This window comes from Vicugna pacos, chromosome 6 (genome assembly GCF_048564905.1).
Source record: "Vicugna pacos chromosome 6, VicPac4, whole genome shotgun sequence".
Lineage (NCBI taxonomy): Eukaryota > Metazoa > Chordata > Mammalia > Artiodactyla > Camelidae > Vicugna > Vicugna pacos.
In genome coordinates, this window is record NC_132992.1 from 19,770,773 (window position 1) to 20,059,130 (window position 288,358).

Consider the following 288,358-nt stretch of genomic DNA (forward strand, 5'->3'; position numbering starts at 1 on the left):
ATAGCACAAAGAGTCAGCTTCAGTTTGTAAACCATAGAGGGTTGTACATGATAAATATGTTTGGATAGATCTGAGTCTGTTAACCAACTCAGTTTATTCTTATCTGGTTGGCCAGAGCAAGGATTTTGTATTCCTTCATCCTCTCCCCATATTACTTTATGAAACATAAAGGCTATCCCTCATGGCACAGCTCTTGCTAAGGACCCAGGTTTAACTGGAATGGGTGATGTGCCCTGTCTGAGCACCGGAAATTCTGGATGTTTGCCTGTTCCTAGGAGACACTGTAGGAGTGAACAAGTATGGTCTCTGGAGTCACAACCATATCGTATGACTTTTGGCCTGCATTTCCTCATTCATAAAATGAGAGAAGAGGGGAAAGGGGGAATGCAAAAATCAACTTCATGGTTTTTTATGAATATTAAAAGAGATACAGTATGTAAAGTACCTAGTATAGCCTGGTACTTAGATAATGCTCAGAAAATGGTAGGGAAGTGTCTTCCTAAAATTTCCCATTAATTACACAGGAGAAAATAGTAACTTAATTGAAAATCCTGAGCGATGCCACCTTAACCAAGTGATCAACGTTAATTAATACCACCAATAATGAGACAATCTGACACCAAGTGCCTCCTGATGTGATGCACTTCTACTATCTTCCTGCCAAAAATGCATAACTGAATCTCATTATGAAGAAACATCAGACATATCCAAATTGAGGGGCATTCTACAAAATAACTGGCCTATACTCTTTAAAATTGTCAGTGTCATTAAAGACAAAGAAAGGCGAGGGACTGTCCCAGATTAAAGAGACATGACAATTAAATGCAATGTGTGATCATGTGTTAAATCCCAGACCAGGGAAAACAATAACTACAAAAGACATTATAGGACAATTGGTGAAATTTGAATATGGGCTGCATATTAGATTCTACATTGTTGCAATGTTAACATTTTCTGAATGTGATCCTCATGCTGTCCTTATGGAAAAGAATATTCTTGTTTTTAGGAAATCCATGATGTATTATTTATTCATATCTGCAGCTTACTATCAAATGGTTCAGAAAAAAGTAATTATTTTATATAGGTAGGTAGACTGAAATAGAAAGCCAATGTGGCAACATACAACAACTAGTGACTCTGGATGAAGCACATACAGGAGTCCTTTGTGCAATTTTGTTTTGTCTGCAAACTGCAACTTTTCTGTATGTTTGAAATTATTTTGAAATAAAAAAGTACTACATAGCAGGGAAGATAATTTTTCAGTGCTAATTGGAAAGAGAAATCAAGGTACACTGCCACACAGTTGAAAAGGAGGAGGATCCTTTGGGGAAGAGCTTTCTAACCTCACTGTAACCCTATTCACAGACACATAGCATCTGAGCCGTCCCAGCCAAGGCAATGCTCGGAGATTTCTGGTAGTGGAGCACCTTTCTGAGGAGCAGTGGCCCTCCAGTATGCGCACGCGCGTGCACATACACACACAAAGAAAGAAATACACTAAAATACTAACACTCATAAATACACACACATAAACACAAACACACAGAGACAAATTGAATTTAACTGGCAGTTGAACCTTAAGATTGCTCTCCTCCTTAAATTCCAATGTATTTGTTCTATCTCCAACGTGAAGCTTTATAATATCATCCTAACTGGTCCCGTATCTTAAGTCTTTACCTCCTCCAGTTTATCCTTTATTCTGCCTCCAAAGCACCAGTAAAACATAAATGCAATCATGGCACTCACTTGCTTAAAACCCTTCAGTGCTCCCCATATGCTGAACAAATCCCTTCTTACTTTCCTCAAACCACCTTCATCTCAAACACCGCAGTTGTGTGTAGATTTCTCCTGAAAGATTGGAGGTGACTGGAGGGGCATTATGTGGCATCACAGTTAACCATGTAGAATTTAAATACATTACCACTTATGTTTCTTGAAGGAGAATAATTCAACTCTTTTTTTCCTTAAAAGAACTACCTTGGAATGCCCTAATTCAGAATTTCTGTCCTTTACGCAGTGATTGTCACCCCAACTGTGCATATGAATCACCTAGGGAGCTGGAACCACACCCCAAACCAGACCTGGAATCAGAATGCTGAAGGATGGGGCCCCGCCCACACTCACACACCTAACGAGTTCCTATAAATGCAAGGGAAACAACATGAAGATGCATCCTCCTCCAGAGCAAGCACTCAAGGGTCATGGAGATTTTGTTTATTCCCCCTTTGGCCTATCAGCATCTGGAGAAGCAGAGTTCCATGCTGTCTCCATCAGGCATCACGCTAGACTTCAGGAGACCTACAGCAGGACCTCCATAGGTGACACTGAGTTACTCTTTTTCGAGTAGCACATATAGATTAGGCATTTTAAGTTTTACCTTATTAAACAAGTCAAAACAATCCTTAGAGTTAGGTATTCTTGTCCCCATGTCAAAGATGATGAAACTGAGGCTCAGGAGAATAAGTGATATGTTCACATGCTAGTAAGTGATGACGCCAAAAATTGAACTCAGGTTCATCTAACCCCAAGTCTTTGCTCTGTCTACTACCCTCTTCCATGATGTCTCATGTTTGTTTAGCAGATAGACTCAAAGAAAGCAAAATCTTCGACATCTCTTTTGTCCTATACTTCCCAACTCTTCTGAGCAATGAACAAGTTCTAGTTGCAGTTTGTCTATTTCCTCAGGACTAACATCAGAAACAGTCCTTGCATGTGGACACTACCACATGTAAACCCTGCCACCAAGCCTGAGCATCCCAGTGCATCGTCCTTGTCTAAACCTGCATTTCACATGACTGAGCAAAAGAGAGTCTGGGATGGATTGCTTCTGAATGTCTAAAAGAACAGATCTCAAATAGCAGGCAATGGTGAGTGCCCTAAGATGTTCAGTACCACATGGAAATTCATGAGGTCTCACACAGAACTAAAATGTGCTCCAAGTCTTAACTGTGAGCTTGATAGTGACAGTAACCTGTTAATACTAGAAACTTTGGGGGGAAAAAATTCTTATTCTCGATGTGCTTCAGATGCTTGTGTGTAAACATTTTATCACCTCAGAACTCAGGCAACACAAGGCCATGGCTGATGCTGTGAAGGTTGTCGACTATCAGACTCTCATGAGAGTTAAATGTAAAACAGTAAAGCTGTCCAAAGATGAATTCACACCTGCGGCAAGGAATGTCTTTGCACTAGGCAATAGCTTATAGTTCTAAAAACACTAAGGTAGGAAGGAAAAGTGGAACATTCCACTCCATTAAAGCCTTCCAACAGCCACTCGCCAGTGAAGGTGGGCAAGATTGTCTGCATTAGTTATCTATTGCTGGGTAACAGATTACTCCAATATTTAGCAGTTTAAAACACACACACATTATTTATTTTACCAGTTTCTGTGGGTCAGGAATCCAGGAGAGGTTTAGCTGGGCACCCTGGCTCAGGGTGTCTCACAGGCTGCAGTGATCTCAAAACTCAACTGGAGGAGGACCACTTCCCAGCTCACTCACATGGGTGTTGGCAGGACTTGGTTCCTCACTGACTATTGACTGGAGGCCTCCCTTAGTTATTTGCTTTGTGGGCCTCTGCATAGGACAGCTCACAGCATGGCAGCTGGCTTCCCAGAGAGTGAGCACGCAAGAGAGCAAGAACAGGCAAGCAAGATGGAAGCCAGAGTCTTCCTGTGACCTGACCTCAGAAGCGGCATCCCATCACTCTTGCTCATCTATCATCATCTTATTAGTCAGAAACAAGTCACTAGGTCCAGCCCACACTCAAGGGGAGGATGTCACCAAAGGACTTAAATGCCAGGAACTGGGGCTTATTGGGAGCCAGTGTAGAAGCTGCCTAGTCCAGTGTCATTGGACTTGGTCTAACAGAAGCCTTCAGGTCAGGCCTGAGGATGACCCCTTCCCACTCGGGCTCCACAGACAGTAGCTCCCACCCAGTCCTGGGACGCCAAGGATCTCTAGCGGGACCTAGTCCTGAGTGGGTGGGCATTTGTTTCTGTTGGGTTGCTTCCATTTTATAATACTCCCCACAAATCTCTGCTTCATCCTAATAGAGTAATACTATAGAAAAACACACATGCATTTGGAGCAAGCAGACACACACACAAAAATGACAGCTTTTCCTCAGTTTTTTGAATGCAGACTGAGGAACATCCCTAAAGAATGAACCTCATGAAAGTGGTGGAAAAAGAAGGCCCTTTGAATAAAAGACAAGAGACCTGAGTTCAAGTGTTGCTTCCAGCAGGAACTAACTGTATGACCTTTCACACATCACTTAACTTCTCCTCACCTAGCAAAACAAAAGAAGGATAAAAAAGATGGTTCTAATCCAACTCCCTTGAAGGCTCCCATCCAGCTCCTTTCCAAGGAGAATTCTCACAACCCCTCCCTTCAGGGCCCAAGGTCAAAAGAGGTCATTTGCCCTATTTTCACACACATCCAGGGCACCCTGGAACCCTGGTCAGCCAATCACTTCTGTCAGTGCACTTAAATTCCCACGGCAGCCAGAGGATTTTTTTTGTCTACATGGATACAATTTTAATTTTATTGATGATGCAACTGAAGCATTGAGTGATTCAATCCTTTGTGGGACCACACAGGAGCAGAAGTCAGACTACCATAACCCCAGGAATTGTGCTATAAAGTGTCAGGTCTCTCCTACCCCACCCTCTTGGCACCCACACTGTCAGGCCTCTTGTAAAGTGATAGTTACAGACAACAAAACTGCAAATGTGGATATGAAGCAATCTCATTACTAATGAATATTCGGAAACGAAAGCTGTTTTCTAAACAAGCTCATTCTATTTCTAAAATAATACATCGTATACAATCGGCATCATACCATTTAGCTTATGTGTGACTTTGGATAAGTTACCTAACTTTCTGAGGCTCAGTTTGTTCACGGTAAAATGTAGAAAAGAAATAACTCTTTGGCAATTTGTTGTGAGCACTGAATTAGATATACTATCTAAAGTGCCCATCATGATACATGACTAAAATACTGTATCTGTAATTATATTTCATAATTCTATTTTTATTATAATTATTCAGTCTCTCAACTGGCTCAGGAAAAAAATTATCCCACCATCTCCCCTTTCCCATTACCATTGTACACTGACATTCAGAACTACCCTCTGACTTCCTCAAAAACTTTCCAACCTCATTCACATCCTATTGGCCAGTATCCCCTTCCATCATCCTCAGAGATGGGAACATCATCCTTGGCCTTTACACACCCAGTGGCCTTCTCCCTCTCCTTCAAACACCTTCGTACACTGTGTGAGCATGGACCTGTTTTACCTCCAAAACATCAAAGTAAGTGTGGTTGCCCTGAAAGTTCCATCTAACTGCATCCTCTCCCCTAGGGTCCCAGACCCCTGTCTCATTGAGCCTGCTCTTTGCCCTTATATAAACTTTCAGTCCTATTCTCCAATCAGATATTCCTCTTCAGCCTGGCTCACCCCAATCTCAACCACTGAACTCTGGTTCTACTAATCCCCCAGGATTTGGCTATTCTTGACCTTTACCTGCCTCTCCACACACCTGGTGACCCCACATGATCAGAGTCAACACAGAAGTGTGAAGTTGCCAGGCAACACTGGGCAAAGTCAGGCTGTCCAACTACAGCTGGACCCTGACTAGGGTGAAGGGTCGAGTTGCAGGGCTTCTCCCTCCCCACTCAGCAGCACCCAGTCATTTTCACTCTACTTACCCTTGGTCCTACCCTCTCACTCTCAGAAGATAATCTCAACTCCAATTTCACTAAGTAGAGCTAGGTTTTAAAAATCTTTTTCCAGTTTTATTGAGATATAATTGACAGATAACACTGTGTTAGTTTTAGGTGTACAACTTGATGATTTGATGATATATGTACACATTACAAAATGGTCATCAGAATAAGTTCAGTCAAAATCTATCACCTCACATAGTTACAAAATGTTTTTCTTGTGATGAGAATTGTTAACATTTATAATATATAATATAGTATTAAATATATAATACGGTATTATTAACTATAATCAACATGCTGTACATTACTTCCCTAGAACTTATTTCTCTCCAATAACTGGAAGTTCGTACTTTTATATCACCTTCACCCATTTCCCCCAAACCTAAATCCTCACCTCTGGCAACTACCATTCTGTTCTCTGTTTCTATGCATTTGGTTTTTTTAAGATAAAGAGTAAAGGAAAGGGCAATTTAAATGAGCACAAATCAGACAACAAAATTCTCAGCAACAATAACAAAGAAAAAAGCTAAATAGCTAAGCTATAAACCCAGAATTTTTCCCTGGTAAATAAGTACCCAACAACCACAAAAACAATAGCCCTCTATTACCAATTCCCAAGGTGGGCCTGTGTCTCCACACTGGAGAAGCCCCTGACGTAGCAGCACACATAAGCAAAATCACGCAATATTTGTCTTTCTCTGTAACATTTCATGTAGCACAGTGCTCTCAAGGTCCATCCCTGTTGTCACAAATGACAAGATTTCCTTCTTTTTATGGCTCAATAATATTCCATTGTGTAAATACCACAACTCCTTTATCCACTCATCCGTCAATGGACACATAGGTTGGTCCCATGTCTTGGCTAATGTGAATTATGCTGCAGTGGACATGGGAGTGCAGATATCTTTTCAAGATAGCGATTTCGTTTCCTTCAGATATATACTCAGAAGTGGGATTGCTGGATCATATGGAAGTTCTATTTCTAATTTTTTAGGAAACTCCATACTGTTTTCCATAGTGGCTACACCAATTTACACTCCCAACAACAATGCACAAGGATTTCCTTTTCTCCACATCCTCACCAACACTTGCTATAACTTGTCTTTTTGAAAACAGCCATTCTAGGTGTGAGGTGGTATCTCGTTGTGGTTTTGATTTTCATTTTTTTGGTGATTAGTGATGCTGAGCACCTTTTCATGCACCTGGCAGCCATCTGTATGCCTAAGTAAAGCTACTTTTAATTCCTCCTCCCACCTACCCCTATCTTCCTCCACCCCATCACCTATGGAATTACTTCCCCACGTGCTTTTTGCCCAAGATGTTGGCATAGTTTGGACTGGCCATCGCTTGTGCCCCTCCCCAACCCCAGCTGGTTGAGTTACAGAGCAAGTGCCAGGTAATTACTGCCAAAGAAGGTGTTGAAGGCTGAGAGTGCAAGCATCTAGGCAAAAAAGTAAAGAGCATCTGGTACCCATCCTGCCTTTTTCATCTTGCCATGTACACCACTGCTACAACAGGGGCTCCTCCAGCGTGGAGACCCAAACCCACCTTAGGAATTGGTTTACTAGACAGATGAGTTTTTTTGTGGTTGTTCGGTATTTGTTTACCAAGGAAACATTCTGGGTTTATTACATAGCCTTATAGCTTTTTCCTTTGTTATTATTGCTGAGAATTTTGCTGTCTGATTTGTGCTCATTTAAATTGTCCTTTCCTTTACTCTTACTTTATTATCTATCCCTCTCAGTTCAAGCTTCTTTTATTTTCTTTTAAGAATATTTTCTCTTAATCCTCTTTGTTAAAGTATTAGCACTCAAAGGACCATTCTTAATTCCTTAATCTTGTACTTAAGCTTCAAACACATCTACTTCTATATTTTTAACATTTTTTCCATAGGTTTTAGTGTGTTATCCTGTTAATCTTTTATCTTTTTGACTTTGATGTCTTTAACCTTTTACCTTGTTGATTTGTATTATTGTATCTTTTATCTTAAATCTGATTTATTATCTTGTTGTTACTTCTCAATTCTTAATTTTATTTTTTTTTAATTTTATTCATGGCTTCCTAGTTTTATTTTTTAACTCTAATCTGATTTTCACTCTATTTTTTTAACTCCTTTCACTTTCAACAATTCCATTCTCCTATTTCCTTTATCTTAAACCTTATTTAATTTATCTCTCACAATTATTTTAAGTCTTAAGCTTTTATCCATATTGGGATTTTATCCTCCTGTTGTAATATTGACTCTTTTTCTTTCAACTTTCTCTTAGCACATCTCAATGTTTTCATTGTAAGTTTTTCTTAGTCTTCTATCCTGCTTTTATTATTTTACACAGATTTTTTTCTCTCCTTTCTTTCTTCTCCTACTCTTTTATCTATTTCATGACTTGGTTTAAAATCACCACAGGATGCAGGGAGGAGGGTATAGCTCAGTGGTAGAGTATGGGCTCAATCCCCAGTGCCTCCATTAAAGATAAATAAATAAAAGCCTAATTACCCATCCCCCTAAATAAATACATAAAATTTTTAAAAATAAAAATAAAATCTCTAGCAAACATATATATGCCATTTCAGGTCATGGTTTTAGTACCACTGCTGCACTATTGTATGCCATTGGTGTCTTCCATAAATACCTTTGATAAACATAAATTAATATATGAAAACCCACAGTAAGTAAATCCTGCACTTTAACTACAAATCTATTTTTCATGAGTCAGAGGCTTTTTTTTTTTCTAGTCACCTAGATGATCAAGGAACTAAGCTGAACTGAGGCCTACGACCTGAACCCATCAATAGAGAGCTCTGGCTGGATCAAACTAAGCTTCAAACTGGAAGGACTTCAAAAAGAGAGAGGATGCAAATAAACAATATAAGAAATGAAAATGGAGAAATTACAACCACACCACAGAAATACAAAAAATCATTAGAGAATACTATGAACAAATATATGGCAATAAATTGGACAACCCAGAAGAAATAGACAAGTTTCTAGAAACATACAAAACTGAATCAAGAAGAAATAGATCATTTGAACAGACCAATCAGTAGAAGTGAAATAAAATCAGCAATAAAAAACCTCCCTGCAAACAAAAGTCCAGGACCAGATGGCTTCATTGTGGAATTCTATCAAGCATACAAAGAAGAGCTCATACCGATCCTTCCCAAACTCTTCAAAAAGGCTGAAGAGGAGGAAATACTCCCAAACTCATTCTATGAAGCCACCACCACCCTGATACCAAAGCCAGACAAAGACACTACCAAAAAAGAAAGCTATAGGCCAGTATCATTGATGAACATAGATGCAAAAAGCCTCAACAAATATTAGCAAACAGAATCCAACAACACATAAAAAAGATTTACACCATCATCAAGTTGGGTTCATCCCAGGGACACAAGGATGGTTCAATATACCCAAATCAATCAACATGATACACCACATCAACAAAAGGAAGGACAAAACTCACATGATCATGTCAATAGATGCAAAAAAAACATTTGATAAAATTCAACACCCACTTATAATAAAACCTCTTACCAAAGGGGTATAAAGGAAACATATCTCAACATAATAAAAGCTATTTATGACAAACCTACAGCCAGCATAACACTCAATGGTGAACAGTTGAAAGCCGTTCTGCTAAAATCTGGAACAAGGCAAAGATGCCCACTCTGACCATTTCTATTCAATACAGTTTAAAAGTCCTAGCCATGGTAAGTAGAAAAGGAAAAAAAAAATAGGGATCCAAATTGGAAGATAAGAGGTAACATTGTCACTATATGTGGATGACATGATACTATATACAGAAAATTTAAAGGCTTCACACAAAAACTACTAGAGCTGATAAAAAAAATTCAGCAAGGTAACAGGATACAAGATTAACATACAGAAATCAGTTCCATTTCTTTACACGAACAATGACATATCAAAAAAGGAAAGTAAAGAAACAATTCCTTTTAAAAGCTGACCAAGGAAGTGAAAGACTTATATGCAGACATCTACAAAACACTGACTAAGGAAATTAGAAATGACTTAAAGAAATTGAAAGATAATAATAATACTACCCAAAGCAATCTACAGATTTAATGTGATCCCTATCAAATTACCCAGGACATTTTTCACACAACTAGAACAAATCTTCCTAAAATTTGTATGAAATCACAAAAGACCCAGAATTGCAAAAGCATTACTGAAGAAAAAGAATGAAGCTGGAGGAATAATCCTCCCAGACTTCAGACAATACTACAAAACTACGGAAATCAAAACAACATAGTATTGGTACAAAAATAAACATATGGATCAATGGAACAGAATAGAGAGCCAAGAAATAAACCCACAAACTTTTGGTCAATTAATCTTTGACAAAGGAGGCAAGTGCATACAATGGAGTAAAGACAGTCTCTTCAGCAAATGGTGTTGGGATAACTGGACAGCTGCATGTAAATCAATGAAGTTAGACTATTCCCTCACACTATACACAAAAATAAATTCAAAATGGCTTAAAGACTTAAACATAAGAGAAGACACTATAAACCTCTTAGAAGAAAACATAGGCAAAACACTATCTGACATACATCTTAGCAATGTTCTCCAAGGGCAGTCTACCCAGGAAATAGAAATAAAAGCAATAACTAACAAATGGGACCTAATTAAACTTACAAGCTTTTGCACAGCAAAGGAAACCATACGCAAAACAAAAAGACAATGTATAGAATGGGAGAAAATATTTGCAAAAGATGAGACTGACAAGGGTTTAAATTCCAGAATATATAACAGCTCATACAACTTAATAATAAAAAAAAAAGAAAATCCCATCCAAAAATAGGCAGAAGACCTAAGCAAGCATTTCTCCAAAGAAGACATACAAATGGCCAAGAGGCACATGAAAAAATGTTCAATATCACTAATTATCAGAGAAATGCAAATTAAAACTACAATGAGGCATTTATCACCTCACACTAGTCAGAATGGCCATCATTCAAAAATCCTCAAACAATAAATGCTGGAGAGGATGTGGAGAAAAGGGAACCCTCCTATACTGTTGGTGGGAATGTAGTTTGGCACAGCCATTATGGAAAACAGTATGGAGATTCCTCAAAAAACTAAAAATAGACTTACCATATAAATCCAGCAAACCCACTCCTGGGCATATATCCAGAGAGAACTCTAGTTCGAAAAGATATATGCACCCCAATGTTCACAGAAGCACTATTTACAATAGCAAAGATATGGAGACAACCTAAATTTCATCAAAAGATGAATGGATAAAGTTGTGGTATATCTTTTACAATGGAATACTACTCAGCCATTAAAAAAATAATAAAATAATGCTATGGTAACATGGATGGACCTGGAGATGGTCATTCTAAGCAAAGTAAGCCAGAAAGAGAAAGAAAAATACCATATGATACCACTTATATGTGGAATCTTTAAAAAAAAAGACAAATGAACTTATTTACAAAACAGAAACAGACTCACAGACATAGAAAACAAAGTTAGGGTTACTGGGGGGTGGAATAAATAAGGAATTTGAGATTTGCAGATACTAACTGCTATATATAAAATAGATAAACAACAAGTTTCTACTGTGTAGCACAGGGAACTATATCTAATATCTTGTAGTAGCCTATAATGAAAAAGAATATGAAAATATATGTATGTATATATATGACTGAACTATTATGCTGTACACCAGAAATTGCCACATTGTAAGCTGACTATACTTCAATTAAAAAAAAAAACCCTGCAAGGACTTCATACACTCATGAAACCTATATTTCTTTGACCGTGGAACTACCACAGTGATTTTTTTTTAATTTCTTTAGCAACAGAATGGTTCATTTAAATTAAACCTCACACAGAACCCTAAACAAATACAAATAGAGTCGCTCTGATTAAAAGAAAAGCCAGAGGTCCCTTTGCCTTTGATCCCCACCTCAAATACCTTAACAGATCTCTGAGACCAGGACACAGCTTGAACACAGAAAGGAAACCTCTTAGGTCCCTGGGGGCCCTATGTAATTGCAGAAATATTAGTATTTTGATGTATTAGCCAACTCTTTTCACTTCCATATTCCCAGTTACCCAGTGAGTCAACCCCACTCATGCATCCAGACATGAAGCATCCACTGCCTCATGGAGGGTTCACCCCATGGAACTGCAGAACCAAACGGTCAGAGGCTTAGCTTCTGTCTTCACAAGGCAAGGTCCAGGCTGAATTGTCTGCCTGATAAACATCAGGCTAACCTACAGCAAACATTGAACTGGAAGTATCAGTGGCTCAGCACCAGAAAAAACTTACTTGGGTTGAGGCTTCCTCCTCCATCTTTTAGCATCGTCATCTGTAACACATGGCCTTGAAGGTCAGTGCAACAGAGTTAAAAACAGAATGACAAGTCCACACTCAATCAAAATTCTTCAGCCTGTATGTTGTTTGCTCAGGCTGCCATCACAAAATACCACAGATGGGGCAGCTCAAACAGCAGAAATTTCTTTCTCACAGTTTTGGAGACTAGAAGTCCAAAATCAAGGTGTCAGCAGGTTTGGTTTCTCCTGAGGCCTCTCTCCTTGGCTTGTAGATGAACAGCTTCCTATGTCCTCACATGATCCTGCCTCTGCACACACCCCTGGTGTCTTTTGCTCTTTGAATAAGGACACTAGTCATAATGGGTTAGGCCCCCACCCCTATGATCTCTCTTAACATTAATCACCTCTTTAAAGGCATTCTCTCCAAATACAGTCACATAGGGGTGGGGGTTCAACACATGAATGTGAGAAGACTGAGGGAACACAATTCAGTCCATAACTGCCTGGAATCAGAAAATGCCATTTCCATTCACATTTTATTGGCTAGAACAAGACACATGGCCCATCTAACTACAAGAGAGACTGGAAAGCTTCATCTTCACATGTTCTCAAGAAAAAAAGGAGAACCATATATGGGTGAACACTAGCAACCTCCACCTCACAAAGGCAGACAAAAAGATTTAGAAAAATATGTGCTTGGGCACAGTCTTCCCCACCCAGAGGGTGAGCGATGGGGAAGGAAAAGGGAAGGGTGGTGAAAGAGAAGGGCCCTCATTTGGAGAGACTGTGTGGACAGAAGCACGAGCAGCATCCAGAGACATGCCCCTCAATCACCCTGCATTCAAGCAACAACCCCCAGCACCAGGAAAACAAACGAAAGCTGAGTTCGTGCTAATGGCCCCAACTCCATTCCACGGTACCCTACCTCCCCAGAGCAGAGGAGCCCTCTGGCATCTGGAGAGGGTCTTCTATCAACAGTAGCCAGCACCCTGCCCCTTGACCATGTGCCCCAGACTTCATCAGTATCCAACCACTCCATCGTCTGACAACTCCAGTGGACAACCCCGTTCATACACATACACACAGTCTGAGGCTCTCAAAGATCCAGACACCAAGGGTAGAGATGGTGACAGAGGTGGTGGCAGATGAGGGAGAACTTCCATCTGCCACTCTCCTCACCTGTGAGACAGAATGAAACAGCACAAGATTTCCCCCACCAGCCAGGGCCAAAGTGAATGAACTTCATACATTAAGTGGCACCAAACTAATGTGTATTAGATCAAAGAAAGCCATAGAGCCATCTACTGGTCACAAGTGAAAAGAGATGTCATCCAAAAAAAAAAAAGGGAAAAATAAAAATAATCAAATTTGACTCTAATAAATTCATTACAGAAATGTGACAGGAAGTGTCATCTCATTCCTTTCAATGTAAGAAACTGTAAGAGATGCAGAAGTTAGATACGCCTCAAATAAATGTGTTTAGGGAATTAGAATTGTAATATACTAGCACGCAGTTCTAAGGTGCCTTTCAATTCTCTCAATTCTACATGTTCAAATTCTGTGAAAATAAGACACGGTTTCATTTTATGAAACCTGAAACCTCCACGTTTAATTAAGGAATCTGCGATCTTGCAGCTCGGCTGACAAATGATACACCGTGCTATTACGTGCTCTGCGGTACACATTCACAGCCTCCATCGATGGGAGACTTAATCTCCAGAATGGTCAGGAAGATTTTAACAGAAAAGAGCTCTGAAGACTGGGGTCAGGGTGGGGGCAACAAAGGCTTCATTCAAGTAGGTCCCACTTTAAGGGGCATTGTTGGATTTAGAAATTGAGCAGTGTCAGCTAAAACACCAAGCTTGCTGCTTAAAAGGAAGCCGATGGGTTACGTTCAAGCCAAGTCCCCCACCCTCACGGGCTTGGAACGTGATGCTAACGTAGTCTCTACTTCCAAGTGCAATACCCAGAAACAACTGCCCAGGCAAAGGCTCGCAGAAACACCTTGAGGTCATTTTCACAGCCTTTGGGCATAATTCCAAAGCCCAGCCCAGGATATGATCCAGCAGACAGTGAATGCTACATTTGAGCACAGAACGGCTGACCTTCCGTTTAGGGTCAGAAATTGGCTAATCTGTTTCTTAGACTTGCTCCGCAGAAGCTGAGCAGGTAGATCAAGTTTAACTAAAAAGATGCCAGACGCCAAGCCTTCTCCAAACTGGAAATCGGGGAGATACGAGGACCACCGTACACTGAGTACACAGCGCCACCTACAGTACTATTGGTGAAATTCATCACAGCCTTCTTCAAAGGCAGCGATGGAAAGAATGGCACAATCCTGGGAAAATCCTTCAGGAACCTGCACAGGGAGAAAGAATCTAACCCAAACTTCAGACTTGGCAGATATTATGTTTATTTGGGGGTGGAAAAAAGAGACAAGTTTGATAACAGGGAGAAGATTGGGCTGACTGATTACAGGCTTGTCTATTTGCTGGCTTTAGGCTAATAGCGTTGAATTCTAATACGATTTTTTTTCTAGTATCTGTTGTAAGAACTCACCAAGGAATAAAATCAATCAGAAATAACCGTCAAGACCAGCTGACATTGAGATCTGATGTGAAAAAGCCAGTCAATCATCCGCCATCTCTGAAATTTAGAAAATAAAACCCTAGCAGAAGTCCTTAAACCTACAGAGCTGGATGAGGATGTGGTCATAGCTGAGAGTTCTGGAAAGGGTTGCTACAATTATCTTCCCACTAATTCCTGAAACGACGAGTACAGAGTGTGGGGTGTCTTGAATGACAAGTGAGAAGCTAGGGGGTTTTTTCCTCCTACTTCAAAGCTTCAGCTTGATCAAAAAATGACAGTAGCTTACCTAAGATAGATTTTAGAAGATTAATCTGGTGGAAGGATAGGATGAATTGGAAGGGAGAGAGATGAAAGGAGCAGTTACTTTAAAATAAATAACGGTAGTGATGAGTTACAACCATTGAATAAAATGGTGATCTATCAAGCCTTAACAATATAAATAAATGAGCACAGCATAAGATGAGTCTGAAATATCCTGTTGTATTAGAAAATAAGGAATCAATGCAATTCCTATCAACATCACAATGGCAATTTTTATAGAAATTGAAAAGCACTCCTCAATTTATATGGAACCACAAAAGACCCTGAAGCACCAAAGGCATCCTGAGAAAGAAAAACACAGCAGGAGGTATCACCCTTCCTGATTTCAGGTTAAACTGTAAGTTTTAGACATCAAAACAGTATGGTGCTGTCATAAAAATAAACCAACAGAACAGAATTGAGAGCCCAGAAATAAACCCACGCATATATGATTAACTAATATTTGACATGGAAGCAAAGAATACTCAATGGAGAAGAAACAGTCTCTTCCATAAATAATGCTGGGATAATTGGATATTCACATGTCAATAAAGCTGGACCCATATCTTACACCACTCACAAAAATTAACTCAAATGTATTAAAGACTTAAATGTAAGACCTGAAACCATGAAACTCCTGAAGAAAACACAGGAATAAAGCTCCTTCTCATGGGTCTTGGTAATGATTTTTTGGATATGACACCTAAAGCACAAGCAACAAAATTAAAAATTAACGAGTGGAACTACATCAAAATAAGGCTTCTGACAGTTAAAGAAACCATCAAATAAGTGAAAAGACAACATAATCAATGGATAAAAATATTTAGTAAACCATATATCTGATAAGGGATTAATATCCAAAATATATAAAGAACTTATACAACTCAATAGAAAAAAAACAAATAATTTAAAAATGGGCAAAGCAATACTATGAAGCTACAGTAATCAAAATAGCATGGTATTGGCACAAAAACAGATACATAGATCAATGGAACAGAATAGAGAGCCGAGAAATAAACACACAGACTTTTGGTCAATTGCTCTTCAACAAAGGAGGCAAGAACATACAATGGAGAAAAGACAGTCTCTTCAGCAAATGGTGTTGGGAAAACTGGACAGCAGCATGTAAATCAATGAAGTTAGACTATTCCCTCACACTATACACAAAAATAAATTCAAAATGGCTTAAAGACTTAAACATAAGAGAAGACACTGTAAACCTCTTAGAAGAAAACATAGGCAAAACATTCTCTGACATGTATCTTAGCAATAATGTTCTCCTAGGGCAGTCTACTCAGCCAACAGAAATAAAAGCAAAAATACACAAATGGGACCTAATTAAACTTAAATGCTTTTGCACAGCAAAGGAAATCATAAGCAAAACAAAAAGAACCTACAGAATGGGAGAAAATATTTGCAAAGGATACAATTGACAAAGGTTTAATTTCCAGAATATATAAGCAGCTCATACAACTTAATAATAAAAAACAAACAACCCAATCCAAAAATGGGCAAAAGACCTAAACAAGCATTTCTCCATGAAGACATACAAATGGCCAATAGACATATGAAAAAATGCTCAGTATCACTAATTATCAGAGAAATGCAAATTAAAACTACAATGAGGCATTTATCACCTCACACCAGTTAGAATGGCCATCATTCAAAAGTCCACGATCGATAAACGCTGGAGAGGCTGTGGAGAAAAGGGAACCCTCCTACACTGCTAGTGGGAATGCAGTTTAGTGCAGCCACTGTGGAAAACAGTATGGAGATTCCTCCAAAAAGTAAAAATAGACTTACCATATGATTCAGCAATCCTACTCCTGGGCATATATCCAGAAGGAACTCTAATTTGAAAAGATACATGCACCCCAATGTTCAGAGCAGCACTGTTTACAATAGCTAAGAGCTTTGTAAAAGTACAGATTTCCAAGTCCTCCCTCAGAGTCACTGCTCAGAACCACCAAAGAGGGAATCCAGAGACCGGTTTCCGGGTTTTGTTTGGTTGTTTGCCACCCTCTTCTGACCTCTCCTGTAGCCCCCGCTCCTAGACACTCAGTGTCCCCCTGAACACACCCTCCCAGGCCTGCACTCCTACCATCAGGCCTCTGGCCTCCTCTGTGGAAACATCGGCACCCACCGGCCCCGGGTGCCTCGGAAGCCCTATCTCAAGGATGTCTATGGCCAGCTGATTCCAGCTGAGGGGTGAAGGCCCCACAGGCCTTGCCAACCTTCTATTTTGCTTCCAGGTGATGTGGCATATGGTAAGCTCGGAAGATTTTGTGCTCATCTGTGCATTATCACACTGGCTCCACTATATTATCAGGCCTCTGGCCTGAAAAGCTGTTGTGTGGGATCCCATGTCAGCAAGCAGACACTCTGTGAACCCTTGGGTGATAGCAGTGGACACACAGGAAAGGCATCAATATCTGGGGGGATCAATTCCAAAAAAGATGAACCACTGTCCCCTAGAGGGTGATAAAGGCCTGATGTCATCAACTTGCCAACAAAGGGGCGGCTGGACTTCTTATGAAGTGGTACCATATCAAGGGCTCATCTTTTGTGTCTGCCACTCACACATCAGGTACTCAGAAGTGACGTTAACCAGGCCTGCTCTGGTCAGAGAGAACCCATGCAGAGCCTCCTCCCTGCTTCAGTAGCTCCTCCATCCGTGGGCCTGTTGCCCCATGTGAGCACAGGGGTAACCAAGAACAGAGGTTGACAGACATCTACCAGACCCATCATTTTGTCTACCTAGCTGTTGAGTCATCCCTCTGCTGAGTATTATGGTCAACATAAAGATCCTCCCGCTCCCACAGGCTTCTTCCCCAGACTCCTACTCTTGGATCTTCCATTCCTGCTCCTTCCAGTTGCCTAACCAAATTATTCACTGCAGCCCAGGAGTCCATGGAAACTACTTTGGGCCACCTCTTCCTCCATGCAAAATGGACAAACAAGCGAACTGCTCACAGCTCTGCCCATTAAGAGTATTTCCCTCATTACAGTCCTTATGGCCACTCCTGAGTGGGGCAGTAGTGCAGAAGCAGTCCATTTCAACCCCCGCCAACAGACCCAAGCTCTTCTCCCAGTGTCTTGGGAACACCCACTGCACCCCATGAAGCCATGATAAGAGCTGGGGGAGATATCAGTGTAGCAGAGGTAGATGCCACACGGACGGGGGCCACCTGTTCGTGTAACACAGATTGCCAGGCTTCAACCCAACATGATCTAGACAAAATCCCGAGGCAAAGGCATTAAAAAGAAAGAAAGGGGGGGGGGGGGAATCAATCCCTAGTACCACCACTAAAAAGTAAATAAATAAATAAACCTAATTCCCTCCACCCCCAAAAAAGAAAAAAAAATTTGATTGCAATGTACCGCCAGATTTTGGAATCACAGATATCAAAATCCAACACAGGTGCATAATAAGGTTTCAATGCATAAAACAAATAGGTCTTTGCCCTCCAGAAGCCTAAAGTCTGGTGGGAGGAATTAGTGGATACAAACTTCCTTAAAATATCACTTCTAAAAATTATCACTTTAAATCAATTGATTTAGTTGATTAAAGAAACTAGAGTAGTTACTTGCAAACAGAAATGGCCTATTCTAATACCAATGTTCTCCTCTGCAAACAGTAAGTAGAATTTAGACATGCAGAACCCTCAATCAGACCAAGAGTAGGGGGCAAGGGGAAATTGGGAGAAGGAAATAGAAAGAAAAAAAAAGAAGCCTGGTGCCTTTAGATTATCTTAGGCAAAGGAAAGCAGCTGCTCTAGACTTTAATCGTGAGCACCATCAGAGCAAGTGAGAACCCAGGACCAGCCTGAGAGGAAGCTCTAGGTAAGTGTGTACTTGCATCCACATGTACGTGATATGAACTGACAGCCATAACTCACAAAGGCCTCTCATAGCTTTACAGTGTCACCCCATATGGTATTGATGACCAACATCCCAGATTGTACAAAACCCCTAAACTCAAAAATTTTGGCTCTGCCACACCAGATACAGCATAATTTGCAATTCCAGAAATGTGCTCATCCTACCTACAGCCCCTAGCCATCCACTTTCTAAAATAAGTAAACAAATACATACACATACACACACACACACACACACACACACACACACACACACACACAAAGGTGTCTATGTGGCTTTTTACATTTGTCAGAATACAATGTGGGAGGGGAGGTGCCAACATGGCGGGGTAGAGAGACTCACAGCTCACCCTCTCCCACAAATACACCAAGAATTATATCTATAAACCCACTGAATCACACAGAACACCTTCTAAACTCTGGCAGAGTGTCTCTAGCTTCAAAATACAGGATTCTCACAAAATTCGATAAACAAGACGTTCATACTGTATATTTATTACAAAGAACTATATCCAATATCTTGTAGTAACTAATGGTGAAAAAGAATATGAAAATGAATATATGTATGTTCATATATGACTGAAGCATTGTGCTGTACACCACAAATTGACACAACATTGTAAACTGACTATACTTCAATAAATAAATATATATATATACCAAAAAAAAAAAAAAAGCTGGAAAATACAATGTGGGTTTTCCCCAAGGAAAAGGAAGACTCACAGGACAATATAGAAAAAGGAGGCGCACCCTCTTGTGGCTCTGGCCTGGCCTTGTCGCTTCCTCACCAACGCGAGTTGGGCCAGTTACTTTTCTTTAAGCCTCAGTCCTTTGTCAAACACAAGTAAAATGCCCTCCCCTATGGTGACCATGAAGATTAAACAAGAGATTGGACGCAAAGTCTCTAGCCGCGTGTCCGCCTCAAAGAATTCAAAATTGTAGCACTTAATACCGTTTTGCTTACGACTGTGACTATGATTATGGCTGAGCGAACTCACCTGTCCGGAAACGGCAGGGAAAGGGAGCGCGGCGCCGTCCCTGTGCGCTCTGGGGTGGTGCGAAACGTGGCTGGACGGACGGGCAGGCGCTCCCCGTGAGCGGAGCTTGGGCTCCTTTCCTCAGCGCTGACCTGGCTGCCAGTTGATCCGTTGCAGGTGGTAAACACACACACACACACACACACACACAGCCTAGCCTTACGTCAAACCGAGTGTTTCTAGGCCCAGTTTGTAAGAGAAGATCTCCAGTTGCTCCAGTTCTCCCGCAGGGGGCGCCCACAGCCCGGCTCCAGGACCCAGCCAGGCGCGCTCTCCCCGTCGGCGCCCCTCTCCAGTACTTGACTGGCTCTGTCACAAAGCACACTGAGAGGCCCTGGGAAGCTGGAAGGGCCCTTGCTGGCAGGTCCTGACAGGAATCCCCGGTGTCAGCAGGCACCAGAGGAGCTGCAGTTCCCCTTGCTAGTCAGGAGGCTGCTTTGCGCGTGCGCAAGAGGACCCTGCCTGAGCGCGCAGGCTCGGTTAGAGTCTAAGCTCCTCCAAGGCGCAACCCAATTTAGTCACCTGAGGACCTCCAGTAGCCGGCTAGAGAATGAATAAATGCATAACTAGATTAATGTTGATAATGCAGAAGGTAGGATGGGTCAACCTTCTTACTCTTGTGGTAAAAAGACGTTTTTAACCCCAACATCGCACTGGAGAATCACCACCACCACCCCATTCTCAGTCCAACTGGCTCCTACAGGGCTGACCCAATCCTCTCCTGCAAGAGTGGGCCCGTGATTGGTTCAACCAAAGTCACAAACTCAACTTGAACCATCAAATCTTTTCCCAGATTTCTGCCATTGTAACAACCAGGAAAGAGAGACTGTGGGCTCTAAAGACCAGGTAAGCCTGGCCCTGCCTAGGGCTACTTTGTCAGCATGTGAAGTGGTGACCTGAGGAAGAAACCAACACAAAGCAAGGTGGAGCAAGAACAAGAGAGGAAGAAATTGAGCTTCTGGATCCAGCCATGCCTGATCTCCTTCCCAAACTTATAGTATATAAGCCAATAAATTGCTTTTTTGCTGCCTGGCAAATAAGAGAACTTGGACTAATGCATTTCTCTTTTCTCTTTTACTCCTGAGCAGAAATATGACAGCACTGAACTAAGAGGAGCCTTCCAAAGTAATCCTGATATCAACAATTTTTCTAAGACACTGTGAGAATAGACTGAGATTCAAATCCCAGTTCTGCTGCTCATTTGCTTTGTGATCTTGAAAACCTTGTGGAACTTTTGACAATGAACACATCATTTCCTAATCAAAAATAACGGCCATTTCCCAGGGTTATAAATTGGATTCTAAAAGTTTCATTTTAATCACAACCATTTGAATTACTGTGTTGTTTGTACAGTTATTGATGTTTTAGCACCTACAGTATTGTATTTGCACATAAAACCGTAAGAAGGCATTACTCATTTAGAAGACAAGCACTAATTAGTCAGATATACGGTGGGTTAATAGGATGTGTGGATAGATTTACACGCTGGACCGTTACCAATTTGGAGGAAATAAGCTCACAAAATCAGCTCTGCTGGACGGAAAAGGCCTCCATTTGCTCAGATAAGGAAGAAATAAGATGGGGAGAGTTTTCTGCCACAATCTTGTGAAATTTCAGGGGATAGTCCCCAGTCAACAGTAGGATATCTACTCTGGGTGGAAGGGCCCTGACTGACCACTGAGACAGTAAACAGGTGGGGGCAGAAGCCAAAGGTTGGTCAGCAGTTGTCCCTTTCCCCTTGTCCTCCCATTGCCCCATACAGGGATTTGGTGACCTTTTTAATGAGGCCCATCCATGTGCAACTTTTTCTCTCCTCTCCACTCTCTGACTCTCACCACCTCTCCCTCCAGTCTGCTCTTTGCTTCAGACCTCTCTCTGCCATTCACAGGACTACAAGTGCCAACAGGGCCCTGGGACCAAAGAGATTGCCAGCGTTTTCCAATTTCTGGAAGGTCTCCTTTAACATGAATACTTATAACTGTTTTGGCCTGTAAGCTTGGAAAGATATGTTCATCCCAGGCTTTTCTTATGTCAAAACTACTTTAAGGTTTCTCTCCATGAATATCACTGAGTAAAGGCGTCTGAGTAAAACCTTATTGTGGAAGATGGCTGCGACTCCACAGCCGGCAGGGGTTTAGGAACCTAACTTGCTGGCAGTGCCTTCCTTCCTGTCCAGAATCTTCTCCCTGCTCCTCTCACTCTCCAGGGCGGCACTGTCATCCATCACAGCCACCCAAGCCTCCCTATCCCCACCCGTTGCAGCCGTCTGAAGCCCTGGGTTTGTGTGTCCCTGTTCCTCCTATACTCAACCTCTGTGGCAAGGAAGAAAGCTGGGAAAAGACAACTGGTTTCACCTAGAGTCGGCCAGTGAAGGAGGCGCACTCGCACCAGATTGACGTCGGAAGAGAAGAAGCCCTTTCCCTTGGCGATGGCCGGCGTTTCCGTCTGCAGACACGAGGCTTGCATCAGCTTGCAGGCGGTCACCTGCTTGGATGGGGCAAAGGCTAGGATCATTGGGTCCAGTATTCCTGCAATCTCTGCAGCCTCTTGACTCCTGAAAACCGGCAGTACTTGTCCACGAGGTTTGCTTCCCCAGCCATTCCTGGTGTTCTTTTCGAAATAATTTCCCAATGTTCCGGGATTTGGTAAAATTTTCTGTAAAGGGCCAGGCAGTAAATGTTTCAGCCTCTGAGGGCCACATGACTGTCCGTCACAACTGCTCAACTCCGCCATTGTAGTGCAAAAGCAGCCCTAACCAATACAGAAACGGAGTAGCGCTGCTGTGTTCCAATAAAACTTTATTTATAAAAACAGACAGGCGAGAGGATATAGCTCAGTGGTAGAGCACACGCTTAGCATGCACAAGGTCGTGGGCTCAATCCCCAATACCTCCATTAAAAAAGTAAATAAACCTAGTTCCCATCCCCTCCAAATTTTTTTAATAATAAAATTTAAAAATTAAAAATTAGAAAAATAAAAACAGGCAGTAGGCTGAATTTGGCTTACAGATCATAGTGTGCCAACCTCACAACAATTTTTAATTCCCTTTCTGCTTGAGCTATATATATATAGTGGCTTCTGTTTGCCTGATTGATACAGTATCCAAATAGGAATTTTTCCTCTCCTCTCCTTCCTCAGTGCCATAATTCAAGCCCCCAGATCCCTTGCTGCAGCTAGTTGGCCCTGGCCTTGGTCAGTCCATCCCGAGTCTTCTCTTCCATCCTTGGCTCACCCATGCTTCTAGAGTCTACTGTCATTCACAGGTAAACTCCTTCAATGGCTCTGCACCCCTTTTAGGTTACCTTGTGTCAGTCAGGGTCCCAACAGGCCACAGATGACACAGTGGAGTCAGGATAATTCAAGATGGGCTTATTGACAAAGGCAGGCCAGGTTAGGGGAACCGCAGGCACAGTGCACTCCCTCGCAGTTCGTAGCCAAGGAGCTGTTTCCACCCTTGTGTCCATTGGGGTGGGTGCAGGGAGAGGTCATCAGAACCCAAAAGGAGAGCAAGGGTTCCCCAACCATCTGTGCTGAAAGACCAGACTTGTGGGCTTTGTTTTCATTTTGTTTGATTTTTTTTTTAAATCTAATTCCTCTCAGACTAGTGCTCTTGTAAAATACAATTTAAAAAAGTTAGAAAAAAATGAAATTTGAAAACACACATAAAATACAAGCTCAATTTTTTTATTATTAGATTCAGCAGATAACAGATATAAAATCTGTCCAATTGCTATAAAAGTTTATAAACTCTTCCTCTCAGTTTCTGTTCTTACCTCATCACGAGGCCAAGGCAGCCCCACAGGGAGGGAGCCAGAGGAATTACTGTCCCAAATTTACTGTCCTCCCTCCCTCCCATCCCCTCCCAACCCCCACTGGCCAAACCCAACCAGAAGCAGAGGAGAACATTCACACCTCCCGGGGCAGAGAGCAGGATGCCGAGAGAGCAGGGAGCGGGGTTGAAGGGACAAAAAGCACCACCAGAGAACCCAGCCCAAGAGCTTTCAAGCCCATTTTCCACCCTGTCTTCCTGTTGTGCAATAGCCTTCTCATCCATTCCGCATTACCCATAGTCCCCAAATCCTCCCACTGAGTCCCTTTACACATCCTATTCCCCATGCCTGGGAAGTTTCCTCTTCTCTGCTCCTGGCCAGACCTTCCTCATGTTTCAGGATCATAGCAGTGATCATGGTTTGGAGTGCTCAGAGTACTTGTCTACCAATCTCCTTCTTTTGGTAGCAAACCCCACTCCCCTAGATATGAATTGGGCATGTGGCCAAAATTTACCTGGTTAGTTCAGTTAAAAAAATATTTATTGAGAACTTAATGCTGTCCTAGGTCATACTGTTTTAGGGACTGAGCCAAAAAGCACTCATTCGGTTAGGGGAAACACATTTATTTGTTTATCAGCTGATACTCATAATCTTCCTAGAACAGGTCTATGGACATTTAGAAAGCAAAGTTTCTTTCCTCTACGGAAGCCAAGCCAGGGGGACATGCATGTAGCCCTGTTCCTTGGCACAGTGAGAAAGCCTGTCTGTCACAGAGCATGACTCAGAGGAGAGAAGAATTAAGAGAATTGAGATATAAACAGAGTACCTTGATTATCTTATTCGGCTCCTAGATCTAGCCAACCCTAAGTCTACAGCTGAATTTCCTGGTCACATGAGCCAATAAGCTCCCCTTTTTCGCTTAGGCTTATTTGGGTTGGATTTCTCTCTCCTGGAACCAAATGAGTCTTGGCTAAGACAGGGACTCAATTTAAACTTTGCCTTCTTCTGGATATTTTCCCTGAATGCCTGGTATAAGTCAGCGGCATATTCTGAATGCTTGAGCACGTACAGACGGGACACCTGATTTTGGCAGTTCACATAAAGAATCCAGCAGAGCTCACTGAGGACAAAGCTTTCATCTCTGAATCCCCAGGGCCTTGTATAGATTAGATGCCCCAAAAATGTTTGTGGGAGCAATTGCTAATGAATTCTTGCAGTCAATGAACCCCTATAACCGGCAGTCTATCCAATGGCACATGCCTATCATATGTATTTGTACACCCTGGAGAGAGGGACTGATGGAGCGCAAGGGAGACTGAATACAAAGGGCCATCTGTGATCTAAACTAGCCAGGGGCCCAGAGAGTTTCAGCCACTCCCCTAGGTCCTACGGCCAGTAGGAGGCAGATGTGAGACTCCAACCCAGGCAGGCTGAGCTCTTAGCCACTGCCCTTCACGGGCTAATCCGTCATGCCGGCAATTCCTCAGCTCTGAAGGTCTGTCGAAAACGAGGCCGGAAGCCATGGTGGTGTCTAGTAACAGAATCCATCCGCCTTGTTAGAACAAGGATGTTGGAAGCCCCACCATGACCCCGTTTCACCCAGACAGGCAGGAATTGCTAGTCTAAGGGGAAGCTGTATTTCTGAGCGCTTCATTCAACTCCAGGAGTTGATGACAACAGTAATAGCTACAGTCTACGTGCCAAAGTGCTGAGAGCTGTGCCTCGATTCATTTAGTGCTTACATTAACTCTGCGAAGTAGGGATTATTACCCGCTCTACAGGTGACAAAGTGGTGATTAAAATTCTTGAGTGGGACGTAGTGAGGCACTAGTCAGTGGGAGAGCCGGGACCTGAATCCCAATCTGTGGCTGCGAATCCTGTGCTCTGTCCAGCCGTCCCTCGAGAGCATCTGAACCCAGCTTCTGCCAGGACAGCACCAGAGTCCCTGCCTTTCTGTACCTGTGTCCCCCTGGGAGTGGCCCCAAGTTGTATGGGGCCACGGAGGGATGCAATTACAGGAATTTTATTGCATGCATGGAAAGTTATAACTTAATTTAGGGCTGTTCACAGCATGCACTACTCCAGGGAAGTTACTTTTAAAAAAATCAATATTGGGGGAGAAAATTGTTCAATATTTCACCATCCAACTTTCCCAAGGGTCTCTTGTGTCCTCTCTACCTATCTGTTACGAAGTATTATCCTTGACTTTCTCCAGCATGTAGACAATCTCCTTAGCAACTTGGCAGTTAACCTAACCAGAGAGACTCGGTTTTCATTAATCCTTTCAGAAAGCCTCATCTCCAAAGCATTGCCCTTGTTCCTTCCCTCCCTGAAATGATCTCAATGAGCCTGTCCTGAACGAAAGTTTCATCTGTGGTCTTAGGGCATGAAGGGGAAGTTTGCTTGAAAACCAGACTGGAGTTGATTGTGGTAACGGTCAGAGGAGCTACTCTAAAATGTTGCATTACAAATCCACCTTCCTAAAAAGGAACAATGTTCCAGGTCTGATCGTTCTATTAGTAGGATTGTGTGAGGATTATGTGACAAAAGCATCTAGTGCTGACCATATACCAATACCGTTCTAGGCACGTGATGTATATTTGGTACATTAATTCATTAGCAGTTTTATCAGCCAGCAAAGGATCTGTGTAGCTTGAGTAATTACTAACTGATCTCCTCCAACTCTGTATAACCAACCACTGGATCTGCAACACACATTAAGTATAAAACACAGGTCACAAAACAGCACTTACCATCTGATCCAATTTATTTTCAGTAACTTATATGTAATAGTCATATTAGGACAATAGAGAGAGAGGCACCAAGATGTTCTTAGTTGTTACAACTGGATGATGGATTTGGAGTGATTTTTATTCCTTTTGTTGGTCTCTGCTCTCTAAAAAATTTAGACATTAAAAAAGAAAAAACTATAAATGTTTTTAATACCAAAAAAAAAAAAGACTAAATCTGAAACCCTGTGTTCCCCCTGCCCCCTTAAGTCTCACTTCCCTCCCTGTATCTTGGTGGTCCCTAAGGCTGCCCAGCTCTGTTATTACTATACCCACAGCTCACCCAGAGCTGACACCAAGGCAGAAATTTAGAGGGAAGAAGCTCTGGGGACAAGGGGCAGGGGCGAGGAGGGACTTCCCGAGTCTGCAGTCCTGGCGCTGGGTCACCTCTGGAGGTTGGGACCTGCAAGCCTGCAACCTCACCACACCCCGGGCATCCCCTTGGGAGAGACCACCGCCCTGCCCTGGCCTCACCCCGCCCCCTTTCCTGCGGCTGGCCCTGAGAAGCACAGGCAGTCCAGAGGAAGGCCTCTCCCTTGGCCAACCCCACAATTATGGTTAAGAGGATATGGTTTCAAAGGTCAAAATTTTCTGTAATTCAGCACATTTCTGATCTTTCCCAACTCCAAGGAGTGAAAGCTGGAGACCAATGGACTGGCCAATAGTCGCTACGGCTCCCTCCAGCCTTGGCAATAAATTCTGCCCAGCATAATGTGAACCGAAGCAATGTTCTGATGCTCGGAGGTTTATTCAGAATGCACGACCATAAGCAGGCCCAGGAGGCTCCAGGGCACCCGGTGAGGGATTTCTAAGTGACTCAACCCGGAGCCTCAGCCTTTCCCAGAATCACAGCCTCACTCTTTGAAAATGCATTTTTATCCACATTTGGGGAAACAGTCATGTCTGTTTATTCCCAGGACTCCTTCGACTTTGCAGAGAATGATCATTCAGGATGAAGAGCCCCCAGCTCCCCGGACTCAGCAGCCCCCTAGGACCCGGCTGCAGCTGTCTCAGGCAGGAACTCTGCCAAGGCCCGGGGACCCCAAGAATAGGGCAGATGAACCCCACCTCCACTGGTTTCACCAGCACCACATAGTGAAAGGCAGTGCCATCTTCTGGAGCAGGGCTCTCCTATTCTAGAAAGAAGGTGGGGGTGGGAGAGGTGAGTGTGATCACTGCAGGGGTCAATAAAATCTATTGTCCAAACGGAACATGTGGAGAGGGAAAGGGGGCGCTGTGAAGAGCTATGCCAGAATAACATGTTAAACAGGTCATTCGGATAACATCTCCCACTTCTATTGCCAGATTAAGGGTCTGCTGCTAGGGTGCTACCCTGTTCCTCCTCACAACATGCGCCACCGAAGAAAATCTTTCCAAATCAAACCAAGGCCTCACTCAGCAAGCTCCCTGGCATCCCAGGGAGAGGAGCGGAAACTATCACAGGAGCCACAAAACGTGGCCCGGCCCTTACCTGTCTGGTTCACCGCTGCATCCCCTGGGTCAGGACAGTGCTTGGCAGCTAGGAGATGCTCAGTAAATTCTTGCTGACTGAATGAATGAATGAATTCCTGAGCAGAGTCTCTAGAATCATGGGGAACTTTAGGAAAGCAGAAAGACTTGGCAATCCTAGGTAACACTGTTACCTAAACTAGGTAATTGTTTAGGTTAGAACTGTTAAAAATCTAAGGCACTGCAGTGGCAGGCAGCAGTGCGGTGATAATAGCTCAGTGGTAGAGCACATGCTTAGCATGCACAAGGTCCTGGGTTCAATCCCCAGTCCTCCATTTAAAAAAAGTTTTTTTTTTAATAAAATAGATCCAAAAAATCTAAGGCATTGCCCTTCGGTGGGGTTAATAAGTAAATATAAAATATGCAAAGCTTTCAAATTCCAGATTGAATTGAAACTATAAGCTTCTGAATAAACTGAAAACAAATGATTTTGAAGCCATTGCTGAACTTCAAGTAAACTGGAACTACACTTCCTGCAATATTTCCATTGCGAGCTCCTTCAAAATTTTACTGGCCAAAATTGGAACTGAATCAATGCCATTCTCACTGTAGGTACATTCTCTGCTAAAGCAGGGGCCATGGGAGAATTGGATTTACGAAAGATTTAGTGGGGGAAACGTCTGTCAGGGCTAAAGGAAAAGGAACAGGAGAGGGCAGGGAGGCTTTCAGACCATGATGTGTGAGGGACACCTGGGAAAGCGGGCAGGGGAGGAACAGGGAGGGAGGAAGGGAAGTAACAGGGGAGGGCTGGGGGGTGGGGAGAACCATCTCACATGGGATGCACTTTTCAGAAGGTTTTAACCAGGCTGATGTGGAATCCTGGGGCCAAAGTTGCCAGGCAGAGGAGTTCCACATCCTACAGGAACGGGCCAGCACGAGTTCCCCACAGTGTCAGTCACCAGCGGGGAGGAGACAGGGCCTCAGCATGAGCATGGTGGTGAAACAGAGGGGCAGCAGCTGGGCTGTCAATCCACAGTGCCCCCAAAGCATACGTTCAGGGCTGTCACAGACAATGTTTGGAATAATATTCTCCCTGGAATGACTCTTGTTTTCTGCAAATCCAGACAGATCTGGTTTTCACCAAAATTATGCCAGTTCCTAGTGGAATACTCAAAGTAGATGACTGGTGAGCTATCCCCCTACCACAATCTTTTTCTCCCAAGGGCTGTAACTTTTCATGCCACTAGTCAAGATAATATTTTCTCATAGAGTCTCAATCAATGGCAAGCTTTTATTTAAAAAATAGATGTCTATTCTTTCATCTGCATGTTTCCAAAGACTCAAGCTCCTCCTGGGCAGCCCGCATGGAGGCCGTGCAGAGGTACTGAAAAGGCAGGCATTGGGTCACCATCACCCAGCAGTGGATTCTTCACGGGGTTAGGCTTTGAGTTCTTCACGCTGCTCTCGGTCAGTCAGTGGCTGCGATTCTGGTCCGGAAGCCATCCAAGGAGAGCCGGGTTTGGGCCACCCTTAGCTCATACCCAGATGGAACAATTTCCGCAGAAAGGCTGGTCCTCCCCAATAGCCCCTGTTAAGATGTGACACAGAAAAGGTGTTTGCATCAGAAAAGACTCCAGCCAGCAGGATGTTAAAAGGGAAGCCAGGCTGCTCACAGAGAATGCTTCTCAGGCCACAGAGCAAGATTTGTCTAGTGACGTAGAAAGAGCCTGTGACTAGGAGCGGGTAATCTGCTTCGAGTCCTGGCTTTGACACTGACTTGCTCTGTGAGCCTGAACATGCTGGCTCAATTCAGCAAACCTGGACGAAGCCTCTACTGCATGCAAAGTGCCATCCTCTCTACTTGCATTTGCTCATAAACTAAGTATAGGTCAGGGTTTCTCAACCTCAGCCCTACAGACATTTTGGACCGGATACTTCTTTGTTGTGGGGGCTGCCCTGCTTAGCAGCATCTGTGGCCTCTGCTCACTAGATGCCAGGAGCATCCCCTCCAGTTGTGACAACAAAATATATCTCCAGATATTGTCCAATGTCCCCTGGGGAGCAAAATAATTGCTAGTTGAAAAACACTGGTATTGATATTTTGACTTACTTTTCTCAAAGGGTTTGGGAAAATCAAATGAGATTTTTCTTTGTAACAAAGAAGAAGAATTAGTAATTTTGTAACTCTATTCACTTAATGACTACTGTAGCTGTCTCCTTGTGTATTGTCTCATTCATCCCCATCCTAGAAGGAAGGCAATAGGACTTTCATTTTGCAGATAAGAAACTTAAACACAGAGAGTTTAAGCAACTTGCCCTAAGACACACAGCCAACAAACGGCAGACACGTGACTCAAACACAGGTCTGACTCCAAAGCTTATGCTCTTAAGCACTATGTTTTCTTTTTCCTGTAACATAATAAAAACAAAAGTAAGGTAGCAGATGATAAAGTACTTGACATGTCAAAGTGATTTAATATGATGACGATGATGATTTACCCAGCAGCAAGAGAGAGCCAGAACACAGAAGACAGAGAACTTGCTCACTGTCAGTAGTGAAGAGAAGAGGCTGCACCCCCCGGGGGTGGGAGCTGCGCTAGAGCTCCCCTCCCTCAGCCAGGGCAGCCCCTTTCTCGCCACATCTGGCTGAGGCTCCAGAACCCTTCTCAGGCTGCCATCACTGATCCCTGAGAATGGCACAGCCAGGTGGGCCCCTCTCACCAGTCCTGCTTTGGGCTTATCTCCTGAAGCTGGAGGGCCTCCTTAAAACAAGTACCCCGCACAAGTCCGTGCCATCTGCTAACAGGTGTGCCTCTCTCCCGGGCGATGCACTCACCTTAGCATCAAGTTCCAATACAGGATGGGCATCATGTCAGCCTTCATGAGGTACATGGAGAGTCTCTCTTTGCCCTGGTCAAAGGGGAAGGTTTCCAGGGGCTGAGCATTGTAGTCGAACTCCGCAAGAATCACACGGTTGTAGCCTGTCACCAGTGGACACGACGTGTAGCCATCGTACTAAAATTGTCCGTAAGACTGAGTTAGAAAGTGATTTTTTTCATGCTGCTACCTCGACACTTTAGAATTTATTATTTACTCTGAGCAGTTGCTATTTTTTGTATATTCTAATTTTTTCTATAGTGAAAAATAGAAATTATATAACAAAAAATATATGAAAGGCAAACTCTGAAGTGCCCATATTAGAGAAACCAAGAAAGCAACAAACTGTTTTTGGGCAGAATGGGAGACAGTAAAGGAGACAGTGATTCTTACAAGGTACACAAACCTTCTTCACTGGTGTTTGATTCTTCATGATCAGAGAAATTGTCCTGTCCAGGATTCCTGACTGGGCGGCTATATGAGAAATGGAAAAGTCAGAAAAACATAAGCTTCTAGATTTTCCATGAAACTAATTTGCAAACAACTTTAATGTGAACAAGTTAAGAAGGCTCCATTCCCCATCCCTCTAGAATGTAACTAGAACACAACTCTTCTTACCACCCAAAGTGCTGGCTACCAACAGGGATTCTTCAGGTCACCAAAGGCCCACACAGATAACTCGTAAGTTTGAAACTGAAGAGCCAGCTGCCTCCAACAGAAAGGCCAGCAATTTTAAACAAGAGGACTCTTAAGTGTGGCCCTACCCCAACGCCACTCCCCCTCCTCCTAGGGGCCAATGGGTGTCAGCCTGGTCTGCGCGTCCAGTATCTGGGATGCCCCTGTGACCTGCTTCAGACAGCCTAGATAAGTTGCCCCATGGTGGTCTGGACTGAGGTAAGACACATGGCTGGTGGCAAGTAAAGCCAAGGATGGATTTGTGGCACTTGTGTAAGCATTGCCTAGGGATCCTCAGAGGACCTGGAGAGGCGAACCTAGTGATAAGTGCAGATCCATGTGGGGAAAGCTAGGACTCCTGTTATATAGACACCCTTACAGAGAAGAGCAAAGAGACTTTCACACAGGTCAAAAGAAATGACGTACAAAGAAGAGCATTCACTGCAGTACTGTTTGAAATAAAACTGAGCTGCAAACGATATACATATAAATTGTGGATTAATTAAATAAATTCTGGAGCAACAATACAATGGAATATAGGTCATAAGAAATAATAACAAAATTAAATTTAAAGAATTTTTAAACATGTAAAAACAATAGGGATGCTCTCTGGCTGGAGGGAGGGTAGAAGCTGAGCAAATGGAAGGCGGGGCTGGGAGCAAGACTTTTCACTTACCACTTTTTGTTTAATCATACTTAATATTTTCTATTTGGAACACTGAATTAAGTGTATGTGTATTTGCAGTGGCCAGAAGTTGGGTAATCTGGACATCACATACATCACAGGTATTTCCAAATTCATCAGGCTTATGTTAAGAGAAATGTAAATTCAACGTATCTCCCCCAGCGGGGAAGGTATAGCTCAAGGGGCAGAGTGTATGCTTAGCATGCACGAGGTCCTGGGTTCAATCCCCAGTACCTCCTCCAAATATAAATAAATAAGCCTAATTACTTCCCCCTCATAAAACAAACAAAATACAAAACAAAGTATCTCCCCCACAGTCTACCTATGAATCCCAAAGAGAAAAGATACTCACAGTGGAGAGAACCAATGGGCACCCCTTGACCCAGTGATGAAATCTACCCTCACCAAGGACAAGACAAACCAACAGGGCAGGCTCCTGAGATGACACAGTGGGAGGCACACAGCCTTGCTACGGAGGGTCTTGCCAAAATGTAAAACCTGAATCTGATCATAAGAAAACCACCAGACAACTCTAAACTGCGGGATGGTCTGTAAGATAAACAGTCTGGACTCTTCAAAATGCCAATGTCATGAAAGTAAAAAAACAAATGTCAGAGGCCTGTTTCAGATTAAAGAAAACCAAAGAGACACGACAACCAATGCAGAGTACAGAGTGTGGCCCTTGACTGGCTCGTGGATTTAAGGGGGATGGGGTGGGGGAGGGGAGGGAAGGAGGGAAAATCACAAAGGACATTTTTAAGAAAGCTAGAGATATTCAAACCGGATGGTATATGAGATGATTTTATAATACAATGCTCAGTTTCTTGAGCATGATAATGGCCTTGTCGGTATAGAGGAAAAAGTCCTTTTACTTAGGAGATACAGGTTGAAATATTTGAGGGTGAAGTATCATAATGTCAAAACTTACTTTTCAATGATTCAACCAAAAAATGTGCATAGAGGGATCAAGCAAAATACTGATTTATTGGTTAAGTATTATATTGATCATAAAATATTAATAACTGATTAATACCTGAAGGGCATATAGGCTTTCACTGGACTTTCTTTCAAATTTTTCACAGCTTTGAGATTTTTGAAATAAAAAGTTGGGGGGAATGACTATTAATAATGAAAAAGACATTCAGTGGTTTCCTAGGAAGTCCCTCTTAGGTTGAAGCAGTCAGCAAAATTAACACAACATGTTCGGCAGGTGCGTAATTCACACACAACGCTACCATACCCACCGGCAGGGAGGTCCGTGTTTTATAGCTTCTAGGGAAGACAGTGCCTGTCTACAGAGAACAGAATCTAAAAGGCAATTCTCCCCATCACTGCTAGAGCAGAACACTGAGGAGAAGGATTTAGTTTTCCAGGCTGAGGCCTTAATCGTGCACCAATCAGGGCACTCTCCACTGTATCTGTCTTAACAGAACAATTTTCTGGTCCACAAGCTTTCATTGACTTGCATGTGTTTCCTGGGCAAACAAATGCTTCCCTAGTTTTACAGTGTTTTATGGTATTTCAGGCAGAGGGAAAATAATCAGCCTGCCTGGTATGAGGGGCAAAGAAGGCCAAGGAGGTGAGCACGGCGGTATGAGAAGTGACAGAAGTCCGGAGAGCTGGAAGAGCAGTCCTTCGCTCTAATGCCCCCTCCCCTGAAAACTACCACTTGGGCGGAGAAAGGGCAGATGAGGTCACGTTACTCTCGTGCAAAGCATTCAACACTAGGTTCACCGATGTCGTGCTTCTGTGGCTGGGAGCCCAAAGTCATTTTTAGGCCACACAAGTTTCTTTGTTATTAATGAAGACAATGAAATATACCTTCATTAATATAATGAACATATGATGAAATGCCATTTGTGCCCAGCTTTTGTTTTTGTTTTGATGGTGCCTTAGGGTGACATCATCTTGAGTGGGCTGGAAACACGGCTCGCTGTCCTACCTACAGCGGCGGCGGTCTTTGACGTTGGCAGGTTGGTGCAGTCCCCGATCCCAAACACGTTCGGGTACCGCTTGTGCTGCAGAGTGTCTTTGTCCACGTCCACCCAGCCGGCAGCATCAGCCACAGGACTCGTCTTGAGGACGTCTGGTGAGCTCATTGGTGGTGTAACGTGAAGCATTTCGTACTACAGAAAAGGAGAGTGGCCCAATTTGTGCTTTTTCCATGACCTCTATAGCTCCCTCGGCCCTGCCCCATCTCCCTTACCCATACACTGTCCCACGGCTGCTCGGAACACTGTACAATTAGTGCTCACACTGACCCACACCCTCTCCAAGGTCTTACGTGCTCCCATGCAATGTGGTGATAAAATAAGTGACATGGTCTTCCCACAAAGTCCACGGGATCCCTATGGCAGGAGGCATGGGGGAATCCGAAATACTGCAGTGAACCTCACTTTCTAAAAGAACACACTGATGTCTCTATCATCACTAAAACAAAGTGGGTGGTGTATCTCAGTTGCTCTCTCCCTGACCCTCAGCGCTACTTGTAAAGACTGGTACTTCAGTTTTATTCTGCAAAGAGGTGCTCAGAGTCCCTGAAACTTGTAAAAAGCCATGTGAGAAGCTGGTAAGGGAGCACTGTTCCCAAATATGGGGCAACTCTCCAAATACATAAAGGAAACCATCAAAACACCAATTTAAGATGAAAAAAAAAAGGATAGTAAGAATATTGGCTAGCACTTTGGAGAAGGAGGGGTCTGCTTCAGCCTTGGGTTTACTGAACTGTGTAGAAGGTGGGGTGGACTTTTCTTTCCAAAACCTCTATCAAGGCAACAGGGCATGGACCTGACCAATCTTGATGGCTCATTTAACTCTTCTGTTTGTTTATGTAATATTTTCTCATTTACCCTTTTATTCTTTACATAGAATATTCTTTTTTTCCACCTTTAACATTTTTTATTGATTTATAATAATTTTGCAATGTTGTGTCAAATTCCAGTATAGAGCACAATTTTTCAGTTATACATGAACATATATATATATTATCACATTTTTTTCTCTGTGAGCTACCATAAGATCTTGTGTATATTTCCCTGTGCTATACAGTATAATCTTGTTTATCTATTTACATAGAATATTCTTTTATTTATAAAGAAAGTTTATTCTTTTAGGTAGTTTTAATAAACTCCATATAGCAATTTCAAATTGATTTAAATGTTAACAGAACATTCATTATGGTGAAAACTTTCACAGCTTCAGACAATCCTACCCTTGTGAGAGTCACCTGCCCTGGGTTTCCCTCAGGAGGCCCATGCCTTCACCGGGGCCTGGCAGTCATTAATGGCAGAGGGAGTCAGGAAGGTGGGTTGTATTTATTTCCACTCTCAGATAATCATCAACTTAATTAACCATAAGAAAGAAAGAGTCTGGCAAATGGGAGTGCTCCTCTGTGAGGTACTCTGGATGGTTCTTCAGGGGCGTGGGTCCCTGAGGCTGGGTCTGTTAATAAACACAGAGACTGAGCACGAGTCTGCAGGACTGTGGGTGGGATGGGCACCAGTCATGACCCACCAACTTATGAAGGCCACGTCTGTGTCTCTGCAGTTAACCGGAACCACTATTTTTTAGCTGGGGGCTTACCCTTACCAGTCATCTCTATCTGTTAATGTGCTTGAATTTCACAAATACACATGAATTCCCCACATCTTTTCTAGAAGGGAAGTTAAATATTTCCACATAATCATAAGGGCATGGAGTTCTACTTGAGCAGAAGAAATACTAGGGTCCGCATTACAGATTTATTGAAAATAACATTGGCATTTAGTTGTAGCTTGGTCTTTATCCATTAGTTCCATAATCTGAATCTGATAAATAACTTGGTTCTCCTTCAATAGCATAAATAACCTACTCGGAATGATGATTTTCAAACTTTAATGTTCATAAGCAGCATCTGGGAGACTTGTGGAAAACGCAGGTTCCTGGGCCCTAAGATTGCAATCCAGTAGGTCTGAGAGAAGCACAGGAATCCGCACTTTAACAAAACCCCTAGTGATTCTGACACATGAAACCCACAGATGACAGTCTTAGCAGCTCTGGCTTGAAGCAACAGGTTCATTTACAATGAAGAATGGAACGCTACAACCTGGACAAGCCACTTCACCTCTCCTTATCTAGAAAGAAATGTGCTGCACTAGACAATCTCCAAAATCCCATCCAGTTCTAGGACTCTGTGACATTGAGAAAGTTTAGATTTTTAAAAACATAAGTGACTTGGACCAGTTCACAAGCTCTCTGTGAAGGATCAGAGACTACAGGCTTTGGGGTACATTTAATTCTTTACCGTGGCGGTTCTCAATCCCGGTTACACATGGGAACCATTAGGGGCATTTTTCAAACTCCCAATCCTCAGTCCATACCCCAGACCAATTAATCAAAATCTCTGGACTCAGGCATCAGCATGTTTAAAAAGTTCTCCAGGGCATTGTAGTGTGCAGCCAGGGCTGAGGGCCACTGCTCTAAAGACTTTTGATAGATTTTTTGAAATTCATATGTTAAAGAGTAGAACTGGGTCTGGAAAGAAAATCTGACCTGAAATCATACACTTCAAAATGGACACAATCTTCTTTCCTTATAAACCTTTTAGAAGAACAATAACCATTTACTTATCCAAGTCTCTATCTGCAGCCTCAACTACCCACAGCACAGCTGAGAACCAAAGTAAAAAGAACCAAATAACAAAATTATCTTCAGGCATGCAGGCTCACACACTCCGCTCATAAATAGGAGGCTGTGGGCCCTCACACACAGCCCATTTGCTCTAACTTTACTTAGAATTTAACAATTGGCTATTTCATTTCCCATCCAGTAAAAAAATAAGCAGCAATTTAGAAGAGCTGAAGGGACTTTCCAAAGATGCCTTCAACTGCCTGACAGGCAGGAAAGAAGAAAACTGGAAAACTACAAAGAGGATGCCCACGAAATTAAATAAAGTTCATGTATAACTGAAAAATTGTGCTCTACACTGGAATTTGACACAACATTGTAAAATGATTACAAATCAATAAAAAATGTTAAAAAAAAACAGAGTAGTTTGAGCCCATTTTATAAGGTGATAACTAGCCTTGAACCGCCCACTAGGCCCTATGTAAGAGCTATTCAAAATTATGAGCCTGGGACATCCTGAGACACCAGAAAGCAAGAAGTGCTCAAAGATGTGATGGAAACATGTCACAGGGTCATGGGAGCCATCCTGAAAGGGCCCCTACTGATCAAATCTGGGACAACTTGAGCACCAAAATAATTAAGGAAAATATAAACCATGGTGGGGGTGGCGGGGGAGGAAAAGGAATTCATGAGTTCATACTAATAATTAATTAATTGAGAAGAGATGGCTTTTTGCTGACAGGATGCCAAGAGTCTACCAATAAACGTGGTGAAAATGCTGAACTGGAAAATCATCATTTTACAGCCATCATAGTAAGGACGAGATTAGACAAAAATCATCAATGGATGTTGTCTAGTGGGAAACTTAAATGAGTAGGGAGTAGGGTATCTGCATGGTCTTGAAGTACCCCCACTCCAACTCCTTAGCAGCAAGGAGGTAAAAGAATAATAACTACACAGCGGAGAAACTGAACCATATTTTAACTGGTGACCAAAATGAACACCATCAATGAGGGGCAGACGAACACTGTGTGCTTTCCCATGTGATGCCCTGGACGGACACGTCACTGACATGGTAGTTTAGTTTAAAAAGCACAGTCTGACACTCATCACAAGAAAACACAGACAAACCCAAAATGAGGAACATTCTGTTAAAAAATAAAAGTTGTGGGGAGGGGAGCTGTATTACGCCAAAATGTCAGGGTCATGGAAGACAAAGAAAGGCTGAGGAAACCTTCCAGGCTAAGGGAGGCTAAAGAGACCCGAAAATTAAATGCAATACTTGCCTGTAGACCGGCTCCTGTCCTAGAGGGGAAAGCGGTACAAATGCTGCCTGTCCATCAACAAAACTAGAACACAAAGTCGTAGACCACAATATTGTGCCCATGCTCAATTTCCAGGGTCGGTAACTGTACTGTGGTTCTGTAAGAGAATACTCCTATCTCTGGGGACATTTACAGTGGACTATTTAGAGGTGAAGGGCCTTGATGTATGATGTGTATAACTCACTTTTAAATGCTTTAGGGAAAATATATTATATTACATTACATTATATTTATAGAGAGAGAGAGAAAGAAATAGAAAGTGAGATCAATGAAAAAGCAAATGAGGTAAAATTCTATAGTAAGAGAATCTAGGTAAAGTCTATATACAGTTTTATTTTAACTCTTTATATTTTTGCAACTTCTCTAAGTTTGAGATTATCTCCAAATAAAAGTTTTTTAAACTATGACCTTGAGTCATTAGCAACATTTTAAATGATCGTCATTACACACCATTTAAGAAAGGAAAGATATGTGTGATACAATGTAGAAAGAGCTTGCACTAAAAAGCTTAAAATATGATGTTAAGATGTTTAGAAAATTAGTCTTTGGTTCAATTCAAAATTTCTTTTTATGGAATCCTTCATTCCTCTAAAAATGCTGAATGAATCAAATGCAACTGGGTCTTGTTTTCTCACTGCTAACAGCCCTTGCCAGAATGACATAAACAAACGATGCCTCTGTGCACCTTCTCCAGATGCCTTTTTACATCTTGCTGTTGATGTACTTTTCCCCCTTCACAGAAGAAAAAACAGACGCATAGAAGCCAAACTCATACACAAAAGCAAGCTCTTTTCAAATAGGGTGTAGCTCACCCAGGTCTTTCACAGATTTCTAAGCATCTCCTTTGATGCACAGGTGAAAGGTGTCTGAAGACAGCCTCTTCCACAAGCGAGACACCCACCCTTCTTGAACTACCCACAAGCAGCACTGATTCTCACAAACCATAAACTGAGACAAGCCCCAAGTCCTGCATTTAAGGAGCCCTTCCCAAACTCCAGGCTTTAACTGAAGCTATGAAATATTTTCAGCTGCTTCAAGTGACTCAGTGCCAAGTAGACACAAAAGAGAATAAAAATTCACTTGGTACCAGTAGGTGAACCCTCCTCATCTCCCATAGACACAACCTCATCTCTTTCTCTTCCCCATTCATTTTGGTTACCTTCTCTCCTATCAAAGCCCTAAGATGCTCACTGTAACCAGCCTCCAAAAGCACATGATGATGACGATGCATAAGGAAGTGGCAGCCTCCCTGTCACCTGCATTTGAGTCACTGCTCAGCTGACCGCTTAACCTCAACACTCACTGATATCACTTGAGTCTCTCCAGGGTTGTTCAGATTCTCAAAAACAGCCTCTTGTTTATCAGCTCGGACTTCAACAAGGTTCTGCTTGTAGTTAACGGTGAGGTTCCTCTCCTGGATGATCTCCTGCAGGGCATCTGCATACTTCTTGACCCCAAAAATAGCCCCAAGAGAAGTGTTGAAAATGATATTGGCCTTGGATCGCTTCCCCACCTGAGCAAAAGGAAAGGATAGAAACAACCAACATCAAAGCATTGCTCCAGCCACTTTTTTTTTAAACCTAAACAAGAATTAAAACCCTCAGAAGAGACCTCGCCAGCTTTCTCCATCACTGTGCACTGGTGTGGTGGGATGTGGACCAATCCACTGCCTCCTTCTGATTTTCTGTCAGTGACACAGCAACTAAGCGCACACTTGAGTCAGGGGTGGAGGTGGGTACCATTCAGCGAGGGCCAGAGACCAAAGGTCAAATCCAAGAGAAGACAGAATTGAATTGTTTATTCATATATTCATTTGTTGATTCACTCAATAATAGTTAATGAAGTCTGGAGTCCAGGTACTGTTCTAGGTGCTGAGGGGACAGAAGTGAACAAAACAAAGTTCCCCTCCCCTTGGCTCATACACTGTACTATTGTTCATGTGTCTCAGAGAGGCCAGTCTTCTCCCAGGTGCCTAGGATCTCATGGCACCTGAAAGAGAAACGTCGTTTTAGGCCATCTAAGACTTGGGAGATGTTACGCAAAAGAGAATTCCGGGAGGGAAGAAAGCTAGTCTCTTACTCTATTCCTCTGTTCAGCTCCTTTTCGGATGTGCTTACCCGGATCACACTATTTGAAAGAAGCTGAGTAGGCAAGAACCTCAAAAGGCTGTGCCAATCCAGAATTCTCATGACCCAGAATGACCTTTCTTAGAAACAGCAGCAATGGTGGACCTGTTCCTCGACTCTCCCCTCAAGGGCTGGGGCGAGTTTACATGACCCAGGTGAAGGCCCTCCCAGTGCCAGCTCCGAGCATCCATTCAACACCTCTTCAGTCCCCCGTCCCGCTCCCCTCTGCACACCTGTCCCTTTACAGAACTACAGGCTGCTTTGAATTCTGCCACTGTCTCCCACCAAAGCACGCTTTGTAAACCAACTGCAACATCCCACACAAGGGCAGGAGGGCGAAAGCAGCTTCCCAGCTGAGCTGTGGACGCCTGAAGGTGTCTGAGGAATGCTGAGAAAGCATCCCCACCCAAATACCTCTTGCCACTAAGGTTTGAAGTTCTACGTGAACATTTTTTGCCTTTAGGATTGTCATCAAGAGCCAGAAAATATTCATAACATTGAACTTAAGTCGGAGCAGCTGAGGATATTATTACATACAAAAATGAAAAACGTGCAACTGTGTAACTCCATAGAAATACTTAAACAATCTCTCACACATCTCCCCAGTGGTCTTTGATACACATATTTAAAAGTATGTTACAAAGACTATTTAATAACCTGAAATACATCCAAAATTTGTATTACAGTATAATTATAACTACGTTTTAAAACACACGTACAGGGGAAAAGTGGAAGGACATGTCAAATTGGTGACGGCAGCTATGCCAAAGCAACTGGACTATGAGTGACTTCTTCCTATCTTCTATTTTATCAATTTCTAATTATATGATTTTGTATGTTTGTAATAAAAATTGAGAAATAAAAAAGGTATTGACATGGACAAAAAGGGAATTCTGGCAGTCACTGAACTGATGATTCTGCCATCTGCTCCCCTTATCTCTGCCCCTGCAAAGGAAGCATACCTTCCTGAAGTAGGCTTCGGATAAATACATGATCTTCTGTGGGGCCCCGGCACACTTTACTGGAGTATTGGGGAAGGTAAAGATGGCATTGCCCTCCTTGAAGTCCTGCAGAGCTTTCCATGTCTTCTCTACCGTCTTGACTGAATAATTGGACCCTATTTTGGGATGGGCAAAACCTTCAGGGAGGCCTTTAACCTGCAACAAAGCACACAAAGAAATTATTTTTTAACAAAGTGCAAACAGAGTCCATGTTTCGGGTCCTAGTTCTCTGTCAATTCTACAACCTGTCAAATATTTCAGCACAATTATTAGCCCCCAGGACTCACACACAGTGGAGCAGGCAGGTGGGTGAGGGGTCTGCCAAGACCAGAGCTGGATGCCTGGAGTCCCCTGTCAATCCACAGAACATCTCGGCCTCCCTGGCCAGAAGACCAGGATTTGAACATATCCCACGATCTGAGTGAGGACAAGAAGCCAGCCGTACCTCCTTCTTGGAGAACCAGCTGCCTTACTAGGAAGAAGAATGACAGGCAGGACCAAGAGCCGTACTGTCAGTAATAACAAACTTTAATTACCCTGTATCAGGCTGCAGAGATCAAGCTCCTGGCAAAGGCAGGTAATTAAAAGCATGGACTTGGGAACCCCACAGACCTGGCTTGAGACCTGGTGTTTCTACTTAGGAGTGGTGTGACCCTGGCGTACATTACCCAATAGCTCAACTGGTGGGTCTCAAAGTACAGTCCCCAGAACGGCACCAGTTGGGGACTTGCTAGAAATGCAAATTATCAGGCCCCACCCTAAACCTACCGAACCAGAAACTCGAGGACAAGCCCAGAAGTCTGCTCCCACAGGCCATCCAGGTGACCCTGTCGCATACTGAGCAGCTTATGTGCATCACCTGTAAAACGGGGATAAAAGGAACTGCTTCATGGGACTACCGGCAGGAGCAAAGGAGACCACGTGTGTAAAGTGACTGGAAAAATGACGTGTACGTGGTGACTGCTCCATATGTGTATTCAGTGTAGTCCTGCCAGGAAGGGTAATTGGGCCCTTGCCTTAAATGCTGGAAGTTTCATACAGCGCAATGAGGACGGCGCAGGGCGAGTTAAGAGACTCAGGCATGAGCAGGGAACCATCGTAAAATCACCAAGATGGGCTGGTCCTTCAGAATCCCCCCGGGCTGTGCTCAGGCTGTGGGGCGCCCACCTGTGGAGTCACCCTACACCTATCCCTCAGGTCCCAAGGAAACAGAGTCCTACGGTCTCCCCCATTATACTCACATCAAACAGCAACTAGTCCTCTGATAACTGACTAGATCTCCTGCTACAGTTTAAGTAGCTGTGATATGAGCAGTCACAACAACAATAACCACTATTATAAAGCCGCCCCGCGCTGTAACGTTCCTGCAGTTCTGCGTCTGTGCTGGGATTCACTATACTCATGACACTCCGCTGAGGGAGGGAAGCATCATCGGTCCATAGACACAGATGAGCAAACTGGAGAAGAGCCAGCGTGAGAGAGCCACCTACCACCTTCTAGTCACCGAGGCCCCTGACCGCTGCCGAGGGCTCCCCCCACAGGACCGCCGCGCTTCCCAGCTCCCAAAGCGAAAGTCACCTTCCAAGAGCTAAACAGCTGATCCCTTACTGTTTTCCTTATTTTTATCTAGTCTGAAGAAGCTGCTGTTAAGGGAAAAAGGTGACAAATAGTTCCTTTTAGGGAGATGGGTGATGACCCCCCATTGAGTCCAAGTTGCTTCCCTGGGAACTCTGAATCCGAAGGAGCAGGGAGAGTCTGAGAAAGAGATGAGAACTGACCCCCCACTTTGGCTGCACAGCAATAGGCTGTAGGATGGGAGCTGTGGACTGTCCTGTCGCACTGAGCAGACAGTGAGCAGGGCGCCGTGCAGCACAGACTACCTGGAGCTGGTGGGAGAAACAGGCAGAGGCAGCTGAGAGAGGCTGCCTTGGCTCCAACAGAACCCAGATCAGAGATCCAGCCCTTCCGGAGGCCCAGCTACCTTCCTGCCCTTGAGATCCACACACCTTGGTATCCTCACTGAATAAATCCCCGTTTTGTTTACATTAACTTGAGTAGTTTTCTACCATCTGCAAAGAGCGCCAAGTAACACAGTAGCCCTGGTAACGTTACTCACATTCTTGTAGCCTCAGTTTCCTTAACTACTAAGAGGAGATAAAAATACCTACTTCACAAGTAGCTGTGAGAAGTCAACATGAGATTCCTAGCATGGTCCCTGGCACAGAGGAGAGACTCCATAGGAACAGCTACTTTTAAATACTGTTGTTTCTTACTTTACTGCAAGAAGCTGCGAAGAGCTCTCAGCACTGATGTCTTCACACAGTCCTCCTCACATGGCACAGGGCTGCCAGGGAGACAGGACCATGGAGACGGGCTCTCCTTGCTAAGTCAACACTGGCGGGGCTTCTGAGAAGCAAGGGCCTCCCAGAAATTGTAAGTGTCATCTTTCTCCGTGGAGTCTGCTCCACAGCTGGTTGCTCTGAGACTCACAACCACGGCGCCAAACTCATAACATCTTCACACCAATTCATGGCTTCTCTGGACTGTCACAGAACACGTCCCAGGTCTTTTTCACTACCCTTACCTTGGACATGTCGTGATTCTGGTTTTTCACCCAGAAACTCACTTCAAAGACCTAACTGATCCAACTCAGATGAGGCCTTCATCTGGACCACATTCCTGAAACTTGTGACCTGGTCATCACTTTGCTTTCCTGTGCTCCAACTATTTATCCACCGTCCCCAACAAGTTCCTAGAAACCACAATTCCTAACTTACTCCATTATGTTTTAGAAAATTAAACTTGAATCACAGTTGTCAGAGGGCATCTGGCTTCCTAGCTCAGTGAAGAGGGATGTCTAAGGAACCCCTAGGGTAGCCTTTATATTGTATCAGCCACTCCATACCAAAACACCCAGCCTCTATGCAACAGAACTCAGACATCCTTCCAGGGACTGATAAACTAACTGCGGGTATTCTACCCTTAAAGTCTGCTTAGGAATTTATAAGCCAGATCTTACTTTCAAAGGAAAATTTAATCTGTTAATACAGTCAACTCAGTCCTACACAGAAACCTAGTTTTTCTTTTAAGTGTGGAAAAGGCTGCTGTTTTGAAAGAATTACCATCAGGCCATCAGTGTGCAGAACTCTGATTAAAGCTTAAAGCCAGAACTTATCATTATCAGCAACAGACTCTTAGAGAAGACTTTTTTAAAACCACAAAAAGGTTGCTAAGAAAAACCTAGAAGAGGATTTCTTAATACGCTTTCCTGTCAAAGAGAATATAAAGCAACTAACTGTAGTTTTGATCTTGGCTTAAGGAGGCCAGTGTACCACGGAAGTTTAAAACAGTACCTTCTCATAGTCCAGCTGGATTCCGAGAGCAATGATAAGATATTTGTAGGAGATCTGCAATACAAAACAATGACATTTTAGACCAGGACCCAAAAAGTGGCAGCCCAAGGGCTGACTTAGACCCCAGAAGTGTGTGGCCAACATTGTGTTTCCCTTTTTTGACGTGACTGACTTGGGGCTGAGGGCAGTGAGCAGGGTGGCAGGCAGGGACCCAGGTTCCAGGTCCCCATTCTTGCCCACCTCACACCTCCCCGCTCCACAATACTCCATCACCTGCCTGGCCCCTGGGAGCCTGAGACGCCTGTTTTTCAGACAGAGGACAACAGCAAAGAGGCCCCAGTTATTTGCGCAGTGCCTGTGTTAACACTTTTTCATGCTGAAGGGTGGGAGGATGGCTTTCTAATCTTAAAACCACCAACCTGCTTTAAAATCTGTGGGGTAATGTGTGAATCCCAAGAAAATCTAAACTGTTGTATGGATTGGATCAACATCTTAACTGAAAAGTGGCTCTTTTGAGGGTCACTGAGAAGGATGTGATGTAAGCTACCTGATCTTACTCAATGATCTGTTTGGAATTTAAAACTCCCCTCTTTAAATACAGGCATTGTGTTTATTCACGCTAAGGGCGAAAATACCCATATTTAATTGTGATGGAAATGTGGGTTTAGGACCAGTAAGGAAGACAAGTTGAATGAAAGTATAAACAAGAAGGATGTAAAGTAAAAAAATTTGCCTAGAAAACTGGAGAATGATTGCAGTGAACACCTCGAGTCCAGAACCACAGCAGGTGACTGCCACAGTCTTGTACCAGACAAAAATGCAGAGCGGTGAGCAGGGCAGACCACCCTGGGAGAGAGGGGACTCTAAGACCTGAGAGTGCTTGGCTTGGCCTGGGGAGCCAAGAGGGGCAAGTCGCTGAAGAGGTCCTGCCCTGGGACCCAGGAGACTCAGCTCCAAGGTCACCTCCGCAGCCAAGGCCTCCCCATGACTCAGTCCCCCTCCCTGCTGGCCCCTCCCGGGAGCTCCCTTAGCACAATGTACACAATGCTTTATATCACTTGTCGGGTTATAAAGTAGCAAAGCCCTCCCCCACTACATCAAACACTCCCAGAGGATAAAGGTGATATCTTATTCCTCATAGTCCTAGGATCTGGCAGTCACTAGATTCAAGTGAGGAACTTACTAATGTTTGTTGGATGAAAGGATAGGTGGATGGTTGATTTCAGTTAATGTGAAAAATAGTTTATCAAAGTGGACAAATAATATATACATCTTCTTCTGTATGATTTGCCTCCCCATAGAGACTAGGTGCCCTTAAATTTCTTATTCTGTAGAAAAGTGTACTGGACTCATTAAATGGCTGAGTGACCAGTGCTGAGTCTTCAGGGTGTGAGGTCAGAGACAGCATGGGGTCCAGGGGTGATGTTCTACAGGTAAAACATACGAACATTGTCAATAAGAAAAGCCTTGGGTTTGTGTATGCCTTGATGGCTCTGTTAGAGCATAGTATTGATTATTTTTAAGAACAAGTAACAGACAAGCTTAAGATTATTTTTTTAAAAATCATTGAGGAAGAATAAACCCTAAAGCAACAAAGGACAAAAAGAAAGCCTCAAGCCTTCTGAATGAGTTTAAGCTTCCAGGCCAGATGACCTTAACTCTAAGGAACTGCAAAAACTTGTAGACAAAATTATTGAGCAATTTCAGAGAATAGTGCAGACCTTGCCAGAAACCTAAATATGGGCAAGTGTTCTCATTTTATATAGGGGTGAGGGAGGTAAATTCTGACACTAATGGCTTAGTAAACAGGATGTTTATCCATTTTGAAATTCCAGGCACATCTACTAAATAGATGTGTCTTAAAATTTTAGAACAAGAAGAGCATCAACATGGATTCACAGATCGCAAACCTGCTTTCCATCAGTCATGAGTCAAGAACTCTGCTGGCTGGAGTGGATACTCAATAAATACTTCCTTTTCCTTTTTTTCCCATGTATTCATTAAAAAATAATAACAGCAACATTTCTTGAGTGCTCACTTTGTACAAGGCACTGTTCTCAATGTTTTAATTCATTTAATCCCACAACAACCCAATGAAGTAGGTATTATTAGTAGCATAATTTTACAGATGAAGAAACTGAGACACAACTGGATCACAAAGATTTACTGAACACCTTCTATGTGACAGATATTGTGCCAGCTCCTGGATCTACAACACTGAACAAGAAAGACCCAGTTTCTACTTCTCCAGAACTCAGTCTACTGGGCAAGACAGGCGTTATCAGATAATCATACAAACAATTACTGAACCACAGAATGCTGTGATGGCACGTCGAGGGGGAACCTGACTAGTCTGGTAGGTCAGGGAAAGGTTGCCTGAAGAGGTCATATCTAAGCTAAAGACAAGTAGGAGTTAGCTAGGGGAAGAGGTGGAAGTGGCATGTGCAAATGTCCTGGGGGAGAAGGAGACCAAGGTATTTGATGAAATGAGAGCTCAGTGTGCTGGAGTAGGAACAAGAAAGAGAATATAACCAGGTTAAGACTTGAGAAGGAGCAAGGACCAGTCTATACAGGGCCTGTGGGACACATTCCAGACAAACAGACTCCTGGGTCAGGAAGAGTCAGAGACACATTGAGTCTGGATTTCAGCAGTACTTTCAACTCTGCCTTTCACACAGTAAACAGGATTGGAAAGTGTAAACAAAGAATGGAAAGATTTGGTAAATTTTTGAATTATCTTCAAAAGATACTGATTGATTTACATAAGCTAGAAAAAGTTGTCTAGGGACATGTTAAATAATTAAAACCTTGAACTTAAATGAAGCTATCATGGAAAATGGCTAGGAAAAATTGCTAATCGGGTGACAGAATCACAGATCCAAAAGATCCAGGCAAGTTGGGAAAAACCAACAAGATGAGACATTATATGTAGGTTTCTGATATCTGGCTATGGAAGACTTCTGTTTAAAATATCCTGGACGAAAGTCTTACTAGCTTATACCAACTTCTTTCTCAGCCCTAAAACAAGAAACTACAGCTATCCCAAAGGTCTAGGCTTTAGATGTCTACGCAGGACTCAGAAGAGAGAAAACCTACCAGTGCCTCTCAGTCTCAAGAGATGACACAAGTTTGTGGTTCTTAAGACGTACACAAACCCAACCATAAGGACTCTGAGCAATTCCTGTAATGCAAAGGGGTCTGACTAGGAGGCAAGCACTGCTGTACAAAGGGGTGATGTGTATTTTAAGATACAAGACTGCTGGCCCTTTGAGCTGGCAGCAGACAGGCAAGGGAAATGAGCCCCAAAGCTCAGTCTTGTGAACTGAGAACCATTTTGTGTTTAATTCAGCCTGCTTTCCTGAAGATACAGGGAAATAAGGAAGTTTGTCAACAGGGGGAAAATAAGATATATTTTAAAATTTAATGTAAATAAATAAGTATGTATATATTTTAGGATGGGGGATGACTGACTTGACAGTGGATCATGTGAAAAAAAGACCCAGTGGTTTGAACTGACCTCTGGCCCAGCATGAATCAGCATTATGATAATTGTTGCTTGGCAAATGCTGCTTGGACTATATCCAGTTGTGGGAGAGAATGGTCCCACTCCATTCTGGGCGGTTCTGTAGCACTGGCTACTCTTCCAGGCACCTCTTGGGGCCACAGATCCTGGGGGCACTAGCAAGCCAGATGATGTCCAAAGCAGGGTAAAGGGGGTAGGGAGGGGACTGGAGACCATGAAATATGAGGAAAGTGGGGACAGGGGGACAAGTCAAAATGAAGAGAAAACTAAGACAGACTATAAGAGCCATCTTCAAATAGTTGGAAGGTTTCTTCTCAGAAAAGAGAGAAGACATTCTCTCCCACGCTGTAGCAAGAATAAGGAACAAGAAAGGTATTATGGCCAAAAACACTCCTGGAGGCCCAAGAAAAAGAAAAAAAAAAAGAGGCTACAGGAAGGTGGGTTCTGACTTTATTAAAGGCAGAACTCTCATATAACCTGTCTGTCTAAAAAAATGAAGAGGGATGACTTGTCAGAGACGTCCTTGGCTCTTGGATACACACATACTCCCCCATTTTAAATCTAACCCCCTACCCTCACATGCCCCAATCCCAGTAACACAGCTCTATTTTTTTAAATTAATATTCATCACCTTCTAACACACTATATAACCACTTATTATGTTTATTGTATGTCCTCCTCCCTTAGAATATAAAATCCAGGATAATAAGGATTTTTTGCCTATTTTTGTTCACTTGTATATCCCTAAAATTATACCTAGGCTTTAGTAGATGCTTAATAAATATTGAGAAAGGGAGGCAGGCAGGAAGGAAGGGAAGAAGGGAGGGAAAAAAGGAAGGAAGGAAGACCGGCCAGAAGGTAGGCAGAAATCTTGACCAAGGTTCAGGGAAAGGCTACAAAGAATCTCTACACTCCTTGAAATTAAATGCAAAAATTAGGACATAAAAGCATTTTTCTAGAGCAGGCTAAGATCCCTGCTCAGAAAGATCCATGACTAAGGGAAGGTTGAAGATGCCTGCAGCCAGTGGTCCCTGCTTAGGGCAAGGGGTTAGATCCCCACCAACTCTCAGTTCCACAGTTCTGTGACAATGCCGGAGTACCCAATTTGGGGGAGACGGGTCAGGGTATTAAGACCAAGAACACCCGGGGGCCCAAGAACCACGGGAGCCGGGAACAGGCCAGGTGCAGCACGAGGGCCGTCCCGGGCTCAGCAGCATATCAGGGGACAAGATGCTGCTGATGGCTTCTGAGCCTGTCTTCTCACCATCCTGCCCTCATCCCCTCAGTCAAACACTACGGTTTCTGAAAAGCTTCGATCCCTGGATGGTAGGGGTGGGAGGAGACTCCGAAATGATGCTGAGCAATTATGAGCCTCAAGCTGCAGCAGCAGCAGTTCTTGGCCTAGACACCAACCATGGTCACCTGGTTTCCTTACAACTCTGGTAAAGCGCCCCCTAGAGTGACTAGGATGGATGCTTTCCAACATCCCCTTCCTCTGCAGGGCCAGTTGTCAGGTGGAGAAGAGGTCTGCTTCAAAAGAAAAAGGAGGGAGGTACCTGGTATTTTAACATATATAAGTAGCACATAGCAGTAGTATTTGTTCAATAAAAATTCAGGCACGAGATACTGTACCAAGCAATAGGGTAAACAATGGTGTTCAACAAATCCTTGTCTTCATTGTTCATCGATTAATTTAGCATCACTCCATCCTTCCATCCATCCCACCCTCCACTCACCACAGCCCCTCCCATGTCATGCAGTGTCCAGCACATGTGCACATACACCACCCTTTCCTCATGAAGCCGTCCAGTTTGACAATGGCTGTGCATTCAATACAAGCCCTCAGATTAACAAAAGCCAAAGGACCCCAGTGGTTACCTCCTTGCCTCTGTCTGTGTGGATGCAGTTCTTGTCTGGGTTCAGATCAGCCACTCTGTCTTTGATCCATTCCACACCCGATGGAATGACACTCGCTGTGGGGCGGCCAGATGAGGATAACTGCTTGGCACCAGCACCCACCAGGGTCCAGATTGGCTGGTAGAAATGTCTCTGAGAAACAAAGTATTTGGAGATTCATTTCAATGAGAAGCTGATCACAAGGGTCATAGCTAAAAGTACGTGAACTAGATTCTTTCAGTTACTCCCTCCTGACCCTTGGAGCATCATATACAAAAGTCTCCAGAAGGTTAGTCTCCCCCCACTGACTCCATTGGTGTCTTCTACTATGTTAAGCTCTGAAGAGCAGTCAAGTTTGGTGAAAAAATCCATACACTGTCTTTAGTGAGCACTGAATTATTTCTTGCTGAAAGTAGATTTGGTGTTTAACATATACATGGCATATATACATGCATATATACACATATTATAAATACATTTATGTGCATAGATATAAAGAAAATTAAGCCCAGCAGCCTAAATATGGTTCCTCGGGAGTTTGTGGGGACTACGGTGAGTCTGAAAAGTGGACAGCCATTTTTGAGGATGCTCGAAACTTAACCTCCAACCGTGGCTCCCAAGCCCATGGGGAGGACCGCGGACGTTCCATATGAGCCCTAGTTCCCCTCTTCTCCTTTCTCAGAGGTTTAACACCCAAAGCAAGGAGGCATCAGATCCTACCCAATTATGCCCAAATTTCCACAATTTTCTGGAGCTTTCTTCATTCAGATGGTCCACTCTTGATCTCAGTTAGCTGTGAAAGTTCTAGGCTTGGGGGCCAGACGGTAGACTGATTTAATAGCCTCTGAAAATTCCAATTCAATCACAGAGTAGCCTAGGGGACCAAGAGATCTCAACCTTGCCAAGATGTCTCAAACGGGCCAAACAGAACTGCCGACTCCCTCAGAGAGTGACAAGGATATAAGGGACGGCTTTGCAATCTCCCGACAGCCATAATGCGTGTGATCAAAGAGGAGGAGGGCAGACGTCTCCAGCTGTGAGAGCTCAAGAATTTCAAGTTCATCTTGAACAGAAAAGGGAACGAAAACACAAGCTCCGATTTTTTTTTAAGACTACAAAGCAAGCTCGAGCTCCAGCAATCACTAAACCAGACACAGGAGGGAAAGTGCCAAACGCCTGAGTCACTGGCAGCTCCTTCAGGAAGCACTTCCTCACAGGGCAGCACAGACTCCATCCTGGCCTCCTGAACTGTGTCCGGTGCCTTGAAGGAGCCTGTCTCATTACAGAGAGCAGCCCCACGGGGAGACCTTCTGTGGGTTAGCTACAATCCACCAGAGGCCACTGGATATAGCTCTAAGACCACTGTCATTTAAAATGTTGCCCCTGAATTAAAGTTACTTTAAAAAGGAAAGTGACAGGCAGGGCCCTCTAGTCTCCCCACAGATCACACCACACCAGTCGGAGGTTGCAGGAGCCCTGGGCAGCCTCATCTGGTGCTGGGAAGACCTCCTGAAGAGGAGTGTGCCTTTCTTGCTCTACCCTCTCCACCAAACAGGCACCAGATCCACTTTGCTTTTTCCCTTCCAAGGATACAGCTCCCAGCTGGTGTACATCCAGTCCCTTAGGAAACATTAGGCAAACTGCCAAAAATCTTGACCATTTTTCTGAAGCTTTTGGACAGTCTTAAAATGTTTTTCATGATAGTGCCTTATAAACACTTTCCAATTCCCCGCCTGATGTCTGCTACCTTTTCTGCTATATATTCTGTTTATAATCCCTTGCACTTAAATTTATCAAACCCACTAACACTTTTTTGGAGGCCCCCCCAGTCCCATAACTCATCACCCTTTCTCCAGAACGGAACAGGGAAAGGGAAGTGCAATGGCCCCAGACTTTCCTCTGGACATGAGACCGAAGGTGGAGGGTGATATGAGTTAAATGGTCCCTCTCCAAAAAAGATGCTGACGTCCTCACGCCGGGACCTGTGATCGTGACCTTACTTGGAAACTGCGTCTTTGCAGATATAATCAAGTTAAGATGGGGTCTTACTGGACTAGAGTGTCCTTGACTCTCTGACGTCATCCATTAGACTGTCTCTCATGTCTAATCCAATGATGGTGTCCTTATAAGGAGGTCAGGTGAGGACACGAGACACACAGAGAGAAGGCCACACGGAAATGGAGGCAGAGACTGCAGTGATGAACCAGCAGCCAAGGAACACCGAGAACTATACACAACCACTAGAAGCTAGGGGACAGGCACGGGACAGATTGCCCTGCCCCGCACAGCCTTCAGAGGGAGCATGGCCCTGCTAACACTTTCGTGTTGGACTTCTAAACTCCAGAACTGTGAGAGAATAAATTATCTGCTATTTTAAGCCACCTCACCTATGGTAATTTGTCATGGCAGCCCTAAGAAACTAACACAGAGAACACAAGAAGCCAAAAGATCTGTCCTTGCTCTCTCCCTCCCCACACTTCTCCCAGTTCTTTCAGACGGCCCACTTTTTATGCCCAGAAAGAGAAGCACTAACCTGGGAACATGATGGCCCAGTGCCTGACAGTCACCCCCACCCTACCCCTAACCCACACATGCACATGCACAATGCACAACACACACACACACATACACACACACGCAAAAGGGGGAGACTTACCTCGCTGGGCTCAACGATGGCCACATTCTCTGCGCCCACCCTCCTCTTCATGCGGGCGGCCATGGTGATGCCACCACTGCCCCCACCCAGCACCAGCACCTCATAGTAGTTCTTGGCTGCGAGGCTGGCCCCCGTGTGCAGCTGAAGTGGGCTGGTCTGCTGAGCACCCAGCCTGAGGAAGCAGGCAAAGAGCCGGGTGCGGGAGCCGGACACCACCGCGGCCAGTGGGGTCATCTTCAGGCTGGATCAGGCTAGCAAGGAACAGAGAAGGCTATGGGTCAGAAAGGAACCACGACGGGACCAAAGCATTTTCTTTCACGGAGGAAGGGGTTGGCCAGCATCTGGCCGGCTCTAGTTGGTTCCCACCATTTCAAGACCACCTACCCCTCAACCCCCGGCCCCCACATTGTGGTCAAATGTCTCCTGGGGAATGTTCCACTGACAGCTAACAATTGGCTAAGCTTTCCGTTTCTCCCTTTCCTCCTCCTTTCAGGACATCACGGACTTTGTTTGAACCAGGTCAGCCCCACCTTTTAAGTTCCCATAAAGTGCTTGGACCTATCCTTGTCCATCCCTAAATATAGGGCATCAGTGAGGGGATCTCGCTGTGGCCCATTCTTCTCTCAGACACACTCCTCTGCTCCTTCTTTGGCTTTTCAATCCATCAAAGATGAATGAGCCCACAATCCCTCGCCACAAAGGGCACCTAAGACCTTGCTGAAACAGAAATAGTCCAGCAAGAAAGCCACCTTTTGTAACTCAGAGTTCAGGCCCAGGTGATCAGGGTCTTAGAAGTACCTGGATCTGCTTGCCCAGGGACATGCAATTCAATCAAGTCTGGGCTACAGACATATAAGCGAAGGCCTGCCACACCTTTGGCAGTTTTAACCATGTGATTAAAAAGCCATAAAAGGAGCCCTGCCTGGTATCACAAAGTTGTATTTTATGTAAAGAATCTGCTGACCAGTCTTTTATTATATCTAGTTAAGTCGATAATCTCCTTTTAATAGTTTCTCCAAGAGACACACTCTACCTTTAGGAAAAGATGTTTCCGCTCTGAGCAGTCAGTGCTTTGGCAGTAAGGAAATGCAGGAGTCTCAGAAACTGGCCTTGGCATCACCCCATTCATAGAATGGACTTTGCATCTTGGACACCAACTATTGTAAGATGTGAGGGGCCCAGACTCAAAATATCTCCCTCCCTGTGTATTACAGTGTCCCAAATTCCACCATCAAGCTCAGTCCTTTGGGTTCAACAATGCTCCAGGAACCCTTTATTAAAATGCAAGCTAGGGGATAACACTTCAAGCTGCTAAGGGCACTAACTTCTCAGTGGGGACGACTTAATTATATGAGTTCCCCTCTGCTGGAGAAGAGGAGGGCTACACGAGGGGACTGGATGAAGCAAAGAGTGAAACAGGCTATGAAAGGCAGAAGGAAGGGCCCTGAAGGAAGAGAAGTCACTGGGCGAGAGAAGGAGGAGCCAGAGTGCTGATTTTAATCAGGATTAACTCTCTTCCAGTGTCTTGGCACCCCTGACAATTTCCTCAATATTTCAGATCTAAGAAGCTGGGGGAGGGGACGGGGGGCATGGGAGCTACAGAAAGTGGGGCAGGCTCATACACTGTCGCCACAAGTTTAAATCAGTTTGACCCTTATCAAAAACATTTATTACCCATTGACCCATTCCTGGGACTCTGGTCTAAGGAAATAAGCCCTACTATGGAGGACAACAAGCATTTACAACAATGTATCTCACAGATTCATTCATAATACGGTCAACGCTGAGTTAACTGGTTTGTGGATTGGATCTGATTCTGTCCTGGTTATAGAACAAACAAGCTGCAGGCGCCACACTGGCCAGGAAAAGCTCAGGCTCCAAATGTTCTGACCAGGGCTAACTTATGATCATTAATATTGAATATGGTGGGGCGGGGGATGGGCAGGGATAGCCACCTCCATGTCAAAACCTTGGCGAAAGTTTAAGTGAAATATGGTTACACAAGATGACCTATGCAGTCTTTTAAAAATATGTTTACAAAGAACATATAAAATGCTTATGTTATCAGGATATAGATTGGAAATACACTATGAGTTCAACTATGTAAGAGAAAATTGCATTTTTTTAAAAAAGATAGTAAAATGTTAACACTGGGTAAGTGGTTTTCTCTGGGTTTTAGAATAATGGGTGATTTTTATTTCTTCTGCTTTTCTGTATCTATAAAATTTCTACTATATACATTAATGTTATAATAATAAAATCTGTTTTATGATAATAACAAATATGTGCTAAGTCCTTCACATAAGTATTTCCCTTGTAAGTTGGCTGTCATTATCAGTGCCATTTTGCAGATGATAAAACTGAGGCAGGAAGCACACAGGTGGTAGACTGTCGTTTGAACCGAGGCACCTTAGTGCCAGGGTCTCAACTTTAAACCACTTCATCTACTGTATCTGTGATCTTTATCAGCAACAAAACAATGCTCATACAGTAACATTACCTGAAAAAAATCCAGGTGTATTTTCCACACTTCCCAGAAAAGGGGAACCATTTTTTCATGGTACAGACACCTAAATATTAGCAATGTTTTGCTGTGATTGATTTTTTCCTCTTCTTTGTGTGTACTTTTCTCAAGTCTTCTTTACTGAACTTTAAATTTTAAGAATCACTCAATTTGATTTTGTTTGGTTGGTTGGGTTTTTGTTTGTTTGTTTTTCAATGACTGAAGAGTGGAGAAAATCACCAAGTAGGATGTTGCTGTTTGGTAGACAAAGAAGAGATTTGATGGTAAATAGTCATCATCACATCCTGCCTTTCTGTGTGTCCACAGAATGACAGAATCACAACAAAACTCCTCACTTGCCAGAAAAGGGAGACTGTTTTTTCATAGTCCTGACATGATATCTTAACTCCAGAGAAAGAGTTAACAAGCAATGATCTAGAAAGAGGCCTGGCAAGTTTCTGACTTCCAGCCACACCATCTGAGCCTGTTTAACCTCCTAGTTCCCTTGATTCCTCTCATGAAAGAGGAAGAGTTTTTGCAAATATTTCCCTCATTCAGCCAAGAAGGCTAGTTCTGTTTCATTTCAGCCGTTACCCGTAGCCTGTTTCTGGATTCAGTATTTATAAACACAAAGTCCTCTGAACCAGTTCTAACAAGTTCTTAATAATAGGCATAAAGCAGAATATTCTGGCCTTTGTAGTCAAATTTCACTTGTGAACTGTAAACAAAAATTTCAAGAACTTAAAAGAATGTGTTGGAGGAAATGTTTCAAGTTGCGAAACACTTGAAAATCTCACTAACATTCTCATTCTAACAATGTAATGTCATTCCAACTTTCAGATCAGAAAAACCAGAACTATAATCTAATATTATGTGTGTAGAAGGAAGGGAGTGATACAAAGTCAAAGACCAGAAACAACCCAGGACAATAATGCATAGTTATAACTTTCCAACATCTCACTCTGGAACTGTATGTATACACACACACACACACATTTATATACACACCACAGTTCTGAATAAAGATTATATATATATATATATATATATATATATAGTTCATGGGAAAAAGCTCTTAAAACCCTTGGAATTTCCTGGGTGATAGGAGTTGTTATTCAATAGCAAATAATAATAACGAGCCCCTTTCAACCATAACGGAGTTCATGTTAATGAAGTGACTCAGGGTGGGACCCCTAGATAGCTTCAGGATGGGGGCTGATCACCGGAAAGACCAAACATGTCATTAGAGGGTTGGAATTTTCAGCCCCGCCCCCAGTCTCTGGGAGGCAAGGGGGACTGGAGATTGAATTCTATAAAAACTCTAGAACAATGAGATTCTGAAAGCTTCAGAGTTGGTGAACATGTTAAAGTGCCAGGAGAGAGGGTGGGACCACACACCCAGAGAGGCCATGGAAGCTCTGTGCCATGCACCACCCACAACCTTGCCCCATGCATCTCTCCCATTTGGCCATTCCTGAGTTGTAATCAACTCTACAAGAAACTGGTAAGCATATGTAAAGTGTTTCCCTAAGTTCTGTGTGTCATTCTAGCAAATTATCGAACCTAAGAGGGGATCCTGGCACCCTAAAATTTACGGTCAGCCAGCCAGGCAGAAGTGTGGGTCATCTGGGACCCCATCTGTAGTTCTGGAAGTGAACATCAAAACTGAATTGTTGGACACCCAGTTGGTGTCAGAAAAACCATACATCTGGTGTTAGAAGCAGTGTCATAAAACACTGCATGGGAACCAAGAGAAATTTCTGACACTGACCTAAACCAAGTCTGTAGCAACAATCAAAAAACAGACAATTGAAGGAAGCAAGTCACACAGTCTTAACCAGAATGAAAAAAGAAAGGAAAGAAAAGCCAAACCTGACCCTGAAGTCAACAAAAATAGAAAATCTCTGTCAATAAAACACAAAGAATAAATCTAAGTTTCTTAGTCTCCCTAGAAGGTAGCCTGAAACACATCCACCTGTTAGGATAAGAAATAAGAATTAACTACCAACGATGCAGAAGAATGTCACTGCTTTCTCTGTGCATTCCAACCAGGTGACCATACACACACTTTTTTAAAAAAATAAATAAGGCAAATGTAACTTTCATTTAACAAGTGACTCATTTATTTAATTGAAACAAATGTATTTCACTTAACAAACGTTCTAGTCAAATAATGCCATGCTTTAAAGTTAGATTAAAAAGTCCTCAATTAATCCTAAATCAATCGAGTGCCTCCTTCAAAGAATCAAAATAAATGCTTTGCTGTACCTGCGGCTTAACTGGAGAAGTAAAACCCCAGCTGACTGAAAGGTTAGACAGCCTGCCGGGCATCTACTCACATCGCTGGCCGCCGACTCGGGGCTCCCTGGTTTTTGGGACTCCACACCGCTCCACAATCAGCTCTTCTGGCACAAGCAGTGTAGTCTGCCAGTGTCACACGCTCCCTAATCTTATGCCACGTGACATGCCACTCACTGGGTGTCAGCTAGGACACTTGGCTGAGTTCAAACAGAGCTGGCCTCTCAGCAAGGATTATTCAGAGCATCTTAATGAGAGAGCTATTCAGGCCAGCAAGACTTACAGTCAATCTTTCAGCTCTTTTTGCTCTTGAGGAAACAGTGGGTCTTTGTATGGGTCAGAATTGTTTTATCTCAAGCCCACGCCAGGCTGGGCCCTCTGCGCTTTGGGGTTCAATAACCACAAGGCCAATCTTTAATGTACCACCTTGGTAGACTTCCGAAGACAAAAAGGAAAACAGAAAACGAACAGCTTCTGGCTCTCGGCACCCACCCCATTCCTCCCACCTGACCTCTGCCTCCAGCTTCCAGGGCCAAGCTCTTGCTGAGCTGTGATGTCCTGAGGGTCTGGATCCCTGCGGGTCCCAGTGTCTGAGACACAAGTGAACCTTCTGCCCGCACAGCACGCGTTGGGCTTACACCTAGTGCCCAGGTGGCAAGACTCCCGGAAGGCTCCGCCTCCTCCTTTAGCTCCTCCCCCTTGGGCTCGCTGGGCCTTTTAAGTTAAATCAGTCAAGGCTACCATCACTTATTTACATCTCTCAACCAAATTACTTCCGGAAGACAGGATTTAATAAGAAAAAGTAGAGAGAAACTATAATAATAATAATGGCTAATATTTATTGTTTATTAGTTGTACTTATGTTGTTTCAGGGACTCCTTATAGTAACTTTGTAAATGAGGTGTTAGTATCCCCATTTTACAGACAAAAACTGAAGTGGAACGTAAGGTTAGAGCACTTGCTAAGGTCACATCACTAACTGAAGCAGCAGAGTTTAATTCAAATTGACTCCTCAATTGAGATCTCACAGTGTTAGACCTGTGAGATAATTCAGGGAAAATGCCTACCAGCTGAATTTTATTTACATTCAAATATAAAGTAGCTTATCCCCCGTGGAGTGGGGTGGGAGGGAAAATACGGTATTAAATTTTAGCTTACTAAGCAAATAGGAAGGCAAAAAATTAAGTTTTGAGGGGGATGGGTGAGGTAGAATAATATATTAATGTAATTTTTCAGAGAGCTCTTAAATTTTAAAAATACATACTGGGATTCTTACAGTTGAAATGATTTGGAATTTGCTTGAAAATATAGGAGGTGAGCAGATGGCACAAGATTGGCCACAGGTTGATAATAATTTGAAGCCAACTTACATATCGGCATTCCTTGCGGTAATCTGTATTTTTGTATATGATGAAAAGTTTCCACAATAAAAAGTTAAAATGAATGAATGAATAAAACAGTAAAATGCAAAATCAAAAAAACAGTGTGCGAGGTGAACATTAGCTTTGATCTTTAGTCACTGAAATGTTAAGGTCTGAGCATATTTCAAGTAAGAGCAAGACAACAGACAGACAAGTAACCGCAACGCAATCATAATATTCTTCCCTCCCACGTGCACAGAGCTTCACAGTTCACTGGGCCCACGCATGAGCCCACGCTGGAGGTACTGCTACCACTTTACACATGGGGAAACTGAGGCTCAGAGAGGCGAGGTGATTTTCTAAAGGTCACTTGAATCCACAGTGGGTCCAGAGCTACTGTGAGACCTCTCTGTGAACAGCAACTTTTTCTGAGTGCCCTTCGGAGCAGCAAGGCAGGATTAGCAGGAGCCAGCAATTCAGAGGAGGAGAAGCTCCCAGTCTGGACCTTCCTCCAGCTCTGGATCTCGGGATGGCCTCTTTGCTGGGCCAGGCAAAGCAGAGGAGCCCTGCAACCCCAAGTGGCCCCACACGCCATCTTCCAGAAGGGCAGCCCTCCGGGCAGGGGCAGATTCAGGTTTTCTGGGCACTGAAGCCTATACAATCTGGGGACCCAAAATTACAAATATACAATTAGATACAATAGTTAATAATAATTGTGAATGAGAAAATAAATCACAATAAATGGATCCTTGGTGATTCAGGACTCTTCCAAGCTCTCTCTTAGGCAACTTGTCAGCAATCCCAGCATAGAAATGCTTCCTGGTTAGAACCTGGCTACCTCTCCACTCCTGGCACTCCGTGCACCCACACAGTCCTGTGCGAGAGAGGCCCTGAAGCTTAAACTTCATTTGCTTCTGGGTAAATCCACCTCTAGTGCTTACAGCGGTCCTCTAGGGCTCTCTGCGCACCTGCCCGTCTGGGACTCACTGAACGGGTCAGTCCCTCCCTCTACCAGTCCTGAGCTTTACCAAAGCCCCTCCCATCCCTTCCTAGCATAACATGGCTATGCTGGACCATCTGAAGCTCCATCCTGATCCCTGTTGTAAAATTGGCTCATCACTGCCCCAACCCATACCCCTATGTGCCAGGCACCGTGCTAGGCACTTGAAGTAGACATTCTGTTCCCATTTTGCCACTTGAAGAAAGTGAGGCTCCAGGATACTGGTTATATCCTCAAGGCCAAGAACCAATAAAGGACAAAACCAGGATTCAACTGGAGGGGATGGAGAAGAGCAAGGGAGGAAACCAAAGCAAACGTAACTTTCCCTATTTTAGAAAGGACACTCCTGGAAATTGGCTCACATGGTTACAGAGGCTGACAAGTCCCAAGATCTGCAGTCAGCAGGCTGGAGACCGAGGAGAGTCAATGGTGTAGTTTCAGTCCAAAGGAACAGCAGCCCCAAAAGCCAGGAAGAGCTGTTTCAGTTCCAGTACAAAGGCAGGAGAAAACCAATGTCCCAGCTTCCAGGCCATCAGACAGGATGGATTCTCTCTTATTTGTGGCAGGGTCAGCCCTTTTTTTTCTATTCAGACCTTCAGGTGATTGGATGAGGCTACCCACACTGGGGAGGGCAATTTTCTTCACTCAATCTACCGATTCCTCCAGGAACACCCTTATACACACACTCAGAGTAATGTCGGGGCACCCTATGGCCCAGTTAAGCTGACACATAAAATTAACCATCACACCCTCTGACTTAAACTATAAAAGGGCAGGTCCAAATCTGCAAAAATCTCAGGAGGGAAATGATCATTGTGACTGAATTTGCACCACTTTGGGTGCCAAGAAAATGCCAAACATTGCCCCAAAAATGCTCTGGCTCCTTAATGATCTCATCTTAATCTGAAGTACATGCAAGGGAAGTATGTGGGCATATTTGTGGCACTTACAAATGGCACTGGATTAGGCACTTCATGAAACCTTTCTAGAGAGATTTCAAATCCTACTGTATTAACCATTTTTTTAATTTCCGTATTTCATAATTGTCTGGCCTTCTGGGGCTCTGTTAATTCTAAAGAGACTCCCCCTCCCAGGGTTAGCTAACTCCTAAAGATAGTAAACAACTCACACCTTTGGTAAGTAAACCAACCAACCCAGAGCCTGTACCTCAACCACTTCCTCTCTCTGGCTTCTTCATTCCAGAAGGCAGTATTCCTCTGCCCTAATCATCCCAGGGCCAGACATCAGACAACCAGGGGAGCCCCTATACCCCGGAGATCACTAAAATATTCAAATTAGCCAATCCCAAACCTGATCGGTCTGTTCCCCCTACCTCACGAAAACTACATTACAGGTTTTGCACACGCTTTTCCCTTAATTTTTCACCTCTTGACCAACCTGGGTGCTTCCCCATGTGGCCCTCCGTGGTGTACCCTGCCTCCTGTTCCTAGAAAACTGGGAGACAAAACTTCTTCCCTCATGGCTGTCATCTCCTGAGGTGCTGGCCTCACCAGACCCGACTGAAAACAAACCCCAGGTACATTTTAATACACTGACATTAAGATGCATTCACTGACTGTTCAGCCTGCTGGAAGATTTCACATGCTTAACAAATTTTGCTGTGCACCTTCTCCTTACATATCCGCTGCACTGTCAGGTGACATTTAAAAGCCATTTAATTACATATTACTGTCGAATGTTATAATTAGGTGAGTGAGTGGGCCAAATTTTGCAACTAAATAACATAGCTACAGTATGATTTTTCAATGGGAAAATTACTCCTGAAGAATACAGCACCCTGCCTTCCTTTCTTTGGTCACACTCTTTATCTCCTGCTGGATTGAAACTTGAGCTATCTAATCCACCAAGGAAAGTTTTTACATCGCTTTCATCCATTTACCCTTGGTAAAAGGGAAGTGTCATCAGCCACAAGTGCTCAGAAAACATCACCTAAGCTGTACTTTGATTTACAGATTTATATCTATAGAAAAGGTATGCAAATTAAATTACATTTAGCTATGCTGAATGTGCAAGTAGATCTTTATGGAAACAAAGAGTTACACGAAGTCTGCATGGTCACAAATCTGCTGTATCTAAGAATGCTTTCACAAGTACTCAGTGAGTACCCACTATATACAAGGACCTGTGCTGACACACAGCAGTCTCCCCACCCAGTCCTGGTCCCACTCCCAGCATAGTAGCTTTAGGTGCCAATGGAAGAACAGCAGAGCTTGCCAACTACCGATAATGTGGGCCAAGAGTAAGGTGAGCCAAATTTCAGGAGAAAGTTTGTTTTTTTTTAATGTTAGAAGGTCTAATTTAAATACTGGAATGTAAAAGGTAGTGAGATGTGTGCACATCTTTCTCCTTCTAGCCTGAGTAGGGATGTGTCCTAATGCTTTCTGTTTTCCTCCACACTGAATCATTTTTTTGAATAAATTAAATTCCACCTTCACTCACCGTGTACACATCTGACATGGAAAGGCATTGAATAAATCCATTCATCATTCTATGGTCTGCATGTCTGTGCCCCCTCAAAATTCATATGTTGAAATCCTAACTCCCAAAGGTTAGGGTATTAGTAGGTGGGGCTTTTGTGAAGTGATTAGGTCACGAGGGTGGAGCCTCAGGGATGATGAGGGTCCAGGGAGATCCCTTGCCCCTTCTACTAGGTGAGGACACAGGGAAAAGACATCGGCCCTGACTCAGCCATGCTGGCACCTTAATCTTGAATTTTCCAGCCTCCAGAACTTTGAAAAATAGATTTCTGTTGTTTCTAAGACACTCAGTCTGCAAGAAGTAGTCTTCCCTTACCCACAGTTTTGCTTTCCATGGTTTCAGTTACCCACGGTCAACTCTTGTCTGAAAATATTAAATGGAAAATTCCAGAAATAAACAACCCGTAAGTTTTCAATTGCATGCAGTTCTGAGTGGTGTGATGCAATCTCTCACCGTCCCGCTCCACGTCAGTCTCCCTTTGTCCAGAGTGTCCTGCCTGTTAGTCACTTAGTAGCTACCTGGTTATCGGCTCAACTGTCTGCTATCGTGGTGTCTGTGTTCAAGGCACCCTCATTTTACTTAACAACAGCCCCAAAGCACAAGAGTGGTGATACTGGCAGTTTGGATATGCCAAAGAGAAGCCATAAGTGCCTCCTTTAAGTGAAAAGGTGAAAGTAGTCGATTTAATAAGGAAAAAAAAATCATATGCTGAGGTTGCTAAGATCTACGGTAAGAACAAATCTTCTATCCATGAAAATTGTGAAGAAGGAAAGGAAATTTGTGCTAGTTTGCTGTTGCACCTCAAACTGCAAAAGTTACAGCCACAGTATGTGAAAAGTGCCTAGTTAGGATGGAAAAGGCATTAAATTCATACAGTTAAGATCTTTTGAAAAAGCAAGAGACTATATTCACATAACTTTCCTTACAGTATATTGTTATAATTGTTCTATTTTATTATTAGTTATTGTTGTTAATCTCTTACTGCACCTAATTCACAAAGTAAACATTATCACAGGTATGTACACAGAGGAAAAAACATAGCACCTACAGGGGTCAGTACTATGCGTGGTTTCAGGCACCCACTGGGGGACCTTGCGACAGAGAGGACTACTGATTTTGTTAGAGTGGCCCAAACAGATCAAGACAATTACTGGCATCCTGCCCTTCATTACGCCAGGAAAAAAATAGCGAACGTGTCACCCCAGGTCCTTGTGCTGACAGAACTTAGGTTCTAGTGGAATGGAGTACATACAGTTCCTCATCCCCTCACTGCTCTACCCGCCTGAAATGCCTTTTTGTTTCCTCATCTTAGCCGTGGCCCCAAGCCCAGCCCAGTCCCAGCTCCTCTAGTACCTCCAGCCCTCCAGCTATAAGTCGTAAGGTACCTATCTCGCCCTTCTTGAAACTTTCTTGAGGTCACTGTTATTTGCAGGTGTTCTGATGCATCTCTTTTCTCAGTAGGATTGAAACCTCTCAGTGGTTTCAGACTCTGGTTCTAGACTCTGGTTCTGTCTATCCCCACTGACCCTTGTGGAGTACCTGGGCCCATCTGGGGGCCACACGGTCGGTGGTAGCAGGCAGAAGATCCCTGCAGCCTATCAAGATTATAGCACTCACTAGCCACCACCTCAGGTACAGCTGCCAACAATAGGATACCTGTATTTTCCACCACTGACATATCTCTGGATTAGTGGAAGAAAAGTTGGGGATGGCTTCCAAAAATCTGGGTTTATATTCCAGCTCTCAGATTTAACTAGCAGAAGCAAAGTGTAATGTAATTAATACGAACCAAACGCCGTAGGTGTCTGGAAGAGAGAAAGAATAATCCAGGAAAGCTTGGTGAAACAGACAGGATCTGAGCAGGAGGTTAAAGATCAGCAGTATTTAGACTAGTGGAGATGCTGCGGGAAGGGACGCCAAGTAAATGACACGAGTAAAGGAGTCAGAGAGATGACAGAGATGGTGACTGCCCTCCAGATCTCTCTCCAGCCTTCTCTGTCCTGCTCTGAGCCCTGAGAGCCGACCTATGAGGTGGGCATTAAATGGCCTCTCTTGTCCTCTGGGCTTCCAGGTGGATTCAGCCAATGGGAGGCACCAGTAGACTGTAGGATGGGAAAAGAGTAAGATTAGGATATTTATTCCCCAGACCCCTCCCTGCCGAGCCACAGCCCAGCAGCGCTGTATTCCTCCAGCCCAAGGCCTCGGCTCCTGTGGGGTGACCCTCTCCTCAGCTGCAGTTCTTTGTCAGGGTTCCAGCAATCTCTCCTTCTCCTTGCTTTTTCAGGCCCCAAATCAACACAGCTGCTTCACCACTCTTGTTGGCTGCCTTAACCCTATAAATAGTTATTTCATTAAACCCTTCCTAATAACACTGTTTTGAGTGTGCCAGCTGTTTCCCTGAAACCCTGAATGACATGGTGGGGAGGCCAACCAGATGTGCCTGATACTGGGATGAGAAACATAACAGCCTGACTACAAAGGCCCATGTGAGGGAACTGAGGCTTTCTATTGAAAAATCAAAGTTTTAAGAAGTGATAGAACAGAGGGAGCAGCTTTGAGAAAATGAATCTAGTGTCGGGGAGCAGATTAAACTAGAGGAAAGAAAAGACAGTTCTGGAAGTCAGTTAGGAAACTAGTGCAGAGGTCTAGGTGTGAGTGATTAGGTGTGTGCATTAGAAATACAAACAAAGCTTCAGATAAGACCGAGGTGGAGGAAATAGAATGACTGGATAAGAGGTAGGAAGGGCCCCTGGGAGGGAGGGAAAAAAAAAAGCCCAAGTTGACATCCAGGTAACCTAAGAGAGAGGAATTAGGTGGGCAGAAACAGTGCAGCCTAGACATGGACCTGCCCTGGCTAGTTTGGGACGGTTAGGTTTGAGATTTGAGAAACAGAATCCCTTAGAATGAGCATCACATAACTGTGGACAAGGAGGAAGGTAGCCTACGCTGGTGTCCACCAGGAAGAGGGAGAAATAAGACTGGATGGGCAGATGGAAGTAAAATTCCGGTTTGGAAGCTTAACCCTAGACAACTGTAATCCCATTTCAGGGTCACAATGCAGACCAGAGCAGACCAGTGTTTTGTTTAACTCATAAATTTTGCTTACATTTTGAATTAGTGACAACATTAAAATTTTTGGCTATCTCACCCCCAAAATTCCAGATGGTTGGCCTTCCTGACAACACTGAGCCCACATTCTCATGTGTCAACACTTAGCTGGAGCTGAGCAGTCCCTGCCCAGCTAGACCTCACACGAGGTTCCAGCTCATCCAGCCCCACGTGGCCCACGATAATCATTTGTCACCTGCTCAGCCCTGGATGCATGTGAGCTGTGGTCCCCACAAAAGGCAGTGAGAGCCCTTGGAAGTTCTCAATGAAACTGAAGAAGACCCTCCCTCCCCGGGAAGGGGGGCAGCGTGAGAGGCTGAATTAGAGCCATTCAGTTGAGTTTGGCTTTTTTGCGGGTCTACTACGTGCCAAGCACTGTGCTAAGCACTGCGGAGCCTGGGATGAAGAAGAAACTGACTATCGTTACAGGAGAGACCAGGAATATGAAGATCCATTAAGTGGCTGTTTCAGACATTCAGGCACCAGTGGGGGCCTGGGTCAGTCGATGAGAACAGAGGTGAAGGTGTGAATGCAAAACACATGTTGAAGGAATTTTTATGACAAATTAGCTATAGGAGATAAAGAAGGAAGATGGTGAACTAGGACCCTGTTCAGGTGGCTGTACTGAAGAGAGGGTGGAAGTAACAGTATGGAGTTACTCAAAGTGAAGGAAAGGTCCAAAGCAGGGAGAGAGGGAGGGAAACCACCCCTCTGAGAGCAGAATGAGCCCGTCTGCAGGGATTACGCAGGCGGAGTCCTTCTTCTTGGCTCGCCTCCCCGGGAGTAATGGTATTGTGCATATGTTCAGGAACTGGATGACTGTTTTGTTAACAAACAAAGAAAATGGAGCAATCTTCATTTAGGCCTGCAGGGCCATGTTGGAACTCGATCACCAGAGCTGTTATAGTGGCAAATATTTGTTTAAATATTAAGCTGTGGAACCAGTACTGTGGGAGTGGACCAGGAGCAAATCATCCAGGAAACAGAAGCAATCACCTATAGCTCCCTGATGATTCAGGGATTAGAGCCACACTGGGGTTCTTTAGTTCCCTGACTCTTAAGGGGCAAACAGTAATCAAGTTCTTTAAAGAATTACTAATTAAGAGTTACTAATGGGAATGTGTCAATGAGGTGTGACTCCCTTTCCTACAAGTTTCCCTAGCCCACACTCATTGTATGACCAGAAAGCCACATAAGAGGGAGGGGCTGACAACTGCACCAAACCATACATTGGCTAAGCAGAAAACAAAAATTATGTTTACAGAAGGAGAATTCTCTCACATTATGGCTCCAGAAAAGGAAAAAAGAAATCAGTCAATTGGAATATTCAACTGAAAGTGAAAGGCTTTGACCGAATTCTGTGGGGAGAGTGCCTTGTTTCTCCGCCTGCTTTAGCCAGCGGGAGCTTGGGCGCTCACATCCTAGTGTCTAAAACATCACGGTTTAGCTCTCCTTCAACTCCATCATCCACAGTTGGCCTCTAGTCAAGTGTAATGAAGGTTTCTGTTCAACGTTTGCATATGCCTGTCTGTGTCTGTCCTGAGAAGACAGAACAAGGCACACTGGAGAGGGAGGCCTGGTGGCCCGATGTGGAATGAATTGGCTTCCATCACACAGCAGGGATCCAGCTTACGCCTTGGTCTCCTGAACCCATTCAATGATCACAATAAAAGTGCTCAGCAGCGTCAGGAGTGCTGGAATCCCCACTCAGTTTCACATACAAGAAGACTCTGAGGAGCAGAGTTTCATTATAAACAGAGACAACTGACTGGCCAATTAGTCAAGCATAGTGTCCCCTGGACTCCAGGGTGTGAGGTCTTCACACAGTGAGAAGAGCTTCTTTAATTACAAGTTATATACATCTACTGTTTGAACAGGATGGGAGAGACGCCAAACTCAATCCTTTAATGGTTAGGACAGAATGAGGAGTAGACACGGCAGCAGGTGTGCCAGGTTCCTACGTCTAACCAAATGACACAGTTCCCCCTCCTGCAAAAGCCTTGTCTGAGGACTTGTCAGGAGTCAGAAGACCCAGGCCCACACTCCAGGTAGTGCCAGGTAGGGCTCGTCCTTAACTATTCCAGGTCACACTTTCTTCATCAATGGAATAAAGGGCTCAACTGGGTAGCTTCAAAGGTCCCTTCCTTTTCTAAAACTCTATGGTCCTCTAAATAAGAGCAAAAGGGAAACCGAAGTTCATAAGCAGATATTCAAATGAGAATACTTGTTCTACTAACTCCTTAAATTGGTTGGACCTTTGAATTATTGCAGCAAAGACTGACAGAGGTTTATAACCAGGCCTAGAACATAATCAGACTGGAAAGCATATCTCCCGTTCTCTTCCCCAGAGTCCTACACCTGGACCATGATTGGCCATGATTCACTGGGCAGCAGCTGTGCCCTATCCCAGGCATAATAAAAACGTCGGAAAAAACAGTTGAAGGTTTGCTGGATGACAGGCTTGTGCTATGCATTGTACTAACAACAACTTGAGAGGTTGGTATTACTATCCTCATTTTATAAGTGAGGGAACAGACATCATGGAGCCGTAGGCAAGTCACAACCACTTTGAGTCCATTTCCACAAACGTAAAATAAGTTGACTATAAAGCCCCCTCCTACTCTGTGACTCAAAGCAAGCTTAGATTTGATCACCCACATCTTGAAAGGCTCACAATGACCATGCAAACCCAGGTGGCCCAAAACAGGATGACCTCTCACCTACCTCAAGCACCATTTACAAGCTCACAGAAACACAAAACCACATTTAAACACAGCAGCTCCTTGAGATGCTCTCACAATCTAGACTGTAAACAAGATGATTGTTAAAACATATCATTTTCCTATGGAGACATCATGGGCTGCCTTAGAGCAAGTTGCCAAAGCAAAAAGAAAGCATGGCAAGGTGAAATCACCACAGGCCCCACTACTGAAGCCCCTCTTCCAGAAGTCAGGGATTGGTCACAAGATAAAGACATAGAAATGTCGTCTCCATTACTGTAGACAGGGCTGCACAGAATAAAAGCTCCCTGAGGGCTGGGCTAGAGTCAAAACTTGGAAATTCATTATGACTAGAAAGGAATCACTCCATGGTACATAAGGATGAGCACCAGCACCGTTGTCCCATTACCCACCATGCATTTATAAGGGACCTGCTCTGTACAAGGCCAGGCAGCTGGCCTGGTCATCTGTGTAAGATGGCAAGTTCTGTTTTCCCTAACAGTCAGGATTATGAAGGTGAACAGGCCTTAATGGTCTCAGACAGGATCTCAGGGACTATAAAGAGTGTCCATAGAAAGAGAGTATAGGAGTCTCCTGGGTAGGAGAGGGAGAGAGGTCCTAGGAGAAAGTGATGGACATCTTGGGATCACAACTTAGAACAGGACACCCAGTTATATTACCAGTTATGGGGCTGCCATAATGAAATATCACAGACTAGGTGGCTTAGACAACAGGAATTTATTTTCTCACAGTTCTGGAGGCGGGGAGTTCAAGATCAAGGCGTCAGGAGGTTTGGTTTCTCCTGAGGCCTCTCTCCTTGGCTTGCAGGGCACCACCTTGCTATGTCCTCACACGGTCCTGCCTCTCCACACACCCCTGGTGTCTTTTCCTCTTCTTACAAGGACACTAGTCATAACGGGTTAGGGCCCCACCCCTATGATCTCACTTAACCTTGGCCCTCTCTCCAAATAGTCAGATTCTAAGGTTTTGAGGATTAGGGCTTCAACATATGAATTTGAAGGGATACAATTCAGTCCATAATGCCAATATTTGCCCTTCCCCAAGTTACTGGGGCATAGATAGCTCCAGTGTGTTCTAAATTTACTGTTCTTTACCAAGTTCTCTCTCCATCTTTCTTGCTCAGTTTAGCAATTTTACAAAGCAAACCACAGGGATGGCTAGCTGGATCTACCTTTCTTCTTCCTATTTCCATCAATATTTGATGAACTACATTGAGTTTTAAGGCTGGAATTAAAAAGCAACTAGTTGGCTTCAAGTCTAGTTTGGGCAGCTTCTAGCAACTTCTACCTACTGCTCCTATTCACCAAATCTTCAGGGTAAGAGAGGAGTTATGCAGTGGGTGGTGGGGCAGAGCAAGGTGAAGAGATGAAGAAAGAGAAACGTGCATCTATGTCCAAAAATGCCTCATCACGGGTCTGTCGCCACTCCCTATAAGACATTTCCTGTGTTACATCACGTCAGATTAGCAAGCCTAGACACAGGCAAGATGGAGGAGAAACTATTCGGCAAAGGAATCATGGTTTCCTATCAACACAATTTTGTTTTCTCTGGCAGAACACCAGCCACACATCTATACACACACAGATCCATGGGCCTTGACTGACCTTTCAAGCACTCTAGTTCCAGATGTGCTTATACATTGTTCAGCAAGTAGGAAAAAAGAAGCCCAAATTTTAAGTCATATTGCAAACCGCTAGCAGTCTCTTGGGTGAAGTAGCTATTTCATCCCTCTGTGCCAGGTACAGAGCCAGACACTGGAAATACGTGGGAAGGCATGATTATCTCCACAGTACAACGATGAAGTGAAACTAAAAGTTCAAAAGACGAGCTCACACTGCTAGTAAATGGAAGTGTCAAGACCAGAAGCCATGTGACCTGACTTCCTGGGCAGTATCCTTTTCACTTAACCATGAACTTGGATGTAAAGTAAAACTTTTCTTCTTTATTTTCACTAATCTCTAAGTGAAATTTAGCACTCTCTTCAATTACACACACAGGCAATAAACTCCAGCAGTACTAGCAGTACCTAGGACTTTGTCACAAAAAGAAATCATAAATACTTTCTTTTATTACAGGTATTTCCTAAATCTGGAAATGCTATTTATGTTCATTACTACTTCAAAATGTAGATCCACTGCTAGATCCTGTTATTTGTTGCATTCCTTTTCTCAAAAAAAAAACAAGGCAGTGGAGGTAATTAGGTTTATTTACTTATTTCAGAGGAGGTACTGGGGATTGAACCCAGCACCTTGTGCATGCTAAGCATGCACTCTACCCCTAAACTATACCATCCCTGTCAGCATTCTTTTTTTTTTTTTGAAGGCCCAAAAATTACATCATAAATTCTTTCAATATGTTGACAAGTGTTTTGGAGTTGGTTTCCTTTATAATACTCTGACTTTTATTTTACACCTTTAACAGCATTGTACCGAGAAGGGGTCTTCACAGCACTGCCAAAGGAGTACAATGGCACAAAAACGGGTCAGAATCCTACAGCAATGGGCAGCCCAGGCAAAGCCAGAGGCTCTGCTCGCTCTGTCTTTGAGTAAGAAGCTAGATTGGGATTTTGGTAATTAAAAGAGAGAAACGAAGAGGAAAGAGGACCCCATTTCCAGCAGAAGACCCTTTCTACCCTTCCACCACTTCCTGTTCATCATGTGCCCTAAATGCTCTCCTCTGCTGGTTCAGCTAAAGTTGAGCACCTCTCGGTCTCACAAGCTGCGTGGGTGGATGAATGTGCCCCGCTGTGGGCAGACGTCACCTCCCACTCGCAGGGGCTGAGCATCCAACTGCGCTCTGGGAACCGTTTCGCGTGACACAGTAAACAAGTGGAAAGCGCCATAAATTCCCACACACTAAGGTATCAAGAAATTCCCATACACAAGACAACGGACTCTTGGGTTTTTAACGCCCTTCGCAGGTCGGCCTCTCCGGGACCCTGAGGCCTTGAACATTCTGGGAAGGAAGCAGGAGTCCCGGGACCCGGGTTCCAGCAAAGGCAGCAAAGAGCTGAGGATGCCGGAGTGGGGAAGGAAAGTGTGAAGCGGGATGGAACGGGACGCACAGGGGCCGCGCAGTCCCGGCTGCTGGGACAGAGGCGGGCCAACAACCACCCTCAGGGGTGATCTATGTCCTCGCCCGGTCCCCCTCCCCTGGGCAAGGGCCCGAGATCGGCCGCGGGATGCCTCTTACCCAGAGGTGCGCAGAACCTCCGGCCACAGTGTTGGCGCAGCAAAAGCTACTGCTCCCTCCACGGGTTCACGGCCTCGGCTGGGGCCCCGCCCGGCCGCCGGGCGGAGGCTGGAGGCGGGGAGAGCAAGTCCCCCCTCACCCCCCCGGAAAGTTCCGGAAAAGTCACGCCGCTGCCCCGCCCGGCGCCGCAGCCCCGGCACCAAGGCCGAGGGCAGAAAATACTCGGGCTTTGAGCGCGCGCAGCGGACGGCCAGGGACGCGGGCGCAGCGGGCCCCGGGCGCTGCCGGCGGGGCACAGTCGCCCCTACCCCCAGCGCACCCTGGAGTGCGGCCCGGCGCTCTTGGAGCGACGGCGGAGGGCACGGAGGCCACCTGTCGCTCCCCTCATCCCGGGTGCCTACACTGTTGCGTAACTGGGAGGGACAAAGGTTAAGGTGGGGCTGTGGATAGGGGCCCTGGCGGTTTGCGTCGGGTCGTCCAAGCGCCCTGTGCTTCTCATCTGGTTCCCCCCACTGTCCAGAGACAGCTGTTCCGTGCTCATTTCACAGATAAGGTAGCCCTAATCTGATGAGGCTCAGAGAAGCCCCCAAACTGGTCTCAGTCAGCGCCGGAGCAGTGCTCTTCCCTCAGGGCGGAGGCCAGGAGCAGCTCCGTGTGGTACTACTTTCATGACCAGACGTTTTCAGTTGGCTGGTCTAAGTAGGTGCGAAGTGTAGGCTGGTGGTGCTCCACGTATCAGATCTAGAGCCTTTTTGTAATATATACAAGGTGTCCTGAAAGTCTTACTGCAATTTTAAACTTTAATAACTTCAGATGTGAGTTAGAAGCTTTCCTTTAAAAAGTCCCTTGAACATGTAATTGTTAACGTTTCTTTTCCACTGATTTCATTTTGTGAATTTTGAATAATGGAGTTTTTTAAATTTTTTGTTTCAGTCAAGGTCTTTTGTTTTTAAAGAGGAACTCTAACAAACCAAAAGTTTACTGAGGCAATCATAGAGGTTAAGAGCTCAGGAAAGCAACCTAATAAAGTTGTCTATGAACTTCTGGGTCCTCCCCCTGATCTTGTTTTTGTTGTAGATTTATTTTTTATTGAGGTAACATTGGTTTATAACATTATATGTTTCATTTCTACTGCTATATCCCCTACAGAGTGCTTACCAACAAAAATTTAGTTTCCATTTGTTAGCATACATTTGGTCCTCGTTACCCATTTTGCCCGCCCTCTAACCTTTTCTCCTCTGGTAACCACTACTCTGTTCTCTGTATTTGAGTGTTTTTGTTTGATTTGCTCATTTATTTTGTTTTTATATTCCACGTATGAGTGAAATCATACAGTATTTGTCTTTCTCCATCTGACTTATTTCACTTAGCATAATACCTTCCAGGTCCATCCATGTAGTCACAAACGGCAAGATTTCATAGTTTTTTTATGGCTGAGTAGTATAGCATTATATATATATAGATATCTATATATCTATAGATATATAGATATATAGATATCTATATATCCCTCTTTATCTATTCATCTGTTGATGAGCACTTTAGGTTGTTTCCGTATCTGGCTGTTGTAAATAATGCCGCGATGAACATAGGGGTGCATTTATCTTTTCAAATTAATGTTTTCTTGTTCTTTGGATAAATACACAGAAGTGGGATAACTGGATCACATGGTAGTTCTATTCTTAATTTTTTGAGGAACATCTATACTGTTTTCCATTGGGCTACTCCAATTTACAGTCCCACCAGTAGTTCACAAGGGTTTCCTTTTCTCCACATCTTTGCCAATACTTATTTTGTGTCTTTTTCATATTAGCTTTCTAAAAGGCATGAGGTAATATCTCATAGTGGTTTTAATTTGTATTTTCCTAATAATTTGTGATGGTTAACATCTTTTCATGTGCCTTCTTGCCATGTGTATGTCTTCTTTGGAAAAATGTTTCTTCAGGTCCTCTGCCCATTTTTTAATCGGGTTTTTTTTATTGTTGAGTTACACTAATTGTTTACATATTTTGAATATTGACCTTTTATAGGATATATTATTTGAAAATATCCTCTCCCATTCAGTAGGTTTTCTTTTCATTTTGTTGATGTTTGCTGTGCAGAACTTTTTTAGTTTGATGTAGTCCCATTTGTTTACTTTTGCTTTTTTTCCCTTGCCTGAGAAGACATGTCTAGAAAGATATGCTAAGACGATGTCAAAGAGCATACTGCCTATTTTCCTATAGGAGTTCTATGGTTTCAGGTCTTATTTGTCTTTAATCCATTTTGAGTTGATTTTTGTATATGGTGTGAGATAGTGCTCTAGTTTCTTTCTTTCTTTTCTTTCTTCTCTTCTTTCTCTCTCTCTTCTTTTTCTTTCTTTTTCTTATTTTCTTTCTTCCTTTCTTTCCTTCCTTTCCTTCCTTCCTTTCCTTCCTTCCTCCCTCCCTCCTTTCTTCCTTCTTTCTCTTTTCTTTCTTTCTTCTTTTCTTTCTTGCATGTGGCTGTCCAGTTATCTCAACACCATTTATTGAAGAAGTTATCCTTTCTCCATTGTATGTTTTTTGCTCCTTTTTCATATATTAATTGTCCATATGTGTGTGGGCTTAATTCTTGGCTCTCAATTCTGTTCCATTGATCTATGTATCTGTTTTTCTGTCAGTATCATGCTATTTTGGTACTGCAGCTTTGTAATACAGTTTGAAATCAGGGAATGTGATACCTTTGGCTTTGTTCTTTTTTCCTCAGAATTGCTTTGGCTTTTCAGGGTCTTTTATGTAGTTCCATACAAATTTTAGTATTTTTTATTCTGCTACTGTGAAAAAGTCCTTGGGATTTTCATAGGGATTGCACTGAATCTGTAAATTGCTTTAGGTAACATGGACGTTTTAACAATGTTAGTTCTTCCAATTCATGAGCATGGAATATTTTTCCATTTATTTGTGTCTTCTTCAATTTCTTTCAACAACATCTTGTAGTTTAACCTCCTTGGTTAAATTTATTCCTAGGTATTTTATTCTTTTTGTTGTGATTATAAATGGGATTGTTTTATTAATTTCTCTTTGCTAGCTCATTGTTAGCATATAGAAACACAACAGATTTTTGTATCCTGCAACTTTATCATTTCTAATATTTTGGTGGAATCTTTTGAGTTTTCTATATATTAAATCATGTCATTTACAAATAGTGACAAATGTACTTCTTTTTCTTGGCTAACTGCTCTGGCTAGGACTTCCAATACTATGTTGAATAGAGTGGCAAAAGTAGGCATCCTTGTCTTGCTCCTGATTTTAGAGGTATAGCTTTCAGTGTTTCACCATTGAGTATGATGTTAGCTGTGAGTCTGTCACATATGGTCTTCATTATGTTGAGGTGCTTTCCTCCTATACCCACTTTATTGAGAGTTCTTATCATAAATGAATGTTGAATATCATCAGGTTATTTTTTTGTGTGTGTATCTTGTTTGTCTGGTTTTGATATCAGGGTGATATTGGCCTCGTAAAATGAGCTAGGAAGCATTCCCTCCTCTTCAATTTTTTGGAATAGTTTGAGAATACTTAATCTTTGAATGTTTGGTAGAATTCACTTATGATGCCATATGGTCCCAGACTTTTGTTTTGTGGGAGCTCTTTTTTTTTTTTTAAGAAATACAAAACCTTTATTAAGATTTTTTTTTGGTAGGGGTAGGTAATTAGGTCTATTATTTTTAGAGGAGGTACCAGGGATTGGATCCAGGACCTTGTGCATGCTAAGCAAGCATTCTACAACTTGAGCTATACCCTCCTGCCTTGTGAGAACTTTTTGATCATTTCAATCTCTGTACTAGTTACCAGTCTATTCAGATTTTTTATGTCTTCATGATTCAGTCTTGGAAGGTTGTATGATTCTAAATAATTGTCCATTTCTTCTAGGTTGTCCAATTTGTTGGCATATAGCTATTCATAATAGTATTTTATACTCCTTCATATTTCTGTGGTATCCATTGTTATGTCTCCCTTCTAGTTTGTGATTTTATTTATCAGAACCTTCCCTCTTCTTCTTAGTGTGTGTAGCTAAAGTTTTGTCAATTTTATCTTTTCGAAGAATCAGCTCTTAGCTCCATTGATCTTTTCTATTGTCTTTTTAGTCTCTATTTCATTTACTTCTGCTCTGACCTTTATTATTTCCTTCTTTCCACTAACTTTGGGCTTCATTTGTTCTTTTTCTAGTTCCTTTAGGTATAAGGTTGGAATGTTTATTAGAGACTTTTCTTGTTTCTCGAGGTAGGTCTTTATTGCTAAAAACTTCTCTTGGTGCCACTTTTGCTATATCCTATAGATTTTGGTATGTCATATTTTCATTTTCATTTGTCTTCAAGTAATTTTTGATTTCTCCTTCGATTTCTTCATTGACCCAATAGTTGTTCAGGAGCATGTTGTTCAGTCCCCACATATTTGTGATTTTTTCCAGTTTTATTCTTGTAGTTGATTTCTAGTTTCATACCATTGTGATCATAAGATGCTTGATATAATTTCAGTCTTATTAAATTTTTTGAGACTTGTTTTGTGTACCAGCATATCGTCTATCCTTGAGAAAGATCCATGCACACTCGAGAAGAATCTGTATTCTGTTGCATGTGGATGGAATGTTCTGTACAAATCTGTCAAATCCAACTGGTCCAATATATCATTTAAGGCCACTGTTTTCTTGTTGACATTCTGTCTGGATGACCTATCTATTGATATAAATGGGGGGCTAAACTCCTTTACCGTTACTGTGTTATTGTCAATTTCTCCCTTTAGGTCTGATAATAATTGTTTTATATATTTTGGTGCTCCTATGTTAGATGCATATATATTAATCACTGTTATGTCTCCTTGATGAATTTCCCCTTTATCATTTTATCCTGTCTATTTTTGTCACTTAGCTTTTTTGCCTTGAAGTCTATTTTGTCTAATATGAGTATGGCTACACCTACTTTCTTTTGGCTGCTATTTCCGTGGAGTATCATCTACTATTCCTTCATTTTTACCTTATGTTCGTCCTGAGAGCTGAGGTGTGTCTCCTAGAGACAGCATATAGTTGAATCTTGTTTTTTAATCCATCCAGACACTCTGTGTCTTTTGATTTGTGAATTCAGTCCATTTACGTTTAGGATGATTATTGATAGATGAAGACTTAGTACTGCCATTTTATCTTTTGTTATCTGATTTCTTCGTTCTGATTTCTTTTTCCTTGTGTTTCTGTCTGCCATTTAAGTTTGGTGGTTTTCTATGATATTTTTCTCAGTTTCCTCTTTTTTTTATGTTTCATGTCTCTGCTCTAGATTTTTGTTCTGTGGTCACTATGAGGTCTGTATAAAGTGTTTCTTGGGTAAAATAGTCCTTTTTCTGCTGATAGCATCTTATCTTCATTTACCCATATGAGTTCCATCCTTTTCCTCTTCCCCTTTTTTATTTTTGTTGTCTCAAATTCTCTATGTTGTGAGTTTGTTATAAAATTGAAGTAGCTATAGTTCTTTTTTTCCTGCTTCCTCCCCCCTTAACCTTTATGCCATAATAAATTCTGATTGAGAGTTGCAATTTTCTGGTTGTCTACTTATCACCTTGCTCAAAGTTTTCTGTACTTTTGCCTTTTTGTTTCCAGTAGAAGAGCTCCTTTCAACATTTCTTGTAAGGAAGGTCTAGCGGTAATGAACTCCCTTAGCTTTTGTCTGTCTGGGAAAGTGTGCATTTCTTCTTTATATCTGAATAACTTTGCTGGATAGAGTATTCCTGGATGACAGTTTTAATCTCTCAGTATTTTAATTATGTCACTCCACTCCTTCCTGGCCTGTAGAGTTTCTGCTGAGAAATGTGCTGATAGCCTAATGGGGTTCCATTGTAGGTTACCATCCTTTTTTCCCTGGTTCCCTTTAAAATTTGTTCTTTGTCACTGACTTTTGACCATTTTCATATAATGTGTCTTGAAGAAGATCTTTTCGCATTTAGGTAATTAGGTGTTCTCTTAGCTTCATGGGCTTGTATATCCAGTTCCTTCCCCAGGTTTGGGAAGTTCTCAGCTATTATTTCTTTAAATAAGTTCTCTGCTCCCTTCTCACTCTTCTCTTTCTGAGAGACACATTACCCTAGTATTTCTCTTCCTAAAAGAGTCAGATAGCTCTCACAGAAAGTCCTCATTTTTAAATATTTCATTTCCCTTTCCTCTTCTACTTGTATCATTTCTAGGTTTCCATCTTCAAAGTCACTAATTCTCTCTTCCATATGTCTGCTCTATTTCCAATGCTTTCTAATGCATTCTTCATCTCACTGAGTTGTTCAGCTCCAGATTTGTTTGGTTCTCTTTTAGCGTTTCAGTCTCTTTGTTGAAGTATTTCTTCTGTTCATTAATTTTATTCCTGAGCTCACTGAACTGCCTGAGTTTTATTATAGTTCATTGAGTTTCTTCATAACAGCTATTTTGAATTCTAGCAGTCAGATTACAACATTCTATGACTTTAAGTTTGGTTTCTGGGTAACTGCCATTTTCTTTCTGTGGTATGGTGTTACTGTGGTTCTTCATGGTGCTCCCTGAATTGTTTCTCTGTGGGTGTATTTGAAGTAGCCACCACCTTTTCTGCTTGATTCTAACAATTCAACAGGTTAGAGATTAGAGGCCTTTCTTTTGTTTTCCAGTAGGTGGTGCTATAGCACAAGTTTTGGGCTTCTATTCCCGGCACTGCCTTGTTATGTTTGAGAATCAGTACTTTCCACCCTCTACCACCTCTGTGGCCCACATCCTCTTTATCACTTCCTGTGCCTCTGAGTTCACTGGCGCCTTGCTTCTGCCAGTGTTGCTGGTGTGGCTGACCGGTGCACTGGGATGGTGGACTCTTCTGTTGTGTCCAGGATCCCCTGAGCCACAGGCTCTGTCACCACTGGGAGAGGGGGGAGCTGGGGTTGTGCAAGTACCTCTGCCATATCCAGTGTTGTCAAGTTCACAGGGTCCAACACTGCAGGTGGTAAAGCAGGGAGCTGGAGTCCCAGGTCCCACTGCTGCTGCTTGTGGCTGCAGGCACCGCTGAGGGCAGGAGGCCAGAGTCATGTGTACCACCTCCCCTGCTACTACTGGGTTCGCTCGGGCTGCAGACTCAGACGCTATGGTCAGAAGACCAGGACTGCAGGCACCACCTCCACTATCCCCTCTGTTCTTCCTCCTCTATGTGTTTCAGTCAACCCACTTTTTCTTTTTGCATACTTAAATGTTGGGGGCAAAAAGGGGACACCAAAAATTACACAGGACTCAGGACAGTTAATTGTATATGGCACTACCCACACAGCACAGGATGTCAGCACTGCTGGCTCCCACCCTCTAAGTGCCAATAGATTATTATCCCAATCCTTTTGATAAATAAACACCCCCATTTATTTCCAAAATTCCCCACCCCATCTCCTAGTCCCACTACTCTCCCCATCCCAGTAAAGAAGCCCTGGTTTGGATGTGAAGGATGCAGGCAGGAGAGAATCAATCACAAGAGATGTGCTGCTGGCTGGGTGCGTGTGGAATCGGATTCAAAGTTAGGAAAGGTCCTGAGCAGACCCCGTATGCTGGGGGCTGGGAGCCACGGTCTCCTGTCCACCACAGTCACCCCTTGGACCATGTAGACCTACTTCTCCACACAGGGGCAGGGAGCAGCTCCTCAGGGGCCTGTGGGCCTTCCCTCCTGGGGTCGACTCAGAAAAGGGAGTCACTGGGTAAGTTACAGGCGGTGGAGATCACTACAGCTGAGCCCAAGGCCACAGTCTGCACTCACGTCTCCCCGTCCCCCACCACCGCCCATTCCAACTCCCTTCGGCCTCAGCTCTCATCTTGGCAGCTCTCAGTGGCTGACCTGGCGCTGTGACCCGAACCTTTATTCCTGAGGGGTCCTTGATAATCACCCCTTCCTCAGGCCAAGTTGCTGTAGGCATCTGTTCACAGTTATAACAGGGCAAGGGGCTTCAGGAGGTGCCCACCTTCATCACTGGAGTCTCACTCATAGGCCTCCCTGCTCCACTGTGTAAAAGCAGCCTTTCTCCGGGTGATCAGGGTCGGTTACACCTGCTAGCATGGCAACTCCTCTCTGGCCTGCTGCTCCCTGGACACAAAAAGTTCGAAGTGTCCCATCAGCAGCTTTACCTTACAGTTCAACAGGACCTTTACTGTGCCCGTGGGCAAGAGTGTGTTCCCTTTGAGGGCCAGTAACTCCAATCATGCAGAGCCCAGAGGTGCAGGGAAAGGAGGCACAAAACCCCACAGTGGGTCATTAGGAACGACAGGAAACAAGGCCATTCCTGCTTCTACCATTGGTTTCCAGGCCCTTGTATCCTTCCTACTGAGGACACAACACCATACAGAGGTCTCTCATTTAAGAAATACCCCAGGTTCTGAAGGATGGCACTCCATGATTTCAGAGAGATTTCTCAGAGCCAGTTCATCAGCTGCACATTTAGAAGGTCCTCTCAACAACCCATACGGCCAGTGAGCTCTGGGTGGTATGCTACCTAGCACCAGAGGATCCCTGCTCATGACCCGCTCCCACACACCCTCCATTTAGTTAGAGTCCCTGGTGGGCTGCTCTACTACAAGGGATTCCGTACCTGTGGATCGGACATTCGTTAAGCCTCCAGGATGAAGTGCTGGCTGAGGCTCTGTAGGCAGGAAAAACAGACAGTATTCACTTCCAGTTTGCCTCAGGGTTCTGTTAACTCTCCCACCTCCTATCATACTATCATCTGAGAGATCTGGACCTCCTTGGTATCTGGGAGAATATCACACTGATCTGTTACACTGATGACCTTGCTGATTGGACAGGACAAGCAAGAGGGGGCTAGTCAGCCAAAGGCCTCAATACGACGCTTGTGCTTCTTTCCATAGGGAAATAAACCCTATGGAGAGTCAGAAGCAGGCCATCTCAGTGACGATTTTAGAAGTCCAATCATTTTCTGAGGATAGCCCCTTCTAAAGTAGAAGACAAAAGCACTGCATCTTACAACCCTGTCACAAAAAAAGCAAGCAGACCTCTTTGTGTTCTCTGGGGATATTTCTTTGACCCACGTACTGAGTGACACAGAAGCTGCCAGCGTTGAGCGGGGCTGCAGCAGGAAAGGCTGTTGCAACAGGTCCAAGCCCAGTGTAGGCAGCCCTGCCAGCTGACCCCCATGGTGTTGGAAGGGTCAGTGGTGGGAAAAGGTAGTGTGACCACTGCATGGGTCTGTGGATCCAGTGGGCTCATTGTGAGCTGCATTTTTTCCAGAACCTCATTTTTCACCTGGTCCTCATAGGCCCCCAGTCCAACAGAAGGGCCAGGACACTCCTTTGGGTCTCCAAGTATAAGTGTCAACTCAGAACCTTTGCCCAATAGTCCTAGTGAATTGTCACTCACGTAAATGGCCATAGAGTTCTTTGAGGAAAGACAAGGAATTGTCATGGTATGTACTTGCCATAATGTCACAGGGTCCCTTCTCTAGACACTTCTTCAATGGGTTCTAGATCTGACAATTGACTCAAGTCTGGGAACTGAGCAAGAGATCATGACATTTTATTAAAGTGACTGCCCTCAGCCTCTTGCTCCAAATTTGTTTTTTTTTTTTTTAATAGATAAAAGGTCAGCAAGCATGGCCCCATGGGCCAAATCCAGGCAGCCACTTGTCTTTGTAAATAAAATTTTACTGAAAGATAGCTACATTCGTTTACACATTGTTTATTGCCGCTTTTGTGCCACAACAGCTGAGGTGAGCAGCTGTGACAGAGAGCATGTGACCTACAAAACCTAAAATAATTACTATCCGGCCTTTTACCTAAAAAGTTGCCTGACCCATTATAGATGCTAAACAGCAACCTTGTCAACTGTCTGATTTTTGCCCCTAGGTGCAAAATCGACACCATGCCCCTGGAACCATTTCCACAACCCCCTGCTGGTAAAGCCCCCTGCCTGCCCTCAACTCTTGCCTTTTGATGAGTAAGGTAATTAGGGCCTCCTCGTTTCTGGCAGGTAAATGCCACCTCTTGGACTCTGTCATCCCCGCAGATACTGGTAAGTCCAGTCTGTAACTGCCTCTCCTTCCTTCACCCCTGGCCTGCAGAACTTCCTAGTGATGTCGGTGCTCCTCTCATCAGGGCACTTTGACGGCTTGGTGACTGGTGTGTCCTCTCACGGGATGAATCCTCTTCAGGCTTACATAATAGTAGCCCTCCCAGCATGCCCACCTTCCTCAACATCCTTATTCTTTCCTGTACTGTCTGCTGGAGTGAAGAAGAAAAGGAGAGGGGGAAGGTACAGCTCAGTGGTAGAGTGCATGCCTAGCATGCGCGAGGCCCTGAGTTCAATCCCTAGTACCTCCATTTACAAAATAATTAAATAAAAAAACCTAATTACCTCCAACCCCCACCTGAAAACAAAACAAAACAAAACACTGAAAAAGAAGAAAAGGAAGGTGTGGGGGAAGCATCCAAAACTGCTGTTCAGAGTTTCATCAAAGCCAGTGGGGAGTCCGTGAGCCAAAGTGGACATCAGAGAAGTCCCACGTCTCCCAGGTGCAGACCACTGGCTGGGAGCAGCCTATAGGAAATGTGCCTCAGTCAAATGCAGGCAGGTCTCAGAGCACTGTAGATGGGGCCCTTGGTCAGCGGTGGTACCTTGAGTTAGACATGTGTGAGACATATTCTCATGGCCACAAGAGGAGCCCAGAACAAAGATCAGGGTGGGTGTGACAGCCTGCTTTAAAGGCCAGTCTGTATATTTTGTAACAGGTCTGACTTGTCAGGTGGCAAGAGCTGCTGCTCAGAATGACACCTCCCTCGGGACAGAAGGGTTTCAGGAAGGACCACAGGGAGACATGGCAACTCCTGTGTGCCTCTCCCCTTGCCATTGTTCTTTCAGTCCCGACAGGAGAAGAGCATCTGCCCTCATTCAGAAGCGACCCCTTCCCCACTCCCCCATTGTGAGAGGGTAAACTCACAAATCTTAGGATCCTTCCGAGGCCCAGGCTGTGAGGCAGTTAAAGGCTAGAAAGATCTCATCTGAGATGAGCGCTCTTGCTTGGATGCTGCCACTGCACCAAGCAGGTAGACTGGCGCCACTGTTAGGTGAAAACAAGAGCCCAGACATCAACACTCCTTGAGAGCCACGGGATGCAAGGTGTCTCATAAAGCTAACGCTGGAAGAGTCTCAGGGATCCTGCACGTTTATCCTAAGGAAACTGCATTGCTTAGGGCTCTCCAGTAAGAAAACCTGGCTTCTCAGTCTAGCTGTGTTCTTCCCTCAAAGCTATAAAGGTGCAAAAGAGATGGAGCTGAGTGGTAGGCTGAGGACCCAGAAAGGCAGGCCCAGCAAGGCAACATCCATGACAGCTTTCTCGAGGTAGGGGTGAGGGTAAGACTGCTCAAAACAGCCGTAATGGGGATGTCCTGGCCCTTCTGGGGTCGCTCACTTCTCCCAGAAGCTTCGTCTTTCTTCTGTCTACTGCGACAGCAGCAGGAAAGGCTCATGAACCACATCCTACCCAGGTTCAGTCCCACTGTTGCTTGTTTCTGTTGGAGAAATGTGGAGCTTCACCAGCAGCCTACAATTAAAACAGCCTTGCAGGAAAATCAAAGATGACTTCTGTGCATTCTTCACACTAGGCTCTCTACTAACAGGGACATCCATGCCTCCTCTACTTCTGTTCTTCCAATATTATGACTGGATTAAAAAAACTGGCAGATGAAATAGTGTATCCACATAATTCCCTATCATTGTAGAGTTTTAGCAAAAGATTTAAAATAAGACCCCTAAGCCTATTCTTACCTCTGTTCCTAGGGTCTCCAACCCAAGAAAATTCCTCAGCAATGTGATAGCTTTGAATTTTCCCCAAAATCAAATCCAGTTCCCCCACTTGCAGCTGTGTGACCTGGGCAGTCACTCAGACTCAACATGTCTCAGTTGTCCTCATCTGTAATACGCCCTCACCTATAAAATGGTGATAAGGCTGTGGTGTTAGGGTGGTAACTCCTAAGGTTGCTGTTATGAGATGACATGTATAAGGCACCTGGCATGTAACAGATGCTCAACAGAGCTGGGGCTCTGAATTTTAGGCTTGGGAATGAGCTGAAAGGAGATGTGGTATTAGAAATGCAGCCAGAGATGAAAATACTCTAAAAAAAGAAACTGGACGAAATCAGGGAAAAACCCCAGCAAGCAATGGGAACAAGAGTATGGCTGCCAGTAAGGCTGCACCTGGGTGCTGGTGAGTGTCGTCTTCTTCCTTAAACTCCTGGATTAGCAAGCATGGAACCACACAATCCCCTCAGTAGCATCCTTATTATTAAATGAGATAATGAGATAATAAAACACTCTGAAAAATGTAACATGCTAGAGCAACCTGAAAGACAATGACATTAGATGCTTAAAGTTGCATTAAATAGAGAATTGTTAAGGTTATCTCATAAATGGGGGAAGAAGGGGATGGGAGGATGATACTATAAAATATCCATGGAAAACAGGAATCTTGGCCCAGGAATCAAATCCCACAGAAACCTAAGAAAAGCCCAGCCCCCAGGTCACACAGAGCCTTATACAGGAAAGCTGCTCGGGATCCAAGACATTCTGAGGGGTCTATGACCTTGTCCCCTTTCAGAAGTAGAAGTTCATGGATCCCTACTCCCCCCTCTTAACACTCAGCTGTGCTGTCTGCTTCCGTGTGTCTTCTCATTTCTCCCTCAATTACCAAAAGGCTGATTCTGTCCGAGTGCATATTCTCATACTCAGTCCCAACACAGTAACTGACTAAGCCAAGGAGACTCTCTATGCTTCCATCTAGGCAGAGTTTTTCCTGCCGAACTAATTTTTCACCCCTTGGCCCGTGGACTGGCTGCCCTCGGGTCAGGTGCTCACCCCAGATCCTATCAGCAGAGGCCCAATATGGAGGGTCAGGTGAATAAAAGCACGGAACTCCTGGGGCCTTTGACCACAGCAAGATCTTTGGCCTGGAATATTTTTCTTAGAACAGGATTCTGAACATGAGTGATGATGACGGGTTACATGATTGGAGAAGGAAAAAAAAAATGAAAAAACCTCAAGCCCAATATCAAACTAAAAGACGCAAAAAGTTAGAAAAATGTAGTTTTAAACCTCATCAAATGTTTCACAGATCACTTTCAAACATCTCACTGTTTAAACAAAAGTTCAGACTACACAGAAAATCCCGACTTACCAAAAAAAACTGTAGTTGAAAACACTTGGGCCAAACTTCGCCAAATGAATTGAGGCACAAAAGCCAGAACTGTGGACGCGGGAACAGAGCACCACAAGATGGCAGCATGGTCCCTTTGGCACTTCAGGTTTGAAGTTAAAGATGTTGAGCCTGTGATAAAGCTGTCCACCTCTTCCTTGAAGCTGTTTTTAAGAAAACTTGACAGAGAAGGAATAAAGCTGAACCACAGATGTGGCATCTATTTTTGTACAGTCCAGTACATACATGATCTCTGAGCTCATTTTATTCCTAAGATCTTGGGACTGGCTATCACTATTTTTTTCAGTCTAACTGAGTATGTAATCAGGGATGGACGCAGTGGCTTGGATTATCCAAGGATTACAGGCTCCCAAGCCATGTCTGAATTGCAGGAATTTAATCTTTTTATTGTCATATTCCTTATTTGACATTTTTGTAATCCAGTTTTTTTTTTTTTTTTAATCATAGCTACTTTTGTTTCTCTCTCTAGATTCTCCCTACTAGATTCAATTCAGTCTTAACTGTGATGGTTAAGTTTAAGTGGTAAGTAACATGGCTAGACCATGGTACCTAGATATTTGGGAAAATACCAGTCTAGATGTTGCTATGAAGGTATTTCTCAGATCAGACTACTGTTTAAGTCAGTAAAATTTAGGATCATCCTCCATAATGTGGGTGGACCTCAACCAATCAGTGGAAACCCTTAAGAAAAAAAGACTAAGGTCTCCTGAGGAAGAGGGAATTCAGCCTCAAATGCCTTTGAACTCAAGCTGCAACATCAACTCTTCCCTGGTTCTCCAGCCTGCTGGCCTGCCCTGCAGAGTTTGGAATTGTCAGCTCCTACAATCACATAAGTCAATTCCTTAAAATAAATTCTCCCTCTCTCTCCCTCCCTCACCCTTCTCTCTCTCTCTCCACACACACACACACACACACACACACACTTTTGGTTCCCTTTCTCTGAAGAACCCTGATCCACACACCAACTTACAGGCCAGGTACTACTGCACGAAGTATTAAAAAAGTGACTAAAAAGTATCCTTAACCTTGCAAGATGGGAACATATAACCAATATTGTAAATGTTAAGGCAAATGTATTAAAGAAATTCTTTGGGAGGTGGTTTGAAAAACCTTAAGAAGTAGCATTTAAGTTTTAAAGAGGAAATAGATGTCTAACAGGCAGATGTTACAGGACGAAGGATCCAAGAGGAAACCGTGTAAGCAAAAAACAGACATGCACAAAGGGCAAAACGAGCATCACCACACGCAGACAAGTGACTTCAAGATACTGTAACACCCAGCATTTCTTGAGCTCTTACTATTTGATTATGGGCTTTTATATGGACGTCACAAAACCTCATAACCTTATAAAGCCAGAAACACTTATCCCAACCTTACAGTTTAGGAAACTGAGAGGCACACAGGGTTTAAGTAAGTCCAAGGCTTACTTAAACCACAGCAGTCTGACTTCTCAGTACATGATATTAACCACGGGACTAAGGTCCTCTACGCTTTAAAATTTAAAGGTCTGTGATCACAGCAGAGCCAGGAACCTTCGAGTCCATACATACACTTCTGTTTCTTAGTAGTCCCTTTACCAAGTGTTCAATATACTTGACTCTCTTTGCCGAAGTCCTAATAAAAGTCACGCATGGAACAGGAGTGAGCAGCACTCATCCACGCTTCTATGTCAGTCTTGGCCTTTTCTTTTCTCCTTCTCAATTAACATCACCACCCCACAGCAAATTTTACCTGTCTTGTCTCTGACTGCCCTTCCTTCAATTGTGTTTCTTTCGAATTTTTGCTTTAAGTGCTTTAAAACTAGTCATTACAACCATCTCCCTTGACTAGTCCCTTCACCCTCTTAATGGCTTCGAAAATAGACCTAACAGTAACCCAAAGACTAGGTGGTATATGGTCTCAAACATGCAAGCAGAGCTAAAGCAGTATGAATAATTAAGAATCATTGCTTTGGAGGAAATTGTGTAATTTTTAAATTAATAAATTCATTTATAAATAAAAATAATCTAATGAAAACTACAAGCTCAATCCTGAGAAACATATATATACAAATTTCTGTGAGAAATTTATGAGAGTTCATGTCTCCTTCAAATGCTAGCCACAAGAATCCCTACCCAGGGGTCCAAGGACTACCAGGTTAGAAAAACAAAAAACTTGACCAAAATATTCTATTAATTGGAAGTTTCCATTATTTATAGGCTGTGCATGCAGGGGTCCTTGTGAAACACTTTTTATCAAACCACTAAAAGTAGTAGCAATTATTTCTATTCTCTAATAGTGAAGAACTTAACAAAGTTCGGTTATTTCATCTAGAACCTCTTCACAACACTTTCTATCACCTTTCTGAAAAGGGTTTCATGAGCGGGCCTAGTCATTCTGTGATGCAATCAACGGAGAACACTGAGAGGAAGATGCCAGGAGAGGAAGCAAAGGAATGGAACGCCTGAAATAAGCTTCATAAAGGGAAGTATACAGTGCTGTGTACACACCAGTGCTTGATAAATGACACTGGATAATTCGGAGACCTTTTTTTCTTTATTAAATGTGTAAAAAGTAGTCTTCATTTTACAAGCTCAAAATCAGACAAGTGTATGAGGGTATATAACTGGCATATTTATAAACTGTATCCACCCAAAAACTCACTGCGGACACAATCCATACTACATTCACCGTCTGTATATTTACATGATACCTCCTGCAAAGTAAATATAAAATTAACTTCCATAATTTTAGTTACGAGTATGTGATATAGTTTCAAAACGATGACTTTTTTTTTCAACCAAAACACCAAAGGTAATCTTTTTCAACTCAAGTTATCAATTCATTACTTTGTGCAAAAATACAGCAAGACTAACATAGGGGTTCTGTTCAGTTTTAGAAAGATGTATCTATATGCTACTGATATATAGCTAAAGTTTTATATTTTAATACCGAAGTAATAGTACTTCTGATTTACAGCTGATCTAAAAATAGTGGTTGCTAATATATATTCTCGACATTTTAAAAACTCTTCAAAATGTAGTTAATATATTTTTCAAAGTATATGTGCCTTGCCATTCATTCAATAAACATGATTTATTTTAATACACATCACAAAAGTTCAGTTCATCAGAATTCTATACCTATTTCCTGCCTGCTATCAAGTTCAGTCTTAAATCTGAATTTATATCAAAAGCAGCAGTTTAAGAATTTATTTCATAAGATTAATCCCAAGAGTTACAAGGTAGTTTCAAACTATTTCACTCCTTATAAATATAAATCACTAGAAAGTCTACATCAGCGTTTCCTTGCATTAGACTTATCTGAGGGGGCTCCTTAAAATGTGCATGGGCCCTACCTAACAACTAATGAGTAAAAATCTTTCAGAGTGTATTTTTTAAAAGCTTCCAGGTGATAATAATACGCAGCCTAGCATGGAAACCTCTGACCTAGACCACTAGACCAGTGGTTCTCAACTTTAATCACTTGAGGAAACTTTTCAAAAAAACAAAAGTAAAGAAAAACAAATAGATTTGCTTCAGTAAATTGAGAATGGTGTCCAGGAACCACCATGTCAAATAATCATCTCAGCTGGACCCACAAACCAGTCCAAGAACAATGCACAGCCTTTGTCAGGTTACATACAAATGAGTACATTCAGCAGTTTAGGTGACACTGTCCTGCCAGCGCTAATGATCCTGCCCAAGGAGTTTCACCTAGTGTTTGAGGGCAACATGTGGCCTTCTAAAATGAAATATATTTATATTCTTAAACATAAGGTCAAAGTCAAGTGAATTGTGAGATTATAAGTCATTCATTAAAGAAAAGAAAGGCTTTCAAACTTTTCAAACCTTTAAAAAGATCACTTCTTAGCACTCGATGTAAATCTAAGGCCTTCTCCATCATTAGTTAGCCTGATACGTAGTCAGAGGTAGTAATTCCAGCTTACCAAAAATGTCATGTAGATTATAAAAGATACACATTCTAATCACAATCTATAATCTAATCTAATCTGTACAGTCTCTATTAATGGAGATGGTACATCAGTTGGGTATTAAATACTACTAAAACAATGAATAATACCTCTCACTTTAAAACAATGCAACTTCATAATGTTACCCTCACATAATAATCTCCACATATATTATTGGGGGGGGGGAGGTCTAGAAAACACTAAAGTTACCATGCTGCCTCTTTTGTGAAGAAGCTGTTTACTAATTTTCCACCATTCTTGTCATTATCTATAACATGGGTACTTGGCATATATCATTCTACTTTAAGAATTTTTTAAGAGCACAGAAAAAGTAATCACACATAAGGCCAAACAGCACATCAGAGGACAGGCAGAACTAGCAATTAGCCTTTCCACTTGGAAAGTTGGGTTAATTATCTTATCAGCTTCACAGCTGTATCTCATGGTGTGTGACAACTGTTACTAAGAATTACAAATATTTAAGCATATTTGCGTGTGTGAAAGCTACACCACTCCCACCAAATTTTAGCAATAGGTATAATCTACTTCGTACCCAGAAGCAACCTAAGAACTAAATAGCAACGACAAAGCCTGGAAGCAGACAGGGTACATGGTGAGGGGAACCCATACGGCATCTTGCTCACCTATCCTGTGCCTACAATGCCATTGCTTCCTGTGTGCGCTCTTCTCTATTATGTTCTTCACAAAGGCTTCTACCACCTCTTTTCCAGTGGCATATGTGATTTTCCAGATGGCCTTTTTTCTTAAACAAGCAATGAACAGGCAACTGCCAAAAACCAGCACTGTACTACCACAAAGGCAAGTCATTTCATAAAATAAGAAAGCGAAACTCTTAAAGCCACATTTACTAATAAGCTAAAAAAAAATACTAATTTTTAACCACTTAGCATCAAAACTACTAAACTATCAAAGCATTTTTTAGTTTACAAATTACTTAAGGCCAAAATAATGAATTTTAAAATTAAACAAAATGAAGTTGAAAAATTACATATAAGTATCCAAACCAAGTGACATTATGTCTTCTACTTAGGGAAAAAAAGGCTTCTTGAATGGCTGAAATGAAGACAGAGAGACAGCACTCCTGGGAAAAGGATTTCAAACTATGACACGAAGGCATAAGGCACTACCTTCACTTCAGTCTACACTGGGTCGCCTCAAATCCAGAACATGAACAGGGGAAGGAAGGACACCAACATTCAACTTCTCACGTCCTTTTAGCTGGTTTGGCAGTTAACTGCTTTTCTCTTTCAAATTCCTTCTCTCGTTGCTGCTCCCTTTCCAACTCTTCTTTTTGCCGCTTCTGCTGCAGTTTAAGTGCTCTTTTCTATGTCAAAAAAATTAAAAAATCAAGAGAACAAAAGGCTTGTAGGTTATGGTCTAATTTAAAAGTAACAGTGCTTTTAGAGAACAAACTAGTGTTACTAGTGGTGGGGGGCAATATAAGGGTGGGAGAGTGGGAGGTACAAATTATCAGATGTAGGCTCAAGGATGTATATAGCTAATATTTTGTAACAACTGTAAATGGAAAGTAATCTTTAAAAACTGTATACAAAAACTAAATTTTTTTTTAAAGTTTTAAAAGTAATAGTGCTCTGATTTAAGGTAATCAATATATATTAATAAATTTCATATTTAACTTTTAAATTTGTTCTGGGTAATTTTTTTTATTGAAGTATAGTTGCTGTACAATATTATATGTTACAGGTATACAATATAGTGATTCACAATTTTTAATGTTCTGGGTAATTTAGGGTCTCCTTGATAACAAAGTTTGTTCCTCCAAACTCTTACTGAATGAGAACTGCAGTGACATACAGAGGATGTGAGCCTACTAGCCCAACTATTAGCAGAAAAGCCCAGAGTGGGGCTCATAAGAAAGTGTTTTAAAAGAAAACAATGTACCATGAATTAGTATGTTACTGTATATGGATATATAAGAAGTCAGAAAATGAATATGGAAGAAAAAGACAATTAAACCTCTACTTTTATAAAGACTGTGAAAAAATTTTAAACTCACTTTTAACTTTGATGTTTTTTCATGAAGCATCAGCATCTCTTTTCTTATATTCACCAACTTGGTATGATAGTGTTTTGCTTCAGTGAACTTAACAGGAAAAGCAAATGAAAAGTCAACTTAAAACATAAACTGATTACACTTCAATAAAAATATATATTTTTAAAAAGTCAACTTAAAACAGGCTGAAATATCAAAATGAATAAGTAAATGTCTAAACTACAGTTCATTCTTCCTAAATTGGTCAAAAAATTTAAAGCCTTAATTATCTCCACATTTTAATTCCAAAATTCAAATTTAATTTAAACCATTAGTAGGCTTTTGATAATATTTGATTCAGTTCAGATTGATTAAAACATTACTAAACATAAAATAGACATTTATATTGTGTACATAATATTTTGCCTTAACAACATGCAATCTAATCCTAAACTTTGAGTAAAACTATCCAAAAACACTATTAGTTTCATTTAAGAAAAGTAAAACCCTCTCTACTGCCTTACAAGGAGGAGACTGAGCCAGGGTACATAGTACAGTTTAAGTGTCTGTCCTCAGGAAAAACCAAGCTGTGCCCAGTAAGCCCTGAGAGGGCTGTGGACAAGTTTGGCCATATTCTTTGGGCTTCTCAAGTCAGACCAAGGAGAACAATCTGTGTAAAGACACTTTTCTTCCCAAGGAATGGTAAGACTTTCCATCTCAGCCAGAGATGGGAGAGAAGGAAAAAAAGCACCTCATTCTCAGGAAGCAAGGTAACAGAGAAGATCAGTAACAGAAATGAAAGAAGTATCAACAGACTGATTAGCAGCCTTAATATAGCTACAAGGAAAGCTGGAGTCTGGTAAGATTTAGAGCTTACAGACCCTCCTTCTCTCTCTCTCTCTCTGGGCCTTCTATTTTTCAGTTCCTAAATGGCAATTAAAACTCCTGAGAGAAGGAAAAAGAGGAAGACTTAGTTTCTGCCCCTTCAGACAGAAGCAATAGCATTACATCTGTTTGGTTCATTCATTCATCATTCATTCCTTAAATATTCGTTCTGCTGCAACATGAACTCAGTGGGGAAGACAAAAGTAGGGGGGCTTAGCCCATGTCCTTCACAAATCAGGAACTCCTGAGTAGAAGTCTTTGTATTTACTACCATAGGCCTCTGCCTAATACTAGAGAAGCTGTACTTTGTTTTTAATTGTTAAAAAAGGAAAACATTAATAAGCCACATTTTTCCAATGAAAAGTCTATTTTTTGACATACATACTGGAAGTCCACAAACTCATGCAACTAAGCTATTTCTAATGTTCGAGGTAAAGAAAAAGGTAGCCACAAGTTCCTTATTTCTGTTAATTCTCCATTTCTTAAAGAGTATCAGTTCCTCCTATCAAAAAGCTGTAACGCTTCTGAAATTCCACTATTGTTGTTTATATTGAGAGATACAAAGGACCCTCAGTCTGTTTCAGCCATTATGAAAATGCCATACAATTAAATAAACACTAATTTTAAAAACCTTGTACGTGATAAAGAGAGATAAGGAGAAAAACAGTACCCCCAAAGTTCCTTAATTTCTCTTTTATTGGTCTTCAATTATGAGCAGATCTATTCCAGATTCTCACACGTAAGTTCAATTTCCTATCACAAGTTCAATGTTTGAAAGCTAACAATTCAAGACAATGGAAGGTCTAATAAAGTAAATCAAGGTTTCCTGCTAAACAAATTCTAAACTTTCAAAATTAGAGGAAAATATCTCAAACATATGAAAGTAGAAATTTGGGGAGATAATTCTACCTATTTCTAAAACAAGATGTCATTAAGCTATAGCAACTAAATCATGCTTACCAAAGCATTAATATCCAACATAGAATGACATTCTTTAAATTTTGAAATCTCTTGTTCCAACGTATCTAATAATACAACTTGGTTCTGTCTGAAATAAAAGCACACAGCCAAAATAAACTTTACATACTTTAAGTGATGGTTCATTAAAAGGAATCACATTCATCTTGATTAATGTCAGAAGTAGAAATTAGGTTGGTAATTTATTGACTCTCCAAGGCTTATTTAGTTTAGCATAATCTTTTTCAAAATAATATTCCAAAGCCACATTCTGATAACTAAGTGTGTCTTTTATTTTTGCCTCAATTTCACATTTTTTTTTGGTGTGTTGGGGGGTGTAATTAAATTTGTTTATTTATTTATTTTCAGAGGAGGTACTGGGGATTGAACCCAGGACCTCATGCATGCTAGACAAGTGCTCTGCCACTTGAGCTATACCCTCCCCTCTTCAATTTCACATTCTAATAACAATGAACCATTTTAAATTATTTTATTACCTATTTCTAGCTACCTTCCATATTATCCCCCTAAGTGTTTTTTATACTATCTTGCCCCCAAAACTTGATGTTTTATGTATATTAAAATCGCAACATTACCATAAAGGAGAAGAGGAACAGTGACTTTTTAGATTATAAAATTGGGGAAAACACAGTATCAAAGGATAATACCCAGTTGTGTGATTTTTGGAAATTAAGTTTCTTTCTCTAGACCTATATTTCTTCATTTATAAAGTAAGAAGATCAGATCAGGTAACTTCTAAGGTTCCTCTTAAAATCTGATTCAAAACTTTCGATTGAGGAAGACAAGCCAACTTCTCTGATATTTTTCTCCAGATCAACCAATGCTGGGATCACAGCAACAAGTGACACTGGAGGGGGGAGGAGGAGGGCCACCTAATTAAATATTTTAAAGAATACTACAGACAAAGAAAAATATAATATGATGTGTTTGCGAAACTATGCTAAACAGAGAACAATGATGAAAAAACTAAATAGCAATAAAGAGACTGAAGGGCAGTGATAAATTTCCACCATCCAGCACGGAGTTTGGCATACCCTACAGGTTACAAGTGTCCCTTCAGCTCTGACTGAAGACCACACAAGGTGAAATACAGAACGGATGAGAGGAGAACACAGCAAGTCAAAGATCCAAGATAAGCGGGACAGCAAAAACAGGTTGTTACAACTGGAAAACAATAAAAAATCAACAAAACCAAAAGTTGGTTCTTCCAAAAGACTGATAAAATTAATAAACTCCTAGCTAGACTAACAAAAAAAAAGAGAGAGAGAAGACACAAATTACTAACGTAATTTATGGAAGAGGGGACATCACTACTTATCCCATGGGCACTAAAAGGAGAATAAAGGAATACTTTCAACAACTTTATGTCTACAAATTTGATAACTCAGATGGAAATGACTAATTCCTTGAAAGATACAAACTACCAAAACTCACACAAGGCAAAACTGATCATCCAAGTAGGCTTATATTTATAAGTAATAACCTTCCAGAAATGAAAGTAGCAGGAACGGATGGCTTCACTGGTGATTTCAACCAAACATTTAAGGAAGAAATTACACCAATTCTCATTCTATGAGGCCAACGCTATCCTAAAACCAAAACCAGATAAAGATATTACAAGAAAGGAAAACTATAGACCATTATCTCTCTTGAACATAGATGCAAAAATCCTCAACAAAACGTCAACAAATCAAATCCAATGTATAAAAAGAATTATACACCATAAACCAAGTGGGATTTAGTCCAAGTATGCAAAGCTGGTTTAACATATGAAAAATCAATTAATACAGTCCACCACATCAACTGGCTGAAGAAGAGAAATTGTATGGTGTTATCAGTTGATGTAAAAAAAGCATCTGACAAAGTCCAACACCCATTCATGGTTAAAAACACTGTCATCAAGCTAGGAAGAGAGAGTAACTTCCCCAACTTGATAAAGAATATCTAAAAAAACCCTACAGCTAATATCACACTTGTGGTAAGAAACTAGATGCTCTTCCCGTAAAGATCAGGAGCAAGGAAAGGATGTCCACTCTTACTACTCCTATTCAACATTACTGGAAGTCCTAGCTAATGCAGTAACACACACGCACAAAATAAAGATTGGAAAGGAAGGGGAAAAAACTGTCTGTCCACAGATAACAAGATTGCCTATGTGGAAAATCCCAATGAATCAACAACAACAAAAAACACCCAGGAATAAAAATGTGAATATAGCAAGGTTTCAGGATACAAGGTTAAAATACAAAGGTTGGTTGTTTTCCTTTATACCAGCAATGAACAATCAGAATTAAAAATCAATACCATTTATAACTCCTGTCAGATGAAATACTTTGGTATAAATCTAACAAAATATGCATAAGATCTATGTGCAAAAACTATTAAAGTCTAATGAAAGAAATAAAAAAGATCTAAATAATGAAGAGATATTCTAAGTAGGTGGAATAAAAAATTCAATACTGCTAAGATCTCAATTCTTCTCAACTTGACCCAATGCAATCTCAATTTAAATCCCAGCAACTTATTTTGTAGGTATCAACAAACTGATTCTAAAATTCATATGAAAAGGCAAAAAGCCACAATAGCCAACACATACTGAAGAACAAAATTGGAAGACTTAACATTACCAAATTTCAAGACATAAAACTACAGAAATCAATGGTATTGGTGAAAGAACAGATACATTAATCAGTGGGATGGTGTAGAAAGCTCTTAATAGACCCATATATTTCTTTTTCTTTTTCTTTTCTTTCTCTGAAGTTTGCTCATCTTTCTTTAACACTCTAGAAGTTTAACAACTATTTATTCTTCCTATTCAACTGTTATAAACAGTAGCTGATTTTACTATCATTATCATCATTTTCATCATCATCGTCGTCTGGTTGCCTAGGAAGATAAATGAAGTTATTCCAACACAAAATTTTAGCCAATGTCCTTCTCAATTAAACTTTCCAATTAAATCTTGACTCCCAGTTTTCCGTAAGTAAAGTGTTATCCAGATGTTTTGTTTGCAGAGTTTCTTACCTTTCTTCAGTCTATCTTGCTTCATCCAAACTCCCCCACAAAATCTTTATGACTTTTCTACCGCAATTGACTGTTGTTAAAATACAAAACAGACCACACAATAGGGATACAAAAAATCTCACTTGGAACTAGCAGAAAACCAAGAATGTTGTCAACTCCCTAACCACACGCAGTAAAACACAGTACCACTTTTATACTCACTTATCATCTGGAAATCTAGGGACTAGAACGTTAGCTATCAATATTTATAAAATGGACGTAAGTTGTTGATTATTCCTCTCCTTTTGCCCTAATAAAGGGTTTTAAGATAGTTTTCAAAGGGTAGGTCTTAGAGCAGCAGCAATACATAGCCAGTTTAAAGCTGACCACCACATTTCCTAAGTGTATATATCTATTAAAATTCATCAAATTATGTAGCACAGGGAACAATATTCAATATCTTGCAGTAACTTACAGTGAAAAAGAATATGAAAACAAATACATGTATGTTCATATATAATTGAAGCATTGTGCTGTACACCAGAAATCGACACAACATTGTAAACTGATTATACTTCAATAAAAAATATAAAAATTAATCAAATTGTACATAGAAATATGTGTAGTTTACTTTATGGGAATTATACCACATAAAGATGTTTAAAAAAAAAAACCCAAAACCTCCCCAAAAGATAATAATAAAATAAAGCTGATCACCACAAAAAAGAAATGATAGGCCAGCCTGGGTAATCCAGAGAGGTCCTGACCCAAGAGGAAGCAGAAGCTCAGTCGGCTGTCCCTGAGTGGGAGCTGATAAAGTCACAGTATATATTTCTGCATACTGATCCCACTCTAAGGCGATTCTTCCTTATCCTGTTCCTCTCTTAGCTTATTTTCCAATCCTTTATTTAGCTAGCAGAGGTATTTATTAGGAATGAAATTAGGTCATCTCAATAAAAAATAATTAAGGATTTCTGGCAACTCATGTGAACCAACAATTCAAAACAAATTGCGACTCTTATGTTGACAATTTTGCAACTCTACTCAGAAACAGGTGTATAGCTATCTTGCAACATTCCCAGTAGATGATACTTTCCTAAAACAGTGGTGAGACACCAAAACCAATCAAAGAGTCTAGATAAGATTTAGGGGTACTTCTTAGAGACCAAATCCTCTAGGAGCATTCATTGCACTTTTTACGTTTAGATTACTATGTAATCTGAATTACACATATGCTACATAATTTAGACTACTCCACTCCCATTTGCTATCATGAGAGATATAGAAATACTCCGTTGTCTTAAATGTTACAAAATATTATCCCTTATTATAGCATATGTTTTTACTTATAGAGTAAATTATGACATTGCCAGAGGGGAAATGAGTGCATCTATGGTTTTTGCCAGCTCACGTGAGTTCCTGAAGAGCTTGTTTTGATCTCTGCAGGTCTGGCAGGTAGTGAGAAAGCAATCCTTCTGCCAGTTGCTCCACAGCTTTGTCTTCTATGGTCAAGTCCTCTATTAACCCTTCATCTGGAGAAGTGTCACTTAAACCTGTCTCCAAGCAAAAAAATCAAATTTAGAAAGCTTTTAAACTGACACAGGTTTAAGAGAGTAGTGAGGGAGGGAAAGAGGCTGGCAGTGGAGTTCAGAGCACATACACAGGATACTATCGGTATGCATTCTGGCTTTTTTTTTTTTTTTTTTACTTTTACCTTCTGAACATCCTCTAAAGAAATGAGTTATGAGCACTCAAAAAATATTTTTAAACTACTAGCACAAAGGAAAATCCAGATTAAATGAACATTAATATATGCAAAATTCTGCATGTTTATATATTTTTCAGGTAGAGGATTTGGAGTTTTCAATAAATTATTAAAAGATTTTGAGGCCTAAAAGTGAGAAACAGTCACTGAATAGAAGAAATTCTTCTTTTCAAAAGCATGCAGAAATTACAGAGAGAGAGAGAGATTTTTTAATGCAATGCCTGAAACAGTTTTTGCAATTCTATGGAAGTAATATGGGTCAAGATTTATTCTATAGATATCTTGATATATTACTTACACATAAAAGGAGGGTTATTTTGTCATTCATTAGCAATTAGAGGAGAGGTTTTCTCGAATTTCTCCTCTCTTGAGATTCAGCACCTTAATTTACCACAGAAAACAGTGTATAATAATTGTCTTGCCTGTAGATCTAGATGTGATGCCAGGATTTATTTATACTTTTCTTTTGAATAATAACAGTGTAAGTATTGTGCCAGGCAGGCAAAAATGTCTAACATGAACATCCATCAATTACTACTTCTATCAAGAAAAATACAAAAATATTTCTAAATAAGGTTCAATGAAATGGTTTGTAAGATTTCAGAATGAAAAAAAAGTGAAATGGTCACATTACTTTACACTCCAAAAGTATTTGTAAACTAATATTAAACTCTGAGACACCTGTCTTTAATCATAATCTGGTAATAATCTATAACACCAAATTAGATCACTATATAGAATACCTTTATCATGACATGTTGCTTATAGCCCATTTCCAAGTATAGTTTTTACCACAGATTTAAATTTTGGCAAGACTGGAAAACAACATGCTGTCATATTCAAAATTAGCTTTTAGAGACTAAAATAAACTAGTATGGTTTTTATTTGAATCCTGAGAAACATATGAACAAACTTTGGAATTCTCAAGGTGCAAGGCAATATTCAAACAAGTAAGAGCCAACTAGAAACTGAAGCACGTCACAAATGAAATAAAAATGTAATGGGAAATGGGGAGCATTTACAGATATTGTCATTGATGTACTATCAGATGGGAAGTGAATAAAATATATCTGACAATTAATGCCATTGCAAAGAGCTTGATTTCAATAGAAGTGCAAACAGCAGCAACTCTCTTTTAAAAATACAGAAAGCGTAAGTATTACACATAAATGGAAACAACCAAATAAGGATATTTCTACTTTAAGGAATAATAACCAATACACCTTCCTTATACCATATACACATTTTAACCCCCAACCTTCCTTCACCCTGCCTCGGTCTTCTGGTTAATTATTAGAATAGTCTTTTAAGTTACTCATGTTTTTACATATATTTATTTACTAAGTTCAAGGTACTTAATTGTGGGAAACAAGAAACATTTGCTGCACATATATTCTATGTCTAGTTTTTGAGGTTACAACAATAAACAAGGCAAGTCCCCTTCCCTGAAAGGGCTCAATACTGGGGAATCAGGGAACGTGAGAAGTGCCATTAGACGAGAGAAGGATCACTTTCACCAGGGACAATGGGGAACAATTCCTAAGGTGTGGGCATTTGGGCTGAAGCTTGAAGAATGGACAGAATTTTCATTTCTTTCTTTTTCTTTTTAAGTGTTATCATCATAAAAACTTAAAATACAAAAGAAGGAGACATAAGATGAAAAGAAAAAATACTCCTCACTCCCTTACTCCAGAGTTACTCTGGAGTTTCTTACACAGCCTTGAAGAAACTGTCGTTGCATACCCATGCTTAACCTTGATTTTACAGCAAGGAAATACCACTCATGCTGGGCTGCAACTTTTCTCATAAATATGTAACTTAGATACAGTCCATATTAACATATATGTATCTACTATATTCTTTTTAACAGAACAGAATTCTACCATTTTTTAACTAGCTCCTTATTGTTATGGACTGAATGTTCTGTGTCCTCCCCCCAAAATCATAAGTTGAAGCCCTAACCCTAACCCTACTATTTCCAAACGGGTCAGAATTCTAAGACAGGGGAGGAAGGGATGCAATACTGGCAAAGGAAGCAGCATGAGGAAAGGTGGGAATACAGGATGCTCTGGAAAGAGAAGTTAGTTTTGGGTGTTTGGAGCATGAGACATATACAGCAGTGAGCTATAAGACCACTTGGTCAGCCTATGCAGACCCTTGAGTGCCAAGCTAATGTGTTTTTGGCCTTTAAGTAGTAAGGGGCCATTTAAGGTTTCCAAGCAATTAAACGGTATGACTGGAGCTTTATCCTGGGACAGTGATGTGACAGTGGGATAGATGAAGTGAAAGAGTTTGAGAGAGTAAAGGTAGACTAGTCTTACGACTGTTGTCGCAAGGGTGAAAATACGAAGAGGAGATGGGTAATGTACAGTAGAATCCCCTAGACTAAACAGAGGTAGGAAGCAAGTGAGAGGAAAGAGTCAAGAGGAATGCCAACGTTTCAAGTGACAGTGACTTGGTACCATTAACAGGATCAGACATGTACATGCTGTATGTATGCAAAATAACTATGTCAAAATACCCAACAAGCAGATGGAGGAGCAAGCATAGAGAGATGCAAGCTGCACTTATATACAAGCAAGTCCATATTTGTAGAAGCAACTTAGAGAAGGTGTGAAAGAGAGAGAAATCACTCAGGAAAAGCTTGACAAAGAAAGGGCCGAGAGCACTATTTTGGGGTAATCCTTATATATCTGGAACAGGAAGTACAAGTGAAGGCACATCCAAAGTCCTGCAGCCTTTCTCATCTAGGGTTCCTCATCTGAACTACAGAACACAGAAACTGTTTGGAGGGACTATCTTCTCAATGCTCCCAAGAATGGTACACACATAGTACCATTCTGGATGCAGAGCAAGTCAACAAATGCCCTAGGCCATTAGGGCTTAAATCTCTCCTGGAACTCGGGTTGAGAAAGCTTGCTGGAGGAACAGGGACGCAGTAAGGTTAACAAGCAAGACAGAGCATTTCATGAATGCGTGGTCAATAATACAGACTACATCAATTCTCGAATTACAAACCGATTATCCTTCTGACACATTTATCCTTAACCACTACTAACATGCAACAAACAGCCAACAGTCAACAAACTCAGTGACTTCAGCAAATCCCCCCCCCCCAAAGCACCTCAAACATCGCTTTCCCTCCAGACCTCGTTTCCTGTCTCCTTCTAGGGCAGGGGGCTCCGCGAGGTGCCCTACTTCCGTGCTGCGGCCAGAGTCTCCGGGCCACGGCTGCCGAAAGCATCTCACTCCCGCTGGGCGGTATCGGAGACCAACCCACTCGGATCCCGGCCCCCCGCCCTCCCCTCCTCACAGCACGTACCCGGGGTCGGGTCCCCGGCCCCCAGGCCTTCGGGTGGCCCTGTCAGGACCCCGTCCGGGGTCGGCGGCCCAGGGACACTCATGTCCCTCCCGCTGGGAACAGAGAAGAGGCAGTGGTACAGGCTGTCGGGTACAGTAAGGAAGCACCGAGCGCGTCCAGAGCCCACCCGGACAGAAGCGCCGGTCGCACCCGGAAGTGACGAAAGCGAAAACCGGCGGACTCTGGGCACGTGACCGCCAGTCCGCCCCACCCCGTTCTTGCCTCCCCCACTCCCCTCCCCTACAGCTCCAACCCCACCCGGGCGCCTTGGGGACTCCGTGCTGACGTCGTAGTGGGGTTTGGGAAACCGTGTCTGTTTATAGTCAGCTGTGCCGGGCTCGCGCCCCTGGATCTGATAGTGCGGGGCGCTGATGAGAAAGGGCGGTGACGGGAAGGGGTTGCTCTCAGGCCTCTCAGGTGGGAATCGAAGACTGGAGACCTGTGGGTCGAGCCTGGGTGAGCAGTCAGGCTTTGTTCAGTGGGCCAGGCGCAGCTTTGCAGTTTTACGTCCGCGTTAAGAAAATACCCTAAAAATTAGGACTGTGTGCTTTCCCGCCGGTTTGGACCCTTAAAAAATTACGTGTTTAGCTATCTTTAGCCTTGCTAATTGGGAGTCTGCCAGGACTCCTCTCCTCTTGTTGATTGTAGGTGAACAATTTAAGGCCTGGACTGCAGCTTCTACTGGACAAATTCAGCCAAATTACTGGAAACTACTTGCTGAGATCCTGTGTGATGGTATCATGAATTTTGATGAAGAACACTTAGAAATGAGCAGAAGCAGCCTCAGCCCAAATAAAATGATCAGCTATGCTCTCCTTACCTGAGACCCTCTCACTTAGACTGTAATAGTGTCCTGCTAATGTTGCACCCCAAAATCGCCTGTCCAAACAATTTCCTACGCTGCAAGCAGAGCTATCTTCAGAAAACTGGAAATTATCTCAAGCCTCAGAAACTTGCCCCTGAACCCCACTGCCCTTATCAGTGCATTCACATCCTCCTTTGGCCTCCTTTCCTCGCAAGATTAGCTGCTTCTTACTAGCTGTAGTAATCGGAATAATGCCCCCAAAAAGTTGGCCACAGATTTAATTTCCAGAACCTGTGAATATTTTGTTTCACTACAAAGGGTAATTAAGGTTGCTGGTCCCATGACTATAAAATAGATAATCCAGGGTTATTGAGTGAATCTGATGTAATCACAAGGGTCTTCAAAACTGGAAAAGTGAGGGAGATGTGACTATGAAAAATGACTGAAGAGATGCAACATGGCTGGCTTCAAAAATAGAGGAAGAGGGTTTCCGCCCAGCATTGGTGACCTCTAGAAGCCAGAAAAGACAAGGAAATGGATTCACTGCTAGAGCCTCTAGAATGGAGCTCAGCCCTACCAACACCTTAATTTTATCCTACTGTGATCTGTGTTGGACTTCTGACCTATAGAACTCTAAGATAACATGTTCATTTATATTGCTTTAAGTTTGTGGTCATTTGTTACTATAGCAATAGGAAAGTAATGCACTACCCTTCAAACACCCTTTGTTCCATCTGAGCATACTCCCCAAAACTATGCCCTTTCATTCATAGGCATGAAAGAATATTCTTTTCAAAGTCATACTCATTTTTCAAGGCTCAACCTAAATAATGCCTTTACTTTAAAATCATTCACGATCCCCTCTCCCCTTTCAACCTTCAGAAACTATAGTAATAATCTTTTCTCAACTATAAAGCATCCCTCCTATTTAGCACTTAATCCATTCTTCTATTAGTTATTTCCCTTGATTTCCTCTATTAATTGCCAGCTCCAAACAGAAAATCATATTCACAGAGAAACATAATAGGTTCTCAATGGATATTTGCTGAAATATTGATTCTCTAGCCCCAAATTCCAAATATAATCTCCAAAGTCTGAGACACGCAAGGTGGCACTTGATAAAACTGCCTGGTAACCTTTGTTGATTGATAATATTATCTCCTAACTAGGTACTAAGGCCCTTAGAAGAGACCCATGTTCTATGGGTGGTCTGTAACCTCTTTATCTATTAGCACAGTTTTAAGCACATTACTTGGATTTTAAAATACTGGTTATTTGAATTTAATGGATGAAATTAATTAAACATTAAACTGTTGAACAAAAAAAGAACATTAAAAAGAATGAATGTTCTTTTAAAGCATTTTAACTTTACTTAATGTGACAAAAATGAATCAGCCAAGGAGACAAGGAGGACTTTCTACCAAACCCATCTTGCTTTTCTCTTTCTCCTTTTCTTTCTTTACCCCTACAGATTTAGGCTCAGTGCATCAAGAGCATGTTGAGGACACTCCGTGTTCCAGCCTCTGTTAAGCAAACCCTATGCACCTAACACTGCATGTGACACAGCTCAAAACTAAAAGGTTGGAATTGGATGCCAAGGAAGTCAACGGTTTGTTGAATTATATACATCTTTCAAAATGCATTTCATTTCCCCACTGGTAGTGGCCATTCTCTCTTATGCACTAAATATCCACTCAGTTATCCACTTCAAATAGCTGAAACTGGACACATTGGCACAGTAAGGTGTTAAAAAAAAAAGAGGTAAAAATTCTGATTCCTGTCCTCCAGGAATTTATATTCTACCATTTATACATAATGGAATTAGACAGCATGACAGTAAAGTACTAATTTATGTGGAACAGACCTGCAGGAGTACAAAATACATGATAATGTCATATTGGTTTCTTTTTGCTGATGTAACAAATTACCACAGACTTAGGAGCTTAAAGCAACACAAATTTATTATTTCACAGCTCTCAGGATTGGAAATCCAAAGTCAGTCTCTGTGGGCTAAAATCAAGATGACAGCAGGGCTAGTTACTTCTGGGGACTCTGAGGAAGCATCCCCTCCCTTGCCTTTTCTAGCTTCTCGAGGCTAGCCGCATTACTTGCCTCGTGGCCCCACATCACATTGCTTTTTCTCCTTCTACTACCACTATTGCACCATCTCTGCTCATCCTCTGATCCTCCAGCCTCCTTCTCGTAAGAACATTGACTCCACCTACATAACCCAGGGTAATCCCCCCCATCTCATGGTCCTTAATTAAACCACATCAGCAAAGTTCCTTTTGCCATGTAAAGTAACTAACGTTCATAGATTCTAGGGAGTTGAAAGTGGATACCTTTAGGGGACCATTATTCAGCCAACAACAGATGTGCAGTTGTGTAATGCACAATTGGGAAGTAACTAGAGAAATTTTTTCAAACCTAATAGAGGAAATGTATCTAAGCTGTACCTTGAAGGACAGATCAATGTAATATGCAGGCAAAAACTAGTAGTCTTCCAACAGGGAAAACACACACACACACACACACCCATAAATAGCAAACATATACTTCAGATTCAAGGACCTCAAGGTGCTGTCTTTTCAGGAAGACGAGAATAATACAGATTAAATGGTTAGTAAAAGAACCTAATAGAGAAAGATGTTATATAATCTTTGCGATCAAAAGAACTTAAAAAGACAAAAGATAACACAAAATGTAGTCATACAGCTCAGGGTCCCACTCCTTCCCATTCAAGACACTTAACTTTTCATGGCCGAAAATTCATTCTACTATGGAGTTTTGCTACTATAATAAAAGTCCTGGTCCTGATCTTCAACTTTTGCAGAATTTGAGAGTCTTTGTATATTCTGCCGAGGAGGTCCTTTGGCTTTCACATTTCATCTTGAATTGGAGGTTAATTGCCCTCAGTATATCGTCATTTTTTCTCCAATGCTTTAATAGCATATGGCAAGAGCCATTTAATTCTACAGTCCTTATATTTATTACTTCCCTAATCATCTCAAAGACCTGAGTTATTACACCTTGCAGTGCATCCCTTCCACTAGAGTCCTATCCCAGCTCACCAGTGAAGCTTGTCAGGCACTATCAACACTCCACCTACAACCATAGATGGGATCCTCATTGCTAGCCAGCCAGTGGGCTGACATTGCCAGGACATCATGGGCACCAACTTTCCCACGTGGGATTCCCCAGGAAACAGATTCTGAGACTGAGGTTTGCATGCAGGAACCTTATAGGAGGGTACTTAAAGGAACAACACCTGTAAGAAAATGAAGAGGGTAGGACTGGGTGGAAGAAGGTGAGCTGAACTGCTTAGGAGATCAGAGGCTTCAGCTGATCCCATGGGGAGTTCTGGAGCCACTAAAGAGCGTTCGAGTTTTCTCACATAGAGGCAAGGGGCTGAACCTTAGTACAACTGTATCAGTCACTGGATGCAGGCGTACCCTGAGAAGAGGTGTAAACTCAGGCAAATTAGCACCCTTCAGCAAGACGCTCGGATGTGTGAGCCATCGGCAGTCAACATACGCAACAGATAGGAGAATTAGGCTTTCTGTCCTGAAGGAGGGATGCGGGCAGCACACAACGGCACCCACTATGGTTAGTTTCTGCTCACACCCTACAGATTCACAAGCCAAGAAAAAAGCAAGATGTACTGAAGCAGTCCAAAGAAGATTAGGTAACTATTCTGGAAGGATCTCCTTCTAAGACAGAAAGTCTGGAGAAATGATGGGTTAATAATGAAAGGATAATTTTGGCACGACAAGGAAGTAAACTGAGGTCATCTGTGACTTCCTTGATGTCCATGATCATACCTTTCCCTGAGTCTCTTCCTATCTATCTGATCACCCTCCAGTTTCCTTCACTGACTCCTTTTCTGCCATCTTCCCCTTCCCCACACTTGTAAAGGTGTGGCCTGTGATTCCTCCTCACCCTCTTCTCACTCTGCACTTTCTTCCTTGTCTATTTCACTTTGTCCCTTAGATCTGGATGACACCCACATCTACATCTCCAGCTCTCACCTCACTTCCAAACTTCTCACTTATGAGTTTCAGAATCTAATCTTCTGCTACCTGCTGGCCATCTCTTCCATCCCACCTCAAATTCAACATGTCCAAAACCAAATTCCTTAATGTAACATTCGTGAGCCATCACAATCTGGTCTCTACCTAGTTGGGCTGTTTCTCCTCTGCATTCAATGGCTTTCTGCCTTTTTTGCTGGTTATTTTCTGGATACAAGTGCATTTTTTGTCATTTGCCTTTACACATACTGTTCCTTCTGCCTGAGATGCCCTATTTATCCTTTTCCATTTGTCAGAATTCAGCTCACTGTCCAAGTCCCAAGTTGCATGTCACCTTATTTAAGAAGTCCTTCCTAAGGCCACAATCAGAATTAATCTCTTCTACCAGGCTTTGTTTATACCTCCAATAAGACAGTTACCATTGTCTACCCTTTATTATAGTTACTGAGTTTGTATTTGTCTCTCTCTCTAGGTTGTAAACTTTCTCAAGCCTTGCACTGTCAAGTTGTTTCACTCATCTTTAGACATTCATTGCCTAGCTCAGTATTTTGCCTATGGTAGGATTTATATTAGTTAGTGTACATATTCAGCTGCTATAACAAAGACCAAAGTAACAGTTTGAAACAAGATAGAAGTGTATCTCTCACACACAGGGGCACAGACTTCTTGTAGCTTATAGCTCGGTCATCACTTGACTGTTGGCCTCACTGGTATGACCCAGAGAACCCCACCAAGTCCACATGTCAGACAGCAGGATGGAAAAGAAGGGTTGGAGAGAGAGGACACATCCTCTCCATGTCATGACCTGGAACTGAGTATACACTTCCACTCAAATTCCATTGAACAGGACTTAGTTGTGGAGAGGCAGGAGATGTTCTTTCACAGAACAGCCACGCACACAGGTAAAACATTGGGATAAAGCAGAGAATGGATGCTGGAAAGCAACTAGCAGTCTTGCCACAGAATCAACCGATGCCTGCTTTAAAAACAATATTATAAAGCATTCACTTCACTCACTAGCAGATTGGGAAAGAGAAAAAAGAAAAAGTAGTCATGTTTGCAACAAGATAGCTGCTGAGTGGGAACGAGAAGAGAAAGAAGAGAATCAGTATACTCTCCTCCTCAGCCAGCATTCCCACCAGATGCCTCTGGCTGGCTGAGGTCCAGCTCTCTCTCAGTAATTTGGCCTTTCCCCCTTCAGCAAAGTCACCTGGGCCTTACAGTGGGATTCACATTGCTGATTTGAGTCAGAAATAAGAAACAATTCAGGATTGTCATAGTCAATAATGATTCCAAGTAACTAGATATCTCATCTATTAAGAGTTATCTCTCGTTCAAATACTATTTGTCCCAAAACTTCCAGAGTAGCTGTTTCTCCTTCTACTTAAGGGAGGAAGAGGATAGGGAATGGGAAGATGGACCAACAGGAAAGACTTATGTAGAAATTGCTAGTCCTCCCTGCTTATCCCATATTCTCTTTATTAATCAAATTTAAAGGCTAGATTTATTAGTGAGGCTAGGGGATGTTCAATGGCCTTTCCATTCTTTCCTTCTTTCTCTCTTCCGTTCTTCCTCCCTTCCTCTTTCTTTCCTTCTTTCTTTCTTCTCTCTCTCCCTCTGTCTTTTTCTTCCTCCTTCCCTCCCTCCCTCTACCTCTATTTTGCTGTAAATAAATTGGTAACTCTCACTGTTACAAAAGTTGTACATATTTCTTAAAACGAGGCATACCCCCAAACTGGAAACAACACAAATGTCCACCAAGAAGAGAACAGACAGACAAATTGGAGTCTCCTCACACAATGGAATACGATGCAACATAAAAAGGATTGCTGGTACACACAATATGGAAAAGCATCAAATTCATTATTATGCTGAACAAAAGCAGGCAGACATAAAACAGTGTATTTCGAATGATTCCATTTACACAAAGCTCTAGAACTAGCAAAATCCACAGTGATAAAAGGCAAAAGAATGGTTGCCCAAGACTGAAGGGAAAGAGGCTGACTCATCAGAGGCACAAGGAAACTTTCTGGCTTTTGTTTTTACTTTACTGTTGTGCAGCCATCACCATCTTCCATCTTCAGAACGCTTTCATTTTCCCCAACTGAAACTCTGTACCCATTAAATACTAACTCCCACCCTCCTCTCCCTAGCCCCTGTCTGTCATTGTGCTATCTATGAATTTGACTACTCCAAGTACCTCACAATTGGAGTCGTAAAATATTTGTCCATTTGTGATTGGCTTATTTCACTTAGTGTAATGTCTTCAAAGGCCATCTTGTGTGATAGCATGTATCTGAATACCCTTCCTTTCTATGGCTAAATAATATTCTATTTCATGTATACACCACATTTTGTTTATCCACTCATCTGTCAATGGACACTTGGATTGCTTCCAACTTTTGGCTATTGTGAATACTACTACTATGAACATGGGTGTACAAGTATTTGTTCAAGTCCCTGCTTTCACTTCTTTTGGGCATATACTCAGAAGAGGAATGGCTGGATCAAACAGTAATTCTATGCTTAATTTTTTGAGGAACTGCCACAGCATTTTTCCATAGCAGATGCACCATTTTACATTCCCACCAGTAATGCACAAAGGATCCAATTTCTCCACACTCTGGCCAACACTTGTTATTTTCTGGTTTTGGCTTTTTTTTATTTATAATAATAGCCATCCTAATGCATGTGAAGTGGTATCTTATTGTGGTTTGTTGTTTTTCTGTTTTTTGTTTTGGAGGGGGAGGTAATTAGGTTTATTTATTTACTTATTTAGTGGAGGTGCTGGGAGTTGAACCCAGGACCTCATGCATGCTAGGTGTGCACTCTACCCCTGAGCTATACCCTTCCTCCTCATTGTGGTTTTGATTTGCATTTATCTAACGATTAATGATGGTGAGCATCTTTTCGTTTGCTTATTGGCTATTTGTATATCTTTGGAGAAATGTCTACTCACTTAAACGAAAGTAACACCTGATGTCCCAAGTGTGGCTATCCAAGTATCTACATCCTGTATCCAAACCCACGAGCAGGCTCTGAATTATTCCTGCATTTTCAGGCCTCTCTGCATTTGCTCATGCAACTCACTCAACCTGAAATACACTTCCCCATCCATCAAAATCTTTCTTTCAAGTCCCAGCTGAAGGGCTCTGGTAAGCTTTCCCAAATCTCCCAATCAGAACAACTGCTTCTCCCCCTTCCCTGTGCTTGTTTCACTCTGTCCCTTGCACTAGAAGCCAAGGCCCTTTGGCCTAGGAATGGAATCTGTTTATTTTATATGTATGCCCTGCTGACACCCTACATAAATCTGATGGACAGATGAATAAATAATTTATAGTCTTCAAATTATAGGAGGCTCCTATAATTTTATAGTGTCTATAGCCTTTTAGGAGACAGATGAAACACAGGAGAAAAGTGTGGTCCATAAATGTGTGCACAGGGCTGTGGGGGTAAGCGAAGCCCAAATGTGGATATGCGAGTTAGAGATTCAAAGTATGTTCATAGGAGGAAACCTGAGAAGCTGGTGGGGAGGTGCTGAGTAGGTATGCTGGTGGGGGTGGTGGAGCAATGTGCGGAGATAAAATAAAAGATCAGGGATGGTTGCTGTGTGAGGAGACTGAAGAGAGCTGTGGGGCAATGAGAAGGCATGACCATACCTGTGAGCAGTCCTGGCCTTGTGAATAAGCAGTGATTTTCATTCCTGTTCCCTGCCCCACTCCAACTCACACACACTTTAGCTTTTTATTATTCTTTCATTCCTTTGGCTCTTAAAGATTTCTTCATAAAATGAAAATATCCCTGAGAGGTATTCAATTCCCATCAATTAACATCTTAATTACCAATTAAGCCAGTATATAAAAGCCATATATTGAGGGAAATAGGGTGTGGTGGTCAGTTCTGTATGTTAACTTGGCTAGACATAGTCCCCAGTTATTTAATCAAACACTAATTTAGGGGCCACAGTGAAGGTATTTTGTAAATGTGAATTAAATCCTTACCAGTTGACTTCAAGAAAGACTCTCCTAGCTATTCCAGTGGGCTTGATTCAATCAGTTAAAGGTTTTAAGAGCAGAACTGAGGTTTCTCTGAAGAATTCCCTCTGTGGATAATAGCTTCTGCTGATGCCCCAGAGTCCCAGCGTGCCCCTCCCGATGGCCTGCCCTCCAGTGTGCCCCTCCCGATGGCCTGCCCTGCCAGTGTACCTTGCCAGCCGCCACAATCATGTAAGCCAATTCCATGCAATAAATCTCTAAATATATCTCCTACTGGTTCTGTTTCTCTGGTTGAAGCCTGACGGAGGATTACGGGCTGGGCAGGGAGAGGGGAGAGGCCTGCATGGAGGAATAAAGGAAGAGGAGCAGGCAGCAAAGGGAGTGTTGACGGGGGAGTTGATTTGATAATTCTGCCCAAAGAAGGCCTTACTGGAGAAAAATAAAAGAAAGGACAGAAAACTCTCAGAGGAGACTGAGAGTCAGAGTAAAGAAAGGTAGACAAGGTGGGGAGACCACACCACAAACTCAGTCTTCTTCAGCAGCTTTGGTTATCGGCAGCAGTGGGGGTAGAGAGGGGATACTGACGTCCTAAAGGAACCTAGTATCTGCAGATTGCATGAGAGCTATTTCTCAGAACAGCACCAGCGCACTTTGGCTTCTTTGTACGTTTCTGTTCTTCCACATAACCACAGTGGCAAATGAGTACCTTTCAAACTAATGCTTCCAGGCTCAATTGCAAAGTCAAATGCACTTGGAAAAAAGAAAAAAGAACAGAGAGGGAACTGGGTTCCTTCTAAACCTAGAGGGTTTCCCCAAACGTTATGACTAATTCTGGCAAATTTCCCAGAAACTAGGTATTCTAAACTAAGTATGTATTTGAATAACTCAAGAGCAAGACTATAAGTTGGAAAAACTATAATGTTTGAATACATACTTAAGTAAGCAAGTTAGTAAAAAGATGGTAATGTATATGAGCACTGAAGGAAAGAAAAAAAGTGACCCTTGACTATAATACAGCATTCAAGGGACTCTAAGAAGGAAGCTACATAGACATGATTTAAAAAAAAAAAAAACAGGAATAAGCAAAAAGTTAGAGATCCAAAACTGGACAGACTTACATACCAATAATTAAAGGAATCAGCAACTGGAGGAGAAATATAAAAAATCAGCAAGTAGGCTAGAATGTTTCACATAGAAATTACATGAAAAAAGTAAGCTGAAATAAATTAGGAAATCTTCATAATAAAAATTTCTTCTGAAAGGAACAAACTACTGATATATATACAATAACATGGGTAAATCTTAAAAACTTTATGCTCAGTGAAAGAAGCCTATACTAAGTAGGTACATACTGTGTGATTCCTTTTACATAAAGTTCTAGAACAGCAAAGACTGATCTATGGTGAAAACTAATCAAAACAGTCGTTAGTTCTAAGGAGTAAGGAAAGGGATTGACTGGAATGGGCAAAAAGGAACTTCTAGAGCAATTATTAGTCATGAAGAAAATATAAGTTCAATGCAAGTTAGAAGTACAATGAATTACTCCAATGGAAAGTATGCACAAGGATTGGTGTATAGATCAATGGAATAGAATTGAGAGTCCAGAAATAAATCCATATATTTGTGGCCAATTGCTTTTCCACAACAGGACCAAGACAGTTCAATGAAAAACTAGCCTTTTCAACCAATGATGCTGGGACATCTGGATAGTCACACACAAAAGAATCAGTTTGGACCCTTACCTCATACCATATACAAAAATTAATTGAAAGTGGATTATAGACCTGTAATGTAAGAGCTAAAGCTTATGAAATACTTAGAAAGAAACATAGGTATAAATATTTGTGATTTTGGATTGGGCAATGATTTCTTAGATATGATACCAAAACAGAAGCAAAAAAGAGAAAAATAAATTGGAGTTCATCAAAATTAAATGAAGGAAAAAAACTGAAAATACCAAATGTTGGTGAGGATGACAGTGATCTCTCATACTTTCCTATGGAAGTATAAAATGGTATAAGCACTTTGGAAAACTGGCAGTTTCTTATCAAGTTAAACATATATCCATCCTGTAATGCAGCAATTCCACTCCTAGGTATTTACCCAAGAGAAATGATGAATATCTACGAATACTCCTATAGAACTGTATTCATGGAGAGCATTGTTGACTCCATAGCCCCAGTGCAAGGAAGTTCTTCAGCAAGATGACAGCAAGAAAGTTCAGGTGGTGCCTGTTCAGGGGCAGAGTTAAAACTAAGGGTTTCTCTTCAGAAATCTGTATTTTTAACTATCAGCCACCAAGAATGGTTAGTAAATCTTTTGAAAAAGACAAATTGCTATTTATTGAGCACTTAGTATACAACAGGCACTGTGCTACATGGTTAATCTTATTTAGGCTCCACAAGAACCCTAGAAGGAATATACCTGTAATATTGTCTTTATTTTATAGATGGAGTAACTAAAGCTTACAGAAGTTAGCAGCTTGCCCATGGTCACCAAAGTAAATACATGATTGTACATGCCATGATTAAAAAGAGTATGTTTGTCTCATTCATCTTTGAGTTTCCCATGTCTAGCACATATTGACTGTATAAATTATTATGATAACTGTATAAATTGCATAAATTGTAGTGAATGATGGACTTGACTGTCTGACCTTAAGAGAACACATGAGTATCTCTATTCTACACTAACTCTAACAGCCCTATTTTTAAGACACAAGTTTGTAATTCAAGGTTTGGTTTTGTTTTACATGTAGACACTACAGAGTTTTAACTTTGACAAGCCAGTGAGATTTCTCTTTCAAAATTCTAACAGGATAGCAGGACCCCTAAAATTAACTTACTGAAAATGAAACAAACAAAAATGTAGTAGGCGGCTTCTTCCGGGTGGGCCGAGGGACAGCTGCGTACACTGAAGGACACAGGCTGCGGAGCTGGTGTCTTTTGGAAGACTGAAATCATGGCAGGTCCAGAAACTGATGCCCAATTCCATTTCACTGGCATCAAAAAATATTTCAACTCTTACACTCTCACAGGGAGAATGAATTGTGTTCTGGCCACGTATGGAAGCATTGCTTTGTTAGTCTTATACTTCAAGTTAAGGTCTAAAAAAACTCCAGCTGTGAAAGCAACATAAACAGATCCTAAACTGTACCTCATTTGTTAAGTTCCCATGCCTGAAGAAGCTAATGTCAGCTCATCGTGTGATACTCAATTTGTACAATAAATTATGAACCTGGAAAAAAAATGTAGTAATTACTTGAAGGCGTCAGTAGTGATTACTGTCCTACTCTATCAGCTGGGTAAATGATGGTCGCAGAGGCATTTAAAATACCCCTACTACCTAAGGTAAGTAATACTAGTTACTGTAACAGATGCAACCTAAAATCTCTAAGTCTTAACCAAATAAAAGTCACTTCTCTTTCACCACACAGCCTGTGGAGGTCAGCAGGTAGCAGGTGCTCTGCTCCACATGGTCAACCAGGGACCCAGGCTCCTTCCATTGCATGTCTGTGCCTTCATATGGACACTCAGTTCTCTCCACTTACCTGACAGTCCAGGAAAGAAAATGAGAGTTACTTATACTTTTTATGGGACAGGCCTGGAAGTGTCACATATTCCTTTGTTTACATTTTATCGGCCATAACTCAGCCAGAAAGCCTCACCTAACTGCAAACTATGTGCCCCAAGAAGAGGACAAGGACATTGACAAAAATGATCAGTCTATGTGGAAACATCCCAAACTGGGAAGAAAAAAATCCTCAAAACCCAACAAAAGAGGGACGTTAAGCCTACTATGACATCTAGAATATGATACAGTTGTTTAAAACAGATCAGGTAACTTGATATAATGACATATCAAATAAAACAAAACTATATAGAAGAAGAAAATAATAGGTATAAATGGATCACAACTAGATAAAACCACATGTATATTTACTGTTAACAGTTAAAAGGGTCGGAATTTTGTAATATCTAAAGTTCAGTTTAATATCTAACGGTTTTTTAATATCAAAACTTATGGGATGTAGCAAAAGCAATACTAAGAGGGAAGTTCATAGTGATAAATGTCTACATTAAAAAAGAAGAAAAAATCTCAAATAATCTAATTTTCACATCAAAGGGCTAGAAGAAGAACAAACGAAACCCAAAGTTAGTAAAAAGGATGTAAATAACAAAAATTCTAGCAGAAATAAGTGAAAAAGAAAACAGAAAAGCAACGGAAGAAAATCAACAAAGCTGAGTAGATTTTTTTTTGAAAAGATAAACAAAATCAACAAATTCTTAGACTAAGTAAGGTAAAAAGAGAGTATTCAAATAAATAAAATCCTAAATTGAAGAAGAGACACACAACTTATGTCATGGAAATAAAAAGGATCATAAAAGACTACTATGAACAATTATACATCAACAAACTGGATAAACTAGAAGAAAGTAGAACTCCTGCACACTGTTGGTAGGAATGCAAAATGGTACAACTGATCTGGAAAACAGTATGGGGTTCCTCAAAAAATTAAAAATAGAACTACCATATGATCCAGCAACCCCGCTTCTGGGTATTTATCTAAAAGAACTGAAATCAAGATCTCAAAAGATATTAGCACTTCTGTTTTCACTGTGGCACTATTTACAAGAGACAAAGAAATAAATGTTCAATGACAGATAAATGGATAAAGAAAATGTGATCATATACATACAATAAAATACTGTTCCACCTTTAAAAGGAAGGGAATTCTGCAATATGCAACAAGATACATGAATCTTGAGGACATCATGCTAAGTGAAATAAGCCAGTCATAGAAAGACAAATACTGCATGATCCCACTTATATCAGGTATCTACAATAGTCAAATTCATATAATCAGAGTGGAATGGTGGTTGCCAGGAACTGGAGGGTGAGGGAAATGGGGAGGTACAGTGGGCTTAATGTTTCAGTTAAGCAAGAGAAATAAGTTCTAATTGGCAGACTGCTGGTTGAACAGCTCCTGGATGTCTGCCCCATGGCAGAGAAGCCCTGAAATGGAGCAGTGGGGCTAGAAGTGTCTCAGGAGGACTCCTCCCCGGCCACTCCATGACTGGCTGGAGGCTGCCGTCACAGACCAGGGCACAGGTACTGGGCATAGGCAAAGGCAGCCTGAGTACTGCTCAAGGCTTGGGGGACAGAACAAATATCTGGCTTTTGGTTAGAAGTCTCCACAGCAAGAGTTGTACTTGGTGGGATGAGCATCTCTGCAAAGAAAATGTTCCATTTGTGAAGCAGTTAGTTTCTGATAAAAATGAAGCCCAGTTAGTTAGTGAACTGCATCCTCTGAAGATGAACCATGGCCTTTGCATCCTTGGGAACCAGGTTCCTCTTGAGTTGGCCTTATCACACTGAAGCATGATGCCTTTATGGACCAAGGATGGTCAAAAGCATATGATCACATTACTTCAGATACAAGACTGTCATATCCTAAAATAAACTCCAAAGAAAAACCATAGTGGAAAATGGCAGCCCTAAGTGTAGGAGGGAAAATGGCATCACATTTCTGTAAAACTACATGTATGTTGGAAATCTACTGAGAACTTGGATTGCTGCCCGGATGGAAAATTAAAACCTTTCATGGAACAGAGAACACTGTGATTAAAGCAGGCAATCCCTGTTATGCTGCTGACTTTCTCCCAGGACAGTATGTGAATGTCACAGCAAAAACTATATCGGTAAAGCTTTTCAAGGCATCGTGAAAAGATGGGAGATTTAAAGGCCAGCCTTCTACTCATGGTCAAACAAAAATCCACAGGAGACCTAGAACAATTTCAACCAGTGATGTCGCCAGAGACCGGCCTGGCACCAAAATGCCTGGACAAATGGGAAGTACAGATAGGACAGCATATGGACTGAAAGTGTAGACACAAAATACAATATCATCTATGAAAATGGACATAACAATTGAGATTCTAAACTGCCTGCCTATAAAGATTTCGGTAAAATTCCATCATCCCCTCTGTATGTTCCTAATGGAGAGGAAGAGAAACAACCAGGAGACTTATATGATAAGAACATGGGTCAGGCCAGCATGCCTTCTATTACATTTGCCTGATCTCACTGGGCATGGCAGAACCTTACATGTTCTTTGGGTTTCGATGAGCCAGAGCAATAAGATAACCAGGATTTATGTTCTCTCTTCTCAACCACAGTGATACCACACTTGTTATCTTTGTCAAAGGTGTAAATATATCACTCATCCTCCAAGTGAATTTTGTTAGAAAAATTCTAACTTAAATCAGTTAAGTAGATTGGATAGGCCAAATTTAGATGGATTGGTGGTTTGTATATTAGCAAACTCTTTGTAATTTGTAGGATTCATTCTTTTTTATTTAATTCCCCAAGCTATCTTAAGGTGTTTATAAATTTAACTTTCTTTATTTAAAAGAAAAATAAGGGGGTGTAGCCAAGATGGTGGAGTAGGAAAACCCTGAGCTCACTCCCTCCCATGGGCACACCAAAATTGTAACTATTTTTAGAGAAACTTTTGACAAACCTGAAGACTAGCAGAAATGATCTCCTACAACTAGGGACATAAAGGAGGAACCACAACGAGACAGGTAGGAGGGACAGACACATGGTCTAGTCAGGACCCATGCCCCAGGTGGGTGACCCACAAATCAGAGGGAAATTACAATTTCAGAGGTTCACCCCGAGGAACAAGGGGGCTGAGCCCAACATCGGGCTCCCCAGGTCGAGGGTCGTGCACTGGCAAGAAGAGTTACCAGAATGTTTGGCTTTGAACCCCAGTGGGGCTTCCTTTCATGGGGCAGGAGAAGGGGGAACTGGACGAAGGCAGTCAAAAGGTACAAACTTCCAGTTAGATGATAAATAAGTACTAGTGGTGTTGTGTATAACATGATAAATGTAATTAACTCTGCTGTATGTTATATATGAAAGTTGTTAAGACAGTAAATCCTGAGAGTTCTCATCCCAAGAAAAAAAATTTTTTTCTATTTCTTTAAACTATGTAAGATGATGTTGTTCACTAAACTTGTGATAATCACTTCATGATGTGTAGGTTAAGTCAAATCATTACACTGTACACTTTAAATTCATCCAGTGCTGTATGTCAATATCTCAATTAAACTGGAAGGAAAAACTAAAATTAAAAAGATGACTAGGTCCTGGAGATCTGCTGTACAACATGGTACCTACAGTCAACAATAGTATATGGGACACTTAAAATTTTGTTTTTAAGATTTAAGAGGGTAAATCTCACACTAAGTGTTCTTTCAACAATAAAATAAGATAGAAAACTAACTGAATTGCCAGAAAGATTCTAAAAAGTGTCAGGGTTAGTCTAGACCCCAAGCTCAGGACTCCGAAGTGTGGGACAGATACCCTGTTACAATCATCAGCTATTGGACTTGGGGATTTAAATCCCACACACTCTTGGTGACATTTGCACAAAACCAAGCAGAGGAAGGAAATCTAACAATATAAAAAGAAACACGAATCAGACTTTTGGTCAGCTCTGGGATGACATTAAGGCACGAGACTGGAGCAATTCAATTCACAAACTTCCCTTTGGGAACAATACTAAGGAGTGGGGGACCGGTGAATTTCCTCCCTGCTAGTCAGTGTAATATCCTGACCCTTGCACATAACACAGTACAGTCACGCTTGGCTCGTCCACAGCAAAAAAAGCAAAGGGAAACACTCAGTATCACTTCAGCTTTGAACCTATAGAATATTCCATACACATTCGTATTCAAAGCATACTCCTTGAAAAAAAATAGTATATGAAAGTATAGAATTTAGAAAAAGGCTTTCTCTCCTCCCCACTATGACATGTGTCCCTATACTTTGCTATCACTTGACATATACCCTCCCAGTTTTGTGTACACATATACACACACACAATATTTGAAATAAATGGTATTATTACAACCGTATCATTCTGCAATTTGTTTTTCTTACTTAAAATTTATATAGATGGACCTCAGTTTTTCTGTAGGCTGCCTAGTGTTGCGTATGACAAAGCAATCACTCATCAATGGGATGCTTTTTATTTTATTTCTTTTTTTGAAACTATTTTTAAAGTGTTTTATTTAGAGAAGTAATACTTGCACATATTCTAAAAATTCAGACTCTGCAGAAGTGTCTAAAAGGAGAAACAAAAATCTCCCACCACCTATCCCCACCAACCCCACCCCACCCACACCCATTACTCAGAACTTTTATTAACAGTTCCTGTTTTAAGTTCTACTGTTGACTACCACTGAAACTGTACGGAACATATTTATACCTCTTTCTCTTGAGTTGTCAACTATATATATTATCTATTGACTCCTCATGATGAAAAATTAGACAAAATTAGTACATTCAACACATGGATGAACGTGAAATACGGCACTTGGCTACTGAACAATCTCAGCCTGCTGCTAATAGTGAGTCATCTTCTGTGTCAATATAATTTGGTTGCTACAAATAATATTTTAATTATATAAATATAGTAGTTTAGCAATAACTTGGGTTTGGATACAGATAAACTCCCCTAGGAAACGGAATACCTCAGTTCATATCATGGTCCTGCTACCAATTAACTTTGTGACTGTAAACACATTACTTAACCTCACGGGGCCGTAGTTTCTTGTCTCTTCAAATAGGCATAATAACTATCTCATGGATCTAAAAGAGGATCAAATTAAATCATGCCTTTGAAAATGCATTGTGAGCCACAGATAACATTAGCACCTTCCTCTTTAACCATCTCTGTCATTCCTGGAGCCAGTGAAGCGCAAACAAGGCAGAGAGTCCGGCAGACAGGTCAGGCTGCGAGGTCAGGAATCCTCACTTTGCCTTTGGCTTCTCTGGTTTCACCCGAGACATCTGATGGAATGGGAGTGTCCCTGGAGCGGTAGCTGAATCAGCAGTGGAGTCAACAGGGTCTGTCATGTATCCCAAGAAAAAGAGGTCTTAAGCAAAACCAGAAGGTGGAAGCAAGAGAAATAGGTGCCTATAGCCACTGGTGGTAGCAATAGAGGCACCCACCCCCTCAGCCTGGACCAGGGTTTAAATGCCTAACATGGGGATGGGGGGTGGGATGGGTGTAGACATCAGATGTCTAAGTCTTTGAGACAATCTCTGGAACAGGATCCTGCGGAAGAAGAGCAGAAAGGGAGACAGGAGCTCCTGGCTGCAGACGGGTATTTGTCATTGCCTGCATGACCCCCCCAGTCCCACGGGACAGGAGTCGTATGGGAGAGCCCAGACCTAGAAGCTTTGCTCTACTCTCTTGAAGCTAGCTTTCATCCTGAAAAAATTATCTCTCCTGTGCTAGCTGATCTGTTGACATGTGACAGAATTTCATTCTGTAATTAATCCCAACAGTCCATAAGAACACAGCTGCCAGAGGTCCTCCATGGAGGGCAGCGCCTCGCAGTCCTGCAGGGCACCCCCGGCCGCAAGTCTGACTGGGTCAGGCTACAGGCTTGTTCCTGGTGGTCTTGGGCTGATGAGGCTTTGACTGTGCCCTGGGCTGGATAAGGGACAGCCCCATCTGAGACCTGGCTGGGATGGGAGGGAACAGCTGGGAGGTGCACCTCAAGCCTGGACATGAGAGACTAAGCCATCCTGTAAGACTTTTCCTAGCAAAAACTCAAGACAAAGGAGAGAATCAGTTCTTTGTTGGAGTAAAGTGGGAAGCTACAAATGAGTAAACGAAGTTTGGAGGCCCTCAGATGCTCTGGAGTATTCTTTGGGAGGTGGGACTATATTGGAGTTGTAATTTTGTAAGCAGAGACTCAATCGTTTTTGGAGGAAGAGGTGAAAAACAGAAACAGTTGGTTCAGTCATTTGTATGGTTAGTAGGGCTGTCATCTTTTGTAGTACACACTGTCATGTTACAAAAATAATAGTAATCGTGGTGACGTGATGTTTTGGATTTAGACACAGATAGTCCCACAAGGGCACTAGACTAGAAGCCAGAAGACCGAGCTTCTACCCAGCCCAGGGCAGCTCAGGGAAAGCCAATGTCTTATCAAGCACATCTAAGGGAAGAGAGTCCTGCCGGGCCCCACAAGGGGTAGATTTCCTTGGCAGAAATGACCCCAGACCACAGAGCCATTAGCTTGGATCCTACAGCTAAGTCTCCCTTGCTAGGATTCCAGGTGCACCCAGCAGTCTTAAATCAAATTAGCTCTCCATGTTGTATTCCTGGCTAAGGTAACTTGCACATCCAGGTAAACTCTTTTATTTCTCTGTAAATTATTGCCATTTTCTTTATATTTTTAAATTTTACATTAAGAAAAATTTCAAACACAAAGAAATAGAGGAAATAGTATAATGAATATATATAACATTACAGACTAGATAATGACTAGTATGAAATAATCATTAACCTAGTTGAATCATTACCAATATTTTCCCACACTTGCTTCACTTTCCTGCACTTTTAAAAGCGAAAATATTTTAAAGCAAATGCTAGAGCTGAGTCATTTCATCCCCACATACTTCAGTAGGGATCTCTGAAACATATGTAACCTTCTTACATAACCACCATATTCTGCTTGGTATTTATTAGTTTCTGTGATCCAGGTTAATGAGAAATTAATGCATTCTTAGGATGCCAGCAAAACCAAGTTTCTGACTCTCAGGCACAGTGACCTCACCTAAGGTGAATGCCTTACCTGACTCTTCTGGTCACCAGGATCTCTCTGTCTGAACGTGACTTTAACAAACTACAACAATCCAGGTCCCTCACTGCTCACATGCACAAGTCTATACACGCATGTGTACACATGCACACACTGTGCACAGACAAACACATGCACAGTAAAATGAAGCACAGTAAAATAGTCACTGTAAAGGGGGGAGTACAGCTCAGTGGCAGAGTGTGTGCTCAGCATGCAGGAGCTCCTGGGTTCAATCCCCGGTTCCTCCACTAAAAATAAATAAACAAATAAATAAATCTAATTCCTCCTCCCAATAAATAAATAAAGAAAAAAATGGTAAATCTTGTTTAAAAAACAGTCACCATAGCAATTCTGGTAGGCTCTCAAGATAAGTAGGGATGCTACCTATGCAGAGAACACAAAATGCCAAAGTAGCATCTATGATGGCTTGGAGGAGAGTAAATGAGAACATCAGAGATGTAGGAAAGTACCAGCTTGTTGGGAAGGGAACTAAAAACCATAAGGTACCACCACCAATAGGAGCAGCATTTCATGCCAGAGCAAAATTCTGCTGGCTGCACCTCCTCACTTCTATCTTAGTGTGTAAGACTCTCATTTATCTTTCCCAGTCTTCCCCATCATACCCAGTGACCTCCTCCTGACCCGTGGGTCCCCAGGGCAGTAACTTCATAAAGCCCTTCTCTTTCCCTTCCTTTCTCTCCATCTTCTCCACTTCCACAGCTCTCTAACACATGCCTCTTCTACTAGCTCCCAAAGTCTTAATTTTTAAAAAAATGAGGGATATATTTCTTCTGCCTAAGTCATGTTCAGCACATAGCCCAGTATCTGGTTTTTACCTCTGAATGCTTGTGTCCTCCCAAAATTCACAAGTTGGAATCCCAGTGCCCGATGTGATGGTGTTAGAAGGAAGAGCCTTTGGGCGGTGATAAGGTCATGAAAGTGGATGAAGGGGATTAGTATTTTTATAAAGAAGAGCCCCCACAGCTCCCTGGCCCCTTCCACCAAGTGAGGACACAGCGAGAAAGGGCCAGCTGTGAACTAGGAAGAGGGCCCTCGCCAGAGCACAACCATGCTAGTGCCTTGATCTTGGACTTCTCAGCCTCCAGAAGTGTGAGAAGTAAACTTCTCTTGTTTATATGTCACCTGGTCTGTGGTACTTTGTTATAGTATTTATGACACTTTAACATCTTACATATATAACATTTTATAACTTAACAGCCTGTTAAATATTGGTTGGACAGATGGAGGATGAGTGGTTTGAATGAAAAGGTAATACTTCAAGACCTACGTGAGTTTTGATGGAACTCTAATGTGACATTGAAGGACCATTCGCCAAAATGGGTAACCAGTCATAACAACTGGCTGCTCACCCAGGAGAAGAGAAAAGTGAGAATGTTACACACATACCTTCCCCACCACCATCACCAACCACCAAGCATAAGAAAGGAGAAAAACGTCCGAGTGAAAAGGTGATGGGCACTTGGCGGGGACAAATATTGACCCCATCATTTTCTAATTGTGAGACTCTGAACAAATTACCTTTAAAATTTCATTTATCCCATGTACAAAATGGGGATAATAGTGTCTTCAATGCACGGTTGTTATAAGGATGAAATTAAATGATGAATATAAGGTTCCTAGCACTGCGGTGGACAAATACTGGGCTCAAAATACTGCCATTTTTATTACATGATCACATTCATTATCATTAAGAAACTCTGGAGGGAACCTGGGAAGTTATGGCTCACTTGTGAAACAGGCAGGCTAAACACTTACCCAAAATCAACTTCAGAGAAGGATGGCAAGATGGAATATTTAAGGAGAAAACTTGACAAATTAATTTAATTTTTGAGGAGTCACTAGCATGTAGATAAAAGGGAATTGTTTGATGTTATCCACCTTGAGACCTGAAGAAACCTTTACCAGGTTTCCAAAGGAGAAGCAGAAATAAGAGATTGGAATGTTTTGTGAGGCAATAAGGAACTGGCCCAGCAGCAAAAACAATGGGTGGGGCCAGCTGATTCCAGCCAGGGGAGGGAACCAGAGGGCCCAAGTGACAGCTCCTGGAAAGGCAACAGACGTGTGGAGGGCGTGGTCGTCACATTTCTGAGTGTGGATTTCTTAAGAGGAAACTGCAGTTCTCATCAGGAAGGTGGAGACCTGTGCGCTGGGGGAATCTGGGCAAGCGGTATTCAGACATCAGGCAACCATGGAGCTGAAGAGAAGGGGGGAAGGGGACTAACACTCGTCTCACCATGACTGGGGCAAGTCATGGGCCAGGCACATTATCTCACTGAAGTCATCACAACCCAATGATTGAAGTTATTACCTCCATTTTACAGAGAAGGAAACTGAGGCTCAAAGAGATCTTGTAATTTATGCCAGTTTGCTCGGCTAGTAAAAGGGGGTGGGGAGGGGCTGTCCCAGACAACAATGCCCCAGACAGTAGGCTGAAGTCTTCCATGGCTCTGGCTCCTCTGTGCAACAAGAGCATGTTGAATAACTGCTAGTACCAGGCACAAGGGTGCAGGAGATACAGCCGCAAGCAAAGATAGAAAGAACCCCCTCTCATGGTGCAGAGTCTAACAAGGGAGTTAGAGGCCGCCATTAGTCAAATGATGCCACTAACGAAAATCAAATGACAGAGTGAGACATTAGCTCGTATAACAAATGGACTCATCCAGACTTGGGGTGCAATGCATGCCATGGGGAAGAGTGGCTCCAGAGTTTACCTAGAATCAATCAGGTAAAGGAGTGGTGAAGAAAAGCACTCCAAATAAGGCACCTGCACGTACAAGGGCTCTGGTCACGGCCTCAGACAATCAAGTTCAGCGTGGCTTCTGTTCAAAGTGACTGAGCCGAGGGTGCGGGGAGGCTGGAGACACAGATTTCCATTCTGAAAAATCCAATGCACTTTAACAGGAGCCATTGGGAGGCTTGGGCAGCCCCAAGCAGAGCATGCTGGTGAGTTCTGGGACCCCAGCTGCGCCCCACCTACATGAGGACAGTTAGGCTGCCATATTAGTACATCAGGAAGGAGGGATTGATGGACCCAAGTAAAGAGCCTGAATCCTCAAGCATCTATGCTGGGAAGCGGCTCGCTGACATGTTTGAGTGATCAGGTGGAGCGAGTATGCAGTAAACTCTCTAACAACACTTCTAACTAGCGATGGTTCTAGACCAGGATCAGTAAACTACAGCTGGAGAGCCAAATCCAACCAGCACCTATTTCTGTGCAGTCCACAAGCTAAGAATGTTTTTTCACATTTTTAAATGGTCCAAAAAAAAATAAAGAGACAAATATTTTGTGACACGTGAAAATTACATGAAGTTCGCATTCCCATAAATAAAGTTCTATGGGAACACAGCCATGCTCATTTGTTTACTACCGTCCATGGCTGCTTTCACAACACAGCAGCAGAGCTGGGTAACTGCCACTGACACTAGGGTATTGTTGCAAAGCTAAAATTATGTATCATCTGGCCCTTTATAGAACAAGTTTGCCGATCCTTGGGCTAGTCAGAAGAGCCCATAAATCTGAGCATGTGGTCAGACAACTGACAAATGAGCTTTAGCGAGAACAAGTGCAAAGTAACGCACTTTGGGAGAAAAATATCCAAACTATTTATAAAATGAAGACAGGGCTCTGAGCTGTGAGGTCACAACTCAGAACTAAGCACAATGACAAGGACTAAAGGCAGCTAGAGTAATAGTATGTGAATTTCCTGCCCTAAATTTTAAGAATTGGTACACGATGGATGGCGTTAGTGATCTAAAGACTTCACAGGATGGGGGAATGGGGAATGATTTCAGAAAGACAAAACTAAAATTCAACTGAGAAGAAAGGCTACATCATTTTGCACTGTCACTTGAAAGTTACACGGAGATATAGAGATCAACAGTCTGCATGTAATCTAAGGAAATAATCGTGATAAAGATTTAGAATGTGTGGTGTGTATCAGGACTACTGGGGGATGGGTTATCATCTAGACTTCGTCTTACTCAACTTAACAGTTCCAGGGCCTCATTTAATGACTGACATATGATAAGCATTCAAATAATAGTTGTTGAAGAAAAGGGAAGAAGGGAGGAAGGAAAGGAGGGAGGGAGGGAGGGAAGAGAGGGGAGAGAGAGAGGGGAGAAAGAGGAGGAAAGAAGGAAGGAGGGAAAATGGGCAGCATCTATAGGGTTTGAAGACTGAATAGGAGTTAGCTAGACGCCTCCTGTTTCCCAGCAGGAAAACAGGAGCACAAGCGGCCAGGAAACAGTATCACATAAAGCTCCCTGTCACCTTTGCTCTAGCTCCAAGGTAACCTGGTATCTCATATCACTGGTCCTGTGAAGGGGACATCCAGGGCAACAGGAGCGTTGTCTCCTCCAGGATCTTAAGTTATTAACCACACAGTGATTCACTCAGTCTCTGGGGCAGGATTACGTACACTCATTTCCCCAGCCTGATCCTCAGGGGTCGTTTCTATACCTGCAAAGCTACAGAACTGAGCTTGGGACCTTGGTGGCTCTAACAAGGTCACCGGGGGCCCAGCCTGGGTGTGGCTGACTTCCCTCTTGGACACCTCTGACCTCTTCCTTTTCAATGTAACAGGAGTCACGTCCAGGAAGTTTCCTGAGAAAACCCAGTCCAGAGTGCTGCAGGGCCCAAAAGGAACAAGGTGTCTTTCTCAGGTAAGATAGTCTCCCCGCCCAGCAAAGACTCAGCCAGGGTTCAGGGACCTGAATAGTCAGGGTTCTGGGATCTATTCTCACCGTGAGGTAAACTCATCCCAGTAAACCCAGCGTCCCATGTCCTGAGAATCCCTTGCAGCCCAAGCAAACCAGGACTGCTGGTCACCTGCCTGACGGCTTCTTCTTCTGCAATAGGCTTGTTGGGGAGGGGAAAGTTCCCTCTCTGCCCATCCTGAGTTTGTGTGGCTGGACTAATAATAGAATTGACATAAAACAGATTAACAGGAGAAAAAGACACAAATTTTAACTCATGCATATGGAGGTCCCAGAGAAATGGGCTCTAAGAAGTAACCAAAGCAGGCAGTTTTTATACTGTTTTAGACAAAGAAACGATAAATTTGTAAGGAATTGACAGCACAGAGAAACTTGGGTTCTGGGCACCCAGTTAGTGAAGAATCTAAACCCAGTTTGGGCTTGGGGTAGTGAGCACAAGCAGTAACGTGGTTTGTTTATATAGGCTTCTCAGTCCCATTCCCTATCTTTGGTGATAAGGGTGTCCTTCCGTCTCCACACACAGGGGGTGCACCTTTCACATGAGAGGTTTATTTCCTGCTTTCAGGGAGACAGAAAGGAGAGTCAGAGTGTCCTTTCTTACATTGGCGATTTCTCAAGTAACTTTAATTCAAAATATGCCTTTGAGGTGGCCTACCCTGGGCCCCAAAAGACCTCTTATACTACTGTTCCCCGACTTCATGGGGACCTGCTCCGGAATTTCTGCTGCCTCAAGCCCATCACCTAGAATATGCAGAGCGGCTCCTTCTGGGTCAGGGGAAGGGACAGCATGGGCTGGGTGGGTCACTGGGGACAGAGGAGACCACAAGACTGAGGAGGAGTGGTTCCCAAGGAACCTCAACTGTTGGAGAATTGGATGGAGGACTCCTGCCTTTTATTGAGTGTCTGTATGTGTTTCTGTGTAGATAATGAGGATTAAACAGTACCTAGTATAGTGGAAAACTTGTGAGATTTACTATGTTTGGAGACAGGGAAGAACTACTAAAGGGAAGGCTGCCTTAAACCCTATTTGTAAGTGAGCAGAACGTGAGTTATTAAAATGTAAATAACAAAGAGGAGAGCCAAACTTTGTTAGTATAAAACAGCTGTAATAATTACAGTAATTTATATCTAATGACCATGTAGCATAGTGATTACTAGGCATTACTGGGTCGTGTGCAGCATACATCAAGATCTTTGTGATTAGGGTACTAAATTCTGCTCAGTCATGTGTGTGCTGGTCGCTTAAAATCATTAAAGGTAATTTAGGTTGGCTCAGTCTTGGGTTTTTTGCTTCAAGGAATACAGAGTTAAATAGCAGGTGAACTTGTTTCATTTAATTCTGGGAGGACCAATACAAAGATGCTTTAAAACAAATTAATGCCATCTTTATTTATAAAGGAATTCTGGGAAAAAGTCAAAGCACTTTGTAGATTTTAATCTAATTAATCCTCACAATAACCCTGGGAGGGAATTCTTACACAATGGACTTCACTGTTTAAAGCCACCAGTTGTCAGAGGACACAAAAGAGTCACTTTGTCTGCAGTTGCTTCTCCATCCCAGCTTCATTCATAAACATTATAAAGTTCTTTGAAATAAATCTAGTATAAATATAAACTGACTATCAGTGTATTATCATCTCCAATCATTACGAGACACACTGATCTCACCAATAAGAATTTCTTAGAAAAGACTTTACACACCAGCTTAAAGAAATAGAAATGTTTGTTAGAGGGGAATTTAAAGTTACAAAAGAGCTATCACTAAAATATCTTCATTTATTAATCCACGAGTATTTACAGGGTTCCTGCTCTAAGCACGATGTTAGGTGCTTTGGACACAAACACGGCTTAGGACAGACATAAAGGAATTGTAATGGTGAAAGGTGTGTGGCGGTGATTTCGAGGTCTAAATGAGTCAAAACACATTAATAACCAAGGACAGAGTGTAGCAATCCTAAGTAGGGACAGACACGAGTGCAGGAAAGTTGACGACCAGCATTTGCCTGTATCCTTGCTTTGCACTTTGGTTCAGATGGCATGGTCTTAACAGTTCTCACTAGTAAAGTAAGGGAGGGAATGTTTTCACATGCAAAGTCACCCTGGATTCTTACAGTGTCCCTATGAAATAGGTAGGACACCTATGATTTTCCACTTTCTACAGACAAGAAAATGAGCTCTCTAGCAGTAGTATACTGCTAGTAGTATACTGCTAGAGGTCACAGTGAATGGCTGGCAGAATCAGAAGCATAACCAGGTTCTCCAGTTCTCACATTGCCCTTGTCTCTGATGAAGCACTTCCAAAGTCAGCCTTCCACCCTCATCTTCAAGCTCCCCCAGCCCAGTCGCTGCCTCCAGACCCCAGGACTGGCGTGCTTAGTACTTAAACCACCGTCCCAGCGGGGATCTCCTACTCCCTCTCATTTCAGCCACACATGGTTAAAGAAATCCACAGGAAGTTTAATTTCAAAACTAAGAGAAGGCAAAAACAAAGGCAGGATTTATACCATAGAGCACAGGGAACTATATTCAATATCTTGTAGTAACCTACGGTGAAAAAAAATAATATGAAAACAAATATATATATGTTCCTATATGACTGCAGTATTGTGCTGTACACCAGAAATTGACACAACATTGTAAACAGTCTATACTTCAATAAAAATATATATTTAAAAAAAAAGCAGGAAAACAATGAATTTGATTGAGTGTAGGTTTTGACTCACAGGTTGGTGACAGGGTAGATGGTCTCCAGGGCCAGGGATCTTCTCTTTGATCCCTTCCCTGTCCAAGAAGGCAACCACCTGTCCTTGGGCAATCTATTTCTGGTCTTTCTTCTCTTTCCCTAGAGGAGAGGTTAAACTGAATCTCCAGCCACTCTGTTACCAGCGTAATCGATAGAAAGAAGAAATCATTACACTCACCATAGTTGGGTCTCACAGCACTAACCCTTGTTGATACACATCCATTTAGCTTTCATCCCTTCCTGAAAAAGATGAGGGAACACATTCCAAAAACATCCTATGGGAACCTCCAATAGCCACCTACTCCAACGGAGAAAGGCATTCTTGGGTTGGGGAATATACAGCATTTGAACTTGTCAACCAAGTAGACGAAGCACCTTTTCCCATATTTCAGTTTTTCTAAACTTTACCACTTTTTTCCCCTTCATTTCTAAGAGGGATTTCACAGGATGATGCTGAGGTCTCAAGAGGCTGGCAGATCTCTGGTATATGAAACAGAGATCTCTCCTAGCATGCCCCAAGAAGTCTAGATGCTTTTCTGCAGATCATGCCATTTATGTGCAGAAAGAAACCAAGAGGGGCAGCATAAAGTAATGGTTAAGAGCTTGAGCTCTGAAACCAAAGTGACCTGGAGTTGAGTTCCTGCTGTGTTTGCTAGCTGCACAACTGTGGCCAACTTACTTAACCTCTCTGAGACTCCATGTTCCATCTACTTAAAAAAACAGCAATAGCTGACATTGACTGAGCACTGACAATGTGCTAGGAACTTCGTAGGCTAAGTTTTACGTGCTTTACATGCATTCATCCTCATCATCAACTGACAGGCCCTGTGAAGGCACCATTCTCATCCCCATTTCACAGGTAAGAAACTGAAGCATGAAGAAGTTAAATAGTTCACAGAGATTATATGACACTTAATGGTGAAGCCAGGACTCATATACAAGCAGTCTGACTCCAAGACCTATGCTTTGAATCACTACCTTCTTCAGAGTGATGTTGTAAGGATTAAACGAGCTAAGGTAAATCAGGTCCCTTGCAAAATGCCTGGCACATAAACAAGTCTTAAGTAAATGTTAACTGTAGTATTATTTTTAGCACTGTCATTTGTTCCAAGAGCTATTGGGGCCAGAAAACAGGTTTTGACACAGGATATTTTGTGTCTCTTCCAGTAAACTGCCCCAAGATACGCGTCGTGCAAATGAACTGACAGGCCTCTGCTATTACCTAAACAATCTGTGCATTATGGGTTACCTGATTAAAAGAAATGCTAAGTGGTTGGCAAGACTTGTTCCATTTGCCCACACGAAAAAGCTCTTCATTCTACAACTAGGAAGTATGAAGTCTTTCATAAAAGAATGGCATATTGAGCTAGCAGAATTGCAGGCAGTACTCAGATTATAAATGAATTATGTTTCAAAAGTTTGTCTATTGTTATAAACTCTGAATACGTACACATAAGGTTGAAAATGGTGGTTACATTCCAAGACTATTCACAGAAGTCTATTTAGTAAGCCCATTTTAAAGTTCAATGATAGAACTCCTGCCACTAGCCTAAGGCGGGCCTAGGAACAAGAGCCCGTGAGATAAAATAGTAAGTGTCTTTCCTGGTACAGAGGAAAGATGATATAGAGTATATTAGTTATCTATTGCTGCATAACAAATTACCCCATAACTTACTGTATTAAAATAATAAACATTCATTACTTCACAGTCTCTGTGTGGGTGATCTGGGAGTGGCTTACCTGGGTGGTTCTGCTCAGGATCTTTCACGAGGTTTCAGTCAGCATTACCCAGGCTGCAGTCACCTGAAGGCTCTCCTGGGGCTGGAGGATCCACTTATAATATGAGTCACTCATCTGGCTGTTGGCAGGAGGCCTCAGTCCCTCATCACACAGGCCTTTCCATGGGTCTACTTGAGTTCCTCATGATGTGGTAGCTCTGACTTCCCCCAGTACCAGTGATCCAAGAGTGAGAACAAGAAGGCAGCTGCAGTGCCTTTTATGACCTCATCTTATAAGTCACACACTGATACTTCTGCCATATTCTGTTCATTATGGGCCACAAGCTATTCATTAAGAGCAGCCCACATTCAATGGGAGCGGGAATTAAGCTCTACCTACTGATGGGAAGCATATCACAGAATTTAAGGATGTATCTTAAAAGCACCCTGTAGTTTTTGTTGTCCTCTCATTACTCTCCCTAGGTACTCAGCATACAAAAGAGTAAAAATAAATTGGGGTGCAGAACTACGTCTTTTCCTGACAAAGTTCACTGTAAATACCCCCCAAAAAATCCATGCTCTTGCCTCATCTTGTTTTGAAAACATCTATCCTCATTCCTTAAATGGAATCTCATGTACAAAATCTATACTAAAGAGTGACTGCATTTTTGAAATATTTGCTTCATTGATTTCCATCTCCCATTGGTAGAATTTCAGGCAATGTAACAAACTAAAGGTAAAAACAACAAATAAACTATTCCCAAACTGAGTGGATTAAGTTATTTGGGATTAAGGAAGCAACCTTCAGGAAACTTTCTCCATTCTCCTGGTTATTGAATATTCTGGGTCTAGGGAACTATGAGATCCCTGATCCAGGTTTCCTAACCTGACTCCCAGGGCTGCAGCTCTGCAGGAATATTGCGGGTATTAAAAAGAGAAGGACTGCCCTGGATCCCAAAAGCAGTTGGTGCTCTTGCACCAGAGGCATGCGAAAGATTCTAAAGTGTCATCTGGATCTTCAGAGGAAAATGATGTTTCGTATGACATTTTATTTTATTTTTTTATAACTTGAAATTTGGTAATTCATGTAGACTGCTGTCAAAACATACACTTAGAAACACTGGATAAGTGGGAATTTGCACTACAATTCAACTCCAAGTAGGAGTTAGGGGCTTGACCTATGAGTTATTCTAAAAGTGTTGGTGTTTTAAATCTTATTTGAGTTTTAACCCCATTTGACATATGATAAAGGCTAATGAATTTAAGGAAATACATATGCTCACAGAACTTTGCATGTAATTTTAAGGCCTCCGAATCTCCTAAAACCCATCAAGAGAATCACCTGAGAAGGGGTTGGTGGGGCTTACTGTCATTTCATCTTGTCATGAAAATTTAGATGTAAATTAGAAGCTACTAAAAACTTAATTCTTTTTCTTTCTTTTTAAAAAGAACCAACAGCCAGTATAGAGACCTCTACTAGATTTTCTGGGCTTGGGTTTAGTCCATATTGTAAATACCTAGGAGGCAAAAGGAACGTGGCAGTGAGCACACAGAGGACAACATACATTTGCAGGAAAACAATAGTAATTACAAAGCAGGACACAGAACTGCTGACGACCACAAACCTTGCCCTCTCCAACTTGACTGTGCAGTGAATTTTGCCAACTTGCCAGAGAAGCAGCAACTCGAGGAGGAAAAAGCTACTCGGTTTCCCACTTCGCAAGAAAGCGCTAGACTCGTTTTCTGCCGAGCATCTGCAACCAAGATCTCAACCCAAGAGCCTCGAGGCCCTCCTTCGCTGCAGCGAACTCCCGGCAGCAACGCCCAGCCCCGTGTGGGCGGGACCGCTGGAATCTACCCACTTAGCCCGAGGACCCCAGCTCCATCCGCTCAAGCCTCCCAGCCTCGGGAAGTGGAAGGGCCGCGTCGGAGGCTGGGGCTTCTCGTGTGAGTGCCCCCTCGGCGGAGGCGGGCGGACGAGGACGCACCCAGGAGCCGAGCGCGGAGCCGGGCGCGGAGCCGGGCGACGCGGCGCGCGCCCCTGCCCCGCCCCTCGTGGGCGCCCCAGCCCGGCGCCGCCGGCCTGCGTGTCCTCGCGCCCACCCCTCCCTCGCGCGCCTCGCCCGCGGCCGCTCGGGCGCACGCGCGCGGCCTCGCGCAGGGCGGGGACAGGCGGCGGCCCACGGCGCCCGGCCCCGAACCTGTCAGACCTGGGCAGACGGCCTGGAGCTGCGGGCGCCGCGGGCGCCGCGGGAGCGAGGACGGCCCCGCTCCTCCGCGGTCCCGGGCCGAGCTGTGCGAGGCGGCCCCGCCGAGCCGGCCGAGGGCGGGGAGATGAGCGGCGGCCCCGCGGCTGCGCCCCAGGTAGAGCGCTGCCCCCTTTCGGAGCCCCGGCGCCCCCGCCGCCCGGGGCTTCGGGACTCGCGGGCTCGGTTGGGGCGCCTTTAATCGATAATGTGTTTCGTTTTCCGCAGGATGGGGAGGGACGCGCGGCAGAGCCACCGGGAACTGGCGCTCGGGTGAAGTAGGAGCCGCCGGCCGGCTGCCTGCACCGAGCGGTTCGGCGCCGCGGCCGCTCAGCCTCTGCCATGGCCGGGTCCGGCGCGTGGAAGCGCCTCAAATCTCTTCTGAGGAAGGATGATGCGCCGCTGTTTTTAAATGACACCAGCGCCTTTGACTTCTCTGACGAGGTGGGGGACGAGGGTCTTTCTCGGTTTAACAAACTTCGAGTTGTAGTGGCCGATGATGGTGCTGAAACCCCGGAAAGGCCTGTTAACGGGGCGCACCCGGCCCTCCAGGCCGACGATGATTCCTTGCTGGACCAGGACTTACCTTTGACCAACAGTCAGCTGAGTTTGAAGGTGGACCCCTGTGACAACTGCAGCAAACAGAGAGAGTTGCTGAAGCAGAGAAAGGTGAAAACCAGATTGACCATTGCTGCCGTTCTTTACTTGCTTTTCATGATTGGAGAACTCGTAGGTGAGTTGTGTTGCCAACTCACTTTCCATTTACCTTGCCTGGAGGGTCTTTGTCACTTGATTTGGGGTTTAAACTTTCTTTTCAGGACTCGTTATTTAGCAAGGTACTGATCTGGTGATGTAAAAGGCCACACGGTTCCAAAGTGCAGATCAACCTAGGTACAACATAAACTTCCAGAGATAACTTTGACTTTTTGATCTAGCGCTCCAAACACTGTGTCATCTCCTATAAAACTAGGGACATTATCTTCATTGTATATCATGTAACATCCTCTTTAAAAAATAAATCTGATAAAAGACCAAGTTAATTTTTGCAAAGTTTAAAATAGTAAGTGATTCTAAAATTGCAGAATCATGAAATTTTACAGTGTAAACCTTACTGAACACCTGCTCCACCTTTTTTTCCCCCACACACAAGAAATCCAAGGGCCCAAAGGTTAAATAAGTTGTGAGGACTTATTAGGTGGGTAGATGAAGAGTCCCACGGTCTTTATTTTCTTCCTCTACATTTGACTTAAGTGGTCTTACTATTTCCTTTTGTATTTATAACCAAGAGATTTGCAAAATTAAATACTACCAGCTAACCTCAACGTTTTTCATTGTAAGGATTTGAAAGCCAGAGGGCTCCCCCAGGTTTCATGAACTTGGTTTTATTTTTCATTTTTTAAATTATTCAAGTTAATACATTCTTACCATAAAATACATTCATAATTTAGAGATTAATTTCACAGCCACATTAGTGTAACCGCTAACTTCTCTTCGTGACAATTTACAAGGTGACATTAAAGCAGGGAGATTATTCTCCAGTGTTGTCTCTTAATGATGAACCATGGTGAGAACAGAGGTGACAGTCCAGATTTAAGATGCTGTCTGGAGGTTATGTACAGGAAAATCATATACATTTCCTACTTCATTACGTACCACTCCTCCCCAGTGATCACTTCAGCCATGCTGGCCGCCTTTCTCCCTGTGACTCACAAAGCTCTCTTTCTGCTCATAAAGCCTTCATACTGGTCCCTGTATCTCAGTGGCTTTCAAACTTTTTTGACCTCACTATAGTAAGAAATACACAACATTATGACCCATGTAAACATGCATATACCTATGTATGTGTGTACATCCACCTACAGATAGGTCTAAATATAACTGAAACAAAAGTTTCATTTCATGGGATGTGTTCTACTGTTTTTTTACAATTATGGTCTCAGCCCACTTAATTGATTTCATGGTTCACAAGCCTGCAGTTTGAAAAACTGCTTTACATAGACTGCCTTTTCCCAAATCTTCTCTTGGCTGGTTTCTTGTCATTTATGTCTCATCTCAAAAGATACCTCTTAGAGACCTTTCTGACTGCCTAAAGTTAACCTTTCTTCTCCCGTGTTCTCTCCCCAACTTTAAAAGCCTTCAGCTTCTGAGATGATCTTCTTTGCATATTTGTTTAATATCAACTTCCACTGAAATATAAGCTGAATTACCAGCACCTAGCACAATGACTAGCACAGAGTTAAACACTTAAAAATTTTTTGTTTGATTTGTTGTTGTTAGAGAATTATAAATGCTTAAGCTGCCTAACTACCTCCTCCCCCCTCAAAAAGAAAAATAAGAAAAAAAAATGCTTAAGCTATAAAGAAATGAAAGACAGGAGTGAAGCTGTGACCAGATAAGGCATGGTCTCAGCAGACTAAGATTCAATGATTTGCCCAAATTCACACAGCTGGAATATTGACTCTTTTGACTTAGTGATTCTTGGAGTTAATATTTAATATTTGAAGTTAAAATCATATTAATTAAAATTTCCCCCTTAAAATTAATCAAGAGTTTACACCTATAAAATTACTAAGATATAACTGTCCTGACTTAAGATTTTTGAAATCTCCTGTTTGGTAAATGATGTTTTGTGAAAGCTACAATAAGTATTTCCTTTTGAACACTAACTTCATTTTCAGATATGAAAATCTTTTGTTAAACAATATAGAGATGTTGGTACTTAGGACAGGCATTAACAATATTATTCAGAATGTTACACTGAGTTAAATTACAATATTTGTTAAAGTGTGTCAAAAGTTCTTAGAAATAAAGCATCTTATGTAGGAAGTATGGAGTAATTTTTTTAAATGAAGTAATTTAAAAATCTGAAAGAGGAGGCTTGATTTTGAATCTTGGGTTTGCTCAAAGACCATAGGCAAGGTCTATTCTTCTTTCCATTCAGCAGTATTTTTCGAATGCTTAACATATGCCAGGCACTGTGCGGTGGTGCTCTGGATATACAGTGGATAAAAAATTATTATGATCCCTACTATCTAAAACATTTAATCTAATGTTTGAAGGATATTATGTCCTTCTGTAATGAAGGACACAAATGTTAAACAAACACGCAAGTAAATTTAAAATGCAAATGGTCTTAAGTGCTGTGAAAAAAAAGAACAAGATACTATAGGACATAGTAACCAGTAGGATATGGTTTATGTATGAGCCAGGTACAGTTGAACCAAAAAAAGATTAGTAGGAGTTACTCAAGCAAAGGGAATGGAGAAGTTTTCCAAGCAAAGAGAAAGGAAGTTCAAAAGTACTAAAACCTTCAAGTCTTTAAAAGGACCTAAAAAGAAATCCAGTTTGGCCAGAAAATAGCAAGCAGGAGGGCAGGAGACAAGGGGACCAGATCAGGGAAGTCCTTATAGACCATATTAAATGAGTCTAGTCTTTTAATTCTAAGTACAACTGGGAAGCCAGTGAAGGCTTTCAAGTGGAGATTGACATGATAGGATTTATCTTTTTAAAAGATTACTCTGACTCTTATATGCAGAATGGATTGGAGGGTACAGGAATGGAAGCAAGCAGATTTTTGTAGAAGTCCAGACGAGAAATGATTATGACTTGAACTAGAATGGTTGGAGAAAAATGTATTCATTGAGAAACATTATAGAGATAACAGTGACAAAATTGGCTAATCGTTTGGAGGTGAGAGTTGGTAGGAGAAAAGTATCAGGAATGATTCTGAAATTTCTCACCTAAGCAGCTGAGCGTATGGAAATGTATGTCATTTATGAGGCAGGGAGAAAATACAGAGCAGGATTTTGGGGGGTGTATTTTTTTTAATTGAAGTATAGTTGGTTTACAATGTTGTGTTAGTTTCAGGTGTACCCAAGTGATTCAGTTATACATATACACACATATTCTTTTTCAGATTCTTTTCCATTATAGGTTATTATAAGATATTGAATATAGTTCCCTGTGCCATACAGTAGGTCCTTGTTGTTTATCTATTTTATATATAGTAGTGTGCATAAATTAACCCCAAACTTCTAATTTATCCCTCCCCCCCGCCTTTCCCCTTTGGTAACCATAGTTTGCCCTCTATTTCTGTGAGTCTATTTCTGGTTTGTAAATATGTTCATTTGTATCATTTTTTTTTTGGTTCCACATATAAGTGATATCATATGATGTTTGTCCTTCTCTAATTTACTTCACTTAATATTATAATCTCTAGGCCTATTCATGTTGCTGCAAATGGCATTATTTTATTCTTTTTTATGGCTGAGTAATGTTTTTTATGGTTGAGGTATATATATATATACCACATCTTCTTTATCCAGTCATCTATCAATGCACATTTAGATTGCTTCCATTTCTTGGCTATTTTAAATAGTGCTTTTGTAAACATTGGGGTACATGTACCTTTAACAGTTATAGTTTTATCCAGATATATACCCAGGAGTGGGATTGCTGGATCATATGATAACTTATTTTTAGTTTTTTAAGGAACCTCCTTATTCTCCATAGTGGCTGAACCAATTTACATTCTCACCAACAGTGTAGGAGGGTTCCTTTTTCTCCACACCCTCTCCAGCATTTATTATTTGTAGACTTTTTAATGATGGCCATTCTGACTGGTGTGAGGTGATACTTCATGGTAGTTTTGATTTCCATTTCTCTAATAATTAGTGATATTGAGCATCTTTTGATGTGTCTGTTGTCCATCTGTATGTATGTCTTTGGAGAAATGTCTATTTAGGTCTTCTGCTTATTTTTTTGATTGGGTTATTTGTTTTTGTTTTTGATATTAAGCTGTATGAACTGTTTGTATATTTTAGAAATTAATTCCTTGTTGATCTCATTGTTTACAAATATTTTCTCCCATTCTGTAGGTTGTCTTTTCATTTTGTTTATGGTTTCCTTTGCTGTGCTTTTAAATTTAATCAGGTCCCATTTGCTTATTTTTGCTTTTATTTCCATTATTCTAGGAGATGGATCAAAAATAATATTGCTGCAATTTATGTCAAAGAGTGTTCTGCCTATGTTTTCCTCTAGGAGTTTTAGAGTATCTGGTCTTACATTTAAGTCTTTAATCCATTTTTAGAGTTTTATTTTTAGGTGTGAGATATTATTCTAATTTCATTCTTACATGTAGCTGTCCAGTTTTCCTAGCATCACTTATTGAAGAGACTATCTTTTCTCCATTGTATATTCTTACCTCCTTTGTTCTAGATTAATTGACCATAAGAGCATGGGTTTATTTCTGGGCTTTCTGTCCTGTTCCATTGATCTATGTGTCTGTTTTTGTGCTGCTACCATACTGTCTTGATTACTGTAGCTTTGTAGTATAGTCTGAAGTCAGGGAGTGTGATTCCTTCAGCTCTGTTCTTCTTTCTCAAGATTGTTTTGGCTATTCAGGGTCTTTTGTGTTTCCATATGAATTTTAAAAAAATTTGTTCCAGCTCTGTGAAAAATGCCATTGGTGATTTGATAGGGATTGCACTGAATCTGTATATTGCCTTGGGTAGTATGGCCATTTTAATCATACTGATTCTTCTGATCCAAGAACATGGTATTATCTTCCCATCTGTTTGTGGCAACAGAGCAGGATTTAAGAATGGGCTCAAAGGTTGTTTTAGACTTGTTAAGTATCATATGTATGTGAAATAGCCAAGTAAAGAGGTCTAGTGAGCTGTTATATATAAGTCTGTAGTTCAGAAGAGGGGTCAGGATAGAGTGAGATACAGTATGTAACACCATAGGAATGGAAGAATTACCTAGAGAGCCCAAGTCTTGAGGAACTACAACTTTAGAAGTCAGGCAGAAGGCAAACAGGGATCCCAGAATTGAAAAGAGTATTTCAAAGTGGAAATAAATAAGTTGAAGCTGCTGAGAGGTCTAATAAGATAAGAACTAAAATACTCTTTGGATTTAGTAACAGTTATTCACTGCTTTAACAACTGCATTTTATTGGGAATGAAAAATCTTGAAGAATGAATGCAGACTTCCAGGTAAAGATGGCAAATGAACTTATGCTTCTAGTTGTACTCTCTTAAACTACAATAAAGGGATTTTAAAATATATGTATGTATCCGTATATACATACAGATATTATATATCCATATCACATATGGATAATGTATGTACACATATATGTGTGTGTATGTGTATGTATCACCACACAGATGGGGAAAACTGGAGAGGAGACAACAGCAATACAAACTAGAAAAGAATCAGATGAGCGAGGTAACTGGTTTAACTCTCCCAAGAAAGCCAATTCCTGTAAACAAGCAGTAGGGGAAGCCAAGAACCAATCCAGTGTACACTGATGCATCGGAGACACCTAGATAACTTACTAAAACACAGATGGCTGGACCAGAGTTTCTAAATAAGTAGGTCTGGGGTAGAGTCTGAGAATTTCCATTTCTAACAAGTTCTCAGGACATGCTGACTCTGCTGACCCTGAGGACCACAATGGAGAACTGCACTAGAGAACCCTAAGTAGACTCAGAACTGGTTGTACCAGGTACCCCTGTAAGTGTGGGTAAAGAGGAAGGCTAAGATAAGGAAAGCTCATTAAAACCTATTTAAGAGCCAGTCAGATATAACAGTATAATAACAGACTATGTATCCACAGAGATAAAAGATCATGAATCCATAAAACAAGAACAGGCTAATTTTTAAAAGAAATTCAGAGTGGAGAAGGGAGTTTTTGAATAATAAAAACATAATTTTTTAAAATTCCAAGTACATTAGAAGATGAATTAAGGTAATATCTCACAGAACAGAGCAAAAAGATAAGAGGATAATGGGAGAAAAAAGGCAGGAAAATTAGTATGTTAGTTCAAACTCCAAATAATAGGAATTTTAGGAATAGAGAAAGCAGAAGGAAAGAAGTTATTAGCAACATAGTTTAAGAAATGTATGTCCCCAGAACCAAAGGGTATACAATTTCAGATAGAGGGAGTCAACAAAATCCCAAATTGGGTGAAAATAAACCCACACCAAGGTACATCGCTGTAAAATTTCAGAACACAGGGAACACACTTATTGCCTCTGGCAGATGCAGTGGTAAACAATTGCCTCTGATTATTTTTTGACACTCACTGGAGTTTGCACCAGGGCCAAGCTCCAATTCAAGGCCAATAAAAAGAGCCTTGCAAGTTTAATCTCCCAGGGAACCACCGGACAGGTCAAGTAATGACAATTCGCTGGCATTGGGGCTTTTAAGGAGCTCAAGCCCCATCCTATCCCTTGCAGTGGCTTGCCAGGCTGAGGTTTTCACTGTGATTGCTGCTTGTTAGTTTTTAAAGCTACAGTAGAACTGAAGAGGAGGAGATTGGTATAAGGCAAGTTAAAATGCTACAGAGCTCAGATTCTTACCAAGATTCAGCTGTTTTTCTTGAATAAATGCTACCTATATCAGCCTTTGGCTAATTTCCAGAATTTTGAAAACACTAATTTGGACAATTTTTGTCTATGTTCTCATGGCTTTCATGGAGGAGATGACTTTCAGAGGTCCTTACTCTGCCTTTTTTTTTTTTTTTTGGCTGGTGATCACCAACATGTGGCTCTTTAAATTTAGGTTAACTAAAATTAAATAAATTCAATTCCTTAGTTGCACTAGCCATATTTCATATTCTCAAAAGCCACATGTGACTAGTGGCTACTCCGTCGGACAGCACAGATAGAACATTTCCATCATCTCAGTTTTATTGGACAGTGCGGCTTTAAGGTACTGTCCTCATTTTATAGATGAGCAAACTGAAGCTCAAAAATGGTAAGTAACTTGCTAAGAGTCTCTGATATTTCAAAGCCACCAAGCCTGTGTTTCCTTTCAGTAATTTCCAGCTTTCTCATGTCAGGGAATACAATGCAAAATGACGTTTGTATAGAGCACACTGGAGTAAATGGCTGTAACCACAAGATCACCAGCCCCAGTTCTTCTGCTGCCCTTGGCTCTGCACACCCATCCCAGGAATAGGGGACTCAGTGGCTCAGCACACTTCTGTGTCACAACATCCTGATCATGAAGTTCTGCTATATGTTATAACAGTAATTCTCAGTGTGGTTCCAAGGCCGGAAGCATCAGCATCACCTGGGAACATGTTAGAAATAGGAATTCTCAGGCCCCATCCAGACCTTACTGAATAAGAAATTTGGGGAGTGGGGTCAAGAAGTCTGTAGTTTGACAAACCTTCCAGGTGATTCTGATACACATAAAAGTTTGAATACTCTGTATTATATTATAAAAACTTATTCAATGGATGATGATAGGAAAATTGGTTGACAGTAATGGAAATACATATATAAAGTACATAAATATAAATATATATATATATACACATACACACCCAAATTATGAAATGTATTATGTACACTATTATTATATACCAGAAAACCAGTATAAAGATTGTACTTCTAAATACCATCTTTTATCCCTCTATTAGGAGACATTGCTGTTTATATCTAAGAGAATTGGGTTAATTTTTATCTTCTGTTTTGAACTAATGAACATTTTATGAATTTCTTCAGTTTAATTTTATGTTCAAACCCTCCCAAACAAGTGAATACCTACCTTTATTCAGATTTATTATAATATTATAATATTTAGATATGATACTATAATTTCACTGTCTAATAGTAGACTTAGTACGTTGAGTAAAAACTGCAGCGCTAAAGCACAAAATTTCTCTTTGTGTTAGCCCCCAATTTAGAGGTTCTGAATTAAGGCCATTGACTCCTCCAAGAATCTATTCCTAGAAATTTACCTTCCTACTGGAAAAATAATACACATGTTTAATATTTTGCATAAAATTTCAGGATACCTTGATTTAATTGCAATAGAGTAAGTATTTAATTAGAAGTTCATGTTTTGTAGGATGTTGCATATCTTTGGTTTGATTGCTTATACTTATTATTTTAATTAACTTAGTCCTTCTTTCTTCCCATCCTTACTCTAAGGTGGATACATTGCAAATAGCCTAGCAATCATGACAGATGCACTTCATATGTTAACTGACCTAAGTGCCATCATACTGACCCTGCTTGCTTTGTGGCTGTCTTCAAAATCACCAACCAAAAGATTCACCTTTGGATTTCACCGCTTAGGTAGGTAATTGGGCATTTCTTTTGGTTTATAAAATTTTATGGTATAATCACAATGAACTATAACCTTTGATTATCTGAAATCTTTCTGGTGATAGCCCTGTCTGAACAAAGTAAATGAAAATGGATGAAATAGATTTATTCAGATATGTATCTTCCAGGGTGCATTCAGTCCAGTCAGCTAAGTAGTTCACACAAGTCAAATTTTATGATAGTCATTAATCTTTAAATGTTGTTCCTTATGTCCTGAAGATGTTGTCAGAAAAAAGTTTACCTTCAGTTTATTGAAACAGGCAAAACCATATAGGTTTAATTCGTTAGTGAGCATTAGCTTCTTTCTTTCACTTCAGGTATTGTAACTAAGCTAGTGCAGCCCAGATTTTAAGCATTACTATAATGTGTGTAACATACCGGCTGGCTGACCTTCATTGTGACCATGGTATCAACATAACTGTAAATGCTAACAAAGATTCTTTGCTTAACCAAACTTCTGTCCACCTCCTGAACCTTCCCCCAGGCCCATCTGTGTACATCCTTGTAAAATCTAATTTTAGCAAGAACCTTGCTAAGCCAATTTAACAGAGCCCCGACTCTCAGTATCTTATGGGTTATCCCCAGGTGATATCTCATCACCCAGGCCTATCTTCAGCAAGACTTCTTTTAGGTCAGTTTAGCCAGACTACTACTTACCCCTGATATTTCCTGTTAGTAATTATTCATCCACTGACTCTCACCTGCTCTCTGGCTCTAAATTCCCACACACTGTGCAGTTTTCAGAGTTGAGCCCAAACTCTTTCCCCCACTGCAAGATTCCATTGCGGTGGTCCCTATACCTATCTTAATAGCTTCTCCTGTCCTGTCTTTAATAAGTCTTCTTTACCATGTTTTAACAAGTGTCATTGGATTTTTTTCTTTAACAATGCACATATATTTTTATTTCCCTATTTTGAACAAATATTCATATTTAATTAAGAGAGATTAAAATCATACGTTGTTGTCTACACAACTCTTCTCTTTGCTGTTACTGTTTCTTTTTTATTTTTTTACTTATTTTAAAAATACTTATAAAACAATTACCTGAATTAGTGCCATATGACCAGATGTCATTTGCTTAGAACCCAAAATTTGACATTTAGGTAGCTTCAGCAAAACCTGTCTTAAGGAACCAGAATTAATATCTTGTAGTTTTATTTTGTAGAGACACTGACACTCTTGGCTTGTATATCAATCAGTTCTTCCCCTTCTTTGTTACTTTTTAGGCTAATCTTAACTCAACATCTAGGTCTTCTAAAATTTAGTAGTTGGCTCTTTTAGTGTAAAACCTGACATTGTGCCTGAATGGCTTTATTCCAAGTAGCTATCCAGGTCATCAGTTTGGGAAATTTTCTGACGTCCCCACCCCTCAGCACCCTCAATTGCTGTGAGAAGTGAAGCCCTGAGTGAGGTCTTTCTAGTATTTGTCAAGTTACTGCATATTGCAAATTGCATTTGGTTGTGTTGTAAAAGAGACCCCACTGCTGGCTGACACGCTATACATTCATTTGTTTACTGATTGCCTTGGGGTTTTTTAACAACTTCAAAATTTTTTCAAACATTAATTTTTTTGTGATTTAAACACCTTCAATTTCAGATCAAAACTCAAACATAGCATCATGGGATGGGGATTTCTACCTTCTAACATTATTTTAGAGAGTGCATTCATTTAGTCTTATGGTTCTTAACCTCTTTTAGGTTATAGAGCCCTTTGGAATTCTAATGAAAACAACGGAATTCTCCCCCAGAAACATGCAATAACAGAACATAGAAAGTTCTGCATATGGCAAGAACTTGTAATCATGAAAATTCTATTGAATACTAACCTACTTAGTGTTTACCTAGATAGTCATAGATAACAAGCACTATGAAAAGATGGTAGAAAATAGAACTGAGTGGTGCTGTTGTGTCTCTGCAAGTTTCCGTAGAAAGTCAAACTTTCCCCTCTCCTTAAAAGTACTAGTTCAAGATGGTGGACCAGAGATCAGCATCAGTGGATCCGAGCGTCCGTTGGGAGATACCGAATACAAATACCAAAACAACAAAGAGAAGCACATGGTTAGGTCACCAATAAACAAGAAATTTCCAGAAATTTCTGGAAGTTGGAAAGTCGATGGGAGTGGGTTGAAGGAAAAAAGAAGCCAAAAAGCTGCAGCCCAGAGAACGCTGGGGTAGGAATGGATCAGCCCAGCGATCTCCAAAGAAGACTCAGGGACAGACATGAACAAAAATGAGTACGGGGGCTGAAAACAAGATAAACTGAATGACTAAATGGGAAGCTGCTCCCACGGGTCCACTATGTCCCTCCCTCACGTCCCACCTCCACCTCCACCTCCACTCATGTACTCTGCATTTTCTCCCATGTAAAACACCAGATGGTTCTTCTAGAAAGAAGTTGAACAAAATGTTTGGAGAAAGCTGAGGCTTATAAAGTGAATGTTGAAGCTCCAAAAGAAATCTCTTATGTACTAGAATTCAGGGTTCTGCAGCCTTGGAGTTTGGTTCCCCACGTACTCACACTAAAGTAATAACACTTGTCTTAATCTGCCCTCCCTACACCCCTTAAGTAACCATTTTTAATAGTTGTGGCTTATCCTTCCAGCATTTCCTTTTTGCGCAGGATAGTTTCCCTATCTATCTACCCTAAATATGAATGGATAACCAAGGATTTTTCAGGAAATGAGAAAAAACCAGCAGCATGAAAGTAAGAAAGTTTTTTTTAAAAACTCACAAAAATTTGTCCTCTGGAAAGAGGGATAACTTTTAGAACAGAAGAAAATTATCTTATTAATTAACTCAGAATAATAAAGCAGTAAAACATTTTGGAAATAAACATACAGAAAAAGCTCTTTGAAGTTGAAATATTACTGAAATTTTAAAAAATTTGTTTTCAGTAAAAGGACTAGAAAATATAATCAAGAAGGTCTCCCAGAATATAAAACAAAAAAATAAAAAACAGGAAGAAGGAAGAAAAAGTTTAAAACTATAAAAGATCAATCTGGGAGGTCCAAAGTTGTACAAATAAGAATCTCAGAAAAAGAAACTTAAAAAATAAAAGAGGAGGATATAGCTCAGTGGTAGTGTGTGCACATTAACACACACGAGGTCCTGGGTTCAATCCCCAGTGCCTCCATTAAATAAATAAACAAACCTAATCCCCCCCACACAAAAAGTTTTTTTTATTTTTAAATAAAAGGGAGTGATTGCTTAAGGGGTAGAGAGTTTCTTTTGAGGGGTGATGAGCATGTTCTGGTATTAGACAGTGGTGAATGTTGCACAGCCTTTGCATATACTAAAAGCCACTGAATTGTCCACTTCAGAATTGTTAAAATGATAAATTTTATGTTATTTGAATTTTAAGTCATCTAAAAAATTAAAGGAAGAGAATTAAGATACAAACAGGTAAGTGTTTTCCAGAGCTAAGGAGAGAGTCATGCTCTCACACTAGAAGGGCCTTTTGAGGATCTTCTTTTTCTTCTTTGTATTCCAAAATCTTATGAGGATATGTCTAGGTAAGAACTTATTCACTTATTCTGCTCTTTCTAGTAATGGTGGGAATAAAAGAAGAAAAATTTATGAAAGTTTGGGGAGGATTAAAAAGACAACAAAGTGGGGAGAGATTATAACTCAGTGGTAGAGTGGGTGCTTAGCATGCATGAGATCCTGGGCTCAATCCTCAATACCTCCATTAAAAAGTAAGTAAAGAAAGAAAACAAATTACCCCTCCAAAACACAACAAAAAAGGTAATAAAGTAAAAAATAAAAATTAGTAAATAAAAAATTAACAAGTAACAAAGATAGGTAGACTTGAATAAAGCTATAAACCAAAGCACTGGCTGTCCTTGTGTTCCACAGAATACCACTGCTTCATGAGTACTCTCTAAATTCTGTAGAGGAAGGTATGTTTACATTGGACACATTTAGATAGTGTACCTCTTATGACCTCTAATACCAAGACTTGAGGATTCAAGTCCTCAAGAACATTGCAGAAGGAATCCCCCTAAGAAGCTTCTGGTTTGTTACTGTGTTGTTGAACTTTGTTTCTTCTTCTTCTTCTCCTTCTCCTTCTTCTTTTTTTTTTTTTTTTTGTTTTTTTGTTTTTTTGTTTTACGGCATGGGTGGTAGGACAAGGGTTGGTTTTTACTTTGTTGATTTATTTTGTAAATATGTAAAACACGTCACAAAAGTTAAAAATTATCTTTTAAAAAAAGATTCATTCAGAGAAGCCTTGCTTGCATCCTGTCCCTTCCAACCCATCCTCCCACCCCACTCCTTATTAGCAACCATTTTAACTAGTTTTTGGCCTGTCCTGCCAGCATTTCCTCTTGAAAGTATAAACAAATACATATATGTTCACAGCCAGCTCCCTGCCACACTTTCCTATGCAAAGGCAGCACACTGGAGGTGTGTGTCTGTGAGTGATAGTGAGATAGTAGTAGTGTCATTCCCTAAATTTGTTTTCTTTTTGTTTTCTCATAGCACTCTATACATGCCTAATAGCATTTATCATATTTTTATAGATACTCTTATGAAACAGTGTCTCCTTTGAGACCATGAATCAAGTAGGAACAGGAACGGATAATATTAAACTCTATGGGTCTGGCGCTAATCGGTGCTGTATAAGAGATTATTAATCGAATTGTTGCATATTCAGGCTGAGTAAACAAGGATATAAAAACTATGAAACAGATAACAGTATTGCTCACAGTCCTCAAATCATTTGTGTTTGGGGCAAATTAAACCAATTTCCAAACTGGGATTAGGAGTATTTTTGAAATTTTGGGACAAAAGTATTTGAGACTTGAAAACATTTACCTGTAATTCTGAAACTGGTCATGTTCACTGCTATAAAAATTTGTGCGATCTATAATGTAGCTGGGTGGTACATCCTGGCTTATAGGTCCTTTTGACCAATTAAGAAATCAGTCAGAAACGAATTTCTCCTTCCCTGTCTCAGCCAGGGGCTGGTTCTGTTTATTTTGGTACTTCACCATTTTTTAAGAGTTGATGGTCGATCTGTCTTCGGTTCAAATCTGAGATCTGCAGTTTTACTAGCTACATGACCTTTTGGAGACTGATTTAGTTGAAAGTGTGGGTTTCTGCTATAAAATAAGGATGATAATACTCATATTGCAGAATTGCAAAAAAAGACATAAGGTAAGGTGGTGTAAGTGCCTAGCATGGTACCTGGCACAGAGTAAATTCTCAGTAAAAGTTAGTTTCTGTCTTCTTTTCCTTCCCTTTTAAGGTGTCATCTGTTCCACACTTCTCGTGTCTCTCAGAATGCTCCATGCTCTGCAACTGCCTGCCTTCTCTTATCAGAATTCTCATTCTCTCAGCAAAACTCTCTCAGCTAGGTAGTAGGAGAAAAGGAAGATGATTCACCCTCATGATTAAACAACAAGTTTTAAAGATGTGCTTTTTAACTCAGGTATTTGGTAACGTTTTGGGCAACATAATAAAATTTATTTCAGCAAAAATCACTCAGTCAAGATGAGAAAAAGGTAGTTTTAGATTTGTGGGGTAAGCCCAACTGGCTGTCCCAGGAGTCAGTTCCATTCCGTTGGTACCTTCTTTCATGTGAACTCACAGATTGTGTAAAATCACTGAGGTTTTTCTTTTTCTTTTCTTCCTTTATTATGTTACAGTGCGCTATAATGGCAGCTCTTTTGGGAAGAGGGAGAGCAGGGTAGGAACCAGATGTGAGTTATTTTTCAATGCCTGGATTTATTTGACTGTGGATATGTCACCTTATTCTGGAAGTTAATAAAACTTGGAACTTAATGAAACCACACTGTCGGAGAATCTCACAAATCCTTAGGAGGAGTAGCACTGTCTCTCAGACAGCGGGGACGTGCTTTCTGAAGAGAACAGTCCAATCCCTTGCTTTCTATGATTATCCTTCTCTGTGGATTATGAGTGTGATTGACTTTATATAGAGAGAGCTTTTCTTCCAGTTCTCGGGCTGAAAAGTCTGCATGGACTAGGTAAAGATAGTGATCATGTGGAAGGACTGTAGTGAGCAGGGTTTTCTGTATTTGAAATAAAAAGCAAGATTTTACTTTGGTGGTGCATGTCACCAGCCTAGGTTAATGGCAGGAATCTTTTGTAGCAGTGTGTCGTTCTTCAGAGCAGACACCTTGGCAGACTCGCGTAGAGGATGGTTGTCCTGAGGTAGGTAAATGGTTATAATACTAACTCTACATAGTTTGTTATTTTCCCCCGATACCTACTAAAGGAGCAGAACATATTGAGCTAAAAAATCTCTTCCCCCAGACAAGCAGCCAAAAAAAAAATCCTCTTCTCCCAAGTGATTCATTTTAACAACCTCCTCCCACCCCTGACAAGAGTTATGTCTATTAGTTATATTCATATCCTAGAATTAATTCATATCACATGAACAGCTGTGGGAAAAGAATAGACACATGCTAGAATTGGGAGTTTTAACGAGGCAGGAGCAAAACATGAGTGAGATGGGCAACTCTGGATAGCCAAAGTCGGCTTGAGAGCAGTGAGCACCGTGGGTGTGGGGTGGAGGGAGTGGTAAGAAGGCAGGAAATAGGAGGTAATTTAGAGCAGGAGGTGAGAGGATCCGAAGACAAACTTTGCAGTTTAGCTTGGCATTCTGGTGGCAACAGCGGGCCGCTGAAATCCTGTATGATGTCTTTATCCTGAGCACAGCAGAGTTGTCTGTGAATGAGCTGAAACACAAGTACTAGTTGGGAAGTCCCAGGCAAATCCAGCACAGCCCACCGATTTTCCCTTTTCCTTCCTGTCTGCTGTCAGAAGAATGTGGAAAAGAGAAATAGCCTGAACGTTAAATGTTTGCTGTGTAAGTTCCTTGAGGCAATAGAAAGACAAGTGTTACATAATTTAAGGGAAATACACATTACTGGCATTACAGTTAGCAAAGATAACAGTTACGATAGGCCAGTACAGCTAGACAGCACTCATAAAACAGTAAATACACTTGGGCTGACTGTGGTTTACATAGCTAAAGCGGACTGTTACTCATTCACCAAATTGGTGCTCAATAGTTACCTACTGAATGACTGAGTAATAGTATAGGGTGGGGAGGCAGGCAGTAAACATGTTCACAAACACAACATAGTCATAAATCATATTAACTGATAAGAAGAGAAAGAGTAAGTTTCTATGGTGGAGAATGACAGAGAATGACAGTGAAGGGCTCGGTGTTTTTCACATGAACCTTGAAAACCTCCAGTTTTGGCAATGTACAGATGTGTTAAAATGTACAGTAAACATTTTTCATATTTTATAGTACTATCAAAACTTGATAATCATCTGTGTTTTAACCCATTTAATTTTTGCTCTATTTATTAGCCATTCAAATCAAAACTGTTTATTCTCTGTATGTGAAATTCAGGGCATATTTTGATCTTAATTAGCTCATTGACTATAAATATTTGTTTATATTTAAGCTGAATGAAAAGACCCAACTGATGTTATAATAAAAAACACATAATCGTTCATTTCACTCCATCCTCCAGTGTTAGAGTTCAGCCAGGTGGAGTGATACAAATTTTTGTGTGCAGGATAAAGTAGCAAAATATGTTAGAACTACTATTAAAATAGTTTTCTAGAATTTCCATAAAAATCTCTTTTAAGAGTTTTTCATTTATGCTAAATTTCCACTTAGTCAAGTTTATCTGAAGTGTATGGAGTAGTAACTTTCACAGAAATCTAGGGTTTCAATTGTGAAAGTTCCTGAGTCTCCTTTAGAAAATGAAAAATCCACGTTACGCACTTCTTTTGTCTTGAAAAACTTTATTGTATGTTACATGACCGGATACCAACCCTGGGAAGCAGGGCATAATGAGAAGATTGGAGCAAGTCATAATTCGGTTGTTGACTGAAAGCTTCCTTCTCTCTTAAACGTTGTGGGGGGAAAAAAATCTTGCCTATATTTATCTGCATTCCATCATGTTAAAAATACTATGAAAAGAATTTTAAACACTGCTTAGTCCTATTCATGGTATTTCATCAAAGTTTAATTTATTCACAATGAAAGAACTTTTTGTTCATTTTATCAGAATGATCACATGACTAGTTAGGATTTTTTAGCTATACGATATTACTGTGCCTTATACTTCTCCACTGTAAATCTCAGCCTTAAAAGTCTACTTAAAATTTTGTTTCTTTTTTTTCTTTGCATTTATCAGTATTCTGCCTAGAAGGCATCTTGACAGGTGATTAGAGAAAAAAAAATAATAGATGAAATGTCTTTGCTTTTCACCAAGGGAACTATTCCTATTAATTGCTAAATAAGGTATATCTTTGATAGCAATATCCTAATATGTCATTTTGGGAATTTCTAGGAATCACCTGAATTCAGTTACTCTTAACTATGGGCAGGCATTAGGATCCTTTTGTGCTACTCATGTAGGTGAAAACCGTGTCTTGGAAAACTGAGTTTTCAGCTGCAGGAGCCTAGGGCCTTCTAACCGTGGGAATCTGCCTTGTCAAAGAACTTTGTTTATGCTTTACTTTGATTTTCATTTTACTTTATTTTGAATGTGGTTTTTGCCTTATATGAGAGATCATAAAAAAATCGCTTCTCGGCCTTTTGGCTAAGATCAAGTGTGGAGAGATCATAAAAAGATAATTTTCAGTGTTTAGGAAAATTATCACTGGGATGTGGGGGTTGCCAGATTTCAGACACACACTCTCTTCTCTCTCTCTCTCTCTCTCAAACACACACACGTGCATGCACACAGGATGCCAGCATGTCTGAAATACTGCATGGGACATACATAAGTATAAATGAAAAGTTATTTGTTGTTTATCTGAAATGCAAATTTAACTGGGCTTCCAGTATTTTGTCTTGGCAGACCCACTAGGGTAACAGTGTAACTTACCTAAACCAGGACACTTTTGAGAGTGAAATGGGGCACTTTTAATAATTATTTGAGGATAACAGGCATAAAATGGAACTGTCTGGGAAAAGTGGAAAGTATGGTTAACCTAATTATATAAGATTTTGAAAGAATTTTTAATTACTGGTTTTAGACTTTCGTAAGCAATCACATCTCTGTGTCATTAAATTGTATAGCTGTGAATCTTTTTTGTTGTTGTTAAGATACTGGGGATTGAACCCAGGACCTCATGCATGCTAAGCATGTGCTCTACCACTTAGCTATACTTACCCTAGCTGTGAATCTTTATATAAACTGTACTGTTTTATAATTTCATATTAAAAATTTGATTAAGGCACCTTCAAAACTATGGAAACCTATTTGCTAGCTAGCTTCAACCTTAACACGTGGTTAAATTTCTCTTTTTATTTTTTGTAGAAGAGTTTGAGAAGGATTAATATTTTTTAAACACTAATTTTAGAGAGAATTAAAGTTCTCTTTGTGAGTAAAAGGAATCTACCACTAGTACATGAGATTTTAGTTTTAAATGTTTTAATTATTCTTTATTTATATATGTGTCTTTTGCCATCAGCAGTTATAACTTAAGGCAAGAAATTCCATGTTTTCTGTCTTACATTTGACTTAATTCTTTTAACTATTTATTTCTTGTTTTTTTTTAGATTTAGTAAATAACCTGCTATTCATATTTAGCTTAGCCTTCTTACCTGTAATAAATAGGCTTTCATCTTCCCTTTCTCATGCTAACTTCATTCTACAGATTGATCCATAAATGTATGAGTACATGCTACCTGCCAGCCTTTCTACTGAGTGCTGCAGTAAATGTGACATGGATTGTAACTTGGTCATATCCTCAAGGGACTTAGAGTCTGGACTTGATATGGTAGTCTCTCCAGAACTTTGTATATTTCACTTGGTCTTTTCTCTACCTTCTTCAGTTCTGTCTTCTTTAAAGTGTGATAATTAGTATGTCAGGAATAGCTGAATCGTAGTTTTGAATAGGAGTTGTATTTTTTTGTCTTATTCCAACATCTATTCTGTAGATGCACAGAATTTTATTCAAGTCTTGGCTGCATTAATGGGATGTCTTCGGGAAACAGCTTATTACTGCCAGAAAATTTTTCTGTGTTGTAATTTATGAGCTGGAATAAAACTGTATCAAAGTCCAATACACTTAGCCTGAAACCTTCGAGCAATGAGTTGACCCAGATAATAATTTTCCAGATTGTTTTAACTTGTAGCACTTAACAGGGTTAAATCCAGTTTCCCTATAGGGAAAAAATTTATCTTTTTCTTGCTTTTATTGTTTTGAGTGTCAACACTAGTTTTATTTAATAATGTTAGTTAATTATTTTAAAATGTACTTTACATTGCCCTATTTTTGGTTATTTTGAAAGGATATAAAATTATTTCTACTCACATATAAAAGCATATATAGTGCAAAATCATCCCTGTCTCCTAGCCACCCATTCTCCCCATAATCACTTTTTAAATCAGTATTTTGTATATTCTTCTAGAGTTTGCAGGTGCAGATCATTATTTATATATTCTTTTTTCTTTTCACACAAATGCTAACATACCATATATACTATTGTGTACTTTTCTTTTTTCACATAATACTGTATTTTAGAGATTCCTATCAGAACATAGCCTTATGCTTTTTTATAGCTGCATAGTATTCCATATTATAAGGCCCCTACTAAACACTTTGTTTTCGATTGTTTGCTGTTATGTACAATGATTTATGAAGAGCTTCACAACATATCTCTTTTTTGCACATATGCAGCTCAGTTGGCATGAGTGTGTATATCATTCCTGGAAGAGGAATTGCTGGGTCAAAGTGTATTTATGAATACGTACATGCCTTAAAAAATGTGTTTGTTTCTGTTTAGTCTAAAGGTACATGTATTTGTGGTAAAAACTTAAAACATCTCAAATGTGACCAAAAAGAATAAAGTGGAAAATAAATTCCCCACGCTCTTAGACTCATTTCCCAGTTGTAATAGTTTGTCTTTTATTTTCCTTTTAAAATTTAATTTTAAAAATTTTAATTAAATTCTTTTAAATTGAAGAATAGTTGATTTACAGTGTTGTGTTAGTTTCTGATATGCAGCATAGTGATTCAGTTATACATTTATGTATTGTTTTTTAATTTTTTCATTATAGGTTATAAGATATTGAATATAGTTCCCTGTGCTATACAGTAGGACCTTGTTTATCTCTTTTATATGTAGTAGTTTGTACCTGCTAATGCCAAACTCCTAAATTATCCCTCCCCCCTTGCCTTTTGGTAATCATAAGTTTTCTACGTCTGTGAGTCTGTTTCTATTTTATAAATAAGTTCATTTGTATCATTTTTTAGATTCCACAGATAAGTGGTACCATATGATATTTGTCTTTCTCTGACTTCACTTAGTATGATAATCTCTAGGTCCATCTATGTTGCTGCAAATGGCATTATTTATGGCATCCTTGTTTATGGCTAAGTAGAATTCCTGTTTACACACACACACACACACACACACACACACACACACCTTCCTTATCTAATCATCTGTCAGTGGACATTTTGTCTTTTTTGTGATTATCAATTTGAATGATTTTTTCCTTTTTTTAAAAATATAAATGGCTGTATAGTATCCTGTTACGTCTATACCATGATTTATCCATTAGGTTCCTCACTGGTGGACATTTAAGATGTCACCTTAAATCTTTGATGCTGTATTCTCACAGTGCCCTCATGTACTTCCTTCACTCAAAGCACTTTCACACTGTATTGTAACTGCCATTTCCCACTAAACTACAAACTCTGAGAGGGCAGGGGTTAGGTGTTTTATTCACGTTATGTCTCCAGTGGCTAATATCACACTTAGACATATAGCAGGAGCTCAACAAATATTTGCTGAATGAATAAATGACTAAATGAGAAAACAGAAATGGAAAAGACATGGAGAGAAATGGTGAGGAGGCAGGCCAATTAGAATAAATGGTCCTTACTTGGAGGGCATTATGCTAAGTGAAATAAGTTAGACAGAGAAAGACAAATACTGTAAAATATCACATGTGGAATCTAAAAAAATTACAACAAGCTAGTGAATATAACAGAAAAGAAACAGACTCACAGATGTAGAGAAGGAGCTAGTGGTTACCATTGGGGAGAGGGAAAGGGGAGGGGCAAGATGGGGGTGGAGGATTAAGAGGTACAAACTATCAGGTATAAAATAAGCTACTAGGATGCATTGTACAAAGTGGGGAATATATCCAGTATTTTATAATAATTATAAATGGAGTATAACCTTTAGAAATTGTGGATCACTATATTGTGTAGCTGTAACATATAATATTGTACATCAACTATACTGCAATTTTAAAAATATGATATTTTAAAATAAATGAAGTTTAAAAAATTTTGATACTATAGACAAAGCTACAGTGGAAAAGCCTTATAGATATCTTTGCATACATATGGATGCATTTCTATTGGCTAGATTTCTAGAATTAAGGAATATATGCATTTTAAATTTTGATTAGTTTTACTAACTGCTCTCAAGATAGTACTACTTGATACTTCCACCAGTATATCCTTGCTAACTCAAGCTGTTGTCAAACTCTTTGATCTTTGCCAATTTAGTAAGGGATAGAAAGGAATCTTATACCTATCTGCATTCCTTGTATTATAATTGATTTTGATAAATTGGCCATTTCTGTTTATTTTCTGCGTACTACTATTTGTGTCCTTTACCCATTTTTCTCATAGGTTGTTCACTTTGTTACTGACTTGTAAGTGTCCTCATCTCTTGGGAAATTAGTCTGTGGTTATGTGTGTTACAAATTTTTCCTCAGTTTTTTCTTTTTTTTTTTTTTACTATGTGTATAGTCTGTAAATATACATAATTTGATCCTTAGGAAATGAGAGGTGGGTGGGGAATGTGGAAGTAAATTAGTGGAGGATCTGAATCAAACTATTAGATACTTTGTAAGTAAGAAAAATAACATAGTGCTTTTATCTCGAGAGAGAAAAGAATATATAAATAAGAGATTGTACAATATTTAGTATGTATGAAGTATAATAACCATGTGCAAATATATTTCCTTTTTGTATTTTTCCCTCCAGAGGTTTTGTCAGCTATGATTAGTGTGCTGCTTGTGTACATACTTATGGGATTCCTCCTGTACGAAGCTGTCCAAAGAACTATCCATATGAAATATGAAATAAATGGAGATATAATGCTCATTACCGCAGCTGTTGGAGTTGCAGTTAATGTAATGTAAGTTCTATTTAAAAAAAAATTTTACTAGGCTTCATTTTTTTTAATAGCAGTTTTAGGTTCACTGCAAAACTGAGCAGAAGGTACACAGATTTCCCACATGTCCCCTGCCCGACACGTGCAGAGGCCCTCCATTCACCACATCCCCCATCTGGTGGTATGGTTGTTCCAAGTGATGAACCTACATTGACGCGTCAGTATCACGCACAGAGTCCCTAGTTCACATACAGTCATTCTTGGTGTTAAACTCATCCTATAAGTTTTGACAAATTTATAACGACACTGTAGTGTCATATACTCTATATTGTTTTCACATTAATATTTCTAAGTTATGTGGACTTAGAGACTATTATATATGCATTCGGTAACATGCTATGATATTTTAGTATATTTTTAAGTTATGTAGTACATGAATTTTTCTTATGAATGTTAATAAAACACTATTGGAATTAGAAGTTCCTTGCTGGTTTACTCAGGTGTGCTGAAGTTTGATTAACTAGTAGCACAAAGTTTTTTTTAACTTTTATAATATTTTTATTTTAATGAGATTTTTTTATTTACAAAAACAGGCAGTGGTCCAAATATGGTCTAAAGACCGTGGTTTCCAATCCCAGCACTAGGGTCTTGTGTTTGTACTTAGAGTAAAATCAAAAGCTCTTACCATAGCCTTTTTGGTAAGCTCCTGCGTACCTCTCAGCTCATCTCCTAGCACTCTTGCCACTTTATTCCAGCCACAATCGCTGTCTTGCTCTTTTTAAGCACGTAGAGCATATTTTCATCTTAGGGCCTTTGCCCTGGTTTTCCTTCTGCCTAGAACACTCTTCCACCACCGCTTGCTTCCTGACTTCACTCAAGTCTCTGCTCAGACAGAATCTGCGAGAGGCCTCCTCTGACCATTTTCCCCATCACTGTCCATCCCCTTGCAATGCTTTACTTTTCTTCAAAGCATTCACACTGCCTGCCAGTACATTATGTATTTATTTGTTAATTCTCTGCCCTCTCTCTAGAACATACGTTCCACAGCGCTAGGGATATGTCTGTCTTACTCACTGTATTGACCCCAACACCTAGAACAGCACCTGATACATAACAGGTGCTCAAATATTTACACAATGACTGAGTCTCATGTTGCCTCTTTAGCGTCTGATTAGTGACACATATTTTTATCAATAATATTAGGAAGAATAATAATCTTTCCTTTTATTTTTAACAGAATGGGGTTTCTGTTGAACCAGTCTGGTCACCATCACACCCATTCCCACTCCCTGCCTTCAAATTCTCCTTCCACCAGTTCTGGATGTAGACGCAACCACGGGCAGGATAGCCTGGCGGTGAGAGCTGCCTTTGTACACGCCTTGGGGGATTTGGTGCAGAGCGTTGGTGTGCTAATAGCTGCATACATCATACGATTCAAGGTACTGTGATTGCTGATTTTTCTATTTTAAAATATATGTTTAATTTCAACAGTAAAACTAAAGGTAATTGTCTCGTATCAGTATACCGATACCAATGCCAGTCCTATTCATTTTGCATTATGCAAGCTCACCTGAGCCACTTGAACCATCTGTATTGCTCTTTTGTTAGCACTAAACACAGTAGTATCACCTCACGGGGTAACTTATCAGTTGGCTTTGGTGGTGCCTTCACTGAAGAACCCAATTTTAAGCCTTGTCACTGAACAGCTAGATACTGGATTGTGCACTGGAGTGGAAATGCAGAGATACGGGTTCTAGTCTTGGTCCTGCTGTTGATGCGTTGACCTTGAGCAAGTCTCTCAACTCTAAACTTGAGTTCCCTCCTCTTTAACATGAGAGGCTGAGACCACATAGATGGCTGGCTGGCTAAAACTCCTTCCTGCTCTGATATTCTGTGGTTCTGGGTGGAAGATTAAGAGAAAGCACAGAGGAAAACAATAGAACAGATGACTAAACTTTTGGAAATAGGTTTCACAAAGAAAGGCTTTTAAACAGTCTAGGAAAGAGTGAAGACATTTCTCAACTGCAGTTATCCAAGTTTTAGAGATATGCTCTAGTTCTGCTAAAGAACAGGGCACAGAGTATGCCTTGCTTAGCTTTACAGACCGGTTTTTGTCTGTCTGTATTTAATCACACAATTTTGATCTATCACCTTTCAGCCAGAATACAAGATTGCTGATCCCATCTGTACATACGTATTTTCATTACTTGTGGCTTTTACAACATTTCGCATCATATGGGACACAGTAGTTATAATACTAGAAGGTAAGATCTCACTAATATCCCCATTGTGGGTTATTAGTTCCCTAAATCAGATTGGGACTGGAGGGGATGCTCGAGGGTAGGAGCCATGTCTTTCCTTTCTTTTTACTGATACTTACTAGGCTGTAATAACACCACTTTACATGCAGAGAACATGTAAGCGTTGATGCACTCTTCCATCTGTTATCCATTTGATCCTTACAATAGCCAAGAAAAGTATGCATGAGGCAGACATTATTATCCCCATTTACCAATAAGAAAATTGAGGCTCAGAGGGGTAACATATCTTGATTAGGGTCATGCAGCTAATAAACTGTGGACCAGGACAAGTCTTTTGATTCTTAATGCAGTCATGTTTAGTAGTTTATTAAGTCTGTAATTCCCATTCAGCTTGCTACTCTGTTATATTTTCAACAACCCTGCCTTACTGATACTAAGTATAAGCATTTAACTATGAGTTCTCGATAGTAGGTTTATCATCATTGCATGTTCCTTTCTTTTTTTGTCTATCTTAGCTTTTTATTATATGAAGTATTCTGGGTTGATTGATAATCCTTTTTAGAGTGAATGAACATTTTAGAAGTACTTATTAACTTCTTATATGTATATCCTGCTATACATGTGCATGGTTTATCTTAAAGTATTATTGAAGTGTTAATTTAAATTGAGTTTGGTAAAGCCATGTGGTTTTTTCTTTTAATGTACTGTGTAACTTTTTTCTCAAAATAACCTTTACTTACAAATGATACATTCTAAATAGGTGTACCAAGCCATTTGAATGTAGACTATATCAAAGAAGCCTTGATGAAAATAGAAGATGTATATTCAGTGGAGAATTTAAATATCTGGTCTCTCACTTCAGGAAAACCTACTGCCATAGTACACATACAGCTAAGTATGTTGCTGACGGTAAATGCTGGGGTTGGTGGACTTCTACCTTTGGAATTAAACATCTGTGCTTATAATTAAGTAGGACGACTTTTCTGCTGGAAATATTTGTTATAAGGGAAGGGTGAGGCTCTTCAAAAGGTGAGTTGCAGGTCAATATATTAATAACAGAGCAATAATTACCTACCTCCTTGGGATGAGATACTACAAATTGATTTTGCCTTTAGATCAAAGGCATTAAGTGTATTTACCATGATTTTTCTACATAAGAAAAGCTAGACTCTCGCTTTTATTTCTTTAAATCATTTCACAGATTGATGCTTTTGTTTTTAATCAAAATAGTACACGCATTTTTTTTAAGTGCAAAAGATGAAAGACTTGGGATTGATGTCTAGTATTCTTTCTCTCCCCAAGAGTGGCCTGGAGAGACTGGAATAAGGAGGAGTCATTCTGGCTTTGTAAACTGATGTACTTCTCTAACAGAATAGCTTCAAGAGGGTAGAAGTCAAATTAATAAAAATATATTCACAGTATAGTAAGGTGGTTTTTGCCCTTTGTCTTGTTCAGTAACGTGTAACTGTGTACAATGAATAGTAATGATATTTTCTTGACATTGCAGTTCCTGGAAGTTCATCTAAATGGGAGGAAGTACAGTCCAAAGCAAAGCATTTATTATTGAACACATTCGGCATGTATAAATGTACTATTCAGCTTCAGAGTTACAGGCAAGAAGTGGACAGAACTTGTGCGAACTGTCAGAGATCCAGTCCCTAATTTTATATGTGTTGGGGACTACTGCCTTATTTATCCTGCAGTCACAGACGTAAGAGCAATAAATGCACACCTTGGTGAGAAATGGAATCCCTGACAGCTGTGTCCATATCAAGCCAGTCTCTCAGAACAGTCACTCCAGCCTGATGGTGCCAGTTTCTGTTTAATGGTAAAATGAGACTTCTCTATGATTTTCAGATGAAGATGTTTCTAAAATGCTGTTTACAGAATGAGACATGACTTATAGATACCTCACAGAAGACAATCCAAGACTGTACTTCATTGATTATGACAGTACCTGTCTTAAAGGAAGCATCAAGAATTCAGTATTTGCATTTAAAAATCCTTTTTAAGGACCATTTTATATCAAGCCAGTGCTGGAAAACTGCGGGGTTTTTTTTTATTATGTAATCATCACACCCAGCTACTGGAATTTGACACCCAAGCTCTCTTTTTACCAAAATTATTTCTCAACAGATTTCAGAAAGCACTACTAATTATCCAGAAAGTGGAATAAGCATGTATTCCTAGAGTTTCAGAATGATTTATTTCACAAATAAGTCTTAATGGTATTGTTATAATTTGTAATCTGCTTTTTCCAGATGTTACAGGGTTTTGAATCTCAAATGATTTTGATTATTTGTAATCTTATCAGCATCAAATCTTTACATATTGTGGTCACTGACATTAAATTATTTAGGGAATATTATCAGTATTATTCTGAATAGCAGATGTTAATCATAAACTCAAATTATTATATGTGATAATTTAAAACAAAATATAAGCATGAGGATGGGGTGTGGAGTTTCAGACTTAAGTCTTCCTGAAATCACTTTTATTGTTCATGGAATTATCTTTAAGAACAGCAAGAAATTGCAAGAGGTAGACAATGATCCTCTGTCCTTTTAAGAACTCCCTTCCCTTTTGTACAGAAGGTTTGCTTGCTACCTTGATTCTTGCTTCTATACCAGTTAACCTGTGTGTGCCCGTTCAGGGTAAAACTCTGGAAAGCTAAGGTTCGGCTTGCTCTCTACCTCTCGCGTGTAGATTAACCACATTCCTCCAGGGAGAACTTTGGCTGGGTCATATGGGTTAGGGATTCTCCATGGACTCCAAAAACCCTACGATGTAATTTTGCGGTTTTTCCAATAATAATACCATAGCAGAAATGCCCAGAGGGATTGGAGGAAGATATTACTCTGGGAAAACAAAATTCTCAAGGGTTTTTGACTTTGTGTGTGTTTTTAAAGCAGGGGAATTGGGATGGACGTTAAATCTGTGTTGTAGGGAGGCTAAGCATAAAAGTTTTCCAACCAAATGCAACTAATTGGTAACAGTTGTGTTAAAGAGGCAGTTGTGAATATTCATGTTTAATTTTGCAGCGGTTGGTTTTGCAGTTACTTTTACGCACATTAGAAATACATTTTCAAGAGGAACAGTTTCTTATATCAAGAATAGATATGGTTCTTTGATTCCTCCGAATCAGAGTAGAGCAGCAACGTACCCGGCAAGCTGTGAACTGAAATCCTAGATGGTCACACCGATGAAATCTGATGTCAGTGGAGAACAGGAAACAGATCTCATCTTTCTACCAAGTACCTCACCACAAATAACCTAAGATAAAACCTAGATTTACCTGAAAAATTGTTAAGAGTTGATAGTACCCAATGTAAGGGTTGATGAGGATTAATGATTCCCTATAAAACCGAGTGCTTATTGAATTGAATTGAAAATTCACTTTTTAGGATTCTTACTGTGAATCTATTTTAAATGATTTGAATTTTTCTAAAATTTCAGTAGCATATAAACTGTTAAAATCAAAATAAATATAAAATTAAAATACAGAGGGCAAGTAAGAATAAATAAGAGACATTTCCGTGGGCATCTGGGCATTTGTGGGCTTTGAGTACTTAGCGAGAGAAAGGAAAAGAATACACCTTATATGCTAGTGGGTTTTCTCATATTTGCAGTTGTTCCTCCTATCTGCGAAGGTTGTTTTTTGTAAACTTTCCTTTATCTTAAATAGATATATCTGACTTTTCATATCTACCCATTCCTTGGAAAGTTGTTTGATGAAACAGTCTAAAATGCATTTGAGGACTGAAAGGATCCCTTTGTAAAATGCAGAAACACTGAAAACTTCTGTAAATCTTACAGTATTCTGCGTTAAGTGAGGTACACATGGAGTTTCCTGTGCTTTGCATTTTGTAGCAAGGACTTACAGATTTTGTACTTGTACTTTACTGGTTCGGTAAGATTTGGGGACTGATTTAACTTTTTGTAACTTGACAAGACCCACAGAGAAGGATGTGAACTTAGCAGATACAACTAGGGACTACACAGCTGGTCTGTCATTTACCCACTGAGCCACAGCCCTGAGTTACACTCCTCAGCCAGCTCTCAGAGAAAGGGCTCTCCCTTGTCCTGGGAAAGGCAGTGGCTGAGTTTGTATAAACACCTAGCATTGTTAATTTTGCACAGGGAAAACAGATCACAGCATAAAAGCTGGGCAGTTCTTCAGTGTGATGTATTTCAGTCAACATTTGCAAATAATCAGAGTTACTTGTGTACATAACCTGTGTTTTACAACTCTAGCCAGATGCAGAATTTTGATTTGTTTTAGGGAAGAGACCTATTGTTTCATGAAGGACCATGCTGCCTTAGAAATATAATGTGGGGAATGTAGTTGAATAAGGCATATTTCAGAGGGCTTTGAAATGCAGAACCCGGAGCAATTGTAATTCCTACATACATTTTTCCATTAGCTATGCCTTGTGTAATGTGAACCCAGATTTTCACAACTTGCAGCTCCCGTCAGTACTGTTTGCCAAATCTTACCATACTGTTTTCTTTTCAACTTTGAGTGCTTTGTTCCCAGTCTCGGTAACTAAGTTTCCTGCTCATAGGAATCTCAGTGTTGTGGTCCTGTCTCTTGAATCCAGGTGTCCTCACTGAGAGTATTTGTCTCCAGTAGAATTTTCCCAGAATAGACACAGGCAGGATCAGATACGTGAGCTTCCCTTTCATTTTAACGTGAAGAAAAACTATCTTTCAGAGACAAAGCACCACTTATAAATGTGTTTCTGGGTGGGGAAGGACCTTTTTTTTTTAACAGCTGATTTTCCTGATCCAGAGTTCTCTGCATGCTGGACCTTCTAGAATAAGTATGGTGGAAGTAGACACACCATACAACCACACACGAAAATCACTGCTCATAAGACCCCAGGTTGTGTTTCTCAAACAACTATTCTCACTACTTTAGAAGAGATGAGCATTCACTTCTGAAACAAGCACAATTAGCTAAATTTATTTTCTTCCTATGTGTTTATATTAATTGGTTCACCATAACAAATAAGGCATTCTTACAGAATTTGAGCCCCTTTGGAATAAGGTCTTAGGCACTTTGCTGTTGACTCACTCTAGCTTACATATGGTAAACTTCAAGTAACAGAATGTGTTCCTAGAGACAAGATTAGTTCGTTTGGTTCAGTTTGTCTCTGAGCCGAGCTTCGCTCATGAGCGGCTGGGTATTAGTCAAATGAATAGTGACATTATATGCTGTGTTGAGGGGAAGCAACCCTGAGTGCCAGACTGAGAGACATCGTCTTTCTAACCAAAATATTGTCCACAAACCCTGGCTGCAAACACGTCCTGTGAATCACAGCTCACAGGGCTTCAGATTTATTTTACAGATCGCCAGTCAGGGGTATTGCTTGTGATGTTGGTAGCAGGCAAATTGAAGAGAATTGCTGTGGAGTTCCTCAGTGTTGAATGAATTGTGTGTGTGCAGCTTGGTTACACATGGAGGCCAGTCTGCCATTGAATTCTCACTTCTAAAAGGTTTAACCTGTTCCTCGGTGGTACTGTGAGGACCAACAAACATTTTCTGAATTTTGGTAAGATTGGAAAACATTTATGGAGGTTTTCCCAGTTTAACCCATGACAGTGTTCATTTGAATATTGCAATTAAGTATATTCTGAAATAACTGCAACACAAAATTGAAATGTGCCAGTATGTCAGCTTTGCACCTAAAGATAATGTATATTTGGAAAGCTTATGTTTCTCTAAATAAATATATGTTAATAAGTAAGCCATATCACAGTTTAAGAAATTGTATATACTTTTCCATTTACACCTTCAGAAACCAGGTATTTTGCATATGATTGATTTTAGAAAGATTTGGAAGCTGGAGTTTGTCCATGTAATTTAAGATCAAAGTATAGTATATATATATATATATGTACTGTATTTGCAATTTTCAAATTGTAATTTCCTATACATTTATTAAAGTATTGTTTTGCCATGTGGTTTATTAAAAATGAAAGTGTACAGTTCCTTAAATTAAATTTCTAGGGTTCTTTTACTGAATAATCATAATGGGCCTTAAAACATAAACTTCTTAGAAAGAAAAGCATTAGAAAATAGATTTTAACCTATCTAGTTTTATCATCTAATTGTAATGCCCCCTTAGATAAGAACTAAACCTGAAAAAAAATCTTCCAGATAGGATAAAAGAGAGTAAAAGAACCTTAATCTTTTTATATCAGTCACTTTTAATGTCCCTGCAGCCCCAGCGACAATGGCAGAAAGGAAAGAAACAAGCTCCTGCAACAGTAAGATTGGTGAGGCCCATGGGTAAGTCTGAGTGCAGCGGCCTGAAGTGTCGGTGACCAGGAATGCCAACCAGGGGTCAGACACCACACCTCACAGGCCTGTCTGCCACAGCCTGTCTGCATGGCTCAAAGAGCTGAGAATGGTTTTCTCATTTTTTAATGGTTAGGGAATCAGAATGACAGTAATATTTAATGATGTAAAAATTACGTGAACTTTAAACGTCAGCGTCTGTAAATAAAGTATTACTTGAACACAGCCACGCTCATCCGACCAAGCATAGTCCGTGGTGATCTCATGCTGCAGTAGCAGAGTTGAGTAGTTGCGACAAACACGAGATATTTACTGTCTGTTCCCTTTATAGAAAAAGTCTGCCGGCCTCTGGTGCACCCTGTTTACCCTGTCGTACCCTTTTAAGGCCTTAGCAGCATTCGTGGGTGCAGCAAGCTCTCCTAGCGCCTGCTCGGAAGGTTCTGTATGGGTAGATCAGCCAGCCAGCTGAGTCACCAAAGGGTCTTTTCCTCCCTTAACCTTTTTTCTTTTCTTTATGCCCCTTGGAGTTTGGGGCAGAAATACAGGGAAAGAGTAGCAAGGTTTCCGATATTATCTACGTACCGTATGTTCTACCTAACGTTCAGCAGCAAAGCCATGTTTCTACCTGGAGCAACGTGATCACCAAGATCACTTAATCCTTCTCAACATAAAGCTTATTCACCTGCCTGTTAAATTTCTCACTTAAGTTATGACAGAAATGAAATTAATAAAAATGTATGTGTGTTGAGTACCTTATGTAGTTTGTGGCCAGCTGGGGGATCACAAAGGAAAAATGGCATTTTATCTGCTAAGTAAATTGAAAACTGGTTATCAGGCTTTTAAAATAGTATGTTCTTTAAAGTTTGCCAGTTACCTAGGAAAAGATTAAACTTTCTGAAAACAGTAATAAAATACAGTTTTAGATAAGTAATACTAGTAAATGCTGAGATGTTACATATTCTTTGATTATATACCTAGATTTATTTCTATTTTGATGTGTCGTTTTTGGGGTCCATGTCAGATGCTAAAATAAATCCTAATTTGGGGTAACAGCCTTAAGCTTTCTTATGCTAAACTTTCAGCTTTAATATATTAGTAGAATAATATTTTTCGGTTATCATTCAATTCCAAGTATGATCTATTATAACTGCTATAAGCTATGAAATAAACTAAGCATAAATAGGAAGTATGATGCCTTATGACTAACTATCTCTATGTGAATCATGTTTTAGGAAGCTCAGTGAAATGCCACCTAAGATCTCATCGTCTTCAAGCACAATTCTGGTTTAAGGCTCTCATTTATAGAATATAAACTGTAAAGTATGGCCTGTGGGTATTACACAATAAACATGAGGGTGATACTTTGTAAATTACCAAATAGCTTCCATGCTTCCTGTCCTGGACTCTTCAAAGACTTGTTCTGGTTTGACTTTCAAATTCCTGTTGTCTGTGTTTCACTTGCCAGTTTCTGCATATTGGTTTGTGGGTTTGAGGGATTTTTTTTTTTTAACACTTTTGTTCACTTTAACAAAATGCTGACACTATGGAAGAAATGCATATGGGTAGGTTTTCCTCTAAAATATATTGAAATATTCCATGGTAAGAGAGTAGGATTTTTTTTTAATAAGAAACTTTTAGAGACCTCCTGAAGCAAGACTGGCCCTAGAGCAAGACAGACCACCTCGGTTCTCTCGACTCTCCTAGGAATAAAGCTCTGACCCCATCCTCTTCTGTCATCTTTCCCCCACTTCCTGTCCAGAGGAAACCTGCTAACAGCATAAAGGTAGCAGGGATGTTTACCTCTGAACAGTGAATGTTTGGCTCCAACTTCAGAACTGGGGTGAAGATGAGAGTTTCCCGGACTTGATCACTAATCTATCATATTCAGCTGTGAAGGCTATAGGGCAACTCCCAGTTCCAACAGGCTTTTAATCCGTTACAGCTTGACTGGAGTTTCAGTATTAACAGAACACAAGCCTATTCCATCCTCTTTTTGCTTCTTTGTGTAAGAATATTTTCCAAAACCCAGGATATTTTTAAAACCCCTAAGACAAAGTATTACAGAAGTTATAGTGTTTTAACCATTGATATACATTCGGTTTCAGAAGCATTCTCATCTTAGATACCATGATATTGAAATTGAGACATCTCAAGATGTTTGTTCAATTGTTTGGAAAAATTTTTTTTTTCTAGAGTAGATTGGCTTCCAGATGCCATCATTTTATAATCATTCATTCAACTAAGAATTACTCTTTGAAGGCCGCCTCCCTACCACTGAGCATGTTACAGACTAGAACATGAAACTCCTATTTATGTTTAAAATTAAACAAGAAACGAAACAGTATTGCCATTTTGGAGAGCATATTGGGCCATGCGGTCATCCCTATAGACAGATCACACTCCCATAAGGGATGGCTTGAGAAACTGGCCTGTGGCATAAAACCCATCCTTTCGGTAAAAACACACAAACTCCTTTTAATCTGGTGACTGCTTACTTCCCCACCCACAGTTCCATCCTCTCCATGACTGTATCCTACCTCCCATGTATCAGCCATGCCAAACGACAGTCAACCTTTGGTTAACGGAGGAAATAATATTTGCTAATTTGTATTGAGCCCTGACTGCATTTCAGACACTGTGCCATGCACATTTTATGTATTTAATCCTTGTGATGGTACCTTAAAGAACACTATAATCTTCATTTTGCAAGTAAAACTGAGATCAGAAATGGTTAAGTGATCAAAGTCATATAGGTAGAGCAGTAATGCAGGAGTAGAAGCCATAGACAACTCTTAAATACAGTTAAAACTAGTAAACATGTAATACAAAAGGGATGCAATGTAGACTAATGTAGTTAAAACCATAACCAAGTTTTATATAACAGTTGTATAAAAGTAATGGAAGTATAATAGTTTAGGAATGCAACTCAAATGTATATGATTACATGCAAGCTTAGCAAAAAAGTAGCCCAAAGTTTATGCTATTTCTTCATTGAGTTCTTGTTTTCTGAGGTACCAGAATGGCACTTAATTGCATCTCAGCACGTTCCCTTCACTGGCCCTTCCTCTCCTTATTCCTCAGCCCTCACAGCCATGACTGGGAAAGGCTGGGATCCAAGCCACGGGGGCTGGACTCCTCCTGGCCTTCCCTCTATAGTCAGCCTGTCCTTTAAGTCCAGAATACAGCATTTCCCAGTCCACACCTGGTCTTGTTTGTAAGTAGGGGATGGGGGAGGGTATTCCATGTTACAATCAACAAACCATAGCACCCACTGGTCACAGCAGCCCGCCAAATCTTAAGTCAATTCATGCACAGTTTGAGGGGAGCGAAGGACAGCTATAAATTAAGAAAGGGCTGTGCCCACCATTCAGACATCACCCAAACAGGATAGAGACAAAGAGCGGGCTCAGAAACACTGCACAGAGAGTGTGAACCCACAGGAAACAAAACAAAACAAAACGCAAGCCTCTGTTATTTCATAGAAATTACCAGGAAGGCATCCCCACAAGTCATGGAATTACGGGTTAAAGCTGATCTCATCTTGGTTGGGAATCGGTAAAGTCTAGTTCATATCTGGGGTAGTTACTAGGGAGCTCCAAACCAAAGAGATGCTTTCCCTGTGAGCTCACACAGAGGCAGGGACTCTGGAGGGCTGCCCGGGTTTCCATCCTGGCTTTGTCCCTAACAGTGAGAACTGGGGAAAGTTACTGAACTTCTCTGTGTCTCAGTTTCTCCATTTGCAAAATGGGGATAAGAAATGTCTCTACCTAATGTGACATATACGAGGATTACATGAACCACATAATGAAAGTGCTAAGAACATACAAAACTCAAATGTCAGCTATCATTATTACAAGTGCATTTCTTCACAAATGCACCTTTTTTTTTTGACTAACTGAGCACTACCAGTCTTTCAGCTCCCAGAACAAGACTAACCTTCTTATCCTCTCCTCCTCTGCCCCCTTTTTTATCTGGAAGATCTTTTCCCCAATTTATTTAACTCATAAAAACAATCTCATCCTTAAAGGCTGTCCTCAAGCATCAACTCCTCCAAGAAGTTCTCCTTGCTGTCCCTAAGTGAGTTAGGAGCCCCTCCTCCGCTCCCCTCCCTCATTCGGTCACTGTCACTGTCACCACACTGATTACCCACAAACTGCCTGGGGGGGACCCAGATCTCCTCCTTGAGTCTGCAGCATTAGAGACACAGGAGGGCTGCGTGAATGTTCCCACGGTTGGAAACTATACTAAATAATTATCTATATGCACAGAATTTTTTTTAAGGAGCCCTAAGTACCCCCACTGCCAGTGCTCTGATCTCTTCCTTATAAGGTATCCAAACCTCTATCATAAAACTGCTCTTCTGTAAAGATATTCCAGATTGGCCATCTCCCAATGACCAGCTGGTTTTTTTGTACGTGGGATATGTATAATTATACTACAGCCATGCAAGTGTTTATGCTTTTCTTTATCTTTTCATTTTAGAATTGCAACAGAAATTAGACACTTTTCTGAAATACCCCCAGACAGTTATGCAACTAAATTGGTTTTAACAGCCAGCAGTTATTATCACTTACAGAGTCTGATAATCTCTCTTGGAGCCCAGTGGAAGGACTGAGCTGGTTCCTGTCAATTCTAGTCTTACTGATAACAGCTTATTTGTTTTTATAAAAGACTCTTTCTTTCTAAAAGATGAATTAATAAAGTGACTATTTTCAGCTTGAAATGGGGGAACAGCTCACACTACTTTCAAAGAACTGATGGATTTTAAATCAATGACCTCACTGTTACAGCATGTAGGCAAGTATGCGCAAGCGCGCTGGATTAAGAGGCGGGGGCTTTGCTATGTGTGTCTCATTGGACGGGTTACTATGTTTAGCTGGTCCTCAGTCTGGCTGTCTGAATAAAAAAAACAATAACAACAGCAGCATTGACTGAATGCTTAGCACCGTACCTGCCAGGCAGTGTTCCAAAAGCTTTTCAAATAGTTATCTTTTCTTAATCCATTTCAAGCAGAGACATTCTCATTTTTATTTTGGGGAATTAACTGTTCTGAAAGCTTTTCAGGAACCCTACCAAACAGCCCTGTGAGTTATTATAACCCCAGTTTTACAGATGAGGAAGCTGAGGCAGAGAAAGGTTAAGAAACTCACCTCCAGTTATTAACCTTGAGCTGGGATTCAAATCCAGGCAGTCTGGCCCCAGTGTCCACTCTCTTACCCTTTACCATGTGATCAGCACTGAGCTTGACCTCATAGGTTATCTAGTGCAGTATTGCGTGCTGCTCTAAGTGGGCCGGGGGTGGCTGCTCTGGGCCACAGCAAAGACCTGCCTGCGTAGGCAGCTGTCGGGGGCGGAGCAGGGTGGAAGTGGGTAACAAGGGGCACAGCAGGAATGTGCCTGTTTCATCAGTGACTGTCCAACCAGATAGACAGGTTACCTTAACTCTGTCCCTATGTCTCCCAGAGCTGCCTGAGGTTTCTAACATGTTTTTCAAATAAACACCCTGAAGGGCTGTGCCTTACTGCCTCCTCTCTTGCATATTTGGTTGGTGAGACACTAAGAAGAGACAGCGTGGTGCAGTGGAAAGGAGAGGGTTTGGATCCAGCCTGCAGTGGGTTCAGATTCGGCTCTGTGAACTTAATAGCTGTGTGATCGTAGCAAGGGCTTAAAGCTGTCAGCTGTACAAGAGGATAACACCCTGGACCTCACAGGCTTGCTTTAGGGCTGAACCAAAACTGCATACAAAAAACATCTACACCGTGCTTGATGCTCAATAAAATGTCATCTCTTTCCTCCGCTTCCCACTCTGTGGTTGAGAAATTGCAAGTGTCCCTGCAGGACACATATAATTAGTTTAGTCTAATTCAGGCATCATTTATTCAGCAAAGGACGTTACCTAAGGATGGAAAGAAACTATTATCAGGGGTTTTATATCCGGTCATTTAATTCATACCAACTTCTTGTACGTGGGGCAGAACTGACCTTGAACTTATCTCCAGCTTCACTCAGTGTGATCTTAGGTAAACTATTTGACCTCTTCAGGCTCAGCTTTTTATTGGTAAAGTGGGGGGTCATACTATTACCTGAACTTAGAGGACTGTTGTGAGAATTAAATGAGATGATGTGTGCAAAGGGCCTGGTTTGTGCTAGGTGCTTACTGAATGGTGGCTGCAGCTGTCATTATTCCTATTTTGGGTTCCCGGGCTTCCTTGGCTCCAGCAGAAGCTTTCCTGACACCCTAAAAACAGGCTCAAAAAGACCTAAATACACGATTAAGATGCAGGATCTGCTTCACCAGTGAGTCACTCATAACCGTCCCAGCACAGATCATGCCATCAGCTCAAAGATGACATCCTATCACAGCCCCTTCATCTTCCTTCTACCAAAATCCTCTGCTTAGGGCTGCTTCTGGGGAAAGTATCCACAGCCAAATCCAATGAGCCATGGGCGCAAGAACCTAAAAGTTCTTAGGAAGCCTCTTGGTTCAATAAACCCACACCTCCTAACTCAGGGTCTAAAAGTTGTTTTTCTCTACAGGGAGACCTACAAAGAGATGTGTGTGCATCACATCACAGTGACAGAGGAGAGCTCAGAGGATAGGGAGCCCCATGAGGGGTATGTCCCCCCACCATGTCCCTAGGACAGGCACGACTAGTAATAGTATGAGTTCAGCACATGTCCTCATCTTCCCTCCCACCCCCACTTCACAACGAATGTCCCTCCCATTTGAAACACCAAGTTCACCAACTACAGCCCGATCCTCCAAACATACCTGTCCCTGTACCTGGTTCTCATTTGCACAGTAGGACAGTAGGCCTTATTTCAACAGTAAGATAGGGAGGGCCTTCATCCCTCACCCTCACCCTCACCCCACAGCCTTCACGGGGCCACCTATACCGCATCTGAACAGGCTTGAACTACTCTACTTTATCGTCACCTGGGATTCTTCCTACCGTTCCTCAGTGGACTTCAAAGTTGAACACACCCACAGCCCAACTAAACTGAGCCCACTAGACTGTCAGCACTGTGCCACAATGAGTGGCACAAAGTGGGCCTCGAGAGATCACTGCCAAGTAAACGATGAATGAATAAATTTAGACTGTAGGGGAGTGGAAGTCATGACATGGAGCAGGACCTTGTGGGGCCCTCTGGGGTACCAGTCCTTTTTGTGTCCCCATTTCCTGTTTGTAGGAGATAGGCTTCATTCACGTTGGCGTTGGGAACAGAGGAAGGTTTGTTGCAGGGCCAAGCAGGGAGAATGGGTGGCTCGTGCTCAAAAAACCCAAACTCTCTGATGGTTTTCAGGGAGAAGTTGTTATGGGGCTTCTATATTTGGGGTGAGGGCCACAGGATGTGTGCCTTGCTTCTGATTATTGGTGCTGAGGCAACAGGGCAGTGTTCCAGGAGTCTTGTGCTCAGCCTGAAGCTGCCATCTTCCACCGGTGGGGGCCTTAGTTCCTACAGAACAACTCAAAGGTATTATTATGTATATTCCTTGAGGAGGAACCAGGACCCTGCCCCAAAGCTGCACTATTGTTTCTCAGCTGTTCCTCCCTTGTCTCTGCACCCCCTCCCTCCCCGGATTAGGAGCTGTTTGAATCTGCCCTTTGGAAGGTCAAAGCAGCTGAATGAAGCCTAGTTCCTATAAACAGGAAATGAGGGACACAAGGACAGGTGAAAGGGAGGGATTACAAAGGTACATGGAAAAAATCTTGGGAATAATATGTGTGTTCTCTGGCTTGATGGTGCTGACTGTTTCACTGGTGCACAAATACACCAAATATTACAAAATCATACCCTTTAAATATGTGTAAGGCATTGTATGTCAATTATATCTCAATTAAAAACAAGAGTAAAAAAATTCAATAAAATTAAAAATTCAGCTCCCAAGTCACTCTAGCCACATTTCAAGCACTCAACAGTATTAACTAAAAAATTGGCACTTGCCATCTACCTCTGCTTGGATTAAATCATGAGCTGCTGCAGCCGCTGCCATCCAACACACCCTGAAAGGAGTTCAGGATGGACGTCAGGAATGAGGCCCTCTGTGCTCTGGGAAAACTGGCTAAACAGGCCTTCAGATAGATATTTTCAAGAGAAGATTTTATGACCCCAATTCTTGTGTCTTCTCCTATCTAGAAAAGCACTAAAATCATTAACAGTGACGTCTACTCCTCGTGACTAGCAGCAGCCTCTGCCTAAATGTGTGCTTGATTGCACGTCCCCCTTCACTGAAATCATACATAACACTGAGTTTTCTCCCTCTCTCTTTGGAACAGTTTCTCAGAGCTTTCTGGGATGCTGTCTCCCAGGCCATAATCCTCATTTTGCCCCTAAATAAAACTTAACCCACAACTTCCACGTTGTGTGATTTTATTTCAGTCGACAGTTTTGGCTACCCCACGAAGGGACCCAGAGCAGACTTCTCTCCTTCGCTTGAACTCTATGAGGAACCGGAGCCTTGGTACCAGCAGAGGCCCTTTGCGCCCATCCGCCTCCTCGGAGAGTCCAGATGAATTTGGGTGAGTCTCTCCTGGTTCTCAGATCTCCCATATTTGTTGATGATCCTGAGTTTTATTTGGTGGTGTATCCAGGTACCTGGCCCTCCAGTTGAGAGATACGGGGGTGGGGGGGGAGATACACACCCAGTGGAGATGTGCTGGATGGGGATGGTTGAAAGATACCAGGAAAATACCCATGGGGCCTGGTTGAAAGATACCGAGGTCTGGACTGAGTGGCTAGGCAAGAGACTGACAGATGCTTTTCTTCAGTTTGGCTACCTCAATAGAATTTGTCAGGGATATAAGTGAAATTTTATCCCTGACAAATTCAACTTTAAAATGAGAAATAGAGTCCTTCAAAGAAACAAAGGGCATCAGAAAACCAACCTCCGACTAACATCCCAGCCAGATTCATGTACAGAGCTCATACTTGCAAGTACCCACTTTATTGGGGAAACCATGCTAAAGGAGATTTCAATCTAAAATAGCCAATTTAGGGTTCTTTTGATATTCCAAAATTGATATTTTTGAGTGCACAGTTAGAAAAAGCCAGCCATAAGATCAAACGGACTGAATGGAATGCTTACTTGATTGGTATTTAGAAGCTTCTAAAAGAGGAAATGATAAAGTAACTTCTTTGTAGGAAACCAACAAGAATTGCTTAAAACTGCATCAGAACTAAAAAAGGCTGCTAGCACTGACACTGTCTCTCCCTCTGCTTCTCCCACGTATTTTCTTCAATCTGAATTGCCTGGTCCAGACACGATCTCTTTTTCTCTTCCATCTTTTCCACCTGCTGCTGTTCCCTCTTCCCCGGTAAAGGAGGATAAAAATTGAGAGGTGATTATAGCTCCCCTTAATGAGAAATCCATTACAGGGAGAGGTGAACTGTCCTCGGTGCTCATGTACACACCCTGGACCCAAGCAGAACTTAGAGCCTTGTCTAAGGAATTTCCCAATCCAAGGCAGAATCCATTGGGGTTTGCTAAGGAGTCTGAGTTAACCATCCAGACCTATGAGCTCTGGTTTTCAAATCTGTATCAATTAGTTTCTGAAAGCAAACCAAGGGAATGGACAGAGAAAGCAGGTTGGAAATGACCTCTAATGGACTTTGAATTACATTAGTCCACAGGCTCACACTGAATACAAGGAATTAGCGCAATCATTACTCAGATTTAATCCCAGAGCTTTTTCCAAAAAGCTACAGATTGGACAAAGATTCAGCATTGCAAGCAAAGACCCGATGAACCAATTCCAGACTATTATGAAAGGTTTTAAAAAAAAAAACTTTTAAGGACTATTCTGGCTTGACACCTGAATCATTCTCTAATCACCAAAATGATCCTTTAATTAACTCTGCCTTTTTGGAAGGCTTAGATGAGGAATTGACTACTCTAGTCAAAAGACACAATCTAGGTTGGTCCACATTACCTACAAACGCCCTTCTTATACTGGCTGACCAACTTCTCAAGACCATTAAAAAAAAGAAAAGAGGATATCTGAAAAAATCATGAACCTTCAATTGTGCTAATTAAGTACTCAATGCCAGCTGAAGTTTAACTGATCCCCATTTAATCCACAACCGATAGAGAAAACCAACGTTCCCTTTTACTGCAGAAAACCAGAGCATCAGAAAATAAATTGTAAGTTAAGAAGAAGCCTAGAAGGAAAACTGGATTTTAGACCAGAATTACGAGTTAAACAAGAATAGGGCTGCTCTCGGGGGACATGGGGCGTCTTCCCCCTTCCCCTCTCTAACACCATAGGAGAAGCAGAAATGATTGTACAAGGAGAAACAATTAAAGCCCTGATGGATACAGGGGCCACCTTTTCAGTTTTGAACCCTGCTAAAATTAGAGGACCTCTCTCTCAGAGTAATTCCTTGTACAGATGGCAGGGATTTCTAATGCACCTATTAAGGTTCTTAAATCATTACCTTTAGAATGCTACTTAGGGGAACACAAAGGAAGGCACTCCTTTTTTCTAGTAGAAAGCGCTCCCGTTCACCTGATAGGCAGAGATCTATTCGAAACTCATGAAGTCCGTATTTCCTTGACTATTAAAGGAGAAATGTTCCTAGATCTGAAGGACCAGACTTCCCTCGTCGTATAATGTTTGTGACTCACGATGAGGATGACACTGAGCAAGGCAAACTGCTAGGCTTAGTACCTAACGAGTTGTGGGCACTTGATTCTACCGACATTGGAAGAATACATTCCGCACCTGACCCATTAAAATATTGCCATTCGGCAGGGCCAAACCCTGATGCCTTACTGTCCATATTCCTAAAAATAGTGACTTCTTTTCTGTGATAGAGCTCTGTAGCACTTTTTTTTTTTTTGTATTCCTGTACATCCGGATGATCAGTATCTTTTTGCCTTTCCTTGGAATGAGAGGCAATATATGAGGACTGTAATGTCAGAGGGCTATATTGAAAGTCCCACTTACTTCCCCCAGATACTAAAAGCAGACCTAGAAAATCTTTTCAGAATTCTGACACTGAGAGAACAAGCACTTCTAGGACAACTTGCTTTTCTCTCCCTGTGCCTTAAGACCAGGCTCTCAGGAACATTTATCTTACCTAGACTATCTCTAATTCCTGAGATGTCTGGAAAGAAGATAAAAAAGGGGGGAGGGCAATGAAGCCTTTTAAATTTAGCTTGTTCCAACTGTTAAACTACTGTATTTTATATTGTAATACCTGATTCATGACCAAGTTTAGAAAACGAAGCTATGAGATCTCTGTGTCTATCTATATGTCTATGTGTGTATCATATGTGTCTACCTTTGGATGATATTATCGAAATTAAATTGTAAATGAGCTCTACTTAATTGGCCTAAAAGGAAATTAAGTGCTTATATCAATTTTCAGAAATATGAAAGGAAACTGGCCAGAATGAATTTCAGGTTCACATGAACTGGGAAATATTCAGTATTAAATTAATACCTGGTATTAAAGTTAAAGCCTACTGATCTAATTAATATAGGCATGTCTTTAGACTCATCAACATTAAGTATAATACCTTTGTTGTAACTAGGTTTAATAGAAGTCAAATAAGATCCTATTGTATCTGTTGCAAATTTGTGGGCAAGAAAAATAAGTTGGCATGGTGCAATTTTTAAAAGTAAAGTGAATGCAAATGAGGTAAGAGCCTCTGGATGAATTCTTTAGGAGTAATATATTTTAGAAATGTCTACTTAAAAAGAATTTCTCCAGATATTTGGTAACTTAAATTTTTGAGTTGTGCTAAATTAAGTTAAATGGTGGAAGTTTATTGAATAACTAGATCATTCCCAAATAATAGTAAGATACTGAAACACGAATTACTGAATATTGGCTTCCTTTTGCAGAAAAGCTGAAGTTATGTAGGACTATTAATCAATATGTTTAGTGCCCAAATAAGATATTTTCTATAAGAAAGCACATGGTGTTTTAGAAATTATGATTGATATTTATGTTTGCCAACCTACAGAATACTAATGTAAAAGATACTCATAATTGCTTAGTTCTTAGTTTTCATTAGAAATTGAGATTTTTAAGAGTTGGAGGTTCTATTTTTAAAATTTAATTGAAGCTACTAGGAAAAATAAAGGAAACTTTCAGTATACAGTAGGAAAGTAGGATGTCTGATTCCATAAAGACGGTCTGAGGAATGGAATTGGCATTTAGTTTAAGGGAAAATAAAACTAGGTTTGTCCTATAGCTGGTTGTTTCTGGATGGAGAAAAATAAGGGGCAAACTGATGTGGATATAGAAAATGGAAAAGGAACCCTAGGAAGAGAGCTTTGTGTATGATCAGGACTAGTTAAATTAAGATTTAATTTAAATAAGTAAATGGATTTGATTGTTAAAAATAAACTGATGCAAAATTTGAATTTAGTTTTACTCTCTGATAAGAGATTTTTCCTAAAATGTTGGTCTGTTTTTGACAACAGAGTAGAAATTTTCTTTTACCTTTAATTGTAAATCTGTTATAAGTTTCCATATTTGCCTTTGAAATGTTTTATTATCCCTTTGGCTAAGGGAATAAGTATTATTTCACAGTGACCTATAATCCTATCTAAGTTTTTTTTTTTTAAAACCTTTTTGATATTTTTTGACAAACTTCCCAAATCAAATTTTAAAGAAGTTTCTTTGACCTCTGGCTAACTTTGAGATGCTTCAAAGGGCTCCGGAAACATTACAAAAAGAGAGATTAATTAGGTTCATTTGGTAAGTTAAATTGCATGGGAAGTATCATCAAATAAGTAATCTTCTTAGGTTATAGTAGGAAAAACATTATTAACATACATATTCTAGAAATTATATGGAATTCTTTTTTAAAATATCTGGTATATCCTGGTAAATGCTATCAATCATAATTCTAGTTATTATCTTAAAACATTGTAAACAGCACCTAAGTTTCTTGTCTGTTGCATTGCAATAAGGTTTTTAACCGTGCCTTAAGTTTTTTACCATCATAAATAGTTATGGTTTACTCTGATGCCTTTGCAAAATGCCTCTTCTTCAAGGTTTATAGAAAAGACTTTTCTGGTAAGTACAGGTTTCTGATAACAGTCAGACCATAATACTGAACTGGATAAGAAATGAAACAATTCTAATGGAAAACTTGATGGCTTCATAAAACTGTTAACAAATGGGATTAGTTATATAGGACTGAGTGAACTGCTGAATAATGGCTGTAATTTTTATGGTTCCTGCCTGAAACATTACTAGCATTTATTTATTTATTTTTCAATTAAAAAACATTACTAGAGTTTAATCTGTGTTTTCCAGATAGAAAGAAACACTTTTCCTTAAGTTAATTATGACTCACAGCAATTTGGTAAATTATACCTATGTAAGCAGACTTGGAACAGTTATCTTTTCTATCTGATCCCTCCAGAGACTGGAAACTCTTAGATTCCCAGTGGCTTTATCAGATAAATTAGGAAGACCACGTCCTAACAGGTATAGGAATCTCAAGGTATTTTGAGAACCTTAAAAGGAAAAGGCTTCACCTAAATCTGTAAGGCAAAATCTGTGACAAACCCTTGACATGGCTTTCCTGGCCCTAGGAGACCTTATGAAAGTTTCAGTCTGAGACTCCTTATGAAAAGTTCCAGCACAGCCAATGTAGAAGAGCCTATACGATCAAATAATCCGACTTAATTTGTGGACAAATTAATCTTGATTTGGATGTATTTGATATAAATGAGGGTAACTTTAGAGAGAAAAAGATTATGTTTCAGTGAACATTAAATTCTAGTTTTGTTCATGGAGGTCTGTATTTATGACCTAAGACTCACTTCCCAGATAGTTCCTTGTTTGGTTATATTATTGCAAAGTTTAATTGAATTATTGAAAGGACACTCTAAGTTTGTTTCTGAGGCTTATCTCAGAAATCTATTCTTGGACGGAGAGCCAGTGCCCCATGACCTGCAACCAAGAGATTATGCATCCTGGAAACGACAGGATTTAAAGGACTATCTCCAACCGAGATGGAAGCACCTCTGTCGGGTACTCTTAACTAGCTCATGCACAATGGACTGAAGGGAATTGACTCTTGGATTAATATTCCTGCTTACAAAGGGCCTCAGCACTGAACTGGCCTATAGAAAGGACTGCTGACCTTAAAATCACCTTAAAACAATGCTCAAACAAAGGAGGAGCTACCAGACCAGGATGAGAAGAAGACGACACCTGAGGTAGACAGCTGGCCCGAGACACCGGACCAGGCCTGTACACCAGTTACTTTGATAATTGTTCACACCTTCGCTTATAAGCTAAACGTATTTCACAGTCTTATGCAGAGTTAAAGTTTATCTAATTGTTAGGTTTATGGTCAATTACTTATATCCAGTACTTCTGGGTTACCTTGGTGGGTTTCCCCACTCCAGGGCTCTAACTAGATAACTGTTAGGAAATTTATTCTAGAAAAAAGAAATCATAGTTCTATTTAGGACGCTATTGACATTACTAGGTGGGATCCCTCACATGGCCAATCAATGATACCTGCTCTGAGCCTGGCCATAAATATGAATTTTCTTTTAAGATCATTCAAGATCAATCAAAGCAACAAGCACAATTTCAGCCAAAGAATATAACCTCCCACAGTTACGGAAAGGACTTACATGGTTAACACCAGGCTATGGACATTTAAGTTTAAAGGCTCCCCTAGGTTGGGAAAAATTAAATTATATTAAGGATAACCAATCTAATAACACTGGGAAATTTGGCTGGGCGTCTTATGAGCAATGCGTTTTATAACATCTTCCTTACAGATAAGGATGGGTACAGAACAGACTAAGTCAGATGACCTGGGGATACTGAGCTGCCTCTAGTGGAAGTTCTTGGCTTAAATTCTTACTTATGACCTTACTAATACTGCTAACTATATTATTTGTATTTTGCCTATTTTACAAAATTGTTGTTTCTTGCATTACCAAATGTGTGACTGAACCTCTAATAAAATAATGACTAGGCAACTTGAAACAGCAGACCAGATAGATATACACTTCTGTATGAGACCAATGATTGTAATAGTGTGACTCTAGCTGTGGGAAGAAGCAACAAGAGGGACTGTTTTCCTGGACTGTAACAGACTAATAAGACAGGTGGTCCAGAGACTTTTTGCTGCTGTTAATAAGGCCTAGTCCTGTAATAGCACAGTGAGAGGCCTATCAATGAAATCCTGTCCTGACCTAGGAACAAGCATTCCTAGCACCGAGGGACAAAACAGTCATGAAATACCTCCCAAACTACGGTCGAAATTTATCACCATGAGGGGGCCCTGCTACCTAAAAACTGGCACTTGCCATCTACCTCTGCTTAGATTAACTCACAAGCCGCTGCAGCCACTGACCTCCCACACACCTTGAAAGGAGTTCAGGATGGACGTCAGGAATGAGGCCCTCTGTGCTCCGGGAAAATGGGCTGAACAGGCCTTCAGAGAGTCAGATATTTTCAGGAGAAGATTTTATGAGCCCAATTCTTGCATCCTCCCCTGTCTAGAAAAGCACTAAAATCATTAACAATGACGTCTGCTCCTGGTGACTAGCAGCAGCCTCTGCCTAAACGTGTGCCTGACTGCACGTCCCCTCTTCACTGAAATCATACGTAACACTGAGTTTTCCCCTGCCTCTTTGGAACAGTTTCTCAGAGTTCTGGGAGATGCTCTCTCCCAGGCTATAGTCCTCATTTTGCTTCAAATAAAACTCAACTCACAACTCTCACACTGTGTGATTTTATTTCAGTCGACAGTTTCCAAGTCTCTCTAGCCACATTTCAAGCACTCAATAGTTTTATGTGGCTAGGTGGCTACCACTTTATTTTCAGTGCTGAATACTATGCCATTGTCTGGATGTACCACATTTTACTTATCCATTCACCTACTCAAAGACATCTTGATTGCTTCCAAGTTTTGGGAATTATTAATAAAATGACTGTAAACATCCAAGGCTGGTTTTTGTTTAGACATAGTTTTCAGCTCCTCTAGGTAGATTCCAAAGAATGTGATTTGCAGAATCAGATGTTAAGAGCAGACTGTGCATTTTCACTCTGTTGACCAATCTGTCCTGGAAACTTACCTCCTTGGTTCTGTGCCTGCAGTCTCTCCTGGTTCTCCTTTCACCTCTCTGCCACTTCCTCTGGCTTCCTCACCTCCTCCTGTTCCTTAAAGGTTGGAGCCCTGTCTTTCCACCCCATGATCAGCCTGGGGAAGTTCATACATTCCTGGCTTCAACCCCTGGAAAAGCTCCTTGGGGGGCAGAAGTAGGAGTGAGACTGTTTCCACCAAGTACAAGTGAAACTGAGCAGGAGTCTGTGGAGCCCTCCTGGGTACAAATCCTTCCCGGGTCCCCTATTTCTCATCTATAGGAAATAGGCTTCATTCAGCCTCCTTGACCATCCCTGAGTCTGAAGGGCAGATTCAAACAGTTGGTAATCAGAGAAGGGAGGGAATGCAGAGACAAGGGAAGAACAGTCAAGAAACAATAGTGTAATGATTAAAGCAGGGTCCTGGTTCCTTCTCAAAGGATATACATATCAGCATGAGTTCTTCTGCAGGAACTGTGGTTCCCACCCAGGTAGAGGATGGTAACTTCAGGCTGAGTCCAGGAACACCATTGTGTTACCTCGCCACCAACCAATCAGAAGCAAGCCACACAGCCTGCAGCCCTCATTCCAAATTTTGCCTAGAAAATCTCCCCCACAGCCATCAGGGAGTTCAAGTGTTTTGAGCAGGAGCCGTCCGGTCTCCTTGCTTGGTCCTATAATAAACCTTTCTCTGCTGCAGACTCTAATGTTTCAGTTTGTTTGGCCTCACTGTGCGTCGGGCACACAAACTTACGCTCGGTAACACAACCTGTTTGGAGCTGACGTGGCGCCACCTGCCTCTCTGTGGACTTCTTCACCAGAGAGGGGAGAGGCAGCAGCAAGCTCACGCTTCCTCCTTTGAGGTGCTTTTTTCTGTGCCCACATGTTCCCAGGGTTTGGGGAGGCCGAGCCTTTTCCTTTCTGCTAATCCAAACTGTGAAGGCAACTAATTCTGAGCAAAAGAATCACAGGAGCAGAAAGAAAGAGCGACAGTCTATCCTTGAGGGCAGCGGAGGACCCTGCCGGCAGGGCAGGGCCACACAGCTGCTGTCTCGTTCTGGATCAGCCTCGGCGCTCTGTAGTCACTCTGGCAAGTTGCCTCAGTTTCCACGTTTCGGCTAGGGTTGCTGAGTATTGCCAAAGGTGAAACGTGCGGTGCTGATACCGAGCAGGACCCTGTGGCCCCCTCAACCCCAACCCCACCTCTTATTTGTAGAAAAGCTGAAGTCTCCCAGGCCTCCCTGAGTCACAGAAGAGCAGGCTCAAGTAATTGATCAGGACAAGCCTGCATGCTTTGGAGGATGGCAATGACTCTGATGGCCTATTCTTAATGATTACCTGAGATTATGCCTTCATTTCCCTCTAAAACCTTCATGGCTGAACAGAATCTTTGGAGATGGGGCTTTTCTTGGAGCTGGGGAGGGATACTGGGTCCACCAGATTGCAGGCATTCTGCTTAAAAGCACTTTTCCTTTTTGTCACCGAGGCTGTTGTCCCCAGGATTATACCCCTGCCTCTGCATCAGCTAGAGACCAATTACTCTTACCTAAGTCTCAAGAGGCAGCTGCAGAGAAGAAACAAGAACTGGCTAGAACCAACGGAGTCCAAGATGATGGAGGAAGTGACTCCCAGTGGACCTTGAGCCTCATTATACACTCACTGTAACATATTAGCATGCTAAATGACACACCCACCAGCGCCATGACAGTTGACGATTGCCATGACAACCACCAGAAAAGCCCACACAAGGACTGAAAACCTCGAACACAAACTGATTGGCTCCATCACACTCAGAAGGAGGACATGATCGCAGAGGCTTCCCAAAAAAAGTCTACGTGGCCCGATCTGGGCCAGAGCTGTCTCTACCAGACATCTTGGCTGACCGCTCCCCACTTGAGCATTTTCCTTCCATCTCCCCTTCTGAGCAATAAAGTGGCTGTTCACTTCATCCCTCTGCCTCTGCTGCATGAATTCTTTCATAGCCGGTGACAAGGACCGATATTTTAGTGGGCTTCCTAATTTAGGGGTCTCACTATCTGCTAACAGTGTGACTGGCACATAGCAAGCCTGTAATAGGGAAGAACAAGTCTGACTCCATATTAGATCTGTTCCTTTAGTTCTAACCCTGTGCTCTGTTTCCTGTGCTTAGTCATACTGGTTCTGCACCTTTTGTAAGAAGAATGTTGTATTTCTAGCCTGAAATATATAGGATAGCCCATCCTCAAGTCTCTGACCCTTAAGGGTGTAACATTTTCCCTTCATATAGAGATAAATGGCTGCAGAACAGACAGCGACATTTGCCTCCTTGCAGGTTTGCAAGAACATCACGACCTGACCTATGTGGACAGCTGCAAGAACAAAGGATTCTAAAGCCAAGAAGTTTTCAACAACAAACCACACGCTGTCCCTTTTTTAGTACCAAAGGAGCCTGAATTCTGACAAGTAAGATGGTTCTCCAGGACATTAATGTGCCATTTTCTTGGTCTGCTGACTTTCCCAATAAAGTCTTTATTCCTTGCCCCAACACCTCATCTCCCAATTTACTGGCCTGTTGTGCGAAACGAGTTTGGACTGTGTAACAACTGCCAGTTTCTCCTCCATTCCTCGGCCCCTCTAGCCTCCAAATGCTCCCCTCCAGCTAGGGCCAGCCCTCCTAGTGGCTGGATGGGCTGTGGGGGCCCAGAGACCTTACACCCTCTGCTCTCCTGCTTCTGCTGAGAGGTGTAGGCTACTGCTGGCAGATGCCTGGGGAAACTGAGGCTCAAGGGCACCATTTCATCTTAGCAACAATTAAAGGTGGGAAAAGCAAGAGTTCTTGTCCCTTTGGGGATACAATTAGTTCATTCATTATAAATACACAGCTGAGAAATATGAACCAATGAAACAAACAACTATGCCAAAATCCCAAAATTATGAAAAATTTCTACTCAGTGAGTGGAGGACAACAAAACCACACAAAGAAGAATCTATTTAAAAAATTCTGCTAAGGAGTATAGATGAATCTATTAGGAAGAATGAAAGTTGATTCATGTCTTTCAATTCCTGTCACAAAAATTCTAGATCAGGATATTCTGCAGAATCGTGTAAAAGATTAATAGGTGATGTATGAACGCGTTTCACTCAAACACTGCAGAAAATCTGCCTCAGGTGTTCTCCCAGAAATACGCAACATGTGTTCTCCTCTGTTTGCTGCTGTATTCTCAACCTCTAGAGTGTTTCACAGTAGTGCTCAATAAACATTCGCTCAATGAATAAATTACCATATTTATGATCTGATAAGCATTGTAACAAAGGAAGTTGTTTAGTTTTGTCTAATTCATTGTTTCCCAAATTTATTTGACCATGGAACCCCTTCAGAAAATGCACTAACATCCAAAGAGATAAGAGGAAACTGGTTTGGAAAACATTGCTTAGAAGAAATATATATTTATCTTAATTTAGGAAAAAATATATATATAAAACCTACTATTGGAGTAATTTGAAAAATAGAGTGAAAAATGGAAAAGTGTAACCACAGGAGCATTCAAGTATATTTACAACAAAAATAATAAAAATTAAGATAAAAAAATAACCATTAGAATGAGAGAAACTGTGACAACTGTGACAGACAAAAATTTACTAATAAAATATATAAAGACCAAATACAGACTCATAAAGAAAGCAGACTCCTAAACAGGCAAAGAACACACTGACCAGGCAGTGTGCATAAGAAGGAATTATGGTCAAGCATTTAAAGGAAAATATTTTGTTTCACTAATAATTAAGGAAGTGTAAATTAGTCCACTTCCAGACCATTTGCAAATGTTCGATCAACAAGCTCTTAAAATCCTGTTTTAAAGTTTACTGTTGGAAGACTTTGAGGAAACACACACCTTGGGACATTCTAGAGATGCTATAGATTGGTAGAGTCTTCCTGGAGGACAATCTGGCAAAGTTTATCAAACAAGACATTAAAATAGCTGTACGTTTTGACCAAATTATTCCCTGCAGAAAAAATTCAAGGGAAAAAAGCCAAAACAAAATGTTTGCATAGGGCAAGAATTCTGAGGCGGAAGGAAGGCAGAGAGAGGTGGTGGGGGTACGCAGACTCCTTAGTGGAAAGAAAGAATCTGAATTACCTGAAGACTTTTTGCAACCAACACCTGCTTTTCTCCTTTCCTGAGTTTCTGATACTTTCTGTCCACACTGTTGCCTATATTCTCCTGGTTAGGAATCCCACTCTACCATTCCATCTTTAACGTTTTTATTTTTTAACTTTGTAACTGAAGTGTTAAATGTATTTTAAGAGCTTAAATCAAACATAAATGATCACAAGGTGAACACATCCACGTAACTACCCAGGTCAAGAAATATCACATCAACCGCCCAGCCCAGTCCCAATTTCTGCCTCCATCTCTCGCTCCATTATCTTATACCTAACGCTATAAAATGATCTGCCTGGTTTTGACCTTGGCATAATCATTATCACACAGTAGGCATTATTTTATGTCTTACTTCTTTCACTCAACATTATGCTTGTAAAATGCATTTAGGCTGTTGCTGCAGGGGTTTTTTTGTTTGTTTGCTTGTGTTTTTTGTTTGTTTGGTTGGTTGGTTTTTTTGCTGTTAGGTATTCTATTATATTCATATACTACAATTTACTTATCCAGCCTATTTTTTATGGATGTTTGAATTGTTTGGCTTTTTACAATTATGCTGTTACCAATCCTGTATACCTCTTAGTGTGTATGTGTACACATTTTTGCTGGGTATGTACCAAGGAGTCAGGTTGCTATGTTATAGAGTAAGTCTTTGTTCAACTCAACTTTCTTTAGATAATGCAGAACAGTTTTTCAAAATTGTATTGGTTTGCACTCCCCACAGCAGTGTATGCGGATACCCATGGCCCCATATTTTTGCCAACTTGGCATTGGCAGTCTTTTAATTTTAGCGATTTTGGAGGTTAAGTGGTGGTACCTCACTGTGGTTTTAATTTGAATCTTCCTGATGCAAATTAAAGTGAAGTGAAAGTGCTCCCCCTAGTGAATAAAATCTGAATTACCTAGAACAGTGGTTTGCTAGAAGTATTTAGGCTTCCACTGTATCTGGGCCTTCCTCCACCTCTCCTCCTCTCCCAAGAGTCTCTAAGGACGAAACGTTGACCATCTTTTGTAAGTTCATTGTCCATTGGATATCCTCTTTTACAAAGTGCCCCTTTAAGTCTTATGCTCATTTTTCTATTGAAATATTTTTATATTAACTTGTAACAGTTATTTACAGATTCTGGCACAAATTCTTTGACAGTTGCATGTGTTGTTGCACACACGTTTTCCATTTTAAACTTTTAAGTCAACTCATTTTCATCCTTACAAAACAGAGACAATGCAAGTTCAGTTTGTTTTGTCATACTCAGATATGACCAGTAGATGGCGACCTAGCCTTGCGCCTGAGCCTTCCATTGGCTGTGCCTGATTCTCTCAAAAGATTTTACAAGCAAAGTGAGAAATCAAAACTTTAAACCACTACACAGCTAAATGAAACACAGCTAGAACTGGGGGGGGGGTGCTGGTGAGAACAACACATTAATATCTTTTGCTCATAATAAATGAATAAAAAGGTCTTTACCACAAGGCAGGAAAGACGATGAGACGAGGAGGCCCTGAGGTGGGCGGGGCACCAATTGAAATCCGTGGAAACAGCCTGAGAGTGACCTGCAGGAAGATGAAAACAGAATTAACTACGATGCGTGGCACGTGGACACGGTTGCTCTGTTCCGCTGTTTACAGAAGGCAGGTGCCCATGAGCACAAGGTTTGAGAGGGGAGAGGAGCAAGGTCAAGGGGAGAATTTTACTACTTTCTTTCCCTGATTGCTCTTCTCAGTTTTGTTTTTATTAATGATTTCCTGTGATTGCCTAAAACTGACTTGGTGGGCCTCAAAGACCTGGTGGAAAGCCTGTCTCCCTCTGCCTCTCCTTCCGTCTCCTCTCAGGGTGCAGGCTCCCCTGAGCTGACCCCTAACTCTGTTGTGGACAGACCTTCCAGCCTCCTTCCTCCTCCCCAGCCCTGCTCCCCACTGAATGAATAAATGAATGAATGACAAAGTCCTGGCCTTCCTGAGCTTAGAACTCAGAGCGCATAAAACCCACCCTCAAAGGAAAAAACCCCAGGGGAGAATGTGGAATAGAGGTGCAATTCCAATAGGGAGCTTGACGGGGCAGGTGTGATGGGTTGGCTTGTGATGGGCAGTGATTATGAGCAAGGGGAATTATGAGGACGTTTAGTGGACGGGAAGACAAAAACCAGGGCCCGAGGCATATTTGGGATGTGGTGAGGTGACCCCTTCTCTCCAGCCTTCACAATGGTCATTGGCCAGAACACAGGAATATCAAGCCAGAGACTCAGCTTATTTCCTGGGACAGCCAAGACAAGATTTCCAGCACTGTGGGTGTCACCACCTCTGATGTCCCTGAGACTTGAAGCAAAGCCTGGCACATTTACAAAGTTGAATGAACTCACTGGTACTTTTCATTCTCACCATTCAGAAATGCCTGCAGGTTGGGTTGCACCCCTGAAACTCTCTCTGTCCCACATCTATTCAGACCCAGCAATACCTGCCTTACAGCCCATGGACATAAAGAGACGCACAGAAAGAAAGGCTTTTTCTCTTTTGTTTTCTTCACTGGGGATGATTGAGCAAGCCGGCTTTCTGAGCAATGTGGAAGTTCCAACCCTCCCAGGATTTCACACTTGCAAAGGCAAAGGACCTTGCATCACTCAAAACTCCTGGCTCTGGGGGCTGCCAGGGTAGGTGTCCAGAGGCTGGGGACTGGGTGGAACAAGAAAGTGCACGCCCGTGGGTGGGAGGGGTGCCCAGGACCAGGCTCCGCTCCTCTTGGGTCTGTCTCTAAAGGGGGATGTTTAGGCTAATTGCCTGTCTCCTGCCTCCCACACTGATGGCACCCACAGCCCGGGTGGGAGAGGATGCCAGGCAAGAACGCACATTAGTGTCAACGTTGTCCCGTAAAGTTTGGGGCTTGGAGTCTCCCCCTATCCCCCTGGCCCAAGTAGCATTCAGTGGTTTGCTGGAGTTGGTTTGTACTGCCTGTAAGAGCTACTTGTTAAATTTTCAGGAATTTTGCAAACCAGTTGTTAAATGATCATTATTTTACCAATTAGATTATAGCCTCTCTAGAGAATAAGTTATATTTTTAAAAAGCAACAAATACTTAAAACTTCCTGATTGTTTTACTGCATTTTGTAATGACACACGCTTTTGAGGCTGTCCACGCCTCCTGTGCCTGCTTACTGGGAGTATCAACCACAGTGTGCTGCTGCCCACCTCCTCCCATTTCTGTATTCGAGAAATCAATAAATGCAACCAATCAGAGCTTTTTACCCCAAGTGCCTGTTACACAGTTGCCAGCGCACCCCTGTATCTTGCCCACAGCTCTGGGGACCTGGATGTGTGGGGGCTGGGAGGACGGCCAGCCCTGGGTTTTCTGCCTGCTGCTGCCTGCTCTGACCTTTTGTCAGGCAGACAGGGAGGAAGGGAGGGGAGGAAGCGGAAAGACACTGGGAAACACCCTTGGCTCCCCTGGAACACAGAAGGGGAGAGCCTGGCTCACTGGCAGGTGGGCAGGACTATCTGGAGGAACTCAGGGGAGAAAAGCCTGGGATGTGAGGAGGGTGATGAGTAGAAATGAAATACGTTAAGCGACAGAGTGGAAGAAAGGGTAGCAGCCCAGGAGGCGGGCCTGGAGAAGACAGAAGAGAAGCACAGAATGTGGCATCCTTGTGGCCACAAAAGGGAGATGAGCCCAGAAGACACAGAAGTTGAGCCCCGTGGAGCTGGGGTTTTGGTGAAGGCCTGCAGAGCTGGTGCCTGTCCTAGGCTAGAATGATGGGGTAATGATGGGGAGGCTGGAGGAAACAGACAGGAAGTCACCTGCTCCCAGTCCTGATGTGGCAGCTTCTGGGGCTTCTCCATCCTCCCTGACTCCCTGACTCACTTGTCAGCACCCTCCTTAAAATTTCCCCAGGGCACCCCTGACCACCTCTTACCATACAGTCACCCCCAAGGCATCCAAAGCCTTCTATTGCTGGAAACACCCCTATTGCTACATCGAGCTGGTTGTCCCACAGGCACCCGAACTCCTCACCTAGTCCTCCAAACCTGCTGCTCCCCACAGGTTCCCAACTCAGGAAGGTGCCAAACCAAGATGGCCTCCTTGGTCCAGCAACCCTCACAGCTCAGGGGAGCCCCCTCCATCTCTCCAAACCCCTCCTCCTCCCCCACCCTGCCTCCCTGGCCTCTGACCACTGCTTCCCAAACTTAAATGACTTTTTCTTTCATGTGCCCCACATTTTGAAAGATGCCTGTAACAGTGCACATATTAAAAATATCACCTACCCTTAAAGTTGCATATACAACTTCTAATCAAAATTTCACCCATTAAACACCCACTGAGCAGTGCCGGGCCCAGCAGGGTACCAGGTACGAGGGATGCAGAGGCGAGCAGGGCCCAGTTCTGGTCTTCCAGGGCTCAGGGACTTCTTAGGGGAAAGTCACATAAAGATACAATAAATTGTAACAGTGCCCCAAGGTAAGGACAACACAGGATGTGCACTTGGTCCTACTGGACCCTGGTGGTAAACCTGCCAAACCTAGACATCTGGCACCCCCCTTGCTGCCTCAGTATCCCTCACTTCTCACGTCTAGTCACTCCCCAGGTCCCTGGAGCACATCCCCTCTCCTCCACAACCTCAGCTTGAGTTTGGGTCACCACCCTCTGCCACGTGGACTCTGTCTCCAGATCAAAGCCAAAAGGGGATTCCTGGAGCACAAAGCTGACCGGGTCATTCCCTTATGTAAACCTTTAGTGGCTCCCTATTGCGCTTAAGATAATGTCCAGCCTCTCGTTAGCTTGGCTTCTCCGCCCTTTCTGATCAAACCCACATTAACACTAGGATCATTTCTCATTTACTTGTTCACTTAACACCAATTTAATTGAACAATTACTGGGCAGCAGGCATTGTGTGGGGCACCAGAGTCCTGAGAGGACATGGTGCCCACCACTTCCTCTCCTGGAGCCTGTGGCCTAGCAGGGGATACAGATATTAGACACTTGCACAAATGCTTATCATTGTGATGAGTGCAGGAAACAGAACATTTCCTCCTCAACTCCCTGCTTTGACCACAACTCCTGGCAGTGCCTGCCTCCTGGCCCTGCCTAGGCTGTTCTGGTGGTTCTGTCTCCCCAGATGCCAAGATGTCGCCTCTCCTTCAGTTGGAGATCTTTGTACGGCTACCCCCAACCCCTCCCACTTCCGCCTCAGATCAAGGTTCTCTATTCTCAGGAATCTTCTCTGAACCTCCCTGTGGTTCCAAGGTGGCTCTCAGCCCCAAGGACGCTGAGTAAGGCCCTGTGTCCTCCAGGCCGAGCACAGGGCTCCTGTGAATGACTGCTAGTTCCTCTTGAGCCACGTGTGAGTATTTGCATTAAAAAACTTTTAATTGTAAGACTATTTACATTGATTTCACGTATCAGGAAACGCTGGAGCTGAGTGCTAACCAAGGTAACAGAAATATTTCTTAAAGCAAGATGCTTGTGAAGCCAAGAACTTTTAGTGTGACTGTGACTTAGTGAAGAGGGGTGAGTCGCGGAGGGAGAGGTGGCTATAGGATGAGGGGCGCCTGCCATCAATCTGGCTTTCTTTGCAGGGGGGCGAGGGGGCAGGGGGGTCCCCATCTTTCCCACGGGCTCTCAGCCCCGGAGCCCCACTGAATTCCTGCTGTCACCCACCACCCTGCCCCCGGGGCCCAGTGTCTGCCCCTGGACTTAGCTCCTGTGGGCAGGGAAGGGAGGAGGGGAACCCCAAGGGGGCGGGAGCTGCTGGACCCTCCCCTCCTCCCCACATCCTAGCGCCGACCGGCTGGGCTCCCGCTGGGCCTTGGGGACCACATCCACTGCCCACCTCCGGAGTCCCCGTGTCTGCCTGGGCCTTGCAGCTGCGGGCAGGCCCAGAAGCAGCAGAGGTCGGGTAGGGAGGCGAGCCTTGTCACTCACCCTCTCTGAAGAGCCTTGGTCCCCTCTAGAAGAGGCTCTGTGCTGTCTGGGAGCCCCCCGCCCCCAGCATCTTAGCCACAGAGTCCCCAGGCTGCTCCCCCAGCCTCCCCCCACCTTGGAATCGTGGCGTTGGAAGATCACCTGGTCCGCGCCCTCCCCTTCACAGCTGGGGGAGCCGAGGTCCCGAGAGGGAATGAAGTGCGCGGGTAGGTGAGGGCAGCTGGCTTCAGAACAAACAAACAGGAAAGGCCGCCGGCTGGGCCTCTCCCAGCCTGGCGCCCCTTTGCTGAGCCCCGCTGCCGGCCTGTGCGGGGTGGCTTGTCCCAGCTTTCCCAGCCAGTTGAACCCGGAAGTTAGGGCTCCGACAGACGAAACTGCCAGGAGTCACCGCCGCCCCCGGCCCCTCCCCCGCACCCACCTCCTTCCTCGGCGGCTCTGCCCGCCCCGCGTCAGGGCAAAGCTTGGCCCAGCCTGACGGGCTCTCCCAGACAGGGGCCCGGCGAAGGGGCTGCGCGCTGTCTCCGAGGCAGGACTCACCTGGGTGAGGAGTGGCTGCCTGACCGCCTTAAAGAAGGAAACTCGGCACAGGTGTGCCCCGTTCACCTTCCCGGCTCACTAACGCGCGGGACTCCCCCCGCCTGACAGCTTGGGGCCCCGGCGCCTTAGCCCAGCCCGCAAACCTTCCCCATTCCGGCCACAACCTGCCGGTCCGGCCTCATCTCCTACCCCCGGGGACCCCGCACTCCTTCCTGCATCACACCGTCCCCCGGGCCTCTCTGGCTTATAGGTGCTGCTCCCTCTGCCGTGAACACCTTTCCCTGCTTCTCCCTATGACGAACTCCTCATTGTTAAGACCAACCTCAAGGACCATCTCCAGGGATGGAGGGCAAAGCACAGTGGTAGAGCACGTGCTTGGCATGTACAAGGTCCCGGGTTCAGGCCCCAGTGCCTCCGTTAAGGAGAAAAGTAAAAACATAAACTTAAATATATATATATATTAAAAGAAGACCAGGAAAAAAAAACTCCCATCCTCTGCACAGGTGTCTCCCTCCTCCTCCACCTCTCCCTCCTCCTCTTCCTTGTGCCTGGAGCGCTTCTGTACCAACTTTATAGATAATAAAGAAAATACAAGGTCATGAATCTCCGTCCCCACCAGAGTCTCAATACCTCAGGGACAGCAACTGTGTCTTTATCTTCAAATTCTTGGAGCCCAGCACATAGCAGACACTCAAAAAATAGAATAAACGGCTAAACAAAATCAATATATGGACTCTGTCCAGAGCTAAATTAGGAAGCAAGTCCTAACATTACATAAGGATCCCCTTCCAACTCATTTATTTAATAAATATCTATTGAGTATGGCAGTGTGCAAAGCACCGTACAGACAAAGTACTGGGAAGTCAAAGCTGGAGCAGGCACAGGAGCTTACATTTTGGAGGTACAGACAAGGCAGAGTATGACTCATAAGGAAATGGCCGGCACTGAGTGACCACTGCTGTCATAGGCAGGTCATCACATTTAGTCCCACAAGGTAGGCACTTTGATTAGTCTCCTCAGTTTTACAGATGAGGAGACTGAGGCTTTCAGAAGTGGGAAGACTTGGCAATAGTACAACTAGTAAGTAAGGGAGGCAGGATTTAAACTCAGAGCCCACACACCCAAAGAAAGATCTGGTTTAAGTGTTTTATTACCTTAAGTGGTGGCCCTCAACCTTGTCTGCACACTGCAAACATGTGGAGAGTATAAAAAGCACTGAGGCCCACCTGGTCCCACTCCAGAAGTCCTGCTGTGCTTGGTCTGGAGTGTGCCCAGGGCTGAGAATCCTGCTCTGAGTGGGGGAGTCTGGTGTCAGGTGCGTGAGGTGAGAACTACCTGCAGCAGAGATGCTCCCTGGTGGGGTCAGGGTCCTGGCTGTGGAGACCCTGAGCTTTCCTGTCACCTTGGGAGGGGACCCAGACAGTGTGGACAGGGCTGGTGCTTCCTCCCTCACATTCTCTTGATGTCTCACCAGCTGTGACCTTCCTGTGGCACTGGAGTTGCCACAGACACCTTAGTGGGGAAATTCCATGGTTTCCATCCGAGGTGGCGTGGGTTCTCCTGGATGCCAGCCAGCTTTCGGTATGACGGAGCCAGTAGCCATGAGCCATGGGTCACGGTGAAGGCAGCTGATGTGAGGACCCTGGGTGGGCAGCTTGTGGGCTGTGGACCTGTCACGGGCTGGAAGGGACTGGAAAAACACCACACACCTCACAGATCCCAGGAGGCAGGCTCTGTGAGGCAGAGGCAGCAGAGCGGGGAGAGGGCTCCTGGCTCCTGGCTCCTCATCTGACTGCTGCCCTGGACAGATGCTGGACCCTGGGCACTTGCAGGCTCCAAGGGACAGTGAGGATCCCCAGACCCATCCTCAGATGGCATGGCTGCAGCCAGCAAGGCTGGGGTTCCCCTTCTCAGGCCCAGGCAGTGACTCAGGGACAAGGATGGAGAGCAGACAGTGACCTCAGCTCCCTTGCCCACTGGGGAGCGTTGACCTTGCCTCAGAGCCCCATCAGGAGCACAGAGAGCTGGGCCAGTGGGATGGAGGTTGGCAGCGGGGCACATGTGTGTAGGGCACACAGGACACCGCCCCCGTTGGCTGAGTGCCTTGAGCCCTCGTCCCTCACAGAGGTGCTGTGAGCATCATTTCATTGGGTCCTCACCTCAGTGCTTGCGGCAGGTGCCATCCCTTCCCAGCTTTTCAGATGCTGGGAGCATGGGGCTCTCCCAGATCACATGGTCCTTCAGTCAGCAGAGCTGGTTCACCTCTGGGGGCCCAGGGTGAGCAAACTAGGCTACCTCTGAGATCTCTCCCAGTGCTGAGAGATTTTTTTTTTTTTTACTTTTAAAATGAATTTACTAAAGAATGGTCTTATGATGGCAACACTTTATTTGCTTTTAAAATTTTTTTCTTCAAGCTTTTTTTTTTTATAATTTCACCTTTTATTGGGTGGAGGGAGGTAATAAGGCTTATTTATCTATCTTTAATGGAGGCACTGGGGATTGAACCCAGGACCTTGTGCATGCTAGGCACATGCTCTACCACTGAGCTATACCCTCCTTCTGGTTTGTTATTAAAAGAAAAAGTTCTATTTCTTTATGCTGTATAATAAAGGTAACATAAGAAGGCACAGAGTTACAGGCCTCTTTCTACTGGAATTCTCTGATAGTACAGCACAGTGTAGTCATTTCTGCAATGCTTGAATAAATTAAGAAAATGTCTCTTTTATGCTTCTCTTAAAAAAGCGATGAACAGTAACAGAGGATGATATAAAAAAGGCCATTTTTTTTCCTATTCATTCTGTAGTACCAGAGCCAGTATTTTTACCATCACAGGCTACAGCTGTCCTGCCTCTCTGACCCTAAATCTAGATGAGTCTTGGGCTCTCTGACCATAAGGCCCTCACTTGGGATGGCCATGTCTATTCTTCTAATCTGGGGGGCTGAGATGTGCCCTGTGGCTTCCCTGCACCATGACCACGCGGAAACGGCTTCCTTCACACTGCGAACAACCGGGTAAGACACCAGAGGGGCCACAGCGGAGGGTGGCCTCACCCCCAGCCTGTGCTTATTTTTAAGGGCAGAGCCCCTGTTTGCTTTACTTTTGTGAAAGCCCCCTCCCCCATCACCTTTACACGGCACATGGCAGATGCTCCTTGAGTGTTTTCTGAATGATTCAACCCAGGGACGAATCCTTTTGCAGAGACCCGTGCCACAATTGACCTCTAGCATACCTAATCTCCAGGTTTTTAAATATTCATTTATTCAACAAATGTCTGTGATGTGTGCCAATTACATACCAGGCACACATGCCAGTGGCTAGCGATCGATAACAAGCAAAAAAATCGCTCCTCATGGCATTCTAGTTATGTGGGGGTGGAAATTAATCAGTTTCCCAATTGCACATAAAATGACACTATGAGAACATTACTGAAGGAAAGGGCCACAGGACTATGGAAGTGCCGGCAAGAAAGCCTGCCCGGGGCTCAGGGAAGGCTTCTTGGAGGAAGAGGTTTGCAGAGGTTCCACCCACCCATCCATTATGGACCGCATTCCAAAGCCGGCTTAACAAGGCACCGGCACACACTGCCTGCTCAAGTCATTTCCTCCAAGGTCCTTCAGAGCAAGAGGAAAACCCGCACCTCTGACTACACAGCCCTCACCCAGTGCCATACTCAAACTTTTAGGTGTAAGTTTTCCAGTTAAGGGGAAAAAGACTTTTTTTGTTAGTTTATGCAAAGCAGCTTAAACTGAAACTGACCTCCCATGTGCGGATCAGGTTGTTTTTAGTAAAGGGAATGAGCCAGCTCTCCAGGAACCTCGGGGACGCACCCAGATTGCCCAACACCACGGGGCTGGGCAGCTCTGGCACCTCCCAGCCCCTTCCCCTCTCAGTGCCAGCTCCTCCGGAGCCAGAGGTCCACAGGGGACCACCCAGATGGAACCCTCCGGGGTCCACTCAGGGAGAGGTCTAGGGCAGGCCTGGAGGAGGAGTGACCCTCAGACCAGCCACATGAGGCACAGACCAAACTGTCAACAGTGAGAGGTGGATGGTGACCGTGCCCTCTGATGCTGTGCCTCTAAGAGCCCCGCCCCTTCCCAGGGCTCTGAGCTGGTAACAGTAATCCTGCAGGCTCCGGACATGTGCTGCCTCCCTGCCCTCTGCTTCTTCCTGGCTTTCTGCTCTGGTCTCCTTTCTCTCTCCTGTCTTCTTTCCATCTCTACTCCCCCAGTGACTTGGGGTGCTAGTGGCTCTATCACAGCCCTGACTTTTCTCTTGACTGTAACTCTTGTCTCTTACTTAGAGCTTCTGAGAGAGTGTGACCAACATAATAAGCCTTTTCAAGCCAGGGCCTCATGGGGCTTTGAGAAGGGGATTGAAAACCCTGCAGTCCTCTAAGATCTAATCTCATCTCCTTCCCATCCATTCTCCTTCCTGCTGAACAAACTTCTTCCTTTTGGCTGTAGAAAGCGCTACTCCATCACCCCCAAACCTTCCTGATGCTGTGGCTTAGAACATAAACTCTGGGCTCAGTTTCCCAAGCTTTGTCCTCCAAAGGAAAACCCGTTCTCTCCCAACATGCGGCATACATATGCCTACTGGCTTTCACTCAGGCTGTGGTCTCAGCTATGGATTTTGAAGTGTCTGTGTTGATCTCTGTTCTAGACCAGAGCTTCTCAAACTTTAGCTGTGTGTAATAACCTGAAAAGGCTGTGTGTTGAAACTCAGAATCCTGGGCCTCCCTGACAGAGACTGAGTTTCAGTACGTCTGGGGAGCAGTCCCAGGGTCTGCATGGCTCCCCGGGGATGCGGGTGCTGCCAATTCACGCCACTGCACTTGGAGTAGGGCAGCTTTTGCATCTCAGTTCTCACCCAAAGGCAAGGAGCTCCTGGCTTAATGTGGGCAAGAAGAACTACAAGGAAATAATGAGGGATGAGATAGCTCAGTGAAGACATTTCTAAATACTAGCCTACTACCATTTAGTGCAGGTTTCTCCCCAAGATGAATCCCCCTTTGCAAAGCAAGGTGCTCAGGAGCTAGGAAACACCCAGGTCACCCAGCTCTTGACTGGCAGAGCCTGGAGTCAGGTGCTGACCTGTCTGCTTGCCCGCTGTGTCCACCCACTGTGTCCACCATGAAGCTGAATTAATGTAAGATTTGACCGTTACTGGCAGAACCACTGCCGTCTGTCCCGGCATGGGTGGTCAGCTAGTGTCATCTCTACAGAGAAATGAAGATGTTCCCAAATGCATCTATCTGTATGGAGCCCCACGCCTGATTACTCCAGCCCTCTTCAGGTTAGGGTGTTGGGATCCGTTTGATGGAACAGGCAGCCAGGGCAGCCTGGCCAGGAAGAGGGAGAGGCACCCTCACCTTGAGTCTCCACGCCCCACCTGGCCCTCCCGGCTCTCCTGATAGCAAGAGTTTAAGGGACATTTCAGGACTGATCGACATTACGGCTGGGTGAGAATCCCCCACTGATTACCAAGTGTTTCAAATGAGCAGGGAGCTGCAGCACAGCGGTTCTCGAAGTGTGGTCCCCAGACCAGCGGCCTCAGCCTCACCTGGGAACTCCTTAGAAACCCAAATACTTCGGTCCCACCCCAGAACTACCAGAGCACACACTTTGGGTTTGGGGCCCAGCAAGTCACATTTTAATGTGCCTTTCAGGAGATTCTGACGCACAGTTCAAATGTGAGAACAGCATTTCTACGGAAAGAACCAGCCAGATTCCCAGTGTCGTTTTGGGAGGACTTGGTTTGGGGACATGGAGGGATCCCTGCTCTCTGGGCAGGCTCTGACACCCCCGGAGGCAGAGGAGCTGGCCAAGCGTAGACTAATCTTGCTGTAAAGTCAACAGTACCTTCTCCTCCCTCACTCGGTTATAGCCTTGCCCTGGAGAGGACTGACGGCGTGGTTGGTGTGGTTGCTATGGTAACCCTTGTATTCTGCCCAGGCCCTTCCTCTGTGGGTGGTAATATCTGCATGACAAAGACACTAAGTAAACCCGGTGTCCGGACTTGCTCCCAGGTCTCTCCACACTGGAGCCTGGGGAAGCCTATTTGTTATCACTGCAGGGACAGACTCATCTACAAGTCCTGGCCCATTTGGTCTTGTTGGTGTGTTTCTTACAATCTTCAGTACCTTCCAATTTCCTGTTTTCAGAAAAGAAAGCAAGTAAAATGACATATATAGGTGTGGGGAGATTACTCCATGTGGTGGAAAAATTATGCCAGCCTCTGTTATTTCTTAAGGTGAGATAGAAAATAAATGTGGAGCAGATTTTTTTTTGGATGATGTAATTCACATACCATAAAATTCACCCTGTTTAAGTGTATAGTTTGGTGAGTTTAAATTTAAAAAGTTAACTGTACCACAAGAGTACCCTGTGGGGGGTTAGAAATGTTCAATAGGTTGTTTTGCATGATGGTTTCATGAGTGCAGATAATTTTTAAAACTCTTCTAACTGAATCATTAAGACTTGCTCAGTTTATTATATCTAAACTATACCTCAATTTAAAAAATAATTTAAAAAGTAAATGGTGGTTCTTCAAAAAAAAATCTGAAACAAAATTTGAGAAATGTTCAGTGGTTGACTCAATGAACTTGTCTGCAAAATAATAAGCAAACAATAGGTCCCATTTGCCTTGTGGTATGAATCCCCTTCTCGTTAATGTTGATAAAGGAGAATTCAGATAAGCAAAAGCATTATAAAATAATGTGAGGTTACCTTTCCTGAAGCAATACAACTTTAACAAACACCAAGAGAACAGTATCAATTTCATGATTACACACAGCTGAGAAAAGGAACAATCACGTGTATTACTTGACGTAAATACCCAAAAAATCGAGTTTAATTTTTTAAACAGAATAGCCTCTCTCCAAATAAGCAGTATCCGATTACACATGTATTATAAGTCATACCAGGTGAATGAGCAGGTCGGTTTTAGCGTGTCGGCAGGAGTTATAAAATTGGGGGTTTTCCTTATTCTAATTTTCATTTGAAAATTGCACAGAGGCACAGATGCACAGAGGCAAATGATGTAGTAAAACACTACCAGAACAAAAAGAGAAACTAAGCCTTAGTTTCTAGGGAGAAATTACATAATTGCCTGAGACAACGTTGTATGCATGGGGGGGAAGCTATTATAAGGGATAATTACCAGAAAAACCACCCAATTCCTATAACTCTCTTAGGTACAGGCACTCAACTTCACCTCCCTTCCTTGTTCAAACCACGTACCGTCATTTTGGAATATGTGATGTGCTTGTGGAATGTAGTGATTACTACATATAGACAGTTGCTTCTAAGGACATATTTTTATAGCCTACATACAAATAGTTATTTTTGTTATTATGTCTTTTCTAGATGTAAGATCAACTCTGTAGGCATATAGGCAGGGATTCTTATCTTTAGGCAGGTGTTGTGTAGGTGAGAGTAAAGGTGAGTTGCATTTATCTTTGGGTGTGTCCGTGCTCTGGCAAAGGTTTGTAACTTGGGCGTTGTGAACCAAAGGTGCGCCAATTACCAGAAGTAGGTATGTGTGAATTCCAAACAGGCAACGTTCTCACTCATGAAAGAATACAATTTTTAAACACATGAAGAGCTTTCCAGTTTACAGTGATAATCATTTTTTTTAAAAGAGAGAAGGGAATACTTATTGACCAACTAGTACATGTTAAACACCATGTTAGATGCTCTATTATCCCACATCATCTTCACACCTAACCTGAGCAGGTACAAATCAACCCAATTTCATAGACCAGGAGTCTGAGGTACAAAGCAACATAAGTAGTAAGTGGCAGAGTGGTCTGATTCCAGAGCCTGTCATTTCATTCTCTACCACAAAGTCTGCACTAAAATGCCAGAGAATTTCCCCAAGAAAATAAAAAATAATGGTGAATATTTAATTAGACCTCACTCCAGTTTTAAGTGATACAGTGTGACTTTTTTTTTATTCAGGAAGCTTATTTTACGTCTTTTTTTTTATGAACGAGTATTCACATCTTATTTTTATGAAAGAATTATAGGTGTTTGTTTCAGGCTCAAGGCCAGAAAGTTGAAAGGACTCTGGGCTTTAGCTAAATTGCAAGCTGGAACAATATCTGGAACAAACTGGAACCAACAAGGGAAGGGCACTCCTTCCCCGGGCTCCATGAGGCATCTCCTGGTTCTCCTTCCGAAACTATTTCTCTCAGTTCCCGTCTGGGACCAAACCCATCCTCCATGATAACATTCCTCTCTGTTCAGTCTTTATATCACTTTAGATGCCCTCTGCCCTCTGCAGGCAGCTTCGCCCATGCCCTGGCTTTTACATCCCTTGAACTGTCTCCAGCTCACACCTCTTTGCAGTTTTCCAGAAGTCATCCGCATAGACAGCTCCCTGGGCTCTCCAGTGGACAATTTCAAAGGCTAACTCATCCCTTACCTCCCCCTCCCGTGAACATTCCATTTCCTCCCTCCTGTGTTCCCTGTCTTGGCACCACCACCCACCCAGCTACCTGGGTGAGAAGTTTGGGAGTCATTTCGGACCTCCCCTAGGAACATCCAATAAGCCTTGAGGTCTTCTCGTCAATCATGTTTCTTCCCATTCCCTCTGCCACTGCCTTGGTTAGTTAAGGCACTCACCTGTACCTTGGACCACTGGCAGCAGCTGGTCTCTGGCCTCCAACCAAAGTTCCTTCTGGTGCGCACCCCACCTCTAGCTGATATAGCCAACACTCCATTAAGGAAACTGTATTATCTCCTTCTCCATCTTCAAACCCATTTCTGGTTCCTTTGTGCCTAGAAGATACTAGCATAAAAGGGCCTACACATTTCACCCACCCCACCTTAACGCCAATATTAAATTCCACGTACTAAACCACTCCAAGTTTACAGAAGATGTGAGATTTTAGCCCTCTTTGCCTTGGTAAATTTGCCTCTAGTTCAACTGCCTTGCTGACTTCTAATTATTGTTTTTTGAAGAAACCAGGCTTTCAGGAATCCATCTTCCTGGGGGAGCCTTCCTTTGTACCATGTGCTTGTTTCTGTCCTTGCTTTATTGTCACTGTACTGCTTGGATCTGTTCACAGGTGCGTCTCCCTTTCCCACGTCAGATCCTTGAGGCCAGCACAACACCTACCACATAGTGAATGGGCAATGACCATATGACTTCCTAAACACTTAAATTATATGAAAATGTCATTACTGTAGTTCAAATTTTAACAGTTCAAAGTCCACATCCAAGAGAATCTTATCCAGATCAAGCTCTGCAGAGACAGCAATCCTACTACACAAGCTCCTTGGGAGTCACTTTCATGACCACATATCCATCACGTACTCGGTACAACAACCTAACAACCAAATGCAGCAAGTGAAACTTGGATTCTGGACTTAAAAATACAGTTATAAAGGACAATTAGAGGAAATAGAAATGGATTTTAAGTTAGGTGACAGGACTGAATTAATGTTAATTTTCCTAGGAATGATAATGATATAACAGGATGGTATGGCACAAAAACCAGTCATATGGATCAATGGGTCAGAATAGAGAGCCCAGAAACAAATCTACACACCTATGGTCAATAAATCTTCGACAAAGGAGGCAAGAACATACAATGGAGAAAAGGCAGTCTCTTCAGCAAATGGTGTTGGGAAAACTGGACAGCAGCATGTAAATCAATGAAGTTAGAATATTCCCTCACACCAGACCCAAAAATAAACTCCAAATGGCTTAAAGACTTAAACATAAGACAAGACACCATAAACCTCCTAGAAGAGAACACAGACAAAACATTACCTGACATAAATCTTAGCAATGTTCTCCTAAACCATCTACTCAGCCAATAGAAATAAAAGCAAAAATAAACAAATGGGATCTAATTAAACTTATAAGCTTTTGTACAGCAGAGGAAACCATAAATAAAACAAAAAGACAACTTATAGAATGGGAGAAAATATTTGCAAAGGATGTGACAGACAAGGGCTTAATTTCCAGAATATACAAACAGCTCATACAACTCAATAAAAAAAAAAAACCCAATCCAAAAATGGGCAGAAGACCTAAACAAACATTTCTCCAATGAAGACATACAAATGGCCAATAGGCACATGAAAAAATGCTCAATATTGATAATTATCAAAGAAATGCAAATCAAAACCACAATGAGGTATCACCTCACACCAGTCAGAATGGCCATCATTCAAAAGTCCATAAACAATAAATGCTGGAGAAAAGGGAACCCTCCTACACCATTGGTGGAAATGTAGTTTGGTGTAGCCATTATGGAAAACAGTAAGGAGATTCCTTAAAAAACTGAAAACAGACTTACCCTATGATCCAGCAATGCCACCACTGGGCATATGTCCAGAGGAAACTCTAATTCTAAAAGATACATGTACCCCAATGTTCATAGCAGCACTATTTACAATAGCCAAGACATGGAAGCAACCGAAATGTCCATTGACAGATGACTGGATAAAGAAGTTGTGGTATATATATGATGGAATACTACTCAGCCACAAAAAAGAATAAAATAATGCCATTTGTAGCAACATGGATGGACCTAGAGATCATCATTCTAAGTGAAGTGCATCAGGAAGAGAAAAAAATACCATATGATATCACTTATACATGGAATCTAAAAAAAAAAAAGATACAAGTGAACTTACTTACAAAACAGACAGACTCACGGACAAATTTATGGTTACCAGGGTAAAGGGGGTGGGGAAGGATAAATTGAGAGTTCAGGATTTGTAGATACTATTATATATAAAATAAACAATAATGTCCTACTGTATAGCACAGGGAACTATATTCAATATCTTGTAATGGCTTATAATGAAAAAGAATATATATATATATATATATATATATATATATATATATATATATGCTGTACACCAGACATTAGCACATTGTAAATCAACTATACTTCAAATAAATAAATAAATAAATAAATAAATAAATAAATAAATAATAAAAGAGCATAATATTCAGAGAGATATAGCAAATATGGCAAAATGTTAACTGATAAAAAGTGTGATTATTCTTTGTACTAATTTTTCAACTTTTCTGCATATTTGAAAAATTTCAGAATAAAACATTTGGGGAAAATGGTAAGAACACTACCAAAAATAAAAATCAGGGGAAGGGGAGGTGGGAGGGTACAGCTCAGTGGTAGAGCGCATGCCTAGCACACCCGAGGTCCTGGGCTCAATCTCCAGCACCTCCATTAATAAACAAACAAACAAACCAACAAACCTAGTTACCACCCCTGCAAAATAAACCAGTTAATTAAATGAAAAAAATAAAATAATAAAGAAATAAAAAATCAATTCAATCTTTTGACATTGAAGTGTCAGTATTACTTTTGGCCTTTCTCCCTCCCAAACCTGCAGCATGGTACCTTCCATTGCCAGGCTCACCCCTTAAAGCCTTTTTTTCATTTTAAAATTTTTATTTCTCTTTTTTTTTTTCCACTTTAAGAAAAAAAATTGGAGGAGGTAATTAGGTTTATTTACTTTCAAATGGAGTTGCCTGGGGATTGAACCCATGACCTCATGCACCCTAAGCACACACTCCACCACTGAGCTATACATACCCTCCCCTTAAAGCCACTGTATTTCAAACAGTTTTGTATTTCAAAGTTGAAAGTCACAGACATCCCTCTCAAAATACTGCAATTTGCTCTCCCAGTTGGCCGGTCATCCCAGGCTGTTCATTTTTATTTGCCTAAATGGTACATTGCTCTTTAGAAGCTTAAACAAATAAAACTGTGCTTCCTACTTGGTCCATGTAGTTTCTTGAGATTAACGATCGGAGATTTTCACAGGGGAAAACTTGAGGTGATAAGGAAGTAGCAGAAGTTGCAGAAGTAGTCTTGCTTTAATCCTTTCAGAATTGCCAAGTCTCTAGTAAGGTCTAGTGAAGTTTTTATAGCCGTGAGGGTGATTATAATTTAGCCCTTCTCTTAAACTTCTATTATATTCAGACAGAAATTAAGAAAAAAGGATTTATGATCTTTATTTAAAAGAGTTAATGAACCTAAGTATATACTCAGGGGAACTGAAAATACATGGCTACACAAAAACATGTACATGCTGTTCACAGCGGCATTATTCGGAACAGCTGAAAGGTGGAAACAATCCAAATGCCTGTCAACCGGTGGAAAACAAAATGTGGCATATCCATTTAGGGGAATTTTAGTCATACAAAGGGATAAAATACTGATACACAGTACCACACGGATGAATCCTGAAAATATTATGCTAAGTTAAAGGAGCCAGTCACCAAGGCCACATAATGTGATTCCGTTTATATGAAATGCCCAGAATAGGCAAATCCCTAGAGACAAAGTTTGTTGGTGTTTGCCTGAGGCTGAGGGCAGAGGGGTCAGAAATGAGGGAATGACTGCTAATGGGTACAGGGTTCTTTCGGGGGTGATGAAAATGTTCTGCAATTAGGTGGTGGAGAAGGTTCTAAAATTTTGTGACTATACTAAATGCCACTCTATTATGTACTTTAATGGAGGAATACTACAGTGTATGAATTGTATCTCAATTTTTCAAAAAAAAGTAAATGAAAAACTTCTCTATTTGGTCCCATTTTCAAGAACAGTCAAGGGGGAGCCCACGGCATGCTGGGTTTGACTGTACCTTCGAGCTCCAAGTGACCACTGGCCAGAGTGAAGAGGAGGCCCAGATTTGTGGGGTGCTCTCCATCCTCCCTTCCCCAAGTCTCTTGGGAGCATCACTGTTAGCCTTGGCATCAAAGGGGCCAATCTCAGCATGCCCCAGGTTCCTAGCACCACCAGGATCCCAGCACTTCCTCCAAGACAATCCTCATGCGCGTCTCATACCCCCATCTCATCTTCATTTTCCTCACTTACCGTTTTTCATTCATCTCCCTCCAGAACTGGTTGTGTTCAATGCTTTATCTCAGCTGCACGAGAACCATACCAGACTAATAGTAGATGCTCAATAGATTTCTGGTGAATGAATGAACTTAGAAGAAAGTTTACACAGAAATCTGCCCTGGGTGTTATTTTCAAAGATGAAGCGCCACGCTTCAAAATGTGTTTTTCTCCATAGAAATGTGTATCTAATCTTTAAGAAATCTTGCTCAAATGGTATTTTATTGCAGACAATTAAATTCACAAAATTTTACACCTCTTAAGGAAAACAGGCATCATAAACACAAACATTTCACTATGCAAAACTCAAATTTACAACAAGAAAATAAACACGGAGCTTAGTTTTGGACGATGTGGTTATTGTTGCACTACCTTTATAATTCCTCTTCCAGAGTCCGAAAACGTAGGCAAGCCCTAAAAATGTAGCAGAAGCATTTCCGCACACTGGTATCCATAATCTAGTTTGTGCAGAAGTGTTTCCACTAGATTCATAGAGTGGAAGGAAAAGGCGAGGACTGGTCATCTGGTCGCACTTCGGACCTCCTGCAACTCTTCAATGGGCTTCCATTCTTGGTTGATGGTTATAAGCTTTAAAAAAGAAACGGAGGAAAATAAAATTGTTTTGTTAGGATCTGTCTTTCATCCTCACATCCCCTTTAGGATTTGTCCACACTGCCCTTTGGGAAAAGCATAGCATTTGTAGTCAAAGAATCATCTCTTTCCATCTCTAAAATAGTAATATGGGCTGGTTTCTTTCACTCTGTCCCTCTCAAAAGACTTTGGGTTCCTGAGTACTATAGGATCAGAGGGAAAGATCACATACCTTTACCCTACTTTCACTTAACAGGTTCTAGATTTTAAAATTTCCTATGGTTTTATGAGAACTATAAGCTCAAAACGTGTGTCTGCTTCTTGTGTGTGGATGTATAATGCTCCAAGCAGAGAGGCAGGCACACAGTAGGCTCTTAAAATTTCCTCATTGTAATTACTCAGCGAAGGTACAGATGATCAAAGTTCCACAATAAGGGAAAAGGGACAGTGCCGTGGACAGTCCTTGACTTCCAAAGTACTCGCATTCAGAGATCCTCATTTATTCTCACAAGTTTTCTATTATTCCAGGAATGGGGAATTGTACGTAATTTTAAAGATCCTAAATGTCCTTCCCTAAGTCAAACTGTGTTATTTGAAAGTTTGTTTAAAAGATAAAACAACTTTCTTGACAGACCTAAGTAGTGTTCATCCCAACAGACTTTAGACTTTACTTGCAAAATATTTAAAATGCAAAAAATGTTTGCAATAGTCTTAAAATTAACTCATTTGAATCAGTGGATATTAGCTAGTTTTGCTTAAAGAGAATGTCGCTCCTGTTTTCTTTTTTTTTTTTTTTACCACAATGGCCCTTATATTTACTTTAGATAAATAACGGGTAAAATGAGATTTTGTTATGACAACAATATAAGTTAATATTTGAGTGCTTATTTATGGACCAGGCACTGTGCTAAAGGGCTCTCATTGATTTTATCTTCTTTAATCCTCTAAAGCTCTGAGATAGAGCCCTATTATTGAGCCCATTTTATAGGTTCTGAGAGCCTCAGAAGGCCAATTTGTCTAAAATTACCTGTGAATAGTGGAGCAAGGATTTGAACTAGATCTCTACAACTCCATAGCGCTCTCTTTAACATCACTCTAAATGGCACCCTGAAAGTGAAAGGGACTAAATCTATTTCTCTGACAAAGACGTTAAGGTTTGGGCTAAGTGTAAATCACATTTTAATTTTGCAATACCTTTCGAGGTACGGTAGGATCCACAGTTTCCCAAGGTTCTGGGTTTCTTTTTCGATCAATGCTAAAAGCAAAAGAAAGCTGATTAAATATTAAAGTAAGTGAAATTAAACCAACTCTAACACTGGATTTATAAATACACTAGGGACAGGCTCAGACTGCATACTTAGGCTCTCGTGGTTAATTGAAATTGATGGGAAATTCCTTTTAAAAGCTTCACAGTTTGGCTCAAACATTGAGAATCAATCCCTCTGCAGGGCAGGAGGTGTGTATTCCATTTATTGGGCTAGACTGAAGAATGTTCTCGTGAGCTGAAGAGCAGTGAAGGTGGAAGTACCAGGCTCAGAATGAGCAAATATGCTCTTGCCCAGGGTTTCTGGGAGGGGCAGAAGGGCTGGGCTTGAACTCTGTATGTGGTAAACTGCGGGGTGCTAGGCTTCTCTGCCAGATCCTAGCATTACTGCCCTTTCCAGCCCTGAACCCGGCCAAGATCAAGTCTCTCTCTTCCTCATATTCCAGAATATATGGCATTTTATCTTATATCCAGGGCTGAGATTAAGTTCATTGCAGACAACTGAATCTATTAACTCTACCACATTAGGAAACATCTTTCTAATAAACTGAAAATTTTAAATTTCATTAAAATGATGATTTAAGTTTGATGATGTATATCCCAAAAGGCCATTTAAGAACTTGACATTTCAAAACTTCAGTTAAAAAAAAAATTTATTCTGCTGCAGGAGAAGAGGACGACGGCCAAAGGATGAAGAGATATTTAGATACAAGGAACAGCCTGATTGTGTTAATATCATCATTTAATAGCCTTCTGATATCTAAATGCTTTCTACCCTGACTCCAAGCTTACAATTTGACATTCTTATCCCGGGGGAAAAACAGGAAACTGATACGCATTTCATAAACTGAAGGTCAACGTATACTGCTCAAAAACGTTTTTATAAATGATAAAAGCCTACTTACATCACATCGGTTTTCTTAAGAGAATAAAGAGCAAAAGACGAAGCTCCACCCGCTGCCAGTGTCGTGAAAACCACCAAAGGAATAAGCTAATAGAGAACAAAATATTCCTATGATTCAATGTCAAACACTTGAAATATAACAGAATAGCTATACATCAATTTTTAATGTCTTCAAAGTTTGCATCATCTGTTCATCTTTAAAAATTAATATTTTTAGTCAAGATTTTCAATTGCTTTAAAAACTTACTTCCTTCTTTTTCATCAGGAGTTGGAAAAAACCCATGATGACTTCAGTGTAGAACGTCAAATCTAGAAAATAAAAAAAAATCCATGATACTGATCAAAACTCAGCTACTAGGACCCAATCTGGTGAGCGCCGAAGCGGCCAACGTATCCCAAAGTCATCCTTGCGCAGCTCCCCAGCACCTTCGCCCAAGGGCGGCTCACCTTGGGGACCGGGCGGGGCGAGGCGGCGCGTGAGGACGATGCTAACGCCCAGAACTGAACCCGGACCTCGGTCTCCTGGCCTTATATACCAACCGCACCCGCTCCGGAAGGGCCGGCCAGAGCGTTCTGGTCACGCGGGGCCGCGCGAGGGGCGTGCGGGCCCTGACTCGCTTTCCCTGCCCGGCAACCACGCGCCCCCTGCAGGGCTCCGTGCCCGCAGCCGCCGCGCAGCCGGCCGCGAGCGCCCCCTGCCGCCCGCCGCAGTGCTTACCTGCCGAGCCTGGGCTGGGCGTCGGCGCGCCTGCAAGAGGGTGGAACTGAGACTAAGGGGCGCTCTGACTGCCAAGGCCTGGTGAAAAACCAGCCCTTCTAAAAGGAGGCCCGGAAAAGGAGCCACAGAGCCGGGGATCCTATGGGAGGCTCCTGGGTGCAGGCAGGTAAACTAGAATTAGTCCAGTCACATTAAAAGTGATGTAGCGCACATATGGAGGTAATTAAAATTGTAAGTTCGTTTTGAAATAACTCCCACAGTGTCCTGATTTTTTCCCTTAAAAAAATCAAGGATGAGGGAGAAGAAAAAGAATCAGCTGGAGAGGTTTCCAGCAGAAGATCTCTGAGATGACCCGGTAGGTTGCTTCATCTTGAGATCCCCCATTTAGCTGGCTCCTAAAGTAGCAGCCTAGCCTCACACATAGCGTGCAAGTGTCTGCAGAACCACGGGAATAATAATTAAATCAGGGTTTCTGTGCCAGCGTACCAGAATCTTCTCGACATTTTTGCAAAGTATGTTTTTTAAGCTCAGAGATACTGCAGTCACATAGCCAGTAAGTGGCAGAGATGTGATCAGAACCCAGGTCTGTCTGGGAATAAACATCACTGTTCTTTTTTGCACCCCGCTCTTACTTACAATTAAGACAAGAGCGCAAGCCCAGTTATTTAAAAACGATTGTTTTAAAACTGAAGTTCAAACTATGAGTTAACGTTAAAAACGGAAACGTCTTAATGTTTTCTGAAGGGCTAGATCAAGCTATTTCGACCTCATCTTAGTTCTAGTCATGGGCTTTGCATTCAAACTGACCTGAGCTCAGAGCCCACCCCACCCCTTAGCACACTTTATTAGCAGACTGACTTCGAGGTAACTACTTAACCTTTATGAGACAGTTTATTCATCAGTAAAATGGGGACAAACCTACTCAGAAGTTGGGAGAAATGTTAGAATGTGTGAAAAGCATGTAGCATTCTGCCTTGCCTGTAGTAGGCATTCAATAAATAGTAATTATTTTTTGCAAAGATTTGTTTTCTATAAAGCAGATCATAAATATAACTTCTCAGTTACTCTGACAAGGATTTTTGTTGTGTAACCCAAGCTGTAAGTGGAGATGTTTGTCAATTACTGCAAAGAAAATTCAACATTTTCTGTGGTTCATATTGAATAGAATCAGAAAAGCGTTTTAATGCTCCTTCTGCAGAATTTCTAAGCTACTTTTGTCAGATTATAAAAAAAAAAAGCCTCATTTTGTTACTTAAAGACAAATTTTTCTAGAGTAGAAAGAAGAGAAAAAGGAAATCTTACAGGAATATATCATGGCCCACAAATTAAAATTAAAACGTGTAGCTCTTGCCTAGCACTGACCTTAAACTCAGAGCCCTGCTTTGCCAATGTTGTTTCTTTTCAAAATACAGTTTTGTAGTAGTTTAGGTGTTATTCTGGGAATGAGGCATGTTAAGAAGATAATAAAAACACAATTCCCTTACATAACATTTCTTACAATTTAGTGCCCATGATCTGGTGCCAAAGACAGATGATTAACCCTGGCTGAAGGGGGTAGATCTGAGAAATCTTACCAGAGGTGAGTGTATTTATTTGAACATACAAATAGAGAAAACAAATGTAAAAGGACATTTTGGGGGCAATTAGGGAAAATTAAATACAGATCAGATATGAAATAGTATTAAAGGAGTATTGTTGATTTTTGAGGTGTAATAATGGTATTATGTTTATGGTTTTTTAAAAACTTTTTAAAAGAGATTATATATGAAGATAATTAAGGAAGAAATATGATGTCTGGGATTTACTTTAAAATACTTTTAAAAAATGAAGCAAGTTTAGCAAAATATTAATTATTCAATCTTGGTGATAGATATGTGGGAGTTTGTTATTTTATTAAATGTGTTTGAAAATATTCAGAAAAAACATTTTTTAAATTTATAAATTGTATATAGTGTTAAAAAAATTCAGTGGAGTCGATTTGAAGATCTAATTAGCTTTATTAAACAGTTCATGAATTAGAAGGGCACTCTGAGGGGTAGTGCAAACAGGCTTTTATAGGCAGGAGGGTGGGACAAGAAGGCATCAGCAAAAGAAAATGATTGTTTCAAGTCTGGACTTGTTTGGGGAGGTTGAGGGGAAGAAACCACAAGGATCTTTATCATGCAGAGTATCTCACTAGTGTTGATCAGGAAATTTCAGGTTTTCTGTTTTAAAGGCCACAAGGAGTAGGGGAGGCAAAGCTTAATGTTAGAGTGCAAGCTTAGCATGCACAAGGTCACAGGTTCAAGCCCCAGCACCTCCATTAAAATAAATAAATTTAATTACCTGCTTCCCAACTAAATAAAAATAAAAGGAGTTGTCAATGCTAATAAATAAATAAATAAAGGCCACAATGAGAATTAGGTCCAGAAAGCCACTCTCCTCTCCTCTCTTGGTTAAGCCCAGTTTTATGGAGCTTGTGGGAGATGCAAGGTCAATATAGTTTGGTCTTTTCCAGGATGATTAGCAGGCACAGTTCCCAGCCTTCAAGTCCTGGCAGCCTCCAAAGTAACCCACTCAGGATACTTACCAGCATTACCTGCTGTGGCTGCTCCAAAGCCCCAAATCCCATGGTAGAGCTTCCCCTCCCTACCCCAATTGCCAGAAACTTCTAGAACCTTCTCTAGCTGCTGCAGCCTAGGCTTACAGGGGCATGGAGCCATGGCTACGTGGTTCCCAACCTAGGAATTTAAGAAAAATATTAATTAAATATTTTTTGTTGGAATTCTTTCTGCCCATCCTTCAGCAGCTGCCTAGTTTTCAGGTTTCACAAATACTGGATTTGCTAAATTTTGGATGGTCTTGGCGTGTACCATATTGTTTAATGCTGTAATGTGGCTCAGAAAGGAGTTTGAGCTCAATGTATAGGGGAAAGCTGTTCACTCATCCCAGGTACTTAGAAGCGTAAGTGTTTTCTCACCAATTAAGAACACGCACGGCTTTTGGAAGCTGCCCAGAGTCATCCTCCCATCACATTGAAACTGAGTCAAAGAAATCTTTGCTTTGATCTCATCATTAATTGAGTTATTCAATGAGAGAAGACAGTGGTTTTTGTCCTCAGGGAGCTTCCAAAATTCTATTGAGAGGTTATAGCCACAATTTAAAGCCATTTTCAAACTAGGAGTTTGGGATTTGCAGATAAAAACAAAGAGATTTTCAAATCAAAACTCAGCCTCTAACCAAAGTGTGGGTACTAAATTTCCAGGGTGACCACTAAGAACTTTTTCTAGGAAGAAACAAGGGACCCACAGCTAGAGTCTCAGTGAAAGGGTCCAGGCCAGAGTGCTTCAGGCGTAGGAGATGGCAAAGGCTTAATGGCCGCCTTGTCCTGGAAGAGCAAAAACTGACAGAGAAGAATGGAAATATTCAGAATTCCAATAAAGTTTCTAGGTATTTTCCCTACTACTCAAAAGCAGGAGTCAGTTTGCTGGAATAATTTTAATTGCATTATATTTTGTACCTATAAATAAGAGAGGTCTTTTCCTTAATTATCCCAAATAGTGAGGTTTTGCTTCATAATAGTCCTGGCTCCAGTCAGAAATAGGAAATTTTCCAACAACTGCTTAACATTTATGACTTTGTATGGTTTATGCACCAAGCTCTGACTGCACCTAAGCAACTTCTGAAGCTTGTCTCCTTGTGCTTAATTCACTGCATGATTTGTCTGAGGTCCGTGCTCCCAGCACCCTTTCAGCACTGAGTCTGTGTCCTTCCCTTACGCTCCAGCACCTTGAATGGCACCTTGTGGAAGAAGGGCTCAGTAAGATGTTCAGCGGATAGTGTTCGGTGAGAAAAACGAGAGTTACATAAGACCACGCCTTCTGGTTTTAAAAAAATTATCTATACATGTGTAAGGGACCTAAAGATTAAACATCCAAGTGTTTTCTTCATGTTTATCTATATTTTCTAGCATTACTACTTTTTTAATAAAGGAAAATAAGAATTTATATATATCTATCTTCTTAAAAATACTTACAATTAGAAAAGGAAAACTATCAGCTATACAGTGGAGAAAACGGACAATATCAAGTGATCAAAATTAACATCACCAGTAGTGTGCAGATGTCACGTGCCGCCAGCCGTGGTCTGAGGACGTGGCAGCACACACTCAGTGCTCCAGTGGGGATGCATGATGCGACTCCGTCGTGAGGCACAGCAGACAAACACACATCAGGGACCAACTGCTCTATACGATAGTCTGTACTCTTAAAGGTGTCACAGTCAGGATGGACTGAGGAACTGTTTCAGATGAAGAGGCTAAAGGGACACACACCTAAATGGAATGTATGCTCCTAGACCGGATCTTGTAATGGGAAAACAGCTACTGCTGGGACAGCGGGTGAAATTCACTGTCAGTAGATTAAAATGTTATCAATTTCTTGAATTTGATAACTGTGCTGTGGTCACATAAAATACCCTCATTTATAAGTAATGTACACTGAAGTATTAAAGGGATGAAGGGGCGTGATGTGTAAAATCTATTCTTAAATAGTTCAGAAAAATACTGTCAGGGGTGGGGTGGGGGGAAGGGGAGAGAGGGGGGAAAACAAATGTGGGAAAATGTTAAATATTGGTGAATCTGGGGTAAGAGTATGTAAGAGTTCTTTGTACTATTCTTTTAGCTTTTCTGTAAGTATGAAAGCGTATCAGGAGCAAGTTTTTTTTATTTATAGGAAATACATGGAGTGTGAATATGTAAACTATAGTGTAAGTTCACATTTCAATTAATCCTTTGGTAATTATGTAAAATAATTTTTAAATATCTTCTAAGGTAGAAAATTCTGGTTTCTGAAATAAGTTTCTATATAAAGTCAAATCCTTGCGACTTAAGGATGGTTTTATAGTCTCCAGTGATTTTAGAAAATGCTCTTGTCTCACTGTGGTTGCTTCTAGTCCATTTTCTTGCAGAGCCAGCAAGGCAGCCTACAAGACACAAACGATAGGAAACAATAAATACGCTTCATTGTTGTTTTACGATATGTGGTAATACTTTAAAATCTGAACACAAAAATCTCAGTCTCACTTCATAGAATTTCAATATTCATGACAGTAAAAACACTAAGCTAGAAAGTTAAAGTGATTAAAAGTCCTCTTACTAGACCATCTTTTCTTCTACATTAAATTCTAGCCTGAAATGGGGGGAAAAAAGCAAACTGCAGAATAATATATACATTATGAACACAAATATTTTAAAGATGAGAGACTATCTTCCTGACCTCAGAGTAGGAGTTTTTAAACAGGACACAGCGCTGATCATAAAGGAATAGATCAAACACGTACTCTACGACCCAGCATTTCACTTGTAGGTACGTATGTATATGAAATAGGAACACACACTCATATACCAATAGACACGTACAAGCCTGTTCATAGCAGCGTCAAAAAAGTAGTAACAAAAATGTTCAAAGATAAAATGTGTATATAAATGTAGTATATTCATATACTAGAATATCATAAGCGACAGAAATGAATAAACTACCGCTACACACAAAACCACGGATGAACATCGCAAACACAGTTTTGACTTAGAGCAGCAGACAGGAAAGCGTAAGTGCAAAAGCAGGCAGAACGAGTCTGCGGCGCTGGAAGTCAGGAGCGTGCTTCCCTCTGGGGACAGAGCGGGAAGGGCCAGAGAAAGCTTCTGGAGTGTTGACAACATTCCTTCTTGATCCAAGTGGTGGTTATACAAGTGTGTTCACTTTATGTTAATTCAATCAACTGTGTGCTTCTGTTCCGTGCATGTTTCTGACTGTTACGTCTAATACAAGTTTACTGAAAGGGAAAAACCTACAATGGTTTTTTTTGCCCACAAAAAAAGTCTAAATGCCTCAGAGTGACTTACGAGGACCTGTGTGATCTGGCCATTGTCCACCTCTTCAATAATGTCATTTCTTACCACAGCTGACTGCACATTTGATTCCCTCTGCCTCAAACACTCCCCTTTTCTGCCTTAGTCTGGCTAACTCCCTCAACATCCTTCCAATTTCAACTTAAACACACCCTCTCTCAGAAAGCCTTCTCTGACGCCCTCAAGTCTGGACTGGTGTCCTTCCTAGGTGCCCTTCAGCACCCTAAACTTCCCTGACTCACTATGTACTTCCAATTCAGTAGAAGCTCTCCGCACCCCGCCCCCGCCATCAACCTATAAGCCCCGTCAGGGGAGGAGCAGCCCAGGCCTGTTTCACCTTACACAGCGCTGCCTTTCAGTAAATACTGCCAACTGAATAAATGAAGAAATGTTTTGGACTATAGGTTGCTTCACTAATTAACTTACTTCTTTGCAGAGGTTTCCAAGATCAGCTCCAGAGAAAAAACAGGTTCCTGCTGCTAGCTTTTCTAAGGAAACATCAGGCCCCACTGGCATGTTTTTTGTACAGATTTTCAAAATAGAAAGCCTGCCCTGGAACAAAAATAAAAAATAATGTTTATAAGCTTATAACATTCATGTTTGACAGAGGGCTTTATTAAAATATTTCAAGTTGGAGTTTGTTATCATATTACAGAGAAAGTATAAATATTTAAGAATCAGACAATAAGAACAACTTCTTCTGAAGAAGAAAGAATAATCCGTCAGTGGCTCATACAACAATGGTAAAAACAGTGACATCACGACAAACTTTTAATGTTTTTTAAATCAATTTTTAAAATAACCAACCATAATCTCTTTAAGAGTCTTAAAGAATCTCTCTTTGGGGCACAAACAGTGCCTCAGACATGATTTAAAAGCAAATGCATAAATTTTCAGACACAATTTAAAAACATAATAGGGGGAGGGTATAGCTCAGTGGTAAAGCGCATGCTCAGCATGCACAAGGTCCTGGGTTCAATCCCCAGTACCTCCACTAAAGATAAACAAACAAACAAACAAACCTAATGACTACTCCCCCCAAAAAAATTATAAACAAAAAAAGGTGAAAAAATTAAAAAATATATATATATAATAAGTTTTTTTTTCATCCCTTCAAAATTTGATAAAAGCCCAAGGAAGGAAAAAAATTCCTTTTCTGTGTCTTTCACTCTCTGCTATGGCTCTGGATGTTAAGGGCAAAGGATTTACTGATTCTTTGGTTGTGGATACATTGTATAACCTCTGTAACCTCAGATTTCTCCACTGTAAAATAAGGACTCTGATCCAGATAATCTCCAAAACCCTTTTAACCCCTTTTAACACTTGAGGATTCCTCCTTTCTAGTTGCAAAATAATGCTGAGTAAACTCAACAAACTCAGTATCTTGAGTCTTCCACAAAACTGAAGTTACTACCTAACTTTTAGGCTTATGTTTCTCTGAAAAAAGGGCCAGAGTACCCAGCAAAAGCAGAGGAAAATGATGATTTATGACGGGCTACCAGGCAAGGGAAAATGCAGAATCCAATATAAGACACCCACCACACTACACACTACATCCAGCGGGGCATTCAATTCTGCCAGCTTCTTAGTGCTCAGTGTGCACAATGATTACCTTTTCATCTGGAGGTGGAATATAAATGATCTTATCCAATCTTCCAGGCCGCAACAAGGCATCATCTAACACATTAGGTCTATTTGTTGCTGCAACAATCATGACATTGCTATTAAAAACTTCTTGAAACTCTAGCTGAGGGAAAATATACAACACAAAGCAAAGTCAATAAATTGTTAATTATTAAATGTATTTTTTTAAATTACAAATCAGAAGGGGAAGGTATAGCTCAGTGGTAGAGCACATGCTTAGCATGCACGAGGTCCAATCCCCAGTACCTCCATTAAATAAATAAATCTAATTACCCCCCCAAAATAAATTAATTAAAAGTTAATCAATTAATTAAATTACAAATCAGAAGACCCATTTTTAAACAGGGGAATTTTTTTCTTGGGACTAGAATGCTTACACTTCCTATCCAGACCACGTTCTCAATATCAAGGTACCCCACAAACAAATGATTAAACAAAGAGCTACTTTGTGCACAGGGTGAAGGGAGTGACCAATCCTGATGGGCATCTCTCAATGCGAGAACCTTACATCACAGCAGAGAACATCCATCAGGTGACCTGAATGCACCTAAGCCCCAGTGAATGATTACAATTTAACTGGATGACTTGAAAAGACAGAAGCATATGACTAACACATGTATGACTATGAAAAGTCTTGGTTCTTATGTTCTTGAAGAGGGAGATTTATTTAACTTTGTTTTTTCCTTTCCAGAGGCAGAAATATGACAATTAACATAGACTGCAGGTATGTAAATCCAGGATGAAAATAAATATCTAAAAGCAGGCAGGGCAAGGCCTTACACATGCTAAGCATTCCAAATTGTTGAACTGAATAATCAGAGCAGTTCTCCAGTAATGTGATCTCTCAAAGCAATGAGTTCCTGTATCTGCAAGTATTTTAGCAGAGGCTGGGTAAACACCTGTCAGATACTGTAGAAGGAATTCCTGCATCACAAGGAGATTTGATTAGAAAACCTCACGGGTCCCCTCAAATTTCGGTGGTATATGTTCCCAAGGAGCTGTTAAGACTCTCTATTCATGGAACAATTTTAAAAATGGGAAACAAGAAAACAGCAAAAGAAAAAAAAAATCTGTCAGGGATTATTTAAGGATACCAGATTCAATCTGGAGAAGACTCAGAAAGGAGGAGGAGGATTTCTAAAGGTCACTTTAACTTCATTATGAGTAAGGAAACCCATTCCTCAAGAAAATGAAATTTTCAATTACTAAGATTATTGGAAATAATAATGTTTTGTTTCATTTCACATTCAAAAAGTTAGAAATGGATAAAACACTGGTTTTCCAGGATACAGAAATAAGAAACTCCCTTTTCTATTAGCAATATGTAAAGTAATGTTTCTAATCTTAGGAAAAAATTCACATTCGTGTATGTCTAAGGTACTTTATTATAAAATCTGCCTCACCTTTCCCAGCTAAGTCACAAATTTTACCAGCTCCAAAGAGTCAAGCTGAAACTACATAACTCTTTCTACGAGATGAACCCAGCACAGGAGAAGCTAGTGTAGACGCTTTCTATGTAATGTTGGCCTGGATTTTTGGTGTATTCTGGCTAATAAATACCTCTTCATTTTTTTCCAGCTCCTTGTATTTACCATGTTGATCTGAATTACCTCCTCTTCTCTCTATAGTCTTCAGTCCAACCCCATCTAATTCATTTAGGAGAACAGAAAGAACACGCTCTTGAACATTACATCCTGTTCTGCCGACTGATCGAGAACCCAAGATTGAATCAATTTCATCCAAAAACACAATTGCTGGAGTATTTGCTCTTGCTTGTCGAAATACCTTTTGTTAGGAAAATGAAAATATTAAAAAGCTACACGTCATGCCTTATTCATATGAATGTATGTTTTCTGCATTACTATTTATAATTTTTAAAATACAAAAAGAGATTCTAAATGTCTAAGAACTGTGGAATGAATAAATAAAACAAGAAACAGCACATTATTTAGGTGTTAAAAATCATAAATTCAAAGGATATTTAATATTATGGAATTTTAGAAGTGTTATTAAGTTAAAAAAAATCACAAAATACAGATATTAATATATCTATATTTATGCCCAAGGAAACAGAAAGACCAAGGAAATTCACCAAAATGTTAACAGAAGGTAGAGGAATTATGGAGGATTTCCTCTTTACACTTTTCCATAATTTCTAAATTTTCTACACACAAATAGGTATAATTTTTCTAATAGGGAAAAAAAGCGTTTTGTTTTGTTTTTAAATACGGTTTATCCTTAAGGTATGAAATAAAAATTCAAAAGCAAACTTAACTACTGTGGGGAAAAATAAACAAACCTGAGACAAGATTTTTTCTGAATCTCCAACAAAAGATGAAAAGAGATCAGCTCCGCTCACTGAAACAAAAGAGCAGTGACAGCTGGTGGCCAGGGCCCTGACCAGGGTGGTTTTCGCACAGCCAGGGGGACCATATAGGAGAACCCCCTTTGGTTGTGTCAGGCCCATCCTAACAAACTGCTGGGGGAATTTCAGAGGCCATTCAATGCTCTGTAAGTACACAAAAAGAGACAGTTCTTTTAGTATAATGATGAAACATCAAGTAAGTCAGTAAATTCATTCATTCATTTATTCATTCATTCAGCAATTCTCAGGTGCCTGCCGTGAGCTGGAAACACGCCTCATTCTCCACACGGCAGCCAGTGATCTTGTAACCTAAGTCAGGTCACATCATTTTCCGCTTAAAATCTTTCAATGACTTCTCGTCAGACTTAGAATAAAATCAAAATCCAATTCCTACCTTACCAATGCTAACAAGCCTCACATAACATGACTATCGCCCAAACACCCCCAGTTTGTCCCCATGTCAGAGCCTTTACCTGCCATTCTCTCTCTGCCTGAACGCTCCTTTAAGACCTCTGTGTGCTATCCCTCATCATTCAGGTGTCCACTCGAATGTCACCTCCTTGGAGAGGTCTTCCCTAACCACTGTGGTTAAAGCAGACGTTCCCCTGCCAGGCATCCTACACTACACTCATTTTGACTTTTGGAGCACTGATTCATTTGTTATCTGAAATTATTCTTTTCCATGTTGAGCTTGTCATTCTGCTCCTGCTAGAATGTAAGCAGATCTCCAGCACCTAGAATGACATCTTCACAAAGTAGGCACCCAATACACGTTAACTGAATAGTAAACAAATTCTCACTACCTTTTAGGTAGGTGTTTTATTACACAGATGCAGAAACTCAGGCTTAAGAAGTTAAGTAACTTGCCCAGGTCTTATTACCTTATGGCTAGTGATGCCGCAGAACTAAGACTGACCCCAGACAGTGCAGATCAAAGAACACAAGCTCTTAACTATTGATGCTTCTACAAAAAAGGACAGGCGAGACCCCACACCTCGGGAACTCATATTTTAGTTCGGGAGATAGGCCTGTGAACTAACCAGGCCAGAGAAGGGCTCTCCACAGACAGGGAGCAATGCATACAGACACAGGAGACCGCGCGACTCATCCCCAGCAGTAAGTGGGACAGAGGGGAGGATGGGGAGACAAGGAGCAAAGGCGCGGAAGTAGGAGGTGGCTCACAACGGCCTTGAAAGATTCTATCAACATTGAGGAAGGAGAATGGACTAGAAGGAAATAAAATTAGAGGTAGAGAGACCAATGAGAAGTCTCTTGCAATGACCAAGACTATAAGGCTGATGTGTCACAGACAGTGGAGATGGTGTGGAAGGGATAGATTTGAAACATAAAATGTAATTGCATTTTATACAGGGGAGATTCAGAGGGGAAGAGACGTGATGTATGCCATGAGCCCACGCGTGTAGGAGACAAGTTTCTGACTTAGGGGAGGGGTGGCTGGCAGTATTCACTGAGGCAGGGGAGCCAGTGTAGAGGTGGAGTTCATTCACTGGACTTTGGACATGCTGAGTTTGAGATCCCTGGAAGTCATCTAGGAGGCAGGCGGCTAAGTACTTCTGATGATCAGAAGAATTATCTGAGCTGGATATAGAATTTTGGGTTAACAGTTTCAGGGGAAAGCTGAAGACTGGGACATTAAGGAGATCAAAGACTGACTCAGAAAATGCAAAAAGAGGACTCTCAGGAGCTTGGAGAACTAACATTTAAGGTAGGGAAGAGGAGTGCTCAGTAAAATAGGAAAGCTTAATCTTTTTAAGAAACATTAGAATGTTTCTAATAGGAAGGTGTAGCTAACCCCTCTCCTGTATATTGTGAAGATTAAATGAGACAAAGCACATAAAAAATTAGGGCATCTTATAAATGTGTTTATCCATGGACACAGAGTTCACTGTAGATACAGCTCTTAGTTAAAACATATAAATTATCTTGTGTATGTGTGGTTAGAGAAACCTACCTCCTTATGGCAGGATCACCCGAAGGTGAATTGGCAAAATCAATTTCTGAAACTGCAATGCAGGTAAGATGTGGTGAGCTGTGTCCCTGTCCTTCAATGTGCGCTGTGAGAATCAGGATCAAGCGGCCATCAAGGCCATATTGTTTATTATAATTTTGTGCTTTTACCAGTCCCAGGGCAAATTCAGGCCTATGAACTAAGAACATGAATTTGTATAGTCCATGAACTAAGAATCATTTTTTACATTTTTAAATGCTCAAAAAAAAAAAGAACAGTATTCTGTGACATGTGAAAATTATGACTTGTGTCCATAAATAAACTTTCATCAGAATACAAATACTCATTACATATTGAGTGCTTGCAACATAGACCACAAGTCTAAAGTATTTACTCCCTGGCCTTCTGCAGAAAAAGTCTTCTGACCTCTGTTCTAAATTATAAACTCTTTACAGCAAAAAGCAAACAAGAGGGGGATATAGCTCAGCTGGTAGAGCACCTGCTCAGCATGCATAAGGTCCTGGTGCAATCCCCAGTACCTCCTCTAATAAATAAACAAATAAGTAAACCAAATTACCTCCCCCTCCAAAGAAAAAAATTAAGGAGATGGTCTGACTTCTCCCTTTCCAAAAAGCAAATAAGAAGAGGGTGAGGCAGGAAAGCACGAAAAATGGTATTTCATGTCTACAGAGTCCCGTCAGACAAGGAATGAAAAGCAACCCTTGGACCTGGAAGTTAGGATCGCACTAGTGATGACTGCAAGAAGTTTCAGTGTACCTTGTTTTCACCATAAGTGCATTACACCTAAACTGTCATATTCTACTGGCTTAAGCAGATTCTCTGTCTCACCTGTTTTAACTTCAGTTTTACATCTTCAAGGCCACCAATCTGCTCCCAGTCGACAGGCTTGATGTCCGTCAGTCCAATGACACTTCGGAATGATGAGGGTTGGATCTTTTTAAAAGCTTCAAGGAAGTCTGTTTCATCAATCATCGGATTGTCCTGGTTCTGAAGAAATCCACCCCAAAAAGCAAAATCAAACCAAAAAATCAGGTGGGCATTTTCTGTGGTACACAAACACAATTACTTTTTATGTTAAATCCTCTTCTGAATTTATACATCTATTCTGTTATCCTTATAAAGAAATGCATATAGATGGTACAAAAAACTTAATGTCTCCCCCTCAACTCCCACCAATATTAATCCCCAGAGACTGTCAAGTTTCCTTTTTATTCTTCCAGTATGTCTTATGATGTAAGTATATCCTTTCAAATAGAGACACAAATGGGACCATACTGTACATATTAATTTGTATTTTTCATTTATCTTAGAAATCTTTTAATGTCAATTAATACAGTTCTACCTCACTTTTTTAATAATTGCATAATACACTATTGTATGAGTATTTTAATCCTTCTGTTGAACAAAGGTTGTTTCCAGTCTTTTGTTATTAAAAATAAAGCTGCGACTAAAAGTCCTTGTGCATATGTTCAAGTATTTTATATAATAACTTCCTCAAAGTAGAATTACTATGCTTAAGCATACGTACACTTACAATTTTCACAGCTACTACTAAACTGTCCTCAAAGCTGCACCAATATGAAGCTGTTCTCTCCACACCTCTCCTGACGCTGGACATTACCAAGCTTTAAATTTCTGCCAGTGTGACAGAGGAAATGGTACTATTGTGTTAATTAAATTTCTTCAATCAAGAGTGAGGTAGAGGGAATAATGGAATTAGAAAATCAGTTTGGTGGGGGGAGGGTATAGCTCAGCGGCAGAATACGTGCTTAGCATGCATGAGGTCCTGGGTTCAATCCCCAGTACCTCCATTAAAAAAATTAATTAAACAAATAGACAAACAAACCCAATTACTGCTCTGACACACACACACACACACACACACAAATTTTTTAAACAAAATCAGTTTTGCAGCCACCACAGTAAAGGCTGTTTTGGGGCAAGAATCATCAATGGATGCTAATCGAGGGGAGGGAAAGCTTGATGAGAAACAGGATATTAGCATTGTCTCAAAGGGTCTCCTCACAGATTTCTTACTAGTCGTAAAGGGAAAGACAGCAGCTATGAAGTAGATAAACTGGACACAACCTTGGATGGTTGATCACATCAATCACCCATTAGGGGCACCACCAATGAGGGGCAGGTGGACATCAAGTGCCCCCACATGTGACATCCTAAGAAGGACACACTATCACTTACGCGGTAGTCCCAACAGGCATGGACAGCCAGCCTATACCTGACTATGAAGAAACAGACAAACCCAAACTGAAAGACGTTCTATGAAATCACTGAGCTACAGCCTTAAAAAATTGTCAATGTCAAATGCCTCACACACATAGAAATTGCTATGGAATTGTTCAAGATTGAAAGAAAATAAAACTGTGTTAATACATTATCCTGGACTAGATCCTGCACTGGAGGAAGAACATGCCAAAAAGACTGAGGCAGTTACCAAAATCAGAATATGGACTGTAGCTCTGACCACATTTTGATCAATGTTAAATTCCCTGAATATAATGATTATACATATAATGGTCATGTACGGGAACATGATTATTCTTAGGAAATGAACATTAAAAATACTAAGGCGTAACAGGTTATGACAGATGCAACCCATTCTCAAATGATTCACAAGAATCAATGTGTATACATACACAGTTGACCCCTGAACAACACGGGGTTAATCCTCTGACTCAGAGTTGACCCCCATTCCTCTGCATCTGCATGGATTCAACCAATCGTAGACCATGTAGTACTTGTGTATTTATTACTGAAAAATAGCCATGGATATGTGGACTGGCACAGTTCAGGGCTGTGTTGTTCAAGGGTCAACTAACTACACAGAGAAAGAGAAAGAGAGAGAGAAGGAGAGAAAAGAGAGAATGATTGACACATTGTAAACTGACTATATTTCAATTTAAAAAAAAAGAAGAGAACGATAAAGCTAATTTGGCAGAATGTTAAAAGGCAGTGAATTTGGATAAACGATTTAGCCGAAGTTATCTCACAACTCTCCCTGAAGTTCTAATTACTTTAAAATAATAAGTTTTTAAAAAGAAAAAGAACTGAAAAAGACTAATTTTTAAACAAAATAAAGCTGAGGATTTTTCATGTTTATCAGCCATTTGTAATCTTTTGACAGTCAACTGCCAGTTCATATCTGTTACCCACTTTCTCTTGCGTTGTTGGTCTTTTCTTACTGCTCTGTGAGAGTTCTTTCTATATCAAGGAAACTAGTCTTTTTGTCATGGGCTGAAAGTATTTTTTCCAGTCTATCTCATGTCTTGTGTTTGCCGATAGTATTATTTTGTCATTCCAAAATGGTCAAATTAATAAATCATTTTCTTTTTGGCTATTAGGTTTTATGTTATACATCAAAGGCCATCTTCCCTTTAAGACTATGTTTTGGAGAATCCATCCTGCAGTTTCCTTCATCATTCCAGCGTAGCAGAATTTTTATGACAGTTAAAAACTTCTATTTCTATTTGTAGTATCTGTATTAAATTTAAGCATCTGCGCTCTTACATCAAATTCTGAACACTTAGTTGTCTCTAAATTCCCACTTTTCAATAACAGACTATTTTATCTCATTTATATAAAATTAAATAAGTGAATTTGTATATATAGAGCCATTTTGAATAGCATTCCTTTAAAAATGTTAATAGTTTTAATCCCTGGGAGGTGAGATTTCAGACAGTATTTACTTTCTTTGTAATTTTTTAATCTTCTTTAATTTCTCACAAAGAACATTATTAAATAATTCCTTAAAATAGCCTCTTCCCCCTTAGCTAGCAGTATTAGATACTGGGTAACTGAATACTAATTAATTCTTAGGTAATACCAACTGATACTTGAAAATCCCATTTATACTTCAAGATCACTTGTATGTACATTATTTCACTTTACTTTCATGATCCTTTCAAGAAGGTAAAATTCTTTCCCCTCTATGTGTATGTGTTAAACCATATTTCTTTTTCTTCTTTTTATTTACAGTGTTGTGTTAGTTTCTGGTATACAGCATAGGGAGTCAGTCATATACACATACATTCATTTTCATTATAGGTTATTACAAGGTATTGAATATAGTTCCCTGTGCTACACCATAGGTATTTGTTGTTCATTAAACTATATTTCTAATCCTTTAATGGGAATACTTGGCAAAAAGTTGAACAAACTTGAATGTGTCCCTTGTCTTCCCTGGCACAGAGGTGGCAGCAGCCCCTCAGCTGCCTGCAAAGGGAAAGAAGAAAAAGACGGAGCCAGTACCTTCCCAGATGCCTCTGTCCCTTCTTCCTTTTTGCCTTTCTTTCTTCCACTTCCCCTGGTTGTTTATGAACTCAGCCATCACCTGTGGGAACTATGCTGGGCAGGCCCCTCCTGAAGTAGCATTGGGCTACTAGGACGGCTGCAGCTGGCTGGTCCACCTAAGCCAAGGTGCTTAAGGTCAAACCTGGAACTTCAAAGCAGAGGGAATGCTAAATGTAAACCTCCTTTCCCACACCTGGTACTCTTGTCCTCCTCTCAAGAGGCATATATGCTCACATCTTTACACATGGGACTTGTCATTAAGTCTTCAAGAAGTTTTGGTTCTAAATCCAAAAGATGAAGACTTACAAGTTCACATAACTCCTTCCCCACCTCCACTGTCAGAGCAAAAATAATGGAAAAGGCAATGAGGAAGGATATAAGTTACCTAAACAAAAAGGTTTTCAAAATGTAGAATGCTAAATCATCCTCTTATAGTTTAAACCAACTCAAAATTGGGTTTTAAAAATTACAAGATCAAAGGACAATTTTAATGTTATAAAAGAGATTTAAAAAGTCCCAGAATCCTCAGCATGCTGAAATTAATTTTTTTCTGAATGGGTTTAGGGATTCAGGATAACATATTACATACAGAGTGAACAGATTTTCCAATCCATAGTGTTGAAAACTATTCAAGCTAATATCCTAACTATTTTTAAGAAAGGCAGCCACGAAATAAAAGATTTGTATGTCACAGGTGAATTTAATACAATTCCAAGTACCCAATCTTCTGGGTCAGAAACGGTTATTTCCCCCACCAGATGCTTAATAATAACAAAGGGAAAAATAGTATTTTGACAATGGAGAAATCTCAGAGATATCAGCTTAACAAGAAATCAAAGTTAATTTCACCAGTAATAGGACAAAGAGATATCATTTGCCATTCAACAGATGCAATGAGAAAAACACAGCATCATTTCTGTGATATTCCTACCAAAAATGCAAAAGCTGAATCAAATCATCAGAGAAACATCAATCAGTTGCAAACTGAGGATTATTCTGTAGAATAACTGACTTGTACTCTTCAAAAATTGTCAGAAAAAAAAAATGGCAGAAAGATGGAAGAATGTTTCTAGATAAAGAAGATTAAGAAACCAAGAAAACTAAATGCAATGTGTAATCTTGGATTAAAAAATAATTTTTTCTTTTTTCCTTTTTAAATTTTTGTTACAAAGGAAATCAGTGGGACAAATGGTGAGATTTGAATAAGGTCTATATAGATTAGATAAAAGTACTGTGTCAGTGTTAATTTCCTCATCTTGATAACTGTACTGTGGTTAAAGTCCTTGTGTTTTAGGAAATATACACTTAAATTTTCAAAGCTGAGGGGGCATCATGGCTGCAGTATAGTCTCAAATACTTCAAAAACACTTATATATATATATATAAACATACATACACATGAAGAGTATGATAAAGCAAATGTGATAAAATGTTACATTTGAAGAATCTGGCTGAAGGATATACAAAAATTCTCTGTACTGTTTTCGCAACTTTTCTCTAAGTCTGAAATAGATTCAAAATAAAACAATTAAAAATTAAAAAGAAGTATGTTTGCTTCTTCTGGGCCACACTGTCTTCTTCCTGGCTGCTCTGGCCTTCAGCATTAGGGAGGTTCAGTGAGAGTGGGGAAAATGCCCTTGGCAGATCCTGGAGAACACAGCCCTCGGTCCCTACATTCAGTCATACACTATTTATATGGAGTTTAGACGTAAAAATATATGTGAGAATCAGCTGTCGAAGATATCAAAAGCTTCAATAAAATGTACTTACCACTTTTTTTTAATCCCCAAATTAACTCATTACATTAATAACAGGGTTAACATAGGTCATAAATCAATACCTTCTCACTATGAAGCAGAGCGTGCATGGCAGCTTCCCTACAGAGTGCGGTCAGATCTGCACCAACATAGCCAACTGTCATTTCTGCAAGGAGGCTCAAATCGACTTGACTGGAGATGGGCATCTTTGAGGTAATCACTTGTAGAATTGCATTTCTTTGTCTAAGTGTGGGAGTCCCAATGACAACCTACATGCAAAGTAAGAAAAGAAAAACTTTACTGCTCAAAAGATTATTTTTTATCCTCATAAAAATGTGTAATAATTTAGTTCACAAACCTGGAACTCTTACTATGTACTTTTAGGCATATCTTAAATTCGGAATATCTGAAAATCCTTATTTTCCGGTAAAACTGGCTAGAAAGTTGTACAATTAAAATTATATGTTATTTAGTAAGTTTTTATTTGTTATTTTTGAGAACCTACCAAGTTCTGGGAGCCAGGGATACAACAGTAAACCAGATAGTCTAGGTCCCTGCCTTATGGAACTTATTCAGGAGACAGGTCCTAGATGATGCAAGGAAGAAATCCACTCAAGTTCTAAACAGATTACGCTAAAGTGTGCAATTACCTGTCTCTTTAGAATCCTATCACAAAGTTCAAACATCACTTAAATAACCACTATTCAAACTATTTAATAGAAATCAAAAATCAATTTAGGACTGAAATTCATAAAATAAGACAGCTTTAAACACTCAACCTTCCTGGCAACTCATGGAGCAATCGTGGGATAGGATGCTGGCGTCCAGACAAGGAATGAATAAATCTGTAAAAGTTAGTATCTGCTCTGATTTAGTTCTTTCCTGCCTTCTCCCTTATTTCAACAAGTTTGTTTCCTGAGGCTATCCTACTTTAAATTCTCATTTCAAATCCGTAAGAGTTTTAATACGCTTGTACCAAGTCCTAGTTCCCTAAAAAAGTAGTACCATTACTGTTTATAGTACTCATCCTCAGGACCTGCACAACTAATTCCTAAAGACCACCTTGCTCCGCAGAACACTTTTACTATAAGGGAGGGGGGAAAGTCCTGGCGCATAGATCATTTATGGACCAGGCAACGGGTTCTCTGCATTACAAAGAGCCCCACTACAGCCTCACCGACTCCTAAACCTAAGCGGCAAACGCCTTGGGGCAGCCAACCAGGGCCAGAAGAGACCGAAGTTGTAGGGGCAATGGGCTAACCGGCAGAGCCTATTTACCTCTCGGTCAAATCTCCCAGGTCTGCGCAGCGCTGGGTCTAGCGCGTCCGGCCGGTTGGTGGATCCCACCACCACCACCTCGCGGTCCCCACTGATCCCGTCTAGCAGCGTCAACACCTGGGCCACCACGCGGCTCTCGGGGGCTTGGTGTGGTCCGCCCCTCCGGGGACACAGGGCGTCCACCTCGTCCAGGAAGAGGAGGGTGGGCCTGCGGCTGGCCAGCTCCCGGGCGCGCTGGAAGACCCGACGCACGTTCTCCTCGGTCTCCCCGGGCCGGGCGCCCTGCAGCGCTGGGGCGCTCACGGCCAGCAGCTCCGCGCCCGCCTCCCGGGCCACAGCCCGCACGAGCTGGGTCTTGCCCACTCCGGGAGGGCCGGCCAGGAGCACCCCGCGGGGTACTGCTAGCCCCAGTGAGGCCAGGGCGCTGGGGTAGCGGAGCGGCAGGCGGAGGAGCTCGCGTAGCGAGTCGGCTGCCTCCGAAAGGCCCCCCAGGGGCACCTCGGGCTGCGGCTCCGCTTCCGAGGGAGGGACCCCGCTGAGACCGATGTGGGTGCGAGGGGTGACCAGCCCGGCCGGATCCGGGCTGGGCGCCCCGCTGACGATGTGCAGGGCGGCCACCGGACCGGGGGCGTCCGGAGGAGCGGCCACCACGTGGCCCAGAGAGACTGGACGATTCCTCAGCAGCTCCTGCGCCGCCTCCAGCACCGCGGCTGGATTCGGAGAACCGGGCGAGCCCGCCCGCTCCCGCAACACTGGCCACACGGCGAGGCGCCGAAGAGGCGGGCAGGGTACTAAGCGGAGGCAGCTGAGGTTGAGACTCCCCCGGGACCCCGGCGCCCCCACTGCCACCCCGGGACTCGCGCACTGAGGATCCAGCTGCACAAAGCCGTCCGCTCCATCTCGCCGTGGCCAAGCGGTGCAGAGACAGGAGCCGCCGTCCGGCAGCGAGATCTTCACCGCCGAGCCCAGGCGCGCGCCCAAGGCGCGGAGGGCGGCCGGGCCCAGGCGACAGCGCTGGGTGGCCCTGTCTTTAGCATCTACGGGTAGCAGCTTTAAGAGAGGCCCTTCGGGAAAGGGACCTGAGTCCGGAGCCATTGCACACGGAAGGCCCGAGTAAGGCAGGGCAGGAACTCCACCCGGGCCGGAAAAGCCGGTACACCGAGCTCCTTCGCCGGAAGCAGGCGATGCGCATGCGTCAGGGAATATTTAGTTGCCGCTCGGGACCAATCAGAAAGTCGACGATCCGGCCCTCTTCCCTGGCTCCCGACTCAAACATCACTATTTGTGCTTCAGGAGTTATCAGCCTGGAGGCTTCGCCATTTTGCTAAGAAACCTCGACTGTGCTGAGGGGCACAGTATTTTGGAGTGCACTGGTGCTCACGTCTTAGATGAGTTGGAGTAACTCAGAAATACAGCCTTGTAGGCACCTTCGATATGCTGGGTTCCAACCTGTTAGGGAGGTCCAGACATGCCCTTCGTATAGAAAAGCACCAACACAGCAAGAGAGAAGGCCAGTGTAGCACTTTAAATCCCTTGAAGAAGGGAAAGAAGGAAAACTAGGTCATTTGATGTATTTGTGCAACACCAATACATTCTGTTCAGATTCCTGACTTCTCTTTTGAATGTTCTTTGACAACTTAATCATAACCTCTTCTATTCGTGTGGTAAGTGTTAAAGTCAAGATAATATGCCTTGTTTTTATCCTACTCACATCTACCTTTGTTTTTCCCACTTTCACTGTAACCCACATTTATGAGATTACAAACTTGAGATTGCAGATAGAGTGCTTAAGTCACTGGGGTTTGGTTGCTTCTTCCCCGCCCACCCCAACCCCACTTAAGTAAAGACGTATTTTCAATGGAAAGTACTGGGATCTGGGATTTTCAGACCAATGACCGTCACTGGCCTCACTCTACCCAAACGTCAGGGCAGACACTATGACCGACTTCCGGATTTCACCGTCACTTACCTGGTCTCTGCTGTATGCTTCTAGCTCCTATGCTGGAACAACTTAAAAGGAACCAGAAGACAGCATACTAAGAGGAGGTCCTGAAATGGGTAAATCACCTATTCTATCCTATTTTCTTCTTTCTCTTAATCTTACTCGTTTCTATTCTCCTTGGAGAACAAAGACTTCAAACTCAGACTTTTCAATAACAGCTTTGTTTGTCCTGAAATTAAAAAAAAAACAAACAATGTTTTTACCTCCGAAGATGTGAATAAAATGCCCGTTGAGTTATTCTATCATGATGCCTTTACCTGACAGAGGTTCTTTTGTTCTGGTTCTAAGAAGTTTTGGTGATCCAAAAAAGAGAAAGAGGACTTAATGAGGACATGATAACTGTCTTAAATATACAAAGGGCTATCATATAAAAGGGTTGGTAGATTTATGTGTATCTACAGTACAGAACTGGCCAGGAAGTGAAAGTTTAATGGAGTGAACACAAGAGTCATCTTCAAATTTTGCATATAGTTATGTGGAAGAAGTAGGAAACTTTTAAAAGATATAGCCAAGGGGCATAACCAAAGCCAATCTAGGGAACCAAATAAAGTTAAATCACTTAGAATTTTTTTTAACTTGGTATAAAATAGATGTAGAGGTGCAATATTAGGGATATGATGTGAAGGAAACCACATGTTTTGGGTTGGTCTGAAAGGCTGACTTTATACAAGGTCAAACTAGAATTATCTGACCTTGTAGGACCCATATATCCAGGAAATACTCATTTCTATCTCTCTTTAAAAGGTTTGGTTCTCACCCTAGGCTGCAAACAATAGTAATCAGGAATCCTGTTCCTGGACTTTCAGCTCTTATCCACACATTCTCAGCAGAACTACAGCTGTCTTTTCCAGTCAGCCAGTGAAATCCACTGTGTCCCTTTAGGGCAGACCATTTGCAACACTATTAATTCAATTATCTTAACATACATGCCTATCATACCATTTAATGAAATAGTCTTCTCCTTGTGGGAAACCACTCTAATAGGAGTTGTGTGGTTCTTTTATTTATTTGTTTTGAATATGACCCAAAATGTGGTGATTCTATAAACTGAAGAGTACCAAAAGGTTGAACCACTAGAGGGAGTCCAGAACTAAAATAAGTGCTAAGGCTACAAGGTTGGTGAGTTTGAAGTGCTCTCAACTGTGGCTTCTAGGTTTTCCCAAGATTCAAACCCAGGTGTATGAAACAATCTGTTGTGTATGTAGTTACTTATTTTCACATAATTTCCACCTGTCCCAGGCCATGTAGAACTCACCTTCCAAGTTATAACTTAATTGCTATATTAAATATCAAAATGAGACTCTCAAAATCCAAAATTTTGTGATGGCTCAAAGTCCAAACAAACTGAATTTATCTTGCTATTGTCTGGAAATAATTCTAGCTTTGAATTGTTTCTAATAGCCTGTTAAACAAAATCTTTGGTGAGATTTTCCTGAAGAGATGCATTTAACAAATAGTTTCTTCTTGATTTCATTTGCTACATTCAAGATTACAGTCTAACACTAAATTAACCATAAACATTCTGAATTAGCAATAAATTTAAAATTAAAAAGAGATAGTTGGTCTCATTCAGAAACGTCCTCATAGACCAAATGGATGCTCCAGTCCAGTACCACTAGCAGAAGGGGCAAGGGATGCTCAAACTTGAGGAAGCTGTGCTCAGGCTAGGCCCTTGGATGAAGTGAAGCCAGTTTGCAACCAGTGAACCTGGGACCAGGTCATAGAGAGCAGGCTACAGCCATAGTTGGAGTGGTCTGGCCTGGTTCAAACTCTGCTCCAGCCAACAAAGGAAAAACCAGCTGGTTTGGGGTCTCTGCCTTTGCCTCTAAGTCCTGCTGTGACTTCTCCCCCCATGGTTGCTGAAGAAAGAAATTAAAAAAAAAAAGTTGGAACCTGTTTCTTTTTTAGAATAATTATACACTATCTCTGTGCCTGCGGTATCAATAATATCACATTAAATATTATATTTCAGGATGTGAAACATGCCACAATTGTGAAAAATCTGAAGAAAATGGTTAAGCCAGTAGCATGAGTCATCTAAGGACCCATGAATGCTAGTCTTTCTTATGCTTCCATCTTCATGTTATGTTCAACTCTGGTATATTTGAACAGTAGCAATGATCATGAGTTTTAATAGATGTGTCTGGAAATACAGTTAACCACACTTGAAAAGGCATGATTTGCATATGCTTTCACCTCAACATGTTCATGCAGATACATCAAGTGACTTATTTCCTCAGACATTTAATATGCCAAACAGACTTTCTTCTTTTAAAGTATATAATGAAAATCCCCTGAAAGAGGTCATCATTAAAATTGTTCTTTAAATTTTTCCATCTTTAGTCTTTCTCATATACCAAGGCTAGAACTGTTCTTGACAAGATACAGAGTCAAGGGAAGGGAGGTGATTAGAGCCATGAGAAATCTTCACTGGACTACAAATGACCTGCAGACTATAGTTCACAGAACATTCTGAAAGGCTGGTCTTGCAGATTTTCAGGAAACTGCTTGTTTCATCATTTTTTAGAAATAAGTCTTAAAAATAATTATCCCCTGTGTTGTTGGTTCAAATTGTTCAACTCATAAAAGTAATAATATTCATTTATTTATTAAACAAATATTTATTGAATATCTACTCTGTGTTACTTACTGTACCAGAGGCTGAATATATATGGTGGTTAAAAAAAAGTGTAATTCTGTTGCCTTCATGAAGTTTATAGTTAAGTGGGGAAGTCTGACATTAAAGGACTCAAAATGTAAACAAACCAGATAATTAAAGGTGATAAAAATTGCTATGAAAGAAAATAAAACAAAATGGGCTACTTGAACACATGGAAGCAGGGAAGGCCTCTCTGATGAAGTGACATTTAAGCTGAAACCTGAGGGATAAAAACAAACAGGCAGAAGAATTGGGGATAGGGGCAGGTCTGGGTACCAGAGAGGGAAGACCTATGCCAGTGCCCTGAGGGTGGAACATGCTTGCTGTGTTTAAGAAATTAAAAGAAGGCCAGTTTTGTCTATACCATAGTTTTGACACTTTGATGCTATTTTTTTATTGTTTTACATAGATAGATACTTCATTACTCCAAGTAGATGTTAACTTGTTTAAGGACAGAAACTAACTTTAACAATACGTATCTATGGTATATAGTATACAGGAATATAGTTGTGCTCCACAAATACTTATTGAATTGAATTTGACTCAAATTAGGGAATAGAGTCTGGTAACCCTTTTCCTACATGGGTTAGATCTTATTCTATCCAGACACATCAGATGCTAATCAGGGCAGACCTAAGCAGACCTCAAGGGGAATCTTCAAGGAGGATGCCCCTGCCCCTGACTGAGGCCACCTCTCCTGACACTTCTATCATTCATCTCTCCCTCTTTTGCCATTTAAAAAATTTCAGTTAAATCAATCATTATAAGAGTCTGTTAAAATTCAAGATCGTTGCCACAATCATTGCTAATGTTCAAATACTGTATCTTAAGGTTGAATATAACACGCAGTTGGAAAACCCCGTGCTGCTGACTTATCTAAATGTTCATCTTTCCATTTCTCTTCCTACTATCAATAGGAACCCTTAGCACTTTTATTGGATTATTGCCACAGCCCCTCAACTAAACTCCATCCCTCCAGTCTCTCCTCACATTGCCACTATATTAATCCAGCCAGGGGACTACTGTACTTTGACCGGTTTGGGGGTTATATTTATCTTAATAAATTCTAGATCAAACATTCAAAGCTTTCTTAGAGTGTAATAGAAAAGAACAAATCTGACTCCATATTAGATCTGTTCCTTTGACTTTAACCCTGTGCTCTGTTTCCTAGGCTTAGTCTTGCTGGTTCTGTACCTTTTGTAAAAGAATGTTGCCTACAGCCTGAAATATACAGGATGGCCCATTCTCAAGGCTCTAACCTTTAAGGATATTAACACTTTTCCATTCATATAATGATAACAAGTTTAAGAATAGAAAATAATGTTTGTTTTGTTGGAGGTTTACAGGGATACCATGATCTGACCCACATGGACAGCTGCAAGAACAAAGGATTTCAAGAACAAAGAACTTCTACCCAAGAAGTTTGCAACAATCAAGCATATCCTCTCCCCTTTTTAGTATAAAAGGAGCCTGAATTCTGAGTTGGAGAAAATGGGTCTCCAGTCTGCCATCTTCTTGGTCTGCAGGCTTTCCACATAAAGTCACTATTCCTTGCCCCAACACCTCGTCCCCTGATATACTGGCCTGTCCTGCGGCGAGCAGAATGAGTTTAGACTTGGTAACAAGAGTGGCCCAATATTACGTAAGATCTGATCTTGGAATCTGAGCCAGAAACAAGGCTAGTCTACAGAAATAGGGAAGACATTATCTGCAAATGGTTTATTCATAGTAATTCACAGGTATTACTTCAACAAAGTTTCCTCTAGTTCTTTGCTACTCCCCATGCAAGAATGGAATGAAATCTTTCATTTCTATTTTCCAAGGCACCAAGAGTAGGCAGAGGGGATGAAAATATCTTTGCTGCGCCACTATACCATATTGGTTGGTAAGACCTTGCTGGAGCAGTACAAGCCCTGGGGGAGGAAAGGAGGGGGAAGGGGAGGAGAGGCAAGAGGAGGGGAGGAGATACCATAACCTTTTGACTTCAAAATGGGAGGACCGACTCCAGAAGAAATTGATCTACTGGGTTCCAAAGTAGCAAAACTGAAGATAAAGGAAGGAAGATACACATTCTGAGTCTTCTCAAGCACATAGGGAACTTTCTTCAGAATAATCACATTGTTCACTTTATCCTTAGTAATGAATACTTCATTTGTCCGTTGAAGTGAAGGTCAGCGTTTCCCTCCTACGTCCAAAAATGTGTGGGAGGGGCCATGAATGTTCAAACATTTTTCAAAGTTTTCTTTGGGAAACTTCTTTCCATGTTGCTCTGCTACTCCCAGACTTTCACACTTTTCTGACTTCAAGTAGACTCGGTATGTTTCATTACCATGAAACAGTGTCTGACCTGCTTTGGTGCCATTGCGATACGTTCTAGGCAGACATGCCACCTCTGGACAGAATTCACCAATTCCAACTCTGGCTTTCCTCAGCGTGTAACCTGCACCCCTTTTACACATGGCATCATGGCGTCATTTTACACATGGCCCATGGCGTCATTATGCCTGGAGTGAGCCAGCTGTTTTCCTGTCTTCCCTCTGCTCCCTCCTCATTTTAAGAGTTGACACTGTGTGTTAGTTATCTTTCATCTTTCATTCTGCCTTTTCCTAACAGGGCCTAACTACTTGCTGTGTGATCTTGAGCAATCCATTTAACCCTTCTGAGCCTGGTTCTTATAAAATGGATTATTGTTTGGATTAAGTGAGATACTATTTACTTTTTAAAATTGAAGTACAGTTGGTTCACAATATTATATTAGTTTCAGGTGTACAATATACTGAGTCAGTATTTTTATAGACTATACTCCCTGAGATACTATTGTATTAATTGTAATGATTATTGCCTACTTTATAAGGATATTATGAGATAGTTCATGGAAGTTTCTTTTGAAAAGTGGAAAGCTCTACTGGTATGTAATATAAGGCTCTACTAAACAGTAACAGTTATACTTAGAAGTGCCAGGCACAGTTCTGAGTGCTTTACATGTATGATCACATGTAATCCTTCCAATAACGTTGGGAGGTTGGGATTATTATTTCTAATTCACAGATGAAGGAACTGAGGCACAGAAAGGTCATACACTTAGTAAGTGGCAGGGCTAGGATTCAAAACGAGGTGGTCGGGTTGGCTCCCAAGTTCCCATTCTGAACCACTATGTTATGCTATAATCAAATTTGGGCTTACAAACTGTTTGTTTACTCGTTGCTTAATAGTTATGTGACCTTGGGCAAAGTTTAAAATTCTAAACCTGATGTTCATCATTTGTAAAATGGATAAAACTAGTTCCTGTCTGATAGATTCATTTACTTAGCAAATATTTATTGAACTTCCACTGTTTGCTTATATACTGGGCATACTGCAACATCATGTTGAGTACATTCACACAAAACACTTGGCATACTGCCAGGCACATGGTAAGTGGTCATTGTTAATTATTATTTTAATTAATAATAATAAGTTAATAACTTCTCTGATACCGTCACCATGTAGTCATCTTCTACTGGTTCCCTAATTCTATTTGAAATACTTTAGTGGCCCATGCTATAGGATACTGCTTTGCTATCATAGCAAAAACAATCAAAACAAAACACAGCAATACAAGTATCTCTCAGGGTTAAACAGAGAAAGTGGGTTTTTAAAAATATTTTATTTATTTATTATATTATTTACTTCTTTTATTTTGGCAGGGAGAGGGGAGAGGTAATCAGGTTAATTTATTCTCAGAGGTGGTACTGAGGATTGAACCCAGGACTTCCTGCATGCTAAGCAGGTACTCTACTGCTTAAGCTATACCCTCCCCTCTGAGAAAGTGTTTTAAACAGCTACTTCCTGATACATAGCTAAGGCCATGCAAGGCATGCAAAATACGCTTACTACCAAGGCACACGAGGTACATTTGGTGAATGTGAAGATATAAGGATGATCAAATATAATCCTTTCAGGAAAGGTACAATTGGGAAACAAAATAGCCTCACATTAAATCTCTAGGGACATGTAAGGAGCCCAGCAACACCTCTGGGAGTCCAGGTGGAAGGGGTGGCCTGTTGTGCTGTCTGTGCTCTCCTGCACTGTGCTCTGGTGCTGAGGGTCCACCATGTGCTTGCCTTACCCCGCTTCTGAGAGAGCCAGCAGTACTGCTAGATCGTGTAAGAGATTCTACCTCCCTAGACTGCTGATAATCAAATGAGATGATATATATGAAATCACTTTGAAATATTTTACACACACACACACATGCAAATAGTGAAGAGTTATATACAAGAGTGTTTTGGTCATGTACAGAGAACATTCAATGTAGGAAGCAGATGTGGCAAGTACCACTATCTTCCCCATTTCTGAACCTGCTCTCAGCATCTTTTTCTTTCTTAATGTGACCAAACGTGCCTTCCTGTCTTGACTAGTTCCCCTTCTCCCCATTTCAGTTCCTATTCATAATAATAACAATAGCTAACTTGTAGTGAGTGGTGCTTTAAGTGCCTTACATGTATTAATCTTCGTAACAACTCCATGAATTATGTACTCATATTATCTGGATTACATTCAAGAAAGCTGAGTTCCAGAGGATTTAAACAACTTCACAAGGTCATACAGCTAGTAAGTGACAGAGTCAGCTTCAAACCTGGAAGTACAGAGCTAAAGCCCATGGTCTTACTACTCTGCTGACTTGTGTCTCGCTCTCCCACGGTGCCTGCCACTGTCTTAGTACATATTTACCAAGCTAAAATTTTTCAGGCAGCAGTCAGCATTTTTCCTTTTTACCTTTTAAAATTCAGTCAATGAGCTCAGAATCTTTTTTTTTAAATCTAAAATCACCTCTAATATAATATTTGTTACCAGCATGAGAAATTCAGGATCTTACCAGCTGGTAATAATTCATGCTATAAACTTTGATTTTTTTTTTAGTCATTATCTGGGGAAAAGGAGAGTTTAGCAATAACTCTGTGTAATATTAACTAATCTCTTAGCTTAGCTAGCTTACAACCACAAACATACCTACACAAGAAATGAGGTCAAATCTCATCTATTTTTCCTCTGATAATTACTTGATATAACACTCAAGCTGCTACTTGCTCAAGAGTTAGACATAAAGTTGGCAGAATCAGCTTTATTAATGACACTGTAAACAGAGCTAAGCATTATTTTGAAATGTATGCACACTATCTTTCTGAGATACAGGAATGGAGCGGTGAAAAAACTAGGACTTGAAAGAAACTCTGAGATCATCTAGTTTGTACAGTTCCTGGAGAGGATAAGTGACCTGTCCAAGCAGTTAATATTATCCCAGTGGGTACTGGTTGAGCAGGGGCTAGAATTCAAGCCTCCAGATCAGCACGCACAGTGTTCTTTCCTCAGTACTGCATTTCCGACCAGAACTCTCTCAGACAGGCTGCTGTAATAGATACAATGACATGAAAGCCTTCTCACAGTCGAGAAACCCTTCACGGGTTGACCTAATAAAGATACTACATTTCACTCAGAATTATAATTTCATTGTACAGTCAGCCCTCTGTATCCCCAGGTTCTGCATCAGTGGGTTCAACCAACCACGGGTCAAAAATATTTGGAAAAAAATTTCAGAAAGTTCCAGACAGCAAAACTTGAATTTGCTGTACTCTGGCAACTACTTACACAGTTTCTACATTGTATTTACAACTATTTACATAGCATGTACATTGCATTAGGTATTACAAGTACTCTAGAGATAATTTAAAGTGTAAGGCAGGCTGTGCATAGGTTACATGCAAACATTTTATACAAGGGTCTTGAACACTGCGGAACTGGGTACCTACAGGGGTCCCGGAACCAATCTCCTTTGGGTGGTGAAAGATGACTCACCTATTAAATAAGTAGATTCCATATGTCACATTAGCTTAATTTGAAGGCAGCTAAGGGTTTGACTGTTGTGGCTTAGATCTTGAAGGACAGCTAAACCTACCTTCTGATCGTGAGAAAATACTAGGAGCAATCATAGAAAATGTACATCATAGTGCTGTCCTAAAATCCTCAAGTGTAATTTTAGAGTAAGAAGCCTCAAGTTCTAGAAGCGGACCTCTCTCCGCAAAACTGATCATTACATAAAACTAGCTTATTGTCCTTCTGATGTGGTCTGGGTACTTCTTTGCAACATCAGAGGAAACAGGAGTCTGGGAAATGTCTGCCTCTGAAGTAGTTCTCTTTAGGAAGAGAATTCTCTTTCCTCCTTTTGGCTTATATCTGAAGAATAAATTATTTATTTTTGTCACCTAGCTCCTTCCTTTTCTAAACTCCGGTTGTACTTTGTGAGTGATCCATGTCTATTCAAAGCTCTTTGCAGTATGAGGGGAAAGCTCTGCCTTGTCTCAGGAACGTCCTGGCCTTCTAAAGCTTCGCCAACAGCCAGATGACAAAGTTCTGTATGTAGGGCTCCCCAAGTCCTTGGCAGCACCTGGGGGGTTGTTAGAAATGCGGAATCTCAGGCTTAGATTCCAATCTGCCTTTTAACAACAACTTCCCCAAGTGATCTGTATGTACTCTCCTGGATGCTTTTGTGTGAACCCCTGGTGCTTCTGTCTGACCTAGAAGTAAGGCCGAGACCAGTGTACCTCAACCCAAGATAAAAAAAAAAAACCTTAGGTTGAAAACGAGATGTCTTTGGTGATTTGGGGACATAGCTTCATTAATTTTGTCTGATAGTTGTTAAACTTGGACTGGAAAAAAACTTTAGAGGTCATCCAGTTTAACTATTATCATTGCTGTGAATTTCAGTATAATGATCAATTGTTATAAAAAGGTTAAATTTGTGTTCAGGATATTTTGTTCAAAAAGATAAGAACATACGGTACATCTTAGAAAGGCGGCTAGAAGAATGGGAGAAATTTATATATAAAAAAAAGTTTTGGTGATTAGAGGAATAAATTTCAGTTACCTGGAAATGTTTACTGATATGAACCTTCTCAGCCATACTGGTGTCCCCCAGAGAGATGTTTATCTCTCGAATTCATAGGCTAACTCCATATGCTTATTTTGTATCTGCCCAAGCTGACTGTCTCATACAATTACAATTTTAGTTTAACTTCCCACAAATTCAAGAAATTGCTATATATATATATATATATATATATATATATATATATATATATCTATTAAACTAAAACTTCCATAAAAATAAAGGGAGGACAAGAGATAAATCTCCCTAACAAAAAATTCCAAATAATATATGAAGAGAAACCTCTCTTCCCTTTCCAGGCTGATCTTAGTGACTCACTTCCAAAGAACAGAGAACGGAAAGGAAAAATACTAACTTTACAGTGGAGAAAGCTGGCCAGTACCGCCTTCACCAAGTGGCCTGGGTCAACGTCAGCCTCCCCAGTGATACCATTTACCTCCTGCTGTAATGTGCTGAGAAGGGTACTTCACATTTGTGGCATCCTTTCCAAAACCCCACAACCCCAGTCGAATCATGAGGAAAACATAAGACCAACCCAATTTGAGAGACAATCTACAAAATATCCAAGCAGTACTCTTCAAAACCATCATGGTCATGAAGAACGCAGAGTAAGAAACTATCCCAGATCAGGGGAGACCAGAGAAGACATGACAAGTAAATGTAATGTGCTATCCTGGGTGGGATAGTGGAACGGAAGAAGGACATTGGTGGGAAAACTGGTGAAATCTGAATAAAATATGGAGTTTAGTTAAAAGGAATGCACAGTGTTAGTTCCTTAGTTTTGGCAAACGTACTGTGGTAACTAACGTAAGATGATAACAGGAGAGGAAACTGACACTGGGTGACAGGAAAGAAACTCTGTACTATCTTTGTGATTTTTCTGTAAATCTAAAACCTATAATGGAAAACAAAAGAAAATTTCCCACAACTCACAGAAATAGTCTGATCACATTCAAGTAAGGTTCCTCTTGATACACAGCTTCTGCAAGTTTAGAGGGCAGACTTGCGTGAAATGCTGACCTATATTATCCGCACTTGAAGCATTTTTTGAGGACTGTAACACCATTTTGCTAAATCTGGAAGTTAAAGGTTTACAGATTTGGATTCCCAGCATGTAAAACCAAAGTCCATTTTCCTAAAGCTCATTTAACTCTCGCTAAGAGAATTGCACTGAGGCATGATCGCAGCAATGTCTGATGGATTTGGATGGGTCATTGGGGCTCTCTGAGCCATGGTTATCCCAGCGACCCAGTGAGGTCCCTCCCAGTTCTGAAATTCTAGAAATATGCCTCTCTCAAATAAGATTGTTTTAAATTGCGGTATCAATTCTGAGGGGAACAATTAACATTTTGATTAGGCAATAATTCCACAGACATTTATTAAGTGGCAATCACTGTGCTAGATACAAGAGCTATATAGCCCTTGCCCTCCAGAGGTCTGAGCCCGGTGATTGAGACAGACCTGTAAACAAGCTGCTACAGCCATGTGGCAAGTGCTATAAAAGAGGTATTGACAAGGCATGCTGGTGCACAGGGAGGCACTGCCTCACTCTGCCTGCAGGGCCTGGGAAAGGCTTTGGATCTGAGAAACAAGGAAGCCCGTGAAATATAACAAGTTGGTCTAACCAGAGTCAGTCCTCTAGTAGTAAACACTTATTTTAATTGTCTGTGTATGGAAATCTGGGATTACTAAATTTTCCCAGCCATAAATTGGCAGCTGAGTCAGAAGTCTGGTTGCTACAGAGCTGGGCCAGAAAAGCACACTATCTCCCGTTGCAGTCTGGAGGATGCTGATATGCGTGAAATCTGCCCCCTGGGGTGACTGACTTGCTGTCACGTGAACAACATAACTTTCTAGAAAAGGCCATGCGTTGGCTGTCATATTCTGCTGTTTCTAAATCAGGCCTTCATTAAAAATTCATGCCTCTCAGATGGTTTTATTTCCATCTTATGGCTGAATATTTGTGGCTCAGGCCTTGAAATCCTCAGTATATAGTTTCACTTTTAAATTCTGAACAGCATGGCAGAAACTAAAATTTAGGATTCCTAAGCAAAAGTTCAAAATTGTTTCTTTCCTTGACCCCAAGCTTGCAGATTGTGAATAATTCTGTTTAGTCAGGGCCTTCTTTTATTTGCTTTTTCCCAGTTTATTCCTTTTTGTTTGTTTTGTTTTGTTTGTTTTACTTTTTTTGTTGTTCACTTTCTGTGTGTGTGTGTGTGTGTGTGTGTTTTTGAGGGGGGCGGGGGGCTATACTTTTTTGTTTTGTTTTGCTTTCTTTAATTTATTTTATTTTTTTAATTTATTTTTTGTTTTCTGGGCAGATCTTTCTTAATGACACCAGGATATGACGGTGGGGGAAGTAGTGTCACATAAATGATCATGATGGGGCCGGGGTGAGCGCTTTCTCCTGGGACGTTGCCCAAGCCAACCAGAGAGAGGGGGGCAGAAAACGGGCAAATGTTTCGTCTCGCTTTCCCAAGGCCCAATTAGAGAAGTGCCTTTCGCGGGGAGTGATAGTTCTGGAAAATTCCTCGCCAGCAACAAGTGAGATAGGCAGGAGTGAAAACAGCAAGCACAGACCTGAGAGAGCCTGGCCAAGTGCACAGACACTCAGAACGCTTCCCACGCTAATCTCCCGGTCCCGCCGAGCACCACGTGTGCGCGGGCCTGCGGGAGCCAGGTGGCCATGGGCCGGCTTCTCCCAGCGCAGTGTTTACAGTTTTCTTGGGGCAGGGCTGCGAGGGAGAACATCTGGGACAATGAGAGAGTTCTTTATGGTATACACAGAATCCCTTGCTTCTAAAGAAGGAAATAAAAAGGACATTTACAGGTTTTTTTTTCTGATTATAAATGTAGTAATGGTTCATAGAGAACACTGCACAAGTTGCAGAAAAGCAGAAAGAAGAATATAAAGAATTTGTATCCAAAGATAGTCACTATTGAAGTGGATAAGCAGCAAGGACCTGCTGTATAGCACAGGGAAATATGTTCAGTTTCTTGTAATGAGCCGTAATGGAAAATAAATTAAAACTGTGTATATGTATGTATGTGTATAACTGAATTGCTTATCTGTACACCTGAAACTAATACTATAAATGGGCTACACTTCAACATAGATAAAGAATATAAATAAATGAATAAATGAATGAATGAATGAATGAATGAATGAATAAATAAAGATACTATTAAAATTTTAGTGAATTTCTTTCCAGGATTTTATATACATAGATATTCAACGTGGTTGAGAAAACCCTGTATGTATAGTTCCACATTCTGTTCTTTTTCCTCTTAATATCATGACATAAGAATCATCTTGGGTTATTAACACTCTTTGTAAACATTCTTCTTATTGGTTGCTTGTTGTATCCTATGATGAAATTAATTTATTCTAAATCCTAAATGCATTCATCCAATAAATAAAAAATATTCATTAAGAAAACTTATTTATTCACTTAAGAGCCAAATGCTGAATGTGTTGTAATTTCTTTAACCATTTTCTAGTTGTTGGTCATTCAATCCGTTTCTTTTTTTTTTTCTTTCTTTCTTTCTTTCTTTCTTTTCTTTCTTTTTTTTTTTTTTTTGAGAATCTAGGCCAGAGATGAAAATAGGCAGTTAGATTTAAGAAGAGGGTTGAAAAAATACTAGGAGAGAAATCTGGGCTGAAAGAATGAACAAGAGAGAGAGAGTGCAGTGAAAGCTGCCCTCCCACCACTGAGGCATCTAAGGATATTTCCTGCAAAACCTGGAATTTGTTCCTGGGCAAAGACATTCCTGTGGCACTGACATTATGTAGCAAGATGATGGTGATTCACTAGCTTCTCCATCATTTCAGAATTGGCCGTATGCCTTCCTCGCTCTTAGGTGCTGACTAGATGTGGCCCATCCATGTCCAGCACCACCAGTGCTAGTGGATATTGGGTTAGGAAAGGGAAGGGCCAACTTAGAGGAAAACGCGAGGCACAGCTTTTTCAGCAGGGTGAGTGGAGCTATTTTAGCCTCTGTTAAAAGTCTGAAGGTTGGACTCAAGTGGGGATGACTATGTAGTCTATTTCCAGAACCATCCCAGTGGGGCAGACTTTTCTGAAACATCTGTCCCCTTCCGGACGTTCTCCCTTCCTTGACTGTAATGTAGGGGCAACAGCTACACCTGTGCTAAAATACCTTCTCCTGCCTCCGTAGAGTTCTCAGGGAAGCATCTTTGGCATTTCTAGGCTTGTTTAGAGTGCTCATACTAGGTCCTGGTCTTTCTCTGTCTTCAGCATTCAGCTCTAGCTGACCTGTAGAAGTTCAATTTGTCAAAGACTCTACCACACAATCTTTATAAGTACAGTGGCATCCTAAGAAGGGCAACTGTCTGATAAATAACTCCCAGAAGAAACACTCAGAGATATCCTGAAGGATAGACGGGAGCATGTAACACAACATGAAACTTGCAGGAGAGTATCCAATAACGGAAGTAATTGGACTACATATATACTTTGTGTTGCAATTGATATTTCCCTGAGAATCTGGAGAAAATCAAGAGGTACAGAAGGTAAGGGAACAGGCTTTGAAGTCTTAGAGACCCGAGTTTGAATTTGGCTGTGTCAGTTACTTGGCAGCTATTTGACTCTGGACAATTTACTTAAACTCTCTAAGGCTCAGTTTCTTCATCCACCTGAGATTATCATACAAATACCTCCTCATAGATGAGTAAATGAGATAACAGACATGAAGCTCTTATCTGGCACATGTGAGCACTCAGTAATTAGTAGCTATTACTGTTAAGTAAAGTAGAAGTGATTTTAAAATTAATCCAGTCAACAAATATTAATTGAGCACCATTAGGGGCAGGGCTGTGTGACAGCTCCCCACCAATCTCCCCACACACATATACTTTATCTTTCCTGTTAACTGAGTTTTTCTATGTGGGTTCATTTAAATTATAATGGTAACTACCTTTTTCAAAATAGTAGATTTGTTACATTGTCTACTAACTTCTAGGTAAGTCTCAAAGGCTCCTCAAAAGACAGGAACATTGGTGATAATGTCTTTTTCAAGTCTACTTTTAATTCTTTGAGTGAACAGTATTTACTACTTATTTATCTACTCTAAAAGAGAAATTTCCTCTCAATCGTTTAACCTTGAAGTTATCTTTTCTTACTTTTTAAAGATAAAAGGGTTTTTTAACCCCAGAGTCCCATGCTATGTATTTAAAGAAGTATTCCCCCTTTGCATTTTCAAACAACTATTAATTTGGCCTCATTTGAAAGAAAGATGATTGAAAGAAAGATTTCTTCTTCCTTCATCAGTTTCTCTCTATATAAAGGTATTTTAATCTTTATCTGTCCTAAGACTGAGGTGTGACCTGAAGAAGATGTATATGAAAAGATCATCAGCATCAGTAGTCATTGGGAAAATGCAAATTAAAACCACAAAGAGATACTATATCCCACCCATTAGAATGGATATGATCAAAAAGGATGAGCAGCACTATTTACAATAGTCAAGACATGGAAACAACCTAAATTTTATCATTAGATAACATCAAATGTCCATCAACAGATGACTGGATAAAGAAGTTCTGGTGTACACACACACACACACACACACACACACACACACACACACACACACACACACACACAGTGGAATACTACTCAACCATAAAAAAGAATAAAATAATGCCATTTGCAGCAACATGGATGGACCTGGAGATCATCATACTAAGTGAAGTAAGCCAGAAAGATAAAGAAAAATACCATATTATACCACTTATGTGTGGAATCTTAAAAAAAATAACACAAATGAACTTATCTACAAAACAGAAACAGACTTACAGACATAGAAAACAACCTTATGGTTACCAGGGGGGAAAGGGGATAGGGAAAGATAAATTGAGAGTTCAGAATTTGCAGATACTAATTACTATATATAAAATAGATAAATAACAAGGTTCTACTGTATAGCACAGGGAACTATATTCAATATTTTATAATAACCTAAATGGAAAAGAATATGGAAAGGAATATATATATTTGTATCATTGAAACACTATGCTACACACCAGAAATTAATACAGCACTGTAAACCGACTCTACTTCAATTTAAAAAAAAAAGGATGGACTTCCACGTGTTGGTGAGGATGTGGAGAAACTGGAACCCTCATACATTGCCGGTGGGAATGTAAAACTGGTACAGCCACTTTGGAAAACAGTTTGCCAGTTCCTCAGAATGGTAAAAATGGAGTTACCATATGATACAGAAATTCCAATCCTATATATCAACAATAAATGAAAACATTCACACAAAAACTTGTACCCAAATGTTCATAAGAGCATTATTCATAACAGCCAAAAATGAAAACAATGCAAATGTCCATCAACTGAAGAAGAGATTAATAAAATGTGGTATATCTATACAGTGGAATATTTTTTGGCCTTAAAAAGAAATGAAGTACTGATACACATTACCACCATGTGGATCAACCTTAAAAACACTATGCTAAGTGAAGGAAGACACAAAAGACCACATATCATGCAGTTCCATTTATATGAAATGCCCAGAATAGGCAAATCAATAGATCAAAAGTATATTAGTGGTTGCTTGGGGTTAGGAGGAGTTGGAAGGGGAGGTGTCTGCTAATGGGTATAGGATTTCTTTGGGGGATGATGAAAATGTACTGGAATTAGTGATGATAGAACAACTCTGTGAATATACTAAAAACTGCTGACTTGCACTCTTTAAAGAGTGAACTTTATGCTATGTGAACTATATCTCAATAAAGCAGCTATTTAAAAAAATAAGACTGAGCTGGAACAGATGCAGTTGTTAGTCTGTTAACAAAGGTTGCCTGCCACATACTCATGTATCAAGACATTATCACATATTATCATTATGACATTTCCCTTTTAGTTTAAGTTTACTTAGGACCTAGAAGAAGAGAATAGTGTTTACCGCTTTTAAATTTCAGAGGGTATCTGAAGACTAAGGCGAAAGAAATGAGAAGATTCCTTGAAGCAGACTCTACAGGCTTCTTCCTCAATTTTCTTAAAGCCAGATCAGTTGGAATGCTGATTTAAGCTGAGATTATTTTAAACACTGGAAGAAAGCTGGATTTAACTTAGTTAGAGCTACAGTTTTGTGGGTGCCATCTGATAAAAGAACCACATTGAGAAATGCTGGGCAGTAATAACCCCGCTGTTGACAACTAATAAAAATCCTGAAAAGATCTGCAAGAGGACAGTGCAGAGGCTGCTTTCATAAGATGTTGCAACTCGTTAGATACATAGGACTAGATCAGGAGAAGGAGGCAAAGATGCCTAGGGTTTAAGCCTAAACGACTAGAAAATGATGGAACCATTGACAAGAGTTAGAGGAAGGGCTGGTGTGAGTTCCACTGCAGGCACACTGAGTTTGAACTGCTAACAAAATACCAGTGTAGAAGTACAGCATTTTTAGAGCTGAAGGGACCCTACTGATGATCTAGTGACCAGTGCCTTTATTTTCATTGAGAAATCTCAGGCTGAGTGAGAGGGAGTGAATTGCCCTAAGTGTGGTTGAAAATTGGTACCAGAGCTCCTAGGCTAGCATTCTGACCTGCAGGTAGCTGGAAATGTAGATCAGAGACTCAGGAGAGAAAGAGCTGCTAAAACTACTTGGACATCATCTGAATTGTAGGGATAGTTGAAGTTACGAGAGCATTTCAAGAGGCAAAAAGGATGCTGAAATCAATGACTGCAAGATAGATATCAAAGAGTGAGGTCGGGTTCTCCTAGCCTGGGCTTTCAGAGAGGCACCTCCTTCTTCAGACGACTGATTGAGGGCCTGGGTTTTGTCAGGCACTGTGCTTGGGACACAGTGGCAGATAAAACAGACTCCCTGCCCTTTTGGAGCCAACAGCCCAGGGAGAGACAAACAGATCCGCAGGCAATTCCAGTGCAGTGTGATAGATGCTGTGAGATGGGAGAACACAGTGCTGCGGGAGCAAGCCAGTCCCACAGCATTGCTGGTCCAGAAATTGAATTTCATTGGTTTACCCAGAATTGACTAGGCAGGCAGGAAAAGGAGAAAATGGAAAAAAAAAAAAAAAGAACATACTTTGAGACCAAAGACTGAACTATACCTACTAAACTCACCAAACTTTGAAGGATAAGCTACAATAGTGACAATACTTTACAAGGGAAGTCTCGTCAGCCCTACTTCTCACTTGTGCTCAGCCTGCAAGGTAACCCCATCCCCAGGTCAAGTTTCCCAGGAATGAGAAGGTTGCTCGGTGAATTCAGAATTTGAAGGAAGTAAATATTCTTAAAGGCTATTTCATCAAAACCTATGAAATTATTTTTGTCCTCAATAGGTATCACCTTTCCAGGGACCAGATTATTCTGATTCTTGTATTCTTAATATTCAGAATACTCTTACATAGAGCTGGATAAATAGACTGATAGATTGTACACTCTGGCTTCCTTTGTAAAAACTCCATTTTGACAATCATACCTCTATAAATGCAGTGTTTTAAAGATTTATTTGTTTATTAGGTAATTCATTCACATGTTCAAAATGTAAAAGTACAATAGGGTACATAGTGAAAAAGCTCCCTCTTGCCCCTGTCCCTCAGTCACCCAGGTCCCTGCCCCAGGAAGAACTTATGTTATCAGTGTCTTGTGTACTCTCCCAGACATATTTTCTAAATGCAGTCCAAATAAAACATTTTAAAAATTCCATCTTTCTTTAATTACATTCCAATCATGAGAATATATTTTGGTCACCTTTTTTGAACTTGAGTAATCTCACTTTTTTCTGATTTATTCAGAGAGATGTCCTCTCTCCTAACTATAGGTACAAATGTCTCTTTCAATGGGTGACTTCTGCAGATAGCCAATCTCATCCACTGAGTGTGTGTGTGCATGTGTTTTACCAGTTTCACAGAGGATCTTTATCTCTAAGTTCTAGGACCACATTACGATTGTTTCCTGTGTACAGATTCTGATGTCAACCACGATAGTGAGATAATGAATTCTTACAGTAAGTTCTTTCGTTATTCATTTTTCTGACCCAATGACTTTACTAGCTTCTTGTTTTAATCTCAGGGCATATTATAAAAAAAACAACAACTGTACTTTGTTGGCTGAAACCAGGTATAGTTGGGTATATTCCCAAAGCAACAGTGATGAGGGAGAAATTGGAAAGCAGAACCATTTTCCATGCTTCTGATATATTTTCTAACCTTTGTCCTTTTATCCCTTTTACCTTAAATTATGCCTCTAGATTAACCTACAAGAGTACACTACTATTAGACACGAACATGCATAACCATTAATTATGAGACCACCACGATCCTACAATTACTAGTTTGATCCAAGTTATTGGTGTCACACTCACCTATTGCCAGTGAGGGAGAAGAAGGCAGAGTTCACAGTCTTTTCCTCTTTTTTCTGAATAAAAGCAGCAATCTCAATTTCCAGGGTGTTGCCAGGTATCACCATCACTACTTTGCAGAGTTGGCCCAGCAGTAGATGAACACACCGGTATCGAACTTGTGCTTCCAACTGATGAGGTCAATCTAAAAATTGTTACAGAACTCTCTCAAGAAACAACGACAAAAATTAATACATTAATAAATAGAAAGGAAAAGTAGGGGCTGTCTAAAGTGATTGGTTTGCTTTTGTATCAGTAGAACTGATTTGGGTGTCTCTATCCACACATTTCCCTCTGGATTCCTGGAGATAAGGGTATGTTCTATGGCTATCATAAGAGGTTTTCTTTGTGTAAAACTTTAATAATACCCTGGCCTCATTATTTCCAGGCACTTCCAATTCTTGCTTCTACAAAATGAAAACAGTGTCTTTTGATGAGTGGCATGAGGATGTTTGTCCTCATGGCACAGAGTGATGTCAATACCACTTGCTGTGAATACTTCCTGACCTCTTACAGCCCTTCACTGTGGAGCAGCACAGCACGTCTCTGGCCACAATGACAGCGTGAGACCTTAGGGGTGGCCGCATTTAATTGTTGGGAGAAGGTGCTCTGTACATTTTGAGAAATGTCAGAGATTTCCCAAAACTTTCACTAGAAATGTGACACCTTCACCAGAAAGGTGAAAGAATTTAGTTCCAGGTCACACAGCAAGTTAGCAGCAGAGCTAAGACAGGAACTTAAGATTTACTGGTTCCTTTCACCCTATTCTCACACTTGGAGGCCTCCTTATTGTTAGAACTGGTAAAATGTTACTCACATTCATATGGCTCAGTGCCTCGTCAAGTTCTACATGGACAATCTCTCCTTTTTGGCCAATCCTGTGTACCAGGGGCAGTGAACGCAACTGTTCTCCCTTTGACGATAAGAAGATTGCAACTCAAGAAGACACATAGTTGTCTATTACAGAGTCAAGACCAGAACCCAGTTCTCCCAATTCCCTCTCCATGGCTCCTTCCACCAGGCCATCCTGCTTGACTGGTGCCTTCCATCAGTGAACGGGAAAACAAGTGTGAGACACGAGAACTAAAAGGACAGCTCATTAAAAATAATTACACCCTTTGTGGGGACAGAAATGAAATATTCAAATCTCTTTGTTCCCTCTCCTGCTAGCAACTTAAACGTTAACCTGATTTCTCTAGTTTTGCACCAATCTGCAGCAATCAAGAATTTGCACCGTTGGGAGCTACTTTTCTAACAAATGTATCCTAATCAAATTGAAACAAAATTTTAAATACATGAAATGGAAGGGGGAAATAACTGTCTGTAGTCCTCCCTTATTTCTGGCCCACATTCATCATGACTGAGTTTCTCAAGCCAGGAAATATAGCCAAGGACAGTTTGAAACAGCAGGTATTCCAAAGAACAACTAACAAGATAGTGGGTGGACCACGCAGCAGCCCCGGGAGAGGATGACCCGAGTTCCAGACTTGGTCCCCTCCAGGCTCCATCCCGCTGTTGCTAAGAAGCCACCTAAACTTGAGGTGGTTTCGTTCACTGTAAAATGAGAGGACGGGGTCAGTGCACATAGATGAATTTAAACGTGTTACTGTATTCACGCTTTGCCTATTTAAATCCTTGAGTGTAAATTTAAAACAACATACGTCTGTATCATTACGTTGATTCTTCAGAAGTCGCGTCCTCCTCCCCGTCCCCGAGACTAGGGACCTCGTTCTGGCGGACCCGGGCGGGGCTGGCGGAGCGCGGCACAAGCCAGCGCGCGGGCTGACACGCAGACAAAGGGCCAGCCCGGGGACTCGACCCCGCGCCCCCGCGGTTCCCAACCCGGGGCGGCCCCACGCTCCGCGGGCCCCGCCACCTGCTCCCGGCAGCCAATGGGGCGCGCGGGGGGGGGGGGGGCGGCCGGGGCGGGGCGAGGCTACAAAAGGCCTCGGGCCACGCACCCAGGCACCCCACTGCGGGCGCGCTCTCGGGAGGCCCGGACGGACGCGGCCGAGCTCTGGGCACAGTCGACTTGCGGACCAGCGGGACACCGGGCGATGCTGCGGGTGCGGTGTCTGCGCGGCGGGAGCCGCGGCGCCGAAGCGGTGCACTACATCGGTTCTCGGGTGCGTGCGCCGCCGCCTCGTCCCGCCGCCTCGTGCTCTCCCCCCTCCTTCCCTCGCTTTCCCCCGCCGGCATTGCAGGACAGTGTCCCTTCTGGGCCCCTTGGGAAGCTCGGCTTCAGGAGCCGTCGCTGGCTACCGGGGACTTGGCGGTGTCCCTGGGGAAGGGGGCGTTCGTTGGGGCCACACCCCGTGGGTGCAGCTGCTCTCCGCGCGCCTCGGACCGCGGTGCCCGTCAGCGCGGGGGGCGCCGCCCTCCCCTGCCCGACCACCGCTCGCTCCCGCCGAGCTTCTGGCCCGGGGTGGGGCCAGCAAGCAACATCTCTTAGTGAAAGGATGGCCTTATTGGGTTTCATTGCCCTGGGTGGGCAGAGTTGGGCATGCGTGTAGGGTGGGTGGAAGGGAGAAGGGGCAAAGTGGGACTCGCAGACGGAGGGCGAGCGAGCAGGCCCGCTCCAAGTGTAACATGGAGTCCTGAGTCGCAAGAGGAGCTGGAGCGAATTCGGTCTGTACCCAGATTTCTGCCCAGTCCCGCCCTCTGCTTTCCTGGTATGTAAGCACGCGCCTTCAGACCCTCCCTAGCTCCTGGGACGGGAATAGCCCGGCGCTTTGGCTACCCCCTGCAACTGGTTTCAGAACAGCTGTCATTCCCTCTTGTTTGGTCTCCACCCTGGCCCCCCTCCTACCTCCCTCCTAAGGCTTTTAACAGGGTAGGATAGAGATTTGGGGGCGCGGGGGGCGGGGGTGGGGTTGAGGTTTGCCTAGTGTGTGAGGGACCTCCCTGCTCTAGAGTTTATAGGCTCTACATTTTCAAAAGGCTTTTTTGAAGTTCTTAGATCTTCTCTCTAGTTGTTTAAGTTTGTATCTGGGTTGGTTAATCCTTATTTTGACTAGGGAACCGTGGACCATCTGTAAAATGGAGCCTGTGGCACTGGTCATTCTTATAACTGAAATGCCAAAGGATGTGAAGTGTGTGTCAGAGATGAGAAATTTTTGGTTTGAAGCTGATTATTCTGAAAGATGAAGACAAATGCTTCTACATTTTTCACTTTCAGGGAGAGGGAAGCCCTAATACTGGTAACCTTTGATACTGAAGGGGAAAGCAGTCTCCCTCCCCCAGCTGGATTGGCAGGGAGACACAGAGCAGCAGCTTTCTGCAGTTTTCTGGAAAGAGGGTGACCCATTATCCACAGAGGAGTTGCTTCAAGCTTGACTGCAGAAGACCACTCCAAGATATAAATGGGAGTGTATGGTTGTTAGGGACAAAATCTCCTTAGGAGTGTTAAAGAGTTACACCAATTAACATAACAGATAAAAAGATAACGTATAAGTAAATGAAGGTAAAATCTCCTGTAACCCTACTACCCACCTGTACACTGGCATCTCTGTTTACATCCTCCTAAAAGATTTTAAAGGCCTACGTTATCCTGGGTGTTCATTCCCACCTCCGCTTCCCCCTCCCCAAGTGCCCTACCACACTACACAATAATCTTTTCTCTGTTCTTGGCAGCTTGGAAGAACTGTGACAGGATGGGTGCAGCGAACTTTCCAGAGCACCCAGGCAGCTACAGCTTCCTCCCGGAATTCCTGTGCAGCTGAAGACAAGGCCACTGATCCTCTGCCCAAGGACTGCCCTGTCTCCTCTTACAACGAATGGGACCCCTTAGAGGAAGTGATAGTGGGCAGAGCAGAAAATGCCTGTGTTCCACCATTCACTGTGGAGGTGAAGGTAAAGCAAGGCTTTCTTCATAGTTCTGAAGCAGGTTCCCTCCCCACCTTCTGCAGTCCGGCTTCTGCTCCCACCTCTGTAACTGCTTTCACTTTAGCTTACTCAGGACCACCCCAATGCACTGGCTGATGTTAAGTTATCTTACTTGGCATCTCTGCAGTATTTGACACTACACCAGTGACTGCTCCCTCCTTCGGGTTCGGAAAGACCTTTTCTGGGGATGTTAGTGCTTTCACTAGTCCTCACATCTTCTTTCTTCACTGTTTGGAATGTTGGGGTTGAACAGAATTTCACTTTAGCTGTTCTCACTTTGGTCCAGATCTCTCTCCACTCCACTCTGGTCCAGTTCTCTCTCTCTCGAATTCTGTCCAGATGAACACATTAAACTCCTTACTGGATATTGCCACTGGACCTCAGACGTGGCACAACTGAGTTCAACTGCCAGCTGCTTCGCTAATCTGAGTCCTTCATTCCTTCCTTTTAGTTTTTGGCATTCCTATGTTTTCAAGCTAAAACATCACACACTCATCATTTATTGCTCTTTCAGTCACATCCTTCTCATCCATTTTCCAAGATCTAACAAGTCTTTTGTCAAAATGAGCCTTGCCTTCATCCCTCTGCTATTACCTTGGGTCAGTATCTCCCCTACTGCCTGGACTATTGCTATTAACTCCTGACTACTCTCCCCGATTTGTATACTCCCTAAACCACCTCCAGCTTCTATCAGCCAAACTAGACTACTCACTGTTCTCCAAACAAGCCTCAGGGCTTTGCTCCCACCTAGGACTCGTGCACCTAACTTCCTGCACTCTTGTCTGCGGTTTAAACGCCCCCCTTACTACCACTAGTTCCTGTAGTACCTCCCACAAAGCTTTCCAGATTTCCCTGGCAGCAAGTAATATCTTTCTTTTTTTCAACTCTTAATGTTCTTTGTAATAGATTCTTATAACCAGAGCCTCTGTGGGCTGGTGTTTAGGTTGTATACTGCACAAGGGTCCCATCCACACTGGAGACACAGCCTAAGCTTCCATTAATAATGGGTTACAAATATAGCTTCAGTGTACTTAAATTCTTCCTGAATATTAACATTTTTATTTGTAATGTGGGTTGAGGAAATAAGTTCTGTTACATCACTGTCAGTATCAGAGATGTTGCCTACCTAGTATCAGGACTCCAGAGTTATTAGCACAAAAGAACTTGCTTTCTTTGAGGAGAGATACGATGTTTACGTAGAAGCAAAGACTAAGTATCTCATGGCAACTGGCAAGGCAGTTGAATTGAAATGCCAGGAGAGTGAAGGGTAAAGCAATGACCAAATGCTGGATAGTTAGGAAGTCTTCTCAAAGAAAATGATTCCTGAGTTAGACCTTGAAGACAGGGTAATAGAAAAAGTAATAACTTCTTCTAATTGTTCTGGAACTACCTTTGGTTCTGATACTTGAAATCTGATGAACAATTTATATATCATTCACATGTTTAAGAAAGGCATGATCTTTTAAAAATTCTTTTCTTGGAAAGAAGTCCCATCCCCTAACCATTTTAATTGGGTGAAATTAAATTTCTAATTCAGGCAGTCATTTATCCTTATACTTGTCTTTAAAATTATTGACTTTTATACCATGTGATTGTACAGAATGAGAATTCTTACATATTATTCTGAGTTCTTTGCCACTTGATTTATGACTTTAGATTTTGTAATTTCGTGGGCTTGTGGGAACTGTGCCTGGCTCAATTCAGGAGATCAGGACTGAATTAGGTATTTGATAAAAGCTTATTAGCTAATCAGTTAATTACCTGTTTGACCTCGTGATCCTGATACCGCTCCCCGCCCCCATTCCTGGGCCTCAGTAAAATGAAGATATTAAGAGGTTTGCTGTCTACCTAACAAGATTAAATACCAAGGTAAAAAGTTACACGTTAAGTATTTTTAAAGGACAGAACCACAACTCATTATAGTTGTATGGATGCAGTTTGCCAATGACCTTTAAGTCCACTGAGGGTGTAATGATAATAGTGGATAGATAATAAATAATAGTAGCATTAGCATATTGATTTCATTTGTCTGGTTATTTCTGCTTATTGCCACATATGAAACTAGGTATTGAGAGAGAGGAAATTGAATTTAAGATATGCATGGCCCCTAGAAGGCAAGGTCCTACCTTTCAGTTGGAGAAAAATGACACAGGTATATTAATCAGCTTGGGACAAATGAAAGATAAAATAATATAGCAAACTGTTCACAGGCAATTAGCTATGTTGGAACATACAAGTGCTAGAGAAATTTTATGGGAGTAAGGAACATAGCTGTCAGGAAGCATGATTTTTGAAAGCTGTATAGCTTTTTATCCTGTAAAACATAATGAATACTTTCCATCAAATATGTGCTTTTTGTTTTGCTTTTGTCTTTTTTAAATAAGGCCCTTGATAAGGGACCTTTTATAAAATACAAAGTCGATCAAGGTTAATATAACATAAGTTTGCAGCTGGATAAATAAGTTTCTTTTGAGATTTCCTAACCTTCCAAAAGACAGTATTTAAAATTCCTTTGGCAAACACCCCTGAAGGATTTTAGGCTCTGAAAGACTATAAAGTTTCTAGGAATGCAGCCACATCTCTGCAACAGATTATTTAAAATGTCACATGCTAAGCGTTTATTATAATGTTTTTTATCTTGCAGACACTTGGTAAATGGTTGCTAACTCATTTAGCAGGGTTATAAATGAAGTGTAAATAATTTCCAACTATCTCTTGGAAAATGTAGTGTGGCCTGATCATTTGAACTTTGTCCAATCTTAGCCAAAGTATGAGCTATATGAGAGAATTCACACTTGTTCAAATTAACTTCTTCTCCCAGGAAAGTTTACTTTATACTTATCAGGCAAGCTCTACTCTGCACAGATAGTCACATGGGATACTTTGGAATGTGTCCAGCGAGACAACATGGCTGTGTATCTGCTGTAACCTAGTGTTTAATTTTCAAAGGCTTCTTGTCCCTTCGTGGACTGCAAGCGATGTGCCTGGCATGAGAAGGAGGAAGTGGTGAATGGATGAGTAGTACCAGGATGTGTCTGAGGGGAATATAAAGAGTCATTATTATCCTTTCCTCTGGCTGCTGCTGCAGGACTTCCTAGGAGTAGAAACCCGTAGAGTGCTTTTATTTTGTTTTGTTTCTTAAAGGAATGGATTGCTCTTATCAACTTTTTAGTACTGATAACATTTTTCATGGGCCAAAAATTGAGTTTCTCTTTTGCCTACAGATCTTTAAAAACAAATCAACCAACTAATCATTTAGAAAGGAGTTGGCAAGCTTTTTCTGCACAGGGCCAGACAATAACTATTTCGGGCTTTGCAGACCACAGGTCTCTGTCCAAACTACTCCACTCTCAACTCTGCCACTGTAGTGCAAAACCACCACAGGCAATATGTAAATGAATGCACGTGTCTGTGTTCCCACTTTACAAAAACAGGCAGAGGGCCAGATTTGGCCCACGGACTTTAGTTTGCCAACCCCTGTTTCAGAGCTTCACTGGCATCCTTCCTGTCTGAAGACCTGTTTTTCAGGTTCTTATTCCATCTCCAGCAGGCTCAGCTCCAGCCTAATTGATGTGAACCCAGATAGTAAACTAACAAGAGGTAGATCTGCTTCCATATGTTTGAACAGAGATAGGAAATCTGGAAAAGACATTGTCTTTGACATTAAAGAGCTAGACATCTAGATGCAGTCTATTTCATTACCCAGTTTCTCCTTTTTGGCACTTAACCACCATCTGAAATTGTCTGATTTGTGATGGAAACCTTCTTACCAGACATGATCAGGACTGGTAGTTAGTTGGTTAATCAATATAAGGAAAAATCAATATAAGAAAAAATTTTTGAATACTTGCTTTAAACATTTTTTTAAAACTTAAAATACATAAATATATATTGCTTTGCCAATCTTTTGATGAAGGTCTGAGGCTTTTTCTTAGTGTTTGCATCTTCTGATTGGAATTCTGCTTTATCTATCTTGATAAATTATATCCGTATGCATCACCTATATTTTCCAGCGTATTTCTTTAATTTGAGAATTTTGCACATGCACAAGAATCTGAATGAAGAATCCGTCTAGATTTCTATACTTCTGAAAACCAGTATTTTACAGTTGTTGCACCTACCCTAATTCAACAGTCATTGTTAGCAAATTGATTGAGCCGTTTTAAAGCATTCAACTGCTTTCCATTCAGATGTCTTTTAAAATGCATGTAACCCTTGGACACTTTCTAAATGTTAAGCATCCCCCACTCCCCCCGCCCGCTACTTAAAAATCTGTGAATTCACTTGTCAGGTCACTTACTTTTATGGCAAATGGACGTGAAGCAACAGGAGAGCTTGGATGGACTGGGGAGTAGAGACTCATTGGCAGGGAAGGGTAGGAAGCCCCAGAGGCAGACTTGCCCTGCCGCACAATTTTGCCAAGTGGTGATTCTGCTGAATGAGAAGATCAATCATGAGTTTTTAAAGGAAACAAAGCACATTTGAGAATATGTCCCTAACCTTTAAGGGGGCAGTGTCCTATTTTCCTACAAAATCTCCTGCGGTGTTGTTTTTCAGACAGACTTCTGGGATGCATGGACAGTTCACGGTTTTCTCTTAGTATAGGTGTGCTTTTTCTCCCCTTAAGCTATTTTGTTTGTTTTCTTATTTCATTGAGACTGTGTAACAGGAGCACCATGTCCTGTTTGTCTGCGAATCATGAAAAGCCTGGCCTAGGTGGATTCCAAGCCCATCTAAGGGCAGACATGCTGTGCATGGTAGGGCACGGGGTCTCAGGCAGAAGGAACAAAGGTCTCAAAACATGAAGAGAGTTGAGAGATCACCATTCAACAGATCTTGAGTGTCTTCCCAGAGAGTCAGTGTGCCTGGTTCTGGGGATCTACACTGGACCCGATGTGGTCTCAGTCTCAGTTCTTTCAAGTTACACAAGTTATTGCTCACCACCTCTGAGCCTGTCCTGAGCTGTATTTTTCTCCTGTAAGTACTTCACTTACTTTCTTCTGGTTCTAGGCCAACACATATGAAAAGTACTGGCCTTTTTACCAGAAGAATGGGGGCCATTATTTTCCCAAAGATCACTTGAAAAAGGCTGTTGCCGAAATTGAAGAAATGTGCAATATTTTAAAAATGGAAGGAGTGACAGTGAGGAGGCCCGACCCCATCGACTGGTCGCTGAAGTACAAAACTCCTGATTTTGAGTCTACGGGTAAGTGACGTCCGACACTTAAGCTGCCAGTGTCTTAATTTTTCATCTCTCAGTGTGAAAGAAGAGAGCTCTGATAATTTCTCAGAGATTCCTGTGGTCTAATAACCCTTCAAAACTTTAAAGATTATTTAGGAACAGTATGGTTCTTTTTGATAAGATTAAGATGTACACATTCTAAACTCCATTGTAAATCTAGAATCTTCCTGAAAGAGGCACTTTTCCCAAGCTTTATGAACATTTCCTTACCTAAAAACAGTGGATTCCATTTAATTTTCCTCAAGAATGGGCGTGAAAAGGGAACAGAAACATTGCCATTTTATTTTTAACTGATATTGCTGTGGGATTGTTCTTGTGCCTGAGTTCAGTGTGTTCTAATTTACAGTTGTAGAAGTGATCCTTGGCCCAATTTTTATCTCGTGCCCAGTGATACTCCTTGAGAAACTGTGTTAGGAGTTACAAAAGGTGAAAACCTGGTGGTTCAAGATCTCTTTGAACAAGGATATTATTGCTTCTTTTTTTCTTTTCTTTTCTTTTTTTTCTTGGCTTCACCATCCCAACACAGAATTTGTGAATTCATGTTGACAACCTAGCATGTATCATTTCATATTTTCTATGTGCATATAATTATATACAAATACACATACAGGTTTTCTGTAATTTTTATTTTACTTTTTAACCAAAGACTGAGGTCATATTATATAGGCTCTTCTATCTTGGAAGTTAGCATCACTGAGGCTGTTGTGGAACTCTGTGGCCTGACAGGTTTATATGGTGCGATGCCTCGAGACATCCTGATAGTTGTGGGAAATGAGATTATCGAGGCTCCCATGGCCTGGCGCGCCCGCTTCTTTGAGTACCGCGCATACAGAGCAATTATCAAGGACTACTTCCGCCGTGGGGCCAAGTGGACAACGGCTCCTAAACCCACAATGGCTGATGAGCTTTATGACCAGGTGAGCCCCCCACTGTAGGCGAGCTTATTGGTAACATTTCTAATTAATCCACAGAGACTGAGATAGAGATTCTCTGATACCTTGTATTTGCTGTGCATTCTAGAAAGTGAGAACATCACCTACCTTTTTAAAAAATGATTGTTTTATGATGAAAATAAGAGTAAATGACATTGTGATAATAATGGTAAGAGTAATAATAACACTTCTTGGTGTTTACCGTGTGCCAGATATTGAGTTAAGCTCTTTATTTACATCCTCAGCCCTGTTTATTCTGCACAATAACCTCATGAATGAGTAGTATCATTCCACTGCAGGGAGGAAAACTTGCCTAAAATCACACAGCCATTCCTTGGTGGAGACAGAAAAGTCACTAGGCTGAACTCCACTGTCTTCTTCTAGAAGAAGAATTTGGTCTCCAGGCCATATTCAGTGAAAGGAAGTATATGTCCCTTATTAGATCACTTACTACGGGATAATTTATGGAAAGAATTAAAAAATCAAAATTTCTTCTAGGGATTTAAAGACAGAAGTAAGTAATGAATCAATTGCATCACAACCAATCAGATTTGGTAGGGGATGCATGGCATCCCATTTTATGATATGGGTTAGGCTCAGGACCAAATTCCTTTTCTAAAAGAACAGAATGACCTCATCCTGATGATTTTCAGTATTGTAGAGAGCTGCATAACTCAATGTATGGGTCATGGGATATTTTCAGAATCATTACTGCCTTTCTACCACTTGCTTCCAAGTATCAGGAACTTGTCATGCATAGTTTTTAATTTTTTGTTTTGGTTTGGTTTATTTTGGTTTCGTTTGCATGGGACTACCTCTTCCCCAGGCATGTTTTAGCCTAGAACAGGGTAGTAGTATTTTGGGAAATGATGAGGTTGAACTAATTGTCTTGGTAATGAAGGTGCTATGAATCATTTCTTCATGACCAATGCACTGTCTGCGTTCATTCTTATTCCAATTAGGATTACCCCATCCATTCTGTAGAAGACAGACACAAATTGGCTGCTCAGGGAAAATTTGTGACGACTGAGTTTGAGCCATGCTTTGATGCTGCTGACTTCATTCGAGCTGGAAGAGATATCTTTGCACAGAGAAGCCAGGTTGATAAAGACTGCCTTGGAAATTTCTCACTTTATTATTATATTTTATATTCCCAAATTAAAACATTCTCATATTATTAGTTTTCTAAACACAGAATCAAATATTTTTAGATTTATGTCTTCCTTTTGTTTTCAGGTTACAAACTACATGGGCATTGAATGGATGCGTAAGCATCTCTCTCCAGACTACAGAGTGCACATCATCTCCTTTAAAGACCCCAATCCGATGCACATTGACGCCACCTTCAATATCATCGGGCCTGGTCTGGTGCTTTCCAACCCGGACCGCCCCTGTCACCAGGTAGGGGAGTTCTTAGGACTCTGGGAGAGCCACAGAGTCTGGCAACTGAAGGAACTGCCACTTTTATTTTCAGCACTTCCATGATTCCTAATGGTTCTGAATGACAAATTTAGCGGTGCTCGACATTCCTAAGATCAAACATGGACAGTTGAGAAGACCACTTCTCAAAAAGAATGATTAATCATAAGGGCGCTATTAGAGACCAAGAATGATAGGATTAGATTTAAGCCTCTTTGAGTTTTTTTTTTTTCGGTCTTGCAGATTGATCTTTTCAAGAAAGCAGGATGGACCATAGTTACTCCTCCAACACCAGTCATCCCGGATGGTATGTTTCCTTTTATATACTCGCAGCCTAAAATGATTCCTTCAGTGGCCAGGAGTCTTCCGCCTCTAGTCAGCAGCCACATTTTGGCAATTTAGAATGTCTCCCTGGGAAGGCGTCAACTGGTGTTTGGGACTGCGGGTTCCAGAACAAGGGTGGACTTGTGTCCACAACCTCTCCTTCCATAGAAAATGAAAGTGAAAAGGCAGGAAAAAATCAATATAAAACAACATTGCAGAAAGCAAGAAATGACTTTTTTAAGAAAACAGGGTGAAATCTAAATGTGTAATGAGTATAGATTGATTCATAACATTTATTGATAGTCTTGGGATTAAACTAAAATTTCACTGGGAAGGCGAACCACTGAAAGAACTGAGCTGTCACTTGAATATGCCTCACTTTTGAACCCTGGCTTTGAACAAAAATGACAGCAGACGTGATTTAACAGTTGTTGCTTTTTTTAGATCATCCACTCTGGATGTCGTCCAAATGGCTTTCCATGAATGTCTTAATGCTGGATGAAAAGCGTGTTATGGTGGATGCCAACGAAGTCCCGATTCAAAAGATGTTTGAGAAGCTGGGTACGTACAATAAACGAAACATGTTGCCATATTCGAAAATATTAAATGAGAAGAAATGACCTGCTAGGTCTGATGTATGATTGATCTAATTCAATTTTAGAGGTAACAAGTTATTATTTCATAGACGGACAATATTTTTGTTTTCAAAAATCACAACCTCAAAAGGTTGGAGATGCATCCCAGGTTTCTCAGATACCCCTTTAGCAATAAGTTTATCAAACTTCTATGACTCATCTGACCTCCTGGTGCTCCTGTGTGGAGAACTACCTCTTTGCAGATGAGCATAGAGATGACTCAGCCGTTTTCTGGCTGATTTCTGTAGGAGAAACTTCATGTGAATCCATCTAACTAGCTACGTCTCTCTCTTCCCACGCAGGTATCAGTACCATTAAGGTTAACATTCGTAACGCCAATTCCCTGGGAGGAGGCTTCCACTGCTGGACCTGTGATGTCCGGCGCCGAGGCGCCCTGCAGTCCTACTTCGACTGACCGGGCCAGGGGCTGGGGCTCGGCCTCAAATAAACCTAGGAGGCTTAGGGACAAGGCTCATTCTCCTGCTTTAAAAAGTGCATGAACTGTAGTGCTTTAAACAATCATATCCTTAATAGGGGTCTTAAGCCTGGTTTACTTTTATTACGTTTCTTTGATAAAAGGAAAATAACTTGTGCTAGGTCTTACTCTCTACTCCTACATTTTTCAAGCATAAAAAACTTGGTGGATGTCTGCCAAAACAAAAATTAGTCATTTGAGTAACTTGGTCACTAACATTTAACCATCTACCTCTGTTTTTAATTTTCTTTCCAAAAGGCAGCTTAAAATTTTGGTCCTAATCTTCACTTTTTTTTTTTTTCCTTTTTGCAGACTCTGAATATTTGTATCACTTCTTTTTTCTAAATGAAAGACTTAGAATGTACACAGATATTAAGTAGAACCAGAATTGTCTCTTTTTCTAATAAGGGATTTGGGTAATTTTTAATTTTTTGTTTTTACAAAAATAACCTGGACTATGCAAAAATTTAAGTGAATTTTCCATGAACGTTTTTAATATTCTCATCTCAACATCGGTAACATTTGCTACTAGAAGCCTTTTCATACAACTTACCTCATTTCAAGTGATTTATTTTAATCTCTTTTTCTTCTCTGCCCAAACTTTTACAGAAATATTTAGTGCAATAGGCTGTAACCATCAGTTCCCATTCCTAAATTTTGATGTTCAGTATCTAATGGATACATTGCATCTTTGGTGATCTAAGATTTGTTTACAGATGTGCAAATTATTTGAAGCACAGACTTAAAAAGCATTAAAAAAAAACTAATGGAGGTAAAACCTACATGTGACGTGAAATACTTTTAATGTTGGATACTGTACGTGTATTTTTATTCTAATAAACTTTTGTGTTACGGAATAGATTTTATTAGAGTTTGGCATCAGTCTACTTATTTTAAGCATAAATAAATTTGAGGAATGTAGCTCTTGGAACAGAATTCTAATGCTTTGAAATAATCAATATATTCATCCCTAGTAGATAAAATTTTAAACCTAATACTCGTATTCAGAAATGTATAGCAGAGTCAGATTTTATGTATTATTAATTAATTCAATCATTCAAAAATATCTGAATGTCTTCTGAATATAAGGGACTAATCCTAGGCCCCCCAAAAGAAAAACGTCTCCATTCTCAAGATGCTCAATGTTTTGACTCAAGAAAAATCCAGGAGGGGGATGAGGATGTGGGGTAGATGGACTTCGGAGTGGTCGTGGGTTTTGACCATGCCTTTTGTATCCTGGTGTCTTTTTTTCATCCACCACAGAAACACTTGTCAGTTCTGCACTTGGACGGATTCCTGCTTAATAAACTTTACAGTCGGCTGGATTGGCGCACACTTAGGGTATAAATTCCCAGGTCTAAATACTACTCAGCAATCCCATCACACATCCCTCCACGTTCTCCTCAGTGGCTGTTCCAGACCTTCTCTGCATTGTCTTATCTGATCGTGGTGTTTCACTTTTCACCTGTCGGTTCCCCCAGTTTTTCTGCTCCAGCCCCCTACAGACTTACCTGCATTTGCCTTCTCTGGTTAAATTCTTTCTGTCCTTGCCTGTACTAGCTAAGATTCTAAAGAGAAAAGTCAGGTCTTCCTCTCATCACTCGCCTTTACTTCTCAACCCTCTACAAAGAGACACTTCTCTCACTGCTGCAGGAAAAGAGGTGAACCTTCTGTCCAGGTCTAAGCCACACAACTGTCCTTTGATTCTAATCTTTCTCTCCTCTTTCAGGAACTTGCTGCATCAATGATCATCTTTCTTACAACTCCAGCCTGCGTGTGTGTTTTCCTTCAGCAAACAGTCATGCTCAAAATAATGTTCGAAACAAAAATTATTCCTCTGGCAACTTCATTATCCTTCAGAGCTAAGCCTCCAGCAAGAATACATCTACTGTCTCTGCTTTTCACCTTCACTGACTCCTCAGTCTCTTGCTATCTGGTTTTTACCTTATCACTTCAGTGTACTGACAATATGCCTGACCTGACTTCTCAGTGTCATTTCCAGCAGACACTGTTCAGGCCTTACTGACCATTCCCTTGTCTCTCCTCTTTTGGGTTTCTGAGATACCACTTTCTCCCATCTCTTCTGACTGATTTTCGAGCTCCTCCACTGGGTTGTCTTCTTCCTACATTAAGGGCTGGATGTTGATAGGGTCCTGTGCTCGGGCCTTTTCTCCTCTCCTACATCCTCCTGGGTGAGCACATCTGTGCACAGGTCTTCCCCCGCATGTCCACCGATGAGTCCCAGGGGAAGGGAGGTCCTGTGCCTAGACCGTCTAGCCGAGGCCTGAACCTCAGCCCCAGGTCCTGTTCCCGCCTGTCGGTGGGTGTTACCTGGACGTGCAAAGGCACTGCAGGCTCAACACGATATCACAATTGACTCATTTGGCCAAGCCACTCTGGACTGTTCCTTCTTCATCTCATCTTGTCTCTTCTGTTGGCCTTTTGCATTGTTGTTAATTAAGACAATTATTTCAGCAAAGATGGCAGTCCCTATTTTTAGATCCTCTGACACCACTTGTGCGTATGCTCTCTTATCAAAGTTGTGGAGGAAACAGAAACAGCCTGGTCTCCACCAACAGCTGCTATCAGGTTTCTTTTCCTTCTGTCATCCACCGCTTCTGCAACCCAGTGGCTTCTCTGGGATCTGGAGCAGACAGAAAGCCCACTATCTCTGCTGTAGATTCCAGGTTTCCAGATCACACACCAACCACTTCCGTTACCACTCCCACTAGGGAACAGCAAGCCTTTTGTAACTTACTGTCTAGAAGAAACAGCTACACATTGTTAGGATGAACCCGTTGTCATCATGAGTTTAATTTAAATATAAATATCTAATATTGCCATATAGGGTAGGTCCAGATCCTAGTTAAAAAGCAAGGTATTCTTTTCAGAAATCGTCTTTTAAAAGTAAAGTTCATGATCTGACCAATATAGTGTGTTAATTTGTAACTACATAGGAATACCACCCAACAGTTCAAAAGAATGGAAAAACAGACTATTTCTACCTTAGATATTTTTGTCAAGTTTTTGGATGCAGAGGATCTTTTTTTTTAGGTGTCAGAATAATATGAAAAATACTCAGACTCCCATCATTTAGTGCACTAACAGTAACAGTTAAATGAGGTTTGATTGCTAAAGACGCATAGGACTCAAAATGACGATGCTTATACATCTATTCCAGGAAAAGGACACAATGTAGCAACAGTATTAAAGTAAGGATGTGCATCAGAGCCAAAGGCCATCGCACAGCAAAGAGTCCAGGGCAGCCAAGCCCGAGCTGCATTTGTTATCCCTCTGTAAGGGCTGTCTGCACATACTGTCCCAGATCTGGAACCACCATTAGGGGAAGGAACATCTCAGAACCAAGGGGCCCAAGACAGTCTCGACCAGGGTTTCTCATCCTTGTCAGTCACGTGGGCATATATTTGCTATGTAACTAGCTCTGGTGACAGAACCCTCTTGGTATCTCAGACCAGGTGCAAATCATGAATTTCACTGTTATCAATAAACAGTGTCAACACCTTGCCCCAAAACTCCTCCTACCCACAGTTACAAAGCAGCACTAATAATCAGTAGACTTAATGCTTGGACTGGAGGTCAGTGTCAGGTGGGTACTTATTTTAGCAAAAGAGCTCCAGCCAACTCCAGGCCTCTACAAATTAACCCTCACGGCACAGTTTATCCCCCTGACCCACAATCAAGAATTTTTTATGACTAACTGATCACTCTTAGTCTGAGAGCCATCACTTGCCTGACGATACCATATAATCAAGGGAAAAATCAAAATGTACATGCAGATTCCACACATTTGTAATCATTGGCAAGGGGCTGGTATAAGTCTAAACAACAGCTGAACCATCCAAAAATTCCAGCATAAACTTTCTGGTATTTTTGAACTAACTTTACAGTCTGTCTGTCTACTCGTCCTGCAGCCATCTCTGTGTTTTATGGTATGTATCCACCGAGAGATTAAGGGGCTGTGGTCAACCTACCACGATGCACGTCAGAATTTTCCTCATGTCAGTTCTCCTCCACAGGGATAATATCTGCAGGGGGATTCAATCTCCCAATATAATTGACGGTATCAGTATTATCCTAGTTTTTATTAATTATATCCAGTTACCTAATGGAAATCTACCCTTAATCCTCCTCCTGTTAAGTTGCAAGACACTCCGCTGTAATTTTGTGGACTAGTCCTTCAATCACGTATTACCTCTCATTTTTAAAAGCAGATGTTTTAATTGTATTCCAATTTTCTGTGAAGTTAACTTTGCAAGTGACAAGTGGTATTATAAGCCTTTTGAACATGATTTTCCCCCACTGTTTCACTGCATACGTAGGAAGTGAAGTGGTTTTTTTGGGTTTTTGTTTTTTGAGGTGTAGCTGATTTACATTGTGTTAGTTTCAGGTGTACAGCATGGTGACTCAGTTATACATATACGTACACTCTTTTTCATTATAGGTTATTACAAGATATTGAATATAGTTCCCTGTGCTGTACAGTGGGACCTTGCTGTTTAGTGTTTTGATCTGATCTGATGAAATGTAACTAGGAGAGCCAAAGCGGAGCAGTACACACGCTTCTTCTTCTTCTTGTTGTCGTCATCATCGTCGTCGTCTGACAGAATGAGCAACCCTGACTTTGGCCTTTGGTATGTGAAGTTGAAGTTTTAAGGCCAATATTTAAGTTCCCAAACAATAGGTAAAGGGACAGTGTAATCCACATGCCAGCCTATACACACACACACACACACACACACACACACACACAAACACCTGCTATATAATGGAACTTTTCTTCTGGGACTACTTCCCCAGAGGAACGGAAAATTCTGCCTTTCCTGCTGGCAAATAGGCCAATTTTTATTACCAGTTTGAGGCTCAGCAGGGGCCCAATACCAGCTGGTCAGTCCTCTTCAGGAGGGTCTACAGTCAGATGCAGGAGAAAAGAGGCCCCATGCTTGTGACTACAGTGAGCCCCTCCCACAGAAACTCCCAGGGGTGTGCTCCTGTGTATACCACATCCACTGCAGGACGGAACTTCTCTAGGTACTGTCCTGCATGTTGGAATGCTTTTCTAACATCACCCAAGACATGTTAGGCATTTCAAGCCTTAATATAATCTTACATCCTTCTGTTACTGGAGCTATTCCATAAATGCACAATAACAAGCCCGTAACTGTCTTCAAAAGGAGTCTACTACAGAGTAGCATCTGGTACTTTCCCAGTTCAAAAGCCCCGAGGTCACCATTAAGCAGCAGCTACGGGCTTTTGCCAGAGACTCCAGTTGGCAGTTGGCACGAGTGCAGGCAGCCAACACTTCTAATTTCATTTCATCATGAAGAGCATAAGGTCCTAATGGGATAATCTGGGCTACAGTCTTCTGCAGCTCTAAGAAGCCTTGGTGCTGTTCAGCTCCTCAATCAAATACAGCCCTTTTCTGAGTAATCCTCTGAACGGAAACTAACAGTATCCCTAAGTGAGGGATACGATTTTCGCAAAAGCCAAATAAGCCCACTAGGTGTTGAGTCCCTACAGCCTGAGCGGTGGGAAGCGACAATCTACTTCTCACTGTCTGCAGTACACCATAGGTTGTTCCAGCTCATGCAGTCCTCCCAAATTTCACAGTCTGTGCCAGGCCTGGACTTTCTGGAGTTGATCAATCATTCCCAGTTAGTTACATGATTTATGACCTTGCTAAGGTCTCTCTTACTTGATCCTCAGTTTTTGAGATAATCATAATAGCATCAATACAGCGTATTAGAACCTTGGCCAGTTGTATTAAGACTAGGGCCCACCTGACGAGACTGTGACAATACACAGGAGAGTTCAAACATCCTTGAGGTGATACAGGAAATGTGTACTATGGACCAATCATGTGAATTGATTGGTTGCCTCCAACTGTGGCTGCCTCCCCCTGGCGGCTAATAATGAGAACAACACATTTTTCGGTTGGGCTTCTGCGTGGTGAACTGGCTCACTTCTCGTGATCTCCCTCTGCAGACACTGGTCTCTGCTTCCGGTACCCTGCTGTCTGGGATCAGACTCCTCCATCAGCTGCCTTGCCTTCCAAAAATTTATGGGCAGCTCTCATCTCCTATTCTGTCTTTTCTTTTCTCTTAGTCCTTGTGGGGTTTTGCCTTGTTATTCCACAACTATCATTTTAGGGCAGTTTCAGGGGGAAGTGAGGATAAATGTTTATGTTTCATCCACTTCAGTTCCTAATCATGTGTGAGTCTTTAGATGGTTAATTCTAAATAGTATGATTTAGAAAGAAATTCAGTGAGTCTCCCCAAAATCTTCTTAAGATTTTACAGGAAATTGCAGGGTGGGGGGGACCCACAACTTTGTCTCTTCAAACTCCCAGGATGTAAAAATTCCAAGGCTGGGAGTAGGGTAAGTGAAATATTCACTTTGGGCACAAAATTTAGAGGAAACAAAACACTTGGTAATCCATAAATAATACTTTAATACAGTATTATTAATGAAAATTAATTAACGGAATTAATGAAAAAAATCCATGATGAACAAAATATCAAATTTAAAAATAAAGACAGGATCAGTATTATGGATGCTTCTCTTGCCCCAGGCTCCAGTGTGGCTTGGCCCAACCCTGTGGTGCACTGGGAATGAAGGTGAGGTGGAAATGACCCAGCCCTTGCGCTATCTGCAGCCTAGCTTCAGATCATCTGACAGCCCAGAAAATCTCTAGCCTGGAAGTGGATTAAAATGATACTTAATCACTGGCACTCCCAGGTGTCTGAAAAAAGCAATCAAAATTCTTCTTTTAAGAAATATAACATCTATCTCAGCTTCAAGTTATTTCTAAAACTAAAATCTCACATGCAAAGTCCTATACACCACTAAAGACAGATGCATGAGGGGGAAAGAGCCTTTCCACACAACAACCTTCAGCAGAAACATATCCACAGGGACTAGGGTATCAGATGATGACACCACAAAGTATGCTCCCACACAAAGCCCCATACCCGTTCTTCCAAGCCCTGGGCCATTAACAATCTGCTTTCTGTCTCTATAGACCTGTCTATTCTGGAAATTTTACATAAATGGAATCATACAGTATGTGGTCTTCTGTGACAGGCTTCTTTCACTTAGCAAAACGTTTTCGGGTTTCATTCACTTTGTAGCTCATATCATTACGTCTTTCTTTTCTATGGCTGAAGAAAATTCCATTATATGGATAGTCCACATTTTATGTCCATTCATCAGTTGGTGAACATGTAGGGTATTTCCACTTTTTGGCAGTTATAAGTAATGCTGCTATGAACATCTATGTACAAGTGTCCATGTGGACCCAGACATACCGGAGTGGAATTGCTGGGTCATATGGTAACTCCATGTATGACTTACAGGGGAAAAAAAGTTACGTTAAAAAAACGAATAGGAATAAAAATAAGCCCACTGATACACCAAATCTGTGTATGATTTGTATGATTCATTTGTATAATCATTTGCAGGATTGTAGTATGGTTTTAAAAAGACAACGAAAATGATCTAAGGGAGAAAGTGGTTCCCACGTGACGACAGACTAAGTAGACTGAACTCAGTCAAGGAGGAAAGCTTGAGGAAGTTACAAAATCAAAACTATTAAAGTCACAAAATCTTGACTAATTGGTCAACTTCTATTTAACAATTTTCAAAACACCTCAGTAAGAGTATTGTCTTGATTTTAAATAAGATAGTTTAAGGGGGAGGGTATAGCTCAAGTGGCAGAGTGCATGCTTAGCATGCACAAGGTCCTGCGTTCAATCCCCAGTACCTCCCCCCAAAATAAATAAACCTAATTACCTTCCTCCTTGCCAAAATAAAATAATTAAAAGATAGTTTAAGACTCTAACAGCAAGGTAATGTGGGAAGCATGAACCCTGCTGTTGTTTTACCAAAAAACAATGAGCATATATGAATATTGATGCTTGTTATTGAGAACCTGCCATAAGCCAGGCATCATTCTGAGGACAAAACATACTTTACTTCATTTGATCTTTCTAACAAACTTCAAGATAGGTATTATTTTCCTTATTAAAAAAAACAGCAAGAGAAAATAAAGGTTATGTGTTCATATTCATATCTCTCCTATTTTAACCACACACACACAAAAATCTCTCTTAAATCACATCATTCCCTAACTACCTCTCATTTCTTTCCCCTCTTTCAGAGGGATATTTCATGAAAGCATTGCTTGTATTTCCCATATCCACTTTCTTATCATCCATTCTATCCACTTATATCTGAAGTTTGCCCTACAACATGGTCAGAAACTGCTTCCTCTGAGTTCAACAAAGAACTGAGACCTCCAGTGTCATTTTCTAGATTCTCTCTTAAGATATTCTTCCCTGGGCTCATCCTCTGGGGCAGGATTCAGCAAGTTATGGTCTGCAGGCCAAATATGGATTGCCACCTGTTTTTAACATCCGGTGAGCTAAAAATGGCTTTTGCATTCTTCAACAGTTGAAAAAAATCAAAAGAAAGACTGTCACGACACGTGAAGATTACGTGAAATTCACATCTCCATGCCCACAAATGTTTCTTGGGATACAGACAGATTTCCTCACAACAATCTATGGTTGCCTTTGGGCTACGATGGCAGAGTGGAGTCCGTTGCGACAGAGACCTTGTGTGGTGCTATCACTGCTTCGCACTGCTGCTCGTGGGCTATGAATCACACTGACATGGTTAGAGCTTGACAGATCACACTGACACAGAATGTGACAGCGTTTCAAGTGCCCTATGTATCACTGTATCCGTGATGTTTTATATATTTATTTTACTGCCAGTGCATACCCGTCATGTCAAAACGAAACCCGGACTTCAAATGTCATGCTTCTAAGGCATGGTGAAATGTGGGTTATTTTGATCCAATTAGATGGCAAAGCATTTTGTTTATTATACAGTGACACTATAGCTGTGCTAAAAGAATCCACCGTATGTTGACATTACCAAACAAAGCACTGCTCACAACAGTGCCAACTCACAGGAGAGTAACAGTCGGAAAAAGTGGAAAATTTTCAACGGAATCAATAGCTTACCACAGCAAAATTTCTTCACAAAAATAAAAAAATGAAAGCAAGGCTGCAACAAAGCAAGCTTCCTACTGGCTCATTTGTTAGCCAAGCAAGAGTAGCCATTAACTGCTGGGGAGTTAACTAAATCATGTTTGAACGCAGCAGCTGAAGAAATGTGCCCAGAAAAAAACCAAGCCTGTTTAAAACTACTAGCCATTCGGTGTGAAGAGTTGCTCTAAGAGTTGAGGACACTGGGAACATTAGTGGTCAATTAAAAAGAAGGCAAATGATTTTGAGCCGTTTTCCTTGGCTCTCCATGGGTTAACAGATGTTACCAATACTGTTCTGTTATTAGTTATTCAAGGAGTCAATACTGAGTTTAAAATGACAGAAGAATCATATAATTACGCTGACTTAGAATCGTTTAACTATCCTGACCTGCCCTCCCGTGACGCAGCTCAATGGCTAAAGTTTGGATAAAGGTTTTAACGCAATTTTTTGAGCTCAGGCAGAGACTGAAATTTTTCTGAAAGAGAATTCCCTTCAACTACTATTACTGAACATTAAATAGCTTTGGAAAATAGCTTTTGCTGCAGCCTTGATAATGTTTCTTAGTAAATTCAGACTAAAATTACAAGGCAAAACTTACAGCACGGTGAAGTCACTTCGATGGTAACTAGTGCTTTTCCATCACAAGTCATAACAAATTGCTTTACACAAATCTTCTAAACTCGAACTACAGTTCCAGCAGCATTTTCAAAACTTAATGCAAATACAAAGGAAAATTTCCATTTCAAAATCCATCTAAATTTGTGGTTTAGGAGTTTCTAACTAATCTTCAGTTGAAAATGATTTATCTGCAATGTAATAACATGATAAAAGTCAACTATCAAGAGAAGGGTCAAAGAACACTTTCTTCCTGGTCATTTAACCGTTATTGGAAAAAGTCATAAAATTTTCCTCATTCTCTTCTCAATTTTTTTTTTCTGATTCTCTTTATGCTGGAATGGATCCCTTTCTTATATTCTCCCAGAAAATGTTTAAACATATAAAACACTTTAATGTGTAGAACCAACTAGAAGGCTTGCTAAAAGGCAGATCCTTGAGCCCCACAACCAGAGATTCTGTCTAGTAGGTGGTCTCAGACCATTTCAAAGGAAGCTGGAACATTCTCTAACACCATATACAGAAATAAACTCAAAATAGATTAAAAACCTAATTGTAAGGCCAGATACTATAAAACTCCTAGAGGAAAACATAGGCAGAACACTCTTGGACATAAATCACAGCAATATATTTTTTGAACCAACTCCTAGAGTAATCAAAATATAAGCAAAAATAGGACTTCCGGGCAAGATGGCGGAGTAGAAGGACGCTTGTAAGCCACCCTCTCCCACAAATACACCAAGACCCACATCTACAGACCCACTCAGCCAACCAGAGCACCTGCGGAACTCCGACAGATCATCGCCCTCTTCAAAAGATAAAGACGCCAAAAATCTGGTAGGAGAAAAGGAAAAAAGAAAGAACAAAAGGCAAAGCAGCGCGGGACGGGTCCCGCGGGGAGGGAGCGGCAAAGGAGGACTGGCGCTCGCTCGCTGGGTCTCCCCTCTCCAATTGAGAGGCCAGCGGGACGGAGGGGGAGCCTCCAAGGCTCGGATCTGTACAGAGCAGCCCTTGTCTGACAGAACTAAGTTAAACGGGCACAGAGCGTCCCCCCGACACCCAGCCTGAGACGCCGGCTGGCAGCGGCGGGCAGGGCCAGGCTGCACAAGCCGGGCGGAGGACAGGGGCGGCTGCACGGAGGCAGCTCCGGGGGACTGCAAGGGGCTGGGCGCCGGGGCTGTGGGTGTACAGGACAGAACAACCTGGGCCCTCCATAAAACAGCAAGGTTGATGTGCTCTCGGGGGAAGGGTGCATACCCCCATCTCTGAAAACCCGCGGAAACTTTTCAGGGGAAGAGGGGCGGGGCCCAGGCAGAGCCGCCATATTCTCCGGCGCTGAGCACCCAGGCGGGGGCAGAGGCGAAACCTGCGTCCGCACTGAAGGGCTTAGCAGCCTCAAGGGCCAGACTGAGACGGGCCTACAGCCCGGGGCAGATAGGATCCTTCCATTCTGCTCCCCCAGAGAACTTGCTCCACAAAGACAAACAAGCAGCTGGGTCTTGGCTCGGAGCAGGGACGAGGCTGCCCCTCGGTCTTCCCCGAGCCCACCCGTGGAGCGCGACCAGGGCGGAGCGCCGGCCAGGGCGGAGCGCCGGTGCAGAGCGCGCAGCCGCACAGAGCAGCGGAGCTGCCGGCGGCGCAGGCGGGGGAGAGCGGCCCCCCGCCTGTTGGGCAGGAACACAACCCCTGACCGAGGTGCTGGGAGGGGGACACGACCCGCCCTCCTGCCTGGCCAGTCTGCAACATCTGACTGCGGCATCCGGAGGGGCAGTGACCCGCCCGCCCGCAGCAGAGGAGAGCTGCATCTGACCCCGTGTTAGGAGGAGGCGCGATCTGCTTGCGGACAGGTGCTGGGAGCAGCACAGAAGAGGGCGCCAACGGAGGGCCTATGAAAACAAGCTGAGCTTCCAAAACAGGACGAAGACAGAAGGACATCACATTAAAAGCACACACACTCCAGGAGAACACCGACAACCCCCCCCCCTTTTTTTTTTGTTTTTGTTTTTGTTTTTGTTTTGTTTTTAATCTGTTTTTACCTGTTCTATTTTCAATTACTCTCTTAATTTTTACTTCTTAATTCATTTCTATTTCTCTTGGGTTTTGATGTCCTGTTATTGATTAGACACAGGCTTCAAACACATATATTCATCTCCCCACCCCCCCTTTTTTTTTAAAGGTGTTAAAAGGACGTCTCCACCCGATTAATACTCTGCTTCAACCCGCTCTTCTATTATTCATTATACATTGTTATCAAACCCTCTTTCTCCCTTCTTTTAAAAATCTTTCTCTCTCTTCATTTTTCTTTTTTTTTCTTTTTTTTCTTTTTTCTTTTTTTTCCTAAGTTCTATTCCTAAATAGGCATTAGATAGATAAAATCCTTAAGATCCAAAATAGACAACTGATACTCCATAAACCACAGTGCCAGAGAGGTATGAGCAAGATGAAGAAGCAGAGAAACCTTTCCCAATTAAAAGAACAAGAGGAATCCCCTGAAAGAAAGCTCAATGAAATAGACATCGATAGCCTACTAGATCAAGATTTCAAAAAAGGAGTGATCAAATTGCTGAAGGAATTAAAAGAGATAATGCTTAGAGAAATAAAATATGTCAAAAATGAAATTGAAGCTATAAAGAAGAGCCAAGCAAAATGGGAAAACTCATTGACAGAGATGAGGAATGATCTAACAGCTGTGCAAAGCCGACTAGTTAATGCAGAGGAACGAATTAGTGATCTAGAAGACAGGGCAACAGAAAGCACCCATTCAGAAGAACTACAAGATAAGCAAATAAAAAATAATGATAATAGCATAAGGGACCTATGGGATAATATAAAGTGTCCCAATCTTCGCATAATAGGGGTCCCAGAAGGGGAAGAAGGATCAAAGGGGATTGAAAAGGTTTTTGAAGAAATCATGACTGAAAACTTCCCAAACTTAAAGAAGGAATCAGATATACAAGTACAGGAAGCTCAGAGGGTCCCAAACAGGAAGAGCCCAAATAGACCCACACCAAGACATATCATAATCAAGATGGCCAGAGTCAAGGATAAAGAAATGATTCTAAAGGCAGCAAGAGAAAAGCAAAGAGTGAACTACAAGGGAACCCCCATAAGGCTCTCAGCTGATTTCTCTACACAAACACTACAGGCCAGAAGGGAGTGGCAAGATATATTCAAAGCCCTGAATGAAAAAAAGATGCAGCCTAGGATACTTTATCCAGCAAGGCTATCCTTTAGGATAGAAGGAGAAATAAAGACTTTCACAGACAAAAAAAAGCTGCAGGAGTTTAGCAACACTAAACCCATGCTAAAAGAAATATTGAAAGGGCTATTCTAAATAGAAAAGCAGCAGGATGCTACAGAAATGAGAAACGTACAACTGGAAAGGTGATAACTCATGAATTACAAATAAAGAAAAGACGAAATTATAAAAGAAGACATACAAATCACTGAGAGTGGGAGAGGGAGGCAGGGAAATATAGAATTTTTTTTTCTTTCTTTTTTTAAATTTTTTTAACAGTAGGATGGGTTTGAGATCATGTTATTATCAGTTTATTAAAAACGGGTATAGGTTAATAGATTTACAAAAAAGGGTAACCACAAGTCAAAAATTTACAAGGGAGTCACAAAAATTAAATAAAATCCATGATAATACAAAGGAAAATTACCAAACCACAAAAGGAAGAAGAAAGGAACAAAGAGGATATACCAATTCAACTGCAAAGATAAGTTCAAATGGCAATAAACACACATCTATCATTAATTACTGTAAATGTTAATGGACTAAATGCTCCAGTCAAAAGACATAGAGTGGCAGAGTGGATAATAAAGCAAGAACCTTCAATATGCTGCATACAAGAGACCCACTTTAGGGAGAAGAACACATATAGATTGAGAGTGAAAGGATGGAAAAGGATATTCCATGCAAATGGAAAAGCCAAAAAAGCAGGTGTTGCAGTACTGATTTCAGACAAAATAGACTTTAAAACAAAGGCCATAAAGAAAGATAAAGAGGGACATTTTATAATGATTAAAGGAGTGATACAAGATGAAGACATTACACTTGTTAATATATATGCACCCAATATAGGAGCACCTAAGTACATACAAGAATTAATAACAGAGATAAAGGGCGATATTGATGGGAATACAATCATAGTTGGAGATTTTAACACTGCATTAACATCACTAGACAGATCTTCCAGACAGAAAATAAACAAGGCAACAGAGAAATTAAATACTACAATAGAAAAACTAGATTTGGTGGATATTTTCAGAGCATTACACCCCCAAAAAATAGAATATACATTCTTTTCAAGTGCACATGGAACATTTTCCAGGATCGATCATGTACTTGGACACAAAAGAAACCTCAACAAATTTAAGAAGATAGAAATTATCTCAAGCATCTTTACTGACCACAATGCCATGAAACTGGAAATCAACAACAGAGAAACAAAGGAGAAAAAAAGAAAAGCATGGAGATTAAACAATATGTTATTGAAAAAACAATGGATCAATGAGGAAATCAAAGCTGAAATTAAAAAATACCTTGAGACAAATGATAATGAAAGCACAACCACTCAAAACCTATGGGACACAGCAAAGGCAGTGCTAAGAGGGAAGTTTATAGCGATACAGGCCTTCCTCAAAAAAGAAGAACAATCTCAAATAAACAAGTTAACCCACCACCTGAATCAATTAGAAAAAGAAGAACAAAAAGCCCCAAAAAGCAGCAGAAGGAAGGAAATAATAAAGATCAGAGAGGAATTAAATACAATAGAGATTAACAAGACCATAGAAAAAAATCAACCAAACCAAAAGCTGGTTTTTTGAAAAAGTAAATAAAATCGACAAACCTCTGGCCAAACTCACAAAGAAGAAAAAAGAGAGAGCACAAATCAGCAAAATAAGAAAGGAAAATGGAGAAATTACAACAAACAAAATAGAAATACAGAATATCATACGAGAATATTATGAAAAACTATATGGAACCAAACTGGATAACCTAGAGGAGATGGACAAGTTTCTGGAAACATACTGTCCACCAGAACTGAATCAAGAAGAAACTGAACACTTGAACAATCCGATCACTAGAAAGGAAATAGAAATAGCAATTAAAAACCTCCCTACAAATAAAAGTCCAGGACCGGATGGCTTCACTGGGGAATTCTACCAAACATACAAAGAAGAACTCATACCAGTCCTTCTCAAACTCTTCCAGACGATTGAAAAGGAGGGAATACTCCCAAACTCATTCTATGAAGCCACCATCACCCTGATACCAAAACCAGGCAAAGACACTACAAAAAAAGAGAATTATAGGCCAATATCACTGATGAACATAGACGCCAAAATCCTCACCAAAATTTTAGCATATAGAATCCAACAACACATAAAAAAGATTATACATCATGACCAAGTGGGGTTCATCCCAGGGACACAAGGCTGGTTCAACATACGCAAATCAATCAATGTAATACATCACATCAACAAGAGAAAGGACAAAAACCACATGATCATCTCAATCGATGCAGAAAAAGCATTTGATAAAATGCAACACCCATTTATGATAAAAACTCTCGCCAAAGTGGGTATAGAGGGAACATATCTCAACATAATAAAAGCTATATATGACAAACCTATAGCCAGCATAGTTCTCAACGGTGAAAAACTCAAAAGCTTCCCACTAAAATCTGGGACAAGACAAGGATGCCCACTATCACCACTCCTATTCAATATAGTCCTGGAAGTCCTAGCCACAGCAATCAGGCAAGAGAAAGAAATAAAAGGGATCCAAATTGGAAAAGAAGAGGTAAAAGTGTCATTATATGCTGACGACATGTTAATATATATAGAAAACCCTAAAAGGTCCACACAAAAGCTACTAGAGCTGATCGAAGAATTCAGCAAGGTAGCAGGTTACAAAATTAATGTTCAAAAATCAGTTGTCTTTCTTTACACTAACGATAAATCAACAGAAAAAGAAAGTAAAGAAACAATCCCCTTTAAAATAGCACCCAAAGTAATAAAATATGTGGGAATAAATCTAACCAAGGAGGCGAAAGAATTATACACAGAAAACTATAAACCATTGATGAAGGAAATTAAAGAAGACTTTAAAAAACGGAAAGATATTCCATGCTCTTGGATTGGAAGAATCAATATTGTTAAAATGGTCACACTGCCCAAGGCAATCTACAGATTTAATGCAATCCCTATCCAATTACCCAGGACATATTTCACAGAACTAGAACAAATCATAATAAAATTTATATGGAACCATCAAAGACCTAGAATTGCTAAAGCATTACTGAAGAGAAAGAAAGAGGCTGGAGGAATAACTCTCCCAGACTTCAGACAATACTATAGAGCTGCAGTCATCAAGACAGCATGGTATTGGTACCAAAACAGACATATAGACCAATGGAACAGAATAGAGAGCCCAGAAATGAACCCACAAACTTTTGGTCAACTCATCTTCGACAAAGGAGGCAAGAATATACAATGGAATAAAGACAGTCTCTTCAGCAAATGGTGTTGGGAAAACTGGACAGCAGCATGTAAAACAATGAAGCTAGAACACACCCTTACACCATATACAAAAATCAACTCAAAATGGATTAAAGACTTAAACATAAGACAAGATACAATAAACCTCCTAGAGGAAAACATAGGCAAAACTTTATCTGACATACATTTCAAAAATTTTCTCCTAGAAGAAATAAAAGCAAGAATAAACAAATGGGACCTAATTAAACTTACAAGCTTCTGCAGAGCAAAGGAAACCAGAAATAAAACAAGAAGAAAACCTACGGAATGGGAGAAAATTTTTGCAAGTGAAACCGACAAAGGCTTGATCTCCAAAATATATAAGCAGCTTATACAACTCAATAAGAAAAAAATAAACAACCCAATCCAAAAATGGGCAGAAGACCTAAACAGGCAACTCTCCAAGGAAGACATACAAATGATCAAAAAGCACATGAAAAAATGTTCAATATCACTAATTATCAGAGAAATGCAAATCAAAACTACAATGAGGTACCACCTCACACCAGTCAGAATGGCTGTCATTCAAAAATCCAAAAATGACAAATGCTGGAGAGGCTGTGGAGAAAGGGGAACCCTCCTACACTGCTGGTGGGAATGCAGTTTGGTGCAGCCACTATGGAAAACAGTGTGGAGATTCCTCAAAAGACTAGGAATAGACTTACCATATGACCCAGGAATCCCACTCCTGGGCTTGTACCCAGAAGGAAATCTACTTCAGGATGGCACCTGCACCCCAATGTTCATAGCAGCACTATTTACAATAGCCAAAACATGGAAACAACCTAAATGTCCATCAACAGGTGACTGGATAAAGAAGAAGTGGTATATTTATACAATGGAATACCATAAAAACCGACAACATAATGCCATTTGCAGCAACATGGATGATCCTAGAGAATGTCATTCTAAGTGAAGTAAGCCAGAAAGAGAAAGAAAAATACCATATGAGATCGCTCATATGTGGAATCTAAAAAACAAAAACAAACAAAAACAAAGCATAAATACAGGACAGAAATAGACTCATGGACAGAGAATACAGACTTGTGGTTATGGGGGGGGTAGAGGGTGGGAAGGGATAGACTGGGATTTCAAAATTGTAGAATAGATAAACAAGATTACACTGTATAGCACAGGGAAATATACACAAAATGTTATGATAAATCACAGAGAAAAAAATGTGACAATGAGTGTGTATATGTCCATGAATGACTGAAAAATTGTGCTGAACATGCTGAACACTGGAATTTGACACAACACTGTAAAATGATTATGAATCAATAAAAAAATGTAAAAAAAAAAATAAAATAAAATAAAAAAATAAATCCTGACTTGAGAAAATGCCGGCAAAAGGGATCTGAGGGGCAGGTCAGGGTGTCATATTTAACACTCTAGAAAATGTCAGAGAAGTACCTCTAAAATGTATTAGAAAAAATGATAAGTAATAAAACATTGCAGATCAAAAAAATATATATATATAAGCAAAAATAAACAAATGGGATGTAACCAAACTTAAAAGGTTTTGCACAGCTAAGAATATCATCAACAAAATGAAAAGACAACCTACAGAATAGGAAAAAATATTTGCAAATGATGTGACCAACAAGGGACTAATTTTCAAAATATATGAACAGCTCATACACCTTAATATCAAAAAAACCCAAACAAACAAAAAACCAAAAAACAAGCAACCCAGTCAAAAAATGGGCAGAAGACCCAAATGACATCTCTCCAAAGAAGACATCCAGATGGCCAAAAAGCACATGAAAAGATGCTCAACATCACTAATTGTTAGAGAAATGCAAATCAAAACTACAATGAGATATTACTTCACACCAGTCAGAATGGCCATCATTAAATGCTGGAGAGGGTGTGGAGAAAAAGGAACCCTCCTATACTGCTGGTGGGAATGTAATTTGGTACAACCACTATGGAAAGCAGTATGGAGATTCCTTTAAAAATTGAAAATAGACTTACTCTGTGATCTAGCAATCCAACTCCTGGGCATACATCTGGAAGAAACTCTAATTCAAAAAGACACATGTACCCCAGTGTTCATAGCAGCACTATTTACGATAGCCAAGACATGGAAACAACCCAAATATCCATCGACAGATGACTGGATAAAGAAGATACACACACACATATATACACACACACATACATACATACAATAGAATACTACTCAGCCATAAAAGAGAATAAAATAATGCCATTTGCAGCAACATGGATGGACCTGGAGATTGTCATTCTAAGTGAAGTAAGCCAGGAGGAGAAAGAAAAATGCCGTATTATTTTGCTTATATGTGGAATCTGAAAAAAATGACACAAATGAACAAAACAGAAACAGACTCACAGACATATAGAACAAACTTACAGTTACCAGGGAGTAAAGGGGGTGGGAACGGATAAATTGGGAATTCGAAAATTGTACCTCCGGAAAGTGGTGGAAATGTTAGCTAACTTGATTGTGGTGGTTTCATGGGTGTATACATTTATCAAAATTCACCAAAGTGCACATCTGAAATATGTGTAGTTTACTGTACAATAATCATACCACAATGAAGGTGTTTAAAAAATAAAAGAAGTACCAACATAGAACATATCACATTCTATCTTGTATTATAATATTTATGTACAGGTTTTATCTCCTTTGTAAACTTTTCGAGGTCTGGGACAATTTTTAAAAATTTTATTTGATTCTTCCTTGTGACCTCACACTTAGTAGGCAGTTCATAGATCTGTGGTAGTTTCTGAATGAGTGAATACTGATTAATATCATGATACTTTTATCCTATTAATAGCATTGCCAGCAACAGAGTCTCATGAGGTGGGTTTGGTATGCTTACTTCTTTCATAACAACCGCTGACAATTACACTTTGATCAGCACCTACAAAGTGAATAAAATTATCAACAATTATTCAAGAGCAGGGGCAGAGAGCGTCTAAGAAAAAAAACTACTGGAAGGGCTTTCCCCCCCCCCCCACAAACCTCTCTTTTCGCCCTGTTCCAGTACACAAGGCTGGGGGAAAGACAGGAAAAGAGTGATGAACTTGGTGGCTGGTTCAAAGAATGGGAAACAAAATGGAGAAAGAAGAGGGAAGGAAGGCAAAATAATTATCTACTGCACTCTCCTCCACGCCAAGAAATTACTGCCTTAATACCTGCGAACATGGAGAGGGATCGACTTTAAGTTTTCCACACATCCTACCCTAGACAGTGAAAAAAACTTTTCCTTCTCTTGCCAATAAATACATACAGAAACAAAAGGCTTCCGATGCGTTCTATTCTCAGGCAGGGGCATACTTATCCCTGCAGGATTATAACCGCAGTTCTCAAAGCCATGGCACATTGTCAGAGAGTGTCAGTTTTTCTCCAGGATTTGGAGAAAAACTGTTTAAAATGTTTGCTTCTTACAAGGGTTCTGTGAGACATGTGCAAGTGAAATCAGCAAAATTCTGCTTTTCCTTGTCAGTCAGACGTGTGTTTTTCTTGAACGCATACTGTAGAGTAGAAAATTTGTGTGTGTGGAGAGCAACCGAAAACCCTGACATTTGGATGTAATCAGGGAGCCTGTTTATATTAGCTCTGGAGTCTCTGTAAGTGAATACAAGACGCCACACGAGGCAAGAATAAATTTTGTGGATATCTGTGGCCCACACGGTTTATACTTTGACCAGAGCAGATAAACTCGAACATGTGACTTCTCAGTGATTCCGAGAAGGCTGAAATAACTATTGTACAATAGACACTTACCTACCTTATAAGCTTGTCACCTCGTAAATTACTGATACTACTTGGATTGTACACAAAGCCATTGGCTCTTGCAAATCAACTCAATTTCCTGACCTAATCGTCCTTAACCAAATGTTTCCGGTATGCTGAAATATTCATGAAATATTTATGAAATAACGCGACATTTAGAATTTGGTTCAAAATAATATGGGATGCGGGAAGTACACTAGGGTAAGGTTTCAAACTCAAGGTTGACATGCTTTTTGTTAGCAAGCAGAGAGATGATGACAAAAGACCAAAACTTGCATAGTTTGATTAAACTATTCATCTTGATGATAAAGGCTCACTCAGTCATCTTATTGAATAGTTTTTGGTTTGTTTAAGTTGGAACAATTTCAGATAACAATTGCAAAGCAAACCTGTTAATGTTTTTTTCCTGCACATCAATAAAATTGCTATAATAAAAATAAAGATTGAGAGTCAGATGGAAATCATGAGGGCTACATCATTCGTGATTCTTGGTTCATTGAAATGTAGTAGAAGTCACAGCTTTAGTAAAATAGAAACATCACCTTTCTTCAACATGAAAGTGCTTTGCTTATGGCTACCAGGGGGAAAGAGGGTGGGAAAGGATAAATGGAGTTTGAGATTTGCAAATATTAACTACTACATATAAAATAGATTTTAAAAATTCTGGATAGCACAGGGAGTTATGTTCAATATCTTGTAGTAACCAATAATGAAAAAGAATACAACAACAAATATATGTGTATATATATATATATATGATGGAAACAGTATGCTGTACCCCAGAAATTGACATATTGTAACTGACTACACTTCAATGAAAAAAAAAGCTCTGACAAGAATTCTGTGAAAACGGTAAAAAAAGCTGACCAGATCAGAGACCAGATCATATGACACTGGTGACTTGGCCTGTAAGCAGGATGACGCAACGATCAGAATTGTTTATCACAGGAATTTGAAAACACTGCACCACAGCTTTCTCTCCAGCAGCATCCTAAAAATATTTCCTCAGCGTTTACTCTTGTATAGCCTGTAAAGCAGTGAAAAACTGTTGCCATTTCATTAGTATATTTTTGTGGGTGTGGATTCTAGAGACACTGAGGCTCCAAAATAGAGAAGAGAAATTGCCAAGATGATGAATCTGATACTGGTGTCAGCTGCCTTCAGTTCAGCCCAGTTTTCTGACATGGACAGAATCCATGAAAAGCGAGTTCTTCACTGAACCAGAGATAAGCAGAACATTTCTTTTTCCCCAAATGATCATTTAAAACATTGTAAATTATTTTAAATGTTTAAAACATTTTAATATATTTAAAAATATGGTGTTATTAGAGCATAAAATGGAAAATTCATATGGGTTTTAATATTTAAAAAGGAGACTTCAAAGAAATTAAATGATTTTATTGGCCACTTCAGCTGTACCCCTGTACCCTCCAGAGTAAGCATTTGCTCTCCTCTGCTAGGGAGAACTGGGGGAAAATATTTAAAAGCCCTGGTAGAAATGATTTTTATGGGTTTACCACAAATCAATAGTTCAATTGAAATTTATTGTTTGCATATACATTGAAGATAATGCCTGAAACCTTTTTAAAAACTAAGTAAAACTTCCCATATAATTCAGGAGACAGCCTTAATTTTCTTTTGTTCATTTAAAAAAAATTTATTTTTTTAAATTGAAGTATAGTTGGTTTACAACATTGTGTTAATTTCTGGTGTACAGCATAGTGATTCAGATATATATATATATATATATATATATATATATATATATATATCCTTTTCATATTCTTTTTCATTATAGGCTATTACAAGGTATTGAATATAGTTCCCTGTGCTATACAGTAGGACCTTGCTGTTTATCGCTTTTATTTTTTTTTTTAGGGTTTTTTAAATTGAAGTATAGTCAGTTTACAATGTGGTGTCAATTTCTGGTGTACAGCATAATCTTTCAGTCATACATATACATATATATTCTTTTTCACATTATTTTTCATTATAGGTTACTACAGTATATTGAATATAGTTCCCTGTGCTATATAGAACAAACTTGTTATTTATCAATTTTATATGTAGTAGTCAGTATCTGCAAATCTTAAACTCCCAATTTATCCCTCCACCTGCCCCCCTTTCCCTGCTGGTAATCACAAGTTTGTTTTCTATATTTGTGAATCTGTTTTGTAAATAAGTTCATTTGTGTCTTTTTTTTTTAGATTCCACATATAAGTGATCTCATATGTTATTTTTCTTTCTCTTTTTGACTTACTTCACTTAGTATGACAATCTCCAGGTCCATCCATGTTGCTGCAAGTGGCATTATTTTATTTTTTCAGCCTTAATTTTCTATGAAAACAATTATCTCTGAGGTAAAAAGGGAGATTTTTATTTTGTCCCTTCAAAGGTTCACAAATGGTCACATCTGTCTTCAGGAGGTTTTATTATAAGTCACAGAAAGGATGCTTGGGTGGTATTTGTGTAGATGCCAGAAAAACGTATCCTTGGGTCAAAGCTGACACACCAGGGCCAGCATTTTCATCCACGCCCTGTCATCAGGCTCCAGGATGGAGGGATTGTGGCTTTCAAACAAGCCTCACAACTCTTTCCACCCTGTCCTACAGAGGCTATTTCCTTAACCAGCCCTGCTGGCACTTGTTATGCAGAGAGTGAGAATAAACTTTGGCACAAGGTTAGAAAGTCTCCAGTTCTGTGAGACATTCTGAGAATCGCTTTAGCAATTCTCCCTTGTCTATGACGCATCAACATTTTTTCTCTCTACTAGACATTTCCATCAGTATACAAATACAGTATTATTTCTTCCACTTTAAAAAAAAATGCTTATGACGGGGAGGGTATATAGCTCAAGTGATAGAGCACATGCTCAGCAAGCATAAGGTCCTGGGTTCAATCCCCAATACCTTCTCTAAAAATAAACAAACCTAATTACCTCCCTCCCAACAAAATAAAATAATTAAGTAATACAATAATTAAAAAAACAAACAAACAAAACACTGCTCTTGATTCCCTTCCCCCTCCGGCTTACTCTCTATTTCTGTTTCCTCTACAGAAAAACTCAAAATAATCATCCATCTCCCTGGTCTACAATTCTCCCTTCTCTCCTGAACCCACTCACTCAGGCCTCCACCCCTACCTCTCCATATCAACTGCCCTTGTTACAGTTACTAATATCTCCCACGTTGTAAAATCCAAGGCACGTCTCCTTCTTTATCCTCACTTGACTCATCAGTAGCGTTCTCAACAGCTGATCACTCTATTTCTCTTCCTTGAAACTGCCTCTGGCTTTCAGGACCCCCACTCTCCTGGCTCTCCTCTCTCCTCAGTGGCTGCTCCTCAGACTCCCTCCCCAGTTCTCCCTGTCACTCTGACCTGAGACACAGGGCTGCTCCAGGGCTCAGGCTGGGCTGTCTTAGGCTACAGTTTCTCTCCAGGGAATCCTGTCCTGTTTCCTGCAGGTAGATGACGTCCACATGTACATTTCCACCCCTGACTTGTCTCCACTCAAATAGTCAGCTGCTTGCTCAATGTACCCACTTGGATGTCTAGCAGATGTCTCAGTTCTCCCACGTCCCACATTGAACTCCTGATCTTTCTCCCTAAATCTGCTCCTCCCTGAATCGTCTCTGGTTATTTAGTTAAGGTAACTCCATCCTTCCAGTGGCTCAGGCTAAAACTTTGGACTCATCCTCAATGCTGCTCTTTCTCTTGAATAAAATACTGAAAGAAAAAGTTGAAGCCTGCTTACTATAAATAACACCTAGACAGAGGGCCAGGATTCTCACCACTGTCTGATGGCTGCAAAAGGGCTGCTGCCACCCTCCTCTCTCTCTGGAAATGCCAAGCTTCCAACCACCAGCTCCAGCATCCTTTGGACAGATCAGGAAGCTTCTATCCAGACCCGCAACTTCTACTAACTGGGTAACAAATGCTTAAACTGGTTCCAGTAGGAAGAAGGAAGGAAAAACCCAAGGCTGGACATCACACTCCCCTTACACACATCACTTATCTACATGAAATATTTTCACCCAAGTTTCTTTTACTCTCTACTCCAAAATGGTCCACTTTCCCAGCAAGTGCTAAGGGGGAGCTCCGCGGCCCTGGAGACACTGACGTCTAGAAGAGTTCTCTGTGGTGCACACAGGTGTCATAGGTGCTGCTGGGCACTGGTATTGGAGAAACAGAGCTGGCCTTACCTCCTCTGGGGACACAGAGGATTCCCAAGTAATGGCGAAAGGCTCCCACAGGCAGAATGTAGAATTTAAATCCCTCTGGGAGTTTTTGAAATAGTAAAGTGTGTCTTCCGCTTTTTGAAAGTCAGTCCATTTGTCATTTCTTTGAAGAGATGTGTTTTCTACTATTTTTTTTTTGATCATTCTCAAGAGCCTGAGTGAGGTGCCTTGCATTTGATGGATAACTCAAAAAATGTTGTTGATTGTTCTGAATGTTTTTCTCCTACTTGGGAACTGGGTGGGTTCCTATACTCTTTAAGGACTAAATCACATTTCTATGGGTTTCTGTCACCAAGACCCAAAGAAGCACGTGCCACATGAGCAGGTAAAGATGCACAAGCCGCAGTGAAGAAGGCACTCATGTAGTCTTGGAAAGTCTTGGAAAGTTTGATGGGACACCACTGAGGCCTCAGGCAACAGGAGAGGTGAGGAGAAAGGAACTGAAGGTAGCCATTTGTTCTATATGCTGCCGGTCTATCAGGAGAAATTCTGATAGGACTTATGGTTTATCAGTACTAACAGCTCCACCTTCTCTTTTGCAAACTGGCATTTGTACTCTGTTGTCTTTTCTACTTACAATCTTGCAGTCTTTGATGTCTTAAATTCACTGAAATATGCTTCTTCCTCACCCACAATCCACCATAGGTAATTCATTATATTCTGGTAAAAGGGGAATGTGTATCTAATATACATCCTCAAAGGCTTAAAATATTTTCAAGAGCTTCATCTGGAAAAACTGTGACAAAGAAGAATGAGGAAATCTACTTTGAATTTATGTTTTAAATTTACTTTCTATTAAATGTAATTTTGAAATGTTCTTTTTTAGAAAAGGTAAATGAATGATAAGGTTCTTTAAGGGAAAAAAAAGCAGCTGCACAATAGAAATTTGTTAGAGCTATTGCTAAGGAAACCCATAAAGAAATGCTATAAATAAATGCAAGTAACTGATGCAGATTAGAAGCTCAGTTCTGGTTTCAAAGAAAAAAAAATGCTAGAAGACAGAGGAATAACTTTCTTTTCCCCCCAAGTTTTCTTGAGATATAATTGACATATAACACTGTATTAATTTAAGGTGTATAACATAATGATTTGATACGTGTATACATCGTGAAGTGATGACCACAATAGTTAACATTCATCACCTCATATAGTTACAATTTTTTTCTTGTGATGAGAACTTTCAAGATCCACTCTCTTAGCAACTTTCAAATACACACTACAGTATTATTAACTATAGTCATCACATCCCCAGGACTTATTTATGATGGGACATTTGTACCTTTTGACCCCCTTTCACCCATTCCTCCTCCCCAACCACAGCCCCCACCTCTGGCAACCATCGATATGTTCCCTGCACCTCTGAGGTCATTTTTTTCAGAGTCTAAATATGTGATACCACACAGTATTTGTTTTTCTCTGTCTGACTTATTTCAGTAGGAATAATTTTCTTATTAGAAAGGTTGTATTAGTCAGGGTTCTCCAGACAAATAAAACCAATAGGATATGAGAGAGAAAGAGAGAGATTTATTTTAAGGAAGTGGGTCATGTAATTTTAGGGGCTGGAAAGTCTAAAGTCTTTAGGGCTGGCAGGTAGAGTTTCTATACTGCAGTCTTGAGGAGAACTCCTTTTCCTCTGGGAAACCTTAGTCTTTGATTTTAAGGCCTTCAACTGATTGGATGAAGTCTACCTACAGTATGGAAGGTAAACTGCTTTACTCAGAGCCTACGAATTTAAACGTTAAGCGTGTCTGAAAAATACCTTCAAAGCAACATCTAGACTGGTGTCTGGGCAAACATCTGGACACTGTAGGCTGGCCGAGTTGACACAGAATTCACCACCACAGGGGCGGTCAGGAAGGCGTGTTCTCCTGCTGCTTCTCCTTCGCCTGAGGGAGGAAACAACCGAGTTCTCAGGGCCATGCTGTACTGGGTGCGCTGGGGAAAGCCACCTGAGCTTGTTCAAGATGAGCAAACATCCACCTAATGCTTTAAAGTCTCAGCAGAAGAAGTGAGAGGCTTTGGTGGTTGACAAAGTTGCTGAAGGTTCCAGAACTGTGGCCAAGGCCCTCAGAAGACTAAATTCAAGAAGAGGTCAGAGAGCGGACCTGCTCAGTGGTAGTGTGTGTGCCTTGCATGCATAAGGTCTTGGGTTCAAGGCCCAGTACCTCCATGGGGGTAAAAAAGAAAAAGATGTGAGAGTAAATTTGAAAACTGTGTCCTTCTTAAGGTTTGGATAAAATAAAGTAAGCAAGGTAACACTAGAATAAACAATGATCAGTAATATCAAAATAAGTATGGGATATAATTAATGACACCTAGGCATTCTCTGAAATTGTTTCTAATCGTGTAATTCTTTCTTCTTGTGGACAGCTCTAGGAATCACTTACATCTAGCTCTTTTATCAGAGTACTACTTCTTTTAAAAAGTTAAAAGCATGTCAATCTTTGACCCACTTAACCACTGTCTGTGAGAATGGCACCAAGTGGTAGCTTAATTAATACCTCGGTAGAAATAAAACAACTTCTGGAATGCCAGCTTTGCAAATCTAAGCCAAAACCTATCATGTGAGGGCAAAAGTCCAAACTGTTGTTTTAAAATATTCCTTCTAAACATCTAACTCCCAGCTCTCCCTCACTGATCTCTCTTCTTTGAATTTCAGCAAAGAACAGCACATGTTCTTAAGAAACATCCTTTTGTTCTGTCTCCCATTACCAATCCTGTGCTTGTCTACTTACAAAGAGTGCAGGGAATTGACGCCAGCTCTAGTCTCCTGGTTCCTGGTCAGCTGAGTAAGCTTAGTCGTCACGCTTTTCATTGTATAGAAACGAATCTTCCACCAGGGCCTTCACTTCGGCCCTAGCTAAGCACACCTGTTTGTCAGCCTGTCTGTAGTCCTCCAGGGGTTTAACAGGAGGACAGGGAGGTGGGCTGTTCCTGCCGTGCTCACTCACACGGTCCCAGCGGGGGCCCAGACTGGCAAATCCACAAAGAACAAACTCTTATTACCCCAGAAAGAGCAAGTAGATGGGAGAAGTTCTGTTCCTCCCACCGAAGTTTCTCCTCCCATCCCGATTTAGGGGGAAAGCTTAAGAAAAACACAGGTTAAGGGATGGGAAACTGCCAGAGATAAGAACAGTGACTCTGTCCTTTATTGACAGGCTAGGGAAACTGCCCTCTTTACACTATGGATTTGAAAGTGACCGTATGATATTCTGGGGACCAGTGATGTCCCTAACTCCCCGGGAGTGGGTGGACTAACTAGGAAAGGAATGCATTATCAGTTCTGAAGGGCTGGCTATTAAGTCGTGGCTCTTCCTTTTTTTTTCCTTTCTCTCTTTGGCGTCTACTTACAGAAATTTTAGTGATCATTAGCACCTTCAGCTGGGGCTGAAACACGGAAAAGAATTAAAATTCAAATTATGGTTTCCCATAGCTCTGTCTTCATTTCTAGACATCACCCCTCGGTCGCTTTCCACACTACACTGGAGGGGATGATACCATGCTTTCCCCTAGTTTATGGTCCACACAAGCTGGTATAATGTCTTTGCATCTTTGTCCTGCAAGAATGTGCAGGACTGTTATTCATGTCCTGCACATTCTTCTATCCCAGAGAGATATTTATCTCCTGCTGGGGCAACTGCTGATAGGCCACAAACTTATTCAGAGAAATTCAATCCCCAGCATCTCAGCTGCTATAGGACCGGGCAAATGCTCCACTGGCAGCAGCTTCCAAGAGGTTCTGTGTCTCCCTGTTGTTAGTGTTTGAAATTATTTTCATGCACATTATCTGAAAACTGTGAAGCTTTCAGACAACTCAGCTGGAGAAAACTGCAAAATTCTATACAGGGAAATTTGGGGAAAAAGCAATAGAATTCAGGGCCAGGTGTCTGTCTATAGTGTCTGATAAGAAGGAATATTATTCTAGAAATAATGAAAAAGAGAAAACTCTGCCCAAAGATGAGTATGGTAAAATATCAGAGGGGCTGGGTCAAGAAAGAACATTTTTATCATAATAGGGTATCAATGTGAAATGGAATGTAGAAGCTACTCTGTTTTCTCCCTCTACCATTTGTCTACTTTTTATCCTGAATTTAGACTCTTCCACTTCGGGGCAGATCTGTTTCAGTTAGGCAAAAGGTCCAGGTTCAGTCATTACAGAGGCAGCAAGTGAAGTCGAGGAGTCAGCCTGCAAGGTCAGTGTAAGAGACTGCTTTATTATCCTGAAATTCCTGGCTGATGGGAAAGCCCTGTCACCCACTAGGATATCTAGGATGACTTCTCAGTATAAACTGGGACTGAGTTCAAAAAATATTAGAGGAGAAAGAAATTCACAAACTTTGAAAGATATTATCTCATTATATTTTCTGGAAGTCTTTCCTACAACCACATCAGAATCTTGTCATCTCCTAGCGTTGGCGTGTGGAGCAAGAACTAAGCTTCATTTTAGACAGGGGGAATATTATATACCAGTCATGGTGTACAGTGATGCTTGTTTATTCTGTTTGTTCTGGGAGGGTAAAATTTCACTGGGAGAATTAAAGAAATTTTAGTTGGATCCTACAACAGGATCTGAATCTTTGGCATCCTTGGGGAGTACACAGGTCCTTGGGTTACCCATGCTTGAATCTCAGGGAAGCTTCAGAAGACTGTAGGATGACGAAGGTGAGGGCAGGGTGAAACTCTTCTAGCTCACAGCTACTCCACATATTCTGAGCCAACACAGAGTGCCCTGGAACTCTCTAAAGGAGAAAGAAATGCTCAGATGACCAAGAGCAAAACTCTCCCACTGGCATGCTCCTTAATAGCAAACACAGGACTAAACAAAACCTCTTGCCCAAAGGCTTATCTTCTGGGTCCACCCTGAAGGTAAGAGATCCCCTAGCCCTAAAGTCTGTGGACAGACTAGCACTCCCCAATCTCCGGACAAGGACATGACTGGATGTAGGACCAGTATACACTGGAGGGATTCCTTAGTGTCCTTATGATGGTAGCTTCCAGAACATACTGTACTGGAAAGTTAGGCTACTTTGAAAATGGTTATTGGCATTCAGACAATGTTCCCAGGGATAAATCAGGCAGGGCAAAAGAATACCACATTTAGGGTACCTATATTCTAGGAATTCACTGGGAAATTACCCTAGAGTTCTCATTCTTTGATCTTTGTCTTCCCTGAAGGACCAAAGCACTTGTAAAACCTGTAAGGTAATGCATACACGTTCCAGATCCAGTACTCGGGAAGGTGCACATAAATAACCGTATCACATGCCTTATATGTTGTATCAGAAGCCGACATTCCTCAGTGGATCAGGGTCTGGTGCTCAGGCTTTTGCCAGAAGCTTAACAAAAGACACATAGACATTCATCACATTCCTCGCACTGGGAGCAAAGTCACCAGTCATCAAGGCTTGGATTTCAGAGAACATCAGCCTGGAAGGTATGGACAAGTTAGAAGTGGCCCTGTCTGCAGACAAGAATGATGATCAGGATCGGATGTGGGCAGCCACAGGTTCAAGAACACAATGTGTTGCTCGGGAAACAACCCCAGGAGTAGAAGGAGCAAGTTACTTTACTACGGGAACCAGAATTTGGAGAATTAAGTAGTCAACCATCAGGAAGGTCTCAAGGTAACTGAACAGCAGGAATGAGTTTCTATCATTGTGGGAAGCTCCTACAAGGAAGTTATTGAAAAATCTTCTATACCCAGCAGAGTTCTGGGGACTCTGAGATGTGTTTATGAAAATATCGGGGGCTACCT

At 41.3% G+C, this 288,358-nt stretch overlaps 7 protein-coding genes, 4 long non-coding RNA genes, 1 other non-coding gene and 1 pseudogene across 28 annotated transcripts; 6 read left to right on the forward strand and 7 right to left on the reverse strand.

The window, feature by feature from the left end:
• The first annotated feature begins 20,311 nt into the window (after positions 1–20,311).
• Positions 20,312–21,111, forward strand: LOC140697083 (uncharacterized). Its single transcript, XR_012073904.1, has 3 exons — positions 20,312–20,430; positions 20,632–20,684; positions 20,927–21,111. It is a non-coding gene; the product is annotated as an uncharacterized lncRNA (long non-coding RNA).
• An 8,006-nt stretch (positions 21,112–29,117) lies between these two features.
• SQOR (sulfide quinone oxidoreductase) lies at positions 29,118–89,669 on the reverse strand. 7 transcript variants are annotated; one of them, XM_072962495.1, is made up of 14 exons: positions 84,440–84,625; positions 82,208–82,327; positions 81,198–81,488; positions 79,847–79,897; positions 79,223–79,344; positions 52,569–52,819; positions 49,895–50,065; positions 44,494–44,547; positions 41,102–41,296; positions 39,317–39,526; positions 34,026–34,209; positions 31,130–31,197; positions 30,683–30,861; positions 29,118–29,434 (listed from the first exon to the last, which is right to left on the reverse strand). In XM_072962495.1, the coding sequence occupies exons 6-14, from the start codon at positions 52,800–52,802 to the stop codon at positions 29,377–29,379; spliced, it is 1,353 nt and encodes a 450-aa protein (XP_072818596.1). In that variant the 5' UTR covers positions 52,803–52,819; positions 79,223–79,344; positions 79,847–79,897; positions 81,198–81,488; positions 82,208–82,327; positions 84,440–84,625; the 3' UTR covers positions 29,118–29,376. The 7 variants fall into 7 exon arrangements, with proteins under 7 accessions (XP_072818596.1, XP_072818597.1, XP_072818598.1 ...); XM_072962496.1 differs by having other exon boundaries at positions 81,198–81,491; XM_072962497.1 differs by lacking the exon at positions 82,208–82,327 and having other exon boundaries at positions 81,198–81,491.
• Positions 89,531–100,578, reverse strand: BLOC1S6 (biogenesis of lysosomal organelles complex 1 subunit 6). Its single transcript, XM_006201745.4, has 5 exons — positions 100,398–100,578; positions 96,722–96,863; positions 92,290–92,377; positions 90,469–90,555; positions 89,531–89,775 (listed from the first exon to the last, which is right to left on the reverse strand). Exons 1-5 carry the CDS (start codon positions 100,477–100,479, stop codon positions 89,656–89,658), a joined length of 519 nt encoding a protein of 172 aa, XP_006201807.1. The 5' UTR covers positions 100,480–100,578; the 3' UTR covers positions 89,531–89,655.
• An 11,564-nt stretch (positions 100,579–112,142) lies between these two features.
• Positions 112,143–112,523, forward strand: LOC102545178 (ATP synthase membrane subunit K, mitochondrial). The gene has a single exon (XM_006201744.4). The coding sequence runs from the start codon at positions 112,226–112,228 to the stop codon at positions 112,400–112,402; it is 177 nt and encodes a 58-aa protein (XP_006201806.1). The 5' UTR covers positions 112,143–112,225; the 3' UTR covers positions 112,403–112,523.
• A 1,814-nt stretch (positions 112,524–114,337) lies between these two features.
• LOC102544915 (large ribosomal subunit protein uL3m pseudogene) lies at positions 114,338–115,346 on the forward strand (annotated as a pseudogene).
• Positions 115,347–117,477: 2,131 nt separating this feature from the next.
• Positions 117,478–130,881, reverse strand: LOC140696803 (uncharacterized). The gene is made up of 5 exons (XR_012073334.1): positions 130,755–130,881; positions 129,152–130,646; positions 127,590–127,651; positions 127,392–127,510; positions 117,478–118,185 (listed from the first exon to the last, which is right to left on the reverse strand). It is a non-coding gene; the product is annotated as an uncharacterized lncRNA (long non-coding RNA).
• Positions 130,882–130,943: 62 nt separating this feature from the next.
• SLC30A4 (solute carrier family 30 member 4) lies at positions 130,944–158,091 on the forward strand. Of its 4 annotated transcripts, none has more exons than XM_072962501.1 (8): positions 130,944–131,076; positions 131,604–132,108; positions 140,325–140,471; positions 153,510–153,663; positions 154,877–155,078; positions 155,798–155,903; positions 156,661–156,795; positions 157,408–158,091. In XM_072962501.1, exons 2-8 carry the CDS (start codon positions 131,718–131,720, stop codon positions 157,560–157,562), a joined length of 1,290 nt encoding a protein of 429 aa, XP_072818602.1. In that variant the 5' UTR covers positions 130,944–131,076; positions 131,604–131,717; the 3' UTR covers positions 157,563–158,091. The 4 variants fall into 4 exon arrangements, 2 of the variants coding, with proteins under 2 accessions (XP_072818602.1, XP_072818601.1); XM_072962500.1 differs by lacking the exon at positions 130,944–131,076 and adding an exon at positions 131,292–131,493; XR_012073333.1 differs by lacking the exons at positions 130,944–131,076; positions 154,877–155,078; positions 155,798–155,903; positions 156,661–156,795; positions 157,408–158,091 and adding exons at positions 131,337–131,493; positions 145,750–145,932; positions 146,614–146,675 and having other exon boundaries at positions 153,510–153,582.
• LOC140696804 (uncharacterized) lies at positions 155,072–188,655 on the reverse strand. Its single transcript, XR_012073335.1, has 3 exons — positions 188,470–188,655; positions 183,886–183,971; positions 155,072–155,538 (listed from the first exon to the last, which is right to left on the reverse strand). It is a non-coding gene; the product is annotated as an uncharacterized lncRNA (long non-coding RNA).
• Positions 188,656–191,349: 2,694 nt separating this feature from the next.
• On the reverse strand, positions 191,350–191,422 carry TRNAA-AGC (transfer RNA alanine (anticodon AGC)). Its single transcript has one exon. It is a non-coding gene; the product is annotated as a tRNA-Ala (tRNA).
• Positions 191,423–201,964: 10,542 nt separating this feature from the next.
• C6H15orf48 (chromosome 6 C15orf48 homolog) lies at positions 201,965–205,096 on the reverse strand. Its single transcript, XM_006201743.4, has 5 exons — positions 204,968–205,096; positions 204,768–204,829; positions 204,522–204,607; positions 203,547–203,607; positions 201,965–202,349 (listed from the first exon to the last, which is right to left on the reverse strand). Exons 2-5 carry the CDS (start codon positions 204,801–204,803, stop codon positions 202,281–202,283), a joined length of 252 nt encoding a protein of 83 aa, XP_006201805.1. The 5' UTR covers positions 204,804–204,829; positions 204,968–205,096; the 3' UTR covers positions 201,965–202,280.
• A 128-nt stretch (positions 205,097–205,224) lies between these two features.
• On the forward strand, positions 205,225–214,434 carry LOC140696805 (uncharacterized). The gene is made up of 4 exons (XR_012073339.1): positions 205,225–205,404; positions 206,744–206,817; positions 213,461–213,493; positions 214,348–214,434. It is a non-coding gene; the product is annotated as an uncharacterized lncRNA (long non-coding RNA).
• AFG2B (AFG2 AAA ATPase homolog B) lies at positions 209,856–225,648 on the reverse strand. 8 transcript variants are annotated; one of them, XM_072962502.1, is made up of 8 exons: positions 224,468–225,648; positions 223,273–223,458; positions 217,953–218,111; positions 215,069–215,278; positions 214,330–214,554; positions 212,738–212,872; positions 211,552–211,677; positions 209,856–210,200 (listed from the first exon to the last, which is right to left on the reverse strand). In XM_072962502.1, the coding sequence occupies exons 1-8, from the start codon at positions 225,560–225,562 to the stop codon at positions 210,033–210,035; spliced, it is 2,304 nt and encodes a 767-aa protein (XP_072818603.1). In that variant the 5' UTR covers positions 225,563–225,648; the 3' UTR covers positions 209,856–210,032. The 8 variants fall into 8 exon arrangements, 6 of the variants coding, with proteins under 6 accessions (XP_072818603.1, XP_072818607.1, XP_072818605.1 ...); XM_072962506.1 differs by having other exon boundaries at positions 212,738–212,826; positions 214,380–214,554; positions 224,468–225,628; XM_072962504.1 differs by having other exon boundaries at positions 212,738–212,868; positions 214,380–214,554; positions 224,468–225,628.
• Positions 225,649–247,248: 21,600 nt separating this feature from the next.
• GATM (glycine amidinotransferase) lies at positions 247,249–259,227 on the forward strand. Its single transcript, XM_031672829.2, has 9 exons — positions 247,249–247,575; positions 249,083–249,301; positions 254,345–254,540; positions 255,303–255,493; positions 256,471–256,608; positions 256,745–256,909; positions 257,171–257,234; positions 257,696–257,812; positions 258,189–259,227. Exons 1-9 carry the CDS (start codon positions 247,342–247,344, stop codon positions 258,299–258,301), a joined length of 1,437 nt encoding a protein of 478 aa, XP_031528689.2. The 5' UTR covers positions 247,249–247,341; the 3' UTR covers positions 258,302–259,227.
• Positions 259,228–288,358: the final 29,131 nt, after the last annotated feature.

What these genes read in the sequence shown, in the direction of transcription:
- SQOR (XM_072962499.1), bottom strand. Translation starts at nt 52,802, where the DNA reads ATGACCCCACTGGCCGCGGTGGTGTCCGGCTCCCGCACCCGGCTCTTT. An exon ending in TCCAGCTGGACTATGAGAAG is followed by an intron (nt 41,297 to 44,493) that starts GTACTGTTTTAA and finishes GCTTTGTTGCAG; the next exon opens with GTTAAAGGCCTCCCTGAAGG. An exon ending in CCGAAGCCTACTTCAGGAAG is followed by an intron (nt 39,527 to 41,101) that starts GTATGCTTCCTT and finishes CCTTTTGCTCAG; the next exon opens with GTGGGGAAGCGATCCAAGGC.
- BLOC1S6 (XM_006201745.4), bottom strand. Translation starts at nt 100,479, where the DNA reads ATGAGTGTCCCTGGGCCGCCGACCCCGGACGGGGTCCTGACAGGGCCA. An exon ending in CAAGCTCTTCAGGAACTCAC is followed by an intron (nt 92,378 to 96,721) that starts GTGAGCTGGCAA and finishes CTTTTATTTCAG; the next exon opens with ACAGAACCAAGTTGTATTAT. An exon ending in AAAAAACATCAAAGTTAAAA is followed by an intron (nt 89,776 to 90,468) that starts GTGAGTTTAAAA and finishes TTTTTGACATAG; the next exon opens with AAAAGAGCACTTAAACTGCA.
- LOC102545178 (XM_006201744.4), top strand. Translation starts at nt 112,226, where the DNA reads ATGGCAGGTCCAGAAACTGATGCCCAATTCCATTTCACTGGCATCAAA.
- SLC30A4 (XM_072962501.1), top strand. Translation starts at nt 131,718, where the DNA reads ATGGCCGGGTCCGGCGCGTGGAAGCGCCTCAAATCTCTTCTGAGGAAG. An exon ending in CATACATCATACGATTCAAG is followed by an intron (nt 155,079 to 155,797) that starts GTACTGTGATTG and finishes ATCACCTTTCAG; the next exon opens with CCAGAATACAAGATTGCTGA. An exon ending in AGTAGTTATAATACTAGAAG is followed by an intron (nt 155,904 to 156,660) that starts GTAAGATCTCAC and finishes CATTCTAAATAG; the next exon opens with GTGTACCAAGCCATTTGAAT.
- C6H15orf48 (XM_006201743.4), bottom strand. Translation starts at nt 204,803, where the DNA reads ATGGGTTTTTTCCAACTCCTGATGAAAAAGAAGGAA. An exon ending in TCCTGATGAAAAAGAAGGAA is followed by an intron (nt 204,608 to 204,767) that starts GTAAGTTTTTAA and finishes GTTCTCTATTAG; the next exon opens with CTTATTCCTTTGGTGGTTTT. An exon ending in ATCCTACCGTACCTCGAAAG is followed by an intron (nt 202,350 to 203,546) that starts GTATTGCAAAAT and finishes TCTTTTTTAAAG; the next exon opens with CTTATAACCATCAACCAAGA.
- AFG2B (XM_072962502.1), bottom strand. Translation starts at nt 225,562, where the DNA reads ATGGCTCCGGACTCAGGTCCCTTTCCCGAAGGGCCTCTCTTAAAGCTG. An exon ending in CTCTGCTTCATAGTGAGAAG is followed by an intron (nt 218,112 to 223,272) that starts GTATTGATTTAT and finishes GGATTTCTTCAG; the next exon opens with AACCAGGACAATCCGATGAT. An exon ending in TTCCACCTCCAGATGAAAAG is followed by an intron (nt 211,678 to 212,737) that starts GTAATCATTGTG and finishes TTTTTGTTCCAG; the next exon opens with GGCAGGCTTTCTATTTTGAA.
- GATM (XM_031672829.2), top strand. Translation starts at nt 247,342, where the DNA reads ATGGGGCGCGCGGGGGGGGGGGGGGCGGCCGGGGCGGGGCGAGGCTAC. An exon ending in TGCACTACATCGGTTCTCGG is followed by an intron (nt 247,576 to 249,082) that starts GTGCGTGCGCCG and finishes TGTTCTTGGCAG; the next exon opens with CTTGGAAGAACTGTGACAGG. An exon ending in AACACCAGTCATCCCGGATG is followed by an intron (nt 257,235 to 257,695) that starts GTATGTTTCCTT and finishes TGCTTTTTTTAG; the next exon opens with ATCATCCACTCTGGATGTCG.